Genomic DNA, 245,596 nt, shown 5'->3' with positions numbered 1-245,596 from the left:
AGTCACTCCGGTACTACCTCCTGTGGCGACACTTCACCCTGATTACAAATCATGCCCCCTTAGCATGGCTTCACCGGATGAAGAATAACAATACCAGGATCATGCAGTGGTACCTGGCCCTGCAGCCCTATGCCTTCAGGGTAGTCCACCGAGCAGGGAAACTGCATCAAAATGCAGATTTGTTCTCTCGGGAAGGCATGGGGGTGTAGGATTTTCAAATAAACTGGTGGTGCCATTCTGAGGGGGAGGATATGTAACAGGGGAGACATGTGTTGACTTTCTGGGAGCATTCATAGTGCTGCAGGAAGAGGGAAGCACCGAAGCAATATCCGCCTCTCAGTCACGGCATTAAAAGAGGAAGAAAAAAACAAACAACCAAAAAAAGAGAAAGATTGTAGAGATAGAGGAATCCCTGGGCAGACCCTGAGTGTATATAGGTAGAGGGAACACAAACTCAGCAGTGTAGGAAGGAGACCCGGGCCGTGGAGTTAGCGACGGTCTGGGTAACACTGCCAAGTACAGCACCTTTATTTTGTAGTTTTGTTACTGTGTTTTAGTTTCCCTTTTTCTTTCACCTTATGTTCTTTGTGATTTATTATTCCAGAGCACCTGCGAGTGCACCTGCATTGGACTGTGTACCTGGACTGGTATAACTGTGGTCTTGTTTACCGTTGCCGGTACTCAAGCCATGGACAACCGCGCCCTCTGCGGGCTGAAAAAAATCAGTGCGTCTGAGAGGCATTACAACTAAAAGTTCTGTCTCCTTGTTAGTGGCTTGCCCACCACCCTTCCACAAGGAGATTTGAATGAGCAGACTGGAGCAGCTTCCCTTTTCTGGCTTGTGCCTGCAGTCTGCCACAAAACATTGCAATACACGACTAACTAGCTTAAATTTGTATTCAATTAAAGTACTACTACTTACTATAGAAATCACATTAATGTGTATGTAATACCCTGGACAAGGTACATCTGTACATCTAGTATGAAAATACCCTCCACCCCCCCCCCACTGTTGCTGTTGCCTAATATACAAAGAAAATATGGCTGTGTTTTGGGGGGAAGATATTTGTACTTTATACATAAAACATATTGTAGCATGCATGGGGGAAGGCAGCAGCAGGGCTGGTAGGTGACGTAATCACTCATGAAGACATAAGCCTGATATATGGCTCTTGTACAGCGGTATCGGCGCTATGCTTTGGTGCGAGAAGTCCCGGCTTTCCATCTGCCCTTCGTCCTGTGTGATATGCCTGCCTGCGTTAACTGAGATCGCTACAATATATTTCCATTGGACTTGAACTTCTTAAAAGGGGAAGTTAGATAGTCTTCTAAAAATAACGAACTTAAGTACTGTGCCTATGTAAACACAGATAGACAATCATAGTATGTGCTCATGTATATTTGTATATGGGTGTGCTTTTTATCTGCACTTTGTGTATAAACTGTCAATAATTTTACTTGACCACAGTGTTACAGCAACTGGCTTCTGGTTTTCGGTGTTTTCGTCCACCTCCTTTTTGTTTTCGCCTCTCCTTTATGAATTAATTTCACAATTAACACATTTCTCAGTTTTAATTCAGAAAACAACACACATTAAACAGTGCTCAGAGTCATTTTAAAAGGAAAATAGTCAAACACAGGAACGGACTGGAACTAAAAATCGGCCCAGGCATTTAAAGCACACAGACCCACATTCAGGCTGTGGGCTCCATGCCAAATAATTTTTCTGTGTTAGGTCTGTTTATGTCAAAACATTTTTTTTTAAAAGCGTAGCCGTATAATGTTTATATATATAAATATGTATATAGTTAAAACATGAAGTATACACACCAGAGGAACTTGCCTGTCTATTTTTATTAATGAACATCTATTGGATTTATTTTATTAATATGAAGGCCTATCTGTAGTAGAACTAAATAAAACAATGTTTTGCTTTTATAGATAGAAGAAAAAAACACTTAATTTGTGACTGTGGCAGGAAATGGCGTTGCGGTGACTCAGACCAGAAGGAGGAACAACAAAAACAAAGGTACGGTGCAGTGGCGCATGCGCCGTTTTATTTAAAGAAAACAAAAATAAATAAAATATTTAAACAAAAATAAACACTTGCTCACAGGGTGAAAATAAAAGATTTAAACAAAAATAAATCACAAACACAATACTAACAAATACGATCCAGGTCAGGCTGGGCAATCGCCTTCACTGAGCCTAGATTGTTTTAAATTCATTTTTTCCTCTCTCGCTCTCTCGCTCTCCTCCGTACAGCCACCCGGAAGTGCAGAGAGCTGCAGGTATTTATGCAGGTGACCATCTCCCGATTAGCAACAAATTAATCACTTAACTAATTCGGGAGATGGCCACCTTCTGCACGAGTTTTATAATGTGGATGGAGCTTCCCATCCACACTGCAAAACAATAACAAAACTAAAAGCACAGCTACGCTGTCATACAATAAATAATAAACAAACAAAACACATGGCGGTTTACTGTCATCTATAAACAAAAGTAAATAATAAATAAACACAAAACACAGTACAGGGGCGGAGGGGAAGCCCCGTTCTAAAATAAACACTGTATAGGGCTGCTTGCCCTGTTACAGTGACAATAAAACAAAAACTTGTTTTATATATATATATATATATATATATATATATATATATATATATATATATATATATATATATATGGTGGGTTATATATTAACGACCCCACTTATAATTGATCCGGTTAGAACGGACCTCCGTACTGAACAAGCAAACAACATAGGTTTCAATGAGGAATTACTCTGGTTAATTACTCTGGTGGAATTACCCTCGTCCGGCCAAACAATACATAATAGTAATATCGGACGGCTTTCCCTGTCGCATTAATACAAATCATAATACAAAACAATAAACAAAGGGGCGGGGCACTCCACCACAGTAACCCTCCACTCGGTGGAGAGGAAAACCCCCCTCTGCTAGGAGGAAACCTCTGGGAAGTGTGCCCCCACTCCCGGCATACTAGCAATTGATTGGTGAGAACAAATGTTGAACTAAGATTTTTTGGATATGAATGGGACAGAGGGAGATTTCAAAGGGGGCCAACCAAGGCTTTTAAAGTAGGGCAAGTATGTGACTGCGGGACGGTGCAGAGCGTATGTGTGTCTGTGACCGCGTGGCAGTGCAGCTCTTGTGTGGGTCTATGACCGTGGACGGTGCAGGTGTCTCGTGTGTGTAACAGGATGGGAAAGTCCAGTAAAATAGCAGTGAGAAGCCTGTTTCCAAAAATGAAACTTACAGAGATACTATTATCAATGTAATTGTAGATTCAAAGACGGCAAATATTTTGAAAATGGGAATAGTAAAATAGCAGTGAGAAGCCTGTTTCCAAAAATGAAACTTGACAGGAACAACAACTCAGCCGTTTCATAGTGAAGCACATTTACTTTATTCTGGTTAAATGAAAATGTGTGTTCCTTATTCTGTTTAAATGAAATTGTGTGTTCCTGTTGGAAGGCTGAGTGCATTGTTAAATTCACTGCTGCATGCACCGATGAAAAGCGGATTCACCAAACCATTGTTAAATTCACCGGGAGTTGCTCAACAAACTGTTGTTAAATTCACCGGTGCGACACCGGGGTTGAGAGTTGGTGAACTGCAGCAAAACAAAACGGCACTCCCATTGTGAAAGTTTGTCTTTTACAGAGATACTATTATCAATGTAATTGTAGATTCAAAGACAATGTTATTCAAAGAAATATTTTGAAAATGGGAATAGAGTGGCATATTTTTTATAATTATATAATAGCACTAATAAACATATTGATAAACAATATCACATTTGCCAGCTTATCCAGAGTAGCCGACTGAGCTGGTGACGTACAAGAATTCGATATGAGAGAGAACAGATTTTGTTTCAAACTGTTGTTAAATTCCCCACACTGATAAGCATCAACTGATGTCACTTCCGACTCAACGATGCAGTGCACCGATGAATAAAACAATACAGCCACTGTTTTGAGCGGTGATGTCAGACCTGGAAGAACACACAGTACTGAGGGTAAAGGGAATGGAAATCCACAGCAGATTGGGGTAATGAATGTGCTGCTTGCGCTTTTATTATTAAGAAAGAAAACAAAAGGATCAACAAACACAAAAACACTTTGACAAACAAAACGGCATGTTGGCCAAACAAACAGACAAAACAAACACTGGAAAAAGATAAATAAGACCAGCATGAATAACAATTGTAAGTTTTATGTCTTTAAAGATTACTCCTGATTTTCTCTCCCGTTCTCTCAACACTGAACACCCAACCTCGACCTAAATACAAATCTTAGATTTTAAAAAAATAAATAAATTTAGTCGTTGCCAATTATTTTTGTTATTTTCTCCCAATTTGAAATGCCCAATTATTATTTAGGCTCAGCTCACCGCTACCACCCCTGCGTTGATTCGGGAGCGGTGAAGATGAACACACACTGTCCTCCAAGGTGTGTGCTGTCAACTGACCACTTCTTTACACACTGTGGATTAACTATGCAGCCACCCAGGAGCTACAGCATCGGAGGACAACGCAGCTCCCAGGCAGCTAACAGGCAAGCCTGCAGGCGCCTGGTCAGACTGCAGGGGTTGCTGGTGCATGGTGAGCCAAGGACACCCTGGCTGACTTAAGCCCCCACCCCTGGTGACGCTCAGCCAATTGAGCACCACCTACTGGGAACTCCTGTCCACTGTCAGCTGTAGAATAGCCCAGACTCGAACTGGCGACATCCAGGGTATGGGGCATATCCTGCACTCATGCAGAGTGCCTTTGCTGGATGTGCCACTCGGGAGCCCCTCAAACCTTACATTTTAATATTACCTGTGCTACATAAACCATACTCTGCACCACTACCATAATACATATAACAGACAACATTAAAACGCCACATACAACACAATAATATGCACAGGGGCGGTGCACCCCAACACAGTTCCTTATTCTGTTTAAATGCATAAAACTGTGAGGCACACAATATATGCAATTCACAGGAATCTACTGCATGAGCATTTTCATACATCTTATGGCTGGCTACTGCTCTGGTCTACATAAACAACTGCTATTACTGTTGGAAAACATATGTTATTATTGTTATTATTATTATTATTATTATTATTTATTATTATTATTATTATTATTATTATTGGTTGCTTAGATTGATGGCTTGCCATTCTGGTTTCTGAGAAATGAAAATTGTAAATTTCACAGGCAACTTGTCTTCATGATTGCTGCCACTCATTATTAGTGTAAAAACATACTTTGTGTGGAGAGGCTTTTCTGGAATGTGTCTTCCAAACTGATGCCAATGGTGTTCATTTTAGTACATGACAGGGGATTGTTGTTTAGATACCATACCATACCAATTGCATTTACATAGCATTCCAGGGTGCTATACAAAAAAATGTAAAAAAAAAAACAAAAAAACTTTCCTCATTTACAAGTAACTAATAGAGGCTTTTATTGCATCATCAAAATGACCTCGTCACAACTGGGGATGGGGGACCAGGAGAGATTTGCTTAACACATTGTAAACCAGGAATGGAAAACATTCCCTTCACCTTAAAGTATCAGTAAATGAGATGGAGTGGTGAAGTGTGAAAGTACTATGACACTACAGCAGGCATTTTTCCTTTGTGTATTTTGTGTTTCAAGAAACAAGGACATTCATTTTGGTGGAGCAATTATTAAGATGTCACTTTCATTGATGTATCTATTGTGAAATGTATAACAGTCTACTTTTTCATTATATTCACACACAAAACACAAAATTGTTCTTCAAATGGAGTTCCTTTGAGGCCAAAAAAACAACTAAAACTAAAACAAACCATGTAAATTGTTTAAGGCAGGAAATTAGGACAAACTATTACAGAAACACAAGAGGGTGCTGTAGCATTACATAATTTCATTCAATTTCAGAATCGGTTTCATAAGCATGTTATGTCACGCTTTAAAAAGAAATAGTCATCTCTGCTTTACAGTGAACAAGGTACAAACATACAGTCTATAGTTAAATGTCTCTTAAACACTTAGAGACAAATGAAAAGTATACATATAATACATCTATTTCTAAGACCTTGCATTTTGGTATCTATTATTGTATCTATATATTATATTATTGTACTTTTTTATGGGTGCAGGGGGTAATATAGAGGGGATGTGTTTGCGCATTTAGAATGCTGATGACAAACCTCTGTAGTCAACTACCATAGATGCTTGACATAGCACCCAGCCTTGGCTGTCTGTCATTATTAATACTGGAGCCCTGTTTTACTGGCCAAAGGTTAATAACCTCCCAGGTAAAGCGAAGATTGAGAAAATAAACGCCAAGGCACTATTTTGAGCAAATATGGTACTTGAATTGTTTGTCTAGAGTGTATTAAAATCATTCACCCTTGAGCAAGCATTGCGTTTCAAATATATGAGACCCATATGTAATACAAACACAGAAGATTATATCACCCTGCAATAATTGTGCTCATTTTATAACAAGGTCACACACATACACAAACAATATCCTGCCTGAATTTCCAGTAACATTTTCTTCTTGGAGTGAGAGGAATCTAATTATTATATTGCAGGTGAATAAACAAGTTTACGCCACAAGTATTTTATCAGCTGTTAGAGTGTGTAATATTATTACTACTGCCATTTATTTTTTAATGCAATAATCAACATTTTTTGTTTACAATTGGTTGAATTATATAATATTTTATGCAGATTGCATTGCAGACTCAATGTCTTCAGACCAGCATTTTGTATTTAATGGCCCAAGAACAGTGAAGAATACTGTAAAGACAGAGCTGCTTATGAAATATGAAAACATAAATAAGGCAAAGGTACCTGGGGTATACTTTGTTTAGCTTAGGCTAAAATAGTTGTTTTTTTTTTAGTTTTGTTTTGTTTTTTTAATGGCCACTATAGACTAATTTAGGTATGCTGACAAAGCATGCCTTTACCCAAAGTCATCTTTTTAGAAACTAATATAGGTTTTCCCAGTCTAAATGGACCTTTGTGGTTTTGGTAGTTCAGTACAGAATACATCCCTCGACGTCTATAGCAAGGTAAAACCTACATAACATAAATGTAAGCTTTAGTTTTACAGAAGGAGAATTTGCTGTTATGTGATCCAAATGTCAAATTACAAGCCTCCTGCACTAGAAGAGATGGCTTGTTGAAATATGTACTAATGATATAATAAACTGAAAAGGATGATTTTGTTTAGGAAGACATTTTTATAGCATTTAGGTTATATTTTATACTGTATTAATTTAAACTGGTCAATATTTAATTCATATTTAAAGTCAATTCCATGATTCTAAAGTCCTGTTAGATTTAGAGAGCACCTACTGGCTCCTCTTATAAACTGGCTGAGACGATTGGGTAATAATTCATCTGTTCTCATCTGCGATCAGTAAGTAAATTGTAAAAGCATGATATACATAAGAACATAAGAAAGGTTACAAACGAGAGGAGACCATTCAGCCCATCTTGCTTGTTTGGTTGTTAGTAGATTATTGATCCAAGAATCTCATCAAGCAGCTTCTTGGGATCCCAGGATGTCAGCTTCAACAACATTACTGGGGAGTTGGTTCCAGACCCTCACAATTCTCTGTGTAAAAAAGTGCCTCCTATTTTTGGTCGACATTGTCAATACCTTTTGGAATTTTTAATGCTTGAATCAGATCGTCGCGTAGTCTTTTGTTCAAGACTGAACAGATTCAATTCTTTTAGCCTGTCTGCATATGAAATGCCTTTCAAACAAGGAATAATTGTGATCGCTCTTCTTTGCACTCTTTCTAGAGCAGCAATATCATTTTTATAGCGAGATGACCAGAACTGAACAAAATATTCTAGATGAGGTAAAGTTTTACAATTTTTTCATAGATTCCTAATTCAATTTCAGTATCTCCCTGTGACAGAGAAAGAATGAATATTGGTTATAAACCTCCCTCTTAGACTAGATGTTCGGTCAATTCATTCCAAGGGTTAGATGGAAGCCGGCCAACTGGAAAGGTTGCGGAGCTACAGCACATGAAGTGATCGCCCGAGAAGGGAAGCGATGTGGCAACCGTGGATTGGAGGAAAAACAGTTGCACTCGCTAACCAAGTGGGCATGACTGACAGTACAAAAGGGGATGTGGCTAGGTGATCTGTTGCTTTTGTTATGGTTAAGAGCGAACAGTGAAAGGAAAAACTGAAAACTGACCATGAGTGTTTTGTTTGTTTGTCGTGTCTAATAATACTTGTTTGTTCTTGTTAGACAGCTAGCACAATCTGGAGCTGTTGCTTAAGGCCAGAACCAAACCCGGACAACACTGCACACCTGTTCAAAAATAAATTGTATTTCACCACTCTTACTTTAGCACTCACTCTGGACTCTGATAGTGTGTGTTTAATACTGTTTTGGGACTGAACTCCGTGGGTTTAACATTGTTGTGCATTACTACGATGTGTATTGCCACATCTCATTATTATTTACTGTTGTCAAGTGACTTTGGATTACAATTAAAATGTTTGTCATTCTCTTGAGCACTGCATCACCTCTACACCCACGCACTGCAAGCCACTTTGGCACACTCCCGCATGGCATTTATAATGGACATTTTTATTGGCTGCATGCAGTACCTTATATGTTTCTATATTAAATGTCATTTTCCACATGTCTGCCCAGTTCCGAATGCTGTCTAGATTATTTTAAATGACCTTTGCTGCTGCAACAGTGTTTGCCACTCCTCCATTTTTTGTGTTGTCTGCAAATGTTGCTTACAGGGGAAAGAATGTGAATAGTTAATGTTTGGGGACATTTAAGAAAAAAAAAGAAAAAAAACTACTGACTACAGTATCTGTTCCCAGTAAGTGTCTAGCAGATGCCTTTAAAGTGGCATATAGTGTGATGTAATTTTAGTGTTTTTCTGTCCAATTTTGTAATATATCCAGATGGTTCATGTTCTTAAAAAGAAAAATGAAACATAGTAGAGATATTAGGGTTAGAGTCAATTAGAAATAAAAATAAACATATACATAAATAAATAAATAACAAAATTCTCAGTCCATCACTTGGATTGTGCTAAACGATTTACAAAACTGGTTTATAAATATGGTAATTTCTGAATAACAACTTTTAGAATTTAGATGTTAATGATCCACTAAAAAGTATAATCAAAAGATCTTAATGCACCATAAACTTCAGACTATGTTAAAAGGTCCTCTAAACTTCAAAGTTTGAGATCGTCTAAAGTGCCTTCTGTCTGCCATGGCATATTCTTACTGTGAAATTGTGATGGCCACTTTTACAATATGCCTGTTGCAATGCACTGTAGCCATACGTGCTAGGTCTGCTTTTAAACACCACAGCAGACACCAAACGATAGCAATTAAATTCATGTATTCATAAATAAGAACCCCAGGGTGCTATACAGACTGTGTGTACAGGAAGTTCAAATGAATCGGTTCCAGTTCTGAAATACATTCTCCTTGATTTCCACAAGTCAGTAACACTAGAATACATATTCAAGTGGAAGAAAAAATGGAAATTAATGTGAATCTGCTGTGAAGGTGAAAAAAGCCCTGATTCTGGAGGGACCAATTGACTTTGAAACAGTAATAAGACTCTTGGAGGACTTCCATCTGTTGTCTCATCCAACGAGATGTGGTTTCCAAAGGAAATGCAATTGCACTGCGTGGCTGAAAAGAAGATTGAAAAATTGAACAAAACACAATCTGTAAATAAGCTGTGTTTATTTTTCATATGATATATGTTTTTACACTCTCCATTTAGCAAATGTACACACACCAGATTCCTAATGATACATATGGGCAGCTCTCTGGGCATTTTTTGTTTTGTTTTTGTGAAATGGTATCAGAATAAGAAAGAGCACACAGTAAGAGATGATGAGAATGTGAACTGTCAATAGAAATCTAATACAGAGATATGAAAGTAAAACCTGAATAGCAATGCACTGTATTTATTTAATTTTCTTTAAACTAAGAAATACTCCTTATCAAACAGGATGACATACGATAACAAACAATAGGATGCCAGTGCAACCTTTTTAGCATGCAAAGACATGCAGCAGCTGCTTTTTAAAGCCCTACTAGGAATAATATCTATTAAGCTTAAGGTTTAAAACCTCATTTCATGAAGTATAATGGGTTATGCTGACCAAAACTACCACAGTTTTAAATTCAGTTTGCTTATTATAGCAGCAGTTTCAACATTATTAAAATAAACAACTGAACGCAAAACAATTGTATTTTACATTTAGTTTAAAATGTGTTGATGCATATCATTTAAAGACTCCTTAGCTCTGTATAACTGTAGAGTTGATTGCCTTTTGTAATTTACAGGTAAACCCTGCTGGGAAAAGCCTATAAACTTTACATTTCATTAAAATTGTTATTGCCCAGGTCTGTATTGTTTTTTTTTATTATTATTCCTTCTCATTATTGAGAGGCTTAGAGGAAAATTAACGAGGTTGTTTGGTACGAACATAATTTTCACAAAAACAGTGGAGAATCCAGTCATTTGCATTTGGCCATATTGTCATTCATATTGGTGTTGAATAATAATGTCATATACCTGAGTGACCCGTTGAATAATTACAATATGCAGTATGAGGGTTGGCCTATTTTTTATACAGGTCTTTGTCAACCTACATACAATTCTGTGCGTGCATCTACTTTCTAGGTTTTGTTTTAAGCAGCTTGTACATTGTAAGACAGGTATACTGTAGGGCCCATTTTGTTGTATGCTTAACTTTCTCTAAATGTAATATAGTTCCACGGAGTAAAATGTACAATAACAGTTTCTTGACAGGGGACACCCTTGTTTTTTTTTCATATTATTGTATTTTACCACGTTAACGTGAACGTAAAAATGAACTTTTTACTTGAAATAAATATATATATATATATATATATATATATATATATATATATATATATATATATATATATATATATATATTGTAAGTGTTGGTCGCATGGTCACTGAATAATAATAAGTCAGACACAGATCATTGGGCATTAACACGCCGCACAGGAGCGCAGATTTATTAAACACAGGTGCTGCCACTAGGGTGCCAGCAATGGTAGCCCTAGTGTTATATTTAATAAAGAAAACACAACAAAACAAAGCTAAAAATAAATATTTGCCACACAAGCATGTCTCACTAAAATAGATGTCCCTCTCCAGGAACCTATGCACTACGAAACCCTCTCTATACTGGTTTGGATCAACATCCCCTAAACTAACCTACTGCTGTTGCCTCCCAGTGACTCCGGGTCTTTATGACAGTCCTGGCTGGACAAAGCCTTCACAGGCACCGTCTTGCGATTGAAGGGCTCTGTAGTAATTAATCCTGTAGAGCGAATGGTCTCCTCCTTAATGTAAACAAAGTGCTCCTCTGTGTAGCATGGCGGTGAAGTCACTGGAGCACCTCACAGCTTCCCTGGGCACACCACCTCACTGGGCACGCCCCCCAGCCAATCCGGACCTTCCGATCAGATCGTCACCTTTCAATGGGAGAACCTGTTTGAATACTTTTCTACTAGTTCTTTTTTATGGACAATATAGTTGCCTTCAATATGTCCTAACTTCTTGTTTATTTCCTCTTAATTGTTTGGTTACTTTTGTAAATATATAATTGAAAGTAACTGGTAGTGCAAAACAAGATTCATTGCCTTGGTTCAAAAAAGTGATAATTTTTAATCTGCTCTGTCTCTAAGTGAATTGACGACAAGCTGCCTCTGGTGAGAATGCTCTAACAGAGCGATTTTATCAAAAACCATTAGGTACTGAACCTGTTTAAATGTAATATATTTTTGTTGTAACTTTTCTTTCTGCATTTTCATTTTAAAATATGCCTAGTCTCCTTTTTGAGCATATGTAAGTAATCTGAGTAGCCCCACAGAAAACATTCACAAATACTATTCAGTTAGGTTTAGTCCTCACGAGTGCTGCTCTGAGGTTGGTGTCCTAAGGCTTTAAATATTCACAGTGCAGTTCTCTTACACATTCTCCATTTGCTTAAGAGAACATTCTGATTAGTGTGAAAACTCCGAGGTCTTCACAGTAGAATAAAGAAAATCATATCAGAATTTTTTAAATTGGTGGACTGGGACAATGGGCTAAACACCAACTAGACAGTACAGCACATCCTTTGCTGACTTGGTGCAGCACATACAGTATATTTGGATCTACAGTGGATGTGGATATGGTTTTTGGTGTGATTTCTTCCTTTGAGTGCCTGGTCCAAAGGTTGTGTCTAAATTCAACTCGCCTTTGCTTCTATATGCCAAGATATTGGTAGGTAATCAGGTGGATTTGTTATTCGGAATTCACTGATGGATATGCATTTTACTTTTTACCCCATATACAGTACAGTAATTTGTGGCTGATGTTTGTATTCCACTTGAAAGCATTCAGTTAAACATATTATTATTATTTTTAAAAGCTCATTTATCTCCTTATAGGATAAGAAAATTGAGCTATAGAGAAATGATCTGCTACATTACTCATTGTCATTTCTTTCCATTGCAACTTTTCCAGTCCAACTGCATACCTCCCTGGGCTACAAAACATCCACAGGGCTTTAGACTTTAGTATCAATTGGCCTTCAGAATAATAGACAATACCTCAACCATATAGCTGTAATTTTACTTTATGTAACGTCTAAATGTATACCAATGATATCGTTCAGTGGTTCTGTGTTATGTTGTTCCTATATTGAGTTATAATTGTTCTCAATATCAGTCTTTACTTGGCTTTGCTATTATAAAAGTTTACCACTGGAAATGTGCCTTTTCCATGCTTATATCATGCAATTACAATAGTTTACCATGGCTTGCCATCTTTTTTTTAATGTTTTATTACACCTGTGATCAAAAGCCTTATCCAATTATAATCTTTCAGTTTTGTATTTTGAATTATTTTTTTTTTTTCTCAATAAAAACTTTTTTCCCCTTAACAGTGTGGATTGTGGTGTGTAGATAAATGGGGAAAAAAAAATCCTCATTTAAATGTATGAAACTCTGAGGCACTGACACAACAAAATGTGAAAAAAGTTCAAGGGGGTGTAGACTTTCTATAGGCACTGTATGTATAATGTGTACTGTTACCTTCTTGTATACTCGCTGATATTTTTAGTTGTTAAATGGATAGCTAAAATATGGGTAACTACCATTAATGGCAGAACAATAAAAGGGTGTTACCAGTAAGACAAATGGGGACAATCTTACCTGTTTGACAGATCACAGCTTATAGCTACATGTCAATACAAAGGAGTCCCACAGATGCTCGCTCTGGGCCCTAGATTTTCAACACCTTTGTAATGAAATCCCATCAGTTAATCAGTTTAGCATTTTTCATTTCTATGCTGATGAGACATTTATTTACATTAGCTCAAAAGGCTGTGTCTGCCCTAGTTACTCTCACACACACACACACACACACACACACACACACACACACACACACACACATGCTTGAGCATGCTACACAGATAACTTGACAAAAACTATTCTAAAGAAAAAAACAAATTACATTTGTCAATTTCATATTGTCATTCCACTTAATACATCAACTGCACTGCCTGTAAAGCTAGCATTATTTTCTGAGAACTCATTAGCATGAAAAAGATTAAGCAAAATGACACTTTTGGGTAGCTATGTGTGCTCTACGACAGGGGTTCCCAAACTTTTTCTTTTTTTAACCTGAGGACCACCTGTTCAACTGCATTAAGCACTGCTGCCCACTATTTACACTGCTTAAATGAGGAATGAAAAACATTTTTAAACCTGTTATAAAATATATTATAAAATTATTATATTTATTTTTATTTTTATTTGAAATCTTCTTTTTTATTCATTTGGAATCTTTTGTTTGCGTATATATATATATATATATATATATAATATATATATATATATATATATATATAGATATATATAGATATACGGCCATTGGGTGCCACGGTCCACTTGGGACTGCTTTGTGGCCCACCGTTGGCAACGAGTGCTCTATGACTTCCTCTATTAGCTCCACTGGTTTTTACAAAAACTAAAAAAAAAAATATATATATATATATATATATATATATATATATATATATATATATATATATATATATATATATATATATATATCTTATTCTCCATCAAGTGGAACTTCCATGACTTTACAATCACCTTTATTTACTGTGACACAGTTTATTTCCTTTGTGTGTGGTACAATCCACTTCAATACCTGCAATGAGGCTTTCTGCTTTAGGAATAATCTGATTTTGATACTGCACGCTGGTCCTGATAAACCACTGTAACTGCTTGTGACAGAAATCGAATTATGCTTAGTGTTAGCTCTCCCTCCCGACCTGAGAGGGTACTAGATAAAAGGGAGCACAATACCCTGGACTAAAAGGCATGACACTTTATTCCCGTGGGTAGGTGGAATAAAGTCGTCTAGAAAAGGGACTGAGCTATGGTACCCGAACTCAGTGACCCGAACGGAAAACGTCGTGGCATCCGTGGATTGGAGAAGTGGATGCGCTTGTTAACCAAGGGGTCATGAACGAGGGTATAAAATAGCGGCGTAGCAAAGTAATCTGTTCCTTGGTAAATGGTTAGTGTTAACCTACAAGGAGTCTGTGTTGCCGTATTGTGAACCGTGAATTTTGTCTTGTGTTTGTTAACTGTTGTCTGTTTTTTAATAGACTACCAGTAGCACGATCCAGAGCTGTAGCGAAAGCCAACATAAACCAGGACATCACTTTCACCCCTGCATTTTCATAGAGAACTGTAATACACCACTAGCACTTATTCACTTTCACTAAGAATTGTGTTTGTGTTTTGTGTTGGTGTGTTAAACTGGACTTTTGGTTGCGAGTCAAACCCGTGGGATTTTTATAAACTAAGTGATACACGCCACTGTATTCATTTACATCATTTATTAGTTACAGGTGCTCGCCATAAGGCTCTGGACATTGTTAATAAACCAATAAACACCCTTGCACCTGGAAATCATTTTTTGTTTTTCATCCACTCTGCACTACACGCATCTGCAATCACTTACCACTTTGTTACAATACTACATAACATATTCAGAGTCTGACATTAATGGAACGTACCATTCAGTGGTGCACAGGTGCCCAATCACAGTCCTGGAGGGCCATTCCTCTCCAGGTTTAACAAGTACAGTTAAATATTAAACTTCTTTTGGGACTTGATAGTGCTTTAATTGGTTAAATAAAAGTATTTAGAATACGGTAGGAATGATGACCAGGACTGTAAGGGCAAACCTAATGGATTGCATAAGTACACACTGTAGAAAAAAATATTTTCAATAAAAAGAAAATCAGCACAGCCTTGGGACCTTTCACAAATGGAATTTATTATATTTACAGTAGTTTTAAAAAGTAACACAAATAGAAAAATAGCTAAAACTAATTAAAAATAGAAGTTAGCGCCAAACCCAAACAAAACAACTGACGTTCTTTTGAAGACAGACTTCAAGAAAGAGTATTCTTTTTTCACTGTATACGCTTGAAGTATATTGGAATAAATATTGTATGCCACTATATGCATGTAAAAAAAGATTTCTTATTTGGGATTTAAAAATTAATTCTACAATAATCCCAAAATATCAGAATTTGTTTGGAATAGTTTATTTACATACTGTAGTGATACCACCACTGAATATAACTCAATAGCAATAGTGACGTGCTGATGCTCCTGATAACTTATTTTTCATAGCTTACAAATCTACGGGGATAACTCCATGCCTGAACTATATTCATATTTCCATTGAGAATAGTGCATACATAGTTTTATATACAGTACATATAAAAAGACTGAGTAAATTGTAGTCAGACATGAGCAAGTGATTTATATAGTATATGCAGTTTTTAGGATATTGCACAATAAAATGTTAAATACATAATTTAACCCCAAACATTATCTGACTGCTGTAAAGCGTAGAATTGGCACAAAGAACTTCAAATGGTACTTTGCGCTGGAGCTCCCTCTGGTGGTCACTACAGACACAGATGTTCAGCACCCATCACAGTAAAAAAAATTAATAAATAAATAAAAAAAAAATAATAATAATATAATAATAATAATAATAATAATAATAATAATAATAATCTGGCTTTTATTATTTTGGAATGTTGAGTACAGCATTTACAAACACCTCATTAAAATCCTGAACTTGTCCTGGATAAACTCATGGCTTCTAGTCTAATTATTATTATTATTATTTTTTAATTAACAAAGTCAGCAGCGCTTACATCAGCAAATAAACATAATCTGCAGGCTTCAGATTTATGCTTAGACAACATTTTAATGATGGCGGCACTGTATAAATTCGATGCCAAAAATTCAGATGACAACAGTGAAATACAATAGGAACTTGATTAAGAGCAGGGGCCTGGCCAACTTGAAGCTCAATTATGGAGGTATTCCGCAAAAAAGATTACACTCAGTAAAAATAGTCCAGTAATAAAGAAACACTGAATGCAAAAGGTCAACAAGGCTTTTGGGCTGACATATCTTTATATGATATGCCTCTACATTTTCACAATGATCCACTACTATGTACTACATAATTCATGCAGTTTCTCTTCCCACAGTTTCTACTGGGGAGAATGTATTTGCAGTCAGGGTTTCTTTTTGCTTTATTTCTCCCTTAAGGTGCTCCATTACTGGAGGCCAAGGTAAATTTCCAGTTTCGACGAGAAGCTCCTGGTTTACCATTAAAGAACAGGTTGGAGAATTACTGGGGTATTTCCTTGTGTTCAACCTGAAAGCATTTGCATTTTCACAGACTGTCCACCCCAAATGGATACAGATGCAGATGTTTGCAGTGCAAGCCTTCATTTGCAAACCCTTTCATACAGTGGCTTGCGAAAGTATTGACCCCCCTTGGCATTGTTCCTATTTTGTTGCCTTACAACCTGGATTTAAAATGGATTTTTATTTGGATTTCATGTAATGGACATACACAAAATAGTCCAAATTGGTGAAGTGAAATGAAAAAAAATAACTTGTTTCAAAAAATTCTAAAAAATAAATAACGAAAAAGTGGTGCGTCCATATATATTCACCCCCTTTGCTATATAAGCCCCTAAATAAGATCTGGTGCAACCAATTACCTTCAGAAGTCACATAATTAGTTAAATAAAGTCCACCTGTGTGCAATCTAAGTGTCACATGATCTGTCACATAATCTCAGTATATATACACCTGTTCTGAAAGGCCCCAGACTCTCCAACACCACTAAACAAGGGGCACCACCAAGCAAGCGGCACCATGAAGACCAAGGAGCTCTCCAAACAGGTCAGGATCAAAGTTGTGGAGAAGTACAGATCAGGGTTGGGTTATAAAAAATATCAGAAACTTTGAACATCCCACGGAGCACCATTAAAGCCATTATTAAAAAATGGAAAGAATACGGCACCACAACAAACCTGGCAAGAGAGGGCCGCCCACCAAAACTCACGGACCAGGCAAGGAGGGCATTAATCAGAGAGGCAACAAAGAGACCAAAGATAACCCTGAAGGAGCTGCAAAGCTCCACAGCGGAGATTGGAGTATCTGTCCATAGGACCACTTTAAGCCGTACACGCCACAGAGCTGGGCTTTACAGAAGAGGGGCCAGAAAAAAGCCATTGTTTAAAGAAAAAAATAAGCAAACACGTTTGGTGTTCGCCAAAAGGCATGTGGGAGACTCCCCAAACATATGGAAGAAGGTACTCTGGTCAGATGAGACTAAAATTGAGCTTTTTGGCCATCAAGGAAAAGCTATGTCTGGCGCAAACCCAACACCTCTCATCACCCTGAGAACAGCATCATGCTGTGGGGATGTTTTTCATCGGCAGGGACTGGGAAACTGGTCGGAATTGAAGGAATGATGGATGGCGCTAAATACAGGGAAATTCTTGAGGGAAACCTGTTTCAGTCTTCCAGAGATTTGAGACTGGGACGGAGGTTCACCTTCCAGCAGGACAATGACCCTAAGCATACTGATAAAGCAACGCTCGAGTGGTTTAAGGGGAAACATTTACATGTCTTGGAATGGCCTAGTCAAAGCCCAGACCTAAATCCAATTGAGAATCTGTGGTATGACTTAAAGATTGCTGTACACCAGCGGAACCCATCCAACTTGAAGGAGTTGGAGCAGTTTTGTCTTGAAGAATGGGCAAAAATCCCAGTGGCTAGATGTACCAAGCTTATAGATACATACTCCAAGATACTTGCAGCTGTAATTGCTGCAAAAGGTGGCTCTACAAAGTATTGACTTTGGGGGGGGGGGGGGGGGGGGGGGGGGGGGGGGGGAATACTTATGCACGCTCAAGTTTTCTGCTTTTTTGTCTTATTTCTTGTTTGTTTCACAATAAAAAATATTTTGCATCTTCAAAGTGGTAGGCATGTTGTGTAAATCAAATGATACAAACCCCCCAAAAATCCATTTTAATTCCAGGTTGTAAGGCAACAAAATAGGAAAAATGCCAAGGGGGGTCAATACTTTCGCAAGCCACTGTACATGGAAAGAGATCCCTGGAGGAGAAGACAAGTGCAAAGAGCTACTCTTCAGCTCTTCACGGTTTCGTGCCACCCACTACACAAAGCACAATTTTCAGCCACAGCACATGGAAGATAAAATACACACTCTATCACACACTACTCTGCCTCTTAACACCATATGAAATTACTAATACAAATACATTTTTTTTTTACAGCTGTAAGAAAAAAGGTTCACTTACACAGTATATTAATAAACTTATAACTATAAAAGACCACTATGTTGGCCTGTTAATATAAATTCATTTTTTCCCTTGGTTATTCCACCAGGCATGTCTGTGCACTCGTTTGCAACATCACACAATGATGTGTATTACCCAATGCAGAGAAACTGTGAATCACCCACGGTTTCACATCTAATTTATAGCAGGCTTGCTTCGGAAATTGTGTGCACTTTTAATGCTTTACATATTTTATGCAATCTTAGGCAAGATATTGTTTTGGCCACTGAAAATAGAGAAAATGTCTGAAAGGTGCACTTAACTAGTCAGTATGGACTTGTCTGTTGCTATTGGACTTCACCTTGAAAACCTTTTTTGGTTTAGTACAGTTTAAACCAAGACTATTTTTGCCTAAAAGACATTCATTAATCCTTTACCCTTTAATACACCTTGGCACTTATAGTATTACTCAAGCTACAACAACAACAACAAAAAAAAGGTTTGCTTCATAAAATCAATATAACTAATGACCTTAAATTTCGGTTATTTGATTGAAAGCAGCACAGACAGACTGGAGATATAGGTACAGCAAGGACCATGCATCAGGAGGGCACTCTTCTACTGGATCCTCTCAAGTCCACCTAGTTTAACTTGCTTGTTGTGTACAGACAAAGGAAAGTCCAGTGCATTCTTTTTTAGTCATTGAGGTTAAACCACAGGATCTTTTTTTTTTCTTTCTTAAATCAGTTAAGACACTGTAGCATTTTTTTAAGACATATAAGCGAAACACAGAAGGTCACTATTCTTTGTTTTTTTGTTTTTTTCTTAAGGCAGCCACCTGGCTTACTTTGACCTAAAACAAAAAGAAAGAAGAAAAGAGAAAGAAAACATTACTGCTGATACAATGCTCACACAATGTTCACTACAGGAAAGCACTTTATTTTTATTTTAGCTGTGTTCTTGGTTAATGGACCAGAAAGGCAATGGTATGATTCAAATTAGAAAAAAATCTATATACATCAAGATGTTGGTAAAACACTACTCAAAGCAACATTTCAAACTTGAATTTTTCCAAAACAGAATTAACAATAAGAATCAAAATGAAGTACCCTTTTGGCATTGAAATAAACATATACATTAATTTTATTATGTGCGTAACATCAGTGACATGCATGTGAACACAAGACCTATGGTAATCAAAATGTCCCTGGGCTTGGTCTCTGGAGATCATTTTTTCTTACAGTTTGAAAATGGTCCATATAAATTTCTCAGTATTAAGTGTGGGCTCCTCTGGTGTTGATGCAATCTCTACATCGATGGGGGTTTGCTTCTAATCAGGCAGCAGGTGACATTTTGGGGGATCCTGTCCCATTCTTCAGTCAATGCAACACCAAGCTCTCTGATGTCAGGTGGAAGGTTACAACGCTGACTAACATGATGTAAAAGAAGGTCCCAAAGGTGTTTCTATGGGATTAAGGTCTGGACTTCTTGCTGGCCAGTCCATAACCTCTATAATATCTTGCTCAAAGTATTCCATGACAATCCTCGCAACAAGTATGACAATAGGCATTATTTTGCATTAAAATAAACATCAAAATCAAAATCAAAATCTATGTAACGCAGAGCTGTAAATCAGCTCTTGGTAATACAATAAGTTCTGTGAGATCTCCAATGCAGAGGCCTCCCCCACACCGTGTGGAGCCCCCTCCAAAAATGGTCATAATTAACAATGATGATTCATCAGTAGACAAAATGTGTGCCCAGTGGACAACTATGGAGCTGTCATTTTTGATGATCAAGGGCATAATCAGCAGTCCCTTTGGTAGTTGGTCTTCTAGACCTCAGACCAGACTCATGCAATCTGTTTCTCAGTTTGGTTACTTATGGTGACTGTAGTTGCTGTCCTGAAGTGGATATGAGCCCATGTGCAATGGACTGGCAATTCCTTACTGCCATTTTGTGTAGACACCTGCCATTGCGTGGGAGTTTGACCTTGTTCAGGATGCATGGAGTACAAACATCTAGTCTAGTCTGGAAACAGAATTAGTCACACTATAAATTCGAACCTCTGAACAGCTCTGGTAGTCTGGACTTCAGTCTAAAATCATTGTATGCCACCACCTAACATCATTGAAAGTCTTGATTCCCAAAACAACATCAACAATTAATGTTATCATCTGAGCAGCCACTTGACCAAGTCTAAATGGGGGTATCTGCTTTTAAGAGGTCACAGTATTTAAATTTTGCTTCTTTTAAACAAATCATTGTATATAAATATAGTTTAGCTGGACTCATTGATTGGTTGTTGTTTATTAAGAAACTATACATTTACAGTCACACACCAGGCTCTGCTAATCCAAGAAAAAAGAACCTTTGTCTAACACCCATAACCATTGCTTGACTCATACTGTATATCTCATAGTATTACACGTATGCAATATGTGTTGCATGAATAAGTATGTTGTAACGTGTGTTTTAAATAAATGATGATGATGAAAGGGGGCACTTTCTTTTGAGCTTGTGTAAGGCAAGATAAGTCATACTGCACATACATTTTATATACTGTAGTCAATTATATACCACCTCTCTTTCTGATCAAGACCTTTGTCCTCTATGCTGTCAGATCCAGACTAGCATTGCCCTTGAAGATGTTGACTAAGGCACTGGCAGTACTATTCTCTTGTGTTTTTTTTTTAATGAATTGCTGCTGTTAACATTCTTTATTTACTACTGTAGTTTGGATTGGCAGACAAAAATCGCCATGCACGAGGAACTCAAAATGTCCAGAGTAAGGCATCATAGGTCATTGCAATGGAAATACAAAAGGCTCAGAATGAAAGAATAGATAGAAGATTATAAAGTAATACTTACATATACATAGGCTGTAGTTGCAAATGTGAGGTCTTCTGAGGGCCCTGATAACCATAAGAATCAAATCCTCCTATGAAATCAACTGAGACGAAAAAAGAAAAAAAAAAACACTTTATTACTGCCATTAAAACTAGTCTCATCCACAATAATTCAGTGTGGCAAATATCAACTGAATCGTTATTGGAGGGCAGTATAAGGGGGTTATATTTCTAGACCACTAACATATGAAAAAATGCTTCTTGGATAAGTTTCTAACAAGATTGTATAAACTTGAACAGGATTATCACAGTGCAGTCTGTCTGTTTTATGCATGCACTTTAATGGTTGTACAATGAGTCCTAGCTGGCTTTCAGAAACCAAAAGGCTGTGAGGCTTTTAATAAAAGATCAAATGTAGCCTAGCATGTAGCCTTGCATAAAGAGATTTGTTTTTCTTCAAACGAATACTGTAGCTGGATAAAAATAATATAGGGATGATTTCTACTCAGCAAATGAAGGGCAGGATTTTAATAAATATGACTCTACTAAATACTAATTTCCTTTCTCTAGCACACTGTGACTGACAAAAAAGTACAATTTCTCCAATTCCACTGAAGTGTGATTATCCCCATCACCTTTCAGATGGATCATATTTAACTGTGAAAGAGTCCTACTTGAAAATGTGACCCTCACAATACCACCGCTAGCAGTGTATTAATTTGAATTCACCGGCTACAGCATTACTAGCACTGATAACAATGGATTTTGAATAAATAAGCCACAGTGATCCTATGACAGTGCAATTAATTACAATGGTGTATCGGGTTGTGCTATTATGATACCACTGTCAGAATATGAAAAGTCTAGCTTTATTACATGCTGAAAACATGTCATGACAAAATACATCCACAGTGCAGGCCCTCTTTAAGGATTGTATAGAAAGAATGGGAATAAGTATTTGTCACATCCTACTGAATCATTTTGAAAGCACAGTGCGACTGTCTGGCTTTGTCCTATCCTGGTTCAAATATTATCTTCCTGATAGGTTTCGGTTCATCTCTATTGGATAGGTATATGCTACATTTAGGTGACATTATCCGCAGATACTGAGTGAACTTCCATTGCTATGCTGATGATACAAAGCTATATTTGTCCCTAGAGCCAGGAATTTATTCTGCCTGGGTGTTATTAGCTATGTGCCTTACAGACACCAAGTATTGGATGTCAAGGAATGTTCCGATATTGAATTCAGATAAAACCTAGGTTATGCTAGTGGGCTCACAGAACCAACTAAAAGGAAATGTGGGATTACATGAGCTCGACCCTTGCAGCCTCTCATCAAAACTAGAAATTAAGAGTTTGGGGGTCATCTTTGATCCTGATCTCTCATTTGAGACTCATATTAAGGGAGTTACTGAAGTATCTTTTTAGAAATATAGGCAAACTTAGACCAATTATATTGTACATATTATAAATGCAATAAATAAATACATAAATACATAAATGCATGTACATTCTTACATGGATAAAATGAAATTGACCATAATTAGGCAGTTAGGCATTTACACAAATTAAAAAAACACTAAAAATACATGTTCAGTGATAACAATAAATGGAATATAATACCTACTGTGAATGCATAAACGAATGTGTGATGATATCATATTAAGCAAAAATGTGTACTATATTTAAAATGTATTAAAAAATACAAATGCGTGCTTTAACAAAAAAACTCAAATATGACTTTCTTAATTTTATTTGATTGCTTCAGAGCTCAAGCATAACAAATCCTGTAGGAGATGTAGGACAAAATATTAGCATTCATGAACTTGGTGAAACACCTTTTTTTTCTTACAATGCTTTTGTCTAAAACTCTACCCAAGACTCCAGGGATTTCCTTTCGCATCAATGTAATTTATTTACAAATACAGCAATCCGTAACCAGTTTTCTTTTCTTGTCAGGCTTTTTCGTGTATAAACGTAGCCCTATTGTGCAAAACATTCACACAATTAATTCAGCAAACAAGAAGAATGCAAATCCTACACTGATGAGTGCCTTAGCTAACCATTTTGGTCTCTCATCTGCCATCTATTATACTAAACTTGATGATTGCAATTCCCACTCTGGGCCTAAACCTAATTTTCCAGCTATAAAAGCAAAAAGTCTCTAATGCATCTTGTGAATTCTGATAGTAACATCCTAATTTCCTTCTGTGGAGAAAATGTTTTAAATAAGGGCTCTTATGGACCCCAGGAAGCTGACCTTTAAATTAATTGTAATTATAAACGTCACAGTTGATTAGGTAGCACTCCAATGTACATTACTTAAACATGCACAGAAATGCTTTATCTGTTATATTAATGAATTAGGACGACAAGGAGAGAGTCTTTACAGTGGCTTGCGAAAGTATTGACCCCCCTTGGCATTTTTCCTATTTTGTTGCCTTACAACCTGGATTTAAAATGGATTTTTATTTGGATTTCATGTAATGGACATACACAAAATAGTCCAAATTGGTGAAGTGAAATGAAAAAAAATAACTTGTTTAAAAAAATTCTAAAAAATAAATAACGGAAAAGTGGTGCATGCATATGTATTCACCCCCTTTGCTATATAAGCCTCTAAATAAGATCTGGTGCAACCAATTACCTTCAGAAGTCACATAATTAGTTAAATAAAGTCCACCTGTGTGCAATCTAAGTGTCACATGATCTGTCACATAATCTCAGTATATATACACCTGTTCGGAAAGGCCCCAGACTCTCCAACACCACTAAGCAAGGGGCACCACCAAGCATGCGGCACCATGAAGACCAAGGAGCTCTCCAAACAGGTCAGGGACAAAGTTGTGGAGAAGTACAGATCAGGGTTGGGTTATAAAAAAATATCAGAAACTTTGAACATCCCACGAAGCACCATTAAAGCCATTATTAAAAAATGGAAAGAATATGGCACCACAACAAACCTGGCAAGAGAGGGCCGCCCACCAAAACTCACGGACCAGGCAAGGAGGGCATTAATCAGAGAGACAACAAAGAGAGACCAAAGATAACCCTGAAGGAGCTGCAAAGCTCCACAGTGGAGATTGGAGTATCTGTCCATAGGACCACTTTAAGCCGTACACGCCACAGAGCTGGGCTTTACGGAAGAGGGGCCAGAAAAAAGCCATTGCTTAAAGAAAAAAATAAGCAAACACGTTTGGTGTTCGCCAAAAGGCATGTGGGAGACTCCCCAAACATATGGAAGAAGGTACTCTGGTCAGATAAGACTAAAATTGAGCTTTTTGGCCATCAAGGAAAACGCTACGTCTGGTGCAAACCCAACACCTCTCATCACCCCGAGAACACCATCCCCACAGTGAAGCATGGTGGTGGCAGCATCATGCTGTGGGGATGTTTTTCATCGGCAGGGACTGGGAAACTGGTCAGAATTGAAGGAATGATGGATGGCGCTAAATACAGGGAAATTCTTGAGGGAAACCTGTTTCAGTCTTCCAGAGATTTAAGACTGGGACGGAGGTTCACCTTCCAGCAGGACAATGACCCTAAGCATACTGCTAAAGCAACACTCGAGTGGTTTAAGGGGAAACATTTACATGTCTTGGAATGGCCTAGTCAAAGCCCAGACCTAAATCCAATTGAGAATCTGTGGTATGACTTAAAGATTGCTGTACACCAGCGGAACCCATCCAACTTGAAGGAGCTGGAGCAGTTTTGCCTTGAAGAATGGGCAAAAATCCCAGTGGCTAGATGTGCCAAGCTTATAGATACATACCCCAAGAGACTTGCAGCTGTAATTGCTGCAAAAGGTGGCTCTACAAAGTATTGACTTTGGGGGGGGGTGAATACTTATGCACGCTCAAGTTTTCTGCTTTTTTGTCTTATTTCTTGTTTGTTTCACAATAAAAAATATTTTGCATCTTCAAAGTGGTAGGCATGTTGTGTAAATCAAATGATACAAACCCCCAAAAAATCCATTTTAATTCCAGGTTGTAAGGTAACAAAATAGGAAAAATGCCAAGGGGGGTCAATACTTTCGCAAGCCACTGCATATGGCTATTAGCTTACAGGGCTCAAGCATCACTCTTTCTCCATCTTGTCAGTATTCTGATTTGCTTTAAAAATTAACAGTATTTACAATTGGCAAATACATTATACAAGAGGCACTCTGTAGATTCCAGAAAGGTGTTTTTTTTCCCCACACAATTTGAGGTTTGTTTAAAATAAATGTAGCTTTGTTGGAGAACCTAACTAAACATATATCTTCAAAAGCCCTTTGCACAAAGAATACAATGTAAAGGCAATTTGTGGTAATTTAACAAGGGCACTGGGTAAAAGTACAGTACCAGCCAAAGGCAGGCTAGAACTAACACACAAAAAAAAGGTTGCCATGACCTAGATCAGGGATTGGCAACACTCGCCCTTCCTAACCTGGTTTTTGTTCCAACTATTTTCTTAATTGTGTAATAGAACCAATTAAACACACATTCAGGTCCAAAAACAGTTAACTACATCTTTATACCTGTCAAATCTGGTGTAGAATTGCCTTCCAGCGCCAGAGTTGCTCATGTCTGACCTAGATTCTGAAACCCTACAGAATTAGTGCTCAGGAATGTTCCTGTTAAGACTAGATAACTGATTTAAAACATAGATGTACATAGATGTGTAAGTGTGATATATTTCTGAATAAAATGGGTGACACCCATTTTCAGCATCTGGTGTTAACAGCATATCAAATGAAGACTCCAGGGATGTTTTTGGAAAGTCACACTTGGACAGCATGCTTGCAATGAGGTCCTGGATCTGACATTGTGGAAGCAGATCCATTAGTGCAGCTTCTAAGCTCGTCTCATATGTGTTGGATGAATGGAAAATGATAGGTGTATGTTTGGCTGTGTGAGGCAGAGAATTGTCTTCCTGGAACTAAAAGCATTGATCTTGTTGCAGGAACGATACAACTACCAACTGAAGCACTTAATCATGGTATGGTTTATCCACAGAAAATTAACAACTTAGTGTAATAAAGCACATTGATGACTGCAGTTTTATAAACCATGGTAAAGCTTAGGTAAGCACTGTAAACCCCATATATTGTAGGTATGGTAAAACATAATAAAAAACAATGCAGTGCAGGTCCTCATAATCCTGCAATAGGCTCACAATAAGTGAAAGGTTATAGTCAAATGCAATCAGATACTTCTATGGTAGGCTAGGAGTGCATAATAAAAATTTATAACTGAATTTGTTTATTAAACATATTATAAGCAAATTAGTAATTCCATATATTAACAAAATGTACTATAAAAATACAGTATCTAACGACTAACATTTTGAACAATCAAGACTAAACAACCATGTTTGTAAGAACTGCATTTACTTTTCATGTCAATTCAACTTAGCATCTGAACCGGTCAGCATCAACAAAAAGTGAACAAAGCTTGAAGAGAATCCTCCCGGCTTAACTGATGTTTCTTTTTTTTTTGTGAGCGTCTCTTTTAAAAAAACTTTGCATTGGAAACCAGCATAATTAACCTTACATCATTAAATAATGTAGACATTGGAATCGTTCTGGACATTCTGAAGAATGTTGACAACAGTTATATGATATGTATGCATGGTTTTACATGTTGGAAACAACAATCAAATAGCACTTAACTAGCTTCCCCATGTCTTTACTTTAGGAAGTAGTCTGTTATGTGTATTGACCATTAACAAACAATAGGGTTTACTACAGACCCCTGTGTAACTTAAATAACTTCTGACCGCTCTCTACAGTACTGTTGTGCACACGGATCAGGCACATACAGAGTAAAGTGATGATGTAATGCTTTTGGACTGCTTCAGGTGAGAAAGTACATGTACTGGTTTCCAATATTAATATAACATCAAAAGTGTATCGGATTATTGCCAAATGCAACCCAAAACTTCCATAGGAGGCTAGCCGTGTGTGACACACGTTTGATGAAAAATTAAGGCAGTTATTGTATTCACCTGGTATAGGTGTGACAAATGGACAGGAAACAAGCAGTGTATAAGGGTCTCCATTTTTTTATAAGAAAATATGGCAAACTTTGGTAAATGCATTGTATAAGCATGGGAAAAGCATGGAAAAACTGCAGAATTACTTTGAAAATTTATTGTGGGAAACTTCTATAAGGGATAACATCACTCCCTCTCTGTCATGCTTGACTGATAGTTTGCTCACTCAGTACTTCTACCTATGTTTACCAACTACAATTGTATATCAAATCAAAACGTGTTTGATTCAGTGTTTATATACATAAGCAGGTAACAACACACTCTATTAAAGGTATATCTGGATCCAGTATGATACTTAGATAGGTAGAACAGGGTCAAGTGAAATAACAAACGTGTCAAACTGTTCCAGTGCCAAATGCTGCAGTCCTTAGGGAGATGTTGTCTTCCTGGTTAAATCTGTCAGGAGACAGTGCTCTAAACCAGGGGTGTCTAATCACTCTCCTGGAAGGCCATTCCACTCCAGGTTAACAAGGGAAATGTGATAATTAACTACTGCATGGTCTGGCTGGAGGTTTAATTGGTTCAATAAAACAATTCAGAAGAGGGCTGGAAAAAAGACAATTTCTGGAAGACCTTAATAATGCTGTGTGGAAGGGTGGTGGGTAATTCATTGTGACAGGCGACAGACAGGTGGACTTGACAACACCACACAGGTGCCCGGTTTTATTGTTAGGAGTGTTTTTGTTTCTTTAGCCCACAGAGGTTGCTGCTGGTCTGTGGTCTGCTTACCAACTATGGTAAACAGAACCACGGGAATACCAAGAGATGGTAAACAGTTCAGGGTGCAGGCACACTCGCAGGTGCTTCAAACAATAATTCAAAAATAGAAGGCAAAAAGAAAAAGGGAAAATAAAACAGTAATAAAACTACAAAGAAAAGGTGCTGCTACCCGTACGACCCGGATCACCAACCTATGCTACCGGCTCACTAGCCTGCTCTATACAATATCCCGGGGTCTGCCCAAGGGTTCCCCGCTGTCACTGTCTCACTGTTTAATCTTTCTCCAGTTTTCTTTCTCCTGGCTGGTTCTCGGTCCTGGACCAGCACTTCCGCACACTTGGCGCGTCTAAAATGGCAGACCTGAGGAAACAGTAGAGCATTATCTTATAGGGCTAACAATCTCCCCAAGACCCGCCTCCCAGCCATTCAGGTTGTTGGACGACTGCTGCCCTCTTCCTGCAGCACTGTGAACACGCCAGCAGAGTCAGCACAGATCTCCCCCTGCTACATGCTGCTTTTCAGGATTGATATGACTTATCTACAGAAAGTGCAGGGCTTTTCACAAGATACCGCTTTCCAAAGGCAGTCCTAATGGAAATGTACGAGATGTTGGGGCCTAGGTTCAGAGTTGCTACAGCTTCAGTTGAAGAAATACTTTTTCACTCTTTTTCACTCCTATACAGGGAAGAACAGTAGATTGGAGTAAAAATGTATTTTCATTATAGACTACTGCTATAGACTACTCATATAGCAATTAAAGCATCACGAGAGAAAGAGTGTAATTTCATGAGCATAAAACAATCCCATTCATCTCAAGTACAGGTTATATCCGATGCACGTCTCCCTCTACTAAATGTTGTGGCTAAATGGCCAGACGAAACCCACTATTAATGTATTCTTCAAATGAGCAGTGTAGGCACTTGCCTAGAAAACTGAGCAGTGACAGATGGCTATTACCATATATGGCTATAGAGGAGCATTTTAAATGCAAATGTCCATGTGTGAACAACTTTAGTGCCATTTAGGGTTAGTAACACCTATTACACAGAAACGTGCACATGAGTACCTTATGCAAGATTGATAAATCAGGATTTAATACTGTGTGCAACAATTCTAATTTTATGTGTACAAACATATTAAGTCATTTATTCATGCAGGAATGGTAAATATAGGCCCAGGAGTGGAAAGGCCACCACTCTAGGTGTCTTTTGGGTATCCAAAATTAGCTCTTCCATACCTGGTCTTTATCCTAAAGTGTTTAATTTAACCAATTAAATCTCCATCCAGACCCGAAGTAGTTAATTTTGTAATTTTACCTGGAGTCAGAAAAGCCACCAGGACCATTACCCCTGATCTAGATGTTCTCTGGATACCTTTTCATCCTGATATTATTTCGTCAATCAGCTCAACTGACCTAGGTGTTGGTTTAATTCTTCCTGATAAGAACATGGTTCACATTAGTCTCCACTGAGACTAATCAACAAAATTGTACTTGTTATAACTGAATTCAGATTCAAAGTGCAACCGTAGGCATTCAGACCACAGGGCCTCCCAGTCCCCATGATCCTAATTTAAAAATAAAGTTAGCAAGCAGCTTTGAATCAGTTCCTTTTTTAAACTAAAAAAAATAAAAATAACAACAATAATCAAAAACAATTTTTAGTAGGAATGGTTGACTCAGTACAGAACAAAGGAAGTTTCCCTAAGTTAATTTAATCAAAATACTCTAACCACTAGAGTACCATCACTAATTCAGGGCTAATCCTAATTGCACTGAATATTAAATGCAAATGTTCTTTTTAGTTTCTGTGACATTTTAGAACAAACAGAATAATTTAAATGAATTCAAACTTGTAAACAAATTTTAAAAATGAGTGGGCCAGACGTATGAAGGTCTACTCTTTAGAATTAGTGAAAGTTAAATACAATCTATTAGTTATCAAACAAGTGGGTCATAACTGTGCCAAATATATTTGCTACTGGTTATGTATAATTAACAGTATGCCTTATACATGTTCGATTTTAAAAAGAAAATACATTACTTTGACGTCTCACATAGTTTTCAAGGGTGTTACTGTATGCAAGAACAGAAATCTTATGGGGCATTGGTAATTTTCACCTCTGCCTGCTCTTTTCCTGTATTTTTTGTAATTATGTATTATCAACTAATATGGACAGTAAGAACAATGACCAGAATAAATGGTTTATTTGGCTTTGCAGGAGGAGGGAGGATACATAGCCAATGCATACTACTTTCACACCTGGAGAAGCATTTGTGGTCAGTGTATGAGGCACAGCTTTAGCATAAGCTTTAAATAGATATTCTTGGCTTTTAAATTAAGGAAGTCAAATTAATAAAACCATAACACTTCAAAATAAGCATCTGTAATTAAAAATCTAATTTTGTATAAACTAACACAGTGTATGTCTTACTGTTTTCATATTAAGTAAGCATCATCTCAGCATACATTGAATACTGGTGGTGTTTTTCATTATTCACAATTAATGTTAGTGTTGGGATAAAGTATGAATTATTGTTTACTTCATTTAAATGTATTAGTAAACCATATGCTTGCTCATTTGAATTAGACAGACACTTATTAAATCAACAAACCATGGTGATACCCTCAATCAATTTCAGCGTTAATGTCCAACATTTCTTGTAAATGACTGACACATTGGCACTAGGCTAACCTATGCCAAAGACAGTCATAATTCACAGGTAATCACTACTGGAAAACATACAAATTTGTTTGTGTAATGAAGACATTGCAGTTGAAAGTGCGTCTCAAGATTCTTGTTATTGTACCTTTAAGACCTGGTCTCACAAGCAACTTTTGTTGAAGGCACCAAAAAGGAGACATCTGTTGCCAATGGTTTGTCTTTTGTGAGCATGGTGGTCAACATGGTGTCAACAAGTCAGAGAGGTTTTGCCCCTTTTAGGACAATGTTCTATTTTGCTGACAACACAACAATAACATGCCCAATACTAGCCAATCACGTTGGATAGTAGTGTCACATGGTAATACAATAACGAAGTGGATGATTTGGAATTAAGAATAATTATGAATTCAAAATGTAAAAAAGATAAATAAAATAAGCTATTAATTTAATTAAGGCTTTGTAAATATTGTAGTGCTGTTATATACTTGTATTGCTTATTGTACTGAATATGAATGCATTATTTGACGTAATGGCTAGGTGGGAGTCCATTAAAGTTTTTTAGTAACTTAACTCTTCATCTCTTATTATCCAGAGAGCTAACTGATTGAGTATTATATATTAGAATTATGTTTACAGAAAACATATACAATATGGCATACGATATGTTTAAACACATACAATATGTTGAAATGTCTTCCATTTGGTAAACCATTTAAAGATTTGACCAATCTTGTAGTGATGATATTTGTTTTAAAGTGTGTGATATACATAGTCTCTGCTTGTAGGAACACCTCCTAAGAGAACACTTCGCCTAAGGGAACACCCTTGCGGTATAATGGATTTTCCCATTATAAAGGCTCCGGCTAAAGGAACAGAAACTTTGCTTAAAAGAACATCTTTCTGGCATTCCAGATAACGATTCCAGAACTGCATTCATTGAATTGTTTTGTATTCTGATTTCCAAGAATGCACCTTATCACCACAAAATGGCATGTAAACAAATGGCAAAATGTGCCACTGTTACTCTTGCTACACCAAGGTGGAAATTGTTCGAGTTCTTGAAAAAAACCTGAATCAGACACAAGTTGCCGAGCAATTTGGTGTCTCCCGTTCCGGTGAGTTGATTCAGCGTTCTGTTAAATAACGTGCATGTCTTGCACATAGCTGCTGCGCTTTCTAATGTGTGTAGGGGTGCTGTGTTAATTTAGTTTGACAGTTTATTAACATTAAGATAACCCTAAGTAACGCCCATTATTTTTGCCTCTGCCACTGTGATAGACCAAAACACACCCACCAGCTAATTTCATAGTACATATAGATTGAAGCTTTTGACTGTGTTGTTTTGCTTTAGTTTTATTAAAGTTAGTTTGTCTGTTGCTTTTATTATTATAGTTTATTAACATACACTTGCCTATTGTTTTGCTTTTACTTATTCAGTTCATTTCATATATTGATGCACGTGCGTCATGACAAGTAATGCATATGTATTTATTTATTTATTGATTCATATTGTGTCTGGTGGCTAACTCTGTCTTAGAACACTTTGTCTATAAGAATACTTTGCTTGCTTCCTGAGGAGTGTTCTCTTAGCCGGAGACTACTGTACTTTTAAAATTACTGAATGCGGTCATAAAGTCACATTAGTAATTGTATCTGCTGGTATCCTCTTGGTATTAAGGATTTTATGAGGTACTTTCAAACCAAACCTTTAAAACAAACCAACAAGATAAAAAAAATAAATAAAAAAAACTGAAAGATAACATAACCCATTATACTGTACTTGAGGTGGAATTTTATATTAAGAAGATGCAGCAGGAGATACTTACAGCTATCTTCTTCTTCAGTAATTAATTTCACAACGTAACAGGCATAGATAAATCCAGCAAGCTGAAAAAAAGAAAAGAAAATGTTCAGCATCTAAGTCATGTACTGTATGAAACTGGGTAATAGAGAAGATCATGCTTTCCGCCTGACGCATCGCAATCATACAGAATGACTTTGACATGTATGCCTGTTCCAAGGAATCAGAACATCACTGAAAATAACATGACTAAGAATATTCATGGGAAAGTATAAAGGACAACACAGGGAAGTTAGAGTATGAAAGGCCCTGGAATTCTAAGATCCTTCAGCTGGTTTACTATTTTATAATCTTGCTAAAGTATGTCACAGATAAAAATAAACAACTTCCAGCGGGTGTGGACCAACACAATATTAAATATTTGCCTGCTTCTAAGTTAATTTATTGCATGTTGGAAGTCATGTTACGTTGAGCATTGTCCCTAGCAGAAGATTGGCGAAACAGGTCTGGGTTTGGTTTCTGGACCTCAGCAGGGGGCATATTGCAGTGGAAAGCAAGTGGGGGTGATGTAACGACCCTGAAGACAGAATCAAAGAAGAGGGACTGCAACACTATGAATCGTGACTTTATTGGAAAGAGAACCAGTACCACTGTAGGATCTAGGCCATGTGTCAGCGATGCTAATCAGGGCTTGTAGCTAACAAAGAGCTTTACAACCTTATAAAAGTTTACCATGGTATATATGGTCTGTAATTACCACGGCACAATTTTTATCCCATCCCGAATGTATTAACTGGCCCAAAATTAATAAGACACAGCATAAGCTGGCACATTTAAATGCGAAAATTCCAGTGCCGGTGTTCTGAAAATGGGATACCTCATTTGAACAATAGGTAGGCCATTTGTAGAGGCAATGACTGATGTTGACTAAGTGTCCTGGCTTTATATTATTATTATATGACAGATAAAACCAATATCAAACATAATGAAAATTATATAATGAACCAAGTTTATTATACAATGAATACAAACAATTGTACATAATGAAATAGCCAGTATCAAGGGTCATGCAGGCACTAAATACTCTCCCTTCTTCTCAGCACTCTCCCTCTGTTCCTGGGTTGTTCAGGAAGGTTAGGAGTCTGCACTTTCCATTGTAAGAAATTCCCTTGAAAATTCATGCTATCATAAATTTCACAGGATCATGTATTTGACTGCCTACCATGAAAAATATGCATTTTACATTACTGTATTCACCCTCTGTTAATTTCATACTTTTATGCCTTGACCTTTCTGCTCTCTCCTTTCTCCAAACTATCATCTTTTCCTACACCCCCTCTTGCCTCCTCTGCTCCTGAATACACATTCATCGAATACATACTGAGCACTGCAGTGTTATTGTGTTATATGCATGTAGAGGGAGTGGGATTGTGGCGTGGCACAGTGAGGATGATGGGGGGGATTGCATCACTGCTTATGAAAAACTGTGAGATTTGTATTGCAACAGAAAATAAGCCAGATGCTTAAATGCAGTGGTAGTCCTGACAGTAAAATACTGTACTGTAATGTCATTTTAATTCAAAGGCCATTACACGTAACACCGCATGACAGTTAAACTAGGCACCCTCATGAGATGATCGCTTCCAAAGTATACTGTAGAAAAATAGGATTCTGCAGCCTTGAGTAAACATAATCATGATCATATAACATGCTGTTTACCCATAAGGACTTGTTTTGATGTATTGTCCTCAGTGATTGAGCATCATTGACATCTGTGTACTGTATTTAAAAAGCTGATGGCATGCTTTTGCTAATTGTAATGTGACAGAGTGGCTGAGACAGTGTAAATTATCAGGCTGGAGTCTTGATTTACAGTTTTAAACCAGTGTTGTCTTTATTTTTCTTACACGGCAGTGGCGAAATAACCGCTAATAAAACAAACAAAATAAACCTAGCTCTCAGTTGGAGCACTAAACAATACAGTACTTTGAGTACAACAAACAGTAGATCGCTTACTCATGTTTCTCTTTCTTTCTTTCTTTTTCTTTTTTCTTTCTTTCTCCTCGATACCCCCATCACAAAGCTGTCGGCTAAGCTCTTTTTATCAAGGTGTCATTAACTTTAACAAGCAGACAGTTAGCTAATTGACCATTATCCTTACTTCTAAGGAAAAGCAGCTGTGGATTGTTCGTGAGCGTGTATACATGTGGGAACTCGTGACATCTAGTGGTCAACCCATCACACTGCAGGGAACAAGCTCATCATTATCATACTAACATACTGATTCTGCGTCACAGTAATCATATCAGTCCGCTTATAAGAATCAAATCACACGGGAGGAATGTGATTCTTATAAATGGAGTGCACTGTATTTCATAATGTGATAACTTGTAATGTCATATTTTATAATGTGATACTTTGTACTGTGATATTCTGTAACAATTGTAAGTCTCCCTGGATAAGGGTGTCTGCTAAAAAAATAAAACAAAAAAAAAATAAATAAATAAATAAATAAATAAATAATAATAATAATAATAATCAGGTAGAAGCAATGCTACAGTAGCTTTACACGGCTCAATGCCATGCATTTGGTTACTATGGCAACAGGGTCAAACAAATACTGGCTTCATGATTAAATTCCTCATGATCTACAATGACATTTCTACATACTACTGAAGTACCGTGTGTATAAAGAAAAACACAAAAGTTTCGGTTTTGTCATTTCAGGTTTTGCAGTTAACGTTTTTCCCGTGTTTAATACCTGTATTTTGGGATTAGAGGCAGTAAAATCACACAGTCATTTTAACTGATGTGTCAATATAAGTTTTAAAGATTTCCAAAACTAAAAAATGTTCCTGATTTTGTCATTCCAGGTTTTTAAAAAAAATCTATTTTGTCTGCTTGTTACTTTTCTTTGCACCAACACAGACCATTTTAAACGTCTTGTTTCCAGCAGAAGTTTGTTGCATTTTTAAAGATTGTTTCAATAGCAAATCGAGTTACAATGTTGACTCAGTAGCTGGGCTAAATGTTAAAATGTTTCAGCCTTGGTTTTTGGTTGATGATGAACTATCAATGATAACACAATGTAGGCAACTTATATCATATCATGTAAACAGAAAATGTGTTTTTTTTTTAAAATAAAATGTCAGTTTCGTGACAGTCTGTGAAATTCATGTATATTTTTTTTATAGTCATTTGTGAATTTCTTTGAAAAATACAGTGCATTTTCCAGGCCCTTATATGACTGCTGCCATAATGCTATTTCCTACCAGCAGCTTTCTGATTTTTTCTTTGCACCCAAATAAAACCAATGAGGGCTGGCGCTGCTATTCTGCCACTTCATAAATCTTCACTTACAAATGAGCCCCACCTACAAATTGCCTATGCATATAATTAAGGCTTAATACGCCTTAAAATGCATGGATAACGAGCAACGGAGTGCACTGCACAGCGGATCACATTTTAGCGGTGCTAACATGCCCTTAACTTGCCAAAAGAGTCGTGATATAAGGCCAGCGTAAACTTGTTGCTATGGCCCTAATGCCATCACAAACACTTGTTACATGTCCCCCTGTTTTTTTACTTTGGTCAGTTTTTATAAAGGGCTACTCCTTGATTAAGAAACACTCCCTGTCCAGAATCCTACTGCAGATTATATCCCACAGAATACATTTGCACAAAAAAGTGAATGTTCAACAAAGAACATCCCAAAGAAAAAAAAAAAATCCCTCGAATGAAAAGGAAGGAGGGACAACAAAAGAACAACTGATTTCACAAAACACTTTTGTAGTAAATGTTGATTGGGAAACAGTGGTCTATTGTTATGATGTAATTGTGGTGCTTAAAACTGTTACTGTATGTGTCTAGCACTGCAATTCAACACTACCGGTGCTATCTTAATCCCAGTAATGCCAACTAAAAGCCAATTGTGTTCTACAGAGGAACAAAGCCGAAGACCGAGTTAATTGCAGTGGCTGGTGGAGCAGTGCCTCCTTTGAATTTAGAGACATTTAATGCCACAGCAGAGCTTTACTTCAGTCATTCTGTGGCAGGTTGCATTTGTAGTAACAAGCTGAAATATAAAGGCTAAAAGAATAAAGATTTGTATTCGGTTCAGGTCACCAAGGCTCTATAAAAGGGGGGTGAGGGTTAATGATTTAAAAATTCTGGTTATACCTCAAGGTTCCACCCTCATTTAATGTGAATAATGTACAACTCCTCCATTACTTGATGCTGATGAAAGCATAGACCATCAAGCACAGATGCAATGAGTCTCAAGACTAGAATTATTTACATAATATTATGACCCTTTGTGAAGGACAATGCTTACAAATGATCCTGTCTGGATGTATGGAGTGAATGTTGTACCTGAATCCAGCTCATTTTTCAATTGAAATAAAAACCACAGCTTGTTAAAACGCACTGGTAATGAAAACAACAATAAACCATAGCCATGCTCTGCTAGACACTTCAGTGTGTAAAAACCATCTCAATCTGCCATAGAGTATTACAGTACATTTCCTTAGTAACTAGTACCTAAGGCTCAAGACTGCAATTTTGCTTGAAAATGAAGAGCCATAGACAATATTCTTAGTTAATAGCTTTCCGGAGCTCAGCTCTCCCATTAATTTTCCATCAGGATCCCGTCTTGAATGTCTGCAGCTTACAGTTAATTGTTTTTTCTTTTTCTCTTTCAAGGTGTTTTTCCATTTAGAGATGGCTACTAAGTAAATGACTTACTGAACGCTACACTGTATTGTTTCAGCATAGCAGGACACGTCTGAAACGAATTCTATCTTCGGGCTAAGTGGATGGACTATTAAAAATGCAACGACTGTGCAAACATCTCTAATCAAGAATGAAATGGGTCTGGTTATTAAGTAAAACAAAGACAAATGTGTATGAGATAACATTGTCTAAATGGAAAGGTAATGCTGTCCTGGTGGTCGTCCGGATTGCTGATAGATTGAGATTTTTGCACATTTGCTTTTTGGTCCCAAGTAGTTGAATAATTAATTTCCCTAGCTACACCACTGATTTGAATGACCATTGCTGCAAGTTAATTTGAAGGCAAAATTCCACGTCGGTGCCCACCATAAGTCACATGGTTGATAAATATTGAAAATAATAACGTGTTTTGCCTTGCACCGTTTTATAGTTTCTAAAGGCATGTGATGTGTGGGACAGTAGAAAAATGAATTAAATGAGTTAAATGAGTGTTCACTTGTGTACACAGTACATCTATTCTATTACTTTTTGAACATTTGTTTATCGTGCAGAAACTACAACGGCAGGAATGATTATTTTTTAGTTTTAAACATGATGTCTACTTTTATACTGTTTCTGTCTGAAATACACAAGAAACAATGTAAAACATTTTAAAGCTAATTAAGTGGGGCAAAGTAAAGGCTTAACAGCCTTATTATTCCTGAATATTACAGTTTTGCATATCATTTTATGATATAACAGCATTTCAAATTGTTATAATTTTGTTAAATTTAGCTGGTAATTGGGCAGAAAGTGATTGTAACAGGAAAGTGAAAATAGTTTTTGTATTTATTTAAATTAAATACATTAGTAATGTACTTTAGCTTAGGTATTGCATTAATTTCTAGCAATTAATATGATGGACTAACCTATTTAGTTTGTCTTGTTGGCAGACCAATAATAAAACAAAACATCTAGCAAAACACCTAATTTTTGTCTAGTTTATTATCTGAAGTAATAAATACATAAATAGATAAACAAATAAATAAACAAATAAATAAATAAAATACAGGCATATGTTCTAATCCAAGGCTATCACTGTAGCATAGCCAGGTCCTGTTGTAGGTGAGTACCCAGGGTCTGGAAAGTATGGGGATGATTTCAGGAATACTATGGAGATTAAAATGGCCAAGTCAAGTAAATAATGTTTTAAAGAGTAGTGCCTGTTAAATAATGACTTAGATCTTTTTGTATAATTTTTTTTCATACCACAGTTGTTTTTGTATACCATTTTTTATAATAATCACCCTTTTTTAAAGATATCTTGAAACAAAACTCCCTTTCTATAGCAGCAACTGCATAGCATAATACTTCTTAATATTTGTTTAAAGTTGAACTTATTATTATAATAATAATAATAATAATAATAATAATAATAATAATAATAATAATAATAATAATAATAAACTTTATTTTGTATAGCGCCATTAAAAGCAGTCATCTCAGAGCGCTTCACAATTAATAGTACTGCAATAAATACACAGATTATGCATAAAAAGAAACACAAGGAAATAAAACAATCATAAAAATCATAAAAACACCTTTCTAAAAAAGTAAGTCTTTAAATTAACTTTAAAAACACTCAAAGAAGTCCCTGATCTCTAGTGGAATAGAGTTTCAGCATTTGGGGGTATAGCATCAAAAGGCCTTAAGTGTTATATTATAACACATGACTGAGTGATACATGCAGAGGGTACAAAGCTTTCAGTATTTTCAGCTTCTTTGTTTATGGTGAATTGGTTACATTTTATTAGTTATATATAGTGTTCTACATTTTCGGTTTTTATCTTTAAAAATCTGGGAATTTTTCAGAGTTTATTTTATATATATTCAAATAGGAATAAAAATCAGTAAAAAATAGTTTTTAATGAAACATCAGTAAAAATCAGGGGAAAGCAGTCTCAGTATACACACTTTACATGATGCGAAGCAGTTCTAGTTTCTGATCAAGTTTAATGTCCCTGGCATATATGATGAAGCAGAATCTGTGCAAGTTGAAGCCACGTTTTTCCAATTAGCTGGTACTTTGCGATCGTTTGGGCAATCGCTGTGCTGATGGAAATAGTATCTGCAGAAGGTATGAACATGACCAGTGTTGACAAGACTCACGAGAAAAAAAGCGCAATCCATGTTAGCGTATGGGTGTTTCTGCAAATTCCAGCCTGCGACTCTCAAATTCCATCAGCCAGGTTTGTTCGCTTTGAAATCATAACAAGAGAAGAAAATTGACAGAGCTGGATGGTGCAAGCTATCGGGAGACACGTCAAAAATCACACTGGACATTTCCATGAGTGCATTCCATAAGTTTACCAACTAAAGCATCACCATTTTCTGTCAGATATTTATTATTAAGACTGTCGGCGTTAGGCAGTGTTTTAGCTGATGGACAGTACTGTCGCAAAGTCACCAATACATACCTCTGCAATAAACAGTGGCTGTCCAGCAAAGCACAGCGCTCTGACAAACTCATTAACACGGTCATTCTGCGCTCTTTTTTATGAAAGCGTGTGTAAAAACAGCATAAATGGAGTGCTTGTCTCTCAGTTCACTTTCTTGTTTTAGTTTACATGTCGCTTATTTTTCAGTATGTTCTTTTATTGTCAGTGTAAACATGTACCTCAATGCAGCAGTACTTGCAACGCTATGCGTCCCCTGCCTCATCTGACCCGCTTCTGCTATTTTTGCTTTTTGTATACTTCAAAACATAATTTTTTTAAAACATTCATAAACTGATTTACATTTTCTCCCCATTCCTCGTCCACTAAAAATATCATATTTTCGTGCATTTCAATTTAGTTTTTGATCAAGCTAGTTACTACGCTCATCACTGGCCACAATAATCAGACTTTGATTGGCCAGCAGAATCAGGTGATAATGTGTTTGTGAACAGAGAACCAATGTGCGACGTTTGAATACTCTGACATGTAAACATGCCTGCTGTATCCTAGGATACAGCGTAGGGCTGTGTATTACAATGTTGGAGTCAAAATAAAACAGCATTTTAATCAAAATACTGTGTACTTTTTGGAAAATAGTACCGGGAAAATATCGAGTAGTAGTAATAGTATAAAAAAATCGGGTATAAATCAGTAAAAACCGACATTCAGTTAAAAACAAAACAAAAAAAAAATGTATTTTTTGGAAAAATTCTAAATAAACCAGAAATAAGGAACACAAGTTATACATGTAGGCTTATTTTGTATTAAAATGTATGTGTACCGATATGTGTACACAATTTAAAAGTATTTGTTCACTGTCACTGAAATTATCTCCATTTTAAATAAAAATGTTTACATGTATAAATAAATAAATTTCCATGAGTGACCACAGGTCTGCTCCACCCTGCTGCGCATATGAGTACAGTACTTGTACTTTTTTGTTGGGAATTTCACTCCTGAATTCCAGTGAATTTACATGACATAAAGATGAGAGGATCTTACTTTAGCATAATGTGCCATTGGAGACTAATTTACTCAGTAGCATATTTTTCATCTGATTCAGTGCTGCTAACTGACAGTGACATCAACATCATAATTACCACAGACCACACTGAGAATGACACATGCCGCCTTCAATCTAATTTCCTAGTTTAAAATCACACTTTTATGAGCATGTTTTTTTTTTTAAGTCAATTTTTAATTATGATAATTATTGATAACTAATAATCACCCATGGTTACACATCATTTAACAAATAACATAGCTTTGTTTTACTGAAATTATTCTTAGTTATTTCTTACTGATTTATTATGTGTACTGATCATCGTTGCATGAAGTATCTATTTGTAAATTATTGCTGGTTGCTGTTATCATTGCAGAAAAATAGGATGAGTTGCAAAGTACTTCAACTCTCAAAACCAAAGCCTTGCTGATATGAAGATTCATGCAATAGAAAAAAGTGTACAATCCTAACATGTTAGATAAAAGGAAAAAAATTTGACCTTAGACATCATTTCTTTAGCCAGGGTGTCCTCGACTCACCTTGCACCAGCAACATCTGTGGTCTGGCCAGGCGCCTACGGGCTTGCCTACGGGCTTGCCTATAAGCTGCCCAGAGCTGCATTATCCTCCGACACTGTAGCTCTGGGTGGGTGCACGGTGAGTCTGAGTGTGTAAAGATGTGGGAGGCTAATGGCCCATGCTTCTGAGGACAGCTTGCTATCATCTTCACCCCTCCTGAGTCAGCGCAGGGGTGGTAGCGGTGAGCTGAGCCTAAAAATAATTAGACACGACTAACTTGGGGCGAAAATAAAAAAAAAAAAAAATAAAAAAAAATTAACCCGTCGGAGATGTAGGATTATAGAGATTAGTGGCAGACACCTTCCACGTGTGCTCCCAAGGCTGTCTGGATTGGGAGCAGTGGACGTTTTCACGTGAAATGCAGGTTTCCATGTGAAAATGGGCGTGGATTTCTCGTATTTTATGTCATGCGCACGTGTAAATGAGATTTACCCGATCCCAAACTGTGTCCATTATTTTCGGCTACAAACCTGATCCTCCCGAGCTGTTCTCCCAAATGTGCACGTGCAACCTCACATGGAAACTCCCCCATTGTCACATGATATGGATTGAATGAGAAAGGTGATTCTGTCAAAGCTCAAAGAACCACAAAGCCTGATGTAGGCAGATAGAGAGTTATTTAAAAAAAAAAAAATATTATTAAAGCAACACAACCCAGAACCATTCTTATTGCTATAAATGTAAAAAAAGAAAAGAAAAAAGGCATTTAAAAAAACAGTTAACCTTGGTTAGCTCAACTGGTGGATAACTTGACACCTTCGCTTAATTCAACAGACAGGACTCCCTTGCAGGATCATATATTGGGCTTATGTCTTCATGTTTTTTAGATTGAATAACTGTGGCAAAGTGGTTGCAGTGCGCAGGTGTAGGGGTGATGCAGCATTCAAGACAGTGACAGACAACAAAGTACTGGTGAAATGGAGGGTTATTTTTGTAATCCAAAGTCTGCTGACAAAACAGTGAACAATAATGATAACTGACAATACACAATTGGTTGCGTATTGCTCTGTTTTAATCCATGGGTTGGCCCCAGAATAATAGTCCCGCTATTTAAACACCCACACGTCCACAGTGGTGCTATAGTGCTGGTGGTGCAAATACAGTTAATTGTGACACAAGTGAAACGTTGTCCAGGTTTGGTACTGGCCTTTAGCGACAGCTCTGGATCATGTTAGCCATCTAATAACAACAAACAAACAGTTTTTAGACACGACAAAACACTCACGATTATAATACTTCCAGTTTAGCGTTAACCATAACAAAGGAACAGATCGCCTTGCTACGTCCGCTTATGTAAAATCAATCATGACCACTTGGTTAATGATTGCAATCACTCCTCCAATCCGCGGCTACCACATCGTTTCCCTTCTGGGTCGATGATTTAGTGTACTGTAGCTCCGCCCTTTCTAGATGGCTGACTTCCGCCTAACCCTGGGAATAAATTGTCTGGCCATCCAATCCAGTGCACTCTGTTTCATTTACACAGCACCCTCACAGGTCAGGAGAATTTATCACCATCTGTCACAATCACCTACCAGCCCTGACCCCTACCCCTATCCATGCTACAGTATATTCAACAGTTTATGGTTGGATTGTTTTCATAAAAATAATGCTGTAGTTATTTTATTAATTCTTATTTCAATCAAACTGTACAAGTTGTACAAAGTTTGTACAGTACTGTATACTGTAATTGATTCATTCACTACAGTTATTTCATCCATTTTCATAAGGATATTTAACTAAAAAATAAGCTTGTAAATACTGTAATACTGTAAAGGTCTGAGTTCTGTATTTGTATGCATGTTAATGCCATGGTTAACTCAACACCTTGGATAATTCAACACTAAATGGCATCCCTGTGGGATGTCGCGTTAACTATACTTGCTCTTCAATGCTGAAGTCTGTTAAGGTAGCTACAAAAAACCAACAGCTAGATCATCATTGATCTACCATCAACCGTCTGCATATATTTTCCACTTGTCAATTCTGTTTTGTTCTGATGAGATTAAACCTTGATATATTCACTTTGGGAAGCATCAGCCCCATATGATGAAAACAGCTTCAGCTGTCTTTTAAAAATGGTATCTCCATTTGGCTTTAAAAACTAAATTTTATTGTTCCACTGGAAGACTTTTTATATAACAGTCACAAAAAAAAAAAAAGATATGTATGCATGTTTCAAATAAGAAATTATATTTTAGATAAAAATGTCTTTAGGGAATAACCTGTGCGAGTGAGATAGCAAACTTCAACACATCAACATCTGAATACCAATGGTATCCATTCCTTTGCCTTCTAAAAGGCTCCTTATCTGGTACCTTCAGTGCTTAGCAGGGGTTTCCACAATGTGAGAATACCTCCTAAAGACCCTGAAACCTGAATATTTTATACCAAAGCTACTCAGCCGATGCTGTGACGCAGTCATGCCCGCCACCCGAGGGTATAAAGAATTGCGCGCACAGATCAGTGTCATTTTTCCTTCAAGCCTGCTGCAATCATGGACGCAGCAAACTTGAAGGTTAATGGTTACATTTCTATTTCAGGGAACCAGGGTTATGATAATAACCTAACGTTCCCTTCAATTACAAAATGTAACGATTACCGCAAGTGTATGTGTATCAGTGTAGTTGCAAGGGCAATATTGCAGAACAAAGGGAATGCTACAAGGCTAAGCAGAGAGGTTGCCTTGTGCATTACTATATGGAACCCCAGTAACAGGTCGCTAGGGCTACAAAATAGAGGGGGGAACTCACCTCTATGCCCGTGTTATAAGGGTTGAACTGCCTCCAACTTTTTGTCCTGTGATATTATAATATGCTAGTGCCCATACAGGTGTATGGAGCTGTCATTCTTTTTCAGACTGGAAAGGAGGTGGATAGATTGCTTCCAATTCCACATAGGTGGCCGAAGCTGCTGAGCTCCTTTCAAAAATTGCCCCTCCAGAAAGTGAGCTCCTGGGGAGACCAAGTCAATTTGACTTGACAAGCTGAAAGAGCTGCCAGATAGACCTTTAACACTAGAAGTCCTGCGGCGGTCATTTTGGCAGTTTTTGATTTTAAAATGTAACTTTCTTGTCGTTTAACACATATAGGGCTGCACGTTCATATACACTTCTGTCCGCATGTATTAAATATTCTCACAAAGCATGAAATGCGAGAGTGAGGAAATACAAGCGATATATTACATTATACTTAAAAGCCCCGGGAATAGTCACATTGATGGCCACACAGAAAACAATTCTATTTTGATTATACAGAATGGTGTTTTACTTTATTATTTTTATTTACCATTCCGCAGTGTGTTTAGCTGTAATTAGTCTCTACTCTCTGCCTGAGTGAATGACTGACTGTCTATTGTTTTCAATTAGTCTTTTGAAGGCTGGCACCTGCTTGCCAGCTGCGCTGCTTTGGTCAGTCGATTAGCATCGGGACTAGTGAAAATAAATACCAGAGACCGTGGAGTTGTACTACACAACAAAATATGAAGTTGATGTTTTGGATCAGATGGCACGGAAGTACTGCGAAAGCTGGGTCCCGACGGTGGTCTGTTCAGGTGTTTTACAATGTACTGGACCTAGCAGCCATCAACTCCTGGGTACTTTACAAAGAATGCACAGAGAAGAATTTACCAAGGAGAGGATATATTTTATAGATAGTACAGGAACTTCACAAGAAGCATTTGCAGAGGGAGACTGCCAAGCGTGTACCCACAGCTGAAGCTGGCAACCCCGCTGAGAGCCACAAGAGACATCAGTGCCAGGTAGGCAAGTGCAATAAAAATAAAACTTCGGACAGCTGTGCCCTGTGCAGAAATGCGGTGTGGAGAAACACAGTATCTGTGTTGATTGTGAACAGCCTTAGACTAAGGTAAATGAATACCTTTTTGTCGAAAAAAAGAAAAATAAATTATACTTTTTTATATAACTTCTTGTGCTGTGTGCTTCTGTAAAATGTTTTTTTTTTTAAGTGTATTTATCTACGTTGTTCAGTTGATTTTGCTTATCTGATAAAAAACTGATTGCTGTTGAAAAATTAAAAAAAATGTATTGCTATTGTTTTAGTTTTATAAATATATAAATACATGTTATAAACCAGGGGTTTCAAACGCCAGTTCTCGAGGGCCACAGGATCATCTGGTTTTCATTCCATCTTAAGCTCTCAATTAATATAATTGATCTAATTATTTGTTGAATTTGACATTTAATATTTTTCAAGGTATTTTACAATTGGTGGTTTTAAAAATGCACTTGATTCAAGGTACACTACCTATGAAACAATTTGAGGCCTGAAGAGAAGCGTTAAATGTGTCCAGTTAATCAGATAATTAGACCAATTAAGTAACTGAGAGCTAAGATGGAACGAAAGCCAGAAGGCAATGCGATCCTCCAGGAATTAAGTTTGATACCCCCGTTGTAAACCGATGTCTGTTCAGATGTTTATTTATTTACATGTTATAAAACAAGCAGTGGGAAGGCATTTTTCAGTTGGCTCAGCCACTGGTGTGCCAAGTCATCTACCGCCAGGGTGTACCCGTGGGCTGATCCCTAAGAGGCAAAGGGATCTATCTCTGCTCTCCTGAACCTCTCCCAAATGAAGCCTCCACTTTGAGTTGCCCAGATTGTCACTTTCTTGAGAGGAGGTTCTTGTGTGCCCAGAGCAAAAGCTTGCAGGCCATGTGATGGAGGCTGAGCAACCTGAGGCTTCCCTCGTGGTTGATGTTAGCCACCACTCTTCTGTTGTATGTACAGACAAGCACATGCCTCCCTCAAACCTCCCGCAAAAAATTCGGCAAACTGTCTGCAGCTCCAAAATATTTATGTGGAGATCTTCCCAAGAGGGTTTTCACACACTTTGCACACCTTGCCATTCTACACATCACCCTAGCCCAGGCTGGACGTGTCCATGGTGATGACCTCCCTTCTGGTGACGCTGCCCACTGCTACGCCGAGGTGTAGAGGGGCTGGCTGTTTCCACCAAGAGAGTACTTTTAGACAGTGATTAGACTGTCAATAGGTGGTCGCAGTTCAACCCGGGCTGAAAGAGCTCCAAACAGGTGGCTATTCTCTGCACTGCCATCCAACAGAGTGGACAACATGGACCTGGAGGCCAAGTACACTCCTAGATAGACTGTCAGAGAAGGCATGAGCTGGCTGTTCACATGATTCACTGTAAGGCCCAGCCATTGAAGGTGACTAGTTCAGTGTGGGCATCTGCCTATGCTGGGAACTAGGCACAAATGAGCCAGTCATCCAGAGAATTGAGTACTCTGATGCCTTTGAGACTCAATGGGGCCAGGTCAGCCTCCATGCACTTCGAGAAGGCACAGGGAGTTAGAGAGAGGCCAAATGGCAAGACTCGGAACTCGTATGCTATTCCCTGAAAGGCAAACCGTGGTGACAGCCTGTTGCTGTCAGAGAGGAACCTCAGTAAGGCTGGTAGGACTGGTAGGCTACTAGTTGCCCAGCTGTCTGGCGAACATACTGCCTGAATAGGCCCACTTGAGGATCACCTGAGACCTGGCATTGTTTGTTGGGGTAGATGGTGTCCTTGGACAGGCAATTGAAGCCTCTACTGGTGGAAATTGGACCATACCCTGCTTCTCCGCATCGTGCGCCCTATATAGGATGTCCATAAACCGGAAAACAGCAGGAGCTGTAGCCTGGTGATCCCAGGATGACTGGATCTCATAAAGAAACTCTGGGTGCCATGGGTGGGGATTAATGAAGATGATTTGAATAACTATAGACTTATTTCAAATTTGTCTATTCTGGCTAAGTTCAATCCTGCAAGGCACGGGGTTATTTTCTCAATACCGGTAGGCTATATTCTTTTAATTACCAAACAGTCCAAGTGGTGCAGCTGCATTTACTGCTGCTTGCTTCCGATTTAAACACCACATAATTTAGATGTAGAACATATAAAGTAGTGAAAAAACGTTTATTTTTTACGGAAAGTAACTGTAATATTATTACTCAAATGAAAACTCTAATGAGTTATATTAACTTGTTAAGAAATGTAATATTATTACAGTAGCACGTTACGTTACTAATGCATTACCCCCAACTCTGAATAACACAATTAAAATCAATAGTTACCACCACATTTCCTAGAACAGCATGAACTTAGAAATCTTCCCCAACAGCTTTTCAGTTTACTCATTTAGGGCCTTTGCACTATTTCTATGTTATTTTTTCAATATAATTTTACTATACAAGTATTGTTTTTTCATCACATTTAGTGCATTATCAATATTAAAGTTTAATTACATGAGTCACAACTAGTATTGCAAAGTGGAGTCGCCTTTTAAAATTATACACACCTACACATTTACTGTGTTTGCAGTGCTAAAGTTTGATTGCATAAGTCATAACTGTTATTGCCAAGTGGAGTTGTCTTTTAAAATTATATACACTGAGTCAATGACCTTCAAGTGGCAACCCACATTTAAATAGCTATTACACATATAATCATTTCGAATTTCATATTTAGAATCTTCTGAATATACATTGAAAAATAGTGATAGAAGGGCTACCGAGTGGTACATCTGGTAAAGGCGCTCCTAATGGAGTGCAGGATGCAGCCTATAGCCTGGATGTTGAGTCCAGGCTATTCCATTGCCGACCATGGACGGGAGCTTCCAGGGGGTGGCGCACAATTAGCTGAGTGCTTCCAGGGGTGGGGTGAGCTTAGGTTATCCTGGGTGTCCTCGACTCACCGCACACCAGCGACCCCTGTAGACCTGTGGGCTTGCCTGCAAGCTGACCAGAGCTGCGTTGTCCTCCAACGCTGTAGCTCTGGAGGGGCTGCATGGCAGGCCTGCAGAGTGAAAAGAAGCGGTCAGCTGACGGCACACACTTCGGATGACAGCGTGTGTTAGTCAGCGCAGGGGTGATAGCGGTGAGCTGAGCCTAAATACAATTGGGCATTTCAAATTGGGAGAAAGAAGGGGTAAAAATTAATTGGTGACTACTAAATTAAAAAAAAAAAAAAAATAGTGATGGAAAATAATTTCAATCTTCATTCTTTACATTATTGTAGAAAAAAATCACCAATTATTATTATTATACTTATCTTTATAAGTGATGTCAGTATTGCATTCTTCTGTTTTGTCTTTTTAAGATTAAAGATAAAAGGTTAGATTCAATTCAAATGCCATAGGCTAAAACCTAGTTTCAATGGAACAACTGAATTGGTCAGTGATTGTATAAAACTGTTAAATTCCACAAACAATAAAAGCCCCTCCAGTTTAATAGTGCTTTCATTATCTACGACCACAGCCTGGTTTATTCTGTTTTAAATCTGTTTCACTGCACGGCAGGATATGTTTATCCATCACAGAGAACTAGGACAAAACATTGGATTTCAAAGCCGATTATGTAGAATCCCTAAATACAGAAAACACAGTATACACTTTATAATACAATACCTGAAGGAAAGTCTGGTTCAATTTGATTGATGTGGATGTCTGTGGTTATATGAAAAATACAGAAATTATATTTTAAAAAAAAGGCACATTCTGTGCTACATATGTACTTACATAAAGTGCATGGAATAAATACATTGTGCCAGTCAAAAGGGGTTTTAGCTTAATCAAGCGGAATTAAATTACCAAGACCAGGGTCTTTAAACATACACTTTGTGCATCATCGCAAACTGAAATTTAATTACAGTTTTAAGTGAAGTATTTTATTAGGCTGATTGAAATATTTTTTTATTCGCCAAGTGAGTACTTCATTACAAAGTCTAATCTCCTACAATCACTGTAACAGTTATTGATTGTTTGCCATACGAGCCTGTGCTGGGTAATAAGACTAAAATAGCCCCATGTTTACTGCAATGCGTATGGACTTTGTATTGATGAAAGAAAGATACTTAAGTGTTAATACCCAACGGCCATGGTCATGTCAGGTATGGTCAGCAGGAGTAGCTATGCACCCTTTCTTCCCAAGAAGATTAGCACTATTATCACATTTAAGTACAAACAGGATACATTTTACTCATAAAGAGCTTTCGCTGTGTCTTTGTTGCTGTGAATATAGTATACAGTATGTGGAAAAGGTTAAGGTGTTTTTTTTTGTGTGTGTGTTTTTTTGCTCTTCCAATTGTCGACATTGAGTTTTCTATTAATTTAATTAAAATTAAATGTAATATGATTATGTACTGTAAAGCACACATTTTTAAAAAGAATACATTTGTCATTGTGTTGTTATTGTTATGATTTATTTCTGTTTTATGAATTTGTTTTTATCTATCTATCAAGTTTCTATTATTATTATTTTTATTAGTAATATGATTTACTATTGTTTGTTTCGGATCACCAGGGAGGGGGTTAAATTCCTCCCTACCAGAAATACATGTGAGAATGTGTCTGGAGCCTTAATTAGGTAATTGTTCATTATTGATTAATTGGGCTCCAGCCACATACTATAAAAACCAGGAGAAATAATTTGTCTGGGTGGATTTAAATTACTATGTAATGATCCCAAGATATTTCAGCAAACTTTCTTGCTATTTTGGATTCCACAGGTCTTGGTGACATTTCCCTCACGGAGGTACTAGCTTTTGACTTTCTGAGTGATCCCATGCAGAGCCATTTACACCTATTAGGCTTTGAGTACTCTGAAATAGTGCATTTTTGTGGAGCAAATGTCACTTTAGACCCCTGTACTATATTCTGAAAACCTTAATTTGCACATGTACTGTACCTGTGCTGAATACAAGCCTTATTGAGGTACTGCATGTTTGAAGGATCAGTAAAAGGCACTGAAGTAGACTTAAAAAGGAGATTTTTTTTCTTCTTTATTATAATTCAATTTGGTACAAACTTACAAAAAAAAAAAAAGACATGTCCTAGGGGTCTCACAGAACACCCTATTTTGATAACACGGGGGAAACGCAAGGGCAATGCTCAAAGGCATTGTGGTAGCACTGCAGGGTGGTCTCCCAAGAGAGTGATTTTGATCAAATTTAGAACCTGGTGCAAGCTTAATCCGACGCTACGCCCATCACTGCCGAGTGGGAGGTGAAATCCGATGCCCAGTCGTGAGTCAGTAACATTTAAGAGGCTGTTTGAGCCAACGACAGGATGCTCAGCAATGTTGAATTGAGGAAAAGAGTAAGCAGCGCTAGCTCTGTGCTTTTGGTATCCAACACCATCGCAGCATGAAGTGGAATTTGGCAATTTGCAGACAACGAACAGAACGCTTTATACCACATGACTAGATATTTCTGCAGGAGGCTGAATATAATATATTTAAAAAAACATCAAGAACCAAGGGCAAATAATGTGAGCGAGGCATGGGAACAAATAAGCAACCCCCTTACACCGCAAGCCAGCCTCCCAACCACTATACAAAAGAGCCAATCTGGCAGCGGCCACTGAAAAGGTTACAGCAGGACCTACTTTTTATATCTTTGTTATTTTTAAAAACAATAATGAAAAACCATTACAGGTTCAATTTCTGAATTTTTTAAATTAATAGTACAATTACAATGAAAATAGAAGTAGCACACTATGATTGTCGCAAAACCCCTTTCAACCTGCCAGTCCTTTTATTTAGACAACAGTTGACAACAAACTTCTAAGTGCTGTGCCAGTATAATTTTTCTGGTATTTAAGAAGGGGTTACGACAATATGTCATACAGCACGCACCGCAAGAATGTAATTAAACATGCATTGCACGAAGAAGGGTTTCTACAATGAATTTACAGAAATTTTACTTACCTAAATCATGACTATCTGGGTTTGCGGCAGATGTAACTGCAGCGTTCTTTTGGTCATCTCAGTTTTTTCACATCTCTAACTGTAATTATTTATGAAATGTTTCTATTAAGATTCTCTCATAGAACAAAATGATTCTTTAATGTGCTATGTTAAATGTGTGCCAACATGCTATGGCTGCTTCTAATTAAATTAAGTTTATTTGTTTTAAACTATGTAAGGTAATACATGCTTTGCTTTTTGGCTACCCAGCATTGCAATTATTAGATTCGCTACACTAACATGATAATCATGAAAACCTAAAATCTTTTTTTTTTTTTTAAAGAAAGGCGATAACTACTATAATTATTATAAGGGAAGTATTTTGTTGTAATATATTTTTCAACAGCAGGATTTGATGCTATGATATTAAGGACTGTATAAGCTAAGAGATCTAAACTGAGAGCTGAGATTTCAGTGATTTATCAGCTACAGTCTGGGGGATGTATATCAGTTTGTACAGATCAAACAGATTAACCTGTATTTTTTCAGAGATGTGTGTTCTGAGAATATTCTTTTGACAATCATGGGGAAGCCCTGAGGTACCTATATACCCTGTACCTGGTTGGCTTTTTTATATTGCGTTTCATTGATATAGTGCGATATGCATTTCTTAACATGAGGTTTGGAATAAGATTGCAGGAGTTAAGGAAGTGGGTCTCAGTACGATAATAATTCTTCCCTTAAATTTGATGCAAATTGACCCATGGAATCATGTTAATCGTACCAAACTGGCACTGGCCTAACCCCTCCAGACATTTCCAAGTGCATTTCAACCATTCAGGATGCCAGAAGTCATTCCAATCATACACAATTAAAGCCCCATATATACTAACCCTTGTCACTATGCAAATGCATCAAGAAACTGCGAATTGGTTGTCAAACCCATGGTATCTGAATACACTTCTGATTAACTGGTTTTCTGCCTCCAATTTCAGGTAAGGTAATTTCAACTCAGTGGTCTAAATGCCATGTTTGACAATACAGATAGTTGCAGTAAACAATGAGACAATGGAAACTATTTAGATTTTAGTAGAAATGGAAAACCAATATAAATGTTAGAAATGTAATTTCTTTCACACATTTTGTACAATTTGTTGTGAAAAAACCTGACAGGTTGCTTCTTGTCTTCATAGTAACCAGTACTGTAGCTGAGTAACAAATAAGGAATAAAATAATATATAACACTAAATCATAATAAACCTGTAGCTTGTCTATACATAAATTAAAGCACCTCAGACTTGTATTGTAACATTTGTGGTATCAGAATTGCATATAAATGATTAGATTTCCACACTTTCAAATTTCTGATCCCATGAAGTGCTTGTAATATATCACAAGGACAATATACCTTATATATATATATATATATATATATATATATATATATATATATATATATATATATATATATTCTTTTCAAAATATCAGTGCCACAATTTGCATATAATTCATAGACATAATTCATTATGACTTTAATTGTGGTGCCATGCCTGCTACACAACTGACCTGCTTGAATTTCAATATGCATACAGATGCCTCCATAGTTCTATAGATTAGACTTGCTAACTCAAAAAATAAACTTTATCAAGTCATGTAGTGCATACCTTCAGTGGCAGAGCAAGAGATAGAAAAAAAGCTTGTGCAAGACCTTATTTCTGGCCCCTCTTAAACTTTAATGTAACTCTAGTTTATAAACATAAAACATGCCAAGTCAAGTGTTCAATATTTAACAATATTTAATTCTCAGAATGTTAGAATGTGTGAAAAAGTACACGACTACGTGTAAGTGAGAACATTTTCTACTAACCTACTTGAATGGCATTTTGGGTGCATCTTTACAGCCAATATTACGCCATTTTTAAATCACAAGCTATCAAGTTTATTCACCACTCCCTCTAGGATCCCACGACTTTGCAATCACAGAAATCAATACAAAATTGCACAAGGGTAAAGAATTCTACATAGAAATCCACATAAATGTTCACATAGAAAATCTTTTTTTCCAGTCAGAAAAACAGACATGTTAATTTGCCTTTATTTTCAAACCCAGGACGAAAACAGCTTCCTCCTAAACTATCATCGCCCACCTAAATTACACTGTCCACACAGAATATAATGGCAAAAGACTGTGCTGAACAGTATCCCAAAAGCTTCCATGAAGACAGTGGGAAACTATTTTGCAATGTTGAGCGACCACAAGGCTAAAGCACAAGTGGTTGCAGAGTTTGATGAAGCGATGCAGCGACACAAAACAGTGCATAGTACCAGTCTCCATGCAAAGAGAGAAACTTGTTTTAATTCAGTTAATTTAAAACATCGTTATGTGAATTGCGGTACATGTTGAAAAAAGACAGGATAAACACTTAATTACTGACGGGCCTCTGTGCAGTTCCCCTGCCACTGTATACCTTAAACAAACATTTCCTCTATTTTACACTATTTGAACTCATAGAGCAAAAATCCTAATTGTACATTTATCTCATGAGCTGAAACTATCAGCTTCATCAAACATGATTAATCCTGGCACTGATTGTTCAATAACAAAGAACCACATTTTACACTATGTGTAAATTCTGATAAATAATATTATAAGAAGTGATTCTGTCCAACATAACGGCAGGTCAGATTTTCCAAAGCATGTTCAGTGCTTTTGTGCACCAAAAACAAACAAACAAAAACAGATTTGGGGACCACTTGTATTTTTTATACAAAGAAGCCAATAGAATATGGATGTCTTACTCTCTCTTGTTCATTCAATGTATCTGCCCATTTACATGAATGTCAAGAAAACCTCCTAAACCAATCTCAACTCTATCAAACTGAAGATCTGAAGATCTCTATTGTCTGCTTCCATATGAAGTACTAATGCAATGTTTTATCAAGCTGATGTGATGATGATACTTGAATTTACAGCATAACAAAGGTTCTACACTGAACAAAAATATAAACGCAACATGTAGTGTTCGTCCCATGTTTCATGAGCTGAAATAAAAGATCCCAGAAATTTTCTTCATACGCAGAAAAAGCTTATTTCTCTCAAATTTTGTTCACAAATTTGTTTACATCCCTGTTAGTGAGCATTTCTCCTCTGCCAAGATAATCCATCCACCTGACAGGTGTGGCATATTAAGAAGCTGATTAAACAGCATGATCTTTACACAGGTGCACCTTGTGCTGGGGACAATAAAAGGCCACTCTAAAATGTGCAGTTTTGTCACACAACACAATGCCACAGATGTCTCAAGTTTTGAGGGAGCGTGCAATTGGCATGCTGACTGCAGGAATGTCCACCAGAGCTGTTGCCAGAGAATTGAATGTTCATTTCTCTACCATAAGCTGCCTCCAATGTCGTTTTAGAGAATTTGGCAGTACGTCCAACCGGCCTCACAACCGCAGACCACGTATAACCACGCCAGCCCAAGACCTCCACATCCAGCTTCTTCACCTGTTGGATCGTCTGAGACCAGCCACTCGGACATCTGATGAAACTGTGGGTTTGCACAACCGAAGAATTTCTACACAAACTGTTAGAAACCGTCTCAGGGAAGCTCATCTGCATGCTGACTGCAGTTCGTCATCGTAACCGACTTCAGTGGGCAAATGCTCACCATCAATGGCCACTGCCATGCTGGAGAAGTGTGCTCTTCACGTATGAATCCCGATTTCGACTGTACAGGTCAGATCAACGGCTGACCTACCAGTTCATTTTCCCCCTTTGATCCTAAGCAACAGGTTTTACCAAGCTAGTGTGTATGGCGTCGTGTGCGCGAGCGGTTTGCTGATATCAACGTTGTGAACAGAGTGCCCCATGGTGGCGGTGGGGTTATGGTATGGGCAGGCATAACGGATAACGAATACAATTGCATTTTATCGATGGCAATTTGAATGCACAGAGATACCGTGACGAGATCCTGAGGCCCATTGTCGTGCCATTCATCCGCCGCCATCACCTCGTGTTTCAGCATGATAATGCACGGCCCCATATCGCAAGGATCTGTACACAATTCCTGGAAGCTGAAAATGTCCCAGTTCTTCCATGGCCTGCATACTCACCAGACATGTCACCCATTGAGCATGTTTGGGATGCTCTGGATCGACGTGTACGACAGCATGTTCCAGTTCCAGACCCAGATCCAATAACTTTGCACAGCCATTAAAGAGGAGTGGGACAACATTCCACAGGCCACAATCAACAGCCTGATCAACTCTATGTGAAGGAGATGTGTTGCTCTGCATGAGGCAAATGGTGGTCACACCAGATACTGACTGGTTTTCTGATCCACGCCCCTACCTTTTTTTTTAAGGTATCTGTGACCAACTGATGCATATCTGTATTCCCAGTCATGTAAAATCCATAGATTAGGGCCTAATGAATTTATTTCAATGAAATGATTTACCTTATATGAACTGTAACTGTAAAATCTTTGAAATTGTTGCATGTTGCATTTATATTTTTGTTCAGTGTATATTATATATTTTAATTTTGCTTCAACACAGCAACCCACTTACCAATCAGGAGAGCTGAAGATCAACGGCTGACCTACCAGTTCATTTTCCCCCTTTGATCCTAAGCAACAGGTTTTACCAAGCTAGTAAAGCCTGGAGGCAATGGCCGAGCCTAAGAAGATTCTGTCGGGACTCCCTTACTTTGCGGAAGCACAAAGGCCACTCCTTGTGTATGGGTGGGATTTGAGAGTGGCTTCTCACACATTCTGACAGATACCAAGGCCCTACACTGCACATAATGGAATGCTAAAAGTTACCTATTAATATAAAATAATTTTTTTTGAGAAGGCACTTCTCAAAACACCAAACATATATACTGGCTGGGATCCTGGTTCGCCATCTTGCCATTAACGAATATGATGGCGATTTGGAGAAAATTATTCTTCATCAAATTGCAATTTGTGCGAATACAATTTTGATCATTCTTGTAAAAAGTGGAATTTAGAAGTTTAGCAAAATAAATAAATAAAATGGCCCAAAAACGGAGAGATTGGGTTTCTTTGCACCGCAAATCATGGTGAAGTGACAGAGAAACATGCAGGTGCATTATTCGAGCATTATTCTAGCGCATGCACTATCTTTCTTTTATTGAACGAGCCTGGTTCTAGAAGTTTCTGTCATTCTGTCTGCACTCTACATACAAGCTGAGTGTGAGAGGTTAGTGAAGAAAAAGTGATCGATTTGTCTTTAAATGTCCCAAATTAATGGAAGATTCTAGTAAAGTTCCCAATTCTATGAATGGCAAAGGTGGAATAAAGACAGGGACAATGGAATTAACAACGGGTGAACTCGGCCAATGTAAACCATCTTCCTCAAGGGAGGGAGCAAGTGGCGACAACTTTTACTCATGTAGACAGTGGTTGGAGAAAATAAAGGAACACAAGTGGTTAGTAGTGGGAAAAGATGGTATTGTGTCACCGAATATATATGTCAAAAGCATGCCTCCATGCATCAGCAGGTACACTTATCACAGGTGCTCAATCAATGAGAACAATACATCAAAACAGGTTGCTTACCCACAAAGACTTCACTATCTGGCAGCAAATTCAAATAGCTAAAAAGGAGAGGAAGGAGCTCCATGTGACATTCCTGGATTTAGCTATTCCACACAGTACAACATGAAATTCTTTGGGCAGCATTTAATTTTTTCAGTGTACCAAGGTCAATAACACACTTAGTGAAAGTCTATTTGGAGATTTGAAATTTTGTTTTTCAACTTCAGAATTCACCATTACATGGCAATGTCTAGAAATTGGAATAATGGCAGGATGCACCATTTCTCCACTGGCTTTTACCATGGCAATGGAAGTAATTATTAGGGTGTCAAAATGGGAAGTGGGTGGAGAATTCTTGGCTTCTGGAATGCGACTACCACCAATTAGAGCATACTTGGATGACATGACAATTATGACTACAATAGTAGCCTGCACTAATCGGTTATTGTGCAAACTAATCAGTAACATTGAAGGGGCACGAATGCAATCCAAGCCCACTAAGTCAAGGAACATCTCTATAATTAAAGGTAAAGTAGTGGTTAAGAGGTTCTACATTACCAATGAGGCAATACCAACATTGTCTGAGAAGCCTGTCAAAAGTCATAAGAGATGGTATGATGGGGACCTAAAGGACATAGTTTGTGTGGGAGAAGTGAGACAACAAGCAGTGCAAGGGTTGAAGGGCACAGACAGCAGTGCTTTACTGGGCAAACTTAAACCCTGGTGGTTTTAGTTTGGTCTACTGCCAAGACTTCTGTGGCCATTCACTGAGTATGAGGTTTCGTTGACAACAGTAGAGAAACTGGAAGCGTTAATCAGTTCATATGTCAGGAAATGGTTAGGAGCTTCACGCCACCTCAGCAGAGTGGGACTGTATGGTAAAGAGATACTGCAACTGCCAGTCTCAGCACTAACCGAGGAGTTTAAGCGCACCAGATTGTAAATTACATTGGTAGATTCACACAAAAAATGTGTGAGGGAGGCAGTACCTGTGTTGAAAACTGGAAGGAAGTGGGTGGCAAAGGAAGCTGTGGAAGTTGCAAAGGCTGCCCTACGTATTCAGTGATATCATGGGGCAAGTACAGCATGGAAGAGAATGCCTTGGTCTCAGTTCAACTTCTCCTACATGGCAAAAGCAGCCACAGCTCAAAAGAGGAAGCTGGTAGTCAACAAGGTGCAAAAGCAGGAGGAGAGGATGAGGTGTGTAAAGGCAGTTTCCCAGGCTAAGCAGGGAGAATGGATGAGATGGGAAAGTGTGGAACAGCGCAAGATTGGCTGGCAAGATCTCTGGACAATGGAATAGAGCAGGATAGGTTTCCTCATCAGGTCAACATATGATTTTCTCCCACCACAGAACCTTGATCTATGGGTAGGAGAGGATCCATGGTGTCCTTTTTGTTCATCGACAGCTACATTTAAGACACACTTTGACAGGATGTAAGGTGGGTCTTAGCGTCATGACCAGGTGCTGCGATATTTGGCCTTAGCATTGGAAGACGAGCGCAGAATGACCAACAGGTTACCACCATTTTCAACAATATATGACACACAAAGAACAACATTCCTCCATCCGGGGAAGCACCCACCAAGAAAAGGTATTAAAACCAAAACTCGTCTAGGACAACTGGAAGCTGCTAGAGACTGGAAAATGCTGGCAGATGTTGGGCAACAGCTTATTTTCCCAACTAAAATTGCACCACTAACTTTCAACCTGATATTGTCTTGTGGTCTGGATCAGCATGTCTGGTTCATCTGGTAGAGTTAACAGTGACATGGAAGGATTCTGTGGATGAGTTGTATGAAAGGAAGAAACTTTGGTACACTCAACTAGATGCTGACGCGGAATAGCAAGGCTGGAGAGTCCAGGTTTACCCAGTGGAGGTGGGTTGTCGAGGAATTGTGGCACACTCTACAACCCGGAATCAGTGGTCAAGAGTTGTGACGCATAGTGAAGAACTTATCTTAGCAAAGAGGAGCAGCAACTGGCTCAGGTTGAGAAGATTCTGGTAGGGGACCTCAAGCACAGTAGAAAGCAAGCAACATTGATGGAAAGGAAAGTAAGTAAGCTGGGCTTAGCTGAGTGGGGGATGGATGGGGGGTGATGCTGGGACCCCAGAATCACTGTCAAGCCCCTTTAAGGTGTAGTGGGCTAGTCGACAAAACACCAAGATGGAAGGTGCCCACTTGAAGACCCCAGAGAAGTACCCTACTCAGCTCAGTCCAGACAGTTGTCATCCTGGCACACTGTGGTTGAAGCCGTTGTGTGTGCTGATGTGCCAGGGAGGCGAAATAAGCTGATCCCTGGAACAACATTACACTTCAGCCATCAACACCAGGCAGAAGGATAGTTACATCATCAGATGGAAAAAATGCAGATGGATCACATTAGTTTACAGTAAAAAAAAGCTATGTCTTAGTTCATGCTTATCTTGGTGAGAGCTGAGTCCAATATCAGCACAAAGTTTTAACACCTACTCTCACGTAATGGAAAGCATTAGTTTTAGGACTGTTTCAATCTTGTTTCCTCCCCACGCCTGTTGCCATGGTTACAGTTTGTGTGAAGATGACAATGGTTGCATATGTTACACATGATTCGCACATCAATAGGTTCATCAATCTATGAATCAGCCTTATCTTCAAATTAGATACCAAGATCTTTGTTTTCACTGAGAGAATAACACATTCACACTGGAGAAAGCTCAGTGTCAGTCACTACCGAGATCATTTATCTGTGTAAATTTTGTAAAAGTGATCGTTCTAATAAGGCTAATTTCCACTGAAAAACAAAAACGGTTCTTGCTGCTTGGATCGTTAAAAAAGGGGATTAGTTATAGTGAAGTTAGAATTTGTTATAGTTGCAACATTTTGTATCAGATTTGTGTTCCCACCATTCTCCCTATCAAGTCTTTCAGCTGTAATGGTTAAGTCTTTTGCAATATGTTGGAAGGGATCATTCTTTTACAGATTTAGAAAGGTACTTATTTTGTTTTCTTTTTGAAGAGGCCATTTAGATGTACAGCACAGTGGCTGTGTTACTTATTTCAATGGGGCGTAATACGAAGTATCTGCAGTGTCCAATATAGCATCCTTTTTTGCATGGTTATTTACTAGTTTGTCTGATCAATGTAGGCCAATAATTAATTTTCTTACTCATACATTATCTCAGTGGCAGCAATATCAATATTATTATTATTTAGTCATTTAGCAGGTGCTTTTATCCAACGAGACTTACAAAGACTAGGGGGTGAACAATGCCTCAACTGCTGTTGCAGAGTCACTTACATTTGGACCTCAGTTTTACGTCTCATCCGAAGGATGGAGCATAACGAGTTAAAGTGACTTGCTCAAAGTCACACACAGTGAGTTGGTTGCTGAGCCAGGATTTGAACCTCCTGGTATCAAGCCCCTTTCTTTAATCACTGGACCACCAACCCTGACTGAAATAGAGTCTAATACCTGTGATCATTTCCTATACAGAAAACATTTCAAAATAAAATGATAAAACCAGTGCAATTATTCTTGAAAATGGCAAACATACTTACTGCAAGGATAATCTGAAGGGTACTGTGAGCTACTTCTACATATTGGTACTCCAACAAGCATCCTGAGATACTAATGTAGCGATGGTCCTCTGGTGCCCAGTCAGGAGCTGGGGTCACTGGAGTCACCATGCACCCGGGTCCATTTTCCATCCACCAAGAACGATGCATGGACATGTTGAATGTCATAATTAGGTCTGTATCCTGAAATGAAAAAGATAGAAGACTTCACTATTTAATATCTTTGTAGCACAATAACTAAATATTTTTCACCCACCACCCTGGCTGACACATATGTGCTAAAACACAAATAATTTGTTAGTCAGTTATGTTGTGTGAAAATGAACACTGCAGGAGGGGGAATGCAATTCCCAGTTTTAGAACTTGAAATATTGTTTTGCTTATGGGTGTCAATTTAACAAGAGCAAGTATGTATTACTTCCATAGACTGAAGTCGTGTCTCACCTTAGATAACAGTATTTACTATTGTATATCTTTGTTTTTAAATCAACATTTGTAGCACAAATCAGGTTGCGCTACAATCAATCTTAAGATCACAGTTATTTCATTACATTAACATACAAAAAAAGAGTTAGAAACCAATATATAGACAAACAGATTTTTAACTACACCGTATGACACATTTAGTCAACTGTCTTAAAGGAAAAGAACACAGCTGTGTACCAAGTTTGGAGACAATATCTACTATACAAGGGTTTGGTCTCCATCCTCCAGAAACAAAAAAAGAATATGCAGCAGGCATATTAGGTCATGAGGTTAAGGACATAAGAACATGCTGCCCAATACAGTATGTTCACATATACCTCAAACCACGAAATCTGTGTATCAATAGATATAGGGGTGTCATATAACTAAGTGTTAACCATAAGGATGAGGGAGTGTGAATTGCAACAACGTGACTCATAGATAGATTTCCTGGTGCCTCAGCTAGTTCTGCACCTACATTATTTATGTATAGCAAACACATACAGCAAGCCACAACAGTAAATCTAGTAACACCCACTGTTAGTAAATCTGCGTAAAATAAAAAATAATAATAAAAAAAAAAAGCCTGATCACTCGCTCAGAAATGATACCTAATTACTAATGCGCATGGGTTTGTCACGGACAACACCCACATATCAAGTAACTATTAACGCTGCTGAATGAATTGTGCTAAAGTAGACTCCTCTCTTTGTAAATAAGCCTAATTTATCAGTCCTGCTGTCACCTGCACAGTGCTTCTACACCTCGACAGAAGGTAGCTCTCTGAAATAAATAAATAAATACATAAATAATAAAACACTCAGTTATTCTTCATTCCAAAAAATAAACACATATGTTGGCGTACAAATGCACTTGTGAGATGCCTTCCTTAATAAAATCTTTTGCACATGGAGGGGTCATGATAGTATTTTCACAGATGACAAGATGTTTATAAAAGTATCTTCTGTCCCTATACTTGTTTGACAGTAGTGTAGATTATTAAGATGCATGAAGACAAATACCCTGCCGATTCGTTATTGATCACTTCCAAATATCAATTATGCTTGGAGTCATTCCAAACACACAGGTGCAATACCAACACTACTTTGAATTAGAGATTCTGTAGGGATGTGACTATACACCAGCTTTCAGTTGGATACCTTTTAATATTACCTTGTATGTAACTGCCAACTCTGTCTGCTCAGTTATTACTGGAATATAATGAAACCCTGTTGTGCAGAAAAACAGAATAGAACCCTATTCACCTTTCCATCAAATTATAGAACTAGACTGGAAATATCAAATTAAATAGCACAATGTAATAGACAAAAAAGCAGTATCCTAACAAAGCAGTTTGTTGCAACCTTATTTGACTAAAAAACACTAAGCAAGTTTAAGGACATTCCAGACCATAAAGCTTACCGTCTCCTTTATCCTGAGAGTAATAGGGTTTAGCAGGACAGTATTTTATCATCCACCACAAACCCAGTTTACTACTTGACCACCTTGACGCTCCTCCGGTTGCCCCTCCTACCCTCTCTCTTCTCTCCATTGCTGATGTTTCCGGCTTACTGTTGAAATCAACTACTGCCACGTGCCCCCTCGGACCCCTGGCCGACTAACCTTGCCCCTCTGCCATTGTCCGGCTCGTGGCTTGCATTCAAGACATTGAGGCCTGGATGTCTGCCAATTTTCTTCAACTGAACACTAACAAATCTGAACTCCTTGTAGTAGGATCTGAAACTCAACTCAACTCAACCCTGGAAACTGTCTTCTGCTGCCTTCCCCCACAGTACTAAGCCTTGGTGTACGTCTTGACAGCAACCTCTGTTTTGATGCTCACATCTCCTACGCAGTCAAATATTAATTATACCATCTTCGAAACATCTCCAAAGTCCATCCCTACCTTTCCCTCCCGGATGCGGAGATACTTTGTCATGCATTTGTCTCCTCTCGACTCGACTACTGCAACTCTATATATGGTGGTCTCCCAGCACGCACCATAAACCGACTGCAGCTAGTTCAGAATGTCGCTACCAGGATCCTTACCAGATGTAAAAAACGTGATCACCCACTGCACTGGCTACCTTGCTAAAGTTCAGGATTATTTTCAAAACTGTCCTGCTCACCTACAATGCCCTTCATCACACAGGTCCTGAGTACCTCCTCAACCTGCTAACCCGCTATGTCCCTGCATGCAAGCGGAGATCCTCTAACTCTGGCCTGCTTGTTATCCCCAAGCAAAAGTGTGCCACACTTGGAGAATGCTCATTTAGCTTTATGGCTCTGACTCTTTGGAACTCTCTCCCAGCTTTAGTGTGTGATGCTCCCACCATCGCTTGCTTTAAATCAACCCTCAAGACCCACCTGTTTCTCTCTTGCTTTCCATGCTCTTTAAGCCTGATATCTGCTCATGTATTATGCACTTACCACTGTATTTACTCTACTATTTCATGTATTATGCTAATGTCATATATCATGTATTATGCACTTTCCACTGTAATTATTGTATTATGCTTTTTTTTTTTTCTTACTGTATAGCAGTGTAGCAGGGATTGATCTGTGCTGACTCTGCTGGCGTGTTCACAGTACTGCAGGAAGAGGGCGGCAGTCTTCCAACAACCGTCTGTGAGTCATGGCAGTGACACGGGGAGGTGGGAAGGTAGGTGTGTGGACTTTCCCCCTCTCTGAATGGCTGAGAGGCGAGTCTTGGCAGATTGCTAGCCCTATAAAAAAATGCTCTGCTGTGTCCTCAGGTCTGCCCACTTAGATGCGCCGAGAGTGCGGAAGCTCTGATTCAGGACCGGGAATCAGATGGGAGAAAAGAAAGAGTTTTGCAGCGAGATAGAGAGAGCAAGGAACCCTTGGGAAGACCCCGGCGTATTGTAAAAGAGCAGGCTAGTTAGCCGACAGAGTAGGACAGTGATCCGGGTTGTGCGGGTAGTGGCGACCGGGATAACGCTGCCGAGTGCAGCACCTTTTATTTGTAGTTTTATTACTGTTTTATTTTCCCTTGTTCTTTTCACCTTCTGTTTTCATTATTATTTCTTTGAGCACCTGCGAGTGCACTTGCTGTTCGCTTACCAGCTGTGGTATTTCCGTGGTGCTGTCTATCATCGTTGATAGGCAGCCCACGGTCAACAGTGCCCTCTGCCGGAAAAAGTAAGAACTGGTCAAAAATAAAACTGGGCACCTGTGTGGTGTTTTCAATTACACCTGTCTGTCTCCTAGTCAGTGAATTACCCACACCCCTTCCACAAGCAGGTATTATACATTTCTCTGTATTTAAAGTATTATGGATTTTGTTGTTACTGCGTCTTGTAAAGCACTTTGTGATGGTGGTCCACTATGAAAGGCGCTATATAAAATAAAGATTGATTGATTGATTGACTGATAATTGCCATTTAAAACATCACTCATTGCAACATTAGAATAACATGCCCTTAGAGACGAATTTTCTCGTTAGCATATGTGACAGAAAGACAATGATTCTTGGTGGTAAATCTCCCTCACGACCTGTGAGGGCGCTAAGTAATGAGTACCCTGGACTACTTGGCCTGACACTTCGTTCCAAAGGTTAAAAGGTTGACTGAGTAGAACACCCGATATTTTATATCAGTAAAAAGATGCTCCCTCTGGAGTGCAACTACTCCATAGTCGAAGAGGAGTGTTTGGCCATTAAATGGGCTACTCACTCCTTACAATACTACCTGCTGGGACACTCATTCGATATTGTCACAGACCAAGCCCTACTCAAGTGGTTAAGCACAATGAAAGATAGCAATGCCCAGATAACTCAGTGGTATCTGGCATTGCAGCCCTTCATATACCACATGGTACATTGTGCAGGGAAAGAACACCAAAATGCTGATTATTCTTCCCGGGAGGGGGAAGTAATGTGAAAGGTAGATTCAGCCGAGTGTTCCTTCGACTCCACTCTGATAGAAAGACCGACCTGTGAGGGCGCTAAGTAATGGGAACAGAGTACCCTGGACTACTTTGTTCCAAAGATTAAAACGACGTTGGTCAATTAGAAAAGGGGCGGATCTTCGGTATACTAACTCATCGACCCGGAAGGGAAATGATGTGGCAGCCGCGGACTGGAGGAGCAGCTGCAATCATTTACCAAGGGGTCATGAGTGACGGGATAAATAGGGGTCGAAGAGATGTAATCAATTCCTTCGTTTTGGTTCATGGAAAATAACCCAAAAAGCTGTGTTTTGTGTATCCGTATAGTTAGTGTTTGTTTGTTTTGTCTAATTGTTGCTTGTTATCATTATACAGCTAACACATTCCGGAGCTGTCACCAGAGACCAGCACAAACCCAAAACATCTCTGCACTTGTATCACAAATAACTGTATTTGCACCACTAGCATTAATTCACGCACTAATGGACTTGTGTGTATGTTTTGTGTTTTGTGTGGGTGTATAATAAAAATGGCACTATTATTTCAGGACAAACCCGGGGATTACAAATTAAGTAATACACGCTGCTGTATTACTTAACATCATTTATTGTTTATTTTGCCGTCAGGCACTGGACATAAAAATATCATTAAACAGACTTTGCACCTGTATTATAATTGTCTGTCTATTCATTGATCACCTGCACCTGCACACTATCAACCACTTTGCCACACATATTATTGGTCTGACTCATAAATCTGTATTGTGCCGCTAATTGACCCTACAAGCATCATAATTAACACGTGCCTCAGACCACGCAGAGAATAAGGTGTGTCTTAACAGTATCAATTCCAAGCATGCTGCATTTAGGAACATGTATTGAAGCCAATAGTAATAATAAAAAGTCTATGTTTAATTATCCAATAATTACACAATTTAAGTATTGTGTTATTTGTAACACATATAAGAACGTAAAAACATAAGAAAGTTTACAAACGAGAGGAGACCATTCTACCCATCTTTTTTGTTCGGTTGTTAGTAGCTTATTGATCCCAGAATCTCATCAAGCAGCTTCTTGAGGATCCCAGGGTGTCAGCTTCAAAAACATTACTGGAGAGTTGATTCATTTGGTTCCAGACTCCTACAATTTTCTGTGTGAAAAAATGCCTCCTATTTTCTTTTCTGAATGCCCTTCTAATCTCCATTTGTGACCCATGGTCCTTTTTTTTTTCAGGTCGAAGAAGTCCCTAGGGTCGACATTGTCATTACCTTTTAGAATTTTGAATGCTTGAATCAGTCATATTCTTTGTTCAGGACTGAATAGACTCAATTCTTCTAGCCTGTCTGCATGTGACATGCCCTTTAAATCAGGAATAATGCTGGTTGCTCCTCTTTGCACTCTTTCTAGAGTAAAAATATCCATTTTGCAGCGAGGTGACCGGAACCGAACACAATATTCTAGATGAGGTCTTACTAATGCATTGTAAAGTTTTAGCATTACTTCCCTTGATTTAAATGCAACTCTTTTATAGCAAACTCCTAGATCTTTTTCATAGATTCTTTCTTCAATTTCAGTATATCACATATGGTATTAATAATGGACATTTTTATGGCCAGCGTGCAGTACCTTACACTTTTCTCTAATAAATGTAATGTGCCATATGTCTGCCCAGTTCTGAATCTTGACTAGATCATTTTGAATGACCTTTGCTGCAGCAATAGCGTTTGCCAATCCTCTTATTTTTGCGTCATCTGCAAATTTAACAAGTTTGCTTACTACACCAGAATTTAAGTTAATACAGATTAGGAAGAACAAAGGACCTAATTCTGATCCATGTGGTACTCCACTGGTTACCTCACTCTATTTTGAGGTTGCTCCTCTAATCAGTACTTTCTGTTTTCTACATGACAACCACTCCCTAATCCATGTGCATGCATTTCCTTGAATCCCTACAGCGTTCAGTTTGAGAATTAATCTTTTATGCAGGACTTTGTCAAAAGCTTTCTGGAATCTAAATAAACCATGTCATATGCTTTGCAATTATCCATTGTCGATGTAGCATCCTTAAAAAGATCAAGCAGGTTAGCTGACACGATCTTCCTTTCCTAAAACCATGCTGACTGTCTCCCAGGATACTGTTACCACATACAGTGGTTTGCAGAAGTATTCACCCCCTACCAATAACGTCACATTTTGACGTTTTTTATTACAAATAATCTATGCACAGTTTTTCAAACAAAGTTTTTTTTTTTTTATTCAAAGCTGTAGTGGTTAAACTGACACTGTTATGTGAGGAGAAGGTTAAATGTCAGCAAAACTTACAAAGAAAATGTACAAAATGAAATTTACTGGTTGCATAAGTATTCAGCCCCTTAAGTCAGTACTTGGTAGAAACACCTTTTGCTGAGTGTTTTTGGATAGGTCTCTACTAGCTTTGCACAATAGGATGGTGATATTTTTGCCCATTCTTCCTGGAAAAATTGCTCCAGTTTGTTGGGGGTCGTCGATGGACTGCAGTCTTCAAGTCAGGACTTTGACTGGGCCACTCAAGAACATTAATTCTCTTGTTCAACTACTCCAGTGTGGCTTTGTGCTTCGGGTCATTGTCTTGGCTGTCTCAAACAGGTTTTCCTCAAGGATTCCCCTGTACTTTACACCATCCATTCCCCCCTCTATCCTGACAAGCTTTCCAGTCCCTGCTGATGAGAAGACCAAAAATTTACATTTGTCTAGTCTGACCACAAAACCTTTTTTCACGTCTGCAGTATCATCTACATGCTTTTTCGCAAACTTTACACATGCTTTAAGATGAGGCTTTTTGAGTAATAGCTTCTTTCTTGCCACCTGTCCATACAAGCCAGCTTTGCGTAGGGACCGGCTTATTGTTGATGTGTGACTACCGACTCCCATCTCAGGCATAGAACTCTCAAGGTCATTGTTGGTTTCAGAGTGACATCCCGAACCAGTTTCTTGCTTGCCTGGCTGCTCAGTTTGGGAGGGAGACCTGATCTGGGTAGTCTCTAGGTGGTATGATGCATCTTCCACTTCTTAATGATGGACTTCACTGTGCTGAGAGGGATAATCAGCGCCTTTGAAATTTTCTTGTACTCTTCTCCTGCTCTGTGCCTTTCTACTACTTTATCCCTGGCTTGTTTCAAAAGCTCCTTGGTCTTCATGGTTGCTTTGTTGGATCACTATGCGAGTTGCAGCTTGAAAGTCTTTATATACCTGAGGAAAACTATCTACAATTAAACCATTTTAAGTACACAGAGGCTGAAACCATTTCACTAATTTTGTGACCTTTCAAACAAATCATTTGCACCTGAGCTGATTTAGGGCTGCAGTAACAAAGGGTTTGAATACTTATGCAACTGAGATGAATCTGTTTTTCTCTGTAAAGCTTACTTATTATATTCTATATGCATTTCTTAACTTTATCAATGTGGAGTAGTTTGTGTAGATTCTACATGTAAAGTCTAATTTGAAAGCGTTGTGGAGTATGCTAGGTGCCAACAAAATGTGAAAACTTTGCAGGGGGTGATACTTCTGCAAACCACTGTAGGCAATTTTCAGTTTTGGATCTTATTATAGTTTCCATAAGTTTCAATATAATAGAAGTCAGGCTTATTGGTCTGTGTTACAGTAAAAGTCAGAATTTTGGCAAATCTTAAGATTTACTGGAAAATGTCAACATTTACCAAACAAAATGGTAAATGTCCAAAATAAACATGATACCGGTGTATGTACATTTACCCGAAAATCTCAAGAATAACCAAGCGTTTTTGGCTAATGAATGTCTTGCTTTCACGCATTGTAAGGCTTCAGGAGTCCTGTGTAACTTTTAAGTGCCACAAGAGTCTGCCATGCTTCAGTAGGTAAGTAAATATATATATATTTAGTGCCTATATCTGTCATGTTTTGTGTCATAACCCAAGTCTGATTTTCTGTTGAAAAAACGAAGGTCCTAAATTATTTAATTTGCATTCAACAGAATGTTATTTTTCATTAAACTACTACGTATTTGGAGTACAATATCCTTCAACACCATTGTGAATTGTTTTATATTCAAATGTACTAGAATGATGGCTCTTCTACATAAGCAGATCACAATATTGTTCAGTACCATGTTGAACTAATTTAAATTGCTCAATTGTACATTAATTGAAACAATTCATGTCAAATTGATTTTGAAAAGTCTAGCTTAAAATCGGGATTTTTGCTTTTGGTACTGCTTTAACAAATTGGATAAAGCAAAGGAAGAATAGTGCATACCTGAGACGAGCAGGTATATGTAATTCTACCTTTATGCACAATATTATCTCATTAACTTACTCCAACAGTTTATCGTTCATTTTGATAGTCCTTTCACTATAACAAACCCCTCGATACAACAAACAAAATGCTTGGACCCCAACAGGTCCATTATAGTGAGGGTGTACTGTATTTACAATAGAGCCCAGGCAGAGCAAGCATATAAACAAGTGGTATACTTGTTAACAGGGACAGCTGTAGATGCAGGGCTGGCAGGTAATTGTCTTTGGATGTTCTAGAGATAGTTACCTGCTTTATGTCCAGGGATATCTAAAGGAGAGTTGTAGACTTTGCTTTTTGTTTGGCTGCTGTGCTCTGCTCCTTGCCCTGGGTATGTCAACCCCACAAGGGCAGAGACCTTTTATACACCTGTGGCTGGGCATAAGTTCATTGTCAAATAATCAATTAAGTCCCAACCACAGTCTGCACATGTTTTTGGCAGGATAGTATTAACCTATTCCTGCCTAACTGAAAGGACAATAATACATACAGTGGCTTGTGCCATCTGACAGTACCTCTCTAAACAGAGGGTCCCGCACCCCAGGAACTCTATCTTACACATGCAACCTATTCTGTTGTGGTATCGTGCAGCGATCCCCTAAACTAGCTCACAGGGTAAAAACAAAGGCTTCATAATATTTTCTTGGTCAGCTTTCTGAAGTCAGCTACTTTTTTTTTTTTATCAATAGTATCAAACAATTTTGATTTAAAACAACGGAAACACCTTATTACATTAAAACACACAAAAAACCAATAACATAAAACAAAATTACAGTAAAATTAAACCAATTTCATATAGCCCTAGCTACCGCTAAATGTCCTCATTAAAAATGTATTCCTTCAAGCAAAAAAAACTAAACAAAAACAATTAGTCTGCACCAGCTAAGGGACTCTTTGGCCTTAAGAGACTGTTTGTATGTGTGACAGCTTTTACCAAGATCAATACACTTCATAAGGGACACACCTGAGACCTGGAGATGACTGGGAATGATAATCAGTCCCAGCATACCAAATACAATACAAAGCTTTCTATAATAAAATGATTCAAAGCACTTCTTTGAAAAGCTTTTATAGTGTATGTAATGGCTTTTATAGAGTATGTAATAGTTTATCCCTTATATACTGTAGGTCTGCTGCAACCAAATAAGACTTCATTTTAGCAACCCAAAACAGGACATCTGAGCCCAAGTAACCTTGCCGCTACATTCCCATCAATTGCAATTTAATACTAAACAGGCATTATAAAAGCAGCACTCATAATGACATTATAAAGTAATTCTATTATTAGCTAAGGTCTCTTTCAGTGTATGATAGGATTTTCTGTTCTGAAAATGAACACTGTCGATTAATTTTCTGGTTCTGTATGAATAAACTAAAGCACATCAGTTAAAGATCAATAATTCCAAAATGTACAGTCATGTTAAAAATCACTGCCTTCAAGGAAATGCATTTCTCAAATCAAATTAGACATTATTTGGGGATAGATAAATAGATAGCTAGATACAGGGTACGATTTGTCAAATTTTCTGTGGAGGGGATAAAATAGACAAACAACAAAACATCATGGCAAGCCTTGATACATCTGTAGTACACAATTTAAACAGTTATGAGAATCACTAACTTACTTATTCATTATACAGTATCAACTGCTAACAAATCTTTAGGAATCACACATTTGCCATGCAGGATAAATGCAGTTATTTTTTTATGGATACGGTCATACTTGCCAACATTTGGACGCTGATCATATACATTATCATATAATAGATGTATCCCCCAACCCAACACCACATGACCATCATGACCATAAAACTAGATATACTGAAGTGTTCTTACCTTTGTATAAGTGTGACAAAGTGCCCGCCCCGTGTGTATTTTCTGTTATATGTTGCGTGTGGTGTGTTAAATGTCATTGGTACACGGGATATAAATGGGTCTGTATAACATGAGTGTTTAAAATGTATATTTGTATTTAGGCAAGAGGCTTGCACAGCACTTCACGCGCAAGTAAAATGTAATATGTGAGCACGGGGAATTGCACTTTATTAATTCACGTGCAGTTATACCGTGACTCCAATTGAGTGATTGATTAGCAGTCGAGTCTCGGTACAGCTGCATAAAAGCAGCATGTTTTCACATACTCGGGGTTGTGTGTTTGGGAGTGGAGAACATGGAGAGAGAGAGAGAGAGAGAGAGAGAGAGAGAGAGAGAGAGAGAGAGAGAGAATTTTAAATATAAATTGTTTTGTGTAGCGTTCGTCCACCCTGTTTTTGTCAGTGTCTATTCGTTCTGTTTGTCTATATATTTTGGCGACGAGTGCTGTGTGCTGTATTTGTTACAAACCATTTACTTTCTGCCTGTTTAATTATTAAACTGCGCATCAGCGCCTTCACCATTCCAAAACCTGTGTTCTGAGTCAGGTCCTGTTTCTGTTCTGTCGTCACCCACTGCGGACGTCTTTGTGACAATAAGTTACTGATCAGCAGATGTGTCAGCTGCACGAAGAGCACAAGTACAGCATGTGTTTTTTACTAACTACTGTGCAGAAAAATCCTTTTTTTTTCTATGGGCAAATATTGAGACTTTCTTCCTATGCATCGGGAAGTGGGACATTTGATAGGAAATCAGGACTGACTTGACCATATAGGGACTGTTAGCATGTATGTACGGTATCAAAAAGCAATAACAAAAACTACCTACGTTGCAGCAACTAAAATATTGTTAAAACGCACTTGTTACAAGTGCTTGCATTGTTGCACATAACCTCATTGATAACTACACAGAGTGTAACAACAATAAATGGAACATAATACAACATAAGTATATAAACAGTTTAATCTGCAGGAGTTAATTGTTGTTAATCTTGGCCTTTTTTCCACTCTGCTCAGCAGGTGACACGGTGGGTAAAAGTTCCAGTCTTTGGCTCTGGGGCTGTTTAAAAAAAGCTACTATAGATTTTTAGCGTCCATCTTCACTTCTTTTTTCTTTAGTATAGTATGCTCTTCCGATGATAATAAAAAATAACAGTTTGAAATACAGCAACTGAATGACTTTGATGTAGTTTATTTTCATTGGTCAATTTGCCTTTCTTCGGTGCATAAGGCACTGCTGTTGGATGACAGTGACGGGTGAGTGGAACCGGACCTGATCCACTTTATACAGCCAAACTTCATGATCCGGCTCCAGTGCAACTAAACTCCCTTCCTTTTTTTTTTTTTTTTTTTTTTTAAATCATGTTAATACAATGTGCTGCTAATCTTATGGTCTGAAGCGCGAAGACCAAGATTTTTTTTACATAGAAATTATGCAACATACATTTATCATTTCAATGTTTACAATTTCCAGAAGAAATCATTGTTAATTCAAAATCATATTACAAATGTACTGTACACAATATTTAGTACTTTCTTTGCAAAACTGAACCATGTGGCAGTGACTGGCAGGGATGGGGTTAAAATATCCATTACTGGAAAACATGTGTGGAACGGGGTCAGATTCTAATTGATTAATTGATTGCCAGTTAGTGTCTGGCCCCATGTATAGAGGAGCAGCTGAGATCTATCTCCTTTGTTCTAATCCAGGTCAAGCTGGCTGTAGTATCACAGTGGTACCACAAAGTAAATCAGTGAAGTAAAAGGTTCAGCTCAGTTTGTGTACATCTGCAAACTGCCACATAAGATTAGTTCAGACAGGACAGGGTCTGGGACCTCACTTTCTATGGGGAGTACAGCACAGCCAAAAAAGGGTTGCTTTTGTTTTGCAGCAGTGTTTTTGTAGTGTTTTTTTTTACATGTTTTGCTGAAGAAGCAACATCACCCATTTCTGGCAGCTTGGTTGTGGTTTTATTGTGAATAAATGACAAAACAGAAGATACATATACAGTACGATACACAGCATAGTATTCTAAAAGTAAACTGCATTATATCAGATCATCCACGGTTCATTAAATTTCCGTTCAAAGTCTTCTTAAACTTGAATTCACTTCTAGCCTATCTGCTAGTGTGTATGGTATTACTTTTGCATTCCAGATTCCACATACCGTATTATGGGGAATTAAAGCTTCAGTGCCAGCTTATTTTTATTTTAATGGTATACAGTACGCATCCCTCTGTCAACCTTCAGTTTTTAGTTATGGACTCCAGAAGTAGTGTTTGTAGCTGTTGACTGTGCATACCAGAACAAATGCGTTTAAAGCATCTAACCCCTTTGAATTAAAAGACTGAAGAACCGTTTATTGTAGTGCCGAATCATGTGAGTAGCAGATAGGTTTTTGATGGAAACAAAAGAAAAAACAAAACAAATGGGGAAACCCCTGTCACCACTGGCAATTACCTGTTTAAAGGTATTCTGAGGTCACTTTAGATAATGCTTTTATCACTGTTATGCAATGAAAGCTGAACATGTGTCCAAATTAACAAAAATATCTTAAATGTTACACGTGCATGAACATAAAATGAATCAAATAATCTGAGCGATGACATATCTTGCACAATTGCCTGTTATCCAACCCTGATCACCTGCTGTATAATCTCAATGTCAAACAAACTGTGATACTTTCAATCTTATGGTGAACTTTTTTTACAAAGGGTTACATGAGGTGGATGGATCACTCGTCCTCTACAAAAACCTTGTAGTTATTCAGTGCACCATGATAAACTAAAGACATCTACGCTTTAGGGAACTGTTCTGAACTTTATTTCTTATTTTATTTTTCTTAGTCAATCTGATTGATGGACGATCAAATGTTTCATTAATTTTAATGGCTGTTTTTTTATTATTATTTTTATTTTATCATTGAAAGTTGAGACTTAGCTGAGCTGTAATAAAATATTGCATGCTGTAATCTATTTTTAAAGGAACAATTTATTAAAGCATGTTCACAGTCATAAATCCTCTTGCACCTTTGCATTCTAATGAGAAACATATACCTCCAAGTTTGACTCATCCACTAACTACATTATTACATCTCATGCAAACCTTAAAGATGTAGTGCCTAAAATAGTTTAAAAACAGTTCATACATGATGCTGATTACTATTTGTATTCCTTTCAGTACCTAAATGCTTTCATGATGTTAAAGTTATTTTTAAAAAACTTAAATTATACCTTAGTTAAATATGCTTGTTCCTTTTTTAGTCATTTGTTAGGTACTTAAAACTGAAATGTTACCCTGAAAATAATATCTCCACTGGAAGCCAGATTCTGGAAAATAAACAGGTGTTTACCGTTATCTCTAATGTGTTTCTATTCCCAATCCAACCCCATGACAACAAAACAACGGAAGTCATGGGCTGTACTTATTTTAATGTCCTTTTTTTGGTTTATCAAGTGTAACACCCACTCTTCCCAGGGATTTAACAAATTCAGTATTTTGAAAAAAGAAACAAATGCATCGTTGGAATGAGTAGAAGATATCCATGGAGAATGTCCTTAAATTGTTCCAGACAGATGCAAATGTGTTCGAGCAAGAAAGTAATGGAACAAATGAAGAAACAAAAAAACATGTCATTTTTACAGTCTGCAAACCACGATTAGTCGTTTCCTCTTTCTGCAACATTGCCTCACTCCTGTCAGCAGTTACAGTGCATAGATTCCTCTAGAGATTGACCTAATGACATCTGGCACTTGTGGTGATTTTCAATCTGGTTGCTCAGCTGTGCATTCTGCCCTCCTGTGGGGATGCTGCTTTTCAAGGTTAAAACTAATATTTAATGCAATTGGGTTAGCCTCGGCAAGGGGCTGTAACAACACATCCAGATGTAGTGAGCTCCCTGTTAAATCAGCCACACTTGAGGTTACTGTTTCCACATGGTTGTTCATTTTCACAATAATTTACACACCAGAACCACACATTTAATGACCAGACTGATAAGTTAGAAAAGTTAGAAAATTTCCACGGCTGCAATTTATTTCTTTTTAATTTCGGTATTCATTTGTATTCTATAGACTGCATCCATTTTGTATTTATCAAAAGTTTTCATTATGGATTTTTCATTAACTCTAAATAAAATAAGTGTTTTTAATTCAAATGTAATTACATAATAATTTCCTATTGAATGAACAAGCATATAACTGTATTTTTAATTTATATGAAGTGATTGTCAGTATCTTCTACGACTACAATCTAATATTAATTCCCGGTGTTGGTATTTAAAAATGTAACCAACATTGTTTGATAATATATTAAACAGAGCTCACTGAATAACCTTTTAAGCACAATTATTGGGTAGGTCACTACTGTAAAGAAATCAATTGGCCAACCCATAACTGAAACTGAGGTCAACCGTAGAAAAATACTGAAAGAAAAGGGATTGTTTTCTTTTGCATGCTGTACATTTACTAGGCCCGGTTAAATGAAAGTTCCCCTTACCAATTTGGTGGTGGGTCCTTGTGAACAGGCTGGCTGTAGGGTGACGTCAGGCCAGAAAGGAGTACACAGAGAGACAGGCAGTACTGGCAGGTGAAACTGAGACGCTGCAGCGCTCAGTGCTTTTATTACAAATAAAAAGTTTAAACAGAAAAACAGCACACGGCACTTGAGGCCAAAATAAACAGACAAACAAAACGGACAGACACCAACAAACAGGGTGGACAAACGCTAAACACAAAACAAGTACAATGCTGGTGCTTCCAACACCCTTAGCAGTTGTTATTAGCAGTTTATTTTTTTGTTTTCTCCTGCTCCACACCCATTCTCCAAGATCACACAACCCCAAGTGAGTAAAATGTGCATCTATATATACTGTTGTGCTGGGATTCAATTACTAATTAATTATTCACTTGAATCGCAGCATGTGAACTAATTTGTGCAACCCCATGCTCACATACTATTAAATACTTTAAACGCAGGTGAAGTGATAGTGCTACACAGACCCATTTATATCCCGTGCACCGATACCTATACACACCACATGCAACATTAACACAAAATCCACACAAGGGCGGGGCTCACTGCCACAATACTGTCATAATTATTTTTACTCAATAGAAGTAAGTGGAAAATCCAGCCCACTGTCTCCCTACAGCCTGTGTGCTGGTACAAGAATGACCCCTGCGGAGTTATTGAGGTTCTGCACGTGAGGGGAAGTATACTAGGTCTGTAACTGCTCTCATAACAGAGTTATGTTTTTTTGCTTAAGTTCAGGTTCTGAAAAGTGTCAGGGACTGGGTTAGCACCCAACCTCGACCTGTGAACTGAGTTGCCTGATCCCATCCTGTCTATAGGAACCAGTATTGCCACTTGGAAACCTGGCTACACCTGGAAAAACTTAACTCTGCATTTTGATTTCAAAGTAGAAGAACAGTAGGTACCAACATAATTTAACATCGATAAACTTTTACCTGAAGAGGTTGATTATTTGTCTGAGAGAGAAAAATAAAGGCAAAATTCTTTTAAAGCTTTTTCTAACTATTCCAGTGGAAGTGAGAGTTAAACAATAATGTATAAATGTTGCACTTGATTAAATAATGCATATCAATTGAAACTGTTTCACTCTTTTATATATATATATATATATAAACAATATATATATATATATATTTAAAACCATATATATATATATGGTTTTAAATATTATATTTAAAGCAGTTACACTTTGTAATATATGCCAACTACCACCCACGTAAGCTCTCTTGATTAAATTGCTTCAACAAAAAGTATGGTACATGCAATAGCTATCACAGCTAAAGGCCTCAAACAAAGGAAAGTACACTATGCATGCATGTACTCAGGCAGTCAATTTTGTTGGAGCAGTACAGGGAAAAGAAGGGGATGTGACTGCTTGTCAGCAGATGCCAGGATCTGCCAGAATTGATCAAAAAGGCTCACAAGGTCAACATGGTATTCCTTTCTTTTGCAGAGAGGACAACAGCTGACATTCAGTGCATATACCCCTTAGTCAAATAAAAAAAAAAAAAAAAAAAAAAAAAAAAAAAAATGTGCACAAGATAATCAAAGGATTGGAAGCTGAATTTCTTCAATTCACAAGTGTCGTAAAATCACCCAAAAGCCAATCCGACTTGAAAGATTTAAAAGACTTATTTCAGAGCACAGAGGCAGGGATTTAAATAAACTGGTATTCCCTAATGAGAGCCTGTAACAGGTCGAGGAGACCTGCACATGAAAAATGGATTTGTTTATTTTAGAATGAGGTACCCTCCGTCCCTGTGCAATGTATTATTTTGTATTTGTTTTGTTGTATCACTATCATTATTATTATGATTTATTTATATATATTTATAAATATGATGGTGAAGCCGTATGTTTTTCTTATTATTTTCATTTAAAACGTGTTCTGGCAGAGGTGAGGTTGGCAGCTCGTTCTTTGCCATGAGTATTTAAGAACCTTGTAGTAACGTGTGGCTGTTGGCTAGTGCATTGTTAAACTAGCCGGCAGTCACACGTAATTAATAAACTCGTGCAGATTGTTGCCCTCGATCGTGGTATATATACTTGTAGCGCCCTCAGTTTGGGGTGGGAGGAGTGAACGAGAGCGATCGAGCGAGGAGAAAAGGGAGTTTAAAAGTAAAACTAAAATGTAGGAACAGTAATTAAAACTAAAATATAGGGTCAGCGATTGCCCAGCCTGACCTATATGGTTTTCGTGTGCGAGGCTTTATGAAATACTGACTTTATGAACTTTATGGTTTATGAAATACTGGCTCAATGGATGACCAAAAGCTTTGGCATATATATTTTTTTTAGTTTCTTTTTTTTTTTAAAATCATGCTTGAAAATGTGACCTATGTATTTATTTTTTTAGTTCAATTATTTAATTTAAGGATTTAACAGCAGCTGATGTTATTAAGGGTGACAAACAGGCACATAATTATGTAGAAATACTAAAAGTGAACACACACTTTGGCACACAAAACTGTCAATGTATTTATCAATGTCTTCAATGAAGGGTTTTCTACGTGGCTCTGTTTCTGCACATTGCAACAGTGCAGCACAAGCATCATCAGTGCTGTTTTGAAGCCCCTGGGCTACTGGATCTGTGTTTCCATCAAACCATACAAACCTAAAATGGAGGTACCAGCTCAAGGAATAATCTAAGTTTCTGGCAAGACTTGTTTGTTCAACAGGGGGGAAAAAAGCATTTTCAACACATATTGTTGTAAAAGCTAACATTTTGGTAAAAATAGTCCAGAAATTGCCCATATTGTTAATACTGTACTATAATAGTTTTTTGTTTTGTTTTGTTTTGTTTTAAATGGCAGTCTGGTTTATTTTTTTAAGTAAATTCTGATATTGTAGATTAAATGCCAGTGCCCTAGTTAAATACAGACCCAACAGAAAATGATCATATAATTATTACAAATTGCATGCATAAAATATCTGCTGAGATTCAGCATCTGGTAAATTTGTTGCCATACATGGGAGTTTGGAGGAGTGAAAACCCTAAATGTAGATACAGTAGGTACTCAGGTTAAGGTTATAGTGTCTTCATCTTGTATTTATCCATTTCTAGTATTCTATTAAGCCTAGAAGCAACTACTTTGACATGAGAAATATAGAACAAACAGAGTCAGAGTGGGGCAACCTTGAGTATAATGGTACAAATAAAAAGCTATAGAAAATTATTTGGTTAAAGGGTTGCAACATACTGTTGCATACTGTAGCATTTAAGAATATATTGTGAATATACTGGCATATAGTTTTGTATGTTTTTATCAGGAGGTATGAAAAGCATTTCTTCTTTCAAATCTGTCAGCCCTCCATAACATCAAAAATTACATTTGTCTGTGATGCTGTGTTGAATGTGGATTAGTATTCAGGTTGCTGATACATATTTATTTACAAAGACCATGTCTTCCCTTTCGTAGATCAACAAATCAGATTATTTAGTTGGTTTAAAAGCACTGTTTTGCAATGAATGGCAGTTTACAGTCTTTACATTAAAATAATTACGTAATTGTTCTAATCGTTCTTTTTTTTTAAAGAATAATGGAGAGAAATAATACAAAGCGAGAATACAATTAATTGCATACTGAACCAATTTTCCACCCTCACATTGTTTTTCACATTTCTTATACTTTGACAGCTACAATTTAGCTCCTTAGAACCTACCATAACAAATTCAAGCTTTTAGAGACTTCAGTAGACAGTTTTGGGGTGTGGGATGACAATAAAGAATGTTATGTTATTGTAATGTACACATGAAAGACAAGCCTTTGTCTTCTAAATAAATGTTAAATAAACTAGAAGAGATATTGCTACGAAGACCTGCATTCAAGGTCAACATCTGAATTAATAAATCAACTAGGGATTAGGTCAAAAATAAATAAAAATGTATATAAACTGTCAGTAGCAGTTAGAAAATGAAATGATGAAACAAATATTTCTCCAGCTTCGATGGGTGTAATAATGAAACTTTAAACTAAGTAAAACCTCACTTCCTGAAACTAGTAGTGTAAAACATACCAGAATGTGTTAGTACTTTACATTCTAGTCTGTGTCATTCTGTTCCCACATCTTATAATGAACCACATCCAAACCAATAGTACATAGAGCAGATAACAAACCAAGCAATTCTTTTTGGGAAATTCTTTTATTTTTAATATATTTTACAAGCGTGACTTTTTTTACAAAAACCCTGGGATATACCACCATCCCTTTGATGGTGAAGACCTTAACGACTTCTGTGAGATGCTTTTTAATAAGATCCTTTGGGATCTGATACTGAAGGTATAGAACAGGACAGACAGTGCTTCTCAAGTCTGGACCTGGCAGGCTATATTATATCTTCTCAGAGGAATGTCAACCTCCCTGTCTTTTCCTAATGTTATGAAATCTTTTTTATGGGTCTTGTTGACCTCTTAGTACTTTTTATAATTGAATTGTTATGCTAACAGGAAATAATCCCTTTCCATGAACCATGTATAAGGCCTGCTAATTGCCACACATCCTTAGGAATGGGGTTTACAGAGCTCTGGCAAGCAACCTTCTATTTTCTGAAGATTCATCATCCTTAATCGTAACTAACTATATAAATAAATAAATAAATAAATAAATATAGTTCTAAAGTGCAATTCTGATATCTGGGTCTGTCATTTACAAGGGCAAAACGAACCTCAGCCTTGAGGCTGTGTTACAGTAAACTCTGTATTTAAATACCCTGCATGAAATAGCCACACTTGACTATTAGGGTAAATTTAAAAGTCAGATGCTTTCTTTGAATTAGTTTGGTATTACCAAAAAATAAGGATTTAAATAATAAACATTGTCGATAATAATGTAATGGAGATCAGTTACTCCCCTCCCAAAAAGGTTTACACATACAAGAGAAAGGGTGAAAATAACCCGAAGAAAAGAAAACTTGGTATTAATTAACCCCCCCCCCCCCACACACACACACTGTTTTCTTTTAGTACAGGCCCATATCCTATTCACGAGATAAGTAATGCTATTGTCACTGTTCTAAAGTTCATGAGCGTTTACTTTGCAGAGCTTTTTAAACAGACTTAAGCATGTAACAACATATAGCGCATGTATTGCTAGAGAGCTCTTTATAACTGACGTTGCAGGCCTGTGCGTTGTTTGTGTTCGTTATGGCAAAAAAAAAACAACAAAAAGAACTATACCGCTTCAACTTAATGAGTGTTTGAAAATTAAACTCGAAAATCGATGAACGGCTAACGAAAATGTATAATGCCTGTATGACAAAATCCAGTGGTACTGTCCTAGCATCGCCTCTACAAGTGATGCAGTCAGTTAAGGTTGGTTCGTACTTCAGGCTCAGACATCATTTCTGGTCATAGTCCAGGATCTCCGTACTTATACGACAGGTCTTTTTGGAAAGTTGTACAGCGTTTCCTCACGTCTGTGACCTGAAATCACATAGGGTCAAAAAATGTCAACATTTGCTGCACTGTCGGAGTGTAGCTGCACAACTTTTATAGCTGTATGTGCCTGACGTATCATATTCATCTGTGACAGAAGTCTAAAAGCACACCAGTTTTACATAGTTGTTATGACATGAGGAAAATCCAGTGATTGCCTCTTAACCTATCCTCCAAGAACACCAGGTGTCTGCTGCTGTCAGCGAGATATTAACTTGTGCGCACAAGATAGTATCTGGTGCGCACCATATGGTTTTTTTTAATTATTTCACAATGTCCCTTTAGGGGTTTGTGACGAAGTGCCCGCCCCTGTGTATATTATCTGTTATATGTTGCATGTAATGTGTTAAGTGTTGGTGTATAGACATTGGTACACGGGATATAAACGGGTCTGTGTAACGCGAGTGTTTAAAATGTATATTTGTATTTAGCCACAAGGATTGCACAGCACTTCACGTGCAAGTAAAAAGTAATATGTGAGCACGGGGAATTGCACTTTATTGATTCACGTGCAGTTGTACCGAGACTCCAATTGAATGATTGATTAGCAATCGAGTCTCGGTACAGCTGCATAAAAGCAGCATGTTTTCACCCACCCGGAGTTGGGTGTTCGGTGAGTAGGGAGCGGGAGAGAGAGGAGGAGTAATAGAGCTTAATATCAATTGCTATTGCATGCTGGTGGGACCAGCACAATACTTGTTAGTCTGTCTATCTGCTCACCATGTTTGTCTAGTACTGTCCATTTTGTATGTCTATTTATTTTGGTGTAAAGTGCTGTGTCCTGTTTTCTGTTTGTTTAAACCTTTTATTTACAATAAACCGGCGCAAGCAAGCATCTTCATCATTTCATTTCTTCTGTCCTGTCTTTGTGTTCATTCCTTCCTGGTTCTGACGTCACCCACTCGGCCGTCTTTGTGACAGGGTTCCACAGAAATCGACCTTTATGCTTTAGAAAAAAAACACAGACTTTTTATGCCATTGAGAAATGTGCAAGTGTCATTCTACCGCACCTGCGGTGACTTGGAAACGGCGAAGACAAACACACACTCTCCTCCGAAGCATGTGCTATCAGCCGGTGCACGGTGAGCTGAGGACACTGAATTACTGGCATCCTGTTTACTTGATTTTTAATACATAGGATTCTCCCACTTCTGGACATTCAACATATACTATTAGAGGGGAATTTTTGCAAATACTTTACTTTGAAGCAAAAGTCAAACAACTCAAAATGCATGCATGTGTTTGTAGTTACTGATAGCAGCCAGTCAGGATTGATGTTGCCCAAACAGTGATGATAACTTCAGTCACAATCCATTGCCCAAACTTGACAGACATTTAAAAAACTCACACAAAGTCACATAAATCACCACAATGCTAGTCACATAATCCACAGAGTCAGAAATCTGGCTTTGCTGACCTAAATTGAAAAAAAAAGGACCAGCCAAACTATTATACTGAATGTCAAGCTACTGCATGTTCCAAACACGTGCCATCCTGATTTCCTCCAAAAAGAAATAAATAAGCAGGGATTCTGGTATAACATATTAACAATACATAAAAAAAGGAAAACAGGACTACGAGCAATTAACAGTCATGGTAGTTATCTAGCCAGAAATAGAGGAAAACATGAATATGTTATAATATGAAGTTTCTGAGAAATCTATCCCAGATGTTTCAGCACCATTTAAACTATTTTTTGGACAGGCCTAATCACGAACATCAGAAATAAAACAATATTTTGAAATCTGTGCTTATATTAGGGGATCTTTCATGCTTTTTTTTTTTTGTTATTATTATTTTATTAAATTGACATAGTTTCCTGTCCTGCCTTAAAGATGGCCGTGCAAGTCGTTGTTGGACAGTCTATGGGGGAGGAGGAGGTTTAGGACCCTATGCATAATTAATTTCTTTTTTTATCACTAATCAACAGTCCACCAAACGGTCATAAATGTGAATAAAGAGAGCAGGTGTTGAGGCTTGACTTCTCAGCGCTTTTGCAGAATGTATATATCTACACAAATTGCTACAATTTTTAAATTTCAACAATTCCATACCAACATGCTGGTTGTGTCACTCAAACCTATGCATGTGTAGAATTATGGGATTATAGAAAAATCAATATTTTCAACACTTCCAAAAATGTAAAGATCTTGGAAAAAATAACAATAAACTGTACTATATTGGCTGATAAATGGGGGAAAATTACTGAACTAGTACATTATTGATGAAAGTGCAAGGCTGCCATATGGCTGGAAACCCCTTGCAAAGGGAATAGGATTCTTGCCTCTGGCCTTAGAGAGTCCAAGATACAGCTATACACTGACTACACAGTATTGTATTTTGCCAAGAGTTATTAAAACAGCTCAATGCAGACTGACTGTGGCAAAGTGGTTTGCAGTGCGCAGGTGTGATTAAGACAGACAGCAAAGTTCACTATCCAAATAATGATTTATTTTTGTAATCCCGGTCTGGCAACAATAATCCCAGGCAATACACAGCAATGTGTATTACACTGTTTCAAATAATGGGTTACAGTTCTGAAATAATAAACACAGTATAGCACACACAAAGACACATACACGATCACAAGTCCAGAGTGACTGCTAATGTGCAAGTGGTGAAATACAATTTATTTGTGTGCAGTTGTGAAATGTTGTCCAGGTTGGTGCTGGCCTTAAGCAGCAGCTCCCGGTATGTGTTAGCCATCCAATATACAGACAAGTATATAATTAGACACGACAAAACAAACAAACATTCATGGTACAATTTTGCTTCTCCTTTAGCGGTTCGCTCTTAACCATAACAAAGGAACAGATCACCTAGCCACGTCCCCTTTTGTACTGTCAGTCACGCCCACTTGGTTAGCGAGCGTAATCGTTTCTCCTCCAATCCGCAGTTGCCACGTTGCTTCGTGTCTGGAGTGATGACTTGGTGTACCGTAGCTTCGCTCCCTTTCTAGATGGCCGACTTACACCTTTCCCTGGAATGAATTGTCACACCATCCAGTCCAGGACACTCCTTTCTCTTTACACAGAGCCCTTACAGGTCAGGAGGGAGATTTATAACCAAGATTCATTCTTTCTCTGTCACACAGACAAAGACATTTTTCAATTGTGCCATAGTGGTTTCTGGATAATAAAATGGTCGTTCGGTGAGTCTTTATAAAAAATAAACCTTCTATACCTGCCAAAGCAATTCTCAAATGCCATGACTGTTCTATCAATATTTTTTTCACATTTATTGATTGAATGTTAGATTTATAGAAAAGCTTTTTTTTTTTTTTTTTTTTTTTTTTTTACAGAAACATGTATAAGATATATAAGAAACATTTTTGTATCTTTTAACAGTTTCCTATAAAGAGCCTTTGGAACTGCTCAGGAGGTGTGAGTTCAGAAATCCTTTACCAATGAAAATGTTGCCTAGGACAGTTGGGAGAAAAAGCAGGACATTAGGGAGATTAAGAAGGATTTGTCCAAGTCCAAGAAATGGTGATTTATTTTTTTCTGGTTGAGCAAGCCTGTAGTAAAATGTGTAAAGACATAGATATTTTAGATTAATAGCTTAGTATCCTTCAATAGACAAAAACTGGTCAACCACACCTACGAAAAAGTTCATATACACTGTTTATATAATAGCAACTTAACTTTTACACTGCAATTTTGAAAGAGGGACTTCTGTCAACATTTGTCACCTCAAACCAGTATGTTCATGGGTGATGGTGTTCGTCTAGCTATCGTATTCCTTCAAATTTAAGATTCAGCCCAAATTTCCCACCATCGATTTGAAGAAAAAATAAAACATCAAATAAATTTGTATTTACAATGATACAACATTACAGTTACAGTTAGTTGCTGCTTATTATTCTGCTGCATTGTTTTTCTCCCAATTTGTGATCTGTGGTATTGCTTGGCATGTCGAAAAAAATGAGGGTCTGATCAGTATTTCCGATCTGTCTAAGCTGTTACTGTTAGAAATGCTGAAATTGTAAAAGCTTCTCTTTGAATTCCTCATGAAGTTAATGATGCTTCTTTGAAAATGGCTGCCTGTATATCATGGATGATTCGAGATCAGGCAGTCAGTCACGTTGTTTGTGTACTTGGGTAGACACGTCTTTTGTTGCTGATTTTAATACACACATCACTACTGTACTCAAATTTAAGATGCAAACTATTTTTAAGAAGAAAAGAGAGTTTAAAAAGTATGTCCTAAATTCGAATGAATACGGTATTACCTGTAGAGCAGAAAAATCTAATGGGGTTCACTCCAGCAAATCCACACTGGTCAGGTGCCCAGTGAGTCCATGTGGATTCTTCCCATGCTGGGCTCCAGGGTTTAGAAGCTTGGTGATATCTGTTGCTTACATCTGAGGGATGAAAGTCAATCTCCATAGTAGCAGAAAATGATGGTTACCCCTTGATATTCAAGACTGGTAAATGGTTGTAGAGAGGAGGTTCAACTTGGCCATGAAAACAGGGGTAAATATATATTTTAAAGAAAAGAAAAGCACGCTCCAAACTTACAACATTTAAGTAAAAATTACCTATTTGTATACATTGTTAAGTCTACAGTATAGTAGAGTTTTTTTTTCATTCACAATAGCAATCAGTTTGTTTATTGTCTCTTGTTTAACTTTCATAATGTTTCAATCAAATGGGCTTTGAGTGGGTTTCATTTTATCTTGTTGTTTCATACTGTGTACAGTGCACTGTATGATTCTTTTGACTGCATGTTTTTTTTTAAAGTCCATCTTATATTTGTTTCCCTTCATTTTTGGGGCTACTGCATTAACCCTTTGCGGTCCTATGTCGGACCAGGTCCAACATTACAATTTTCCTTTTCCAAGCCGTGAAAACCTTTCAATAGGCAAGTGAGACTGATAGGAGCTGAATGAAGCTGCAAAAAGTGATGTAACTGAGCAATACACATAGCCCCTGCACCACAGACATAACATGGACACAAACAAAGAAGATAGCTGCTTCCGCATCCAGCGCTCAAAGAATATCACAGACATTTGCAGAGCTTTTTGAGATGTTATAGTAATAAAATAATGACTTGGATCGCATTATTGAGGAGTAATAAAACGAGTTATCAGGAGAGGATTTATCAGTTTGCACATGTGTAAATAGGTATGTGAAAAATACAGTGAACAAGGGTTGGGGCTTGGCTGGAGATGCAGTACTGATGTCCTTTTCCTATGCAGGGCCTTTTAAACCTGTTTTATTCTGAAAAAGAAAGCACAGCGTGTATGAAAATTGGACCTGACATGCCTAACAAGAGCTGAATAAATGGACTGCTAAGAGTTAAGGAATTATGGAATTTACCTGACCTTCTCACAGTGGGTAATTTGAATGTATACAGTTGGAGTATATTGTAGGATTGACATACAATAACAAGTTTGTTAGTACAGTAAAGTCTGCTTTTAGAACAATATAAGACTGTGTTGATTTCCTCAAATTCAGCTCTGCATTTTTTTGTGCAGGCTGCATTGAAGTGCTACCCATGCAAGGAATAGATTGTTTGCTACTGAGCAGTTTCAAAGTCTGTGGGTTACATCTGGGAGGCCAGAACTTTTCTTGGATGAAAATGGTGCACCCTACATTCACCAGCCATGGCATGACACTACAAGCAGCACTACAATCATCGCCCAGCTGTACTGTACTGTACTAGCATGCAAAGCTAGATGGGCCTGCATCCATTTTTCCATACCACATAGAATCATCAATGATTAATTTCCTTTTCTCATTTGATGCTGTTCATTCATGCCTTGGGGGTGGTTTCTCAGCTCAGTGTTCCTGCACCTGCTCCTCAGAAAGCAATTCAGAAGCAGCTAGACAATACTCGCTCTAGGCAACCATGACCACTCTGCCTTGGAAAACTCATTTTCCAATTATGTTTAAGTCACCAGTGTTATTATTATGATTATGGGTGCTTTTCCAAATGGATTTTGTCAGGTTCACTTCTCCAACAAGTGCATCATATTTTTCTGGTTTACTCTTGTCATTTATTACACCTTTAATATCTATACGTAATATCATGTAGTATCTGTAGCCAAGTGGAGGCAATTCTGTTAGCTATACAGAACTGTACATAAACGGACAGAAACAGAAAAATAAAAAGTAAACATGAGACACATAAAGCAGTCTATAGCAGTGGAGTAATAGCCACACAAAAATAAGAAAGAAAAAAGGCCTAGCTTTTTTTTTTTTTAGCAATCTGTCAGATTGTATGTATGTATAAGGTATAAACCACTTTGGGCCGTGCGGTTCCCATGATATATACCATGCCTGAAGTGGTACTGATCATCGGAACCACACAGCCCAAAGTGGTTTGTACTGCTTATAACATGGCTGTCTGTGGGAAGAAAAATAATTAAAATAATTAAAACACATTTAAATGAAGACAAAACCAGAAACTTTTATTCTGTATACATCCACAGTGTATTAACTGTGTATAGTAACTGTATTATAGTTACTGAAATAGTTACTGAAATCAGTGACAATAGCGATCTGAAAGCAGACTTAAGACTCTCTTAGCCTGGCAGTCTGAATATGAAGAGCAGTTATAACAATTAAAGACCCAGAGCAAGATCAGTGACTTTTTTAAACAAGCTCTCTCTGCCTCTGAACAATGCTAATTATCTTCAGTGTATATTTTGACCATTGTTGGGACATTATATTTCATATTTATTATTGCATTTTTCGACTTTTCAATTAATAGCACAGGGATTTCCCAAACAATAAACTCAATTTCTGTTAATCCATGTTTTTCAGTAATTCCCGATCTGCACAGATTATGTGTGTATATTATTGTGACAGAGACAAAATTATTCTTGGTGATGCATCTCCCTTCCGACCTGTGAGGACAATGTGTAAAGGAAACAGAGTACCCTGGACTGGATGGCCAGACAATTTATTCCCAGGGTTAGATGGAAGTTATCATTTAGAAAAGGGGCGGAGCTCCAGGACACTAAATCATTGACCCAGAAGGGAAACTATGTGGCAGCTGCGGATAGGAGGAGCTGTTGCACCCGTTAACCAAGGGGTCATGATAGATCGTACAAAAGGGGATGGAGAAATGTGATTTGTTCCTTTGTAAATGCTTAAAGCGAAACCAAAAGAAGACGTGAACCATGAGTGTTTTGTTTGTTGTGTCTAAAGTGTACTTGTTTGTTATTTAGATGGCTAACACGATCTGGAGCTGTTGCCAAAGGCCTGCACTAAAACCAGACAACACTTCACCTTGCTTGTACAATAAACTGTATTTGCACTACGAGCACAAGAACACGCACTGTGGACTTGTGTTTGTGTTACGTGTGGGTGTAAAAGATCGGGACTATTCCATTATTTCTGGACCAACCCGTGGATTACAGTAAAGGAATACACACCACTGTATTGCTTATCATTGTTATTATTTACTGCTGTTACGCCATCAAGCAATTGGATTATAAAATAAAACACTGTTGCACCTGGATTATCATTGTCTGTCTGTTTATTGATCACCTGCACACTGTTAACCACTTCAAAAAGTATGGAAACGGTTAAAACAACATTGTATTCAGTTTTACTCAGCACCAGCGAATAATAGTGGCACATCATGAGGTGATTTTGTGCAAAGGAGCCAAGTCACTTTGAGCAGTTATTCTGGTACTTAGCTTTTCTATTTTTGGTGGTGAGTGTTAAAATTGAACATCCGAGAAACACTCAATTAAAACATTGCTTTGATCAAACCATACATTTCTGTTCCCCCTAGTGCTGGGAAAAACTGGGACTGGGGTTTTCACGTTGGAATATTACTTATATTCATAGATTTTATAATTTTGAATTAGCTGGAAAACAAAAATACCATTTGTGCGATATTATAGATGTACTCCATCAAATGAGCTGATAAAGGTGAGAAACATTAACACACAGTAGAATGTGCGCTATTTTCTGCATTAGTTTCCTTTGATTGATATTTTTCTGATACAGTCATTTAGTTTTGCCACCAAATAAATCCCAATCAGTGTCTGTTTGAATGTTCGTTCCAGGACTAGTATTTCCCATCATTGCAAAAAACTGAACACTGCTTAAATACAAAGAACATTAATACGTGACACACAGTGGCCATATCCAAGCAACATCTATTCATCTGCTTTTATTCATTATTTCTCTTTAAGTTGCACATGCTTTATCACTGTATCACTATACTGAAACTGCTGAAGTAGAAAAAAAAAAAACATTCAGCAGCAAGGAATTTCAAAATCACGTAGAAAAGCAAAACACAAACTAGGTAATCACTGGTCTTTAGTCAATTCATATATACAATTCCCCGGAGATGGTGGAGGCAGCATCGTGCTGTGGGGATGCATCTAATCAGCAGGGACTGGGCATACAAGTCTAATCATTGAGACTAAAGGGTCAAACCACAAACATATACTAACTTCGATGTGGACTACAATAATTATTCTTACGGTGATAAGAATATCTTATTGCACCAACGCAAAATAGGCTACATACTTGAGTTATAGTTTTCTGTTTAGTATAGTATTGTTTTTCCCTGATAAGAATACACTAGGTACACTTTATACAAGAGGTACACGTCACTCAAGATGTGCAGCAATGGCCGCTCGGTTATGCACGTTATACACAAGAATATGAATAATTTGGATTAAATGATATTTCCTTGAAATTAAACTCATCATAAAAATGGGCTAGATGCACTTATTTAAAAAAAATGCAATGGAGCAAAGCACAACTGAGCTTTTTCAAGCTGGGCCATATGGATAAATAAAGATTCAGACAGCACCAGCAATCCATCACTTTCATACAAATGTTCAGTGAAACTGGGCAACGACCCAACTTGCAGAAGTAAAAGCTTTTACCTTGATTAAATTAAACATATTACAATGAATATATACACACACACACACACACACACACACACACACACACACACACACAGTGCCTTGCAAAAGTATTCAGACCCCTGACCAATTCTCTCAAATGGTACATTGAAATTTCATTCTTTTCTATATTTTATTTTAAAACATTTGAACTCCAAATTAATTATTGTAAGGTGACATTGGTTTTATGTTGGGAAATATTTTTAAGAAAAATAAAAAACTGAAAAATCTTGCTTGCATAAGTATACAACCCCCACACATTAATATTTGGTAGAGCCACCTTTCGCTGCAGTAACAGCTTTAAGTCTTTCGGGGTAAATATGTGCCAGCTTTGCACACAGTGTTGGAGTGATTTTGGCCCATTCTTCTTGGCAGATTTGCTCCAGGTTGTTCAGATTGCTTGGACGATGCTTGTGGACTGCAATTTACAAATAGTGCCACAGATTCTCAATGGGATTGAGATCAGGACTTTGACTGGGCCATTGTAGGACATTCACCTTTTTGTTCTTGAGCCACTCCAATGTTGCTTTGGCCTTGTGCTTGGGATCATTGTTCTGCTGAAAGGTGAATTTCCTCCTGAGCTTCAGTTTTTTGAGCGGACTGAAGCAGATTCTCTTGCAGTATTTTCCTGTATTTTGCTCTATCCATTCTTCCTTCAATTGTAACAAGATGCCCAGTCCCTGCTGATTAGAAGCATCCCCACAGCACAATGCTGCCACCACCATACTTCACTGTAGGGATGGTGTGTCTTGAGGCATGGGAAGTGTTAGGTTTGCGCCACACATAGCGCTTTGAGTTTTGGCCAAAAAGCTCTATTTTGGCCTCATCTGACCACAAAACCTTTTCCCACATCGCAGCTGGGTCACTCTCATGCTTTCTAACAAACTCCAGACGTGCTTTCAGATGGTACTTTTTGAGTAACGGCTTCTTTTTTGCCACTCTCCCATACAGGCCAGTGTTATGCAGAGCTCTTGATATGGTTGACTGGTGCACCATTACTCCACTCTCAGCCATTGAACTCTGTAGCTCCTTCAAAGTGATTGTTGGCCTCTCTGTGGCTTCTCTCACAAGTCTCCTTCTTGTTTGAGCGCTGAGTTTTGAGGGACGGCCTTTTCTTGGCAGTGCCTGGGTGGTGTGATGCAGCTTCCACTTCCTGATTATTGATCCAACTGTGCTCACTGGGATATCCAAACACTCGGATATTATTTTGTACCCTTTCCCTAATCTATGCATTTGTATTACATTATCTCTAACTTCTGTAGAATGCTCTTTGGTCTTCATTTTCCTTCAGATTCACAGCCTTACCAATGATCCTTCAACAGTGGGGTTTTTATCCAGAAAATGTGACAGCAACTTTAATGGTTTACAGGTGGAGGCCAATGGTAAGGTAATTGTGTCCTCATTAGGGCAATTTCTTTCATAGTAATTTTTTCAGTGTTTTTAAAAATAAAATCAGCAACCAGAACGAAATTTCAATGGTACCATTTTGTAATTCAGTAATTTTGCGAAAATTGGTCAGGGGTCTGATAATTTTTGCAAGGTAGATATATATATATATATATATATATATAATTATATTTATATAGATATATATATATCTATAATATATATATATATAAATACCTATAATGAATATATATTATATATAATAGCCACCAGAATGAAATGCAACAATATTTAGGGTAGTTGTGAAACGTGCCAACATTCCCACCACCAGAATGAAATGCTCAATATTAATTCTAGTTGTGAAACGTGCCAACATTCCCATACTTGGAGCCAAAGGTGCATGTGTATAACTAGTGGTTGTTAATCTAATACTGTGAAAGAGAAAATTATTCAAATGTAAATCTCCCTCCTTACCTGTGAGGGTTCTAAGCAGTGAGAACAGAGTTCCCTGGACAGGCTGGTCTGACGGTTCTTTCCCAGGGTTCAAGGGAAGTCAGCCAGCTAGAAAGGGGGCGAAACACTGACCCGGAAGGCAAAAGATGTGGCAGCTGCAGATTTGAGAGGCGGTTGCACTCATTTACCAAGGGGTCATGTGTGACAGCATAAAAGGGGATAGAGAATCGCAATCTGTTCCTTCGCATTGGTTTGTTTTGGATAGAACCGAGAAGGACTGAGAGAGACCATGAAACAGTATCATGAGTGTTGTGTTTTGTTTGTTTGTAATTGTCTTGCACATTACCAGACAGCTAACATGGTTCCAGAGCTGTCGCCAAGGGCCAGCACTAAGCCGAAACAGCACCACACCAATTGTCATTAAATAAACTGCATTACTGCACGCACCCAGGTCAGGTGACCGTGTATGTATTATTGTGGGATATATAATTGTGTTTATTAGTTGGTACTGAAATCCTGTTATTGTTTATCCCATGCAGAACACATCGTTGTGTATTGCCGGGAGATTATTGTTTTGGTCACCAGACCTAGAATATTAATAAAACTTTCTAAACCAGATTACAAAGCTCTGTCTGTTTCATTACCACACTGCATCACTCCTGCACCTGTTCCCACTCAGCCACTTTGCCACACACACAAACACATACACACACACACACACACACACACACACACACACACACACACACACACATATATATCCCATATTATAATTTATTCTACAGTATGTATTGTTTTATGGTATTCATTGTATTAAATAAAAACTGTTGAAAAATAAAAAAAAACAGATATTGGTGTGATTGTAAGTAAAGGTGAAATACGTCTTTCCAAAAAAAAAAATACAATTACTGGCATGTACACAGTTTGTCATTTGAGTGCTCAAGGAAGTTGCTTGCTGGCATCTTAAATAATCCAGACACTGAGTAGTTGTAATACAGATTGATTTTGTTTCAGCAGGATCAATACCATATTGTCAGAACAGTGCTTAATCTATCCAACTGAAAAAAATATCTATTTGGCATGTGGACATATGGACAGCAAAGTCAACAGTTAGGGGTGGATTAAATCTAATCTTTTTTGCACCACCATAGGGGGGACAATAGGGTTTGCATCTTTATCTCAGTACAATATCTAATGATTGATAATGCTGCTAAATATATCTGTATCACATCTAATCCCTTTCTGTGATGTTCACTGAATTGTTGCATGGTCTTGGGGGGGGGGGGGGGGGGGGCCAGGTCAATACATTGACAAGCCAAATCATAGAAAATCTCTAATCCTATCCAAACCTTTCACAGATAAGGGGATTTTATAGACAGCTCAGAAGGTGTCTATATGAATCGCATAATGGCTTTTGACTTATTAAAACAGGATTTTATCTATTGGGAACAATTATATCTCTTTTTTTTGTATGACAGTTAAATAATATATATTGAATATGTTTTTGTTTGATCTAAATTATTTATATTTTTATCATGTAATATTACATATATAAAAATTAATATTGTACTATACTGTGTGATAAAGTTAAAACATATTTTACGCCTTACTGCATTGTCATACTGTACACATTTATAAAATATACCAATGCCAGTTACACTTTGTGACAATGATGGCTGTAGTGGGGACGTCAGACCAGAAGAAACACACAGTACTGCGAGATGGAATGATAAATGGATGCGCTGCTGCATGGTTTATTATTATAAAATAAAATAGTACAAAAAAACAGGACATGGCACTGGCAGCCAAAACAAAAAGATAAACAAAAAACGAACTACACAGACAAACACGGTGAGCTGATACTTTAACTATTCTTATCGTTACCTCCGTCTCCAATCCCGTTCTCCACTCACTGAACACACAACCCTGAGTGAGTGAAAACATGCTGCTTTTATGCAGCTGTACCGAGACTAGATTGCTAATCAATCATTCAACTGGAGTCGCGGTACAACTGCACGTGAATTAATTAAGTGCAATTCCCTGTGCTCACATATTATTACATTTTACTTGCACATGAAGTGCTGTGCAATCCTCGTGCCTAAATACAAATATACATTTTAAACACTCGTGTTACACAGACCCGTTTATATCCTGTGTACCAATGACTATACACCAACATTAACACACAACATAAAACACACAGAGGTGGGGTACTTTGCCACATATACTGCCCTTGTGCAAAGCACACCTGGCCTCAACGGCCACCTCCCCTCTTAAAACCCAAAAGTCTCGCTCAAGGTCCTGGTCCAAGAACAGGGACTTTAAGGGGTTAATGGGTGGCAATGTTACCAGTAGCCAGGCTGCTACTGGCCATGCTGTCAGCAGACGTGCTGACAGTGGGGCGAATCTCTCCTCCCACTGTACCACTGGCAGAGGAAATGCTGCCAATGGTGCGGCTGTCAGCAGACATGCTGACAGCTTCCAGACTGATTCCTTCAACCGGGGCAAGTCCAGCAGTGGAAAAGCTGCTGGGGTTGGTGGTCTCCAGACCTCCCCCAAGATCTCCGGCAGAGAAAATGCTGCGGGGAAAGGTGGTCTCCTGACCTCTCCTTCCCTTTTTCATAGCTGGCAGCTCCCTCTGGTGAGGCTCTGGCCACACTGACCCCTGCGGCCAAGCAGAGCTGACGGCGACCCCAGGCAGATGCAGTTCCAGTGACCCCAGGCGATGTGGAGCGGCTGGCAACCCAGGTGATGCGGAGTGGCTGGCAACCCCAGGTGATGCGAAGTGGCTGGCAACCCCAGGCGATGCCAGGCAATCCTCCTTGGGTGAAGATGTGTGGGGAGTCAAGACAAGCTGGGGTGCGGGTTTTAGCCCACTTCTCGGCCACTACGGCTGGGCGGTTCTTCCCAGTGCTTCCCTCAGCAGCCTATGCACGGGCTGCTGAGGACCACCAGCATCTAGTCCTAGTCCTTCAGCTGAAGGGAGAGATAACTCCTGCTCCTCTCCCCCTGATAGTGATGGAGGCAGAGGCAGCTCCAGCTCCTCTCCTCGTGATGGTGGGGGAAGTGATACCAGCAGGCATTCATCCTCTGCTGGTGGAAAGAGTCCCAACAGACATTCACCCTCTGCTGGTGGATGGGGACCTAGCAGGCATTCACCCTCTGCTGTGGACGGGGACCCAGCAGGCATTCACCTTCTGCTGGTGGAGGTGGCGGAGGCAGAGGTAGCTCCTGCTGCTCTGCTCCTAGAGGTGGAGGTGGCTGAGGCAGAGACAGCTCCTGCTGCTCTGCTCCTGACGATGGAGGTGGCGGAGGCGTAGAGTCTCCTGGCGATGAAGGTGGGAGCGGTGTGTAGTCTCCTGGCGGCGGAGGTGGGAGCGGTGTGTAGTCTACCCTTATTACAGGGGATTGGTGCGGCTCTCCCTCACTTGCAGGGGACTGGTGCAGCTCTACCTCACTTGAAGGGGACTGGTGCAGCTCTACCTCACTGGCAGGGGAAAGTGATGGAGGCAGAAGAAGCACCTGCTCCTCTCCTCCAGGTGCTTACAGTGGGGGAAGTGATACCAGCAGGCACTCACCCTCTGCTTGTGGAGATGGGGTCAGCAGGCATTCTTCTTCTGCTGGTAGTGGGAACAGCTCCCTCTAGGGCTTTGGATTCCCGCGGTCCCCCTGTCTGGGTGCTGGACTCTCGTGGTCCCCCCGCCTGGGTGCTGGAGACCCTGCTACCTGGGCTATTGTTCTGTTTATAGCTGCCTCCAGGTAGCAGACTCCACACCTTCCTCCAAGGAGTTTGGGGTGTGTTCCCTCTCATACGCCTCCCATCGCTCCCTGTCCATCAGCCACAGGACCCGAATGGCTATGAGCATGGACTGGGCCTCCAGCCCAGCATTGTCCTAGATCCAGTCCCTCAGCCTGATGGCGTCTTCTGCCATTGCCCTTCAATACAGATTTTTCCTCTGCAGTACTCCTCCTGGCCTGAGTTTTGGAGGCGGCATTATCCCACATGTGACAAAGACGGCTGTAGTGAGGACGTCAGATCAGAAGAAACACACAGTACTGCGAGATTGAATGATAAATGGATACGCTGCAGCACGGTTTATTATTATAAAATAATACAGTACAAAAAAACAGGACATGCACTGGTAGCCAAAACAAAGAGACAAAAAACGAACTACACAGACAAACACGGTGAGCTGATACTTTAACTATTCTTATCGTTACCTCCGTCTCCAATCCCGTTCTCCACTCACTGAACACACAACCCTGAGTGAGTGAAAACATGCTGCTTTTATGCAGCTGTACCGAGACTAGATTGCTAATCAATCATTCAACTGGAGTCGCGGTACAACTGCACGTGAATTAATTAAGTGCAATTCCCTGTGCTCACATATTATTACATTTTACTTGCACATGAAGTGCTGTGCAATCCTTGTGCCTAAATACAAATATACATGTTACACAGACCTGTTTATATCCTGTGTTCCAATAACTATACACCAACATTAACACACAATATACAACACAAAATACACACAGGGGCGGAGCACTTTGCCACACAGTTGTATATCATTCAACATTCGTACATCAATATTGCCATGTGTTTATTCACTCTGAAGCAGTGTTATTGTTACTACCAGTTTAAAGATGATATACTGTACATTATGGAATTATCAGGAACTATCCACGCCATGTTGAAACAAACTTCCAAAAGGGTGCAGTGTATTATTTTTTTCCTTCCTTTATAAAATGTATTATTACAGTACTTGCAAGTGGGCCATTCCTGATCAACTGGTGTGGGTCCCGAGCAGAAATGTGTTTATGACAATAATATTACAAGCATGCTGCTTGTTCATAGTCCCACATGTTTGCATTGCTGGGCTACAATTGAGGATACTTCGGCATGGTTATTGTACATTACTTCACAGCCAGAACCTTTGCAGTATTCTTGATGCTGTTTGTGCAGCTAAATTAAATGTAGTGGCTGTAAAAAAAAAAAAAAAAAACTTTGGGATATGCCTGCCACAGGTCAGGTATTTACTGAACATTTTATGTCAAAGCTGCTGATAGGCCCCTCTGGGGAGTGATGTCCTCGGTCCCGCCTCGTGAGAGATTAAGTAATCACTCCGCGGAGATCACTTTCTCTTTTGCATCTCACTCAGGTAGGTACAGTAGGTATAAACTAACCTGTCCAGTTGCGTGATTGAGTCTGTGTGACTCTAGTTTTTCTTGAGTGCCCCTGCAATTTAATTGCTAGAAGTCAGCTTGCCACTTCCCCGGAATCAGAAACTTGGCTTCTGAAGACTGAACTATAAATGCTGCGCAACATCGCTCCTGTTAAATCTTTTCTTTTCAACAGCCTACACTGCCTTGCGATTGTAGTCTGCTTTCCTAACCTTGCAGCGTTGCTGTTAAAAAAAAGAGAGACGCATGATTCCTCCACCGGGACCCGGCTCTTCCATGCCACTGTTGAGTTGACTCCGCTGGATTGGATTGGATTGCCCCCCCCCAAAAAAAACCACTACCCCTTCATCTTCTACCGTCACAGTTAAAAAAAAACAAAAAAACAAAACAAAAAAAACATACAAACATGTGCTGGGTCTGGTTCTATCTTGGCCCACTGTCCAGTAGACTCCACGAATACATCGACCCACCCACCTTGGTGTCTCTCTCTTTCTTTTTTCTTACTCTCTGTAGGCTGTGCTCCACTCCGCTGTAAGCTACGTGTTGCCCTGGTTGTGTGACTGCACGCGGTCCAGACTAGACACCCAGCCCAGTACCCTCAGTGCTTTGGTGCCCTCTGCGTCTCTGTGCCCTGGAACCTTGGTGCTTCAGTGCCCTCTGTGCTTAAATGCTCTGTACTGCGGCATCCTTGGTACCGTCTGTGCCTCAGAGCCTTGGTTCTCAGATGCTCCCTGCATCGGTGTCCTCAGTGCTTTAGTGCCTTGTTGCCCCAGAGCCTTGGTGCTTCGGTGCCCTCTGTGCTCAGACACATCCTGCATAGGTGCCCTCGGTGCCCCAGGGTCTCGGTGCCCTCAGTGCTGAAACACCCCCTGCATTGGTGCCCTTGGTGCCTCAGAGCCTTGGTGCTTCACCACCCTAGTGTTCCAAAGCCTTGGTGACTCGGCGCACTCGGTGCTCAGACACCCCCTGCATCGGTGCCCTTGGTGTCTCTGTGCCTCAGAGCCTTGGTCCCATGGCACCCTCTGTGCTTAGACGCCCCGTGCCTCGGTGCTTTGCCCCAGCATGTCAGCAACACGTCCAAATTTCACCCTTGCACATCCTGCAGAGGGATACTCCCCCACAGGACAAGCACCTCCTCTGTGTCTGGTGCCTGGGCATGCAGCACGCCTCCTCCGCCTTAGGAGACGAGACGTTCTGCACAATCTGCACAGCGTCCCAGCCACGGAACCTGGGCAGGAGGATCGCAGACGTCACAGGTGCGGCTTCCTCAGCCAGCTCAACTGAGCCTCCCTCCTCCTCCATATGCCCTTTAACCTTTCACAGAGTATACCCTGCATGCAGGCTCCAGTTCATCCATCTCACAGCCGCTCAGTGTCTTTCAAGGAGCAGTAAGTGGGTGAGACACTCGAGGCAGGCAAAGGATATCTCTGAACTGAAGAGCCAGATGGCTCAGGTTTTGGAGTACCTGGTCAGGCAGCAGGCTCCTCCCCCTGCTCCGACCACAGCTCCGCCTCTGACACCTGCCCCGGGACTGACCCCACCCTCACCAGTGGTCGCCCCGGACATCTCAGAGCAAAACATGGCTGTGATGTCGAAAGTACAATTTATATAATTTTTTGCTTAAATGAAAATATACCTATTAAATCTTTATTCTAAGACAACTCTGACAAGATATTTGGATAAACTCATTGATTACCGGAGCCATTTCTAAGCTAAACCCCTTGCTGTGTTGGTCAGTCAGACTTAAGTGGATTATAAATTGAGAGAACTGCTTAAAAAGAAAATCCCCTGCTGTGAAGATCAGATAGGCTTGACTTTGTTAAGTAAATGTAGATTGTTATCAGAACTATGTGACAAACTTCAAACAAAGTGTTTCACAGTTGTGACAATAAAATTCTAGTGATGAGACATTGTGAATCCAAATGCGCAGTCAGTAAGAGATCTGGTCAAAAATAATGCAGATGCAGATGGTTCAGTTTGGAATAAAGTAACATTGTTTTAAATAGTGATTAATGACAAATGTTATAAAAACACTATAAATTTACCAACATAGAAAATATAGTGTATTAAAAGCCTTACTTACAGTGCTTATAGTAAGTATTGATACTTTTGATAGTGATAAAGAAGGATATTGTGGTAAAACCCTAGATCATTACAGTAAGGTATTGTTTATAAATAGCTAAAGGCGCGTCTTGAGAAAGTATCCAAATACATGTGTCTCAAGATAGCTTAAGGATTTATGTTACAATAATTTATCATTAAATTATTACAATTGCGGCTTCCTGAGACGATGGCTCCTTCCCACAGGAAGATGGAGGTCCATGAACTGACCCAGAAGATGGGCTCCAGCTCTGAGGTTACCTCAGAGACTGGTGTTACCCTTCCTTCGAGCTCGGTTGGGGCACTTATGGAGCAAGCTTCCAAGTTCCACCAGGTTCCCTGGAAGGCAGTGCCTGAACTGTCTCACTGGATTATATGCACAGTTTCCACTGCATATACAAATGCCGACCTACCCCCACCTGGGAGGGTGGCTGCACATTCTACCAGAGGAGTGGCTACATCATGGGCCCTCTTTAGAGGAGCTTTAATGACTGAAGTTTGTGCTGCAGCTAGCTGGGCTACTCCACATATATTCACAAGGTTCTACCGACTTAATGTGGTAGAACCCTATAGCAAAGTTGTAAGTGATTGCAGATGTATGCAGTGCAGACTGGATACAAAACAAATGACAATGATTTCCAGGTGCAAGGGTGTTTATTGGTTTATTAACAATGTCCAGAGCCTTATGGCAAGCACCTATAAATAATAAATGATGGAAGAGAATACAGCGGCTGGTATCACTTCGTATGTAAAAATCCCACGGGTTTGACAATATGGCAACAGAGACTCCTTGTAGGTTAACACTAACCATTTAACAAGGAACAGATTACTTTTCTATGCCCCTATTTTATACCCTCGCTCTTGACCCCTTGGTTAACGAGTGCATCCGCTTCCCGTTCGGGTCATTGAGTTCGGGTACCGTAGCTCAGTCCCTTTTCTAGCCGGCCGACTTCCCCCTACCCACATGAATAAAGTGTCATGCCTTTTAGTCCAGGGTACTCTGCTCCCTTTATCTAGTACCCTCTCAGGTCGGGAGGGAGTATTGGGTTGTTGGTCGTCTTCGTATTCAAAGGGAACGTTAGGTTACGGATGTAACCCTTGTTCCCTGGGTTACATTTAATCTTTTGCGTTTAGCTAGTGAAAAAAACGAATCCCAGAAACGAATTACCTCCTAATGATACTAATATACTTCATACGTTTTCACATTGACCTCCAACTGTGTTTTCCCCTTCTTTGAGTTCCAATAACACAAAAGTAGAATTTTCAGTCATTTGTGTAAAAACAACATTCGTTTTCCATTAGGATCAATTAGATAATTGACTTGAAAAATACCAGAAGAATAGAACATCATCCATAAAAGACTTGCAAACAGCACTGTATCAGTACTAAAACTAAAAGTACTGGTATATTGGGGATAATTTACTTACATTATTGCTAGCTCAATTTGAACTTTAAATATGCAATTGATGAACTTGTTAATGCCTGTGTTCAATTCAATTTAGCATTTTTGTTCAAAAGCAGCACTGCTGTTCCTATTCAATTGCAGCATTACACAATTAGTACCACATTTATATTTGGCAAGTGATTAACAAAGAGCTCAAATGGCATATAAGAACCAAAAGCAAATACATGAACTTTTATTACCAAGAAATGACTAATTAATCAGCACATTTTCAATCATTTCAATGTGATTTCATTCTAAATATAATGAACATTTTCATCAAAATAACTTCTCATTAAGACCGGCATTTGGGAAGCAAAGAGGCAATAAGTAGCAATTCATTAAAAAATGTACATATATTTATATGGCTGCTTTTTTTTTTTTTTTTTTTTTTTTTTTTTGATTAATGCTGTGCGTCCCTGGATTGTAGCTCCTAGTACCCTAGACCTGTGTCTACCTTGCATCATGTATACTAAAAAACAGCCCTGCCCAAAACTGAAAAAATAAACAAAATAAAGTTTTACTCAGTTTGAAAAAAACATTAAAATACCTTTTCTCCTTTTCTCTTTGGATTGCACACGTTAACAGAAAACATATGCCTGATGACACTACTGCAGTATTTATCATCAGGAAAAGTAATCAAACAAGAGTAATCAAACAAGGTATGTTGCTACAGCAGGAAATGAAGCAGGCTTGTCCACTAGTTTCTCTTGGTGTTGAGGGCTGGACGGAGTATGCTTGCTTGTGGAAGACTATCAGCTTCACTTGTTGAGATTCGATTTCAGTCAAAAACAAAAATGAGCTGTCATTCTGGTGATCATATTGCTTAAATCAGCTCGCCACACTGAAATTTTATGAATGCTTTCCTATCTGAGATACTATGGTTTTGAAACCAAGACATAATGTATGCAAATCTATTTTAAACATAACACTTATGAAAGTATTTGAATAGCCTGTGAATTACATTTTTTAATAACCTACTTGAAAGCATGACATTGTGAAATGGAAGCATGAGAAGTGGCACACAGTTAGTATGATGATCTTAAACCTAGCATTCCCAGTAGAATTACAGCTCTGGACCATTCTGATATTATCTTCTTAAACACCAGGCAATAAAAATACTCAACCAGCAACTGAGAATCTCAAATCCTGTGAGGGAAGAATCTTGCTCCAGTTTCCTTATTTTTATTGTGATTAAGTGTTTAGATGGTTGAAGCATGTGTTGGTTTCAGTTGTGAAATCATCTTAGACTTACCCATGATGCTTTTCCTTGACCTTGCCTCATGTAGCTTGAAGGTATTCTCTATTTATATAAGATTATATAAGGCTTTAAAACTCCAACTGTAAGTTAGGCTGTAACTTATTTCTTCTGACAATACCACTGATATTAAACAATGTATCAATGTGGCTTCTAAATGATGCAGCATACCAGTTGTTTTTTTTTTTTTCCATCAAAGATATATTCTGAATACTATGTGAACAAAACTTCTCTGTATGTACAGTATGTCACACAATACCACATATTCATGTCAAAATGTATTCATAAAATACTGCAATTTAATAGAGTTTGCAGTTTACTTCTATTTTAAGTTATTATAAAAAGGGTCAAATATTGTTATTTTTCTATCATCTAGATGTTCATGGCCATCTTGTGTCATTTTTTTTTCATATGGCTTTAAATATAATTTTTACTTCTGTAATAATACAGGTCATGGCAAGTGTTATGATGAAAAATAAATGGAAATTCACCTGCAATGTCACCTTTCTGTACTGTATACAGTGACTCAAAAAGCTTAAACAAAGATAATAGAGACTTATCTAGAAAGACTACTGGATGTAATAGCTGCCAGAAGTGGTTCAACCAAGTATTGACTAAGGGGGATGAATACTTAAAAAATTATAACATTTCAGTTTTTAATTTTTATTATTTTATTGTTTACTATTCTCTTTCTTTTTGGGGGGGACTCTGTGAAGAAGAATGCATGACTCACAAATAAAAATTCCCAATCAAAATCCCATGCTGTGAGACTCTTAAATGTGAAAAAGGGATGGGGGCTGAATACTTTTTCAAGGCACTGTGTATATATATACACATATACACATATATATATATATATATATATATATATATATATACACACACACACACATATATATATATATATATATATATATATATATATATATATATATATATATATATATATATATATATATATATATATATATACACACACAGTGCCTTGCAAAAGTATTCAGACCTCTGACCAATTTTCTCATATTACTGAATTCAATGGTACATTGAAATTACGTTCTGTTTGATATTTTATTTTTAAACACTGAAACTCAGAATCAATTATTGTAAGGTGACATTGGTTTTATGTTGGGAACATTTTTTATGAAAAATAAAAAAACTGAAATATCTTGCTTGCATAAGTATTCAACCCCTGTGCTGTGGAAGCTCAGATGAGACCAAGATAGAGCTTTTTGGCCAAAACTCAAAGCGCTATGTGTGGCACAAACCTAACACTTCCCATGCCTCAAGACACACCATCCCTACAGTGAAGTATGGTGGTGGCAGCATCATGCTGTGGGGATGCTTTTCATCAGCAGGGACTGGCAAAACTGAAGCTTGGGGGGAAATTCACCTTTCAGCAGAACAATGATCCCAAGCACAACGCCAAAGCAACATTGGAGTGGCTCAAGAATAAAAAAGGTGAATGTCCTACAGTGGCCCATTCAAAGTCTTGATCTCAATCCCATTGAGAATCTGTGGCACTATCTGAAAATTGCGGTCCGTCGTCCAACCAACCTGAACAACCTGGAGCAAATCTGCCAAGAAGAATGGGCCAAAATCACTCCGACACTGTGTGCAAAGCTGGTACATACTTACCCCAAAAGACTTAAAGCTGTTATTGCAGCGAAAGATGGCTCTACCAAATATTAATGTGTGGAGGTTGAATACTTATGCAAGCAAGATATTTCAGTTTTTTTATTTTTCTTAAAAATATTTCCCAACATAAAACCAATGTCACCTTACAATAACTGATTTTGAGTTTCAGTGTTTTAAAATAAAATATCGAACAGATGAAATTTCAATGTACCATTTGTAATTCAGTAATATGAGAAAATTGGTCAGGGGTCTGAACACTTTTGCAAGGCACTGTATACACACACACACATACATATATATATATATATATATATATATATATATATATATATATATATATATATATATATATATATATATATACACATTATATATATATATATATATATATATATATATATATATATATATATATATATATATATATATATGTGAGGCGAGAGTGTATTAAATGGAATGTCCAGACAGTAATTTATGTGTACAGAAATAAAATAATTTATTTTTATTTTCTATACACAACAAAAGGATTAAATAACAAAAAAGAAAACAAAATGGTGTGAGGGAAGGAGTGCAGGGGTGGGATCCAAAACAAACTGTGATGACTCGTCTTTAATTTGTCTTCGTGGTGACCCATACATAAACAAAAAAAAGACAAAAGAAATGTTAGTGTTTCAAAAAATCCCGCTGCACAAAACCAGACTCTCCCTCCACCCGTTACTCCTCCTATTTTACTTTCGGACCAACCCCGAACACAGTAGTACGTTCCCTTTAGTATGTAATGTCCCGCCTCTGTAGTCAGTGGAACACCAATCCCCAACCGACACGTGTCCTTATCCTTCACTTGACTCCAGTGGCTGGAATTTACATACTCGTACTTCCGCCCCTCACCAAGGTGCCGCCCCTCAAAAGATGACTTTTGCCATGGTCACGAGATCTTGGTAAGGGAAGTCCCGAGTTGGTTTGATGCCATCTACTGTCGGGAGGCTGAATCACAGACCGAAAACCCTTTGACTCATCACAATATATATATATATACATACACACATATATATATATATATATATATATATATATATATATATATATATATATATATATATATATATATATATATATATATATACATATATATATATACACACACACACACACACACACACACACAGTAACAGTCAAAAGTTTGAGTACATTTGCTGGAAACCAGGTTTTTGTCACAATTGACAACGTTTTACATAGTATTTTGTAAATATTTGAAAATGAAAACACATGTTACAATATACAAAACAAAACATAAGGAGTATCAAAGCAATGTTCAAGAAAAATGAAAACTGTCTCTAAATCTTGGATTCCTCAAAATAGCCACCCTTTGCCTTAATAACAGCCTCACAAACATGAAGCATTCGGTTAGCAAGGTTCAGCAGGAAATCACCCGACATGTCTTCCCAGCTCTTCTGCAGCAATTCCCAGAGATGTAGAGCACTTGTGGGTAGCTTTGCTCTGACTCTTCTGTCCAGTTCGTTCCATACAAGTTCTATGGGATTGAGGTCTGGAGACTGGGCAGGCAAGGTCATTAGATTGAGTTGTACTTCACTTTCCTTCTTCGCCAGATAGTTCTTGCACAACTTTGAGGTGTGTTTCGGGTCATTATCTTGCTGAAGAATGAAGGACTGCCCAACTAGCCATAATCTTGATGGAATGGCATGCCTCTGAAGTATGCTATGATAGCCATGCTGGTTGAGTTTGCCATGGACTTGGTAAAGATCACCAACTCTGTCACCAGCAAAGCAACCCCAGACTATGACACTGCCTCCTCCATGCTTGACAGTGGGAACCACACATGCAGAACTTATGCGCTCACCCTCTCTGTGTCTTACAAATACTCAGCTGTATGACCTTGTTCGGTCCTCATGATTGTCAGTTTCTTTAAATTGATTAGATGGTCTTGGCCACAGCAGTTACAGACACTTGCAAAGTTCTTGCAATTTGTCTTAAAGATTGACCTTCATTTCTTAAAGTAATTACAGACTGTCTTTTTTCTTTTCTTAACTGATAGTATTTTGCCATTTTCTGCTTCCTATTGTTAATAGGTGACAAAAGGTTAATTAGGTAACATGCTAGTTAACTCGGAGAGCATCTAACATATACACTTTTATACTTAGGCCAGTGTTCTCACACTGTGTTATACACATTTCAGACTTTTAACTGACTTGGGCGTCAGACTGAAATCCCTTTGCTTTGGGTGACCATTTCATTGAAATTGACAAGATTTATATTTTCATTTAAAAATGAAATTTTTTAATGCAATTCACTTATGATCTATTTCCTCCTCATTATCATCTGCAATGGTGCAGGTTTGTCCATATAAACCGTATGCCTTGGATCTCTGTCACAGACGTTCTGTGTTACAGTCATACAATGGGAGTGTTTGAGGTTGTACTATTCAAGAAATAACTGCATTACTTTTGTTTTTTTCTGCTGGCCCACATGCAGAATATTTTTTAATCTATTACACCTTTTTTTGGCAAAGTTGTCAAAATGGAATGAGGTTCAGAACTATCCATTGCTATCCCAGGAGGAACCTGGAATGATGGAGAGATTGTTAAGATAGATTTGGCTGGGGGTCCCCTCTGGCTCTCTGAGCACCTTCCTGGCTGAGGACGAGGCCAGCTCTGCTGGGCCTAAGGTTGGGAAGTGATCATCACTTACCCCCAGAGGGAGACCATTGCAGAGGTGGCGCTGCATTTTGGAAGAGGGGAGCGTGGTGGAAAAAGCAAATCGGTTCATTCTCATCTCTGAGAGGGCAGGTCTTCCTGAGACAGGTGGAAACCCTGAATTCTTTGCTAAGAGCTTGCTTTCTACTATACCACTGTTCCTCAGGCCCCTTCTTTGTATGTTCATTTCCTTCTCTCTTTCAGAATTGCTGTCACCTCCTGTCCCGTGAAATGACTCCTCTTATCATGAATACATTGTTAAAAATAAAACATGTTTTGGGGTTTTTGAATTCATACTTTTGGTGTCAGCATCGCTTTCAGCTTGATACTGTAAAATGTTATCATAACCCTGGTTCCCTCAAATAGAAATGTAACCATTCTAATGGGACATAATCTCTTATAGTCCGAATTTCCTGAGCACTCCTTTAAGTGCCCCATATGCGTCAGACTTCGCCTCCGTCCCAGGAGATAAATATGAATGACGCATAAGGCTCACCAGCATTTTCTTTTCAGGCCTGCTGCGTTAGTATTGAACTTAGCGACCTTGAAGGATAATGGTTACCTTTCTATTTCAGTGAACCAGGGTTATGATAATAACCTAAAGTTCCCTTTTAAGTAAGAAATGTAACCATTACCTAATGGGATACAATGCGCAAGCCGTCGCAAGTGAAGGACTTGCAGCACTGGCAGATGTGCTAAAAAGGAAGATAAACTGCCTTTAGCATAATGGCAGAGAACCGATAAGGACCCAAGGCATATAGTCCACAGTACAGTGAGGGAAAACCCTCATGCCATGTATATGCTGCAAGGTTACACTGAGTAACATCAGCATTTAACACCAGAAGTCCAAAAAAGGGTGTATGGCTAACTACCCCAGGATTTAAAGTGGAACATAATAAAAATGTGTTGAAGAGCAGAATCTAGTAAATCTGGTAGAACCTAGTAAAAGTATGAGGCATGATCCATACTGCAGCTTTGCCAATATCTGTGGCAGATGCACCCCAGAAAAACATCCAAGAGGTTGCAAGGCCTCTTGTGGAATGACCGATGACCTTTTCTGGTGGAGGAAGGTTGGCTAGATTGTACGTAATCCTGACCGTGTTTGCAATCCACCTTGACAGCCACTGTTTAGACATGGAAGTTAGACCCGAAGCAAATAACAATTGCTCTGATTGCCGCCAACTCTGGGTGCAGCCAACATGATACGCCAGTGCCCCAACCAATGTAACAAACTTCCTCTCTGTGTAAGACTGGAAAGGTGGTGGATGGAAGGCCTCCAATTCCACTGACTGGTTGATATGGAAAGCAGAAATGCTTTTAGGGAGAAAAACAAGATTAGTGCAGAGATTAACCTTAATTCTAGCCTCCACAAAAAAAAAAAAAAAAAAACAGGCTTTTCAGAGGTAATAGCAAGCAGGAAAGTTGTCTTTATTGACAAGAGTTTCAGCTTTGCTGAATATAGGTTTTGCAAACGCATCCAACACCATATTAAGTCACCAGCGTGGGACAAGGTCCTTTCTAGTGGGTCAACCTCCGAGCACCCTTCAAAAACTGTTCCACCAGGAAGTGTGCTCAATTTCAATATGGCAAGCTGAGATAGCTGCCAGGTACAGTGGCTTGCAAAAGTATTGACCCCCCTTGGCATTTTTCCTATTTTGTTGCCTTACAACCTGGAATTAAAATTGATTTTTGGGGGGTTTGTATCATTTGATTTACACAACATGCCTACCACTTTGAAGATGCAAAATATTTTTTATAGTGAAACAAACAAGAAATAAGACAAAAAAACAGAAAACTTGAGCGTGCATAAGTATTCACCCCCCCAAAGTCAATACTTTGCAGAGCCCCCTTTTGCAGCAATTACAGCTGCAAGTCTCTTGGGGTATGTATCTATAAGCTTGGCAACCAGCACAAAGGTGAAACCCAGGCATGGTGCAAGGTTGAAAAAAACACAAGAACAGACAGTAAGCTGACTGATGATGAAAACTGTTGTGTACACAGAGTACACAAAAAATGGAGCACTGGTAACAGTCTAGGTGTCAAACCAGACTGAACCTGGTCACTGGTACTGGTTCTGGTATGAACCAGATGACTGGTACCAACAATGGTACCAATAAAGGTGATTGGCACCTACTTTGGTACTGACCTGGTTACTGGTACTGACTGGTACCGGGGGCCTGTGTGATACTTACTAGGTCACTGGTACAGTTCTGGTGCCAACCAAGTCACTGGTGCAGGGTTTGGTCCTGACTGGTACAGGCTGTGGTACCGACTGGTACCGGCTGTGGTACCGGCTGGTACATGCTGTGGTACTGGCTGGTACAGGGTGTGATACGGACTGGTACCGGCTGTGGTACCGAACAGGGTACAGGCTGTGGTACCGGCTGGTAAAGGCTGTGGTACCGGCTCTGCTACCAACTAGTACTGGCAGAGCAAGTCACTGGTACCAGCAGGTACCAGAACAAGTGGCATCCAAGTAAAGACATGAAAAAGTCACTGGCAAACTACAAGCATGTACTGCAAAACAGACAGGGGCTGCAGATGCCTGTTAACTAAAAAAATCTAGTAGCCTTGGTTGTCAGTTCAGCAAAGCAAACACAGCAAAGGCATATTCTCCGGTCGAAAAGGCTCCTGCAAATTTGATAGCGCAGCTAAAAAACCATTAACATTGGCAGTGTCTCTGTAAAAGCTGACTGGAATAAAGCGGACGGCTAGCACAGTATACTGTCTGTGTACACTAGTATGGAGAGACTATGCGCATGCTGGGTTTTTGAAAGAAAAACCGAAAATAGAAACTAGAAACTATATATATATATATATATATATATATATATATATATATATATATATATATATATATATATATAGGCGCTAGCAAGAATTTAATATCGACTCACAAAGAGCCGAGCAACAAGAGAGAGAGTGTGAACTTATGAGCCGCAACAAGGTACTGAATCCCATGGAAGGGGTAGAAAGAGCCGCCGGCTTCGCACAGGACACACAGCCATGGAGGGGACTTAATCAGAACCTAAAGCTAAGAAGAATTATCACTAATAAAGATAAATTATTTCAAAATATGAAATGACAGAGAAACAGTGATTTATTCAACTTATCTCTGTCAGAGCTCACTCCTTCCTCAGGTAAGGCTGAAAGAACATGGCGCTGAGCCTTATCCGTGACTCGTATTTATTTCCTGGGAGCGGAGACAATGTCTGACACATATTGAAAACTGCGCTCTTAAAGGTGCAGCTAAGTGCTTTGGTAATTTGGGCGATAAGAGATTATATCCCATTAGGTAATGGTTACACTTCATACTTGAGAAGGGAGCTGTGAATTCACCTAGCATCCTGTCCAACCTTCTTTCCCCTAATTGTCTCAATCCAGTAAATATGCTGCAGTTACTGATTGGAGCTGATGTGAAATTATAGCCTTATTGAGCTGCCTCATGAACTATAACTTATATGTTCTGTAGTCCTAATGCTGACAACCCCAGCATTTCTCCCATTCTGTGAAATGTATAAATCACTTTATCATTTTTACCGCATGACAGTTTATCAGAATTCTGAAATGTGATATGAAGTCTGTGGGCAGGCAGCAGGAAAAGGGAGCTGCATTTAATGTTGTTGTTGCGGAGGGCGGGTTTAACATGAATATAAAAGGCTGCAATCTCACCTGAGCAGAATGTATCTATTTTTCCAATCCCGCTAACACTATATTGGAGGTGTTCTGTTTTTATGAAAGCATGACAGGTACATCACATGTGATTGTGAATAGTGTGAGTGTGTATGTGTGTTGGTGTGTAGTGTAGGGTATAATTTCTACTTTTTTTCAACATCAGCAACAAAACCAGATGTATTAAGCACTTCAATGTCAAAATGTGTGCATATATTTTATTTTTAAAACTGGCAGATTTTGTTCTTGCTGTTAAATGAAATCAGCGAATTTAAGCAAGATGACACATCATCTGTACGCAAACTGTCTTGCTTTGATAATTCACATTCTCATTAAAACATTGAAATACTCGCCCCTTTCTTTCAGTCTGATGAATTATGTAGACATTGGTATTAAAGGTCCATTGAGATCTGTCATCTTCTTTACAGGTAAGCTCCTATTGGCAGCTTTGCTTAATTCAACAGCTAAAAAGACAGACATGTTGCATTCGTAAGCCTGCAAATGTCAAAGAATTCACTGTTGATTTGCAGTTTCTTCACAATTGTGTCTTACGGAAGGTTACTCTTTAAGGTCAACTTTTACTCAAGCATTTTCCTAAAAGTGAAAGCTCTCAACAATAACGTCCCAGCATTATTGTAACGGGCTGTATTGGTAGAAGCTGAGGCAAGTAAATTTACTGTTTTTAACAACTTGGTACATAATATTTTACTGTGTACATTTAGGTTATAGACTTCCCTTTCAATTCGAGTGACAACCATTACCGAAAGGGAAGAGCCTCTCTGACCATCAGTCCCTGAGTATATATAAAAAAGCTACCCTATCAGGGCCCTGCTGAAGGGGGAAGTCCCTCCCACCTCCTGTTGAAAAGGGACATCCTCACAGTAGCACATCGCCATTTTCTCTCTCACTTCAGTGAGACAGGTCAGATTGCATTTGCATTCTTGAACCGAAATTGGCTGGTTTGTTGGGTTTTACCCGCAAATTTATCAAAATTCCACTGTAAAATTTCGAGTGTAACTAAAGAGTGCTCTTGCCTAATTCTCACGTCATTTTACTGACTAGAGCTGGTTTCGACCTCTCTTCTGAGATTGGCAGCGGCCATTACTGGCCATTTTTTTTTTAACTTGTGACATTTACACGAGAAAAATGTCTTGTGTAAAATGCTTTTTTGGGTTTCCATTCTCTTAGTTTATTTTACTCGAGTAAACCAGGCTTTTCACTCGACGTCATGCAAATGAATGGGAAAGGTGGGGGTTGATATGTAAATTAGCTATATGTAAAGTGCTCGTGCTGTTTACTTGTGAAATTTTGAGAAAATGTGGTTTCCATGCGCAGAGACCTGGTACACGATTAAATCTAAACTGCTGTAGTAATTGCCCAAATTGTTTTTCAAATGTCATTAGTTGAGTGTCTTGTTGTTAGTAGTGAATACTGTTTAAACTTATTTATCTTACAACTCATTAATCAAAAATAAACTTGCAGGTATAAAATGAAACTGATCAGCAGATCAGATCACCATAGCTGAATTGCAGATCACCATAGCTGAAAACCGATGGAGATGTATTTTATATATACAGTGCCTTGCAAAAGTATTCAGACCCCTGACCAATTCTCTCATATTACTGAATTACAAATGGTACATTGAAATTTCATTCTGTTTGATATTTTATTTTAAAACATTTAAACTCCAAATGAATTATTGTAAGGTGACATTGGTTTTATGTTGGGAAATAATTTTAAGAAAAATAAAAAAACTGAAATATCTTGTATTCAACCCCCACACATTAATATTTGGTAGAACCACCTTTCGCTGCAATAAAAGCTTTAAGTCTTTTGGGGTAAGTAAGTATGTACCAGCGTTGCACACAGTGTTAGAGTGATTTTGGCCCATTCTTCCTGGCAGATTTGCTCCAGGTTGTTCAGGTTGGTTGGACGATGCTTGTGGACCGCAATTTTCAAACAGTGCCACAGATTCTCAATGGGATTGAGATCAGGACTTTGACTGGGCCACTATAGGACATTCACCTTTTTGTTCTTGAGCCACTCCAATGTTGCTTTGGCCTTGTGCTTGGGATCATTGTTCTGCTGAAAGGTGAATTTCCTCCCAGGCATCAGTTTTTTAGCGGACTAAAGCAGATTCTCTTGCAGTATTTTCCTGTATTTTGCTCCATCCATTATTCCTTCAATTGTAACAAGATGCCTAATCCCTGCTGATGAGAAGCATCCCCACAGCATGATTCTGCCACCACCATACTTCACTGTAGGGATGGTGTGTCTTCAGGCATGGGCAGTCTTAGGTTTGCACCACACATAGCGCTTTGAGTTTTGGCCAAAAAGCTCTATCTTGGCCTCATCTGACCACAAAACCTTTTCCCACATCGCAGCTGGGTCACTCTCATGCTTTCTGGCAAACTCCAGATGTGCATTCAGATGGTACTTTTTGAGTAACAGCTTCTTTCTTGCCACCCTCCCATACAGGCCAGTGTTATGCAGAGCTTGTGATATGGTTGACTGGTGCACCATTACTCCACTCTCAGCCATTGAACTCTGCAGCTCCTTCAAAGTGATTGTTGGCCTCTCTGTGGCCTTTTCTTGGCAGTGCCTGGGTGGTGTGATGCAGCTTCCACTTCCTGATTATTGATCCAACTGTGCTCACTGGGATATCCAAACACTCGGATATTATTTTGTACCCTTTCCCTAATCTATGCATTTGTATTACTTTATCTCTAACTTCTGTAGAATGCTCTTTGGTCTTCATTTTCCTTCAGGTTCACAGCCTTACCAATGATCCTTCAACAGTGGGGTTTTTATGTAGAAAATGTGACAGGAACTTTAATGGTTCACAGGTGGAGGCCAATGGTAAGCTAATTGTGTCCTCGTTAGAGCATTTTCTTTCATTGGTGCAAACTGGGAGCTTCCACAGCGCAGGGGTTGAATACTTATGCAAGCAAGATATTTCAGTTTATTTATTTTTCTTAAAAATATTTCCCAACATAAAACCAATGTCACCTTACAATACTTGATTCTGAGTTTCAGTGTTCAAAAATAAAATTTCAAGCAGAACGAAATTTCAATGTACCATTTGTAATTCGGTAATATGAGAGAATTGGTTAGGGGTCTGAATACTTTTGCAAGGCACTGTGTGTGTGTGTGTGTGTGTGTGTGTGTGTGTATATATATATATATATATATATATATATATATATATATATATATATATATATATACTGTATATATATTTTGGAAATGGGGGATCAGCTGAAAAGAATAGTACAGACAATCCTCAACTTACGACGCACGGCACTTATGACTCTTTTACATTATTACCCTGCTTCGACTTTACGACATCGATACGGCATTTACAACACGATGAGACCCGAGCCATGTGTCATATGCGTATGCTCGGTGTCTGAACTGCAGTACCTGCCCTAGTTGCCCTGACTTAGTCTAATGATTTTTTTTTTTTATGCATGTAACTGTTTTTTTTTTGCCATTAACAATGTCTGATAAGAGCAATTGACTGCAAAACGAAACCTAAGCTGTGAACTCTGTCACATGATGAGGGCTTAACTTCAGGCAATTGTATTTCCTGCTATGAGTATCACATACACACACTGAATACGTCATTGTAAAGCCACTAGTCTGTACTTTTAAACAATCCAGGTAGGTGTCTCAGTAATATACGCGTAACCACTGGGCTGAGTGTAAAGAGTTAAATAAATATTTGCATGAGTACAATATAACGGGTCATTTTTGTAAAACTGTATTATCTGGCTGAAGAGTCAGGAACGTAACCCCAATTTATAACATTGTTCCTATGGGAAAATGCGCTTTGATTTACGACTCTTTCACTTACAATGGCTTGCGAAAGTATTGACCCCCCCTTGGCATTTTTCCTATTTTGTTGACTTACAACCTGGAATTAAAATGGATTTTTATTTGGATTTCATGTAATGGACATACACAAAATAGTCCAAATTGGTGAAGTGAAATGAAAAAAATAACTTGTTTAAAAAAATTCAAAAAAAAAAAAAATAACGGAAAAGTGGTGCGTGCATATTTATTCACCCCCTTTGCTATTAAGCCTCTAAATAAGATCTGGTGCAACCAGTTGCCTTCAGAAGTCACATAATTAGTTAAATAAAGTCCACCTGTGTGCATTCTAAGTGTCACATGATCTCAGTATATATACACCTGTACTGAAAGGCCCCAGAGTCTGCAACACCACTAAGCAAGGGGCACCACCAAGCAAGCGGCACCATGAAGACCAAGGAGCTCTCCAAACAGGTCAGGGACAAAGTTGTGGAGAAGTACAGATCAGGGTTGGGTTATAAAAAATATCTGAAACTTTAAACATCCCACGGAGCACCATTAAAGCCATTATTAAAAAATGGAAAGAATATCGCACCACAACAAACCTGGCAAGAGAGGGCTGCCCCCCAAAACTCATGGACCAGGCAAAGAGCGCATTAATCAGAGAGGCAACAAAGAGACCAAAGATAACCCTGAAGGAGCTGCAAAGCTCCACAGCGGAGATTGGAGTATCTGTCCATAAGACCACTTTAAGCCGTACACTCCACAGAGCTGGGCTTTACGGAAGAGTGGCCAGAAAAAAGCCATTGCTTAAAGAAAAAAATAAGCAAACACGTTTGGTGTTCGCCAAAAGGCATGTGGGAGACTCCCCAAACATATGGAAGAAGGTACTCTGGTCAGATGAGACTAAAATTGAGCTTTTTGGCCATCAAGGAAAACGCTATGTCTGGCGCAAACCCAACACCTCTCATCACCCCAAGAACACCATCCCCACAGTGAAGCATAGTGGTGGCAGCATCATGCTGTGGGGATGTTTTTCATTGGCAGGGACTGTGAAACTGGTCAGAATTGAAGGAATGATGAATGGCGCTAAATACAGGGAAATTCTTGAGGGAAACCTGTTTCAGTCTTCCAGAGATTTGAGACTGGGACGGAGGTTCACCTTCCAGCAGGACAATAACCCTAAGCATACTGCTAAAGCAACACTTGAGTGGTTTAAGGGGAAACATTTAAATGTCTTGGAATGGCCTAGTCAAAGCCCACACCTCAATCCAACTGAGAATCTGTGGTATGACTTAAAGATTGCTGTACATCAGCGGAACCCATCCAACTTGAAGGAGCTGGAGCAGTTTTGCCTTGAGGAATGGACAAAAATCCCAGTGGCTAGATGTGCCAAGCTTATAGATACATACCCCAAGAGACTTGCAGCTGTAATTGCTGCAAAAGGTGGGGGGGGCTCTACAAAGTATTGGGGGGGGGGGGGGGGGGGGGGGGGGGTGAATACTTATGCACGCTCAAGTTTTCTGTTTTTTTGTCTTATTTCTTGTTTGTCTCACAATAAAAAATATTTTGCATCTTCAAAGTGGTAGGCATGTTGTGTAAATCAAATGATACAAACCCCCCAAAAATCCATTTTAATTCCAGGTTGTAAGGCAACAAAATAGGAAAAATGCCAAGGGGGGTCAATACTTTCGCAAGCCACTGTACAACGCAACTTTCAGTAACCAATTGTGTCGCAAGTTCGAGGACTGCCTGTATATGCAAATTAGGATGTGTAAATAATAGCAAACCTATTTTTGTTTATGGTTGCACAGCAGTTCAAACTATATAAACACATTCAAATATTAAAAGTAAACAGAATGTCACTTTCCTGTCACTGATTGATATTGTGTTTACCACTATGCAGGGTACCAAGCTGTTTGTATTGGATCCAGGTGGGAAGGCCAATAATGACACAGAAAATGAATTGCTTCCAATGACATTCTCCAGACTCTCGCTTAATTCAGAATGCCAATCTACCAGCATATAAAAATAGTGAGGCTGAGTTTGCTTGCAGTATTCTCCTCCCCCTCTCCTCTATGCTTATGGTATACAGATACATTCATTCAAGGTGGCAAAAGTGTCACACATCACCTGAACTCCTCTAGTTGTGGCCACCACATTCTCATCATTTCAAGGTCCCCTTGGAGAAGGTATTACTCCTCCCAAGACAGTCTTCCAGCTTGTAGGACAGGCAAAGTTCAGAATAACCTAAAGCTTTATAGCAGGAAAAGTCAACTTACCACCAGCTCATTAAATCTTAATGTAAATATAACTGGTTCTACACCTACAAAAATTTAAGAAAACAGCAGCATATCCAAGTTGCTTACTACATTGACTGGACACAAAAAACATGGTGAATCTAAGTTAAATTCCATTTTATATGGTTATTTCTGCAATAAATGCAGTCACGTGATGGGCCATTTGATCTACTAGACCTATATTTGTGAGTTGGTTGGTTTTGCCATATTCCATGTCAGGAGGCATGAGGCAGTGTCGCAAATTGCCTTGGTGAGGTACTCCTTTTTTTAAAACTAATTTCCTGGGCGTGATCACTTTTTACTTGTTAACTGCAATTCCAGTCTTAAAATATTATCTAAATGTCATTCATATCCCTTTTGAAGGCCTTCACAAAACAGGTTATGTGCTCCTAAGACAATAAAACATTGTTACACTTGACACACAATCAGTTTTCCTTGAAGCATAAAGAAAAAAAATAAATAAGACAGCCGAAGAGAAAGTGAATAGACACATGTTTTTGGCCCTTCGGGTTTTTGTTCTCTGTAATCAAGTTTGTCAATCAGGGTAAGAAGGGAGGCTGCTAGCAGTGTGTCTGCCTTTGGTTTAAACATTAAATGGTTTCTAAACATTCTTTCCCCGTTTCAGTTATGTGCACTTGTTTCTCGCAGAGAAACTAAGGATAGCTGAACACCTCAAAATCAAATAGCACTAGCTTTTCATTTTGATTGTGGGGTTAATGAATGAGATGTTCATTTTAGTATTGCATTTGGGTGTCAAATGATGTCAGGTCCTATTTGCAATGAATAGAATGTGTTTGTATATTATACAAAACGTGCAATTGGGAGGGGGGGGGGGGCAGACAAAATTTGTAAACATTGATCATTCTGTGTCCCAAACAGCATAATGAATGAGAAAAAACAGGCAGTGGGCCCACTTACAACTAGATAGCGTGCTGCGCTTTGTCAAAGTCATTCTTATTCTTAAAATATATTATACAAAATATGCCCTGGTTTATAGCAAATTCGAAAATGTTGTTCCGCGATGTCTCATTTTATGGTAATAAAGTGTGTAATGTTATAGTAATCGTTTTCACTGAAACGTTTGTGTTTTAAAAGTGCTTAAATGCTTTAACGCTAATCTAATTGTTCTGCTGCCAGCTTTCAATATCCCAGTTAAGTAAACATTTCACTGTTACATACTGTAACTACTGCTACATTAAAACAAACAGTGGTACAACATCTTTTTTTATTTTTTACTGTTTTAAGTAGCAGCTAGGGACATTACACTACTCCTACGCAGTGTCAGTAAGGGGGCCGCGATTATGACTAAATACAGGTGCAGCTGTGTAGTTTTTTTTTTTTTAAAGGATACGTTTTTTCTTTTTTTAAAGGATAGATATTTTTAATAATTGCAGAACCAGATAAATTGTGTCTGAAGTGGCGAGAGTCAGTGAAACTGCAGTGAAGAGAGACAAAATGCTCTAAGCGTAAAAAACCCCCCAAAAACCCCCCAAAAAACAAAACAAAAAACAAAACAAAAAAACCCCACTAATATCTTAACACTGTTTTTTTGAGAATGTGGCTGTTCCCAAATTAGATAATTGGTGCTAATTTTGAAACGCCACATGATATAAAAAGGGAGCTTGAAATACCATTAGAGGGGAGGTTTATGCAGCAGACAGAGAAGTTTGGGAGCTGCATAGAGAGAGAGAGAGAGAGAGAGAGATAGATGTATATATGATGGTGCGAGACTTGGGTGACAGATTTTCTGTTTCATTTTGTGTTCATGACTTGTTTTGTTAATTTTATTTGTGAGAAATAAACTTTGGTAATTCTTTAGGTATGAATCTCCTTCCTACCTCCTGACCACCTTAGCCACGTGGTTATCCCGTCATATATGTATATAAGATACAAACAGACATGTTTTTCAAAATAGTTTGGGAACCAGAATTGGACTTAAAATACTCGTTTCCAATGACAGATTCCAAAAATCACCTCAAATACATCTCATTAGTTTTATCAGCTGTGGGCGGCATTGATTGTAATTACACCGACTGGATGTGGTCATCAATCAGGAAAAGCTGATGGAGCATGCAGCCCAGTTAAAAATACATAGAAAATAAACATAAAAAACAGTATTATTCTCAGGTTTAACAGTTCATTTTGAAACTCCAAATAAGTGCAAACTATATACAGTCAGTTTTTATTAATGTGCACAATTATTTTCTGTGTTGTTTGCCAGGAATACAATCCTGTCGTCCTGCTCTGGATCCAAGGCAGTGTGCTTTTTGTTTAAATCGAATACACAGAGGGCGTGTGCTTACAAAGCAATTTCAATACTGACTCGCTGATAGAATGCGACCAGCAAAAAATAGACATGTTAATAGTTTATATTTTTCAATTAACAAAATGCAAAGTGAGTGAACAAAAGAAAAATCTACATCAAATCAACATTTGGTGTGACCACCCTTTGCCTTCAAAACAGCATTAATTCTTCTAGGTACACTTGCACACAGTTTTTGAAGGAACTTGGCAGGTAGGTTGGCCCAAACATCTTGGAGAACTAACCACAGTTCTTCTGTGGATTTAGGCAGCCTCAGTTGCTTCTCTCTCTTCATGTAATCCCAGACAGACTTGATGATGTTGAGATCAGGGCTCTGTGGGGGCCATACCATCATTTCCAGGACTCCTTGTTCTTCTTTACACAGAAGATAGTTCTTAATGACTTTTGCTGTATGTTTGGGGTCGTTGTCATGCTGCAGAATAAATTTGGGGCCAATCAGATGCCTCCCTGATGGTATTGCATGATGGATAAGTATCTGCCTGTACTTCTCAGCATTGAGGAGACCATTAATTCTGACCAAATCTCCAACTCAATTTGCAGATATACAGCCCAAAACTTGCAAGGAACCTCCACCATGCTTCACTGTTGCCTGCAGGCACACGAATGAGTGTACCGCTCTCCAGCCCTTTGGTGAACAAACTGCCTTCTGCTACAGCCAAATATTGCAAATTTTGACTCATCAGATCAGAGCACCTGCTGCCATTTTTCTGCACCCCAGTTCCTGTGTTTTCATGCATAGTTGAGTCGTTTGGCCTTATTTCCACGTCGGAGGTATGGCTTTTTGGCTGCAAGTCTTCCATGAAGGCCACTTCTGACCGGACAGTAGATGGGTGTACCAGGGTCCCACTTTTTTCTGCCAATTCTGAGCTGATGGCACTGCTGGACATCTTCCGATTGCAAAGGGAAGTAAGTAAGTACCTTGTTAGCTGACTTTGGCTGTTCCTCACCCAGTTTTATTTCTCCTATACAGCTGTTTCTGTTTCAGATAATGATTGTGTTTCAACCTACATATTGAATTGATGATCATTAGCACCTGTTTGGTATAATTGTTTAATCATACAACTGACTATATGCCTACAAAATCCCTGACTTTGTGCAAGTGTACCTAGAAGAATTGATGCTGTTTTGAAGGCAAAGGGTGGTCATACCAAATATGGATTTGATGTAGATTTTTCTTCTGTTCATTCACTTTGCATTTAGTTAATTGATAAATATAATCTATTAACATGTCTATTTTTGAAAGCATTCTTACTTTACAGCATTTTTTCACACCTGCCTAAAACTTTTGCACAGTACTGTATATAATGGAATCAATTGGAAAATTGATTTAGTTAGAGCCAGCAGAGTAATTTTAAGTTAGATGGGAGTAGTCACAGATGAACACCAGTGTCATTTCGAGATACAAAAAGACACAGTCAAACAAAGCAGACCTCAAGTGATTATATTGCTCCAGGAAAGCTACTCACACGAGGTAGATTAAAAGCAATTATATTGCTCCAGGAAAGCTACTCACACGAGGTAGATTAAAAGCAATTGAAAATGTATAAACAAACATTAAGCTCTCTGGAATTCAGATTTTATAGAACAGTGTATATTTATACTGACAGCTCCAAATATTTGCTGAGCAGCCACATGTATCATTACTTCCAGGTAAAAAGCTATTATTGGTTATTTAACATGATTAAAGAGGCTTTATTTTTTGACGTGGCCACATATGTGTGAATTAGCGATGCTCCCACCTGACCCCAGCATGGTTTATATACCTTTAGCATGGTAACCGTCAGTTCCGTAGTAATCAATTGATTCTGTAACCTAGAAAAGACTGAACAAAAATTCATCATTTTCAGGAATGTACTGGCTATGAGCAGGGACTGAAATGTAACTACAACTAAAAACCTAAAGAGAAATAATGTATCTGTGGGTTAAACGATTATCAGATTCTCTTACAAATAACGATCATAAGTATGGTACCACTAATCTATTTTTAATAAGAACTGAAAGTTCCGGAATGATTTAATTATTTTCTACCTAATAAAAAATGTCTGTAGCTTCAAATATTCAATATGTAAATGAAAAAACAAACAAACAAAACAAAAATGTTGTTTTACTACAGTTCGGTGAAATGAATTAAATAACATAGGCAAGACAGCATGTATTATTATTATTATTATTATTATTATTATTATTATTATTATTAATATATTAATTGTTAGCTTAAAACAAGACATTTAGTCTGAAAATAGAAATAAATGTACTTCCGCTACTGTATAGATACAGTATATAATACAATTAACTTAAATTTAATGACATAATTATAACATCTGACCATTTGGAAGGATGCAAAGCACATTTTTACGCTACACTGGTGCTACCATCAAATGCACATTTTCCAAGACCAGCTTTCTTTGTTGGACCCGTCTGAGGTTTGGGCTAGATTTGAAATCTCTCATGGAATTACACTCTTGCGGGAGACATTGACAGCGTTTACATGCACAAGTCATGACAGTTTTCCTCACAACCTGTTTGTCGTAGTTTTCAGGAAATGCGTTGCTATGCAGTTCTGATTTAGGAAAAAAAATCGACCGTACCAATGCAGATTACTCAATTCATAGTCATTTAGGGGAGGGGATATTTAAATAGCCGTGTCTGCTTACTAAGTAGTTAAAGAATGACTCTGAATATCGTGAGGAGAGCTTCATGCATTGCCATGAAGATAAAAACATTTAACAAGAGAAATGAATTTATGTGTTATCAAGGACATTCGGAATTACACCGCGCATTACCTTTCCAACACATACACACAAAATTATATAAAATTTAGTTTTGCTACTTAGAATTTCTGTGTGTGTGTGTGTGTGTGTGTGTGTGTGTGTGTGTGTGTGTGTTTGTGGAACATCAAAAGTTACACATTCAAAGTACACTAGAACCAACTTGGTACAAACATGTTTTTATTTTGAATAAATAAAACTTATATTCAATTATAAGTTTAAATATAATATCTATATAATATTATATATATATATATATATATATATTATATATATATATATATATAGCATCATAATTTTGATATAATTTCATCTTCAAGCTAGCTACAGAGCTTCAGCAGAAACATTTTGATCAGAAAACTGCAAAGCTGGATTCTGTGCTGCGATTGACACACACGCAGAATAAATCATATGTTACTTTTGTTTTACATTAAAAACTACTTTTGTTTGTACAGTTTTGTATCTGTATATACCTGTTTACACACTAGTTTCTTTTAAAATACAGTATTTACAAAAAGCACTAACACAAATTGCACAGTTATAAAAAAATGTTTCAATCTGCAGTTAAAATACTAAACCAAGAATGCTAAAACAGAGAGGTAAATTATCCTTAAAACAAACCAAAATAGGTTGTAAAAGTAAATTGACAACTATAAAATATAATGCAAGCTACAGTAGCTCAGAATATACTTCATCATCTTCGTTTTGTAAACTAAAAAATATCTGTTTGGCTTCCCAAGCTGGACATTGTTGAACATCATAGAAAACTTTCTCCTACACTAGCAGTAAAGAGGGTAATGAGCTAGCACACAAATTAGTTTTCTTGTTACTCTGGCCAATTACTCTTTCCATGGATTCATTTGTGAAAGTGATGAAAACAAAAAGGCAACTCAAAGTCACAGTAAATGCACACAAGGGATTTACAAGAAGACAGCAATCACTTTAATTGGCTGTAGGCCAGTGCAAACAACATTCAGTACTATGAATAACACCAGAATGCCACATTCTGAAATGCAATAAAGAACCTCCATACTGTAGTTTCATAATTAAAAAGTGTAAAAATTTCAAAATATTCTAATGCCATTCTATACAAAATGTAAAATGTCTAAAGACTGCTTTTCTTTTTTTTTTCATGTTTAAGATGGATCTCCAAGGCTTTTAAAGCTTTCATAGTGAATCGAGAAAAGACTTATCTTGTTTGATAAAATCTCTAAAACAATTCTTTATCTTGGATAAAAACTGACATGATGCACACGTTATTGCATATAATGACAATGATTCAGAATGTACAGCCACGGATCTTTCAGACACGCTGAGTAACTTACATTTTAAAAGTGAAAACTGTTAAATTGACAGTCTTGGCGGTTCTAGTGTTAAGAATGCATTCATAAGTTTCCCTGAAATGTATAATGATGCTAATATGTGATGCTGATCTTATCATACAGTACATACATTATACACTTAATTGCATTGAAACATATTTGCCTTTTTTAATTTAATATTAATCAATATATTTATTACACAAAGCATTAGAACAAAAGGACATCAGAAAAGTTACAAACGAGAGGAGGCCATTCAGCCCATCTTGCTCGTTTTACATATGTATTTGTCATAAAGTATATGGGTATTGCCGGAGCAGACCCATGTAAATTATTTGCTTGCAAAGGATGCTGGGGGTTGGGATTGTGGTGTGGAAGATGATAATTTGTTGACTATTGTAAATATTTGATTACTGTTTTGTGATAATTGTACAAGTTATTGGTATACATGTTTATGATTCATTTGGGAGTATTTCTGTGATTTGTTATTAAATCAGCGAATCCATTATTAATCCATAAAGGTGATTTTAAGTACTCTGCATGTTTAAAATAGTGTTTGTTTTTTAATATGTGGCATACACAAATATAAAATGTATATTACATCATATTTCAAATCTATACATAATGTATTTTTCATTTATGAATTTTATATTTCTCAATATATATATTTATATATTTTAAATACATAAAACATATATTTGACATACAGTGCCTATAGAAAGTCTACACCCCCTTGAACTTTTTTCACATTTTGTTGTGTCAGTGCCTCAGAGTTTCATGCATTTAAATGAGGATTTTTTTCCACTTATCTGCACACCATACTCCACACTGTTAAGGGGGGAAAAAAATTTGTTGAAAAAAATAAATAAATACAAACACACCTTTGGCAGCAATTACAGCTGTGATTCTGTTGGGATAGGTCTCTTTGCACACCAAGATTTGACAATATTCGGCCATTCTTCTTTAAAAAAAACTTTTCAAGCGCTGTCAAGTTCCTTGGGGAGTGTTGATGGACAGCAATCTTCAAGTCATGCCACAAATTTTTGATTGGATTTAGGCTGGGGCTTTGACTGAGCTACTCAAGGACATTTACCTTTCTGTTCCTTAGCCACTCCAGTGTAGCTTTGGCTGAATGCTTTGGGTCGTTGTCATGCTGAAAGGTGAACTTCCATCCCAGTTTCAGTTTTCTTGCAGAAGGCAGCAGGTTTTCCTCAAGGACTCCATTCATTTTCCCTTCTATCCTGACAAGTGCCCCAGTCCCTGCCAATAAGAAACATCCCTATAACATGATGCTGCCACCATCATGCTTCACAGTAGGGATGGTGTTCTTTGGGTGATGTGCTGTGTTGGGTTTCAGTCAAACATAACGCTTTGCATTTAGGCCAAAAAGTTCAATTTTAGTTTATCAGACCACAAAACTCTTTGCCAAATGGCTACAGAAACTTCTGAGTGTTTCATTGCATACTTCAAACAGGATTCAAGGTGGGCTTTCTTGAGCATGTCGCTCTAGCAAAGTTGCCATTGGCCTCTTGGTTGCCTCTCTAATCAGTCTCCTTCTTGCTCGGTCATCCAGTTTGGAGGAGAAGTAGCGCTCCTACTGCCATCTGATTGGCCGGGGGCTCCCCTCCCGCTGTTGTCTATGGAGGGACTGCTCCTGCTCTGTCCAGCAATGCCTGGGGTTGCCTGTCTCGCACCGCCTGGGGTTGCTTGCCCTGCATCACCTAGGGCTGTCGAGCCTGCAATGCCTAGGACTGCTGAGCCTGCATTACCTAGAAAGAGTACTTTGAACCAAATGAGCAAGATGGGCCAAATGATCTCCTCTCGTTTGAAAACTTTTTTATGTTCTTATGAATGCTACCACGACTACAAGGTTGAACTTGTTTTAGTAATGTTCAGTATTGTTTTGTTTGTTTTGTTTTGGCCAATGTGCCTTTTTACTTGTTTTGTGTTTTGCCCCGCAACGTTGTTTGTTTGTGTACTGCTTCCAGGACGCTGACGTCACCACCTACGGCCCTCAAACTTATCCTTGCCACAGATACCTTGCACACTGGCATGCTCTACAGGGTCAGAACCTATCCGGGTCAGGACCTGGTGTCATGCGGGTTTGCTTTGATAAAGCAGGGTTGACCTGGGTGACAGACACAAGTAAACAATCTAATTCAATTCCATCCAAGCTTCTCTGGATTGATAATACAAGGCTTAGGATAATTGGTATAACAATACATAAATAAAACCACAACCCTACAAGATAACATTATAATCCAATATAAACAAATCAAGTCATGGAATATAAAATACACAACCTGTTATGCGATATTTATGGTGATTGTAGGAAATTATATCTGAGTGCAGCTAAACATATGAAACAGAAACAGAATATAAAGTTTTTTCACTGCATACAATCAAGTGTACATCCAACCCTAATTTTCTTTGATTGCTATTTTTGATTCCTATTAGGACCAAGTTGAAACCATTCCCCATAAAGTCTACAACGGATGCTCAGGAACACAAGGTGCACATTAAATGAGAATACAGAAAAGACACATCTCCCCAGATAGATATCAACCAAGACATTTTTCAGCTTAACACAGAACAGAAAAAAATAATTGGTCTCCTCATTAAACCACACCAAATGTTCCTGTAGAAACAAAGCATGCATCTGGAAGTGAAAAAAAAAATCTAAACCTTTTTAAGCTTTGCTTGGCTTTTCCTGTCTCAGTGTATTTTCAAAGACAAGATTTGTGCTCCCACTTGTGTACTTACTAGCCCTACAGTATAATATGAGATACAAGCAACAGTATAAATAACAAAGAATGCAGTGCTTTAAAAAATAGTCTTAACACGTTATTATAAAAATGAGTTTACACTTGACATGTTAGGTTGTAAATTACCTTTGAAAGGTCTCCGACCTCTAAGTAGAAGCAGATAACAAACACATTCCATGCGACCCAGAGGACCAGCCAGACTGCATACTATGGGTTAGAAGAAGAATAAAAAAAAAAATTAATCAGAAGGCAATTAGAATATTGAAGTTTTCCAGACAAAACGACGGACTATTCAGGGGCACATCTGCCTTGCTAAAAAATCACCTGAACATTATGTAACAATGACTTCTCTTTTCAATACCTTGTATAGATAAAACTAGATGTATATTAAGACACCTCCCCTAAAGACCATATGTGGACAGTCCTTTAAATTATTATTGTAAGCAAGTTTGACTACTGGTCTTTAGTTGCTAGCCTTACACAAGTTATTTGAGTGCACTCCTACCTGGGTCCGGACCCAGGTTCTGGCTACCCAGGTCATAATAGTGTGAAACCACGTACCTAGATTGTACCTGAGTTAAGCCTGGTCCCAGCGACCTACCTCAGGATGTGGGTCTACACGCTTTGATCCAGGCTGAGCGAGACAAAATGCATGACGGCGGACGAAATAACAAACAGCCAGACCCGCGTGAAGGTTTCACTTCCGGAAGGAACGTTTTTTGTTTATTCTGTTTAGCCATATTTTTGTTGCTTGAGACACAACATGAGCCAGATTGCAGCAGGGATGAAGAAACACTTGCTCTAATCAATTTGGACCAGCGGTTCATCCAGAGAAGCTTGGATGGAAGCGTCTGTAACAAGCTGCTTCCGGGACAGTTTTCATATAGATTTAATTATACTGTGGCAATGCTGCCCTTGTAAATAATGTATTTTTGGTGGGCTCTGTAAAGAAAATGTGTTTTATTTGTATAATTTGAACATTTTTTTAAAACTGAGTTTGTACTAGATATGGTAGGGCTGAGAATTTAGACTTCCCTCTCTGCCAGGTGTTAATTGACAAATTGAGTATCAATTACCCTGGCCACAGTCCTTTGTTGTTCTTTTGTTCGTTCTTTTGCAAGAATTAGATGGATCGGCTGAAGGCTCCCAACTGTGTGCCTTAACCAGGGGGAGAGGACCAAGTGCGCGATAAGGAACCAGGGGTCATAAATACTAACCTTCAAGTGTAGGGATTAATTTATGGAATTTTAATCCCACAGAAGTTTAATTCAAATTTGGGTTAGGAAGGTTCCTGGCTCAGGACCTCCCAGTACAGCTGAAGTAGCTCCCGACCCGAGCTTGGTCACCTTTTGTTTCTTAGTTGTTTTTGACCTGTGTTTTGTTTTGTGTTTTTGTATATTCATGTATACTGTGTTAGTGTATGTTCACGAGTACTAGGGATACCATTGATGGTACCCTAGTGGCAGCCATCTGCAACTGCCTATAATTAAATAAAACCTGGAAGCCTGTGCTGCGTTTCTTAGCAGATACCCCGTGGTGCAGTATGTCTGACTCTTGGGTTGGTAAAAGACAACATTTTCAGCTTTAAGAAAACCACTGTCAAATGACACAGACAGATACCCCAAACTTTGTTATTATAATAATAAAAAATAATAATAATAATAATAATAATAAATAATAATAATAATAATAATAATAATAATAATAATAATAATAATAATAATAATGAGAAGAAGAAGAACAAGAAGAAGAAGAATCTTTATATAGCACCTTTCATTGTGGACTACCATCACAAAGCACTTTACATGATACTAGACTAGGGTGTGACTGAGCTGGGATTTCAACTGGAGACCTCTGGGTTACAACTGGGTAAAAACATAACCCTAACATATTCCTAACCCTAATGTGAGTATCCCATTGAACCAATGCTGAATAAAGCTTTTTTAATTTTTTTTATTTTTGTATAGTGGGTATGAAAAGCAACACAACTGAATTCCATGGCCTGGTTTGGAGTCTGCTCGAGACCTATTCTGCTCAAGACCATTAGGAATTCAATGATAATCTACTGTACTGTATTTAATGTCATCCTTTAGCATGCCATATCTTCAAAAGAAGTTAACTGTGTTGTATAAATACCCAAACTTAACTTAAAGTTTTAAAAATGATATTCTACTCAAATATCGTCTTACCCCAATAGGCCATTTATGGGGAGCACACTTTAGTAGGATGTTGTCATCACTACATTTGACATGCTGTCAGGACATCAGGTACAGAAGATGAGAGCAGGTAGCAGAACCTCATTTGGCACTTCTCCAGCTACCAGAGAGCACCACATTAAATTAGAATAAAAAGGCATCTACATGGACAGAATCTCTAAAACTGATATATTGTAAGCAAGAGGCATGTTAGACAGAAAGTCATTTATCTTATTGTGAAGTTTTTTTGTATTGTATTGTATGTGTGGATTCCAGATAACCAGTTTATGAAATAACAAATATGATGTTGGGGCTTACCCATCACATATAATGACAAAAGCTAAAATCAATGATTGGGAAAATACAGAGATTCAGGCCAGGAATACAGTAAAGTAACTACTCAAATACTAATCCTACTGTTATGGAAAAGAGACAAGCAATTTTAATAGGGTGTATGTATTTTACCATGATGCTGAAATAGACTGTAATAACTTTTTAAAAATTATTATCTATGTGGTTAAATACATTTTGTGCACTTTGGACAGCAGTAACTTTATTGCATGAGGAAACTGTTTTATAAATAGATTTACTGGCTCATAATAAACTGGTGATTTCGGTGAGCTATCCCCTATCTGCAGTTTGGCTCACTGGAGCTGATTTTCCGAAGTTATTACGAATCATTAGATATAGTCATTTGTCTGCAGAGCGTACAGATAGCAACCTAGGACATTGATATCAGTGGTGTTGCCAGACCACCTTCAGACTGAAAACACTCTCAAAATAACAAGTAGATTCACAAACCATGATCAAATCATATGCTGCAAGCGAGTGGCTTCCACTTTTTAAAACAGGACCCTTGGCATTACAGTAAAATACAAAACAATCAGAAAAGAGATTTCCTGTGTGTGTGTGTGTGTGTATATATATATATATCTATATGCTATATATATATATATATATTATAATATATATATATATATTTAGACAGTTTTAGACACAAAAACAAAGAATTTTTGGAAGAAATGTAAATAAAAGTTGCAAGAAATAGATGTTTACAATTATTTATTTCAGCATTTTTTTTTTTTTTTTTTTACAAAACTCAAAAAATGCTAATTCAAAAGTATTCATACCCTTTGATGCTATGATAGTTTTGTCTACAAAGTGCTAGAAACTTCAATATGATAATGCAGAACCTAATTCTATGAAAATGCTGGATTGTAGGTGAACATTCTTAGAGAGTATAAAAGGTGCTAGGCATAGGATGATTGCTGTCATTACCAATATGTCAATAAGGGAAAACGTAAAGAGCTATCTGAAGACCTTAGGTAGAAAATGATTTATTGTCATAAAGCTGGAGAAGGATGCGCAAAGATTTCCAAGCATTTGAGTATCCCAATTTCAACTATTGTTTCTATTATCAAGACGTACAATACTCATGGTACTGTCACAACGCTCCCTTGGTCTGGAAAAGAGAAGTTTCTTTCACCATGAACAAGTAGAAGAATTGTGAGGAAGGTTTATAACAATCCGAGATTGACTGCCAAAGATATTAAAGTGAATTGACAGCAAGTGGGACTGGGGTTTCCATTTCATTCATAGGTCAGGTATTGCATGGTGACGGTTTCAATGGTCGCAGGCCAAGGAAAAAGCCACAGGAATATGTCACAAGGACAATCGCTTAAAGTTTGCAAAATGGCATTTGAATAATGGATATGAGTTCTGGTCAAGGATTTTTGGAGAGATGAAACAGAAATCTAGCTATTTGGTCACGCTGGTAGTCGTTATGTTTGGAGAAAGTCTGATGAGGCGTATAAAGAAAAGAACACCATAAATATCCTGTTTTTCATCTAATGGTACAGGTAATTTAGTTCCAATACATGGTAAAATGGATTCCATAGCATACTAAAAGATACTGGGCAATCATCTGAAACCGTTTGCTACAAAACTTGGTTTAAAGCACAACTCGACGTTCCAACACAGCAACGATCCAAAGCACACATCAAAATCTACTTCAGAATGGTTAAGAAGAATATAATCAAGGTTTTGGAATGGCTTAGCCAAAGTCCCGTTCTAAATCTGATTGAGAATCTTTGGTATGAGTTGAAGAAGGCTGTGCACAAGAGAAGTCCTCGAAATTTGAATGAACTAGAACAATTCTGCTTACAAGAATAGTCAAAAATCCTAAAGAATCATGCCAAAGCTCATTGACAACTATCCTAATCGTTTAAAAGAGGTTATTATTGCTAAAGGGGCCTCAACTAGCTATTAATTTCATTTTCCTAGTCAGGGTATAAATACTTTTGAATTAGCATTTTTGATTAAATTAGACATCTATTTCTTGTACCTTTTTTCCCTCATTCACAAAAGCAAAACTTTTGCTACAAAAGATTTTTCCTATAATTATTTGTTTGAGAAATTTCTAGACATTATAAATTTCCACTGGGGTATGTAAACTTTTGACTACAACTGTATTTGTCTGCTGTCAGGTTTTACTAAAAGCACATGATTTTTTGACAAGAATGTAAAATGCATGGACATCTCCTCCTGTCAGGTTCCTGTTCCCCAAAACCTTTTTCATTGGCTTTGGCACATAAGCTTTGAACTGCGAGGATGTGTTCCAGAAGGATGAGGCTTGTGTCAATGTCTGGGTTACTGTGACTCAGTGTGACTTTATCATGATGATAAACAAGGATTCTGTTTTCTTTGTCCATGATGAATTTACATACAGTAACTAGGGCTCTAATGGAATTCATTTAATCAACAAAGCCTTACTCATGAACCCCTCCTACTCAAACTATTTATAAGCAAGGGTAATTTCACAGTTTAAATTAGCTTATTTCACAGTCTAAAAATAGGCATTTGAAGAGAGTTCATGATTAAACACACCATGTATTAAAGCAAAAAACAAATACATAAATAAATAAATGCATTGTCACATTCAAAATGGATAATTTCTCTAAATGTAACCCTAAATATTTAAATAATTATTTCTAGAATATTTAGTTTTTTGAAGTCCACCATTAATATCAAACAATTAAAAAAAGTAATAAAAAAAAAAAAAAAAACAGATAAATGTAAAAATAACAACAGAAACATGAAATGTCCCCTTCTTTTACTGGACAGAGAGATCTTTAGCACAAATATTCCCAATCTTTGATGCCGCTGGTGTGTTTTTCATTGACTTTTTAAAGCAATTGGGCAGCTCTATGCAGTGTGTTCATTTACCGGAAGCAAACTAAACCGGCTGCAAGATCCTAATGGAGTGTAACAGGTAGTGCGTCAATAAGGCTTTAAGTGATAAAAAAAATGTATATTTACACTATTATAAAATAAACGTGAATGTTCACGGGTAATTACATATTTTACGCCAGTGGATACATTTCATGAAAATGGTGAAATCCTTGACAACTCTGAAAAAAATACAGCTTTATTCATAAGAACAATGTTCTGCATTTTGTGGATGAAAGTCTTAAAAATGTGCTGATCTTTAAAAACAAATGCCAGTATTATACTCACCCCAGTTACATATCTTGGTCTGAACTGGGCTGTTCCAAAGAGGCCAAGTATCACTGTAATAATATGCACAAAGTTTATAAGGATCGGTGCCCACTGGTAACCAAGGAAGTCAAATATTTGCCGCTCCAATATGCAGACCTGAAAAAAAGAAGAAAAAAATGTTGCTGTATATATATATATGGACCTAAAATGCCCTTTTATTTCATCAATTATTTCTACTGTTAATAACATTTTTTTTTTTTAAATCTATAAAATACAAAACAATCTGTAACCATAGGGTTACACCCGATCAAGGTTCAAGGTGTGTTGCCCAACTAATACTAACTGGCTAGGTCATTCCCCACACAGAAACAAATTTGGTCATTGAAAAGGAAGTTTTTACCATCCTCACGCAAGTGGAGCATGAGTAACACAGCTTGTATTTAGTATGCACCAACAACTCCAGGGGTATTGCAATGCAACGTCTATATTATTAAATGAAACAAGATGAAAACTGCCTGGAACCGATATCCACGCATAACACATCCCTGTAGTATTTTCTAAAGCTGACCTTCAAATTTAATTAAATAATATTACTTTTCAACATTGATAATCCCTTTAAGCCAAACACCATGAGTTAAAAAAATGTAGTTAACAAAAAACTGTTTGTGCAGCTGGGTTTACTGTAACAAATGGGTTGCTGTGGAGATAAACGTCCACCTCTAACTCTGTGACAAAAGCAGAAAACAAAACACGGTCAATGAGAGCTCAAGATGTCAAGACTCTTTAACAAAGGTACATTTGTCAATTTAGGGAAAGGGTATTTCAAGTCAATTAATTACTGTAATCCAACTAGGAATTCTGATTTTCGGGTGAATTTTTTTTTTCCAACTTCGGGTGAATGCGTTTTTAAAAATCAGGTAGAATTATTTAATGAAAATATCATGTGAAATAGGGTGGATTTTTTTTACATTTAATCAAGAAAGAGTAAGTATGCGGGTAGAAATCAGGTTTTATTTAGAAGGAAGTAAAAAACAATTGTTAAGCACAAAGTGTTGACAACAAAGTTGTCATCAACAGTTTAAATTCCCAGTGCATGTATATTTCCACACATTGGGATATGCAAACTTTTGTCCTGGAAGAAAACTTGCTTCCTTGTGCTCTGACAATGTTCCCCAACTCTGAGGATTGGTTTTTCCAGCAGGACAATGCTCCATGCCACACAGCCAGGTCAATCAAGGTGTGGATGGAGGACCACCAGATCAAGACCCTGTCATGGCCAGCCCAATCTCCAGACCTGAACCCCATTGAAAACCTCTGGAATGTGATCAAGAGGAAGATGGATGGTCACAAGCCATCAAACAAAGCCGCGCTGCTTGAATTTCTGCGCCAGGAGTGGCATAAAGTTGCCCAACATCAATGTGAAAGACTGGTGGAGAGCATGCCAAGACGCATGAAAGCTGTACTTGACAATCAGGGTTATTCCACCAAATATTGATTTCTGAACTCTTCCTAAGTTAAAACATTAGTATTGTCCTGTTTAAAAATGAATATGAACTTATTTTCTTTGCATTATTCGAGGTCTGACAACACTGCATCTTTTTTGTTATTTTGACCAGTTGTCATTTTCTGCAAATAAATGCTCTAAATGACAATATTTTTATTTGGAATTTGGAAGAAATGTTGTCAGTAGTTTATAGAATAAAACAAAAATGTTCATTTTACCCAAACACATACCTATAAATAGTAAAACCAGAGAAACTGATAATTTACTTTTAATAAACACCAAATCAAAATTACAAAACAGAAACAAACACCTAACTCCGTTTTGGAGCTTTGACTATACACAGACTGGTCCCTGACTAACCCACAGGACAGCTAAGCCGTTTACCTGACCCAAACACAAAAACTCAAACGGGCTTCACTCAGCACTTCACCTTTCTCTGAAACGACTGGAGACACACACACACACACACACACACACACACACACACACACACACACACACACACACACACACACACAGTCAGGCTCTTTCCTCAGCAACCCTGAGCAAACTGGCTACCTCTCTTAAATACCCTGCACCTGGCTCCAATTTACAATTAGCACCAGGTGCAGGGGATTATCTAAACAATAAAACAATGAAACAATTCAAACCCTTAGCCCATTCATCCAAAAGTGCATTTTCACATGTTTTTAGCAGGGAGGAATTTTAACCCCCTCCCTGCTATCTCACTATATATATATATATATATATATATATATATATATATATATATATATATATATATATATATATATATATATATATAAAACACTAAGAAGCCACATTTTTCTAATATGTAAATCAGCTTCCGTCCTGGGCACTAGTTCTGCTCTGTTGCATTTAAATCACAGACAACTGCGCATGATTGTATTCATATACAGTATGTGCCAATTCGGGGAGTTTTTGGGTTTAACCCAAATGCATTTGGGTGGAGGAGAAATTGGGTTAAATCATGTAAAACCCGAAAATCAGATGCCGTAAATATAACATATCCCACCATACTCTGAGACAAATTAGTCTGCACTTTTGTTAACTACTCATGACAGGACATATTTTAAGAACCTACAAGACTCCTTAATTAATAAACCTCCAATGGATTAATGTATTGTAATCACCATAATAATCTTGTTCTGAACAAAAATGTTGCAGTAGGCTTCTGTTTATCACAAGGGGATAACAGTACCAAAACCTGAAAAACTGATTACCAACGGAATTAACATATTGTAGTACTTAGCTAATTACTTGTCACAAATCAGTAAACAACTTTTACTGATAAAAAAAGCTTTTTTGAGTTATTGTGCACCATTTAGTAAACATGGTCATGTAGGAACAATTGAGTAGTTTCCAGTCTGAAATATTATTTACATTTGGAAAGATCGAGGACTGTGAACCACCATAATAGACACAAAGGAAGTTCATAGCAGCAATAGCAGCAGCTTATTAAATATAAAAGTACAGCAATTTAAAGTCAGAAATAACTCATAAATGTGTACTGTGTATCAAAGATAATAAACAGTATAAAAACTCTAATCTTTATACATATTACTTGTACACAAATAATAAGTTTACCTTTCATGTGAATAAATTAGGCAATTAACTTTCAGTTACTTATCAAGGTTCATTAAAAGATACTTTTAACAGTAACTAACAAATTACTCATTAAAGTTTCAGATAATTATATTTCATGTTATTAGGTTTCATGTCAATGCAACATAGGTTACCTTTCAATTTGAAGATGACCACCAAAACATTAGATATGGGATATGCCTGCCTATCGGTAGGTATTTTCTGATCTCTCTTTATCAGAGCTGCCAATAGGCACCTTCCTGGGTGACGCCCTCTGTCCGGCCTACAGAGAGATTAAATAGTCAAACCACGGAATCCATTGTCCAGAGCTAGTGGCCGCTGAGTTTTGACTTCTTTCAAGCACGCTGCTCCAGATCTCCGGTCTTCAAGGGCAAGCCCTAGGCCGCAGCATGGCAAGCCTGGTGGTGGCTTGTGGACAGCTGTGGCTGTCGCAGGCAAGGGTGCCCGACACGGATAAGGCAGCATTGTTGGACACGCCGATATCCCTGGGACATACCTTTAGGCCAGCTGTGCAGGAGATTTTGCAGCGCCCTTATCAACAGCGCGAAGCATCTCAGCAAGTGGCTGTGCTGCTCCCTCCCCATGCTCCAGTAAGGGGTAGGTTGAGCCGTTGGAAGGCTCCACATTCACGTACCCTCACCTTGACAGTCCCGGCGCCCACGGCCCGGCTGGGTGACCTGAGGCGTCGCCTGCAGACCACAGCAGCGGCAGGCAACTGATCCCCTCCACAGAGCAAAGGGAACGCACGTCGCGGTGTGTCTGCGCAACCGTGTTCCAGGAGGTAATTATAGGACAGTTGCCCAAGGCAGCTGCCTCAGCGTGCTCTGTGCCAACCTCAGCAGCCCCAACAGGGGCCCTGAAAGCTTTCGGACTTGGATACAACAGTTCTCGGCACACCAGCTGTAATACTGGTGTGCTTGCATCTCAAACATCTGGGTGCCCGCTACCGTGCTCAACGGTTATGTGCTGCAGTTCTGTTTGGGACCTCCCCCCTTCCAAGGAGTCACGCACACATCCGTGCTCGACCCTCTTCATGTGTCAGTACTCCAGAAGGAAGAGGCTGCCTTGCAGTGCAAGTGGGCCTTTCGTCTCGTAGATCCCACCTCCTGCTGAGAGGGGTTCTACTCGACATATTTTCTGGTACCCAAGAAGGACGGTGCCCCATCCTAGACCTGAGATTCCTCAACAAGTTCTTGGAGGTTCCAAATGTTGACTCACCATCACCTTCTCCAGTCAGTCCGGCCTGGCGACTGGTTTAACACTGTGGATTTATGGGACACGTATTTTTACATTCTCATTGGTTCAGAGCACAGGAAGCACCTCCGCATCGGTGTGCTGCCGTTCGGCCCCTTCTAGCTCCTCATACACTCTCAAAGTGTGTGGACTCTATCCTGGCCTCCTTGCCATTGCAGGGGATCAGAGTTCTGAACTATCACGACGACTGGCTCATTTGCTCTCAGTTGCGAGAGGGAGAAGTGGCCCACACAGCGATTGTGACGCAGCACCTGGCAAGGCTAGGCCTCACCATCAACAATGCGAAGATTCAGCTTATACCGGTGCAGTGCACAATATACTGGACTCCAGTACGATGCGCGCATGCCTGTCAGACGACAGAGTAGCAGGTATTCAGGGTTGCCTCTCCCTGTTTCAACAGGGATTGCAGGTCCCTCTGGTGTGGTGCAAAAAACTGTTGGGTCTGATGGCCACAGCTGTATCAGCCATCGAGTTGGGTTTACATGTGCTCCGCGGCCCTGCGATCGTGGAGGATACCCTCTCACCTCCGTGGAGTTATGTGGATGGGAGTGGTGTTTACAGATGCCTCTAACTTGGGTTGGGGGGCAGTCTGGGAAGGCAGAGGAGTCCACGGAACCTGGTTGGGCCATTGTATAGCCCTGCACAAAAATATGCTGGAGCTTCAGGCTGTTTTCCTGGCTCTCTAGCACTTTCTCCCGGTGTTGTGTGGTGTACGTCAAACACCAGGGTGGCCTCCGGTCCCCGGTGTTGCATCGCATCGCCTTCCGGCTCCTGAATTGTGCATCTTCCTGGAGTGGCAAACTGGGCAGTAGAGTTTCAAGGGAAGGTGTGCATCCATCAGAGTGGCGACGCCACCCGCAGGTGGTGAAGCGCATTTCGGAATGGTTTGGGAAGGCACAGGTTGATCTCTTGGAGGCCGCAGTGGAAACATTGCATTGCCCTCTGTGGTATTCCCTCCACCTCTTAGTTCCACTCGCCTTGACGCCCTAGCCCACGAGTGGCCCAGAATGCTCCTTTACGCATTCCCGCCAGTATTGTTGCTCCCGCCTTTCTTGGAGAAGGTCCGGTTAGAGAAAGGAGCTGTTCTCCTAGTGGCCCAGGAGAATCTGGTTCTCGACCCTATGCCAGCTCATACAAGGCCAGCCCAGGGAGGTCCCGCTTCGCCTAGATCTCCTCAGTCAGGCGAGAGGCACTCTCTGGCATCTGGAACCGGGCAGGTTCCAATTATGGGTCTGGCCCCTGAACGGGGCTGCTGGACAGCCGTTGGGCTATCAGACGTGGTTGTGGGTACTTTGCAGAGCTATAGGGCAGACTCCAGTAGGTCGCGGTATGCCTATAAGTGGAAGTATTTTCAAAATTGGTGTCTAAATAGAAGTCATGAACCAGTTTCTTGCCCCATGCCAGTTATCTTGCAGTTTCTGCAGGAACTGCTTGATGCTGGTAAGTCACATTCTACCTTCAAGATGTATTTAAAGGTATCTCGGGTACGCATTTCTTAGCAGCATGTTTCCTCAAAGGGGCTCGGCAATTACATCCTCCCAGGAGAATCGTTCTCTCCGAATGGAACCTTGATGTTGTACAGGAGGCTCTCAAAAGGCCCATAAAGTTGAAGCATCTGTCTATGAAGAGTCTTCCTCTTGGCTATCACCTCTGCAAAGCGGGTCAGGGAGCTACAGGCACTGTCTGTGCACAGATCCTGTATGCATATTTGGGACGATGGCAGCAAGGTGTCACTGAGTACAAACCCTGCTTTCCTCCCAAAGGTGATCACAGCCTTCCACATGAAACAATCTATGGAAATGGAGTCTTTTCATCCACCTCTGTTTTCTTTGGAGGAGAATAGGAGATTGAACTTCCTCCACCCAGTGTGGGTGCTGAGATGTTACATTGATAGAACGAGAGCTCTGCGTCATTCTGACCAGCTCTTTGTTTGTCATGGTTTACGGATCCTAGGCCAGCCCCTCTCAAAACAGCGACTGCCCCACTGGATTGTGGATACAGTCTCTGCGATGTATGACAGTGCTGGCTTACCCCCACTTGGGAGAGTAGCTGTGCACTCCACTAGAGGGTTGGCTACATCTTGGGCCCTCTTTAGAGGTGCCTCACTGTCCGATATATGTATGCCGTCTAGCTGGGTTATGCCACATACATTCTCCAGGTTCTACCCCTTGAATGTGGTAGCTCCTTCTTTGCCTTCAATAGCTAACCTAAGGTTAAGCGCTTCTGTTCCTTCTCCCTCGTGACGGCTCTGGTACACATTTCCCATAAGTAATGTTTTAGTGGTCATCTTCGAATTGAAAGGGAACGTTAGGTTACCTACTTATTCCCTGAAAGAGAAGATGACCACCAACCAGGGAGGTGGCATTGGTTGCCCTCACAGCTTCAATGCAAAAAGAGAACATGGCTTCCATTATTTGACTATGTAATCCCTCTGTAGGCGGGACAGAGGGTGTCACCCCAAGAAGCGGCCTATCGGCAGCTTTGGTATAGAGAGCTCAGAAAATACCTACCAATACGCAGGCATATTCCATACGTAATGTTTTGGTGGTCATCTTACTAAACAGTCTGCGCAACTGATTTATTCGCTGCCAGGTTGTAAAACTTGATCCCTTGAATTGCTTTGTGAAATCCTTCTACACAGTGATCCTCAATGGGAGAAATATAGTCTATGTGTTGTCCTCGTCTTTGATTTTTCAGCCAAGAGTGTGGCCCAAACAGTCTTTTGAATCCTTTGTAATCCAATAGACTTAGACGTATTCATCCAAACAATCCTCTTTGTTACACGGCAAGGATATGTCTCGCCCTGTGACAGTCTCTCAGCCCTATCACCTATGGTCCTGGTCGCTCAGTCTGTCACCACTTCTTCCCTGTATAGCATCTGTAGCTGAGGTTTACTTTGTGGTATCCTTCAGTCAAGAAACAGCACCTTTGGGTTTTCTAAGCCTCACAGCATTGTGCTCTATTTGGGTTTGGTTTAAATAGTCTATTACAACTAGGGCTCTATGGTGTACTTGCCATATGAAGGCAATTCCATTGGAAGGTCATGGTGAACTTATACTAATTTTGCAGGAAATTGTCTGCTTATAGGATTTGTAAGGCATTACCAAAGGAAATTATAGATCCCAGTACATCCGTCACTGAAATTTCATATTTTTTTTAGTTTGCTCCTGCTTTTAAGTTTTGAAATTCATTTCATGCTGTAGGTTGAAAGCACAAATGGTACTCTCAACATATTTACCATTTGATTGCTCACCATAATCTCTAGTTTAGCAGAAATCCTGGTGTTTTTTTTTTTTTTTTATTTGAACGACACCAGTACGTCTGATTCCACATTTTAAGTGTTAAATACCATCACCTGGTACGCCACCTTGTGTCAACGAATGAACACCTGGTTGAACAGGCGGTGTGATAACACTCATCCAAGAATACAGGACACACTAAGGTAAGTTATAATCATCGATAGGAAATACTAGCAAGCAAGTATTACTCTGAAGGCAGATGTTATTTATTTATTTTTTATCATTCAGAAAGGCTCTTAGTACAGCCTATATATTATATGAATCATATTGCTCATAAAAGCGTGTAAACAAAAAGTCAAACAGCAAAGACCACCAGGTGGTGGAGGCAGAGACAGCTCCTCCTGCTCTCTTCCAGCTGGTGGAGGTGGTAGAGGCAGAGATAGCTCCTGCTGCTCTCCCTCTTGTGTTGGAGGTGTGAGTGGCAAGCAGCCTGCCCCCGGCGGCAAAGGTGGGAGCAGAGAGTAAACTCCCCCTGGCGCTGGAGGTGGGAGTGGCAGGCAGTCTCCTTCTTGTGGTGGGAACAGATCCCTCTTGGGCTTTGGATCCCCATGGGGGGGTGGGGGGGTGGGGGGTGGAGGGAAGAAACCGCGCTGGACACTCGTGCTCCCCCCCGTCTGGGTGCTGGTAGATCATGGTCGCCAAGTCTGGGTGCTGGACGCACCACCGCCCCCCCTCCTGGCCGCTGGATGCATGGGCTCCTTCCACTTGGGCGCTAGTTGCAGCTTTGTTGCAGCCTTCCTTTCCCACTTCTCTTCACCTTCCTCTCCTGGGCCAGTTCCTCCTCCTCCTCTTGGAAGGGGCAGATCGCCACCATGTGTCCATACACCCCGCAGGCAAGGCACCAGCCTTGGTCCTCGAGGACCCCAAGGAGGTCATCCAGCTCACTGCAGCCATCTCTCAAACTCCAGCTTTCCATTTTTGTATTTTATTTCCCTTGCAGGAACTCTTCTCAGCCTGAATCTTGGAAGCGCTGTTATCCCATCCTAACACCACCTGTGAACAGGCTGGCTGTAGGGGTGACGTTAAGCCAAAAAGGAACACACAGTCAGGCAGTACTGGCAGGTGAAAACTGAGATGCTGCGGCGCTCAGTGCATTTAACAAACAAACAAATAAAAGAGTTAAAAAAAAACAGCACCCAGCACTTTAGGCCAAAATAAATAGACAAACAAAACGTACTAACACTAAATGAAACAGACACTAACAAACAGGGGACAAAGACTAAACAAACAAGTATCGTGCTGATCTAATTCAGTTGTAATTTTATTATTTTAAAACTTACTCCCGACTTTCTCTCCCGTTCTCTCACCCTGAACACCCAACCCCGAGTGAGTGAAACACTGCATCTTTTATGCAGCTGTACCGAGACTCGATTGCTAATCAATCATTCAATACATCTGCATGTGAACCAATTTGTGCACTTCCCCGTGCTCACATACAAATACCCCCTTTAATCTACACGTGAAGTAATTGTGCCATCCTTGTGTCTAAATACAATTATATTTTAAATCACATAGACCCACTTTCAGTATATCCCATGCACCAACAAATGGCCTTTTTCGAAACAAAGTTTGGTTCTGTTGATGCCCTTAAATGGTTTTCAAAAAGAATAAGTCAGGTCTCAATACTTTTTGTCGTTAGCAACTTTCCCTTCATTCAGAAGTTTCCTGACTGTTGCTGTCCTTTCTTTGGCCAATTTACTTGCAGCAAACTACTCCTGAATGGTTTAATCACTTGCCCAATTATGTCACAATAGACAGGTTGTCCATTCTTATTTCTACTTTAATCTGGTTGCCAATAATTAATTGATTTACATGGAATACCTCCTACAAGTCATAATTGCAGTCCTCCAAAATAGAGAGGGGAAAATACCCTAAAACAACAAAAAATTAAAAAACAGATAAAACATGAGTGTGAAATACATTACTACACAGCTTTGAAATAAAGGTCCTTAGATGGAAATAAACTGACATAAATCAATCATTTATATGGCAAGTCTTGGCAAGCAGAAAAAACAGACCCCAATAGAGAAGATTTGTGTGGTTGACATTTTCCCCCATAATGTGTTCTGTCATAGCATCTTTTGTATCACTGATTGACCCAATGCCAGTCCCAAGGATGCAAGCATTATAGAAACTCTTTGTGACCACACTGACAACTTCCAGCCATCCCCTATGCCAACCTATGGTACTTCTTATGATTTACCACTTAAAGTGATTGTTTATAGGGATGGAACTTTAACAAAACAAGAATTTTGTTTTGTGTAAAATTACCTTTATTTCCTTCATTTCATTAGGTTTATACATGCAATGTTTGCATAAAAATGATTTTGAGCATCTCTCAGAAAATGTAAACAAAGTTTCAGGTTAGCCCTGGTGGTGTAATGTTGCTTACTCCAATGTAATGCTTTGCTGAATGCAAGCAGAGCCAGGGTGTGCAATGTGACTCCATACCAATATTATTATTACAGCTAAACCCCACTATTGTCATGCAAGGGCCTTCTTTAGCTGTGAAATGTGGCCTAGTATATACTGCACAGTACATGAAAGCTGGGTGGAATCAGATCTCTGTACCCCAGATGTCCTGTACTTTATTCAAAACCAACTATTTCCACTCTTCAGCAGTTAGGAAATCAATGCCTGATTTTGTGATTTAGCCAACAAGACTGGAACTGTCAGTACCGAGGCCACACCGAATGACCTATGAAGTTCAGCACAAGATTGGTTCAAGAGTCAACAACCCAAAGCACGTGATTTATTCCTGGAAGCACTTATGCCAGTCATAACAGGATACATTTGTTAAATGCAAAATGGGCAAGGACATAATTAATGATGTACATTCCTTTATGGCATAAAAATGTATTCAGCATGCCTATAGGATTCAGTTTTTAAAACAACTGTCAACGTCTTTTGTGTTACAGGATTGACTGAAAACAGTACACTTACCCCATCCTGTAGGACAGGATCTACAACGTGAAATCCCAACCAAATCATTTGAATGTACCAATTAAGTAGGTTGATTTGAAAGCCATAAACTTAGAATCTGTCATTCCCGGTATCATGCATAACTTGACAGTTAACCGATATTGAGCATTTGTCCTTTGCTACAAGGTCATGTTAGGAAAATGTACTGACACATGCTAACAGTATTGGACAGAAATTCATCTACTGGATTTTTTACTGTCAGTGATACCACTGACAGTGAGTTATCCATAATTGTCCTTCAATGCATTTTTTAAAGCGTGCTTGCCAACTCTCCATGTTTACCCCAGAGCCATCTTCAGTTTGCTGCTTTCATTAATTAGAATTTGTCCTCCAGAGCTCTTCAGTGAACCGTACATTCTTTGTACTGTGTGCCACAGTCTGTAAAACATCATTGTAGTGACAGTACAGAGAGAGTATTATGCCTGGAAAAAGAGGTTGAGCTGAAATAGAGCTAATCAACACAAAACACAAAATATATACATTCCATGACTGTATCCGGAGGCATGGTGTAAGGATGCAGAGGCAGGAAGAAAAAAAAGCAAAAATATATATTACAGGACACCCTAGAGGAAATGATATAGATGAAGTTACCAGCTGTTAGTTTTTGGAAAATTACCTCATGTGTTGCAGTTTAGATTCAGTCCAATGGCCTAGCTGCAATAAGACAATGTGACCTACAGCAATGGTAAAAGTATGAAACAGTTTATCTATAGCAGTGCATTTGAAACGTCCTGAACATTTTTTAAAACAAGGTGACTAACCTAAATATTCTTAGCACAATAAAAGAATTGGGGTCTGGGGGTAGTAATAATGTTAACAAAAGAGAAGAGTGACTGGTAATGGCCACAAGCTGATGATGAACTCCGACTGAATACCCCAGGAATAACACCTGAATATCTTATGTACTTCCACTGAGTTCTGAAGCAATTCTTTTGAATTCAGCCCTGCAAATTCATGTGGACTGAATTACCTATATTCATTCCAAATGGATATTGATCATATGTATCAGGCATGCACGAATTGACACGTCACAATCCCCTGGTGGTATGAATTAGTGAAGAATAAACAGTGAATTCATTAGAACCAGATGGACAGGAAAGGGGAACTTAAATGTTTTTTAAATCAGGGTGAACTAACAGGGCTGAATTCAAAATTAATTACTCAAGAACTTTGGAAGTGCATACGATATTCCGGTGTTATTCCTGTGGTATTCAATTAGAATTCATTGTGGCCATTATTTTAAAGTGTTACCAACTGACTGACATGCTTTGAGTCAGTAACATGCTTTGACCCAGAAGTGAAATGATCCAGAAAGTGTAAGTGCAAACCGACAACCCAAGAATAAGGCATAGAAACTGAAAGCTTCATTTAACCAAAAGTAGTAGATGAAGTTTTAAATGAAAACTGGACATTTTGAGACCTATTTGGCTAATGAAAGTACAAAACAGCTATGAGAAAATGATGGATATCCATTTTCTACAGCCTCCAGCTTAATTCTTTATTCTATATAGTGTATATAAAATATAATTAAACTTTGGTGGGAGCCAGATTAAATATAATCTGCAGAAGATGCTCCTCACAGACACAACAAACAAGGCATGACAAAAAAAAAAATGTTTGTAGGTGAATTAGGAAAATGCAAATGTAAGTTCTTTGTTAAACATTGAATTTATTATTTATCTACAGCATAATTATAAAAACATTAATCTGTGGATATTCGTATATGACGGATATTCGTATATGACAAACAATGTTGGGTAAACAACAACATACTGTAACAGTGAATAACAAATTGACACATTCATTTGCTATATAGGGTAAATAATGTAACCTATTTTACAGTTTTTCCATTCACATAAAAAAAAAAAAAAAAAAAAAAAAAAACTGTTTTATTCACATTTGAACAAAACAACTGCTGAAATAACATTTTAAATGCATTTAACAAATCAGGAAAATGCCAGTTGACACATTTATGAGAATGTTGTTGATACACATTTCTGAATTAGATTTGATTTCTCTCGACTCAATTGAGTCATGTTACTCTTTTCCCCCAATTATTTTGAATGAGGTCCCATGTTTTATGAGCTTTACCACAAACAGAAGGTGTAAATGATAACGGATGTTTCTCCATCTGCTTCCTTAACAGAAATGTTCCTCTATAAAGAAGCAGCACACTCACTTCATCATGCACACCACACACTGTAATAGCGCCCAGCTTTGTTTTCAGAAGGATTGTCTGGATTTCGCAACAACAATCAGCTCATGTCTCAAATGTATCTTTAATATTTCCAAAGATTTCTGCTCAAAGAGAAGGACAACCAATTACATCTATTTACCAAAGCTCAGCTTTCTTGCTTTGGCAAGCCTTTCTGTTTTAATAGCTGTCACTTACATCTGTTAATAAAGCACTTAACAAATTCAACAATTTGAACAAGATCCACATGGCAAAGCTACTGTAGCTTGTGACACAGATACGAACATACTGCATTTTTGTATGAGCTTAAAGATGCATTGTTCCATTTGGTTTTAGATAGTGACACATTTTTTTTTGAGAAAATAATCTTTTTGTAATTTCACTTTTCCATCTGCTGCACATGTAGGAGGGAGGATCAGTGGCATAGCCAGGATTTTGCAAATGGGTTAAATTCTGCGATTAAGACGTTCATTTTTTGGGAGATTAATTTTTTAACGCACGTTAATTGCACTCCTTGTACCTCTTACAATAGTCTTCATTTCCTTGGCACATCACATTGCTTAGTTAAAGTTACAGATGCATTACCTGCACAGTACAAAACAGAGTTCCAACTAATCATTTTTGCTGTATTAATTCTACAATAATAACATTAATAAAATAAACAGTGCAAATACTATAACCTAGCCAACACAATAGAAATACATTCCAACATTACAATAACATCAGTAATAAAACAAATTTAAATGAGATGGATGCAGTATTTGTATCAATTAAATATGTGACTCAAATCAAGATTAACTGAGTATTTTTTTAATCTCAAGATTACATTGCTAATCTTTTCTTTTTTTTTTTTAAATCATTTGACAGCCTAGCAATAATTTATAAAAATGTTTCTGTAAGTAAAAATGAACTACACTCCAAACTTGCAATGTAATCGCCCTATTAGGAACCATGATGTTTCACCTCACAGTCACATTTAGAACCACACTGGTGCAGTGACTCACTATAAAGGGAGAGATACAAGCCAGGACATACCAGTCCATATGAACATGAGAGCAAGACTCCTTTCTGTGTGGTGAGCCGCCAAGAAGCTTTCGTTCCAAACTCTGGACCAGTGCGTGTTGAATCGGGGTCAGAGTTCACATAGTTATGTAACTGCATGTAGGAGGCAGGGATAAACACTGCCATATTTATAGCAACCATTTATTTTTAGCTGTGTTTTTCAGTCTGGTTTTCCTTGTAGTTTTTTTTTTGTGCCTGTGGGTATACCTGAACAAAACCTACCACTGCTGGTAGTGTTGTGTGTTGTATTGTTTGTCTGCTGCTGAATAATAAATCTTGGGTGCCTGTAAGGCACTGCATGTGTCTGTCAAGTAAGTCACTCCCTACTACTGAAATCAGCCTAAGCACCTTTACAAAAGGAAAAAAATACACTGTCCTCAGGGATTGAAACGTAACAAAAACAGTTTTTTGAAGTTTCACTTTTATTGCCAAAAAAAAAAAAATGATACAAGAGGCAGACAAAAATGTTTTCTAATAAGAATGTATTAGAGTCACCACGCATTCTGTTATTTTATAGAATTGGATGAAGATCCTAGCGCAAAATATGACTTTTTAGCTGATTATCCCAAAGAATTATATGCTCCAGTTCTAAAGCTGATCGAAATAAACTTTGTAATTAAGTCAATGGGCAATGCTTTTCTGGGACGATGAACAGGTTTTCATCAAAAAGACAAATCAGCTAAATAATAATACAGTAATCTGTCACATATTTGCCGTGGGACCAGAGTAAGGGCAGGTATGTAAAAGAACGGATAAATGAATCCTGTTTTAACAACACTCACCTTGTCAGCGACTTTATTGCTGGCGCCGCAAAGAAAAAGGCCAGCGCTACATTATATTCATACAATTATTGTTTTCAGATTCAGCTTTTATTAGGGAGTTCCCCTAAATCCCTTGTTTAGAAAGATACAGGGTATTAATGCTTGTGACAGAATAGACTACTGTAATATTATTTAAAAAATCCAGAAGGCATTATTGAATACAGAATATTAAACTACAAGGCCCTTTCACAGTACTGGTAAAGAACTCACAAAATTAGTAGATCATTATTTTATAAAAATTGTATGAAAATGGGTTGATATCCTGAAATGCTACAATTGCATTCACAAACACATAAATAAGTCTGAATAAGTCTCTTAGCAACTCGCACACCAAATAAACTACTGTTGTTCAAAGGTTATTAAGGTATGGGCCTGTATTTTATCACCAAGAGGCTGTTCATCTTTATGGATTTTCCTCCAGAATTGAAGAACAGTGTTGTTCCACTGATTAATCTTAACTTTACACACCATTAAACATCAAAGCGATATTGAACTGCTTGGAAGCTAAATAAAACACACGTGTCTGGTTTATCAGTTGGATGATAATTTAAGCATGTACACAATCAATGGACAAATAGACGCTTTTCTTTTCATTTTATTACCTGATTATTTTGGACCAGAGGCCCCTACTGAGAAACTCTGCAAAACACTTCTTAGGTACAATAAATAGTTATGTATTAGCTCAACATTCTCCAATTAGATGGCGACCTACTCTCAATGGTATCCTTTCTTAAAAAAAAATAAATAAATCATACTGTTTTAAATTCTACACTGTACAAAATGTCCATAAATTCAACGGTAAAATCATGGTAAACAGTGACGGTAAATTGCCTTCTCTTATAAAATGACAATTTACTTTAAACTTAACAGCAAATTACCTTCATACTAAAAACAAGAAAATATGTTTATTCTTACGAACATTTCCATTAAAAAACATTTTTTTACATTAAAAAACTAAAAACAGATATTTTCTGTTGTTTTAACAGACTTCATTTCTTTAAAAAAAAAACATGGGTAGCATTGACGGTTAAATACTGTAGATATTACATCTAATTGCTTTAAAACTGGAATCCCAGAATCCATTGAGGGCTGATTGCAAATAGTAGTGTTTTGACAGTGTTATTTGTGTTATTGTGTATTAAATGTGCTGTGCAGTTGCATAATTATATGTAAATTGACATGTTCTTTGTGTTCCCTCGCTATTTCATGTGTTTTGTTTGTGTTTTGTGTGGTTACCATCTTGTTGTAGGTCAGGTCTGTGGTAGGCTACCCTTCTATTCCATTTATATGTATCTGTTTACTGCTGACTTCAATGGTGGTAGTACTGATGTAACAGCTCTGTAAAGCATATAAACTCTTTTTTTAAGAGTTTATTTGCTAAACTTTACTAATTGTTTGTTTTTATGGTATTTTATTGTATGTATGTTTTTTAAATCTCTAGAAAAATGCCATAATGTATTTAAAAGCATTAAATATTATGCTATTTTTATATGGCATATTACTGGCAACCCAGCTGCCAGTTTTTTACTGTAAAAACAACAGTTTTTTTACAGTGCATAAATGCAGGGAAATATAAAGGGGGGTTCAAAAGTTTGGAAATAATTCCAGTGTTAATGAACAAATCGGTATGTAGCATTGATTTTGGCATTTTCAAGCAGCCGTTATCCCTTTTTCGTTATTAAATAATCGTGCTAATGTGATTTCTGAAATTATGTTGATTTACGAAATAAAGTTAATATCTTAATGAGCAGGGCTTCTTGTGACTATTCTTGTGACAACTATGTTTGTGCGGGACTTTAAAAGGAAATCGGTGTTAATTGCCATCATTTATCAGGAGGGTTTTAGTCAGGAAAGGAGGGATTTCATTAATGAAAAAGTATAAAACTAGGGCTTTTGATTTTCAATTTTAATCAATAAAAAACGATAAAACACATCCAATTTAAAAAACAAAAAAAACAATGAAATCAGTATATAGCCAATAAACACAGAAAACAGTGGAAATTGTTACTCATTTCACATTGACCACCCCTAATACTTTTGAGGCAATGTCCCTCCTTCCTGACTTGTATCTACAAAAAAAAAAAAAAAATATTGCTGCTCTAGAAAGAGTGCAAAGAAGAGCGACCAGAATTATTCCAGGCTTAAAAGGCATGTCATATGCAGACAGGCTAAAAGAATTGAATCTGTTCAGTCTTGAACAAAGAAGACTACGTGGCGACCTAATTCAAGCATTCAAAATTCTAAAAGGTATTGACAGTGTCGACCCAAGGGACTTTTTCAGCCTGAAAAAAGAAACAAGGACCAGGGGTCACAAATGGAGTTTAGAAAAAGGGGCATTCAGAACAGAAAATAGGAGACACTTTTTTACACAGAGAATTGTGAGGGTCTGGAATCAACTCCCCAGTAATGTTGTTGAAGCTGACACCCTGGGATCCTTCAAGAAGCTGCTTGATGAGATTTTGGGATCAATAAGCTACTAACAACCAAACGAGCAAGATGGGCCGAATGGCCTCCTCTCGTTTGTAAACTTTCTTATGTTCTTATGTTCTTATCTGACAGAGATTCATTTTGAACACTTTAAATCCACCCCAACTACTGAGTGGCAGCACATTCCTACATTTCTCATGAAGACTACACTTGCGAGATTTAAAAAGGGATTACAATTAGGAATGGAGGCTTGTTCGCGGGACTTAAAGCTGTATTATATTTAAAACAGAATTGCAAACCCCAGAATAATATGCCTGTGACCATAATGATTTCGTAAACATGGGCTGTACAATGCCATGCAAATCTGGAGAATTACTGAACGGTCAACATTCATATTTGCAACCAATCGCATAGAACTGTGAATGGGTTTAACCACTGACTGTTGCTACAAGAAACTGGTGGCTATCCTCGTCTTCATTGCCTGAAGAGGTTAGACCCGGGTAGTCTATCATTAACAGCTCATACAGGTATCATTGTATTGTGTCGTATTTATTCTCGTCATCCATGATATTTGTATATCTGTGTGCAAACAACTTTGCTTCGTGTGTAGCTATGGGCGACAATTGAGGAAATCAACGCTGTCATGTCACATCACCGTGCCATGTTTACAACGCAGTGCATTGAAGCTTGTCATGGTTTAAACACTTTGTGCATTAAAATAGCCCATCACAACAATAGGAGGGGCTGTAAAATCTGACAAAAGTATTTGGAAACATAATTTCTGCTGAAATAAGTTGATATTCATTTTTACCACAGATACCCTCTAGTGGAAAAAATAAATAAAATTGTGCACTAGTTATTTTCAGATTTGTGAAACTCATGTTGTAAAATATTTTAAGTTTCAGGAAATATTTTATTTCTTTTAAGTATACATTTTATGTTGTTTAAAAATGTGTTTACTGGAGTACTGTACATGATACAGATATTTTAAAACAATTACAAAAAAAGAATCACGTCATTTTTACCTTCTTTAAAAATATCAAGATAAGCTGCCTTACAGACAGGATACATCTCTTTTTAATTTGACCACTTGTTTTTATTTTTGTGTTAAATGTATTATAAAAGTAGTATATTTTATCCTGCAGTTTAAGAAAAAATAGAGACAATGGACTATTCAAATTTAAGATAATGCTATCTATTGCATACGTGTGATGGGTAATAAAAGATATTTTAGATGCATTTGTCTTTATCACTGAAAAACAACACATTGATAAAAAAAAAAAAAAAAGTTTTTCCTTCAGTGCTGGAAATAGTGGGGGATTGGGCGATCCCTTGAAGGTTCTCCATATAGTTTTATTCCCAAATTTCCTTTTTAACATGGTTTAAGCCGACGGGTATCAATTAAAACGGAAAGGAGCCTGTTAAAAACATGTTAATTGTATGATGACATATCCTGCCTTGTCTATGCAGTTTTTCAGTACCAATGAATGATAATGAGAAAGCGTCTCCTGACAATCTGAAAACTTCACTGCACATTTTACATAGGCTAATGGAAATACAACTATTCAGAGAAAATTGTTGAATAGTAGTCTTGTTTAACTGTAGAACACGGCTGAGACAAAAATACTAGTATCTATTAATCACAGCACGCTAATGATCCAAGCAGAAACTGCACTATGAAAAAAATACTGTATAACGTGACATTTTGGACTAGCAAGCACTGGCAAACTCTGTGTTTGACAAATGCAATATTTATTTTGAAAGGGATTACAGACCTGCTAACGTCGAGACGCAAGATATTTAAATATAATAATTTGGGACCGGCAATATAACATTAAAACGTGCATTTTCTAGTCTAGCACCAACACTCCAATTTTATAAAAAGATTTATTCATCTGAATTAGGACGTTTGGCATGAGCAATCTTCCATGCAATACAAAATTTGCTTGAGTCTCTACATCAGCTTCTTCGCAGAATACCGAAAGGAGCACCTGCTTAGGCATGCTTTAAAGAGGCCAGTATGTTTCTCCTCGTGTCTGATCCAGGAGTATATTCAGATAATTTTTTTTTTGTTTCATAATGATATCTGGGGTTGCTTGCCTTGTACAGGCTACAGTGTGCAAGTGATTTGTTGCAGGTGAGACACAGGTTTACCACTGTTTTCAGTAAAAGCAAACACTTCCTCCCTTTCTAGCTTAAAGCCTCATACTTTCGTTTATCACTACTGGAGGGTTAGCTCAACGAAACAAAGAAACACTTAACTAAAATTTATGAAATTCACTTTTAACTGCATATGCGCCAGCACGTGGTGTCAAAGGTCATCAAGGGACATAACGCCCTTTCAGTGAACATGCAAGCTCAAAGAAACTTGTTCTTTTCATTTTTGTTTATTATTCTTTCTTCAATTGTGCGTCATCCAGCATTTCACCAGGAGCCTCAGGCAATGCGTGAGCAGCGGTTTGGCCACCTCTGCCCTAGATCTTCCCCATAGCTTGGACGTTAAAAGTTATTCACAATATTACCATGCTGTCCCAGTTTAAGGACTTAAAAATCTGGTCACCTTAACAATGCATCAGATGGCATATTAGTAGGTCAGTATTGTAAGTACCTAGATAATTCAGTACTTGTAGTTATGAAAACATTTTAGACTTTTCTATACTTGTGGGTTGAATGAGATTTATTCACTTGTTTTAACCATGTGTAGCCTTATGGAACGTCTGTTGCATTGCTAAAATCATCTACCGCTATTTGCACCCAGTGTAATGTTACTACCAAGAAATGCTCAATGCAACTGTAGCATAGAACTCTGGGTATGTACATTTTATGACAACTGGTCTCTACTGTAGATTTTATTTGAATTATACAAATAAAAACCTAAGAGTAAATAGCCATCTTCTCACATTTCAAATTATTAAAAATAAAAATTAAAAAAAAAAAAAAAAAAAACTACTCCTGGGTTTATAATTTGTGGCCAATTAATTTAAGTAACCATATTTTACCCATCCTGTTCACTCATCTTTACCTTCAGGATGGGCTATCCACTGCATACTTTATATGAACATCTTGATAACAGATTCTTGTTAAAACTGACTTTGGGTTTGGCATTTAATGATTTTAATATATAAAAAATAAACACGATGAAGTTTCACCGATAATAAGGTTTTGATCATTCATTACTCCAGAATGATTAGACGGAAAGAGAAAATGTCAAGATATTTATAGTTGATGTCTAAAATATGTGTTATGAGGAAAGTGCAACATATTCTAGCTAATTATGCTGACGATGGTGTAAAGACTGGAATAATAGAAAACATACTACAACTGCTAATTTAAAAAGATGCAGTGGCATATGCTGATTTTCTAATTGCAGCTCAACTTGTATCAGCTGCATGACAAACATGCTATTTATTAGTTTTCTGCAGGGGTGAAATTGTCAACAAAATAGCGCAGCCAGATGTAAACAAAAATTGAGTCAATTTGAGTGCCAACGAATAAATACTGTACTTCTTATATATATATATATATATATATATATATATATATATATATATATATATATATATATATATATATATATATATACACACACACATATATATATACATACACACACACACACACACACACACAATATTTTTTTGTTTCTGTCTAAAAGAAGACTTCGAGTACACTGAAGCTACTGAACTCCCATGACTTTGAGGGTATCGACAGATGTCTCCTCAGGAGTGTTACTCGATGATGAACTATATATATATATATATATATATATATATATATATATATATATATATATATATATATATATATACATACTAGCCCATAACTCCTCCCCTAGGCTAAACCATTTACATAGCCTAAATTAAATTACATTTAATTTATAAATTTCATATAAACTTATTCCAACTAAACTGTATTGTCACAGCACAATATCCATTTATTAATTCTCATTCATTTACTATATTCATCACAATACAAATACACAAGAAATAATTCCCATTTAATATGTGCCCCATAGACTATTGCGTGAACCCGCGTCTATATCAGGATGCGTACCGTGAGTGCGCGCTCCCTAAAATGGCTACCCACTGCTACACAGCGCAACTACTAAAATGTTACATGCTGTTCCTTGACTTAACACAAGTTTACCAATTGGAATAAACAAGTAATATCAAAATTAAATAACTATGTGCACCTATTCCACACAATGAACACAAGCAAACACCGCGATCATAAGATAGAACAAACATTTTTCAACACGTTTTTTTTTTCCCCTTACAGGCTTGGTTAACCACTCTTCAGTACCCTGGATCACAAGACACACAGGTAAGTTATTTTCAGGTTATTATTTTACTACTGAAATGCTTTTCTTTGTTTAAATAATTATTTTACACAACCCTGTTAAAATAAGTTCACAATGAGATAGAGTCTGTGAGTCCCATTGTTTATTTACTGTTAATGCAGTTATGGAGTTTATAATAGTTTCGCTCCATCACTGTCGGGGCTCTGACTGGGCCATTCAAGGACATTTATCTTTTTGTTCCTTAGCCACTCCAGTGTAGCTTTGGCTGTGAGCTTTGGGTCATTGTCATGCTGAAAGTCCCAGTTTCAGCTTTCTTGCAGAGGGCAGCAGGTTTTCCCCAAGGACTTCTCTGTAGTTTGCTCCATTCATTTTTGCTTCTATCCTGACAAGTGCCCCAAACTCCCTACCAATGGGAAACATCCCGATAATATGATGCTGCCACCACCATGCTTCACAGTAAGGATAGTGTTCTTTGGGTGATGCACTGTGTTGGGTTTGTGCCAAACATAACACTTTGCATTTAGGGCAAAAAGTTCCATTTTAGTTTAGTCAAACCACAACAATTTTTGCCACATTGCTACAGAATCTCCTGAGGGTTTTACTGCATACTTCAAATGGGATTCAAGGTGGGCTTTCTTGAGTAATGGCTTCCATCTTGCCACCCTACCATACAGGCCAGATTTATGGAGTGCTTGGGATATTGTTGTCACATGCACACTTTGACCAGTCTTGCCCATAAAAGCCTGTAGCTCTTGTAAAGTTGCCATTGGCCTCTTGGTAGCCTCTCTGATCTGTTTCCTTCTTGTTTGGTCATCCAGTCTGGAGGGACAGCCTGATCTAGGCAGGGTCTTGGTGGTGCCACTCACCTTCCACTTAATAATCGTCTTGACCGTGCTCCATGGGATATTCAAGGCCTTTGATATTTTTCTATACCCATCCCCTGATTTGTGCCTTTCAACAACTTTGTCCCAGAGTTCTTTTGAAAGCGCCTTGTTGCTCATGGTTAAGTCTTTGCTTTGAAATGCACTACCCAGTAGAGGGAACCTACAGGAACTGCTGAATTTATCCTGAAATCATGTGACTCACTACAATTTAACACAGGTGGAGGCCACTTAACTTGGCGTGTGATTTTGAAGATGACTGGTTACACCTGAGCTAATTTAGGATTGCTATTACAAGGGGGGTGGACACTTATCCAACCAAGCTATTTCAGTTTTTTATTTTAATTAATTTTCTAAAAATTAATTCACTTGGAAGTCGTGCGGTAGGATGTGTAGATAAATGAAAAAAAAAAAAACTCTTAATGCATTTTAATTCCAGCCTATAAGGCAACAAAAGGTGAACATTTTGAAAGGGGGTGTAGACTTTCTATAAGCACTGTATACACACACACACACACACACACACACACACACACACACACACACACACACACACACACACTCATTTGATACAAAATAAGCATTAAACTGATACAATACAACCAATTCACCATAAAACAAAGTGAAAATAATGCACGTATCACTCAGTCATGTACTGTATAACACATGTTACATCTTAAATGGTAAGTATTAAGATATAATTCTCTATACAGTAACTGCTGTAAAGAGGTGGGTTTGTTTCAAGACATCCTAATAGGTGATATTATAAAAAGAAATGTCTATAAAAAAAAAACTGCTATACAAAAATTACACAAAATAGGTCAAACAATGCAAAATATGGGCTGAATTTTGTAATGTAACAGGCATACTATAAAAAAAAAAAAATGTATTGATTTGCCCATTTTAATCTCCATAGTTTTCTCTGAAATTATCCCCATACTTTCCAGACCCTGGGTACTCACCTACAACAGGACCTGGCCATGCTACAATAATAGCCTTGGATTATAACAGATATCCTTTATTACATGTTTTTTTTTTTTTTTTTTTACACAGTATTTATCCTACAATGATGTATTTCGTGTGCTTCTCTGTTGTGTTTCTGTCTATATTAATTACTCAAGAAAAAAATTAGCTTTTGAAAAGACTGACAAAGCTGATCAAAAGGAAATGTGATGGAAGTGTTAAGGCCTGGACACACCGTCACTTCACGTCGCTTTGCACACTAGGCCATAGCGCCGCATTGCGTCAAGGAGCAGCACGTCCAGATTTCTCCCAGAGCAATTTTTTACACCCTGCTCGTCCAATGCGTCTACACTTAACCAATAGCAGACTCCTGGGTGAAATGAAAAAACGGAGGCTCCTTGCTTCAGAGATGGATGTTCCAGGTGAGTTATTTAATGTAATTACTTTGGGAAATTAAACGGGGTTCTGTCCCGTCATCTGCCTTCTCTCGCTTTCATAAAACTATAATCCATAAACACAGCTAAAACTAAAGCCTGTCTATAATGTCAAACACTCTGTACTGCAATCCTATAAAATGAGAAGTTGAAACATATGCTAACTGAAAAGATTGCTATCATATCATTGCTGATATAAGTAATTTTTTTTTTAAATAAGTCACCACTGTGAATTAGACATCCCTGTCTGATTCATATACGGTCTGTTGATTTGTTGTTTATGCATGTTAACATAGACTATTCCTTACATCATAGTGTTGTGTACACTTTTTTATTGTATTTATTTTTTAACATACATTATATATAAATACATCCTGGTTCAAATTAAGTCTGATGTTAAACCCAATTTCCTCTCTTTGCATTTCTGGCATAGAGAGGATCATATACCTGTACAATCATATACAGTCAGTGACTGTACAGCAATTAAGAAATTGTATTAATTAAAAAAAAAAATAGTCTGCTTTTTATGCAAGATCATTTTTTTCCACTTTAAGTATACTAAATACAGTGAGCATATGTTAAAACATTGTAAAATGTCTTATTTATTGACTTAGAAGATTGATCTGAAACCTAGCATATACAATTGACTGAGGAAACAATATTTCAATCTATCCATTATCATTAACTGCTTAATCCTTTACAGGGTCGTGGTAAGCAGGAGCCTAACCTGGCAGACACAGGGAGCAAGGCGGGACCACACCATGGATGGGACGCCAGTCCATCGCAGGGCACCATACATACACAAGGCAATTTAGAGTGACCAATCAACTTGAACAACATGTCTTTGGACTGTGGGAGGAAACCGGAGTACCCAGAGAAAACCCACATGGGGAGAGCATGCAAACTCCACACAGACAGACCCTAGGCCAGAATCAAACCCAGGCCCCTGGTACTGTGAGGCAGCAGCACTAACCAAAACGCCAACGTGCCGTCCGGAAATTGTATTTTATTTATATGTGTTTTGTTCTGCAGATTCAGTTTTATTAAAACTAAATATATCACTACATGTACCAGTCAGATCATTTGCTACATAATCAGTTGCTGTAAAACTGTGTCTAGTAATATTATTGACTGTTTACACACAACATGTATCTACAGAGACTACTTAGTGGCTGTAGCACACGGCCAAAACAGTGTGCTGTGGACTTTCTTTTATTTTATTTGTCACAGTCTGAGTAGCACTACACTGCTCAGCTGTATTTGTACCACTGGCTGGTAAAGCAGCACACTCAACCTCAGTCCTGGCTTTAATAAACCATACATTTGTGAATTGCATTACGGTTTGTTACTTTCACTGTTCGTTACCATATGTTTAAATAGGCACAGTGCTAAAGATTATTCTTTATTTTAGAAGATTATCTAAATTCCCTTTTTAAAAAGTTGTTTAAGTCAAATGGAAAATTATGTTCAAACATATGTACAGTACGCAACTTTCTTTTTTGGAAATAAACTGTCCAATAAAAAAAATCTCTTCTTCTTCTGTTGATGTCACTTTTCATGTCTTCCCAAAACACAACCATATTTTCTTTTTATTAGGTAAGCGCAACAGTGGGGGAGGGAAGGTATTTTCACGCTAAATGGAATGCTATAAAGCACTTTTTTTTTTTTTTTTTTTACCCAAGAAAAAGAGAATTGATGCTTGGGTATAGACTCGCTGGTGTGGCACTGTCTACCGAAAAAAAGCTGGTTTGTCCAGGCCTTTACACATACTGTACCTTCAAGGGATTGTTCATCATGGCATGACCATTGTCACCACATGCTTTCAGGATTATTTTTTTTGTTAAGTTTATTAAGAAAAGAAAGGGACATCAGTGGGTGCATTTAGCTGCTACAGCCTTCATCAGAAGTGAAATAAAGATTTACCATTATCGTATACTTAAAAAAATATAAAAAGATTTACAGTCATAACTTAAAGAAATATATATTTCACACAAAGAAAAGGTTCCAGCTAGACTGGCACCAAACTGGCACCAAAGCTGCCAAATAACTTATCCTCGTGATGCTGCTGCCAAGAACTAAGGTAAATAGATCATCCATTGCCATTGTTTCATTGAGACTATTTGTGATTTTAGTTTCTGTGACTAAACGCTTTAGTTTCTAACAGAATGCTAGGGGACTGTGTAAAATAAACAACTGTAAGAGTGGATGGAATGCATGCGCGTTGGATGAAAAGCAGATATAATAAGTCCCGGTACCCAGTACCAGCATCAAAATAAGTCCTGGTACATCACCCCTGGATAAAAGCATTTCAGAGAACTGTATTAACAGCCGTATAGTCCAAATGTATGATTGTGCCACCATCACCATTCTATAACATTTTTCACTTTTGAAAAAACTTTTTTTTTCTAAGCTTAATAACCTGCTTTATTTTTGTCTTCTATAATTTACTGAATAAAAAAAAATAGATAAAGACACGCTCTTGTTAAACAGACATAAATACATTAGCTGTAGTCAGCACATCTCATTTGGCAGTTTCTCAGAAGAGGTTTTAGGAGGTCCCAATTAGATTTTTCTCTGTGCATTCAGTCATATCTGTTTCAAATGCTGCCGTTTAAAAATAACTCAGAAGATGGTTTATTGATTTGTGATACTGACACTTGTACTGCCATATGAGTTCAACTCGGTGCATTCTGCAAAAAATATAGCTTACCAGTTTAGCTGGGTTCCCAAAACATTTAATTCACAGGGCAGGAACCAGGCTGCCTCTTAAAGTTAGCAAAGATTGAAATATACAAGAGAGGGCCTGAACATATAGGGGTCTCCCCTTGGGGGACCAGACACACAGGGGAGACCCCCTGCACATAAATAGAGGCTTGAGAACCTGAAAGGAAGAAAGAAAAGGGCAAACTCTGGCTTGGAGAGCTGTCCCCAATGAGGTGAATTATAGACTTCCAAAGCTGGGACGGAGACGCACCCCCAGGGAACTTGAAATGAGAACAGACCCCCGTGTTACGAAGGGAGAGCTCCTACAGCGAGGTTTAGCAAGAATAAGCTTAGCCCCAGATAGCGAGGGTGGTGATAGATCATGAGATGCTAAAAGGATGGGTTTGGCCGGGGGTCCCCTCTGACTCGTGGAGAACCCTCTTGTGGGGGTAAAGAGAAAGTTGGAGAAAGTGAAATCACTAACCCCCCCCCCAAAGAATGGACACACAGGTACCCGCTAAAGACTCCTATTTGTGCAGACAAACAAGAGAACCGCCAATGCACACATTTAAGAAAGAACATGAAAGAAAACATTTAATATAACAAAGAAGGTTAGAAACTGGCTTCCTACTGACTATGTGAAGACCCTCCACTCAGTGGAAAAGAAAAGAAAAGCTTTATTTTCTAGGGGGAAAACCTTTGGTGGCCCAGGCGGAAGGGTCATCCCCACGTGCTGCAGCCATGTATGCTTGCGCTGTATTGATAAGTTCGATGACAATATGGTTCAGCTAAAAATGTTCTAGTTGACCTGGGGTGTCACTGCTGGAGTTGACCAGACTGTGAAATCTGGAAATCTGTAAACGAGAAAGTGAATCAGCTGCATTATTATAAATGCCCGATAGATGGCACGCTGGGTTTAGACAATTATTTGATACTGAAATCCATATCCATATAAGAGGTGAACTGGAACAGCCTTTAATGATAATATGAACTGTAGATTGAATTCTTTGACCAAAGATGACCCCATATAGGTCCTGCAGCAACCGTTGGTTAAATTTCGAGAAGACCTGTGGATTTTAGCTGTAGTGATAGGTTTTTGATTTCTAGTGGCCATGCACTAGAGAACCATTGGTTGTTTAAAATACCACTGAATCCCATATATGAAGCGTCCGTAAATAAAGCCAGATCATGCGGTGATGAAATGAAATCCTTACAGAACATGGACAGACCGCTGAAATGCTGTGTGAGAGCAGACCATATTTTAATGTCTTTCCTGGCTTCTGATGAAATACTGATGTAGGAGTCCAAGTTTTTTTGTTAAATGAAAGCATGAGTGATCAAGATGCAGTGACGATGAAGTTGTACCATTATTGTGTTAAAAGTTAGTTAATGATTTAAGAATCATTTTTAATTACATAACTTGTAGGCACAAGTTTCATAGTTATTTTAAGTAAGTTTCCCAATAAACCTGAAGCCTATTGTGTTTTAAATGAATATTGAATATTATAAACATAACTCTTTTTGAATATTATCCTTTGATTGTATTATGATGTGTTTTATATGCTTGTTATTGTAATTTTGAAAAGAATGAAACTGAAATTTATATGCTTCTCTCATGAATGTAACTAAAGTTATATTGAATAGGAGGTTTAAATGATAAATGAAAATCCTTTGGTAACGAAATATGTGGATACATTCCATTTCTAACACACCCTTTTTGTGTGACAAGCAACTGTCTACCAAATACTGTGAACCAATGGAAGGACTGACAAGGACTTGTTTACAGTCAAGGGAACGCCAAGGAAGCGTGTTATTTAAACTCAAAACAAGGATTTTCGTAGCTCTCTGAATTCGCTTTCTTCAAAACATCTCATTGCTCTCAACTGATCAAACTCCTTCAACTCATCAAAGTTCTTCAACAAAGACTTAATGATGTAATTTTCAAAGCTGTCTTGGAGAAGATAGGCTCCCTCCGGAACAACCAAAGCTTTTGCCTACAGCCTTCACGGTGATGCTGCACTATGCTGCTGCACAAGTAACTTCTACAGAGAGGACGACCATGTTAAGAAGACTTTGTTTTAAACATCGCACCAACATAATATGTATCAAACTTATATTGTGTGTTTACAAGTAACTGAACTGAATCCATGCTATTGATATCATCGCAATACGTAATATGCATCTATTCAACTAGATGCTGGAACCTTGTACATGCATACGTAGCCACTTGGAAGCTAGCCCATGTACACGTAATGCGTGACTGAACTGAACAAGGCATGATGAACTACTAAAGACTGCTTCACTAATGCAGAACTATAACCAGAAAGCATATCAAGCATTCAATTATGAACAAGTATTCAATTATGTTTTATTTTGTTTCTTCTGTATGCGTGTTTTTAACTATGAAGCCTAACCTTTATTCTTTTTCCTTTGAGCATTTGAATAAATGTAATAATAATTTGGATTGTTAGGTTTCTTTTTGTCTTATAACAAATACACATTTATGATTGATTTGAAATACTTAAACATACATAATAATAGTTAATCTCTTTTCATCATGAATCTAGGGATAATTAAGCCAGAATCGCTAGTTCTTATTGAGGTATTGTGTTTATTATGGTTAATAATTACATTATGAGCTGTATTGGGTATTTTCTTTAATGGTAATTGTCGAGGAATACAATGTAAATATGCAAGTCACAGCAACGAGAGTAGTGCACGTTTTCTGATCGTTTTATTGATCTTAAAGTGCTGGATAAGGGAATGAATATTATCGAGTTTAGATACAGAGAGGCTGGCTTCAAACTTTTCTGTGTCCAGTATGATTCCTAGAAATTCCAGTGAATGAAGGGGGACGATTGATTTTTTTTTCTTCTGAAAGTAGGACGCTAACTTCTGAAAATAAACTTTTAAGACTAGTGATCGCTTCTGCTGGCGGATCTGAGGGTGGAGATATCAAGAGAAAATCATCAAGTAGGTGGAGCAGAAATGGAACATGATGTGAATTGAGAAGTATCCAGCATAAAGCCTCTGAAAGCGTATCACATATTTTAATTTATGTATGTATGTACTATTATTATTATTATTATTATTATTATTATTATTATTATTTATACTGTGTTTGTGTGTGGATGGAGGAAAGCTGTCCGACATTATTATTTATTATTTGAGACCAGTGAAAAGCCGGTCTCATAAAGTGTAGCTGGCAAGGATGGGGTTAAATCCCCATCCCGATAAAGCCCGTCAGAATGTATAAAAGCCACAGTATAAAAGACCCACTCCGGGCTCAGAGCAAAAGAGTGTTTTGAGGAATTAAGAGTGACAGCGAATGTTACCAGGAGGTACTTGTTTATATGAAAGATTTGTTTGTGTTTGCTTTACTTTGGCCAGTGTGTCCTTTATTTTGAGTTTTGTTTAAACTGTTTGTTCTTGTTTGGTTTAATAAAACGCTGAGTGCCATTGTGCCTCAGTTTAGCCCCGTACGTTTTGGTGTTATTGTTTCATTTCCTGATCTGACATCACCACTGTAGCCCTCCCTGTTACAGACTGTTATGAATCACTTAACCAGTAAACGACCAGATATTTAAATGCTTTACATGTATATTAATTTAAACGTAGATTTACAGTACATTTAAATACACCGGGATACAGTCGTCTATGAAACCACTACAAGTGGGTGAAATGAAGTCGCAGTGATTTTCAACGGTTTAACAGCACCAAGTACCTATACTTAAAATGTAATTTTTTTACCACTAGATTACATTTTTGTGAGGTTTCATAGCCAGTGTTACATTAAGTAAGGTCATCCATGATTTGTACTTATCAGGGTATGTGAAACCAGCCCTTTGTGTTTTTCATACACCAGATTGTACCTGTACCCAATTTATGACCATCATCTAATTCTGTATTTTACCCGTCTTTTCTAAAACCTACTTAATGATGATGTACGGTAGCTGTGTGAAGTGTTTCAGAAGTAGTAATTTTCCATTGTTGACACACGAGCTCTGCAAATCTTGTTTCCTATTTTGAATATTGAAAAACTGCCAAATGCATACTTTTACCATAAACAGTTAACTTGTGATCTGTGGATAGATACAAATAGAAAACATTAAATCATTGAAAATCATTGGTCTCTCAAATGAACCTCTTCAAACCAGTTTATGGAGTAAACAGCATATTGTTAACATTTAACTGAATTCATTACCTTAATTTCCATGCCACAATAAAGTGACTACAGCGGTCCAATAAATGTATGTTTGTCTCAAATCACTTAGTTATTGAACAAAGGTTTAATACCTAACTTCCACTGTGACTGGAGACTAATTAGAAATCAGCCTTTCTTTTTGCAGAACAGATCAATTCATAATTGGTCTCAATTGGATTTATAAGACAGGGACTAAAGTGGCCTACACACAAATGTGCACAGACTATAAACCTTTCAAGTTTTTTTTTTTTTTTTTTTTTTTCACAAATCAATGTAGTCTCTCTTTAATTTGCCAGATTAAACTATATTGGTAATTATGTAGTCTTGAACAAATTTACATAGTGACCCTCTGACCTTTTGGAATTTTATTTATTTATTTATTTTTACAATGTCCCCTCATCTTGGTCTTAATTATGCTTTTTGCTTAAGAAATATTTAGATATGACTTTGCAAATCATATCTAAATACTGTAGTGGAAGAAGGGCTTTAGTCTTTTCTTGTTAATTTTTCTTGTTAATCCCCAAGCAGTTTATGCAAAACAATCCTTGAAGGATGGCCAAGAAGTAAGATCTAAAAAACAGTGAGTGGTGGGTGACATTGGATCATGGACAGAGATCAAAGTATTGAAAGCTGGCGTTGGATTAATCAGAATGCAAAAGGAAGATACAAGCACAACCCTTGCCCTACCACATGCTAAATGTACATCTCCACTTGAAACAGACCTCTAAAGGATCTGATCCAGATGTTATCTTTCCACATTCATTGATTGAGACAAGTGGAATCTACAGCTGCAAGCAGATCCAATGGTGTGGGTGTATAATCACATGCTTTGTATTATGAGAATGAAGAAGATCTACTTTAAATTCACAGCCAATTTATTAAGAGAAGACACTCACAGTACTCAATCTGATGTTTTTGGAATGGATCTAAAGAATATTATTTTAATCTTTCTATGATTATCCCTTATGTGTACTTGCATACAAATACATATTTGTTTATATAATAAGACAATATTACAAACGCTCATCGGAGGCACTGCTACTCTAAAACCCATTAAATTGTCTCAAAACAACTAAACTGCAATGGTCTCAATCTTATTTTCCACATCACACATCATGTATTTTATTTTTAAAGATATATACATATATACAGAAGGCACAAGTGTCGTTGTCCATCCATCAGCAGTCCAAAGCACCTTTGACCATTGTTCCATAGTCCAATTTCTGTGTTCTTGTGCATATTTCAGCCTTTTAGTCTTGTTCCCCTTTCTTAACAGAGCTATTCTTACTGCAACACATCCTTTAAGTCTTGATATCAAGAGTGACCTTCGTACTGTTGATTTAATGGACAACGCCTCCTGCCAGTTCTGTTGTCAATTCAATGCTTGTCTTCTTTGTATTCCTTAAGGATATTATCGTTTCAGTTTCTTTCAGTAAACGCTTCTTAGTCTTTGTTACAGAAGAGTCAAAAGAAAAAAAGCTAAAGTAAAACAAAAGAGCTCAAGCAACTATATCTGACAACTGAACCTCAACACATTTTTTAAATACAACACAAACATTCAATATGATTTATATTCATTATTCTTAAATTGCTCTACATAAACACCACAAAATCTGTGTTTTGCACGATCAAACCCTGTTTAGTGGCCATAAAAGCGACACCAAAAACTGCACCTCCTCCTACAAGAGGCAAAATATTGTAGAAGCGAGTAATTAAGAGCTGTATAAAACCACACACCAGAGACCTGTTAGTGGCCTCAGCATGGCTGCTGTGGTAAACTTCCTGATGCGGTGACGCTTGGCTCTTGTTGAGGACAGGGAAGAAAACCTGAGGAGAAGGCAAGACAGAGAAGACCCTGTATATTCAAACCCAGGGTCACTTTGTTTGGGATGCCAGATGATGCGGTGGTAAGGCGGCATCATCTCACTCCGCAGCTCATCCTAGACCTAATAGCTGAATTTCATCACCTGATTGACTGTCCTCCAGGTAACAAAAGCAGCATTGACTTTCTACACTATAGAAGACCATATGGCCTATTTGTTAGAATAACTGATCTTGGCTGAGGTTTTTCCAAATAACTCAATTTCATAATGAGTGACATAAGGACTCTCAGCTCCTCCTCACAAAATTTGTATTTTAATTTCCGCGCGCCAAGTGGACTTCGCTGCCCTTCCTCTGACATCTTTTCGTTTGGTTTGATTTTTCGTGCTCCACAAATCTCATACAGCACCTACTGCACCCTGTACCCCTAACTCACCTCACCTCTAGGCTTTAAGTGCACCAGCTAATTAGCCCGATGCACAGGCGGCGCTCATTGTGACCCTCATTATCACGATTGCAGCTCATTATTTGTGCGTGTTGAGTAACTTGCACTGCTCTTAAGCTTACAAATAATTGCCTGGCCATTAAGCAATTTGGATTTTGCCGCTGCAATTGTTTGCACTACGCGTATCCTTACATCGGTCCCTACCCGTAGAGAAGCTTTTGGAGATGAAACATAATAAAATCATCATCTCTAAGTTATGATTTCTGCATCCATAACATTTTATTAATTGTGTATTTAGAAATATATTTAAAAAAAATGACATGTCCTTTGTAGATGTATTTAAAAACCAAACAAAACACATTGTTTTAAGTCAGAGTAATTGATGTGTTGTGCATGCTGTGTACTCTCACCTCAAGTTTATGTAGTATCAACATTTCAAACAAGATCACAGGCTTATTGCATGTCTGGCTGTGGCAGTAAAACCAGTCATTTCAGCTATTTTACTTTAATGTGAGAAGTGGAGCTCATTAATAAAACCCCTTGAAGTTTCTCCAAGGCGAGGACTCTTCCAATTCCCAACTTGCAATTTTTAAAAGCTGATAAAGGTCATTAATAACTTAACTGTGAACGACCAAAAGAAAATGAAATAAATTAAAGCCATAAAGATTATCAGGACTCCTTATGCAGAAATTTTCTTTAAATATTTTACTATTTTAATTCAACCACTGTCAAGGCAGTTGCATGCAAGCTAGGCTAGGCAAAATCCTGGACACAGATACTGATTGATAATTTACAAGACAGATTACATGGAGCTATGGTTTGCAATCCTCAAACATGCTTTAAAGTCTGAATTAATTCATGACAATATATACAATGTAATTGGTAGCTTTTCTAACAACAGAATAAAACATAATAACTCCTGATTTTTAGTCCTAAAATGGTTAATCCATCAATGAATCCTAATGTGGTCTAGCCTTTCAAACTTTAGAAACCAATGATGCAAATATCATGGAACATGTTTTATTGAAATAATCTGTTTTATGCTCATTAGTAATTTCTTGCTTTTCTTTCAATGCTGATGGGTAACAATTTATTTTAAAAGGCATAGATTTAATTGTGGCTCATAACATGGACAAAAAATAATACAAATGTGTTTGTTGAGATACCAAGATAAATTACAGTATCTATACTTATGTAGTTACACAGTTCAGTACTACATAGTATGTTGGGGCTATAAACAAAACTGTCTATTCTGACAGTTCCCAGTTAAAGGATACAACCACCAGCTAGGCATGCAACCCAACCTACTACCAAGTTCACACTTTGTATTCTGGGACATCGGCATTGATTTTCTCAGTCCTCATACTTCAACTATCTCTTATCTGAAAATTACAAAGGATGGTTCCAGATAATTCATAACTTTTTATTCAGTTGAGATTTTATAAAGATTTAATGTATTTTTGGTGAATCTTGCATGTTAATCTTCTTACTGATCTTCTGCACTGCATAAAAGCAATAACTTGGATGAGATTAAAACTGAATTAACTATATTCTATAACAGCTTTCAAGAAATGTAACAAAAAAAGAATGTCATAAATACAACAGCAATCATGCTGTCCTCTAAAACTATCAACTGTTTCCAGCGCAGATACATGCTACTAAATGTAGAGCTATTGATAGCAGGAAGCCTACTGTGTACCTACATTATACATATTTACTTTGATGATAGAAAAGCAGCTTAAAACAAATCAGTGCTGAAAATGCATTCTTAACACACAATTATATTTGCAATGGCGTTTTTATTCTATCAAATACATTTTTCTTGTTTGCATTGTATGAATTAAATTTTACAGGTGCAGTGGTAAAATCGCAGGCAGCAAGCATATTGCACTTTTTGGTTTACATGACATAGGATATTTTTCTTGTACCAAGCAGAACACAACAAATTGATCTTAGTTTGATAAACTAATTATAACCGAAAGCCTTGTTTCAGTAATAGCAGGGGTCTCAAGATCATTTTTTGCCTACATTGCATGAGTAGATAACATTAAAAACATAATCTGGTTTGAAGAGAAACACAGGCTTTATTATGTTAAGATGTGTTTATTTGACTCCATACTTAGGTTAATATTAAATCTTGTCAGAAGGATATCAGTGGGTTGCCCAGCTTTTCTTGCTTTAAAATACATCTGAAACCAGCATCTCACTTGAAACCAAGTCATTGCCAGAAAGCTAATTGGAAACTATAAGGAGACAGTAGACAGCTCACTCAATGGCTTGCGCTTCACAGTTTCAGTGGTTCTCAGACTCAGGTATCAATTGAGAATGGCAAACAATGGATGGTCTGGCATGACTTTCCTGTCTAAAGTGGAGAGGGCTGCATTGCACTGCTGTACCTTACTAAAACATGTTAAAATATAGGAGAGAATATAATTTTAAAAAAGGTGCTTTTAAGAACACTGTGACAGTACATAATGAATCTGAATGTAAATTAAATTAATTGTTGAAAGGGAGAAAGCATAGTAGGTATGTTAAAGACAGGCTGCCTGAAAATTCAAGGAATGCACAGTGTGATTCTTGAGTTTTCACTTAGCTTGTTGCTGTAGCCCAGAAGATGAGAATAGATAATTGAATAATTGTTTTCTGTATAAATTGAAAACTGTGACCAAGAGAAATGGGTCACGGGCAGATTTGTTGCGGTGTGAATTCCAGTGCTATTCTAAAAACCACCAATTGTTCAATAGCCAAGTAGTCAAAAGGGGAAAAGCCAAGCAACTTTTTTCTTTATTCCTATACGGTAGCTTTTGTGAGTTCAGAGGTCTGAATTAGTTAGCTTTAGCTTCCTGAAGCTCCAACGTTATTGGTGTGAACAACAGAAAATGAATCTGCACTGCAAATCAGCAGAACAGCACTGCACAATTGTCACTAAATAAACTGTATCACCCACCACAAGCATTGCTGCACGCACCCAGGACTGGTGACCGTGTTGGTGTTATTGTGGGGTGGATATTTGTGTTTATTGTTTGGGATTGCAACCCGTTGTTATTTACTTTGTCTTATTATTTGGTTGCCAGACCTGGATACAATAAAATACCTTTCCAGCTGGATTATAACTCTCCTTGTTTGTTTATTGTGCGCTGCATCACTCTTGTACCTGTACATAATCAACCACTTTGCTTTAAATGCAATCATTTTTGTAACAATTCATACTTTATATTACTTGGAAAAAATAGCAAGTACTGTAGACTTAATATTTACAGACTAAATCACTTATTACTACAGGATATAAAGGTAGAGTATGCTGTGCGCATACTCTGCAGTACCAGGTCTGGCACATCCATATGCATCGTGAAAATAGTCAAGTAGGGTTTCTACTCAAGTGGTGCAGTTCGGGTTTAAAAACTACAATGCCAGCACTTTTTATGATACACCTGTATTACGGATAAGCTTGGGACAACATTTAACTTTAATAGACACCTCAATCATACTAAAGCTAGTACGTTCCAACGAATTATACTATTTTATTAAGGAATTACTAATATTAGCACTTTAATTTTTTTATTTTTAATGAGACACATGAATGACATTTATGAACTGGATATTTATTCTCTCGTCTTGTAAGCAATGCGAATAAAACAGGGGTAATGTTGCTAAGCTCAATGCGTCGGTTAAGAATTAATATGAGTAACTATGAATATTAAAACATTAACATTGCAAATATAATTCAGCAGGTTTCACTCGACTGATGCAGTGAGCAGTACACTTTTTTGAAATATATGAACCTGTTAAATTATGAACGGCGACTTAAAACCAGATTTTAAATTGGTTGCCTCGTTTGTATTTCCGTTTGTCCCAGCAGCAATGTTTGTTGACCTTCATACAGTATACTGTACGGAAATAACTGATAACAATAACTTTTCAGGTGCCAAATTTAATAAGTTTAATACAATAAGATATCTGAAAATTAAACTGCAGATTCATATTCATATTTTATTAAATCTATATCAGTTTTTTTTTTTTTTTTTTTTTTTTTAATGTTTAATGCTACTGCATGCCTGGTAAGTTGTAATTAACTGCTGTTTATTCATTAATAATGCTGAGAAATGTAATAAATCATTAAATGAGTAAAATTTATGACTTTGTTTGCCTTAAAACCTGTAAATTCTTGTGCTTGCTGTAATTAAGATAAAAAGTAGTACAGTCATCTCCGCATATAGGAACACCTCATAAGAGAACACATCAGCTAACAGAAGAACTTTGTGGTGAAACTGATTTTTTCCCCCCATTGTAAAGGAACAGAAACTTAGCTTAAAATAACACCTTTTTGGCACTTGATAGTGATTTGTTCACAGTAACTAATACAGTATTGTTTTGTAACCAGATAACTCAAACTCAAATGGTTTATTCAATATTTTCAAAACTGACTTGTCATCGCTAGAGTAATCTAGAGCTGCCACTGCATTTTTAACATGTATAGCTCTGCTGTGTTAATAACCATTGTGTTCAAATGAATTCTCATAATCATAATTACTGTTAGAGCCACTGCTGCATCTTTACCATATGAAGGGGTGCTTTGTTAATTTGGTTTGTCAGTTAATTAGTTTATTATTATACACGTGCCTATTGCTTTTCACTTGCTTATTCTGTTCATTTCATATGTTGATGCACATGCTTCATAACAGAAGTATTAAACACATTTGTATTTATTGGCTCATATTGCAATTAGCCTTAGCATATTGTGTTCGTGGTCAACTCTGTCTTAAAAACACTTCAGCTTAAGATAACAATTCATTTGCTTCCCAGGTGGTGTTCCTTTAGCCAGAGACTACTGTGACTGTATTATAAAATTCCAGATAGAATGATCATTAGTGAGCTGCCGAGCATAGTAATATGAGTATTTTCCAGCTCTTACTATCAAATCCTCAGCAACTTGGGTGAATTAGTTTCATACAGATGACCTACACCCCCATTGGTTTCTGAAACGTGCCAGAAGCAAAAAAAATAAAAATAAATAAAAGCAAATGCTGTTGTGCTTCTGACAGCCAGGGATTTGGCAGTTGACTGTCTAAATCCCCCGGCAATTAATTTAAATCCAGAATGGTCTGCCTATCCAAAGTACACTATAATGCTGCGATACCAATGTGTCTGAGAAGTATGACAAAGTGACAAAAGATACAATGATAAATCCTCCTTCTTTTTCTAGTCCATATACAACAGTCAAATGCTTTGTATTTATGCTTTGCACTCTTTATTGAGCTTAGCTTCAAAATTATGTTATTCATTATCACTGGTTAAACATTTCAAAACTTTTCAATAGCATTAAAGCATAGAGCATCATACCACCGCCCCAGCTGCTTTATTTTGCAATGCATGACAATCACTCACCAGTTAAAACAAAAAAAAAAAAAGTAAAATAGTATATATATATATATATATATATATATATATATATATATATATATATATATATATATCCAGGCATGCTCCCAGAAACCTTTCACATGGTACGCACAACTAACCACACCGACATGTCATCTCATGCCGATAATGACTCTTCATCAACATGCTGAAAGTCTTTCAGGCAGAGTGCTGCATTTCTGTTCCTTCCTGAGTTTCCCTTTTTAAAAATAAATAAATACTGCGCGCTGCCATCGAGACAGAACAGCAACTACAGTGACAACCAAATAGTCCACAACAATAAAAGCTACAAATAAACATATTCGAAATACAGACTTAAAGGAAAAACTAGCTCAAATATTTTATGCTGGTTCCATTTCTAATCATTTTACTCACAATCACTACAACTAATCATTACTCCCCCCCCAATTTTGAAAAGGTGGTCACTCTTTTTGGCCCTGTTGCTCCCATGTCCATTTTTAACTATTATTTTAGACATAGTTCAAAAAAAACAAAAAACAGATTGCAATCCATGTAAAATCAGTTTGGACCACGGTTTTCTATTCAATTGATAATTCAAACTGCACTTTATAAATGCATGCATTTATTTAACCATCTCTGAAATGAGCTACTACAGGATGGAAAGGGCAGCTAGAATGTTTTGTTAAACACAGAAATTTAAATGTACATGTTAAATTTTTGCCGGTACTTTTTAAAATTATAAAAGAGCATTTCATACGAAATAGAAAATGTCTCCGTCTTCTTCATATTCTTGGTCTTGAACAACATATCTGGTAATTTCAATACCGATATTAGTTAAACAGCCTAAAATATATTCCATATTGTAAGGATTTTGTAATAGTTTTTTATATTAGAACTAATTATTCTTTTATAATGTTATTTTCTACAGCAAACAATCTAAGAGGATGGGTGTGGTGCTTGAGTCAGGCATGCAAAGGGGGCCTCTGCATGTAGTAGGGGGGTGATAAATATCATAGATAACATATTGAAAAGGAATGTCTGTGCAGGTTTGGCTGCATTACCAGGAAAGTGCCACACTGAACACAGAGGAAGGAGGGGTCGTACATGACATCACTACAAGGGTGAGTGTGGAGAATGATGAAAGTGTAAGGACAGCATTGCTCGGCGCTCAGTCGATCTTGCCGTAGCTCAGAGCACGCGGCTTTGTCCATTTAAATTGATTATTTCTAAGATATACAAATAAACATATATTTGACATGAATAATATTGGGGTGGGGTGTTCGAGAGGCGCAGCGAGAGCGAGCGAGGAGAGATTAATTTAAAAACTGTAAAAACAGTGAAGGCCCAGCCTGACCTATTTGTGTTCGAGATTTATTTTTGTTTCAACCTTTTATTTTTGTGCTCCGTGAGCAGTGTTTTTTGTGTTTAAATATTTTATTTATTTGTGTTTTTAAATAAATGGCTCGCAGATCCTCTTTGAACTGCAGTACCTGGTTTGTTGTTGGTCCTGCATCTGGCCTGACGTCGCCACTCGGTGTCACCCTGTCACAGTCTCATACAAATTATCTTAACAAAGCCTACTTGTTGCCTTAACATATTGGTTGTTAAAAAAAACGTTTTTTTTTTTATTTATTTTTTAATTTTTAATAAAACAAACTTGAGGATCTTTTTTAAAAACTGAATTGTTTGCATTTATATTGCTGTTTTGCCCCTATGGGCAGCAAAGATTTTAAAAGGGCGTGTCCTTAATTATCATAGGAATGAAAACATGAATGGTTGTTTGTGCTCTGGAGCAAAACCAGGCACAAATGCAAGTGAGGAGAATACTAGCGTACAAAAAGATGGAGCAAACACCACCTTTGAAAGACGGCCTGCTTATTTCTATAAAAAAGTAGTACTATAAAAATAGTTATCAAATAAAATATAGAAATACTGTAACATTCTTTGTATGAAATAGCTATTCAAGCATCCACTTGCAAAGCAGCATTCGTTCATATTAACTTAATATTCAAAAAACCTTGTGAAATGATGGCATTTAAATGTCACAAATATAATCATCTGATCATCATCTGAAGGACTGGCATTTTGATGGTCCCTTTGCCGTTTACCTTTATCCACATTTTTGTATGCAAATCTGTAGAATTAAGGATGACAGGTTTTAGAAAGGGCTCAGCCTTCATCAAAAGCAACATCTAAATTATGATAATGCCACTTCATCAGAGCAGAGTAATTCACTATCTTGTGATATTAAGTGCTGAATGATCGTGGCACCGGTAGTACATCCTGCCAACAGACAGATCCATACATGGATTCTGAATTAACGATACCTTTATTCACTGCTATAGTATTTTGTTTCATACTCTATATTAGTCATGGTTCATGACTTTTTATTTATTTATTTTTTTCATGCAACCTTCCTGAAGTTTCAAAGCTTCAACGAATAGGCTCTATTTCAAAATCGACCAAGGACATATCAAAACAATCATGATTATGTTGAGAAAGAGATTGCAGCAACATGTACAAAACAAAGCAGGCAACAACAATGACAAATGTGCTTTGTGAAGAACCCTCAGGCCTGTTCAGTAAGGGACACTTACTGTAGCTATTTTGGCCCTCATAAAAACAACCCTGGTGTGGATTCTTAGGAAACAGATAGTCCCCAAGTGTTTTACACATTTTAAATCTTACTCTAGTTTGTTATTCTCCACATAAGTCCCAGGACAGTGAAGTTTATTTATTTATTTATTTATTTATTTTAAACGCCAACCAAGCCAACTTATATGTTCTAACCTCAGCAATGGACCTGGTAATTGCAGCACAGAATCTATTAGCTTGTGCTAGTTAAGTAAGCTTCAGAAGTACTTAAGAGGCACACCAGGTACAGGACATTCTGGAACTGGCTACCTCCCTTAAATACCCAGGTAAAATTAGTTCAGGTAATCAATTGCTGAATAATTCTATCCCTCAGATCTATATCAAGTATTCCCGATTTTGCCTACAGAAAATAATATGGCCAGGTTATTCTTGTACGATTATGATTCATTAGCACTTAGTATATGACTGGCATTTTAACAAGATCTGTTGTAAGATTAATAATAAAATTGCAAAACATTTGGGGATGAAAGGAAGTATTATTTCCCACTGCTCTGATCATCTGCTTTTATGAATGGTAAAGTACTGTATGTTACCACTGTGTCTTTGTTATAAAAAATATTCAGTGAGGTGCTCAGAACTGATTATACAAAGGGTCAGGGTTGCTGTTAGATGTGAAAATCTGAAAATCTAAATAAATGCATAGTTTTAGAATTTAGAAAGTGAGCCTGTGCTATCTATCCTTAGACCAGGAGCTTCAAAAATCCTTTTGTTTTGAAAAATAATTTTGAAAATGCACTGTATACACTCCATCGATAGAATGTACAGCATTACCCTGGCAACAGCATAGTCTACAAATATTAATATGCAGGGATTATACCCTGATTATTATTGTGACAGAGACAGAGTAATGGAATCATGGCAGGTTCTACAGTATGCCTGATTACAGTAAGAAGCAGGACATAATCTGCACATTAATATGAAAATATACACAACTTCTAGCAACAGTATAAAATGTAGAAATGTGCCTCTACTGTGCTTTCTGAATTTGATCATAGATTTTGACAAAATGTAGTTATATATAGATTTTTTTTTCAATCAGGAGCTTGGGTTATATAAAAAAAAAAAAAAAAAAAAGACACTTTCACATTTTGAGTCTGTGATTTACTAATGGAGCTACAATTCTTATTAGAACTGCATGTACCCAAACAACCTCCTACTTTTATATTAAATATTTCAACTATCTTTAGTATCTTTCATAATGTTCATAATGTACCCTTTTAAGCTTATTAGCATTCATGGCAGATGAAGATTTGTTTAGTCTCACACTACAGCCCCACTTCTGATCTCTGGGTTATCAGCTCATTAATCATGCAGCTGTAAGTGATGGAGCCCCCCAGGTCAGGCATCTCATTACCTTACCAAGCACACTCTAATGAAACTGCTCATTAAAAAGAAAAGCACCGTAATGGTGGTGCAGAACAACAAGACCTAAATGCACCAGAAATTAGCATTTTTCCATCAAAGAATATAGTGGCCATTTACCAACTATATTTAACCTTTCCATACTGCAATGATTGTGTGCTGCCTCTTTGGTGTCAGAGCTTCAGCATGTGCTTTTTTCTACAAGACATTCAACAGAAATACTTAATTACAGCTTTCTTATGAATACATGACCTAATAAAAAAATCTACGTATATATATATATATATATATATATATATATATATATATATATATATATATATATATATATATATATATATATTATCAGACAGAACTCTTAACTGTTTCATAATTAGTTGAAACATCATAATACGGCCATTTCTATTTAAAAATTCAGCTAGATAAACATTGGTGAAAATTTTCAGTTTGTAGACAGAATTCTGTAAAAATGACCTCTCTCAGCACCATTCCTAGGATTCATGTAGAAATGGGGAGGGAGTATATACTTTATCGTGGAATTTTTTTTTTTTCCCTCCTGTTGAACTGTAACTTGATTGAGACCATAGATGCCTAAACTGTAAGGCAGAGGGGAAACAAACTATATATTTTTTTGCCCCTCTACTTTTTTTGCTTAGAAAATGTCAAATCTTATCTACCAATATCTATTTATCTTCTGTATCTATATATCACTACCTGTTTTTCTAGACACATGTATGTGCTACTGTAAATCGCTGTTATATAAAATTGGCATAATAAGTGCATTATTTTGAATGTGTGGTTCTTAAGAATGGTATTATTGTCATGGCTTGCACCCCAGCACCTCTTTATTTACAAATTAAGCACTGTGTATGTTTTAAAAAGAGTGAGAAAGGAGGGCGGTAAACTTGTTTGCATAGCGTGGCAACAATCTTTGTGCTGGCCCTGTTTAGAGACATCTGAAAAGTATTTAAAGACATCTCAAAAACATTTTGAAATATCTTAAAATGATTTAAAGATATCTGAAAATATCACGTTTAAAAGACACCTGAAAATAATTTTGTAATATCTCTAAATGTATTTTAGGTATCGTAAAATGATTCAGAGATATCTTTAAATATTTGAAGATATCTGGAAATGATTTAGAGGTCTTTAAATATTTATAGCTATCTATAAATTAATTTGAGATATCTCTAAATGATAATTTGTCATGCCATACACCTATAGGTACATATAGTGTTACTGAATAAGCAAGTGGACTGGTCCAGAGCTTATCTATAATCAGTAAATTTTGATTTTTGTTACTATGCAGTTATATAAACTGTTAATGCAAAAGCTTTATTTTTACAGTTGGTTATCAAACTCCTTAAATTAGGTCTTTAGAAATTGTTAAAATGGTCCTTGAAGGTTCTTGAAAGTCCTTGAAATTTGTATCAGAAAAACTGCATGAACCCTGTATTTAAAACATTTGATTGAGTTAAGTAGAGATTAGATATGGTTTTAGAAAATATATTTTATGTGAATTGGGCATACATGTAAAAGGTTTGATAAGTAACATTTAAAAAAATATTTGCTAACTGGCCTCGTGATTTATCAGTTGATCCATTTGGTAAAATTACAAGTTGTAAGTGAAGACATTTCTGAATTGTTCTACAAAGTTCAGATTTGCTTCTGAAAGTAGTCCAAAATGGTTCAGAATGCATCTGAGAGCATGTCCAACCCCAGCGCTTTTGGAGGCCTAGTGGCCCCCAGACCCCTGGCCAAAAGATTGGTTTTGATAAAGAACTGGAGTTTTCAGTCAAAATGATCAATTGCCACTTTCAATCATGGATAAATAAAAGTATGTCACTAATCCAGAATACAATAGGTTTCCAGCTAAGAAAACTAAGAAATTTACTCAGCCGAAGTGTTCCCCAAGATGGAGTTGACCGCTAGACACAATATGAATCAATGAATAAATATTTATTTATTACTTGTCATGATGCACGTGCATCAACATATGAAATTAACAGAATAAGAGAAAAGCAATTGGCAAGTGTATGTTAATAAACTATTAAAATAAAAGTAACAGACAAACTAACTTTAATAAACTAACTGTTAAACTAAATTAATACAGCACCCCTAGATATGTTAAATGCAGCAGCAGCTCTAGATTCATTATGAATACATGTACAGGAGCAATATTCAATACATGCACACAATTATTTAACAGAATGATGAAGCAACTCACCAGAAGGGACAAATTGTTCGACGACTTGTGCCTGTTCAAGTTTTTTCAAGAGCTTGAACAATTTCCAACTTTTTGTAGCAAGAGAAACATGTGCCAAAAAGGTGTTTTTTTAAAACAAAGTTCCTGTTCTTTTTGGCAGAGCATTTACAATGGGAAAAATCAGTTTCACCACTAGGGTATTCTCTTAGCCGAAGTGTTCTCTTAATTGGTGTACCTATAAGAGGAGACTACTGTATTATAATCTGTTCAATACAAAATATGGTAGACGCAACAGAATTTGTTGAAAAACGTATTTTTGTAAGCATGTACTAACAATTAGTTTAATAATAATAATAATAATAATAATAATAATAATAATAATAATAACACAGTGTAACAATTTATTTTTTTTTTGTTCCTGGATAGTAAGTGTTATTTCTTAATTGCTTATGCCTGAAAAGTATAGAAAATGGCTATTATTCCCCACAAACTTTGCTTTTGTGACCAGGACAGTGTGTGTGTCTTTTCGTTCACATAAAGTCAGAAAAAAACAACATATGAATCCAAATTAACATGTATTTATACTAAAGTAATACAAAAATGACTACAAAAGTAAATACAGTATAATCGTAAATCTCGAAAAACTACTCACTTCTAAATCTTTTGTAGTCATTTTTGTATTACTTTAGTATAAATACATGTTAATTTGGATTCATATGTTGTTTTTTTCTGACTTTATGTGAACAGAAAGACACACATTTGCCCGTTTTCCCATTGGAAATAGTGATATTTTGAAATATCACTGTCCTGGTCACAAAAGCAAAGTTTGTGGGGAATAATAGCCATTTTCTATACTTTTCAGGCATAAGCAATTAGGAAATAACACTTACTACCCAGGAACAAAAATTGTGTTACATAGTGTAATAATAATAATACAATATTTATACATGTATATTTCTGACAAAGGGAGAGAATTTGGGTCACCGGCATGCCTGTTGCTTGTCGCATTATGTGCACACATCTGCAGACTTTACCCATCATGATCCACTATTCGGCCAGAGCTGTGCTTTACAGTGGTTTTCTGCGAACGTTACCATTCTAGAAACACCCAGGAGATTTCCTTGTTGAATAGGGTGGTAATTGCAGGCACCAGTATCAAGCAGTGAGGTCAGTGAGATGATACTTCTTTCCCATTATTGTTGGTGAACAGTTGCACAAATCACTCGCGTAGCTTACAAGGCTCTCGAGGACGCATATACCTGCATCCTCACACACAAATGGTTTGTCGGGACTCAGATTTGCAGTTGTCTGCATCCCTGGGAAGCGCATCTGATGCGGCAGCCCCACCACATTTTCCATTAATTTTTTATTATTATTATTATTATTATTTATTATTTTTTTAAATCATGCAGGTACTACAGCTGCGCTGTTTGAGGTGCAAGATTCTTAATATTAACAGAATCTTACTTTGCATTGTAATTTCTGCTGTGGAGGACTGGAAAATATATGCCGTTCGATTTAAGTTTGATATTAATTATGTTGATGTAGTTTTAAGAAATGTAATGGAAGCTGGACTTCACTTCTTACTTTTCCAGAGCGTTTAGTATCTTCCGGGACTGAGCAGAGCACGCATACTTTGCGATATTAAATAGCAAGTTAGAATTTAGCTTTTTTGGAATCTATTGCTATGCCATTTTGTTGTTCTTTCTTTTAGACAGAAAAATGTTGTTTGTGGTTTTTGCTGTTTGTTTATAATTGTTCTTAAAAAAAAAAAAATAAACTTAGATGAATTAAGAACAAAAAATGTGTAGCATAACATTAAGACTTTGTACTTTATTGGGACCCCCAAAATTTCCTCTGGGACCTTCAATTGTTTTAGTTGAGAATCCCGATCCCTTAATGGGAAAAAGACTATATAAAATGTGTACACATTTCAGACTAGGGGATTTTCTTCATTTTACTTGCATTTTTCAGTTTGTTTGACCAGACAGTAAAAATACATATAAATCTTACTCTCCATGCTATTATGGTCCAATCATGCAAGAAAAAGATGCACAGGTCAGCCTGTTAAAGTTCTTCTTATACTGTACATAATTCACAGGACATGTGCTAGGGCTGCATGGAGGAAGAACCTCAAGAATTGCGAATAGGCGAGAAGTGCTTTGTGACTTAGGAAGGAGTACAGGTTTTCCCCTTGGCTCGCGGAGAGTCGCCCTCGCGAAGGTGGGACTGTACAGATCGGCCTCCAAGGCTGGGAAGCAACCGTTACTTCCCCCAAGGAGAACCTAGAGAGTAGAGAATGGGAAACCAGGAGAATTAGGATAAACTTGACCGGGTATCCCCTCTGGCTCATGGAGAACCTTCCTGGCAAAAGACGAGGCCAGCGTGGCTGGGCCTCCAAGTTTGGAAAGTGAGCATCACTTACCCCCAGAGTGAGACCGTTGCAGAGGTGCAGCAGCATAGTGGAGGAGGAAGGTGTAGTGGAGGAGTGGAGGATGGTGGAAAACAAAAAACGCAAGACAGAGAACAAGGGCATTACTTGAGGTTTAAACAGGGAGATTGGCAGATATTATTGGGGGGATAGAACGGGAGAGGACTCCTAGCACACACACATGGTTACAATAATATTATACCATGTTGAATATCACACTATGGACCCGATTCTCAGAGCTCCTTACTCCATCAAGTACAATTCTATTCCTGTGTAACTTATGCCCAGTTCTTTATCACGTTTCACTACCATTTTAAGAGATTAAGGTGTCTCCTGAAAGCAAGAGTCTGGAAAACATTTTTAATAAGGAGTGGATGTACACAGTTGGGCATCTGTTGAATACCCAATTAAATACAATAAGAACTCTGCAGGAGAGTACACTACGATTTATTTTTACAAATAAATAAATTACAGCACTAATAGACTACAAAATGCCAAATTTATGGAGTCGTACCCAGAGTTAGTGGTTTAATTTCAGCCTGATACATGGAGGCCTTTCTCTCTCCTCAGGCCAAAGAAGCCATCACGGCTACTTAAGAAAAGATGTGATGGCACAGGAAAACTGCTTACAGATGGACAGCCAGCAGGCTAAAATTGTTAGTTCAGTTGAATTCATCAATAAACTGCCTCCAAACTGGAAAGGAAATTACACCTTTTCAGATTATCCGAGCTTTGAAATACCAATATAACAGCAGAGTTAAGAGCAGCATGCATCTGTATCATTTATTTCAAAAGCAGAGTAATTTGTCTTTACAAATACAACTCGGATACTAATAATCTGATGGTTAAATAAAATGGTCAAATGTAATAAAATTGACAGTTACAATATAATGCTCACTCTAAACGAATTATACGACAGCTGTAAAATAGTACATGTGAAAATGCTAGCGGTTGATTAGTTTAGGGATTAGAGGGACCTGTGTGTGCATCATGAAAGTACCAATTTGACAGTTCAGCTCCAAGGTGAGGTGATCAACGATTGAGGCGATGTAAACATCAAAAGAAGTCTCATTAAGCTATGCTATGATAAATTAACAGTCCTAGCTGATAGCATGCTTGCTGATCTCAATAATGATAATGGATACTTTTAACTGCTTAAGACTTCAAAACAATTTATGCAATTAAGATTACGTTTTTCCATTTAAAAATGAAAAAAAAATCAAATAAGATGAATGTTTTCATGCATTTTAACATTTACAGAAATCTAGTTCAGTTGGCAAAACATGTGATTTCTAACACACAGGAGCACAAGAGCTAATGCAACACTCCCAAGCGAAGAAAGACAACTTTGTGCAGCCAGGACGCAAACCAATACAGCACAGTCTTGTTTTTACTAAGGGATCCTAATACTTTTGCATTTTACCCAAATAGTTTCCATAACACTGAAAATATGAAGGCAGCTCCCGAAATGGTTTATGAGACCATAGCAGTTGAAAGAGTGGAAAAGAAAGTCAGATTTACAAAAACTGCTTGGTTAAACATAAAAGAAAAAAAAAGTTGCAGCTCTCTGACGCACTGTGCTGATAAAAGAAAGTCTACTTGCCTTAGGTTACCATGAGCTTTGGAGCAATACTAGGGATAAACCCTACTGGAACCACAGTTCATAAAGCAAGACCATGTTTGCTGTCCCTCCAAGCTATTATCAGATTGCATCTGGCACTGCAACTTAAACTCATTTCAGTAATGCAATTTATAAACCACTTCAATTTTTTTCAGCTGTCCAGTACTTACTATGCTTTAAAATATTTCACACACACACTTCAGCAAAGCATGCCAATACTCAAATTAAATAAAATTATTTCAAAAGATCAAGATTAACTCATAAAGGTTAAAGTATTGATGCTATTACAGAGTTTGGTTATTTTAATGGTTGGCTTGTCAAATTGTGAGTTTCTATGGAGATAGAAATTAATTTGATACTGGTCCAGGCAAGTCTAAGCAAAAAAGGATCAAATCACCTATCTGTGCTAGTAATTGCAAATGGTTTGAAAAGGGAGAAGCAAGAAAGGGTTCATTTAATGGCAAAACATTTTTAGTGTGACTCTCTACTGAACATAGATCAAAATTAAATGTGTAATATTAACAGAGTAACCTAAAACTAAATCAAAATGTATTGTCGTGGTCTCGGTTAACGCAGGCAGGTGTATCAAACAGGGCGAGGCAATCCACACACAAGCAGATGGTGGGCGCGAACGCGGGACCTCTCGCACTAAAGCATAGCCCCGATACCGCTGTACAAAAGAGCCGGCTCCTTTGCAAGGAGCGTATTCCAGGCTTATGTCTTTGTGTGTGATTCTGTCACCTACCAGCCGTGCTGCTGCCTTCCCCCATGCACGCTACACTCTCCCCTGCCAGCCTCAAGTCCGCCCTCAGACTTGCTCACCAGGCTACAGGCTTCCAGTGCACGGCCGGGGTATCTGCATCCCACTTTAATGTAGCGATCTCGGTTAACATAGGCAGGCGCTATGCTTTAATGCGAGAGGTCTCTGGTTCGCACCCGCCGTCTGCCTGTGTGTGGATTGCCTCGCTCTGTGAGATGCACCTGCCTGCGTTAACCGAGATCGCTACAGTGGTGTCAGCAGAGGGATGCAGGTACCCCAGCCGTGCACTGTAAGCATGTAGCCTGTTGAGCAAGTCCGAGGGCGGAATTGAGGCTGGCAGGGGAGAGTGTAGCGTGCAAGGTGGAAGACAACAACAGGGATAGTAGCTGACGTAATCACACATGAAGACATATACAGTGCCTATAGAAAGTCTACACCCCCTTGAACTTTTTTCACATTTTGTTGTGTCAGTGCCTCACAGTTTCATGCATTTAAATGAGGATTTTTTTCCACTTATCTGCACACCATACTCCACACTGTTTTTACTTTGAAAAAAGAAATATATATATTAAAAATACAAAACTGAAAGATCATAATTGGATAAGTCTCCACCCCGCTTAGTTAATACTTGGTGGAAGCACCTTTGGCAGCAATTACAGCTGTGAGTCTGTTGGGATAGGTCTCTACCAACTTTACACACCTAAATTTGACAATATTTGACCATTCTTCTTTACAAAAATGTTCAAGCTCTGTCAAGTTCCTTGGAGAGCATTGATAGACAGCAATCCTGAAGCCATGCCACAAATTCTGGATTGGTTTTAGGTCGGGGCTCTGACTGGGCCACTCAAGGACATGTATTTTTTTGTTCCTTAGCCACTCCAGTGTAGCTTTGGGTGTGTGCTTTGGGTCATTGTCATGCTGAACGGTGAACTTCCGTTCCAGTTTCAGCTTTCTTGTAGAGGGCAGCAGGTTTTCCTCAAGGACTTCACTGTACTTTGCTCCATTCATTTTCCCTTCTATCCTGACAAGTGCCCAACTGATGCTGATGCTGCCACCACCACGCTTCACAGTAGGGATGGTGTTCTTTGGGTGATGCGATGTGTTGGGTTTGCACCAAACATAATGCTTTGCATTTAGGCCAAAAAGTTCCATTTTAGTTTCATCAGACCACAAAACTTTTTGCCACATGGTTACAGAATCTCCTGAGTGTTTTCTTTGCGTACTTCATACTTCTTGAGTAATGGCTTCCGTCTTGACACCCTACCATACAGGCCAGATTTGTGGAGTGTTTGGGTTGTTACATGCACACTTTGACCAATCTTGGCCATAAAAGCCTGCAGCTCTTGCAAAGTTGCCATTGGCCTCTTGGTAGCCTCTCTGATCAGCCTCCTTCTTGCTCGGTCATCCAGTTTGGTGGGACAGCCTGATCCAGGCAAGGTCTTGGTCATGCCATACACCTTCCACTTCTTAATAGTTGTCTTGACCCAGCTCCAAGGGATATTAAAGGCCTTTGATATTTCTTTATACCCATCCCCTTATCTAAGCCTTTCAACAACTTTGTCCCAGAGTTCTTTTGAAAGCGCCTTGGTGCTCATGGTTGAGTGTTTGCTTTGAAATGCACTACCCAGCAGAGGGAACCTACAGGAAATCATGTGAATCACTGCAATTTAACACAGGTGGAAGCCACTTAACCTGTGTGTGATTTTGAAGGCGATTGGTTACATCTGAGCTAATTTAGGATTGCTATTACAAGGGGGGGTGGACACTTATCCAACCAAGCTATTTCAGTTTTTATTTTTTATTAATTTTCTACAAATTTCTAAAATATTTTTTTCACTTGGATGTTGTGGGGTTGGATGTGTAGATAAATGAAAAAAAGCAAACACTATTTTAATGCATTTTAATTCTAGGCTATAAGGCAACAAAATGCGAATATTTTAAAAAGGGGTGTAGACTTTCTGGAGGCACGCGTTAACCAAGATCGCCATAGTATTTACACACTTCTCTATTTCTGCATGAATTTGTATTTCCCCAAAACCGGTTTCCCTCCCAGTTAAAATGTGAATTGCACACAAATAGTTATTTAATGGAGTATTACATTGACCTCAAACCATGAAAGCTTTCTATTTCTATCTGTCCATCCATCCATTTCCGAACTGAAAGGTTCAGGTTTATTTATTTATTTATTTATACATTTTTTATGACTATATATATATTTTTATATACCCACAAATATCACTACAGCATAACATTAAAGACATTTAAAAAAAGGCTCCAGCACCATGTAATAAACCCAACAAGAAATAAATTACAAAAAGAGATAACCAATCAATCACCAGCTGGGACAATTTATTTTACTTCAAGCCACTCTCCAGCAGTCAAGTGTCATCCATACTTGAACAGCATTTGACTTTCTGGAACCCTCCTCCCAAGTTCTCCCTTATCCCATTTCCTATGACACTACTGCTTTTATTTGTACTTTTGTAAGATAGACTGCATACAACATCCAACACTGTCTCCCTTTCTCATTTTTAGAGAATTTCAGTTGTAGAGCACAATTACTTTACATGCTTTGTGGCTCCTTCCTTAAAAGTATAAACTGTTATTTCATATTTATGTATTTTGATTCCCACTACAGAAAAATTGTGCGAGTGAGGTATATGGTTACTATATACATAATACTATATACTAAATATATATATATATATTTTTTATAAGAAAGCAATCGCATTGGATTATTGAAGCACATTTCAGACCAAAATGTATACATGTTCTCTATTCTGGGTGCCCCAAATGTATACAGTGCATTCTCAATTATTTTATATTTCAAATGTATACAGTACTTCTTAACTTCTTTACACCCACAAATACAGCCACTTAACATCATATTCAGCAACCACGTTCTATTGGTTTAAATCCTGGAAATTAGAAAACCTGCAGGCAATATAAAGAAGACATCTTCTACATAAAGAAATAGATTTTTTTTTTTTTTTTTTTTTTAATAACTGGAAAGCTATAGCTCCATTTTCAAGTAGTTAAATATTAATTTTCAACATTGAAGTGTAGGGTGTACTGTGCTGCAAATCAAGGACTGTTCATTTAGATTTATATGAATTTTAAAGTAAGGTCAGATTTACTTTTGAATTCTCAAGTATACATCGTAATGAGATTCTGTGTTCTGCTTGCCAAATGTGGCAGTTAACGGTTGTAAAATCTGTAAACTCTATAGAGTAAATGTGTAGATTTACCAACTCAGTGGTCAATGTATAAATTAAATGGTATATGTGTGGATTAACCAGCTCAGCGGTCAATCTATAAAATAACTAAGGAGATGGTAGTTAATGCTACAGCATTTGAGGTGAATTTGGAAATAAAGTAACGTCAGGGTGATTAATGGCAAAAAAAAAAAGATTTTTGTACTTGGGTAGATTAACTAATGTATTATTTATTTTTCTTAAACTCCAGCCTGATGATTTTTTAAAATATTTGATTAATCTTTCTAAACTTTACTGCATCACTTCTTGCAATATTTTATTAAATAACAACCAGCACATGTGTTTAGCAGACACCATGTATTAATGTTTTGTCCTATATACAGACATGATTAAAGACATGTCTGTATATAGGACAAAACATTAATAAAAAAAAAAAAAAAAAACACACACTTTCACGATTTTATTGTAAATCAGTTCTCCATAGGGCAAACATTAGGCATGGTAATAATGACATCTCTTCAGCAAAACTCATGCCTCTACTAAGTATGATGTAGTATTATTTAGTTGAAAAAAATAACCTAAGTGCCCGCAGATTTTGCCTTTTAGTGAGAACCATACGTACGTCATTTTGCTGCCAAAATATTATTTTGCATTGTGAATTGTTGCCAGACAGTGATCATGGTTGTAAGTAAAAGAGATGGTTTACTACCATCTCCTTAGTTATTTTATACATTGACCGCTGAGCTGGTAACTCTACACATTTACCAGTTGATCTATAGATTTACAGATTTTACACATTGTGACATATGTTGCCAGACAGTGATCATGGTTGTAAGTAAAAGAGATGGTTTACTACCATCTCCTTAGTTATTTTATACATTGACCGCTGATATGGTATATATATATATATATATATATATATATATATATATATATATATATATTATATATATATATAGTATATATTATATATATATAGATAGTTATATCTATAGATACCAGGAGAGCCTCTTGGCCAGAAAAAAGATATTAATGACAATCCATCAGCACTTTACCCAGGAAAGAGTCTCTCTCTGAGAAATAACAGCTGTAAACCGAGTCCATATACCACAAATAATTTTAATCTGGACTACTCCTCACAAAAAACACTTCAGGACAGCTCACAATCCTTATTTTCTTGGTTTATAGTTGTAGCTCTTAAATGAGAAAATCTTTGCTCGTGTTTACTTTTTAAAGTGGCAGGATTGGCTACTAGGTTTTCTTGAGCCTTTTCATGATGTTATATAACTGAAGAACACTTGGCTACATAGCTGTGCAGCACTACAGAGAATTATTATACACAAATACTTGCAAAATATTTTCAACTGGAAATAGAACTAGGAACAGGCATGTCTGACAATACTGGTGACACTCTAGAACAATAGTTCTCATCCTTTTTCAATATAGGGACTGCCTTGGTGTTTCCCACGGACCACTTGCCACATATTTTCTCACATCAGAATTTTGAAACTCATTTTTAATGTGTGTATGTATAAGCACACGTAGAAAGTAAAGATTTCATAGAATGTACCTAACTTAATGAGATTCCTGGTCTTGAATCTTCGCTACCAGGCCAGCAAGGAATGTTGTCATTTTGCGCATTGAAAGTTGCTCATGGCAAAGTGTCTGTTTCTTTTGTTTAATTTTTTTTTTTCACATTCTGAATGCTTAGTAGATAAATGGAGTGTCAGTTTGGCAGGTATAATGCACAAACAATGCACTGGGGCTTCGGTTGTCCTCAGAGCCAGTAAACGTAAATGCCAGTGCTGCTCCTTGCAACTGTTACCTCGTGTAGCAAATTAATCTATCCGTTTCTAATGCGACTTATTACTCACCGACTTCGCTCGATGTACATATAACAAACACCAGAATATGAAGACAAGGTGGGTGGGAAGCAATCACTGAAAAACTTCGCTCGATGTACATATAACAAACACCAGAATATGAAGACAAGGTGGGTGGGAAGCAATTGAAAAATTAAAACATGATTTGAGTGTGTATAGGATGCTACCACTGCTGGTGGGCTGAAGTGGTATTAGTAGCACAGTCGATAGGATTCGTAGCATTTGGGTTAAATATGACAGCGTCAACAACAGACTGTACACATTATTTCCACAAGTAGTGTTAATATATTTTCCTTTTGGCATATAGTCTTGTGAGATATTAAACCTGTCTGAATAAAGCCATATAACAACATGGAGCTGAAATCGATCATTCAAACTACGGTACAGTTCACAAGTCAAGCTACAAACATAGCCTCCTTTGGTTTTACATTAACTTGTTACTATATGCAGCTAACCTCTCCAAAAACATATGGAAATAATAGGTCTATTCCTATATCCCTGGCAACAAGGCAGCACATATTTTATATTGCTAAAAATGAAAAGTACTAAAACTGAAATTTTAATGTTTTGTTTGTTTGTTTGTTTGTGTTTTAAATTTTGTCATTCCAACCAAGTTATGAATATTAAATGCAGTGTGCTGCTTTTATGTGAAGCAAAAAGGCTGGGACAGCCAGATTACATTTTTTTTTTCCTTGAACAGTGAACACAAGCATTAGAATGAGAACAGATTAGAAAAATGGGCTTTTGTGAATGCTAAATGTAGGCCTAGACAATTTAAAAATTATTATTTTTTTAATAATTCTGGCTAAAAAATAAAAAAAATTTAAAAAGTCTAATTTTGACCAAATAAATGTGCCTTCATAATGTGCAAATTATTTCATTAGTATTTGTTTCACATTAGAAAGCGGTTTCAGTTAATGGCGGCTTTGAAGGCGATGCTTGGTATTGCATCAAAGGGAGCTGTATATATATATATATATATATATATATATATATATATATATATATATATATATATATATATATATATATATAATATATAAATGCATAAACACGCCTGTAATAAAAGAAAACAGATAAAAGGGGAAAAATGCAGACCTACAAACGTATCTTATAATTATTATTTAATGTGGTTAAAGCTGTTTGTTGTGTTTCTTAGTAGTAGCACAACATGTGATTGTTTAGAAATGAGTTTTTGCAAGAACTGCGTAACCAGATTTTGGGAGTTGTTTGCAGAGCGCCTGGAGTTTACTCACGGACCACAGGTTGGGAACCACAGCTCTAAAAGCACAGATCCCTGCAGATATGTGTTGTTGAAAAGTGGCTGCGAGCTGACCTGCAGGCAATCTTGCAGCTTTCAACAGCATCTGCAAGTGACAAACTGTGAGGCATGGACATGTGGCAGAGATCAATATTTACCTGCTGATTTCAATAAAAGAGACCAGTAACTGAAATTCTGCTACCTTGGAGGAGAACAATTTCTGCAATAATGACTTTATGGTTAACTTTTTATTGCATTGCGTTAGTAATGAACATGTGTCTATTGGTCAATTGGCACAGCAAGTTGTTCAGCTGAAAGCAGCCAGCACAGCTAGCAGGAGAAACAAAGAAATTCTGTGGTTTAATTAAAGATCTAGGACTGTCAATCAAGTTAGAATTGATAAGTTAACCTTCAACTAACTGTGCTAAAAAAAATGGGAGAGAAGCCTTGATATAAACATGGCCACCAAGCTTCAGCGTTATCATAATTTGGAAACAGTATGTAAAGTCCCCACAACTTCAATATCTTCTTTCCTGTCATAATTCACCACCTTACACTAACAGAAATTAAAGTAAGGCAAACAAACTGAGAATGTTAGGTTACTTACCATAACACTGGTTCCCTGAAAGAGAACCTGACCACCAAAACATTACGTATGGGATATGCCTACCTATTGGTATTTTCTGAGCTCTCAATACCAGAGCTGCTGATAGGCCCCTTCCTGTGATGACGCCATCTGTCCCACCTACAGAGGGGTTAAAACCTTAATTTCACGGAAGCCATGTCTCTTTTTGTATCAAAGCCGTGAGGATGACCAATGTGACCTTGCTGGTTGGTGGTCATCTTCTCTTTCAAGGAACCAGGGTTATGGTAAGTAACCTAACGTTCCCTTTCAATTCAAAGGCGACCAATAAAACATTACGTATGGGAAATGTATACCAGAGCTGTCGTGAAGGAGAAGGAATGGCAGCTTACGAGGGACGCATCAGAACCTCTTTACCTTAGGTTAGAGGTGCGACCGTGCAACCTCAAGGAACCTGGAGAATGTATGCGGCCAAATGAATGGTCAGGGGAGGTAGGGGCTGCTTCTGAAGGAAAGAGCCACCTTCCCATGAGGCCATGATCAAAATCGCATCAGCAATGCGGACATCCGGGGCGACCACCAATGCAGATGGGGTCTGCTCCGGGGCCGGCATTATCGGCTGAGCTGGGGCCAGAGCAAGGACTTGAGCCTGCTGCCTGGCCAGAGGCTCCCAATGCCATGTACGGCTCAGCCGTGCTAGCAGAGGACATCAGCCGATGTCTGCACAGTCCCAAGGGCGTTGTTTAAACATCGGCGGGTGTAGACCTGTGTATTGAAGCACTCAGGCACCAAGGCTGGAGAAACACTAAGGACCCTGAGTGAGGTAGAATACAGTACTAGTGCACTTAACAATGAGGTCATCGAGTGCAGGTGTTATAACATGCTGTGGCGCTAAGCACCGAGGCATTGAGCATCTAAGAACCGAGAGCGGCCTAGCCTTAACCGCGTGTAGTCAACACAACCCGGGGTAGCGCATAGCATACACCGAGGTGGATACACAAGTTCAAGTGGCTGCAGCAGGCAATAAGAGCAGTACAGGGGAGCGGATGGTACCGTGATAACCTGGTTCTGGAGTGCGTGCAATCACACAACGTGGCAGTGCATCGCGTATGCCAGAGTGGAGCACAGGCTCAAGGAGCTGCGGCGTGTTAGGCAAGAAGAACAGTGTACTTTTTTTTTTTTTTTTGTAACTGCAAAGGCAGTAATAGGAAAAAATAGAGGCCTACAGACACAGCAACTCAGCTACAGGAGAAACACATTCACCACACCAGGCGTGCCAAGTAGGCAGGCTGAAACAAGCCAGTTGATTCAACTCAACAGCGGGACACAACAGAGCAGAATCACGCTTGTATTATTTTCTATTTATTTGTTTATTTCTAAACTGCAAGGCAGTAAATAAATGAACACACGCACACACAGAGCAAGCTGTGAGGGTAAAAATAGCAATCACCACGGCAACACAGGTAACTTATTTTGTTGTGTTTTGTTTTTACCAGCTGTGGCAAAGTGGTGAATACATGCAGGTGAGTGCAGTGCAGAGCAGATTAATTACACAGACAAATGATTTACAGGTGCAAGGGTGTTTATTAATGATTGTAATGTCCAGAGCCTTATGGCAAACCTGCAAACAATAATAGTGATGGAAGTGGTACGGCAGCGTGCATCACTCCTATTTATAATCCCACGAGTTTGACCCGTAACCCAAAGTCTGGTTCTTTCACCCACACAAAACACAGACACAGTTCCGACAGTGCGTGATTTTAGTGCTAGTGGTGTAAAGACTGTGCTGTAGTGGAAAGGTGAGTGGTGATGTCCGGGTTTTATGCTGGCCTACGGCTGCAGCTCCGGATTGTGCTTAGTATTAGATGTGAGAAAACACCACAAGACAGTGTTTTTACACAGGCAAACAGAACACTCACCATTTTGGTACAGACAATACGGGCTCCTTCTAGGTTGTTTTAAATTAACCATATGCAAAGGAACAGATCGCCCCCCTATTTATACCCTCGCCCATGACCCCTAGGTTAACGAGCGCATCCGCTCCTCCAATCCTCAGATGCTACGTCGTCTACCGTCCAGGTCAGTGAACTTGGGTGCCGTAGCTTCGCCCCTTTCCTAAATGGCCGACTTTCACCTACCCTACGGAATAAATGGTCTTGCCATTTGCTTAAGGTTACTCTGTTCCTTCTTTCTAGTGCCCTCACAGGTCGGGAACGAGATCTAACACCAAGCGTCATTCAATCTCTGTCACACCAGCCCACCAAGTAGGCAGGCTGAAACAAGTTGGTGGATGCAACTCAACTGCAGGGTACAGCAGAGCTGAGTCCCTGGGTACGAATCACGCTTGTATATATTGTAGCGATCTCGGTTAACACAGGCAGGTGCATCACACAAGGCAGGGTTTTGGTGGGTTCCACTGGAGGAATCGCACTTATATTTGTACACAACAGCAAAGCTGTGAGGGTAAATACAATAGACACCATGGCAATGGGGGTGAACTGAATTTTTAAGTGCACCGACAGGGCAGCCAAGATAATCCAGTGGAGTCAACTCCACAGCGGGGCATGACAGAGCCGGGTCCGGTGGAGGACCAAGCATCTCTTTTTTTCTTTTTTTTTAGACTTCAATAGAAGTGGAAAACATAAAACAGCGAGCGCTGTAAGGTTAGAAAAGTAGACTACAAATCGCTAAATGATGTTGGCTGTTGAAAAGAAAAGAGTAAACACAGCGCAGTTGTGCGGTGTATAGCTGAGTTCACAGAAGCGGGTTTCGGATTCTGAGAGAGAGAGAGAGAGACTAGTATAAATTACACTAGTATAGCAACAGATATCACTTAAAAAAATGAAAGTATACACTTCTTAAAACATTGCACAATGAATGGTAGTACATGACAGAAAAGCTTTATATAATTATTTTGTAGCTGTAGAACCTCTATTACCACAAGATCTCTATCTGATGACCTACCACTGAGTTTAGAGAAAACACCTTTTGACAAAAAAAAATCATATTTGTTGCATAATGGGTTGTTTTGTACTTACTACCACAGTGGATTGTAATAGTGAAATGGATTTAAAGAAAATAGAATATATTGGGAGATTCAGCTGGTGTCTTTATGCTTTGATTGACGGTAATATGAACTTAATCCATCTAGAAATCTTTAAGGGAATGAAAATCCATAGCACATTATCTACATCTAGGCTTTATTTGTTTTTAAAATGAGAAGTCAGCATTTTATGCCACTAATGCTAATTTAACCACTTGTACGTCAAATGAAAGCGCACCTGCAGTACCTGCACACGCCAAGGTTTGCCATCTAGTTAATGTTTTTTTTTTTCAAACTAATGTCTTTGTATACATGCCCTAAGCCAGTGTTAGTAATGCGATAAGTGTTTTGAAATCGTGAAGGAGAGATACAAATCATCAGTTGGCTATTATCCAATTGCATTCCATGCAAAAATCGCTATCTATTTGTGAAGACACTGAGAAGCTGGAGATACCGCAGCAAACAATCAAAGATCTAAAGTATATATGTTATGGGCAAACCCCACAACTGGGCAATTTGCGATTGCCCAGGCAAAGTCCATAATGAATCATAAAGATCTTTCATTCTGGGTTTTGGCCAGGCATATCTAGGAGTGCCGAACAATGCCAGGTCAAAGACTTAAATGAATCTCAAAGATCTTTCATTTTATGTTTTCAGGGGACAGACAGAGCTACAATTTGAAGAGCTTGTTTGAACTGCCTACCTGAGTAGCATCATTCACTCACTCACTCATCTCATTCATAAAAACTACACGGTTACAGAAAATAAGCATATATTTAAAAATTTATTTGTGTATATGTAATGATTACACTGTGTAACAAATTTTTTTTTTTTTTTTTTTTTTGTTCCTGGGTAGTAAGTGTTATTTCCTAATTGCTTATGCCTCAAAAGTATAGAAAATGGCTATTATTCCCCACAAACTTTGCTTTTGTGACCAGGACAGTAATATTTCAAAATATCACTATTTCCAATGGGAAAACGGGCAAATGTGTGTCTTTTCGTTCACATAAAGTCAGAAAAAAACAACATATGAATCCAAATTAACATGTAATGTTAATCCAAATTAACATGTAAAGTAACACAAAAATGACTACAAAAGATTTAGAAGTGAGTAGTTTTTCGAGATTTACAATTATACTGTATTTACATTTACATTTGCCTGTTTTCCCATTGGAAATAGTGATATTTTGAAATATCACTGTCCTCGTCGCAAAAGCAAAGTTTGTGGGGAATAATATACTTTTGAGGCATAAGCAATTAGGAAATAACATTTACTACCCAGGAACAAAAATTGTGTTACATAGTGTTTATATATATATATATATATATATATATATATATATATATATATATATATATATATATATATATTAGATATATTATATTGATATATATATATAATTAATAATTTTGTTTTAATTTTAGATATATATATAGATATATAATATATATTATATATATATATATATATATATATATTATATTATATAATAGATATATGAACCGCTTACACTCTCACTCACAGCTGAGTACACTCTCCAACTCTTAGATCGCTTGTCATAAACAATGTTAAACGTGAATCAGCTAAGCGTTCATGTTCCACCCAGTAACTGCATCCACCTCCGATGTTCCTTATTCGACAGTGTGATGTAGGTTTTATATATATTACACTCATCATCAGAATTCAGTCAATCACCAAAAAAAGCAACCATTTCGCGATTTGAGCATTTACAAATTATCAAAGAACTAAATTAAAGGTTATTTCGTTCTTTGAGCAAATTGCAAATTGGAAAATACCAAACAAGCAAAGAACAAAGCACAAAAGAGATGCTGCTATTGATTAGGAATTAACTGTGGAGTGTTAAAAATGGGCATCAAGTGATATACAAACTTTAAAACAATATTTTTTTTATTGAATGAACACAAAATCAGTGAAGTATATCTCTAAGGTACAAATCATTGATCTATTATTTATGTATTTATTATTTATGCAGGAAGTTAACCCATTGAGACCATGGCCTCATTTGCAAAAGGGTTGTGGTAAGCAGTTTAGGAGGATAGTCACCTCAAACATTAAACTTCGAGTGAGTTTGAAATAACATTCGTAACGTTCTCACCTTTTTATTTACAAAATACAGTTTGAGGAAAAAAGTAACAATAAAAAGGTATTGTTTTTATATTATAAGACTATTATGCATACACAGTGTTTAAACTGCAAATGTCAATCCATGTTTGTCTAATCGTTTGTATAAGTATGCTTCTTAAACATTTAATATTCTCATAAATTAGAGGAAGGGGTGAACTATCACCTTAGAAAACAGGCTTTGCAAACTCCAATCAGCACCAAACAGTGCCGCACCTGTTGAATAAAGACAGAGTGCTTTTTGACAGTAAGAAACCCTTCTTAAAAGGTTTTTATTTGAGATGACATTTTCAAAATAAACCATATTGAGAGTTCCCCTGAGCTACTGAGTCATTTTAAAACACTGTTTAGATAACAAGTCAGGTAAAATTAAAGTAGTTCAATCAAATTAGATACATATAAAGAAACCATAATGACAGCTAATTAAATGTATTTATTTATTTTTTAAAATTCATAATTTTGATTTAGAAACATACCAATCACTGTATTAGTTTTTGCAAGTCTTGCAAAAAACAAATACAACGTATGAAATTAATATAATTGAAATATACAGAGGGGGGGTCCTAAGCCATTCTCCACTGACAAAGGATGCTTTTAAAAAGAGTTGTAAACTGAATACTGGACAAGTGGCTTATCTCCACCATCGCTGAATGAATCCTTTGGCGTCGGCAGTATCTTGCAGAGGGTACGAACCAGACAGTTTTGGGTGCTTTGACACCTCGGACAGAAAACAGTCTATCTCATAAATCCAGCTGACGGAACGAAACAGCAGACCAATTGAGAACAATGGGCCGTCTCAGAACAAGAACCAATGGGAAACACTCCAAGTGGACTCAGTGTTATTGTTTAGCGATGACGAGTTATCATTTAGTAATGAAAAAGAAGATTATGTGGAACCAAGAGCAGCAGGGGACTAGGTGCTTGTTACTGATCCATATGCAGATGCCAGTCCTCCATCATCTAAATTTGCACCCACATATGAGGATGTACACCCCACTGTGGAACTTGAAAGTTAGAGTTCCCTTTCAATTCAAAGATGGCCACCAACCAATACCTTTGGGATATGCCTGACACAGGTCAGGTATTCACTGAGCATTTTATATCAAAGCTGCCGATAGGCCCCTCCATGAAGTGATGTCCTCAGTTCCGCGGAGCTCAAATCCTCTTTTGTCTCTGTGACAGGATGACAGAGGGCTGAGGCTCAGAGACAATGTATAGTCAAAAAATAAAGTTCTTTATTAAATAAAATAATCAAATAAACAGGCACAAGGGCCAACAGAAAGAGGTTCAAACACAAATAATCAAAATGAACTTACAAAATAAACGGTCAGGTTCCAGGTCTTTTAATACACTCCCTGTAACCATACTATTTTGTGCTCATGTACTATATACATTTATATAGTATTTGCTAAAATTCTGTGCAACTCTCTGTCTCCAAGGGCTCTGTGTTAAATGCACCGAAATATTGCACTGATCTTAAAGCACTGCCGGGATATGAAAATCCTCCTCAGGGAACAGTTACCTACACTTAAGTAATGCGTCACCTGGGAAAAAATTTCAGTAGTATAATACTTGCATTCATGTAATATTAAGTTACAGTATCAACCAACTACCTCCCTCTTTACCTCAAAGTAATCAGTTTTATTGTATTGTGCGACTCCTATAGAAATCTCATCACACTATAGTAAATCAATAATCTAATATTTAACTAAAACCATTTCAATTGTATTTGTAATGTCAGGGTCAATTTCTGATTACATTTAAAACACTGTCTGTAGCACTATAAGCACACAAGCTCAACTGGCTCAGGAGCTGTCATTAGTTCAATATTAACGTCCAACACAGTTTTCATTACCAAATAAATAACTGTCTGAGGCAACAGACCCAGTGACCTAAACTAAAGACAAGGATTGTGTGCCATTTGGAATAAGCTACTGCACCTGCTACCTTTTTTTTGTCACCATTACACCAGGTACAGTACAGCTATGCCATAACTAGATAGCCAACAAACTAACCTTAACTAAAGTATCTTTACCATATTCTTCTAATGATGTCCAATGCCAGAGAGAGCAATGAGGCAACAGGATACAATGCTAAACTAATTTAGTGGTTGTTTGTGGGCTTTCATCGATTTCCTTCGCTTAAGGATAATTAAGTTCCTTGAAATCCATCTTCTAAAATCAGCCTAAGCGTGTGGTTGATTTTATTCATAGAGGTTGCCCTTTGTATTTCAATCTTGATTGTAGTACCCAAACTCTACTCCCCCTTTTTAAATCAGTAAAAAAGTGTTTGTTTGCTTTTGACCTGGAAAAAATGGAATGCTCATAATTGCAATATATATATATATACACACACAACACACATTACATATATATATATATATATATATATATATATATATATATATACACACACATACATATATATATATATATATACATACACACACACACACACACACACACACACACACACACACACAGTGCCTTGCAAAAGTATTCAGACCCCTGACCAATTCTCTCATATTACTGAATTACAAATGGTACATTGAAATTTCGTTCTGTTTGATATTTTATTTTTAAACACTGAAACTCAGAATCAATTATTGTAAGGTGACACTGGTTTTATGTTGGGAAATATTTTTAAGAAAAATAAAAAACTGAAATATCTTGCTTGCATAAGTATTCAACCCCTGTGCTGTGGAAGCTCCCAGTTTGCACTGATGAAAGAAATTGCCCTAACGAGGACACAATTACCTTACCATTGGCCTCCAACTGTGAACCATTAAAGTTGCTGTCACATTTTCTGGATAAAAACCCCACTGTTGAAGGATCATTGGTAAGGCTGTGAGTCTGAAGGAAAATTAAGACCAAAGAGCATTCTACAGAAGTTAGAGATAAAGTAATACAAATGCATAGATTAGGGAAAGTGTACAAAATAATATCCAAGTGTTTGGATATCCCAGTGAGCACAGCTGGATCAATAATCAGGAAGTGGAAGCTGCATCACACCACCCAGGCACTGCCAAGAAAAGTCCGTCCCTCAAAACTCAGTGCTCAAACAAGAAGGAGACTTCTTGAGAGAAGCCAAAGCAACATTGGAGTGGCTCAAGAACAAAAAGGTGAATGTCCTACAGTGGCCCAGTCAAAGTCCTGATCTCAATCCCATTGACAATCTGTGGCACTATTTGAAAATTGCGGTCCACAAGCGTCGTCCAACCAACCTGAACAACCTGGAGCAAATCTGCCAAGAAGAATGGGCCAAAATCACACCGACACCGTGTGCAAAGCTGGTACATACTTACCCCAAAAAACTTAAAGCTGTTACTGCAGTGAAAGGTGGATCTACCAAATATTAATGTGTGGGGGTTGAATACTTATGCAAGCAAGATATTTCAGTTTTTTATTTTTCTTAAAAACATTTCCCAACATAAAACCAATGTCACCTTACAATAATTGATTTTGAGTTTTTTTTCTACTGATCAATGAATCATCCGATCTATCGATAGACTAATCCACAAGTGTTTGGTACTGATATGAAATTGTGTTGAAAGACAATTACAAGTAATTACTTTTAGTGACGTAATCTGACATTTTTTCTTGAGCTGTACTGGCAGTTTGCATTTCCTTCAGCCAAATGCCATGTCTAAAAGAAAGATAAAAAAACACATCAAGAGTATATATACTACTATAAATGACCAGTTTCACTACAACCTAGAATACTGTATTTAACAGCTCTGTTTTTGGTATGCTGTGAGCTTTCAAGTTTCAAACTAACAAAGGTAACGTACTGTGTGATTTTATTGAGGTTAGCTGAATAGAAATGTAATATATTAATTGCTATATTTTAATTAGCTGAAGAAAAAGTATGATACTTTTTTTTTCTGATACATTTTGAAAGAAATACATTGACTAAAAAGATAAAATCAGCTAACTTGCAACTAAGATGACACTATAAACTTGCAGTACTGCCCTGAAAGGAAAGCACCGATAAGCAAATGTCTTTTTTCTTCATTCCGAAATATTGTGAAGTATTGGGTATACCTTCCAGTTGCCCATTTGTCAAGGTCTTTAGAAGTACCCTCAGCCATTTTTCAAGATTTGTTTCACACACCATTTTTTGTTACTGCACTTGATTATTTGATCAAAGCCCATAGGCATGATTAATCAATTTATCATTATATCGATTAAAACCTCTAGCTGAAATATTGCAGTTTTATTTTTTAAGACATGTTTCAACATTGATGTTCTTGCCAACCGTTTGTATCTCTCCTTTCCTTACACAGGTTTGTTTGGCCTGTCACAGATTATTCACATTCACTGGTGTTTACGCCATATTCTGACGACCTTTTGAAAACTTATCACGGCTGCCTTTTCTTAAGGGTTCCCACTTATTACTTATTGCCATGTTGTGTCGTGTGCATCTTTGTGACTTCTCATGCATTCATGCACTGCTAATTATGTGAGCACGATTTTATTTTGGAACAAGATCCTGGAGAGATTTTTTCCTTTTTTCATTTGTTTGTTTTTTCATTAAGTGCAATACTTGAGACTATAAAAGGACCAGGCAATCTCCATACCATATAACATTGCACCATGTCAATTGGAGCTTTAAAAAATCAGTTTGATAAAAAACGCAAAACTCTTAAATTCTAATCTATACGTCCACGTACATTCATTTTTAATACCATTCTTCAAAACGTACAGAATTTAGTTAAACTGGCTGCATTTGCACCATGAATGCCAACAGCATAATTGCTCTATTCATCCAAGAACAAGAAACTGATAGCAAACATGAAGCATCAATATACAGCTAGAGCTGGTATTGTTCCAGTACTCATTTTTCCCTGAATGTATTATCTGACCAAACCATTTCACATGTACATGAATAAAAGGGATAAGCCATTTAAAGGTGTTACAGTATACATACAAATGGTTCATTGACTAGCTCCATTTGTGGCTCATTTTGTTCCATAGATATAACATCTTTGAATGGCTGGTCCCTTTTTCTTCAATGAGACACACATTCATGGACACAATGCTTAAGACCAATAGACTCTGATTATTTTTCTGATTTTCTGTTTTATTTTATGTGATTTCTCCTCTCTATAACCCACTAATATCCATGATGGTAACTAAACAGTCAATTAAAAAGATTATTTTTCAAAAGTAAGGGCTAGAGTTAAAACAAAATGCATTGTGTACTTCATGACACTCGGCATACTTGTTGAGATTAAGATGAAGGTCTGTTCAACTTTCTGAATGCTAATTTTCTTAATCCATTGACAGATGAAAATACGTTGATTTCAATGATTACATTTCCATATCAACATAGTCTCCAAGTCAAAAACATGCTTTCCCTGAAGTATAAAATTATTAGATTCATTAACTTGTCACTCACATTATTCTGAATGCTAAAATGAGCCTTCTATAATAAATTGGTTTAATGTTTCACTATTATTATTACAAGCTTTATCAAACATTATTTCATGAGTCAGTGAATTGCAGCAAGCTTCAACTAAATTATTATAATTATGGGAAAATAACCAAAACGCGATTACTCAGGATAAGTCACTGAACTACTAAGAAAGCTACAGTTGTACAGAGAAGGGTCTTTGACTTTCAAATCCTCATTACTGACACACGCAATAGGGATGAAGCTAATAGGACATGGCCATCACTTGAGAGTGATCTGTAGTAACTATTGTATTTCACAGCCTGTATAATTATGCCAGTAAAGCACAAGGGAATTTTCACTAGGCTTAATATTAAAAACAGTCACATCCCCAACCAAGCGCCAGCACTATTAGAGCACTGAAATCTCTATTATGAGACTGGCAGTATTATTGAGCCAACTCTAAAAACAATAATGTCATCCGACGTGCCTGACCTTTCCAATTAAAAAAATAAATAAAACTGGTCTCTCTTCTAAACGCAGCCAACATCTCAGTCTATTCTTCAGAGCGCTGTATCATTCTGGTGTCAGCCTTGATATTAACTATAGACCATTTCATTTTTTTTATTATTTGTATTCTGAATATACTGGCGATATGCTTCTGGCACAACAAGTAATTTGGTTGCTGTGGTAATATGCTGACATTCATAAAATGTTGCCTTCTGCCAGTAGAAAATACTTGTGTGTGTGTTTCAGTGAGGAACACTGGCCTAGATGTTTCACTCTGCCTTATTAAATGTGTAATTATTGTAGTCAAATGTAAATATAAAAATCAAATAAATTAAATAAATAAATCACACTTGATCATAGCAACACAGATGAAAACAGGGACCATTCATTAGATTACACATATACAATAATTCACATGACTTACTGTACTGGTTTGTGATGGAAGCACATTTGTATTTTAATTATTATTTATTTTTTAGTATTTCGATTAAGATTATAGATTAAAAAACAAACCTGTATTTTGGTATTAAACTGCACTACTGGAACTATAATTTATGCATGTAGTTATGCTCATAAAATAGGATATTCTAAGAATAAGAAGCAGCACACCAGTGGAACTCCAGCAATGCTCTTTTTTTCACAAGGTATCAACACTGTTAGACAACCAGTGCCCCTGTCTGTCTATTTAATGTAGTCTAATTTATAGAACTCAGAAACTTGGCAAATACTTCCAATCAATTATCTTAGGCCACTTCACTTTTGGCCTTTTATTTATTTATTTTTTTACATCTCTTTAGCCATTATATAAGATTGCAATCGCTTTAGTTTAGGCTCTAAAGAATGCTTTAGATTTGCAAGGGCACAGTTTAGCAGAGTGTGTGTTGATTTCTTCTGCCAACTAGTCCAGTCCCATAAACAATAAGATTTAATTTCATGTGTCAGAGGTTTTAAGCAGTTCAAGCTATACACTATTTCCCCAGTAGTAAATTGCTTTGTATGGCCTTCATTTAAAATTTTTTAACCCATGGCCATTCATTCTTTCCTTCTGTTACAAGCGGTTAAAAATTCCAAATAATAAAAGGACTGTGTCAGGGTGGCTGAGCTATGACATCCTAGACCAGAAAGTTGAAACAAATGCAGACAGGTACCTGTGGGTTGAAAAATGCTTGTGCATGCTTTTATTAAACAAAAATAAAATAAAAAAGGTTTTAAAAAAACAAGGTCATGAACACCATGAACCACACACAGAAACAAAATAACTGGCTCAAGGGCCAAAATAAAGGTTGAAACAAAAGACTAAACAGTTATAGGCTAGGCATTACCCTTCACTGCAAAAAATGTCAATATAATAAGAGCAAACACTCACACTGTACACTCACCCAACCCCCTTCTCCAAGCAAAGGATGTTCCCTTCCTTAAATAACATGTGGCTGGAGCCGAATTAACCATTAATCATTCCAATTTAGATCCAGCTGAATTTGCTGGGATAGGAAATTAACCCCATCCCTGCCAACTACCACCAACTTACAAACCACCCAATGCATCTTAAAACAACGACAATAATTTTAAATTATAATACAATATTTACAAGCAGGACCCTGCCCTGCCATAAGCAATCAATTCCCACTTTTTTTTTTGGTGTAGTTTTTAATGTAGCAAAACGATGTTAAGCAGTTTACATGTTTGAAAATAAATACATCATGACATTTTTTAAATTGCTTTAGCCCTTCCACATTCATACATTTGACACTATCCGGTCCCACTTAAACAACCTCAAGTATGTAATTGCGATCAAAAATTCAGTTTCATGCAGAAGTTAATCTGACGATGACCACATTTTTTCACAGTAAATGTTATAAACAAATTTGCAGTGAGGTTTATTTGAACTTGGCACTGCAAACTATACAAACCCTAGCAGTTAAGCACTGGACCATTCAATGAAAAAGCCATGTCAGGTTTTTGTTTTTTCTCAGAAAAAAAAAGTACTCCACACACTGAAACCAAACGCTTCAGCCAATCACCACTTACAATCATGAAGACAGGTGAGACCGGACAAACAGATGTTAAGGAAGTCTAGGCATCATTTTAAAAAATAAAATGAAATAATATGTGTAACCTACCTGCATGATTAAGAATATCCCAATATCTGTATAACCTTATTGAATAAAAGATAGCACTCATTTCTTAGAATAATATAATAATAAGTGGAACACAGCAGGTCCAGGCTTTTCCTTAATGATACATCACACTTTGGAATTGCTTTCACAGTTCTGTCACCCTTGGGCAATGCAAGACCCTGAGCTGTCCTTCAGTTTTGTCACCAGCAGTACTGCAAGAACTATTGTGTTTTCTGAAGTGCAGCCTATTTAACTGAAGGTAAATAAGGCATTCAAGCAATAAATTAACACCTGCCAAACACAGATGTGTGCCTCTGGAGTAAAAGCTACCACTGGTGGTGACATATGGAATCAGAACTAAGACATATGGAATTCAGAACTAACTCCTCTCAACCGCTGACTGGTTAACAGATAGCAAGAAACGGTCATTTTCCAGGAAAAAGAAAATAAATCGTTGACCCAGAAACTACCCCCAGACACTATAACTACCCCACACCACAAACACACCACCCCAACTACCCCCCCACCACCGCCTATTAACCCCCCCAATTACCACCTGGGAGACATACCCTCTACCACCACCCCCAAAAACTAACAACCACACCCACACTCTCGCCCAAAACCCCCCCCACCCACCACACCCACCCCCACACCCACACACCAAGCTTACTGGATTAAACAGATGAGACGTCAATTTTTCAGGAAAAGAAAATGAAAACCTCTCATTTACCACAGAAACTCCCCCACCCCCTAATACTTCATTTTTTACGTGTTCGAGTCTAAAGAATGCTGGTTACCAGAAGCTATGAATTTGCAGTGATGTCACACAAAATTCTTTTATACAGACATAATGGTGACAACATATACAAGGTGGTGGGGTTGGTAATTTCCCTTGTATGTCAAGTCTAAAATTTTTGAAGTAAGCAGTGATAAAAATGCACAAGCTATTATTTCTTACAGACATAATGGTCATGACAACCTCACAAAGCTGGTCTTGGGTATTGTATTTCCCTTGTATGTCAAGGTACCATTGTTTGATTTTTAAACACAAACCATGTTTACAATATATTTCAACTATTTCAAATGTACAGCTATCGCCAAAGGTTTTGCATGACCTAAAAGTTTAGGACTGAGACAAAAAAAAAGTATGTAATCAAAGAAACTACAAAATAAGTCTGGCTTCCAGCAAAAGTCTGCTGGAAGCCACACAGTACAGTATTTCATGTTAGATTTCAAAATGTCACATTCTTTATAATTTGTGTCAGTGTTTCGTTAAATATACAGAAAACTACAAAGCAGTATGTAATTTAACATGTTAATGTAACATTCAGCAGGTTTCATTCAACTCTGAAGCAAAATTTGTAAATTCTATAGGATGATGCAAAGCTTTTGGCCATAGCTGTATATATGCTTTAATTTTATTTTATATTTAGAAATATTTATTTAATGAACACTATCACAGTGCATTTTTTGTAACAAAGGCATATTTATGTACAGTTCTGCTATTATTTGCACAAAGGTATAAGCATCTCTCAGGAGTAAAAGGAGGAATATCATTTCCAAAGGTGTAATGGTCTGTCACCATAGATCTCATAGTGTGTAAGATTAACGTCAAACCTTGTCAAAGCAGTATACACAAAGGTGGAGTGGTGCAATTACTTCTCTAGTCACAGAAGCTACGAGTAACAATGACATGGAATATCCTTATCCTTAAGCATAACTGGAATTCGGTATAAATCCAGTATATTCACAACATTAATTCATTTTCAGATAGCATTAAAAATTCAGGAATCTCTTGCTTCCAGCTATAGAAAGTGATGATCATTGACTTGTAAAGAAGTCTTACATTGTGTCATGAAGTCATTTATTATTATTTTGTTGTTATTCTTCTTCCAGTGGCTCAGTGTGCCTTGTCAAGACACTGTACAGCAAGTAAAACAATGGTTGTGGTTGAGTATGAATAGTCCAATAGTCTTGGGCTATTACAAAAGTGGATTTTACTTGTGTATAATAAAAGTGAAACATAGCAAACAAAAGCCTAGGAGACACATCCTAGATACCCCAGTAAACAATCAATCAGACCAAGCAGTGTTAAGGTTCTGCTGCATTTAGAAAGAGACCTCTGTAAATATGTTTCTACTAATAATGTTAAGCCCCATATGCACACTGAAATGCACAAAGGCAAAGATATTGTGTGAACATCAGTTATATTCTGTTGTGTGCTGTGAGGCTACTTTAGCTCATATTAATTTTACACAGTTTTGACACATTGAGTCGCACAAACATACACGCACATACACATATTTGACTGGATTATAGAACAGAATACGTTTCTAAGACAGAACACATATTTCTGTGCTGTGCATTCAGAGATTAAGAATGATACATTGTACACTTCTTTTGAGCACAAAGGTGGAGAGCAGTCTTTTACAGAAATCTTTTTTTTTTGCATGTGACATTTTTCCCCAACAGCAGTTAAAGCACATTTGTCAAGTTCCAGGCTGCTGCCAAACATAACCTATACACCAGGAACTAAACCAGTGAAAGATAGAGTTCTACCAGGATACAAGAGGTTTTTTTTTTCACTTTTGTTTGTGTTATACCTTACAAATGATACCTTACAAACATGCTTTAGTTTACTTAAATGGTGCTTTATCATCTATTTTACCTGTGTGTCAGGTACTTTTCCCCAAATATGGACCACAGTGTGTGTGTTGGAGAAAAAAAAAGAAAGCCTTCAATGAAGAAAAACCTTGAACCAACAGTTAAACATGGACGTGGTTTTATCATATGGGGTGTTTTAACAGTTACTGACACACAGGTAAAATAGATGACATTCAAGGATTGTGGATGCTATGAGGACGTAGTCTGTGTCTCAGACAGACAGAGGCTTCGATTTCATTTTCTTTGTATTCCAAGCCTGAACCAAGGTATTTGAAAGGCAACTTTCATTTAAACTGGCAGACCAAGTCCATTGTGTGTAAAGGCCAGTATAAAATGTCTCATCACAATATCAAATGTATTATTTTCTTTCAGATGGTGTGTCCAAAACAAATCATTCAGATTGCTTTTGTTGTGCAGAAACAGTTATTTGAGAAAGCTGTAAAGCTAGAAATTCTGCATATTTTGTTCAGGGTGAATTTAGAATAATCTGTGTTGCTCTTTAGTGCACATACACTTATCTGTGCTTATACCTAAATAAATATTACTGTGATCTTACCTCTTTATATTGGGAATAAAAACCTTCCTTTACATTACTTATATAGTCACAGAAAAAAGTATTGGCACCCTATGTTTACTATACCATAATTCAAAGTAACAGATGAAGGACAAGCATTTAAATCAACTTTAACCACTTTTTAATAAAAACAAAATGCACAAGTTCTAGTAATTTAAAAAAAAATGATCTTTATCAAAAAACAAACAAGCTTATTTCATTTAAAGTAATCTTTCATGAGAAAAAAAAAGTATTGGTGTCCCTGCTTTAGCATTTAGTATGTCCTCCTTTTGCTTTTAGTTACACTTTCAGACATTTCTGATAATTCTTAACCAGTATGTTACATCTCTTTGGTGCAATCTGGGTCCATTCTGTCTTGCATATTTCCTTTAGCTCAGACAAATTGAATACACAATGCTTGACTACAGCTTTTTTTCAGATCAGTCCAAAGCATTTCTATTGAAGGCCATTCTAGAAATTTTATTTTCATTTTCAAGAATTCCAGAGTTGACTTAGCCGTATGCTTTATGTTTTTGTCGTGTTGGAAGATAAACTGTCTGCTAATTAGCCTACGAGCGAGCAGATGGTATCTTTGTATTTTGTAGAGTGTTGTTTCAATACATGGCTGCATTCATTCAATCTTCAAATCAACGAATGTCTCCAGTCCCTGAACTGCTAAAACACCCCATATGATAAAACTACGTCCATGTTTAACTGTTGGTTCAAGGTTTTTCTTCATTGAAGGCTTTCCTTTTTTTTCTCCAACACACACACTGCGGTTCATATTTGGGGAAAAGTTATATTTCAAATTCACTGGCCCAGAGAATTTTGCTTAAGTGTATATAATTATTTGTTAAACTGCTAGAAATTGAATACTAAATTAGTGGTCAATGTTCACTAAATTCTTGTATTTGCCTTTTCTTGAATTCTTATACCACGTGCAGGGTGCCAATACTTTTGTGTGTGACTATTTATAGGTAGAGTAGATGAATGTTCAATCACATTTTAATGGTTTAGTCAGCAGTTTAAAAAGATCTACAGTAGTTAGCAAAGTCATAAATAGGTGATGTGTAATTATGACTGACATAACATTGCTTATTTATGACAATTTTGTAAGGGCTGGGATGCAATTATAGTACTCATCCATAGTTTGTATTAATATTAAGCATTTAAATAACGGCTATTTTAGACATGGGAGCTGCAGAAGGTCTTTAAGTGACTGAAGGGATCCGTTTGTCAATAATTTCTATACTACGGGAGTTTTGTGCACACCCACCTGATTACTAAGGGGTTCATTTGCATGGGACCACAGTGGCTTTGCTTGGGGTCAGGAAAAAAAGATGACATTACAGTAAGAAACACTGCACAGCCATGTTTGACGGGTATACTGTATTTTGAATAACATTTATCAGGAGAGATGCTTAAAATCTCATGCTAAAATTACATATATAAATAAATAAATTAAATAGGAATGTTAAATGAAGGCAAGCTTTTGTTTTTGTTAAACTTCCACACCTGTAAATATTCATTATAAGCACAGAGTTGATAAATTGTCATGTGCTGCATCATGCTTTAAATTACCAGCGGTGGACGATGTTGTGTCGTGGGTATTAAAAAAAACAAAATAAAGAGAATCAGTTCAGGTACTTCGTACACAAAGGCAAACATGTTTAGATCACTTGAAACTGTGGTCCCAGTTCGAGTGGACTCGGTAAGTCTGCCGCTTTGCTCCTGTTCAACTTTTTGAAATGTGAAACAAAAAGTATTCCAGTTCACTTGTAAACAAACCGCTCCAAACAGCGAAGCAAACTGTGGAAATGATGTACTTCAGCAAGCACTAAGGAAAGTGTCTCGTCACAGTCACACATGCGCAACGCAAGCGACTTTGTAAACACAATGGAGATTTTATAAAAAAGAAGCTACTATGAATAAAATCTGATGCCATTTTTGTGACTTTCTATTCAACTAAAAACTGACTGCAATGTTTTATATTGAAGTGTGCATTGAAATCCTTAAGAATACCTTTGTAAAATTATTTTGCAAAGGTATTATTACTAATAGTATTATTAGAGGTATTTCCTGGTGTGAATTCCGATCATGTTGTTTATATTGGTTTAAAAACAAGTAATGTTAATTATATTACATTATTTTAGTTCTGCTATATATTTTTTTAGAATCTTTTCTAAACTAGTCTCTATATTAAAACCAACAAGACTAATTGTTTTAACTTGACCAATATTTTTTTTTTTTTTTTAATTAGGATTTCAGCGCAGGTTCTTGTATTTGTGCAAGTTTCAGTATTATAGTAATATAATAATTTCAGTAATATCCACTAGCTTACAGTATAGATGTTAATGCTGATCATGCGCTTTCTTCAGTAACTTGTTTATACCCCCTAGCTTTGTTACAGAAGAGAGCAGAGTGCCTGTTTTGTTATGATACGTGGATTTCTGCTAATTGTCATTCAAACTGGAAACTTGTTGCTGTTACACTATTGCTGTTGACAGTAAACATTAATATCTATCTATCTATCTATCTATCTATATATATATATATATATATATATATATATATATATATATATATATATATATATATATATATATTATGTTTTTTCAATAGCTGGATTGAACATACAGAGCAGTGAGGAAACAGACTTTAATCTACATTGAAAGACAACTTTCACAGGGTGTGTTCTAGAATGGAAATTCTTTCATCAAGCAGAAACAAATAAATTACACACTGTACTTGCATATTTTCCAGCGCACTGATATGGAACAGAGATTAAACAGTTTGTCATTGGCTACATTTACAACGAAAATAGGAGGTAGCAGACAACAGGGCTATTATTCCTGAAAAACGTCCAAGTGGGATTTATGGGGTTTCCTTTTATGGTAATTAAGGCGGGACTGTGCTAATATTTCAGATGCACACATTAGACTAAAACGGCTGTTTACAATGGACTGAAGATTTGAAAATTTATTACAGAAAAAGTTCAAATTTTACTTACCTAAGTCTGGCCATTTCGCATTTACAGTAGATGTTAAGTGCAGCATTCTACTGGTCATCTTTGTTTTATTTTTATATACCTCCATGGGTTGTTAAATGTAATTATTTCTTAAATGTTTCTATTAAGATTCCCACATAGCACAACATTCTACCGCTACTACCAAGTTAAGTTTATTTTTATTAACTGCACAAGTTAATACTGTGTTTACTTTGTTTTTTAGTTACTCAGTACTTATTTACTAAGAACAATACTGGCATTTTAACTGCCTTTTAATTATTTGATAGCCATGCCTATTTGATAGATTATTTTAGTTTTATTTCTAACCAAAAGATCTGACTGTTACTACTACAGAAATCAGCATGATTATTTTAAAATTTTTCATATCCACCAAACTGTCTATTTCTGATCAAAAATGAAGGATACAGACAGTAAAAAAATGAAGATTTTGAAGGTAAAAAAGGTTCCAGTATCGAATTTACAGGTAAAATAACTTCACCCACACCTGTATTAAACATGAGGCACATCTATAACAGCACTGACAAAAATAGTTCTGGGAGTATACACAGTGTGTAGATCTTTGGTTGCAATGCAGGTTTCAAGTCAACTTGGTCTTTTTGCCTCAATCATATAAGATATAACTGCTATCGCCACTTGGAAAATTGCTCCAAGCTCTTCTTTTTATCTAATGTGGAATTCTAAAGAGAGTTGGCCTCTGTCTGGTATGTAATCTCCAATGTTTTGGTCTTTGGAGACCTAGATGTCTGTCAACAAAAGAGAAATCCAGGACAGCAGTATCACGCTCCACTGTCTAGTTCCAGACTGTTTCATCCAACAATGAATGGTGTGGTTGGGCAAAGGAGGTAAAATGTAACACAAGCAGGTCACTTAATTTTCTCTACGGAGCTACGAGATGCCACTCCCCATCAAGGAGTGTTGATGGATATACTGCACACTCCAATCTCCTTTACCAAACTGAACAAAATATAAAATGCCTTGGGAAATGGCATTTAATAAATTCAAATTAAAAAAGATACCCAAGAGGAGAGTCTTAAGATGTTATTAACATTTAGAAAACGTCTGTGTAAAAAAAGTGTCATTAAATTTAGTTTGTGTTCAACAAATCAAGTGTCATAAGTCATGCAACATCAGGTATCTACATTCTGATACACTAAGAATTTGTACTAAGGAATATCCATATGTGGGAAAGTGGTTCTCAGGTTATAGATGCATATGTAAACTGTGACACACACCTACATACTATAAGTAGATTCACAAAAATAAGTGGTTTGTACATGCTGTAGTACAGCTACCTCTGTTACATCCACTATATCAAACACATTCATCCCCGCAGGAGAAAACCATGATTTGCTGCAACAGCAGACAAGTTTTCAGTGGCATAAAGATTTAACAATCCATATAGTAGGAAAGTTAGCTTCGCTAAGGGCTTGTTTTTTGATCATGGTCCATTAGTATGTTTTAATAGATGTATTGATTTCATGTGAAGACTTACTCCATGCATCTTCTGTTTTAAGAGGTGAAGTGACAGATTTATTTTCGCTGAAGCTATATTGATTATGCTGGTCAAAGGAATATCATTGAATTTCTCAAAGCAAGCCAACTTACAGCAACAAAAAGGAAATAATGTGGATTTCTCAACAAACAATTTGTGTATATATTTCCTTTGCAAAAAATGTTGTTAATGCATCAGTTAGGGTTGATATTAAAATGACAAAAAGTAGGGATATGCAATTTTAGGGTTTTTAACCACAACTCTGCATTCTCTCCCAGCCCCTTACAAGTAGTGGTAGGGGCAACACAAGCAACCACAGACAACCATTATCAGTTAAGACGAATAACATACAACTCTCTGCAGAGTAACACAAGTTGTATGTTGTTAGTCTTAACCGATTGTGTTGCCCCTTCCACTGCTTGTAAGGGGATGGGAGGTAATGCAGAGTTAGAATTAAAAACCCTAACATTGCATGTCCCTACTTTTATCAACCCTAACTGATGCATAAATAGTTTTTTGCAATGAATTACCTTCCTTTTTGAGAGTATATTTCTAGCTAGAAAGTCTATATATTCTAGTATACAGCACAAAAGTAAAACTGACTATATTTGTAAACCTGATTAAACATGTCACAGGTGTATGTGTTGAACACTGACGCAGGTTTTTTATATAATACACGATTAGTTTATCTTCACCTATTGACACAAAGTGTTTAGCCATCTTAGCCACACCCCCCACCGGGGCTACAATTTACTGGGCCCTGGTGCCAGTTTATAAATTACTTGACCCTTGGTCTCGTAATTTATGACATCACAGAAACCCTGGATGAAATTATTTTCCTGTAACTGTATATATAATCTTAGTAGATGCCCTTATCCAGGGCTACTTACAGTTGTTACAGAATATCACAGTACAAATTATTACATTGTAAAGCATCACATTTCAGAATATGACATCACAAACAAGAGCAGTTGTAAAGTACAATAAAATCAGCAGCAAAATCAAATTCATATAGCAAAAAACAGAGAACATAGCAAATAACTACATGTAAAGGTGGGTTCGACCAAAAGCAGTTAACTTATAGAAAAAGTATTTGCTTATACAAGTCCAGTAAGAGTACGTAGTAAGTACGATGAATGGAGGATTCAAATAAGAGCAATTACAAAAAACGTGAATACGGATACCTAAGAGTAAAGTAGTTATAATTAAGAGCAGTAGTAGAATATGGCAAGGTATGGAGCAGTTCAATGCAAGTACAAGCTGATGCAAGTACAAGATCATTTAGTCATTCCAATATGTTGTGCTGCACGAACCTATTACTCAAAAGGAACTCTCCACAGAAATCAGGTGCGGATCATTGGGGTGGATTTGGCTAATTTATCATTCCATGTGAAACGGAAAGAAACAGCTGCTTAGATTTCTGATGATTACTGCTTTTCTCAGAACTCTGTGGAGAACAGCAATCCACACCAAAACCAAGCAGCTGTTTCTTCACTTGGAATGGTAAATTATCCCAATCAACACCACTGACCTTCACCTGTGGAGCACTTGATCCAAATATTTGGTTGGTGCAGCTCTTCTAACATGCCTGTTATATGTACCTTACAATAAAACATGCATTTCCTAAATTACACGCTGGCATTTAAAATGTGTTTCAATAACATACTACGGATAGCTTATATACCCAGGTTCGGATACTCTCGATAATGTACAATGTGAACCAAGTTTCATCACAATTGGAGAAGCTCTAAGTTATACAGTATAAAGTGTGAAATAGGTAGAGGGGCACATCCACTGTATCCCTGGCACCAGAAGGGTCAGTAAGTATAGACATGTGCAGTATTTTCAGCAGTTACCACATAATTTATTAGGTTCTTATTGGGAGTACAGAGACGAGATACAATTGGTAATGTATATAGTACATTTAATATATTCTTCTCGCTGCATAGACATTTGTAAATGACAAGAAATTGATATCAACCAAGAGTGAGCTACACCACTCTGCCACAAAGATGGATAACCATAACTGGATTATATCCAGGTTGATAATGCTTGGGAAAGAATGTGTATTGGACAATATTTATGTTCATACATCACTGCCATATAGCATCTCTGCTACTTGAAATGTATCCTGAATAACTTTCACATTGAAGCTGATGCACAGAAGCAATGCCTTCCAATCTCTAAACCTGTATCTGGGAAGAACTTAATCAAATACAATGTCAGCAATTTCTGGTTGAACAGGGCCTCTATTACTTTTTCCATTTAATTGCAGAATGAATGTATATCGCCAAAATCTAAAACACATTATAAATAGGGTTTTCTCTGTAACTACCATGCTTGCAGCATCAACACAAATATAATGAAAGGGTGTTTTAGCAGTTTATGATTGACCCAAAATAAGTTACATTAGATCCAAGTGACCTCTTGGAAACATTAGTCTAAATGTGCCATTTCCCTTTTCAAAAATCACAAGTAGATTTGTATTCAGCTTTATTTTTTTAATAGATTTTCTTTTTAAAGCCTAGCTTGTTTCATTTTTCTCTATTCCCCTGTTGTGCCTAGTCATCTGAAAAATGATTATGACATGAATTTGCCACTAAATGGCACAGGAGTTACGTCAAGATTAAATGTCTTGACAACAGTGATGGATGGTCATTTTCATGTTCAACCTTGCTAGATAAAGTTAGATATTGCATACAACAGCCTTTCTATAACATGAGGATGAAACTACAGAAAAGATGAACATTAATAGGGGAGAGCCGTGGTTCCCAACCTGTGGTCGGCGAGTAAACTCCAGGTGGTCCAGAAACTCCCAAAATAAGACTATATGATTCTTGCAAAAAACAACTTCTACACAAATCACACGTTGTGCTACCAATATTACTAAGCAACACATCAAATAGCTTTAACGATGCGAGGGTGGGCGAACAGTGTGATCGTGTTCATACCCTATGGGAAGGATTGTGTGTACTGCCGCAGTTTTGAAAGCTACATAAAATTATCTCGGTAATCAATCTAAAAACAATATTAATAGAATTTTGTCTGCTACATGTCTGTCCTGGTATATTTAAGTACGTTTTTTCGTTGTGTGGTTTCAAGTTTAACAGAGGTCAAAAGCCGCTACAAACTCTAAAATACAACAAAACCCATTATATTAATAGTATACCAATTTCTCAAAATATAAATCTCACAAAAATGTGTTTTTTTTTTTTTAATTGTACCGCTCACCTAAATTACATTCGGCTAAACAAAATATATATTTTTTCAAATGGTTTTTATGATATAACTGTTTGTTTATCAGACAAGCGTCAAGCAATTTTGGGACTTAACCGCCGACTTCTGTCTGCAGCACCGGCATTTTCAGTTTTGGTCTCCCTATTTTGGCCTGGACACAAAATGCTTTTCAATCATCGTAACACCGGCATGTGCCGACTGCAGACCTGATTGACAGTAACTCCAGCAAGTAAAAACATAAAAAAAAATGCATTTAAATATTTCGAGGCAGGCCATAATTCACAACAAAATATTGGTTAGTGTTGTGTGTCAGGAAGACATACCTCTTTGAGTTAGTAACCTATCAGGTGTGGTTTTATAAAATATATGGGTTGGATTAAATGACGCGCATCAGGTTTTTCAACGTGTACTCAAAATTCTCTCCCGCTGAGACAATGGCACCGGCGGCTGCTGTGAGTGTTAGAAGTCGCCAAACAGTGGTACAGGCAAGCAGATATGTAATTCTTCTGGTTTATAACATCTTAAATCGTAACTTCAGTCTCGATATTAAAAATGTGCAGCATGAACAGTATTCCAAATGTACTACATACACACATACATAAATAAAATAATTTGTGTTTGTAGAAACTCCACTGAGAATACGCGGGATACATTTAAGGCACGTTTTTACTTTGTCCTTTGCAAGCAGACAAGTGATGACAGAAGTGACAATGGTATGACTGGTCAAATGTCACAGGGCTAGTAGCATCTATACAATTCACTGTGGATCTGGTTCTGCAAATATGCTAGACCACTTAACTACACTGATTTGTAACACAGAAAGGAAGTTAAAACATGCAGATGTCACGGCTTTGCAATGCACAGGTTTAGTTTAAATTAGATTACATTTTTAAATAAGGACCTGTGTAAATCGTTATTTCACGGGCTGTGTGGAAATTGTGAAATTAGCCCAATACCGCGATTTCTACAATATTCTTAAGAAATAAAAATACGTTATTTCATACAATAAAAAATACATCACATTAACGAAACTGTACAGCTCTGATATGTGCCTGTGTGTAATATTCGCCATGCACACAGTACTGTGCAGTGATTATGTCATATGGCTATGCAATCTAGGCAGGATATTAAAATACTACACACCAAAGAAGTGTGAAAATGTCTCTAAAAATGCTAAAAATGTGCCTGCAGCAGATCACGTAAAGCAGTATCCAGCAGGAGTCTTACACAGCAACGGAGGTAAGCTTTTATGTACGTCCTGCAACTTTACTGTAGATCACTACTGAGAGTCGGCTGTTGACAGGCATTTAGATTCAAGTATTCACCGAAAGAGAAAGGCGGAAATCCACAGCAGTACTGCGACTGCTTTACTGGCAAAGAAACAAAAAATGGCGACTTGTTCCATAAGTCAAAAGTCCACTGAAAACCGTGAAGCATGAAACACATCAAATTTTGATCTGACAGAGGAGTTTGTTTGCGCAAATATCCATCTTGAAAAATTGGACAACCAAAAGTTAGGTAAATTCTTCAGACTGAATGTAGCAAATGGTGGAGTGATTCCTTTATCAGCCCAGCCGAGACATGAATACTTACCTAAAGTTGCCGAGTATCACAAGCAGGAGATTATGGAATTGGTAAAACAGTTTGGTTGCTTGTCAGGGGTCACTGACAAGTCGACTGATTCCCAAGATCAGTACGGGTTACACACTATTTGTTTTGCAAGACCTAAATGGTGAACATGCATCTGACATACTAGAACTGAAAGCTGCCCTTGCAGATACACTTTACCTACAGGCTGTTAATTACAACACCGTTTCACAAGATATTGTAAAGTGCTTGAATAACTTTGACATTGACTTTGATGATGTCAGTGCATTTCTTGATTTGATATTTTTAAAAAAAAAAAAAAAAAAAAAAAAAAATTGTACACATAATTTATAAAATAGTGTCTGCACATTCTGGGAAATACGATACTTTACCCGTGACACTGCCGTGAATTTTAAAGAATTTCCACGATTTTCACCTATTTATAACACTTACATATTAATTATACATATATTCACATTACTGCTTTTTCAGTGGCAAATGCTTTAATCCAATGTTGTATAATAATATTCCTTACAAATTATTAATATGTAAAAAGTTGTTATGGCTTTTTGACCCCTAAGAAATACTACAAATATTGCATAATGGATATAATTATAACGAAGAGAAAAATGCCCTTTAAAATGTGCTGGAACACATTACGTTTCTGGATATTATAACCAAAACTCATGCATTTAAAACAAGTAGCTCTATTTGTAGACAAAATAATACCTGGCTCTACACAACGATGTGTACCGCTCAGGCAAACCATGGGGTTCAGTCCTGAAATAAGAATACACTAAACAAGACACACACACAAAGACAACACGGTCACAAGTCCAGTGTGAATTCTCTTAGTGAACGTGGTGATTTGCAGGTTTATTCGTGTACAATGGTGAAGTTAAAAACAAATAAAACTCTTATGGTAATTAATTAATTACCCAAACCAGTCCTTTCAGTACCATAACGAAGGAACGGATTACATTGTCATATCCCCTGTTATAACCTTAATCACGACCCCTGCGATAGCTAGTTCAATCACGTCTCCTCCAAAACATAACTGACACATCGTGTACCGCATTAGGGCGATGACTTCGGGTTGGCTTCCGACTGACCCTGGAACGAACTGCCAGACCATCCAGTACGAGGCACACTGTTCCTGTTATACAACGCCCTCACAGGTCGGGAGGGAGATTGTTGACTAGGATTCATTCGTTCTCTGTCACGGACGTCTATGCATTTTTTGCATTACAGAGCTCGTTGCCATGCCCTCCTGACAGATGTAATTTTAGGGGTAGACTCTAACGTTAAAAAAAAAAAAAAAGATCAATTTAAAATCACAGTCAAGCTTGGAGTCAATTTTCTAGTGAAAAGTTATTTTAGTGACTTTTTTTTATTCTAAAAACTAGTCAGTAGAGTATAAAACTTAAATCCAAGATGGCCACCAGACAGGAACTGTGTAGTGAATTTGGTGCATGAAAAAGCATTTCTACGCATTTTAAACCTTTTCTTATTTTATTTTAATTTCAGATATGTTTAAGTTAAGTAAGAACTATTGATAATAACATATTTGGGGGTTTGTTTGCCCACCCTACACGTGATATATACACTGTAAGATATATATGTCTATTAACACTATTTCTGGAAATAACGTGCAGCCTGTTCTTGACCCTGTCATATTCCACCAAAATACTCGACTGTGTGCTAAAAGCTCCGTTTGAGCCCAGCAGAAGTGGCAAATAACATCCTGGACACTCAAACCATTTTTTTTTTTATTTTACATATTGCTATCCACCCACCTCGTCTTCATATTCCAGTGTTTTTTTTTTGTTTTTGTTTTTTTTTTATATGTACATCAAGCAAAGTTGTGTTACAAGTGGATAAATTAATTTGCTACACGAGATAACTGTTGTGGGCACCAGCATGTATTTACATTAACTGGATGTAATGATGACCCAAGCCAGTGCATTATTTGTTACAAGGTTTTGTCAAGCAAAACTAAACCTGTAAAATTGAGACTCCATTTATCTACAAAACATTTAGAATGTGAAAAAAATAAACAATTTTAAACAAAAGAAACAGGAACTTTGTCATCAGCAACACTTCTTACTGACCTGTTAGCGAAGGTTCAAGCCCAGGAATCTCATTAAGTTAAGTATGGTATATATTAGAAATACTTCACTTTCTACATGTATTTATACATACACATATAAAATTAGTTTCAAAATGCTGTTGGGAAAAAATGCATGGCAAGTGGTTCATAGGAAAAATTCAAAACACCAGAGGTGGTCCCTACATTGAAAACGGTTGGGAACCACTGGGATAGACATATACAATTAACATTTATGCCATAAAATGACTGTGGAATAAACCCAATCGATTTGTATAAAAAATAAATAAACTTACGACTATGGACTCCGCCACAAACTTCAGAACCCAATTTGTCCCATCACCAGAAAGAAGCAATGGCAGAAGTTTAATCAGTTCAAACTTCATAATCCATATCAATGTATTTAATGCTTGTTGTTCAGCTACAACTGACATCAAATCAAAAATGTTAATAAAATAAGTATATCTTGCTTTAAATGGCTTCTTAGTCATATAACAATGGTCAATATGGGCAAAAGCCCTATTTATCCTGAGACATAATTTACCATTCATATATGATAAATCTAAATTATAGCATGGTGTTACTATCCCAACACATGACAAACATTAGACAATCAATCTTTGTGTCTTTGTCAGATGTAAATATTCAGTATTCATTTCTCCCACCCATTAATCATCATGAACCTACAGCAATAAATTATTTTGGATAGTCTAGTGCTAATCTGTTGGTCTGTTCAGTTTAAGAACCTGGAAGTATGTTGACATAATTCAGTCAGAAATGTAAGGAAATCCTATGTTGCACACGATCATTAAATACAGTTACCCAGTACCAAATGTTTGTGAATACCCCAGCCACAAACTTTAAAGAAAAGGGAAAAATAATAATGCTAAAACCTTCCACTTTATTTTAATAAAATGTTTACATTTAATATCATCCCTTTGTTCTACATGCTAAAAGCAAATGATTGTTGCATGATGAAATCTCTTCAAATGAAAAAAAAAGAAATCCTTTAACCTCCCTTGTAAATCTACATGTTTGTTCTCAATTAAATCCTTGTGCTGTTCCAGCAATCAAAGGCATCACAAAGACATAACCTCAATCGGCACACAGCTTCTCCCTACATCAAAAACCTGCTTTGTTTGATTGACAGATCTATGTCGCATTCCTTGTCATCTTTCAGACTGCAAACACACTTTAACTTTAGTTTTTTGACTAAATATACCATGGAGGATTCTGTAGTCACTGATTAATCTGGCAGGGTAGACACTCAAAATGCAAGTCACATTATCTTTTTTTCACCCCCAAAGGGTCTGAATAATTAGTCAAAGAAATAGGTTATGTGATAGTAATTAACATTTTACTAACACAGCAGTATATGCTATCATATTCCATTCAGTGGTTTATTATTGTTTGAAACCATCTAAAACACTTGAGTGTCTTTGAAGATTGATGGAGAAGAAGTGTTTTTTCTGAACATTAACTGTAAACTGCTACCAATACAAACTTTCTAAATATTCTACAGAGGTCTCCCTCTAGATTACACTGTGGAAAACAGTTGACCTTTGCCTTGGAAACAGCCAATCAAATACAGGAAAGGTATTAGAAGTCACCCAATTTCTAGAACAGGCAAGTTCCTGAGCTCAATCAACACTGCACAGAGTACAGAAATTAAATAGTTCAAAGAAAAAAATTCTAACAGATATTGATTTGTTCTTCTTTAAAACATTATGTCACGTTTTGTACATTACAAAGTCAAAATATAATCTGACCAAAACATTTAACAAATCGACAAAAGCAGATAAAACTTTAATATGATTTTTATTCCCCATCAAATGTGTTGTGAAGCTTATATACACACTCCTTTGCAACACTATTAACTCTGCAAACAACTCAAAACAATTAATGTAATTTCATTCTAAATATCAGTACATCTAATTGCATTTGTAGTTGATTTAAAACCCTTGACATAAACAGTGCTACCCGGTTATAATGTGACCCGTTATAGTGCAGAATCAGTTAATAGCCTGGTAATGCCGCGGGTCCCATTTCCACCATAATGCAATTTCACTTACAAACGTTGGGTGAAGGTTCCAAATATACAGTATGAAGCATGGCAGACAGCAAAAAATTAAAATATTTCTCTTAAAATGAAACTCGATGCGATGGACAGTAAGAAAAGACTCAAGCAGCAGTTTCAAAACATAAATATTGCAGAATCTACATTGCGTGGATGGCTAAAAGACAAAAGAAAAAAAATCAGAGGTTTTCTTGATAAGATTGACTCCAAAGAAGGCTGTTTCGCTAAAGACAATGAATTGGACCCTGCTTTATTCGCTTGATTTCGACAGGACCGTGTGGCAAAGTGGCTGGTGGAGGGGAACAGGTGTAGCGGTGATGCGATGCAGGAGTGACAGGCAGACAACAATATCCAGTGAAAAAGTGCTTTTATTTGTAATCCAGGTGTGGTGACCGTCAAATAATAAATCCCCGGCTATACAAAACAATGTGTAAAGCGAGGGGATAGCAACAACAGGGCACAGTCCCGAACAAAAACAAACACACGGTCACCAGTCCTGGGTGAGTGCAGATGTGCGTGTGCGGTGGTGAAGACACGGGTAATTCATGACGGTTGGTGCAGTGGTGAGCCAGTTCGTGCTGACCTAATGAGAGCTCCTCTCTCGATCCTTCTCTCTCTCCAGTGTTTTACCCAAACGAAGGAAAAGATCAGCGTTACCCTGGCCCCTATAGGTAATCCCGCATGATAGCTAGGTAAACAGTTGCAGCTGCCTTATTACTTGCAGCTGCCCCTTGTTTACCTTTCAAATCAATACGGTCTTACAACAGAGTCTCACTTCTTTCCAGGCTGACCCACTTCCCGGTCCCGGAAACGAACTGTCAGGTCAGACTTTCCAGATACTTCTCCTCTCGTTCTTTAGCGCCCTGACAGGTTGGGAGGAAGATTCATCACCAGAACTCATATTTCCGTCACAGTCCGTCAGAGAGGTGGGGACATGAAAGCAGATAGGGGGGTGCCCTCATCAGCGCGGGCAGAGCAGAGTGAAACAAGCGGCTGTGTCAGAGTGTTGTTTTCAAACAGGGGCCGGGAATAATCGTCCAATAAACTGTGAATTCGACTATCTGCAAATTGTGTGTGTCTCCTTTCATTTTCCACCATACGCTACAATATTAATTTGGCTTGTGGGCATTGTAAATCATTTTGGGAACAAAAGTGCCAATATTCTTTATAAAGGTGAAACACAAATAACACAGTCTCCTAATTATGGATGCTGACAACAATATTATAATCGGGTAGCACTGTATCTGTATTTGTTGATAAGTCAAATTAATCTTTCCAATTTGATCTGCTTCCAACATGGAAAGATAATATCATTAGAGAAAGAGACAGGCAAAGTACAGATAAAACAGAAAGCAGAAACTGTGAAACCTGTTTTTCCAGGTATACTTGCTTTTGGCAAACAGTAATAAAGTCACCCTGCTTTTATCTGGCATCGGAAATGCAATACAGTTTATGGAATATTGCAATTAAACGGCTGGGAAAACTAAAGGATTAGCTTCCCAGTCAGGGCCTCACTGTCTTCCAAAAGGAAATAGCAACTAGCGAACTGTTCTGTAGAAGTCAGTTGTCTGTTTCCAGCGATAGTAGTACAATTCTATTAGAAGTGGCTTTGTACAGTATTACAGTATCAACTATGGTCGGGTTTCCATGCAGCTTAGAAAGTCATCTCTCTCTCTCGCCAGTCACTTTGTGTGATGTAGCACACACATACCACACAAATTCCACTCGCTATAAGAAGTGCACGTCTAAAACATTATATGAGGATAAATAGTTTCTCATGCTAAAAGCATCACATCTGCTCTGTGATCAGTATCATACGGCTTTCTCATGCTAAAAAGCCATGCAACTGACCAAAAACTCAGGTTTTTTTGTAACCGAGTAAATTTTTCGTATGTTATGTTTACGAGACTTAAGCAGTGAAAATCCTGTTTTTGATGTAGCCTCGTAAGGGTTGCACTTTCAGTGCTTTAACTCAACCTAAAAACATTGTGGAAACCCAGTTTAAGAAAGCTATAGCAGTCGTGCAAGGCCAAATTATAACTGAGACAGAAACATGATATTAGTTAGGTTATTTGCATTTGGAATGAAAATCTCAGGCTAAAAGAAAACTACATGGAAACATACACAACCCAAAAGTACTGCCAAACAGAGCGAGAAAGGGGAGACATTTTTCTTTTTCCATGGAAATTGTCCCTATTTTACATTACAGACTAAAAATCATTGAAAAAAGATATAGACTTAACAACCAGGCATGCAGCAAAAGGCAAAGGCTTTGGATAAACTGTGAACTGTTCTTATTTATCCGAAAGGCGATGACAAAACTAGGTGTAATAGGAATAATACTATTCAAATGAAAAGAACAGTGCACATGTGTGTGTGTGTGTGTGTGTGTGTGTTCGGTGGGGGGGAGGTGTCAACTACTTCAAATGTAATGTCGATTACATGAACGTATGTCCTTTGAAGGACACTCACTATTCAAATACAAAGGTCATATACTGTATTTAACTTTGCCTGTTGTCACAATTTTTAATGGTACCATGGGGACCAATTAACCTTTAAAAGCAGAGACAAGCCTCATTGACTAAACTGAAGACCAGAATTTATCCACGGAGCAGTACAATAACTGAAATGAAAGCAGACATGAAACAGTTAATGAAATCCCACCAAATATTATTCAAAACCACCGCTCACGACTAAAACTGTTTACTAAAACTTGGTGTCATTAAACAGTTCACAATATTATAAAAGCAGCGTCTGTATATTGGCAATGTATAATTTCCATATTGGTTTGCACACTACCACTCCCATATTCCTTTTCATATAGTGCACTTTCAAATTTGCAGTTCATGAAGCACATGAAGTTTGTATGGGTTCAACTTGACTGATATCTCATGGAAGAACATGCCTTGTGCCCCTGTTGGAATTGAAGGATGTTCTACGGCAGTGTTTCTCAACCCTGGTCCTGGGGGCCCACTGTGTCTGCTGGTTTTCATTCCAACTGAGCTCTCCATTACTTAACTAGACCCGTGATTGAACTGATATGTTGCTTAATTAAACCTTAATTGTTTTCAGCTGTTAAACAGTCTTCAAGTTACTTATACAATGGTACTGCCAATTTGAACTCTGCAACTGTTAACAGCTGAAAATAACTAAAAGGTTCAATTATTAATCCAGTCAAGTAATTGAGAGCTTGAATCTTACAGAACCTGGACCAGTATGAAACACTGAATATTTGGTCCTATGTCCTGTAAACTGCAAGCACTGAAGGGCAGTGACAGAACCAATCTGTACTGAAGCAGTTTATACAATGTCCTTTTTCTATAACAGCCAGAACTGTGCAATAGGTCTTCAAAACGGTTTAGATTACTCAAAATAAGACTGTATCCAATAATGTGAAGTGTTATACGTTATTACCAAACCAAGTACTGTGCAGTATTGAGGCTTGATGATTGCTCAGTCATCCTAACAATGTGTGGATAGTCTTAACAAGATCTGAAGGGCAGGTTAAGTCACCTAAAATATCAAATAGAGGTTAATTTTTTTGCACATATTAAAAAACCATATCCACAGTCACAAAGTCTGAACATTTACTATAAGTAAGTCTGGTATTCATAACAAGAAAACTATTAGGTGAAAAAAAAGCAGTATGTACCACATGATACAGTAGGATTACTCAAATGAATAAAAAGTACAGTACAATATTTTTAAAGAAAACTAAATATGAACATTTTAATTTTCAACAAAATGTAGGTTAATTGGAATTCCAATGCATGCTGGTTAGCAAGAACTGTAAAAATAAGATATGTAATTTAAAAAAAGAGATTCAATAATTGTGGTAATCCTGACATAAATAACCTATTTGGTTGACATTAACAGTCCATTATCTAAATAAAAATAAATCAAATTAGATTCCCCTCTTTATAATCAGCATTATATAAGGACCCTCTCACCATTCTGACCACTGTCAGTCCCTTTCAATTTGGAGGCAATATGAAGAAATGATCTCCTCTCATTTCATCAGCCCCTTTGGTGGTTGTAATGGTGCGTCAATAACAAATACATAGCTTAAATAAAGAAACTGCAATGCAATTTCATATAACACAGAGCTACAAAAGCTAGGGCAGCTCAGTTTTCATCTCCACTCTGTGGCAGGCTGAACAGAATGCTGGACACTCAGATAATCACATCACCAACAGCCATTGTGGCAAAACAGGAATCCTTTATGAGATTTGAGTAAAATTGAACAAAAGAAGCATCAAAATATAAACAAACGCTGAACATTTGCAATTTATTTTCCACTGTCACATATACCCAAAATTATAACAGCCTAAATCCCTGATTTAAAAGTATTATCAGTAAAGTCTAATTTAATTTGACAACCGCTCCAGGGAGAAGCTATTAATATTGTTATAGATAATCCGTGGAAGCTTTATAGTTGGGTTGCTCAGTTAGCTGGGCATTCCAGGATGAATGATATTTAAAGGGTTAAAAATTGGCCACCACATATAGGGTGGCTTGTTATTAAGCTATATGTAAGCATACTATATCCCACCAACTGGTGAAAAAAAAACTGCTATACAATTTTTACATCCTAGTATGTCTGGACTTGTATTCACACTACAAAACTAGCCTTAGCGCTACTACCATACTGTTCACAGTGCATACGTGATGTTTGCTAATCACAGAGAATTTCAACCAAGGACAACTCACAACTGGCACTCATTAATAACAGGTGGATACAAACAGTGCATTGTCTTTTCAGCACAATATTTCCTGTTTTTAACGATTAGGCTTTTAATCTTCTTTTGACCATTTTGCTTTTAGGGTGATTTCTGTTCTGCTCAGGGTGTGCAGGTCTGTGTGTGCCTCTCATACTCTGCTGTCTAGCTTTACTATTGGTGGAAAGCCAAAAGCTTTTGCCTAAGGCAACATTTGCTCTGTGTAATAACCTCCAATAATATATATATATATATATATATATATATATATATATATATATATATATATATATATATATAGATATATATATATAGTCATTAAGTTCATACAGTATATCGTCAGCACAAAATTGTTCTAAAGATCAAAGAAATTTAAGCAATAATTGGCAAAGTCAGTTAATGAAAAATGGAAAATCGATAAGAATTTTATATAAATATTATATATAATATATATATATATATATAATATATATATTAATATATATAGAGTATATATAGCGTAAGATGCTAAAACTGCTGTACTGTACCCAATATTTGTACTGCTTCTGTTACTAGCAATACTATTTCAAATAAATCCCCTGTGCCATTTCAATTTCATAATAAATATCCCACAAATGAATGAGCTGTGTACTTGTGTTACTTATTACAGCCGTTGTTAAAGACGTCGGTAATTAAAAATAGAAACTGGAATGCAAACATTTACTTACCAGTTGTATGCCACATATAAAGACAAGTGTGCATCTCCCACTGCAGCAGCCCATTGTTAAAAGCTCCACTCGGGCGTTTAATGTCCCACGTGGATCACCGTAACTCCAAATGGTCCAATTTGCCTTCTGGTCCCACAAACACCTGTGAGACGAATCTGTTTGAAATGGAACGCTCTGTGCAACCAACATGCACTAGGACCTTCTCATTACCAAACATTCATCAATTACAGCCCGTCTTCTTCTCATAGCTTTACACCCTCTTCGCAATCATTAACCACCCAGCAGCGGTGCAAAACCATCAAACTTCTGTAAATACAATAGCCAGTATTCTTTGTCAGGCTTTAGTTGCTTTTTGCGTCTCGCTGTACTGTAGTTAATCACGCTAATATTACCAGTAAGACAGAGGGAAAGGAAGTCAATGTTTCTTCAAAAATAACAAGTCTTCCTTTTTTATTTTCCTTTTTTTATCCCAACACAATGTAAAGATCCCGTACCTTGCAAAAAAGTGGCCCAGGAGTAAAGGAAGTCACTGTTTCTTCAAAACATAACAAGTCTTCCTTTTTTATTTTCCATTACCAAAACAATGCAAACATCCAGTTCCTTTGCAAAAAAAAGGTGACCGAGGGAAGAATGTCTGGTTGAAGCTCCATACAAATGTCCAAATTCTTTCTTCACCAGAATGTTGTCAATATCTCCAATACACGAAACAAAGATTTGTATCATTATTTACGGCTATATAATAAAGAGTATTTGTCGCTCCCCCGACTAAAGATAAATGCTCCCGGTAGATGGATGAAATAGTTTTTTTTTTTTTTTTTTTTTTTGCTTTTATTTCCCCCGTTAGCATGTGGGAATGATGGCAGGAGAAAGACAGCTAAACCTCCGTTAGATGTGTGGTTCCTCACCGCTATATCAAGAGAAGAAGCAGCAGCGTGCCATCGAGACAGAAAGATAAACAGCTGAGGAAACCAGCTCCTGTCCGGGATCGCTGAAGCTAAATTGGGTACTTCTGGAAAATAAGATGCTGATGAACATTTTCAGCTGACGGGTTCATTGCCTCGATTACTTTGCTCCGTATTTTATTATTATTATTATTATTATTATTATTATTATTATTATTATTATTATTATTATTATAACAGATCGTCAGCTAAGGCAAACAGAGAACGGGAAGAGATGCCAGGCACCATTCACTGTGTGAGAGTGCAGCCAGACCTGCCATCTGATGGTACAGATTGGATAAACCGCACGCAGTGTTCTTGGGAAAACTGCTGGGTTACTGTCCCTCTCACCCAGCAAGAGACTGGTAATGACAGAGAGGACACAGCTGAGGAACTGCCCATCCAAATCCACTGGATTAGCGTATTGCTCCATTGTTGCATGGGCGGGGAAGTGGGGGGTAGGGGTAATGATTATAATTTTGATAATATACATTTCTACACCCATTAACAGCGTAGAGCCTATATCTAAAGTATACTTTTGAAACAGTGCTAGTAGGAGTTGATGTCATAAATAGTGTATGAAGTGATGTATGCCTTGTATAAGTATTACTGCAAGAAAATATATGAAATATTGTACTGTTATTATTTTATTTTTTTACCAGTATTCCACATTCCCACTAACAAGCAGTATAGTTGTGTGTTAAGTATTGTGGGTATTTTGTTTATTACAGTTGCTGCATCCAGTTGCACAGTTTTTTTTTTTTTTTTTTTTTTTTTTTTTTTTTTTTTTTTTTTTTTTGTAAGGGTATTGTTTTTGGGTATGTAATGCGATAGGGACAATTACAGGTGAACAGCAATAAGTATATTCTACTATACTGGACAGAGTACACTTTATACAGGCATCAAAACAGAGTTTAGTAAATAAGATTGAAGTAATTATGGAATGTCCTTTGGCTACCTAAGTGACTTGCAAAAAATATTGCCATTGTGTGCATTTTTAACTCATTTAACTCAGCTGTTTGAGCACAGAGATTACAAAACTGACCCCCCTAAGGCCAACAATTATATCTCCAGTTCTCCAGAGATTTTAATGACACTTTATAAACTAGATAGTCTCCTATGGGTGTATTGGTATTACATTTGAGAAAGAAAAGCTTGTCTGACAAAGTTACAAAAGAAACAATCTACAAAGTTGGTATATTTAAAGACAAGAGTCAACAATTTTTATTCTTCTGTTATTTTAAAATAATTTCTAAAAAAAAAATGAATTAAACACATTTACTGAAGCCCAAAAAGTAGTTTGTGCAACATTTTTTTGGTTGAGTTCGGAGGTGTTTTTTCAGTTTTTATTATTATTTGGCAAAAGTGTTTAATAAACACCAATACCAAACACCACTCAAATGCCTCAATTTTAAGTTTCTATAATAAATTACATGCATGTTTTACTAATACATATACAGAAGTTAACTTACTTTGTTGAAGTGAGGATGTCCACATTTAGGACCCAGGCAATTTTAAAACTCTGGATGCATTTTCAATCGGAGAATTGTGACAAGTATTCCGTTTTACGCCCTATACCGCTATCGTATCTACCACTGTACAGGACAGTTTAACCGACTGACCTATTAGCCTTTAGCAGTAAGTATTTTTTTATTTGAATTATTATTTTATTAATCATAATATGCTTAGTGATGGTGTTTTACTAATTTGGAATTGTGTAAATATACATGTTAACCTAACTTTAAAAGAATTACTGGCTCTGAATTTAATGGTCCTAAACAATCATAAAAATAATCTTGTAATACTATAGAGCTGTTGTTTTTCAGTTCCTAACGTCACTAATGAACTAAGAATGTAATGTATCAAGCCCCGGTTATTTCTACTGTATTTCTTGTTCTTTGTTTACATGTTCCTTTACACATTGTCCCTCGTTTTGTTTTGCAATTTCTGCATTGATAAAATAAAATAGAAAATACATGAATTAAAACAAAAGTCACTCGAAGGGGTGTATTCTATTACGTAGGCCCACAAAAAAATGCTGATTGGTCAGGAGCAATGCCTTTGCACACCACCTTCTAAAAGACAGTTTCTTTATTTAGAAAGAGTAGTGAATGATTGACATTATTAAAAAAATATATTGCCAAAACCCAGGTTTATCAGTTTAAAAAAAAATGAAAACTGATTTTCTAAAGAGGTCTTCGGGGGTGTTTTTTTAATTATCGGCTAATACTGAAAACTTCAAACCCTATACATAACAGATGTCCAATTTAACCCCCTTCCTTACCTGTTAGAATTTCAGATAAAATGGGTTCTACTGTGCAATCTGTTGTAAATAATAAATTCCCTTATTCATACAAATCTCTATGTGCAGAGGTATATCTAATTGTATTACAATGCATCATTTACAATACAGTAGATATTTTGCTTAATAAAGAAATCGATAAATTATTCCGCAGGCTCAGACCCAGAGGGGCGTAAGTGACATTTTTGTCAAAATTGCATATTACATATCAAATTAAAGCTCTTGATGAAATCTATCTACTGTCAAAAGGCCCCAACTGAAATCACAAACTGCACTGAATAAAGTGAGAAAGTAATAAAGACACATCTGCAAAATCAAGGTAAACTTAGTGCCAGGACAGCATCACTAGCTCAGTCAAAATGGCTGAAAAATGCTGTAAAATAAAGCCGTCTAAAACAATATCTAACTTTTGTGGAAATATGACTGTATATGTGAACATTTATATTTTAAAGATACATATTGATTTATTAATTGTTATTAAATTGAAGAAAACAAGTCTGGGATAGAACTAGTGTAGAAAACCACACTTATCTTCAATGGGTACTCATTGTGTTAGTATTTCAGTGTGTTATTATGGTAAATCTAACTTTTAAGCAACATTTCTGGTGCTATTCTTACATTTTGAAGTTTCAAATTATAAATTATTTAACACTTTAATTTTCTTCAAAATTATATTGACACTGTGCATGTACTGATAAATGGCAACTGAACACAAACAATCAAATCTTACTTTTCCTCTCCTGTAAAATTATGAAAATGTCACTTACGCCCCTCTGGTTCCAAGTCCTCGAGTCCCACTTTTGGACTAGCGATTAGTCCTAATTTATTTAGCACAGATAGAAAAATATTTATTTGCATGTTAAAGTGACCCATCGGGAAAATGTAATTCCAACAATTACAATATCCTAAATTTCCCATGAAGTTCTCAATTTTATGCACATATTTTTCACTATTGGAACTTTTACACGTGAGTGTAAAACAAACTGAGTATAGCTAACAGTATGTGCCGCAGCCGTCTTTCCATGTGTGAAGAAACAAGACCGACTTTATGATGATGATACACGTCTACTCTTCTATAAATGAATGGCACTGTTACTGATTATTTCCCACTCCAATGCAATTGAAAAGGCTGCCAATATAAGCAAAAAAAAAAAAAACTTAACACGTTCTGTGGACTCAATAAAAAAGAATAATAATAAAAAAAAAAAAACTCACAAAAACAAAAGGAAAGAGAAAAGATTAAATTTGTTTTAGCTGAGAGGTTGACCTGTTGGGTGAACATTTTTTTTTTTGTGTATGTGTTTTTATTCTTTTGTTCTCTATTTTTATTGCTTCTTGTTCTGTTTTGTTATTTTGGTCAATTGCAGTGCATGTGAAAAGTGATAGACTGATATTGAAAGTTTAAGGAGGTACAGTAAAGGCCTCGCGATGCGATAAGTGGATGTGTGGTATGACACACTGCACCACGAAAAAAAGAAAAGAAAAAACGTGTATTTTTGATACGAGTCATTCACAATGCCTGCGATGCAATGGGTGACACTGAAGGGGCACTAAAGCGATGCGAAAAAATAGAATTTGTATTTTGGTGATTTTGTCGCACGGCAGCTAGGCACAGCTTCCCTTGCGTGCCTTCAGTAAAACAATAATGATGTGCATTTGAGGAGATTTTTGAAAAACATGTCCATATGTCAATGTGTGAGCAGAAGGAGAGGGGCGGCACCTTGCATACATATAAAGAAGCACTAGTCCTACAGTTCTACTTCAGCATAAAAACCATTAGAAAGACCACAACAATCACAGAGCAAAAAATAAGTCAAACTAAACACATCCCAACCGTGATCAGTCAGTAGTCCAAAACAAAACTAAGTATAAGTATGTCAATTATAGTTATCAAATGTATTTTTGACAGAAATTCAAAGTCTGATTAATTTAATCTTTTATTTATTTTTTATTTTTTAATAATCAGTTTTATTAAAAATATATAGTTCTCACTGTATTTGTATCCGGTTCATTGGCTCCAAAGCAAAGTTTCAAAAGGAACCAGTTTGCAAATCTTTAGAAAAGATCACTGCAGTATCAAAATACCTGGTGCTGTACAACAAAGGACACACAAAGACATGGCAATGAGGGAGAACATCTGGCAGTCCATCTCCAGGGAACTGGATATAGCTGGTGTGTATGATTTGTTTACCTTTACTGAAATAAGTATTCTGAAAAGCTATTACGTATTCTATGTTTTTACTAGCTGTATGATACAATCAGATGAGAATCGACTATCATATTGCTTGCGCCTGTCGCTATTGGTGTGAAAGGTAGTCGCAACGAAAGTACAATTTTAAAATCGCATCGAGTCAGGTGTGTGGAGATCTTAATAAAGGCTTCCACACACCATATGCAATGAGCGATAAGATACTTTTGCAGCAACGTGACCATACACACCAGAAGCGAAAGGTTTGAAAACTGATAGATTTATACAACTAATAAAAACTGCTATTGACAAAATTATGATCAAGACTATTCGTCATCTTGACATTTAAATTATAAATGTCTTCCCTGATGGTATTTCAACACATGGAAACAAACCATACATACCAGGCTTATTGAGATCCTCCTTCTTTAGAATTGCGATGACCTTTGTCATAAAGCTCTGGGTATTTTTTCAACAGCAAGTATAATTTTTTCCTCAGCTCTTTTTGATCTGTTGGACCACGTGCATTGAATCTGTTGTCTGATTGGTTAATTCACAAAAAATAGGCTTCAATCAAAAGGTTAATGGGTTATGTTAATAAAACAAATAAAGTAACATAAATAAATAAAAGATTAGTTTGGGGTTATTGATACACATATATGTGACCTCTATCAAATTATTTCAGATTTACATTGACTTTTTAAAAATATTTGTGATACATTTTGATCTCATTTAGGTCATATACTCCATTTTGCTTCACAATGACCCCTACTGGGTGTGGTGGTAATTGTTCCTAACATTCTAATTGACACTCCTGGTCAGGATTTAACATTACTGTTGGGGTCAGAGGATTTACATACAAGTCCCTGCTTATCTCATTTGACCTCTTGCCATCAGTGATCAGCATCCAAACAGCCACTTTTCTTTCATCTGAGGATCGAGGCTAACTAAAATAGTTACAGTTCACACGAATAATTATAATAATCTTTATATAGCGCCTGTCACAGTGGACCACCATCACCAAGCACTTTACAAGGTACGAGAGTAGGGTGTGTGAACTATAAATCAGCTGCAGAGTCACTTACAACAACGTCTCACCCGAAAGACGGAGCACAAGGAGGTTAAGTGACTTGCTCAGGGTCACAATGAGTGTGTTACTGAGCTGGAATTTGAACCAGGGACCTCCTAGTTATTAGCCCATTTCTTTAAGCACTGGACCACTGGATTATGATGGTTGGAATTCAAATTTAAACTGTTAAACTTTTTTTAACCGGGACACATTCTATTGAGATGCTATTGTATTTTCACCGGGGTTAAAAACAAAGTAGTCATATTACACAGACAGGCAGTTATGATGAACAAGTATGATCACCATATCATACAATGTTTTATATAAATAATTATATATCATACATCACCATACAATAGTAAGGGAACAATACAACAATTCTGAATTGGAGAAATGTGTCAAGTAGATTTGGTATTAGTTAATTGAATTAATTCTGTGAAATTCAATAGGAAGCAATGCTGTGTTGATAACTGCATATGAATTCTCATCACTCAGTGTAAAGTGTTTGCCAGGTTTGAAAGCATGCATTACTGATTAGCAGATATTATTGTCTTTCATTAACTTGCTTTCATTCTGTACTTAGCTTTCTAAATTATTTATGCACGTGGATGCAAAATACTTAAAGGAAGATAACTCTATAAATGTACTTTGCACATGCATGTAGTACTTCTATGATGACTGGTCTGCTGCTGCAGGCATTTCATATACATTTATTGTTTTAAACATTTGGCTAACATTGCTGTAGCACCAACTACAACAACAGGGTTTTAAAGCTTTATTATTCCTTTATAGGTATTAGACATGTACTGGATAAATACTATATACCGAAGCAGCACAATGTGGGACATAATTGTTTGCATCAGTACTTGCTGTAAAATCTCAACTGGCATAAGGCATTTTGTGGCATGTCTTGAAGACCTTATTTATATTCATTAAATATCTTTTTTGTAGTCAAATAGCTTCCATTTATATTGGAACCATAAACCATTTAGTTATTTAGGCAAAGGAAAATACACACAAGTGAAAATGACAAGAAGCATGCATCTGTAGAAGCTAAACTGGGAGATATTGATCCTGTATGAATTTATGCACCACTGTGAAGCTCTTAACTTCTTTTAATTGGACAACAGAAAAAATGGCATTACTTATTTGATGCTGTGGTAATGGCATACTCTGGAGCATAGACTTATGCATGTTTTATTTTAACTGGTTGCAGAATCTTTTTTCTTTAATGATGATTTTACAAGCAAGCATAAAAAAATAAACTCATGGATTGCTTTTTTGTTAGACATACAGTAGTACTTGCATGGATAGATGGATAATTACCAATAAACTGATTGTTTATTACATTTTATACAACCAGTGCTTGATACGTTTAGGATACATTTAGGAATGAACACCACATAAATACAGTAGAGGATATGTAGAGGAGGCAGTTTCTTGTGTTTAAAAAATAATCAAATTATTGGGGAAATAGGGAGACAACACATGGTAAGATGTGAGTACCAGTGCCTGGAAGGTTAGGTGAGCTTGAGGCTTATCTTTAGCTGCCAAATACATTGGAGCAGAAAACAGAGATAGTTCTGTGAGTATTGATAAACTTCAGATGGTCATTTTTAAAAATGGATCTCAAGAGCTCATATAGTAAAGCACATTCGAATAGATTTACCAAGGTCTTTAGCCAACATGCAATTTGCACTATTGTTTGTGGAAGGAAAAAAAGTGGCTTAGAAGTTAAAACTAAGATTTCCCCCTTTCAGAAGAAGCTGCAGATGCAAGTCAAATACATCAGTAATAGGTTCTGTGTGCAAACTGTCATTTCCACAGCTCACTTAGAAATTAAGCACCTAGTCACATACTTCCTGTTGTCCAGTTGTCTGCAGTGTTAACTTGTTTATTCAAAACAAACTGCCTGACCTGTTTTTTTTCTCTCCCCGGGATGTGACAGGATAACTGAGCTGTTATAAACAGTTACAAGATCAGCTACAGATTAAGCTTTTAATACATTTTCTTGTTGTTGAAATGTTATCTTAATCATCCAAAAATGATGCTTTGTATAAAAGGAATATTTCATGCCCTCTGAATATTATTATTATTATTATTATTATTATTATTATTATTATTATTATTTATTATTATTATTATCTCATGATGTTATTATTCGTCATGTATCAATGTTATTGTGTATACTCATGGATATCTGCCATTATTTACAAAATACACCAGCATATTTTACCTTTGGCGCAGTCAATGAAGAAAAGTCTGAGTTCAGTGGATTTTTCGATATATGGTAATATAACAACTGACCAATATTGGTAGCCCACCCATCCCCTGATTCAAAAGTGTTTGTCACATATATTAGTGCAAAATATCTACACTTACAGACTGGAATACACTGAAACTAGACTAAAGCAATCATATTGTATAGAATTTAACTAAATACTTCATAGGAAACAAACATGTACAAAAAGTGGAGCTCCCTAATAAAAGCTGAATCTCAAAACAATAAGTGTGTGAATATAGTAATTGTTACAGCTGTGTATAATGGGATTTAAAACAGGATTGATTATCTGCCTCCCCTAAAACTTTCACTAACAACTACATCTCCCAGAATACAATGTCTTCAGTTACTAGGAAACTGTGAAAAACCATCCTAACAGAGACAGTATCCAATCTCTTGTTAGCCTTGTTGTCTTTGCAGCCAATCACAGTAAAAATAAGACAAATTCAAGAAATTTGGTACAAGTGTACAGTATGTAGTTATTTTTTTCCTGTATTTCCAAAAAAAAAAAAAACTAAATGTGAGAACTAAGAAGTATGACATGCAATTACCATAAGAAATGTTACTATTTCTCAGTAAATTATAATTCTTTCATTTCATGTGGCTTGCATATTTCCTGATGATAATAAAGCACTGCTGGTGTTGAATGTGCTGGTGTTTTAAAGTTGCTGTATTCAAGGTTTGTGGAGAGCATACTGTGCATCAGCTGTTCCAATGGCAGTGAAACTTATTTTTATATGTATTTCTTGCAGACAGTTTCTGCCTCATAAACTACACCAACACACATGCTGATAAAATAATTATTGCTAATGAATGAAAAAGTCCAGTAATAAAATCTGCAGACCAATCCAGCTGTGTCGTTGAGTGTCCTTGTGTGGTTTCAGTTGTGAATTTTAATAATTCTACTCAATCATTAACAGTCATTTTCATCTGCTCTAATTATACTGGACTATCTAAATTGGTTTGTAAAATGGTTTCAATGCTAAGGAGGTACCCAGTGATTACAATATATGAGATAATTCACACAATTTCTTAATAATATCTAATTAAGGACCATTTTGGTTTAAGCCTCATAGAACATGGAATACTCATCAAGCACAGATCATATTTAAAGGTCGTCCACGCTACCCGAACATGGAGACCTGGCTGCGTAATCCTGATCGCTGTGACAGTAACCAGGGATCAAAAGCGAAACTCCCGACTGTCCTGCTAGTAGTCGGAGTCGGGGTTTGGGTGTGATTGAAGAGAAGATTAGTTCAGGATTGTAAATCCTACTAATGTATAGTTAGCGAGGTGTATAAAGGGGGACCTCCATGCTTTAGGGAGTAGCGCACATCGTTGTTATGGCACCTTTATTTTGATAGTTTTTTGTGCTGTGTTTTATTTTGCATTTTTTGTACAGCTTGCTGTAGCAGTCCTCTGTGCGTTACCATCGTTCGTAACGTCACATGACCATTTTTATTTACTTTCTCTTTCCGTTTGTTAATAAATCCTACGTGCCTGTGCAGGCGTTTCAACTACAACCCCTGTCTTGATCTCCTGCCTGTCACTCAGCAGCGAATGCACGCACCCAGAAGCAACATCCTGTTACAGGCTGCAAAATGTTTTATTATTATTAGACCAATATCCAAATGTGAAAAGTTGAATAAATGAAGCTCTGTCAACGGACCAGTTTCCATGCAGGGCTGTTTACATGTGACATGGCAATGCGCATGACCGTTTGGGAGAATTACTCCTGAGAATTAGGTTTGGGGCCAAAGACAGGGATAGGGTGAATCTCATTTACTTGTGTAAATGACTAAACACACGGGAAAACCACGCCCAGTTTCACATGGAAACACACATTTCATGTGAAAATGTAAATCAATCAATAAATCAGTCTTTATTTTATATAGTGCCTTTCATAGTGGACCATCATCACAAAGCACTTTAAAAGTTGCAGTAACAACAAGAAAATCTATAATATTAAATACAGAGAAATGCATAATACATAAAATGCAGTAAAAAGAAAAACAATGCATAATACAATAAATACAGTGGAAAATGCATAATACATGATGTAGTAGTATAATACATGAAATAGTAGCAACGACACAGCAGCTAATAGCAGATAGCAGCTTGTGAGCAGGGACATAGTGGGTCAACAGGTTGAGGAGATTCTCGGGACCTGTGTGATGAAGGGCATTGCAGGTGAAGAGTAGAGTTTTGAAAGGATCCTGGCTGCAGCATTCTGAACTAACTGCTGCCAGTTTATGGTGCGTGCCAGGAGACCACCATAAAGAGAGTCGCAGCAGTCGAGTCGAGAGGAGACAAATGCATGACAAAGTATCTCATTTGACACTAAAAGGTACTTTACGTGAAAAGTCATAATATAGTCATAGTATTCCTTACAGATATGTTGTCAAGACCTATGTAAAAAAAATATATATATATATATATATATATATATATATATATATATATATATATATATATATATATATATATAATGCCAGTGTCATCCACTACTGCTGGCAGAATGAATGATTCCCAGTACTTCCTGTTGAGGTAATGTCTCTGACAGTGCCGTGTTTCTTTGCTGGGAATGTGCGTAATATCAATCATCTCCATTATTTGGGGCAACCTGAACTTTTCAGTGACACACAGAGCATTGCTTTTTGCTTGTTACATCTGGCATACATATGTACATGTTGCAGTGCATCTGAACAAGGGAGCTGACAGATTTGTAAATACAGTGATGAACTGTATTGCTCTGCAATACACGTGTTGATCAGTTTTATTTTATACCTCTGGGTTCATTTTTAATTCATGAGTTGTAAGATAAATTAGTTGACAATATTCACTACTAAGGACTACCAATGGCATTTGAAAAACAATTTGGGCAAGAGCAGTAAAACATATTATCAAACAACCATGCACAAGGTATTTTGAAATCACAGCTTTATTACATCAGCTTACATTATCTTGTGTACCAGTTCTCTGTGCACATAGAAACAACATTTACACCACCCCCCGCGAAAACTGCATGAAAACTTTACACACAGCTAATTTACATATCAACCCCCACCTTTCCCCTTCATTTGCATGACGTCAGGTGAAGACATTTTACTTGTTCTAAAAAAAAAAAACATGCATGGAAATTCCACCAATGTCAGCATCAGAGTTGAGTAGATCCCTTCGTCGCTAAATATCTTGGTACACCTGAAAAGCTAATCATCCATGTTTGAATACTACAAAAACTATTGGACTGCTTTATTGTTTACAGCCTGGATTGGATTAAAATGCCCCATCCAGATAAAACTGTGACAATGCGTGGTCAACAGCAAGTGATTATTGACAAACAGGCTGCTGACCACGCACATGAGAAAACCTGTGCCGAATATGATCGAAGGAAAAACAAGAGCACTGACAGCCAGTGAATCCCACGACCACAATATAAAAACAAGCAGCTTTGGCTGAACGGAACGAGATGTGAGCCATGAGATAAAAAGAAAAGCTAAAATCCAAATAATCAGCACGATACTTGTTTGTTCTGCGTCTGTTTTGTTGTTATTTTCTGGGCACTATGCTGTTTTGTTTGTTAAGTGTTTTGTTTTTGTTTAAATATTTTACTTATTATTAAAACTCATGCATCAGCGCTTCCATACCTCAGTACCGTGTCTGTCCCATCCCTGGTCTGATGTCACCCGCAAGCCATCTTGCCGCAGGCACATTTGTGGGACAGAATGCTCATTAAAATGTTTGACATTTGAAGATTTACTCTAGGATACTATGTTAGGGTACGCAGATTTATTTGACTCGTGAAAACTGTGGCTGAGGGGTAATAAGATAATTAATAGCCAGTTAATCCCTTGACCATAATGTAAAAGACCTGCAGCTTTAGCTGCATGGGGTGGGTTGTCTAGAGGAGGAAAGAGACAAGCAAGAACAGATACTGAAAGTAAACAATTACTACTCGTGCTGGATTTAAACCAACACGATACTTGTTTAGTGTTAACTTTGTTTTGTGCTTTGTCTGTTAGTTTTGGCCAACAAGCCATTTTGTATTGTAAAGTTTTTTTGTTTTGTGTTTTGGGAAAGTGTTTGTGTTTTGTTCGAACCTTATGTTTTATTATTTTGATTAATAAATACATGTATCAGCGCTTTGCATACCTCACAGTCCTGGATCTGTTCTTCTGGGTCTGATGGCGCAAGCCATTCTACAACAGGCCACCATGCCATTTTGTTTGTGTTTGGTTTGTTGTATTTATTTAATAAAGAAAGAGCGCATTTGCGTCTCACCCCGCAGTATTGAGCCTGTGTCTATTTCCTGGTCTGGTGACATCACCCACCCACCCAGCCATCCGTAACAGTTACCAAGATATTTATTAAGCCTCAGGTAGCTAGCTACTTCAATGAATCCTATCCTTTAATGTTGGAAGGAAAAAAGTTTCAATTTGGTTTTTCATGATATCAATGTAGCAATTATTGGATATTATTACACATCCTATAATCGATTTAGAAATAGTTTTTCTGATTGCACCTTGAAAAGATTGAAATGTTTTTGGTTTTGTGGTTGCATGCCAAAGTGAACCTGCAACCCTTTATATTATGAACTGTTTTTTTGTCCGAAGGTTTTCAAATGTTTGTTTAGATCCAGTTGAACAAAGTTGCCACACAACCACAAAACCATTTGATAATGATCAATTACCCTCTTCCTTGCTTCTGATTCTCTTATCATGATACATCAATATAAACTAATGTGTTAAATGGCTTACAGTGTCTGAATGACACTGACTGATTAGTCAACAAATGCTCCATTGATGATGCTGCAATATGCTGCAATATAAAGCTTGTGGGTGTCAATATTTGTCTTTATAAACGGAGATATTGTTGTGCAAGTAACAAAATTAAAGTCCCCCTGTTATTATTATTAATTTGACATATTTTAAATTGCTTTATTTAAACATAAATTAAATTCCTTAAATAGTACTGTGGCAGGGCAGAATTTCTGCTGCTGTAAATAGTGTGTGTGTGGGAATGTAAGGTTGGCAGGGATGGGGTCAAATCTGTCCCTGCCAGCAATCACAGTATGGCAGTTCTGCAATTAGGTAATTGATACTAACTGGAGAGTGACCACATGTATACAACAAAGGAGAAAATCATTTGTTTGGTGGAGGGTTAGGTCTGTGTTTTGACTATTTGTAGTGAAGGCGATTGCCCAGCCTAAGACTTAGTGTTTTGTTTGAGCATTTTATTTTGGCCCTCGTGTCAGTTTGTTTGTTCCTGTTTATGTGCTGTTGTATTTAATAAACGTGCACTTTAGTGCTTCAGCTGCAGCTTCCTGGTCTCTGTGTCTCTTCCTTCTGATAGCAGCTTGAGCCGTAACGCTATCCTGTCACAAGAACATTATTTTTTTTTTTTTTATCGGCTGGCTTTCAATCCCAAATAAGCACCTTTGATATAAGTATTGCAAAATTACTTCTATATGTACTCGTCAGATTCCAACAAAAGTAAAGCAAGACCAGTATAGCAGTTTATTTTTGGATGAAAAATGATTTGTCAATGTGAAATATTACAGTTAAATGTGCATTTGATTTTACCCAAATGCTTCCTAAGGGACATTCACCAAACCACCCTAAATTGAGTAAAAAAAACAAAAAACAAAGTGTATTAGGAAGTGTAGAGGCCAGGGGAAATCATGGGATCGGTGTGTCAGGTTGTACAATGAGAGAACATTGATTTCAAGGAAAAATACATAAAAGTGTTTACTAGCCACTGCAGCTCCAGGACTTACGCATGTACGTCACATGAAAGAGCATCTACAGTACATTGTCATACCTGTGCACGTCAAGGTTTGCCATCTAGTTAATGTTTTTTTTTTTTTTCAATCTGATCTCTTTGTATACATGCCATAAGCCAGTGTTAGTAATGTGATATGTGTTTTGAAGTCAGGAAGGAGAGATAGAAATCAACAGGTGACTTTATTATCCAATTGTGACTTTATTATCCAATTGTGTGTACATCTATTCTGAGAACCTGAGCGATGAAGAGTTTGAGTTGTGTTCAGAGGATTACGAAAGCATAAAAACATAAGAACATAAGAAAGTTTACAAACGAGAGGAGGCTATTCGGCCCATCTTACTCATTTGGTTGTTAGTAGCTTATTGATCCCATAATCTCATCAAGCAGCTTCTTGAAGGATCCCAGGGTGTCAGCATCAACAACATTACTGGGGAGTTGATTCCAGACTCTCACTATTCTATGTGTAAAAAAGTGCCTCCTATTTTCTGTTCTGAATGCCCCTTTGTCTAATCTCCATTTGTGACCCCTGGTCCTTGTTTCTTTTTTCAGGCTGAAAAAGTCCCTTGGGTCGACATCGTCAATACCTTTTAGAATTCTGAATGCTTGAATTAGGTCGCCACGTAGTCTTCTTTGTTCAAGACTGAACAGATTAAATTCTTTTAGCCTGTCTGCATATGACATGCCTTTTAAACCTGGAATAATTCTGGTTGCTCTTCTTTGCACTCTTTCTAGAGCAGCAATATCTTTTTTATAGGGAGGTGACCAGAACTGAACACAATATTCAAGATGAGGTCTTACTAATGCATTGCACAGTTTTAACATTACTTCCCTTGATTTAAATTCAACACTTTTCATAATGTATCCGAGTATCTTTTTGGACTTTTTTATAGCTTCCCCACATTGTCTAGATGAAGACATTTCTGAGTCAACAAAAACTCTTAGGTCTTTTTCATAGATTCCATCTCCAATTTCAGTATCTCCCATATGATATTTATAATGCACATTTTTATTTCCTGCATGAGGTACCTTACACTTTTCTCTATTAAATGTAATTTGCCATGTGTCTGCCCAGTTCTGAATCTTGTTTAGATCATTTTAAATGACCTTTGCTGCTGCAACAGTGTTTGCCACTACTCCTATTTTTGTGTCGTCTGCGAATTTAACAAGTTTGCTTACTATACCAGAATCTAAATCATTAATGTAGATTAGGAATAGCAGAGGACCTAATACTGACCCCTATGGTACTCCACTGGTTACCACACTCAATTCTGAGGTTTCTCCTCTAATCAGTACTTTCTGTTTTCTACATGTTAACCACTCCCTAATCCATGTACATGTGTTTCCTTGAATCCCTACTGTGTTCAGTTTGAGAATTAATCTTTTATGCGGGACTTTGTCAAAAGCTTTCTGGAAATCTAAATAAACCATGTCATATGCTTTGCAATTATTCATTATTGATGTTGCATCCTCAAAAAAAAACAAGCAGGTTAGTTAGGCACAATCTCCCTTTCCTAAAACCATGTTGACTGTCTCCCAGGACACTGTTACCATATAGGTAATTTTCCATTTTAGATTATTATAGTTTCCATAAGTTTGCATATAATAGAAGTCAGGCTTATTGGTCTGTAGTTACCTGGTTCAGTTTTGTTTCCCTTTTTGTGGATCGGTATTATGTTTGCAATTTTCCAATCTGTCGGTACAACCCCTGCGTCAGGAGATTGTTGCATGATCTTGGTTAGCGGTTTGTAAATATTTTCTTTCATTTCTTTGAGTACTATTGGAAGGATCTCATCTGGCCCAGGGGATTTGTTTATTTTAAGAGCTCATAGTCCCTTTAACACTTCTGCCTCGGTTATGCTAAAGTTATTTAAAACTGGATAGGAACTGGATGACATGTGGGGCATGTTGTCCGTATCCTCCTTTGTAAAAACTTGTAAAAAGTAATAATTTAAAATATTTGCTATTTTTTTTTTCTTCATCTATGATTTTGCCATTTGTATCTCTTAAACATTTAACCTCCTCTTTGAATGTTCTCTTGCTGTTGTAATATTGGAAAAACATTTTGGAATTGGTTTTAGCCCCGTTAGTAGTGTTCATTTCTATTTCTCTCTTGGTCTTTCTAACTTCTTTTTTGACTTGCATTTGCAGTTCCGTGTACTCTTTCTGTGTACTTTCTTTTTGGTCCCTTTTTAACGCTCTGTAAAGTGCCTTTTACAGTGCTGTGACAAAATACTGTAAATCCATAAATATTTACTCTTGAAATTTTGGCAACCATTGCAATATAAAAAATATATATTGTTAGTGGAATTTGATTTCGTGCCAGAAATGTTTACAGTTTTATTCACTAGCTAAAAACGCATAATAAAAAGCTTGCAAATATTTATGGCTTTACAGTACTTACAAACTACAGCACTGGATATGAAGCAACTTTTTAAGGCAAGCAGACCACTTACAATGCCTGATCTAAGTAGTGCTGTACTTTGCTTTATTACAATCCCTCCCACACAAGGTCAGCGGAGACCGCAGAAAGGGTGCAGGGTCTGCTATGAAAAACAAATCTGAAAGGAAAGCTATAAACCATATTTCACAATATAACTCAGGTGTTTTTTGTTTATAAAAATTACCGACATATGTTTATATTGTGTGCGAAATTTTGTGCGAAATTTTGTACATACTCCTTGTGTTGTGACTTTTGGGTGAGACGTTTTTGTAAGTGACTCTGCTGCTAATGCATAGTTCACACACTCTAGTCTCTGTAAGTTTAATTAGATAAATGGATAAATAAACAGATGATACTAATCAGCTGAGTACACAGGGGGTTCAAAAGATGCAGGTATACACTACCACCTGTGAGGGATGTGCCAGTATTAATGAACTAAAGTATGTGTAATAAATAATAAATGTCAATGATAAAATTAAAACATAATTCCAACCAATCGATCCTCTTTTTCTATACAGTGCAAAATATATAATATTAAACTCAGATAGGATCCAAAATAACTTTACTTATGTTAGGATATTAATAGGTCGTAATTTTGTTTTATTTTTTATTATATATATATATATATAATATATATATTATATATTATATATATATATATATATATATATATATATATAGATAGATAGAGAGAGAGAGAGAGAGAGAGAGAGAGAGAGAGAGAGAGAGAGAGAGAGAGATTTGGGAAAGCACTAAGCATTGCTTACCTTCTTTATAGAGTTAGAGTGCAAACTGAATTAAAATGGCAATCATGCTTCACAGGTCTCAGAGGCAGATCATAACATTAATATCACAAGCATTGAATCTTTAATTTCCAGCAAGCTACCTTATACTGGAATAAGGGAGTTATTTCCAGGGCTAATTATATGTATTTTTCAACCGTCAACAGACACACAACTGAACAATAAAGGACCTCTTATAAAAATTATCCCCCCTACACCATACAGTAGCACCACCCACACTCACGAAGTTCGTTCTGCGCTAATAACTCCCCACCACACAACAAATAAATCAACAAAGGGGAACAGGATCAATCTCTGATGTGCAATTTGGTGAAACGTCACTAGTTTGTTCCGATCCACATTACATTCACCCCCTCTGAATTTCAGCACATTTGCACATCTACCAACATGCATCTCATTTATTGAAAACCATCTCTGTATCCGATATATGCCCTCCACATACAGAGTATATCCCCCCTCCTTCTTCTCAACCTATCTGTGGTGACAGTATCACCATCTCCAACCATGCCTACACAGTCCCACCCTCTCAACATTAAACTGGTTACACTAACACACACTTCATAAGGATATCAAAGACTGCAGCTAACAGTTCTTATATATTCAGCTTTGGAAATTTGTGTTCAGATCTCTCTACAGGCTTCTGCCAAATCAGGTCTTCTTAAGTGGTGTTCTCATACTACAGCTTTCTACAGTGCCCGGTACTACAACACTCTTTAAGGCACTTTCTTTAGAACTTATGCACTTTCCGCAAAGCTACTGTTCTGGACAAGTAAGTGTCAGTTCCCATTACCGAACCCAGCGTGCGTTCACTACTAGACGGTCTAGTGCTACTTCCACAGGTTGACTCTCTTCTATAGCCGCTCAATGTCTTGGATTGATCAGAGATCTAAGTATCAGTTTAGATCCTACTCACATTATCGGCCCTCCACCGTCATCTATCTTGGACTCTTCCGACTTCAGATAGCTAGTTCCTCCTACACTGTGCATTGCCTTGAAATCTGCATTTTCATTAAAGACATTTGTGTTGTTTTCACTCTCACTCTGGCCAATTCTAAGAGTTTACTGATCAACTTGTTCTTGAATGATGTGCCATGGTCTGAATGTAACATCTTTCGGAATCCATAGATACAAAAGAATACGTTTTTGGCTACCTGCTTCACAGTCTGGTTCTGGCATGGTAAAGTGGTCAGTTACAACAAAGACATCCACTTTATTGTTCTTAGTATTTTCCGCACTCCAAAAGTCCATGCACACCAATTCCATCAGTTCCATAGTATTGATGTTCTCGAGCGGAGCCCTATCTTTGGGTTCAGGTGTTTTGCTCACTAAACATCTTTTACAGTGGTGAACATAAGACTTGACTTCCTTTTTCAATCCCACCCAAAATAATCTTTGGCATTTTAGATACAATGTTCTCCCCTGACCCTGGTGACCTGCAGGGACACAAAGAACCAGGGACCACTAACTGATATCTCTTCACTCCCAATGGTTCTTTCGACGCTCTGTATAAAATTCTGGTCTTAAGCTCTAGCTTCTTCTATTCCTTCAGCAGTCTTTTGGTTTGTGAGCCCTTGTGATCTGATTCACGACAGGAAGGTCTTCTACCGTGCTAAATGTAAAGATGGTCCTTCCAACCTGCTTCTTGCGCCTCTGAAGAGTAAAAACTGGAAGTGTGGGTTGACCTCCTGGCAGCAGGTTTTGAAAATGTTATGTGGCAAACATTGCCCTAGCAGGCACATGTTTCTCCCAGTTCAAGTGGGTCTCTAGCACTGCCTTCACATCTTCACTCTTTTGTCAGTTCAGGCAAGACTCCCCTTTCACAGCAATCCTCTTGAATGGGGATCTTACGATCTTCCACTGCTTTACAGTTCACTGATGAAAAAAAAGCTCTTTGGACACTGTCTTTAGTGACGCCATCAGCTTAAGCCAACAAGGCTTGGTACGACTCTTTCACAAGCCTCTGGCTTACCTTCAAGTTTGTAAAAGTCTGTTGGCTTAACAAATCTGCGGGCACGTTTTGAGTCCCCAGAACGTATCTCAAATCATAATCGTGTGGAGCAAGCTTTGCAACCCACCATAGCTCACAGGTGTCTAGTTTGGGCTTTGTCATTATGTAGGTCAGTGGATTATTATCCTTCCATGGGGTGAAATGCTGCCCCTTTAGCAAAATTTATCACACACAGCCCACTTCATGCCAAAAACTCCAATCGACGAGAACATATGAGGGCCTTGCTTGCATATGAAAATGGGCTTGTTTTCTCTTCACCTTCAGGAATTTGGCTAAGCACAGCGCCTAATCCAACCTGTGGTACATCTGTTGTGAGGATAAATGCCTTTGTGAAATCCGGGTAAGCCAGGACCACTGTCTCTAGGATAACAGCTTTCAAATCCTGCAAGGCTTTCTGACAGTAATTCGTCTGCTCCTCTGGTTGAAGCTTCCTAAAAAGTGGCTTGCGTTGCTTAGCTTGACCAAAAGGTTGCTTCCCTTGCCTTGATTTAGCAGTGAACTTATAGAGGGGACTCGCCATTGTCAAGAATCCTGGGATGAAATGCGAACAGCAGTTAGCTAGGCCCAGAAATGTCCTAAATGATTTTGCTAATAGTGGGGACCCGTACATTGTAGTCAATACAACTCAGGCATTTACAAAGCCGTGTCCTCTTTCCGCAAAAACAAATTTCTTTAAAATTAGAAAACAAAAATATTTGGATAGCCTACAAAAAAATGAGTATACGTAATGGAATGTTTATAGTACACAATTTAAATCAATACATATAAAAAAAGCACTCCCAGTAGCGGTAACTGGAGAATCTCCCAGTGTTCCCTAAAGCCTCATGTTCCCTAAAAGCATATGTCCTCTGGAAGGTCAGTACAGTGTTAGTTGGTGAGTGTTTGTGAGAGTGAGAGTGAGAAGACCTATGTGAGAGAGTGAGTGGTTTATTGGTGTATATTTTGTGTTTATAACTTGTTGTTAATAGAGTTTTGTGTTTGTTCTTTTTATTTGGCCATCGTGCCTTTTGTTTTGTGTATTTTTTTTAATTGTCTAATGTCTTTTATTTTCTCTGCACTTCCTTATTCCAAGTCTCCTTACCCGGACCAGCCTGTCACCTTCACCTGTCACCAAAATCAACTTCATTTGGTATTCTTTAATATACAATATGCTGCCTGTGGCAAGATAGCGCTGTGGCCCAAGATTGTATCAGTAGAAAAGAAACAAAGAGCTGCAGGTAAAGTGCTTGTTTTTTATTGCAGCTTTTTGCCCAGGGTTTTTTAGTTTGAATTGATAGCTGGCAAGGCGCATTATCATTTCAGTACTCTATTTTTGGTTCCTTTGAAGTAACAGCTTTGAAAACAAATGAAAGAGGACAAGATGCAAGACAGTGTTTTTGTACCAAAAAATGCAGGAACATAATTAATGGCACGTAAATGCAAGTATGCTTATGGCAAGGGGAAGCAGTAGAATACTGTATATAGCACTGTATATATAATACCTTGCTCAGATCCGCTCCTTTTTTTCGGCTTCTCTTAGCTCCTATCAGTCTCACTCTGCCATTGAAAGGTTTTCTCTGCTTTTTCCAGAGAAAAAAACGAGTAACAGTGTCCGACATCGGACCAGAAAGGGTTAACAAGTAACGGGTGTAAAACCAGCACATGTAGCAATTGTTATTATTATTTGTTTTTAATTTTCATTCTCTCTTTTGTTCCTTCTTCCTGAACACACCAAACCTGTGTGCATGAAAACTGACTCTTTTATGCAGCTGTGCAGGGACTCAATCAGGCTAATCAGTCATTCATTTGAATCACAGCACAGCCTGCACGTGAACTAATTGTGCACTCCCTGTGACCCCATACAAATGCCCACTTTAGTTGTGCAATCCCTGTGCTTAAATACAAATATACATTTTAAATCACCTGTTCTGCATAGCCCATGCTCTGTGCACCACTACAATAATACATATAACATCCCACATACAACATAAAACACAAAATAGGCACAGGGGGTGGAGCACACCGCCACAGGCAGACAGAGGATTGGGTGTTGACACGCTGCAGATTTAATTAACAACACAAGTGCTGACACTAGGGTACCAGCAATGGTAGCCATAGTGTCACATTTAGTAAAGAAAAGATAACAAAAAAAGCTAAAAATAAAAGCTCCTCCCACTCTACGCAAACCCACTATACACTGTTTGGGATCAACCTCCCCTAAACTGACCTACTTCTGGGCTCCCGGAGTCCCGGCATTCTTACGGGAACTCCGGCCTCTTCAAATGGCCTTTTCAAACGACCTCAGCTGAACAATGCCTTCACGAGTACCGTCTTGGAGTGGAAGGGTTTCGTGTAGTAGTTCTCTCCATGGAGAAAATGTAAACACAGCACCCTTCTGTGTAGCATGGCGGTACAGTTGCCTTGAGCTGTGGTGCAGAAGCCTTTTGAGCCGTGCAAAGCCTCCCTGACTACATCCCCAACCAATCAGGACCTCCCGATCAACTCAGCACCAGGGGAGCCAACCTGCTCAATTAGTTGCTTAGCACCGCGTCTCCTGTTGCGCGTCCCAGCTGCTTCCATAAAGGCACACAAGCACCCAAGAACCAGTGACAGGGTCTCCCTGTTACAGGCTGAAGAACATATAATTAGAATATAGTGACCGCCTTCAGAAGTATGCTGGGATCTCTGGAACCTGTCTCTCCTGGATGTCCTCTTACCTATCTGGACACATGTAGTCTGTTTTCTATGCTGGATGCAGTGGCATAACAAACCCAGTCACTTGTGGTGTCCCCCAAGGATCTGTTCTTGGGCCTTTTCTTGTCATTATCTACATGCTTCCCTTGGGTCACCTCATCCGACAACACAGCCTCATGTTTCACTCCTATGCTGACGTCACTCAGCTCTACTTAAAACTCGAACCTGGTAGCCCCTCTGCCATGGTCCGGCTCTCTGTCTGCATTCAAGACATCGAGGCCTGGATGTCTGCCAATTTTCTTCAGCTGAACATTAGCGAATCTGAACTCCTTCTAGTATGATCTAAAACTCAACTTAAGAATCTAAATATAGCTATCCTGAACCTCAGAAACTCTCTGCTGCTGACTTCCCCCACAGTACGAAGCTTTGTGTACTTCACGACAGCAACCTCTTTGATGCCCACATCTCCTCCATGGTCAAATCTTCCTTCTACCATCTTTGAAAAATCTCCAAAGTCAGTCCGTGTCAGGATCCTTACCAGATGTGATCCCATCTCCCCCTGTCTTGCCCAGCTGCACTGGCTACCTGTAAAGTTTGGGATTATTTTCAAAACTCTCCTGCTCACCTACAATGCCCTTCATCACACAGGTCCTGAGTACCTCCTCAACCTGCTGACCCACTATGTCCCTGCATGCAAGTTGAGATCCTCTGACTCTGGACTGCTTGTTATCCCCAAGGAAAAGTGCACCACACTAGGAGAATGCTCGTTTAGGTTCATGGCTCG

At 37.5% G+C, this 245,596-nt stretch overlaps 1 protein-coding gene across 1 annotated transcript; it reads right to left on the bottom strand.

Moving 5' to 3' along the window:
* Nucleotides 1-18,493: 18,493 nt before the first annotated feature.
* Nucleotides 18,494-223,630, bottom strand: LOC121315799 (sodium/potassium-transporting ATPase subunit beta-1-interacting protein 2-like). The gene is made up of 7 exons (XM_041250224.1): nucleotides 222,324-223,630; nucleotides 130,689-130,826; nucleotides 125,104-125,184; nucleotides 60,430-60,630; nucleotides 32,860-32,920; nucleotides 21,633-21,714; nucleotides 18,494-19,614 (listed from the first exon to the last, which is right to left on the bottom strand). Exons 1-7 carry the CDS (start codon nucleotides 222,510-222,512, stop codon nucleotides 19,605-19,607), a joined length of 762 nt encoding a protein of 253 aa, XP_041106158.1. The 5' UTR covers nucleotides 222,513-223,630; the 3' UTR covers nucleotides 18,494-19,604.
* Between the last annotated feature and the right edge of the window lie 21,966 nt (nucleotides 223,631-245,596).

The sequence above is a fragment of the Polyodon spathula genome, chromosome 5 (genome assembly GCF_017654505.1).
Source record: "Polyodon spathula isolate WHYD16114869_AA chromosome 5, ASM1765450v1, whole genome shotgun sequence".
Classification (NCBI taxonomy): domain Eukaryota; kingdom Metazoa; phylum Chordata; class Actinopteri; order Acipenseriformes; family Polyodontidae; genus Polyodon; species Polyodon spathula.
The sequence above is the reverse complement of the archived record's forward strand: the minus strand, read 5'-3'. Positions and strand labels throughout refer to the sequence as shown.

Bases quoted from the DNA above. Each gene is read 5' to 3' on its own strand.
- LOC121315799 (XM_041250224.1), bottom strand. From the start codon at position 222,512: ATGTTGGTTGCACAGAGCGTTCCATTTCAAACAGATTCGTCTCACAGG. The intron at 125,185-130,688 runs GTGAGTATAATA...TCTAACCCATAG, and splicing joins GACCAAGATATGTAACTGGG to TATGCAGTCTGGCTGGTCCT. The intron at 32,921-60,429 runs GTAAGTATGTTT...TCTTTTTTTCAG, and splicing joins CCCTTCAGATTATCCTTGCA to CTTGCTGGATTTATCTATGC.